The sequence below is a fragment of the Staurois parvus genome, unplaced genomic scaffold (genome assembly GCF_062004578.1).
Source record: "Staurois parvus isolate SC_StPar_1 unplaced genomic scaffold, SC_StPar_1.0 ptg000723l, whole genome shotgun sequence".
Classification (NCBI taxonomy): domain Eukaryota; kingdom Metazoa; phylum Chordata; class Amphibia; order Anura; family Ranidae; genus Staurois; species Staurois parvus.
In genome coordinates, this window is record NW_028318519.1 from 1741153 (window position 1) to 1970890 (window position 229738).

The 229738-nt window shown below is 44.5% G+C and overlaps 1 protein-coding gene across 1 annotated transcript; it reads left to right on the top strand.

Moving 5' to 3' along the window:
* The first annotated feature begins 26446 nt into the window (after positions 1-26446).
* On the top strand, positions 26447-220707 carry CHRNA2 (cholinergic receptor nicotinic alpha 2 subunit). The gene is made up of 7 exons (XM_089653872.1): positions 26447-26718; positions 44694-44970; positions 129002-129153; positions 153448-153492; positions 182638-182747; positions 200284-201322; positions 220115-220707. Exons 2-7 carry the CDS (start codon positions 44901-44903, stop codon positions 220238-220240), a joined length of 1542 nt encoding a protein of 513 aa, XP_089509998.1. The 5' UTR covers positions 26447-26718; positions 44694-44900; the 3' UTR covers positions 220241-220707.
* The last annotated feature ends 9031 nt before the right edge of the window (positions 220708-229738 follow it).

Genomic DNA, 229738 nt, shown 5'->3' on the forward strand with positions numbered 1-229738 from the left:
GATAGATAGATATGAGAAGGATGGACAGATACAAGATAGATAGATAGATAGATAGATAGATAGATAGATAGATAGATAGATAGATAGATAGATAGATAGATATGAGAAGGATGGACAGATACAAGATAGATAGATAGATAGATACATAGATAGATACATAGATACATAGATATTGTATTTATACACTGCTAAAAAAAACTAAAAGAACACTTTAGTCAGAGTATAGCATCAAGTCAATGAAACTCCTGGGATATTGATCTGGTCAGGTAAGTAGCAGAGGGGGTTGGCAATCAGTTTCAGCTGCTTTGGTGTTAATGAAATTAACAACAGGTGCACAAGATGGGCAACAATGAGACAACCCCCAAAATAGGAATGGTTTTACAGGTGGAGGCCACTGATATTTTTTCCCTACTCATCTTATCTGACTGTTTTTGACTAGTTTTGCATTTGGCTATGGTCAGTGTCACTACTAGTAGCATGAGGCCATACCTGGACCCTACAGAGGTTGCACAGGCAGTCCAACTCCTCCAGGATGGCACATCAATACGTAACATTGCCAGAAGATTTGCTGTGTCTCCCAGCACAGTCTCAAGGGCATGGAGGAGATTCAAGGATACAGGCAGTTACTCTAGGAGAGCTGGACAGGGTCATAGAAGGTCCTTAACCCATCAGCAGGACCGGTATCTGCTCCTTTGTGCAAGGAGGAACAGGATGAGCACTGCCAGAGCCCTACAAAATGACCTCCAGCAGGCCACTGGTGTGAATGTCTCTGACCAAACAATCAGAAACAGACTTCATGAGGGTGGCCTGAGGGCCCGACGTCCTCTAGTGGCACCCTGACTACCATTCGGTATGAAATCCTTGGACCCATTGTCAGACCTCTACGCTGATGCAGTGGGTCCTGGGTTCCTCCTGGTGCAGGTAATGCCCGGCCTCATGTGGGGAGAGTATGCAAGCAGTTCCTGGAGGATGAAGGAATTGATACCGTTGAATGGACCCCACGCTCGCCTGACCTAAATCCAATAGAACACCTCTGGGATATTATGTTTCGGTCCATCCGATGCCGCCAGGTTGCACCTCAGACTGTCCAGGAGCTCAGTGATGCCCTTGTCCAGATCTGGGAGGAAATCCCCCAGGACACCATCCGTCGTCTCATTAGGAGCCTCCCCCGACGTTGTCAGGCATGCATACAAGCACGTGGGGGCCATACAAACTACTGAGAACCATTCTGAGTTGCTGCATTGAAATTTCAGCAAAATGGACAAGCCTGCTGCATCATTTTTTCACTTTGATTTTCGGGGTGTCTTTGAATTCAGTCTTCTGTAGGTCGATCATTTTCATTTCCATCAAACGATGGGACATCCTTACATTCCTAACACATTACCCCGTCCATGTCAGTATAGATATCCAGCAGGAGATGTCTCCCCATTGAGATCTGATGTGTTTTCAAAGTGTTCCTTTCATTCTTTTGAGCATGTAATGTGTGTATATATATATACAGTATATATATATCTTTGAAATAATATATATATATATATATATATATATATATATATATATATACTATAGGAAAGGTTCTAGGTGTAGGCTTTAACACTTTTTAGAACTGAAAGTTATAAAAGATGCAAATTATGGCAGTTTTGTATTCATTTTCATTACTAAGTCAGATTTATTTCTCCCTACTCCCATTTACCTCTATACTCTTAGAACGCTTAGTCTACAATGGCCTGAGCTCTCACCTCACTGACAACAACCTTCTTGACCCTTTACAGTTTGGCTTTCGCTCACTACACTCCACTGATACTGCCCTACTAAAACTCACTAATGATCTACTAACAGCTAAAACCAATGGCCACTACTCCGTACTCATCCCAACCAATGGCCACTACTCCGTACTCTTACTACTTGACCTCTCTGCGGCTTTTGATACTGTTGACCATCCCCTCCTCCTCAAAAAACTCCACTCTCTTGGTCTCAGAGACTCTGCTCTCTCCTGGTTCTCCTCCTACCTATCGCAGCCCTTCTTCAGTGTTACCTATAACGCTGCCTCCTCCTCTCCACTTCCTCTTTCAGTAGGGGTCCCTCAAGGTTCTGTCCTCGGACACCTTCTCTTCTCCATCTACACCTCCTCCCTTGGTCACTTGATAAACTCTCATGGCTCTCAAGTACCATCTCTATGCTGATGACACACAAATCTATCTTTCTACCCCTCACCTCACCCCTTCAGTCTCCTCTCACATTACTAACCTACTAAGTGACATATCGGTATGGATGTCACTCCACTTCCTCAAACTCAGTCTTTCAAAAACTGAGTTCCTAGTATTCCCTCCAGCCCGTGCCCCCTCCCCTGACTTCTCCATCAAGATCAATAACACAATCATCAGTCCTTCCCCTCATGCCAGGGTACTAGGTGTAATCCTAGACTCTCATCTTTCCTTTCACCCCCACATCCAGTTGCTGTCCAAATCTTGTAGACTTCACCTCCGCAACATCTGCAAGATACGGTCGTTCCTAACCACGGAAACCACTAAGCAACTTATTCACTCCCTTGTTATATCTCTCCTTGACTATTGTAACTCCCTCCTCATTGGCCTACCTCATCACAGGCTATCCCCTCTTCAGTCGATCATGAATGTTGCTGCCAGACTCATCCACCTTACTAACCGTTCTGTATCTGCCACCTCTCTCTGCCAATCCCTCCACTGGTCTCCATTCAGTGTCCTCCACCCCTCTCTGCCAATCCCTCCACTGGCTTCCCATTGCCCAACAGATAAAATTCAAAACATTAACAATAACATATAAAGCCATTTATAACTCTGCCCCAAATTACATCATCGATCTTGTCTCCAAATATCACCCAAACCATCCTCCCACGACCTCCTGCTCTCTATCTCCCTTGTCTCCTCCTCCCATACTCATCTCCAGGACTTCTCCAGAGCCTCCCCTATCCTCTGGAACTCTCTACCCCAATTTATCAGACTATTGCCTACTCTGCTCACTTTTAGGCGATCTCTGAAAACCTCTCTCTTCTGGGAAGCCTATTCTGCCCTCAGCTAATAATGGAATCTTCTATTCCTCCTACCAGTCCATCCCCCACAGTTACTACCTTTTGTACCACTAGCCCCTCCCTCTTAGATAGTAAGCTCCAAGGATCAGGCCCTCCTATCCCTCTTGTATTGAACTGTATTGTTGCTGTATTGTCTCCCGTTATATTGTAAAGCACTGAGCAAACTGTTGGCATTATATAAATCCTGTATTATAATAATAATTAATCATTTAGGTAAAAAAATTGCTCTTCCTAAAACGATTTCCTCCTGTATACTCCTATATACTGGCAATATCCTGCCACTCATTGTCAGATAAACTACGATCAAGTGTTTGGACAATCAATCTGGATGACACATTGGTAGGAAAAGAACCCTATGACAATCTGCATTGAATTACACCGGAAGTATGTTGAGCACACAAAAGCTTTATTCTCCGTAAAGTAAATGTTGTACTATACCTGCCATACTTTTTCTTCAGAAATTCATCTTTTCATTCCATATAAATGCAAATCGGCACTGTGAATTTACCGGCCTTATGAAAGCATCAGTGATGACAAATCAGATTTCAATGTACATCATGTACTCGCCATAATATTATGTATTCATCCACAGGAAAGTAAGAACGGATCGCCGGGAATGGACGGAGGTGTGAATAATGGGGCCCTTGTATGGGGGTTCACAATTGCTGGAATGTTAGCAATCATTGGAAAAGGAGTCAAAGGTAGTAATTGTACAACAAACTGAATAGCTATTATATACAATATGTGAGTACAGGGGAAGTATAACCACACAGGTTATGGTGAGAAGGAGGTAAAGGAGCCAAAAAGCCCTCCAAACCAATCAGTAAAGCCTTCTTAGAAGATAGGGAATTTATACGAATGTCCCACCTGTATATCCCAAACATAAAAGAATTATTCCCCATTTCAGAGCAGTGGTGGGTATATAGCCTAACATGATAGAGCCATTGATTCCAAACTACAAGTTTCTCCCTTTTTGGCCATTACCAGTGCAGTGCATGGAAACCATGGCTTCCACAAAGTAGCTTTGGGCCCAACGAGACAGTATAACTATACAAGTTATGGTGTGAATGAACAGAAGAAACAAAAAATCCCTCCAGCCCAATCAGTAACGCCTTATTAGAAGATAAGATATGTATATGTCCCACCCCATATATCCCAAAAGAAGAATTATTCCTCATTTCGGGGCAGTGGGCTAATGTATGGTGGGAATATAGCCTAATATGATGGAGCCCCAATTCCAAACTGCATGTTTGACCCTTTTTGGCCATTACCAGTGCAGTGCATGGAAGCCATGGCTTCCATAGAGTAGGGCTTTGGGCCCAACGAGACAGTATAACCATACATGTTATGGTGAGAATGAACAGAAGAAACAATAAAACCCTCCAGCCCAATCAGTAACGCCTTATTAGAAGATAAGATATTGGAGTCTCAATTCCAAACTGCATGTTTCACCCTTTTTGGCCATTACCAGTGCAGTGCTTGGAAACCATGGCTTCCATAGAGTAAGGCTTTGGGCCCAACGAGACAGTATAACCATACAAGTTATGGTGAGAAAGAACAGAAAAAAACAAAAAGCCCTCCAGCTCAATCAGTAACGCCTTCTTAGAAGATAAAATATGTATATGTCTGTCCCCATATATCCCAAAAGAGAATTATTCCTCATTTCGGGGCAGTGGGCTAATGTATGGTGGGAATATAGCCTAATATGATGGAGCCCCAATTCCAAACTGCGTGTTTCACCCTTTTTGGCCATTACCAGTGCAGTGCATGGAAACCATGGTTTCCATAGAGTAGGGCTTCGGGCCCAACGAGACTGTATAAGCATTCAGGTTAGGATGAGAAGGGACAATAAGTCCTCCTAGTTCTGCCCACTGTTTTGAAATGCAGAATAAACCTCCTCTTTTTGGGATATGTGATGGAATGAGATATGTGAAGACCTTCTGTTCTAAGAAGGCTTTACTGATTTAGTTGGAGAGGTTTTTCGATGCTTTCAGTTGAGTTTTGGTGCACTTTTGAACTGATAGAAGGGTCTGTTATACCCATATACTAGCTCAGTTTCTAGTTTCACTGAGTATTTTAGGAGAGATGCGTAAGATAGACGAAGGAGTAGAGTCCTCCAGATGTGCAGAGTATTTCAAGAAAGGAGAATTAAATAGAGGAAGGAGCAGAATCCTCCAGCAGTTCAGAGAATTTCAGAAGAGGAGAGTTATAGAGGAAGGAGCAGAGTCCTCCAGATGTGCAGAGTATCTTAGGTGAGGAGAGTTATAGAGGAAGGAGCAGAGTCTTACAGCAGTGCAGAGTATTTCAGGAAAGGAAAGTTAGATAGAGGAAAGAGCAGAGTCCTCCAGCAGAGTATTTCAGGAGAGGAGAGTTAGATAGAGGAAAAAGCAGAGTCTTCCACCAGTGCAGAGTATTACAAATAGAGGAAGGAGCAGAGTCCTCCAGCAGTGCAGAGTATTTTAGGAGAAGAGAGTTATAGAGAAAGGAGCAGAGTCCTATAGCAGTGCAGAGTATTTCAGGAAAGGAAAGTTAGAGGAAAGAGCAGAGTCCTCCAGTAGAGTATTTCAGGAGAGGAGAGTTAGATAGAGGAAGAAGCAGAGTCCTCAGAAGTTCAGAGTATTTAAATACAGGAAGGAGCAGAGTCCCCCAGCAGTGCAGAGTATTTCAGAAGATGAGAGTTTTAGAGGAAGGAGCAGAGTCCTCCAGCAGAGCAGAGTATTTCAGAAGATGAGAGTTTTAGAGGAAGGAGCAGAGTCCTCCAGCAGTGCAGAGTATTTCAGGAGAGGAGAGTTATAGAGGAAGGAGCAGAGTCCTCGAGCAGAGTGGAGTATTTCAGGAGAGGAGAGTTATAGAGGAAGGAGCAGAGTCCCCCAGCAGTGCAGAGTATTTCAGAAGATGTGAGGTATAGAGGAAGGAGCACAGTCCTCCGGCAGTGCAGAGTATTTCAGAGAGGAGATATAGAGGAAGGAGCAGAGTCCTCCAGCAGAGCGGAGTATTTCAGGAGAAGAGAGTTATAGAGGAAGGAGCGGAGTCCTCCAGCAGAGCGGAGTATTTCAGAAGATGAGAGTTTTAGAGGAAGGAGCAGAGTCCTCCAGCAGAGCAGAGTATTTCAGGAGAGGAGAGTTATAGAGGAAGGAGCGGAGTCCTCCAGCAGAGCAGAGTATTTCAGGAGAGGAGAGTTATAGAGGAAGGAGCAGAGTCCTCCAGCAGTGCAGAGTATTTCAGGAGAGGAGAGTTATAGAGGAAGGAGCGGAGTCCTCCAGCAGTGCAGAGTATTTCAGGAGAGGAGCGTTATAGAGGAAGGAGCAGAGTCCTCCAGCAGAGCGGAGTATTTCAGGAGAGGAGAGTTATAGAGGAAGGAGCAGAGTCCTCCAGCAGTGCAGAGTATTTCAGAAGATGTGAGGTATAGAGGAAGGAGCGGAGTCCTCCAGCAGAGTGGAGTATTTCAGGAGAGGAGAGTTATAGAGGAAGGAGCAGAGTCCTTCAGCAGTGCAGAGTATTTCAGGAGAGGAGAGTTATAGAGGAAGGAGCAGAGTCCTCCAGCAGAGTGGAGTATTTCAGGAGAGGAGAGTTATAGAGGAAGGAGCAGAGTCCTCCAGCAGAGCAGAGTATTTCAGAAGATGTGAGGTATAGAGGAAGGAGCGGAGTCCTCCAGCAGTGCAGAGTATTTCAGAAGATGTGAGGTATAGAGGAAGGAGCGGAGTCCTCCAGCAGTGCAGAGTATTTCAGGAAAGGAGAGTTAGATAGAAGAGGAAGTAGAGTCCTCCGGATGTACAGAGCATTCCATTAGAGGAGAGTAGGATTGAGGAAGGCAGACATATTTAAAGTCCAACCTGTGTGACAGCCATGGCTCTCTCCATAGATACAGTGTAGTGAATAAGCATTGTCACCCTAGGACTGGAAGTATATCACTAGAATGATCATCAAGTAAAAGTAATGGAATAAAAAAGCCTGAAAAAAGAAAACTAATGCAGCCACCATATGAATTACATTTTATTTTTGGTTCTAGATACACTTTAAGGTCCAGTTTAATGTCGCACGATGGTGAAAACGGAAGTATTTTTAGTACTTCTTCTTGTGTACATGTAATACAATTTATTGTTTTTTTTTATTTCATGTCTTATGGAAAGTGTGGTTACAGAGGAATATTATTTCAGTTGAGGCCGGACCACAACAATGATTGTGTATTGTCCTTGTGACTCTTGTACTCAGAGCTGTACGACAAGAATAAAATGTATATTTTGTTTCCTGAGGACGTACATTGTGCATCTCTTTGGCGGACGCCACTTTCATCAATTTCAGATGTACCGTGCAGTTCAATGAGACCTTCGACCCATTGTTCCACTATTTCCCAGACTCCTCTTGTGCAACCGCAGTAATCATGGGCAAGAAGAAGTTTTGTCTGAAAGGCTCTGCTCTTATTTCAATGACACTTCCCCCCCATTGCTGAGTAATTTTCTCATCATTTTTCGATAGAAGATCTCCTGGTAAACAGAGAGCTTTGTTGATTACAACATTATACGGAGCGTCACGGGATTTACTTTGCCGTCTTGTCTGACATAGATTAAGACACAACGCTCGTTAAGTCGAAAGTGTAAAAAATGGTTCTCTCTCCCTGGTATGAATTAAAGATAAAAAAATGAATTAAGAATCCGTTTTAGAATTCAATTTTGGAATGTACTAATGAGTCTTGATGATTAACACAGGAAGAGTGCACATCAAAGTACATCCCAATCAGGAGGGAAGTCAACAAGAAACTTACAAAAGAGTTATTTATGAAAGTTTTAGGGACTCATTTTGTTGCGGAGCAAATAGCATGCGTTACCACCCCCCAAGGTTCATTTGTATTTTAACTCCTTTTTACCCAGTCCACTGCATAAAAATATACTCACCCACCCAGTGTTGTTCAGATGTAATCCACTGAAAACCGTCGCACACCAAATACCATGCCGCCATCTTGTTTGTGCCATCATCAGAAGGCCAGCTCTCTCCTGATGATGCTGCACTGTGTAGGTCCCCATGGATGCATGATGTGGCTATCCCAGGAGGCTTCAGGGAAGAGGGGGGGTTATTTTCACCTAGGCGAGAATGGCCAGAGTGCTAGTTGGCTCTGCCAAAAATAGATATTCCCACCAAAAAAAATTGTTGCAATTTGATGAAAGACAGGGAGAGGAGCAACATGGGTGGAACAGTAAAAGATGATTGAAGGTCCACTTTACTTCAGCTTATTCATAATTAATGGCTGCCAATGCACCCCAATGGACGTACAATGTGTGCATGACCATTTTCTAGCAATGCATGATACATGAATTATGGTGCCTTGCAGTGCATTGGGCTTTACTGTATTAGGCATTGGGCTTTACTGAATTAGGCATTGGGCTTTACTGAATAGCAGCTCATACTTTACTGTATCAGCTGTTATTCACAATAAATGGCACCACAGTGCACCACACATAGAGCAGGGGCATGGCATGTGTTGTGGCAACTCATAATTTAGAGTGCCTTGGTTAACTGCAACCTAAGATGGTCTTCACAAATCTAAATCTGAAGTCCAGAGCATGCCTTGGTTAACTGCAACCTGAGATGGTCTTCACAAATCTATATTTGATGTCCAGAGCGTGCCTTGGTTATCTACCAACTGAGATGATCTTCAAAAATCCATACATGAAGTCTGAAGCATGTCTTGGTTACCTGCCATCTGAGATGGTCCTCAAAAATCCATACCTGAAATCAGGAGCATGCCTTGGTTAACTGCTACCTGAGAAGGTCTTCAAAAATCCATACTTGAAGTCCGGAGCATGCCTTGGTTAACTGCCACGCCACCTGAGGTGGTCTTCAAAAATCTATATCTGAAGTCCAGAGCATGCCTAGGTTAACTGTCACCTGAGATGGTCTTCACAAATCTATATCTGAAGTCCAGAGCATGGCTTAGTTAACTGCCACCTCAGATGATCTTCAAAAATCCATACCTGAAGTCTGGAGCATGTCTTGGTAACCTGCCATCTGAGATGGTCTTCAAAACTCCATAGCTGAAATCAGGAGCATGCCTTGGTTAAATGATACCTGAGACTGTCATTTTTGCCCCACCCCTATAACATTTCAAAGCCCATACAACCTCTATTATAATTTATCCCATGGATACTCTAGATGCCACCTATTTTTGGCACCCATCATTTTGCTTGCTAGGATGCTAGAACAGCGACCACTGACGCTGTGACCCAGCTGCCAGCAACTTAGCAACTAATGACATGTGTGCATGATTGGTTGCTAGTTTGCTGGCAATTTTGCCATACATCATTATTGGTTGTTATGCTGAAATGATGCAGTATATAGGGAAATATTATTGAACTGTAGTGAGAACAGAGGGTCCAATATGAACACTCCAGCCTGAGGCAGTCACTTCACTTGGCCTCATTGGTGGCATGCCTCTGCTTGAAGCTCCTTACAGGAGAAGAGTTATTATACTCTCTCAGATGCCCTGTGTTTCTTATCTCCCCTCCATTCCAGCATTCCATAAGACTCTTTGGCATTCAACACTCCTGGGAGTGTGTAATGCCTGTGCCTCCTTCCACCACCATGGCTCTATCCTCTGATGACATAAGGCAGGGCACACAGGCATCCAACACACTCGGAAGTGTTGAATGCTGAAGATAACTGTAAACCTTTAATGAGTGACAACAAATATTCTGGAACAAGATGTATGTGAGAAAATCTGTACAACATCAGAAACAGGTAAGAAAAGGGAATCCCCAATCACCAGATTGTTGAGAAAAGGCAAAAAAGTTAACTGGTGCACTACAACAATTCCTGCATTAAACTAAATACCTTAGAGCAGCCTTTCTCAGCCTTTTTACATTGTGGGACTCTTGAAATAACTTTCAGGTCTCAAGGGACCCTTGCTAATACAAAAATATATACACAGCTCATGGTTAGCATGAACTGCAAGTTGAGCTATAAGTAAAAAAAAGGAAATTGGAATTCTTAGTGCATTGAACACCCAGGGGTGCTTTATAAGAGTGACCCCTTACATTGGTGGTCAATAGAGAAGTGTCCACTTACACTACAAGTCAATATGGTGCCTCCTTACAATGGTGGTTAGTGTAGTACCCCATATATATTGGTGGTCAGTGAAGAAGGCCCCTTTATATTTGTAGTTAGGTGGAGAAGAAACCTTTTACATTGGTGGTCGTTGGGAAAAATGCTTACAAAAGTGGTCAGTGGGAAGAAGGATCCTTACATTGGTGATCAGTGGAAACAAAATGCTCCATACATTGGTGATCAGTGGGAAGAATGCTCCTTGCATTGGTGATCAGTGGGGAGAATGTTCCTTACATTGGTGATCAGTGGGAAGAATGTTCCTTACATTGGTGACTAGAGGGAAGAATGTTCCTTACATTGGTGACTAGAGGGAAGAATGTTCCTTACATTGGTGATCAGTGGAAGAATGTCCCTTACATTGGTGACCAGAGGGAAGAATGTTCCTTACATTGGTGATCAGTGGGGAGAATGTTCCTTACATTGGTGATCAGTGGGAAGAATGTTCCCTACATTGGTGATCAGTGGGAAGAATGTCCCTTACATTGGTGACCAGAGGGAAGAATGTTCCTTACATTGGTGACTAGAGGGAAGAATGTTCCTTACATTGGTGATCAGTGGGAAGAATGTCCCTTACATTGGTGATCAGCGGAAGAATGTCCCTTACATTGGTGATCAGTGGGAAGAATTTCCCTTACATTGGTGATCAGTGGGAAAAATGTCCCTTACATTGGTGGTCAGTGGGAAGAATGCTCCTTACATTAATGATCAGTGGGAAGAATGTCCCTTACATTGGTGATCAGTGGGAAGAATGTTCCTTACATTGGTGATCAGTGGGAAGAATGCTTCTTACATTGGTGATCAGTGGGAAGAATGCTCCTTACATTGGTGATCAGTTGGAAGAATGTCCCTTACATTGGTGATCAGTGGGAAGAATGTCCCTTACATTGATGACCAGAGGGAAGAATGTTCCTTACATTGGTGATCAGTGGGAAAAATGTCCCTTACATTGGTGATCAGTGGGAATAATGTTCCTTACATTGGTGATCAGTGGGAAGAATGTTCCTTACATTGGTGATCAGTGGGAAGAATGCTCCTTACATTGGTGATCAGTGGGAATAATGTTCCTTACATTGGTGATCAGTGGGAATAATGTTCCTTACATTGGTGATCAGTGGGAAGAATGTTCCTTACATTCGTGATCAGTGGGAAGAATGTTCCATACATTGGTGATCAGTGGGAAGAATGTTCCTTACATTGGTGATCAGTGGGAAGAATGTTCCTTACATTGGTGATCAGTGGGAAGAATGTTCCTTACATTGGTGATCAGTGGGAAGAATGCTCCTTACATTGGTGATCAGTGGGAAGAATGTCCCTTACATTGGTGATCAGTGGGAGAATGTTCCTTACATTGGTGACCAGTGGGAAGAATGTCCCTTACATTGATGATCAGTGGGAAGAATGCTCCTTACATTGGTGATCAGTGGCAAAAATGCTCCTTACATTGAAGGTCAGTAGGAAGAATGCTCCTTACATTGGTGATCAGTGGGAAGAATGTCCCTTACATTGGTGATCAGTGGGAAGAATGTCCCTTACATTGGTGATCAGTGGGAAGAATGTCCCTTAGATTGGTGATCAGTGGGAAGAATTCTCCTTACATGAAGTTTGCTTGAGAAGGGCTGGAGAGCAAACAATTATGAGTTTCTGCAGGCAAAATTGAAGCACTGAAGCATTGAAGCATGGTGGAGGCAGTGATGGGATAAGGTCATCCACTGCTCAGGGTGAAGAAACCAAACTCAACCCAAGCCAAAATTCTACTTAAACAAAAATTCTCTTCCTCCCATTACAAATCCCCCTTGCTGAAATCCCCCCTCCCATCACAAATCTTTGCCCCTCCTCCCCCCTCCCAGATAAAATCCTCCAGTGAAATCCCCATTCTGAACACAAATGTCCCCTTCCCCAATCCCCTCAGCACAAATTCCTCCCAATCCCACCATCAGCACAAATATATCCCCATATTTCCCCTCCTAGAACAAATCCCCCCACATTTTCCCTCCTAGAACAAATCTTACCCCTTCACTTCCCAAATTCCCTCTCCCAGCAAAAATCCCCTGTCTCCATTCACCCCAGCACAAACTTCCCCTTCCCCTCTTCCAACACAAATTCCCCCCAAATTTCCCCTCCTAGAACAAATCATAGGCCTGTGACATCCCTATTTCCTTCACCTAGCAAAAATACCCACCAGATTTCTCCTCCTAGAACAAATCTCACCCCTGTCATCCCACAAAATCTCTTCTTCCAGCACAAATCCCCCCACCTAGCACTAATTTTCCTCTCTTTCCCCCCATCCCCAGCAGAAATGTTTTTTTACTCTGCCTATCCCCTCTCCCCCCCAGGAACCCAGTACAAGTACAATTCTCCCCTCCTTCCAACACATAGACCTTTGGAAGACCGTGGTATGTCCTTCCTCCCAAGCTTTTCCTCATCTTACCATGTCACAGTTGAGGAGGATCCTAGGGGAAGCAGATATTCAAAACATGTTACAGGCATGGGACTGCGACCCGCACTAGCGATGCCACTGGCTGTCAGACCGGGACTGTCCACATGGAAGAAAAATATATTTTAAAAATATTCTTCTCAAATATATTGCCATATATTTGAAATGCTACAATTGTATGTATGTATATATATTTTTTAAATAAATTCTTCAGATTTTTTTAAAATATAAAAAAGTCATTTTAATATATATTTTTATATATATTTGTAAATGCATTCCAAAAATGTAGATTTGTATTTTTAAAGACATAGGGTATATTTGAAATGTATTTTTAAAAATATTTTTCATATAGTTTGTATTTCAACATGCAGTATATATATATATTTATTGAAATATATTTTGAAATATATTGAATATGGCCAAAATTGAAGCATTTCACATATATGGCAATATTATTATTATTATACAGTATTTATAAAGTGCCAACAGTTCGCTCAGCGCTGTACATTACAATGGGAGACAGTACATGTGACAGTACAATAACAATACAATACAATACACGAGGGGTTCAAGGGCCCTGCTCCTTGGAGCTTACAATCTAGGAGGGAGGGGATAGTGGTACGGGAGGAAAAGCTGTGGGGGATGGAGTGGTAGGAGGAGTGGAGGAGATCGGCAATTAGCAGGGGGCGGGGTAGGCTTCCCTGAAGAGGTGGGTTTTCAGGGTGCGCCTAAAGGAGAAGAGAGTAGGTGATAGTCTGATGGATTGGGGTAGGGAGTTCCAGAGGATGGGTGATGCCCTGGAGAAGTCCTAGAGGCAAGCATGGGAGGAGGAGACCAGGGAACTAGAGAGAAGGAGGTCTTGTGAGGAGCGGAGTGTGCGTTTTGGGTGGTATTTGGATATTAGGTAGGTGATGTAGTTCGGGGCAGTATGGTGGACAGCTTTGTACGTCAGTGTTAGGATTTTGAATTTTATGCGTTGGGCAATCGGAAGCCAGTGGAGGGATTGGCAGAGGGGGGTGGCGGAAACGGAGCGGTTGGAAAGGTGAATGAGTCTGGCAGCCGTATTCAGGATCGACTGAAGTGGGGATAGCCTAAGGAGGGAGTTGCAGTAATCAACATATTTGGGAAGAATATTTTTAACATATTTCAAATATATTTTTCTTCCATATGGGTGTGCAAGGTTTGTTTACCTGCCCCCTGCCCATATTCTTTGCTGGGAGGAGATGGGAATGGGTAAATAAAACCTGCACAGTCCTGATCTAACAGTCCTGATCCGGGAGCGCTGCAGACAAGTGGCATAAGTGCGGAGCCTACTCCTGGCTCTCTCCTCCTCTAAAAATTTTGCCTGTTATTTTCTGTGCTAAGCTGAAGTTGCTGTCACTACTGCCGTTAGCTTGTAGCATCAGTAACTCTCCGTGTGGCTCCCCCCACCTACATTACATAAAACCAGCGCCCAGGGCAGCCCCCCTCCTGCCCCCCCTCGTCCCGCCACTGGGTGGAGGTTCCAAATTTTAATTTGATTTTGATTTCTCTTCTGTTCAATCACTTTCCATTTGTTAATTGATAAAAATATAAAAATAAGCTATAAACACTTCTATTTCTGAAAGCATTCTTAATTTACAGTATTTGTTTCACACCTGCCTAAGACTTTTGCAAAGTACTGTATATATACAGTACATATATATATAGAGAGAGAGAGAGAGAGAGAGAGAGAGAAAAGAAAATTGGATTGCTGCACATAAAAGACTTTTATTGTTGAAAAATCACCGTACAAAAGGGTGATCCAAAAAAAAATGGACGAAGCCATACACCATAGTGTTCAACAAACAGTTTTGGGCTGTTATGATAATGCCCTTCTTCAGAACAGAACACATATTGAAATACAGAATGCTACTTAGATCTTACATACAGGTGAAACTCGAAAAATTAGAATATCGTGCAAAAGTTTGTTTATTTCAGTAATGCAACTTAAAAGGTGAAACTAATATATGAGATAGACTCATTACATGCAAAGCAAGATAGTTGAAGCCGTGATTTGTCATCATTGTGATGATTATGGCTTACAGCTCATGAAAACCCCAAATCCACAATCTCAGAAAATGAGAATATTACATGCAATCAATAAAACAAGGATTGTACAGAGAACAATATCGGACCTCTGAAAAGTATAAGCATGCATATGTACTCAGTACTTGGTTTGGGACCCTTTTGCAGCAATTACTGCCTCAATGCGGCGTGGCATGGAAGCTATCAGCCTGTGGCACTGCTGAGGTGTTATGGAAGACCAGGATGCTTCAATAGCGGCCTTCAGCTCTTCTGCATTGTTCGGTCTCATGTCTGTCATCTTTCTCTTGGTAATGCACTATAGATTCTCTATGGGGTTCAGGTCAGGCGAGTTTGCTGGCCAATCAAGCACAGTAATCCCACAGTCATTGAACCAGGTTTTGGTGCTTTTGGCAGTGTGGGCAGGTGCCAAGTCCTGCTGGAAAATGAAGTCAGCATCCCCATAAAGCTCGTCTGTGGAAGGCAGAATGAAGTGCTCCAAAATCTCCTGGTAGACGGCTGCGTTGACCCTGGACTTAATGAAGCACAGTGGACCAACACCAGCAGATGACATGGCTCCCCAAATCAACACAGACTGTGGAAACTTCACGCTGGACTTCAAGCATCTTGCAGTGTGTGCCTCTCCATTCTTCCTCCATACTCTGGGTCCTTGGGCCTCTCCATTCTTCCTCCATACTCTGGGTCCTTGGGCCTCTCCATTCTTCCTCCATACTCTGGGTCCTTGGGCCTCTCCATTCTTCCTCCATACTCTGGGTCCTTGGGCCTCTCCATTCTTCCTCCATACTCTGGGTCCTTGGACATCTCCATTCTTCCTCCATACTCGGGGTCCTTGTGCCTCTCCATTCTTCCTCCATACTCTGGGTCCTTGGTTTCCAAATGAGATGCAAAGGTTGCTCTCATCAGAAAAGAGGACTTTGGATCACTGAGCAACAGACCAGGTCTGTTTTTCTTTAGCCCAGGTAAGACGCTTCTGACGTTGTTTGTTGTTCAGGAGCGGCTTGACAAGAGGAATACGACATTTGAATCCATGTCCAGGATCCAACTGTCAGGTCAGCAGTCTTTCCCATGATTGTGATTCCTACTGAACCAGACTGAGAGACCATTTAAAGGCTCAGGAACCCTTTGCAGGTGTATGGCTTAATTAGCTGATTAGAGTGGGACACTTTGAGCCGAGAATATTGCACCTTTTCACAATATTCTCATTTTCTGAGATTGTGGATTTAGGGTTTTCATGAGCTGCAAGCCATAATCATCACAATTATGACAAATCACGGCTTGAACTATCTTGATTTGCATGTAATGAGTCTATCTCATATATTAGTTTCACCTTTTAAGTTGCATTACTGAAATAAATGAACTTTTGCACAATATTCTAATTTTTTGAGTTTCACCTGTACATCATAATTGGAATCAATTATATAATTAACCCCAAATTGAATGCACATCAGATGAACATCTTCTAATAAAGGTGGTGGTTTAAGAGTGAAAATTCTGTCTGGAAGAAACGTCCCCATATTAAAGATGTGGAATGTAGATATAAATATATATTATAAAAAGCTCACATATATATAATATATAATAGTTCGAAACTGTTTGTTGAACACTATGGTGTATGGCTTTTCCTTTTTTTTTGGATCACCCTTTTGTACAGTGATTTTTCAACAATAAAAGTTTTTTATGTACAGCAATCCAATATTCTTTTTTCTATATATGGCCTTTGGGAGGGCCTGATTGTTATGCACTGTGATTGATCATCCTTGTGCACTACACCCATACTACTGATATATATATATATATATATATATATATATATATATCTCTATCATGTTGAAATGTGTTTTTATATATTACAAAATATATGAAAAATATACTTTTTATAAATATATTTTTTAAATATATTCTTCAGATTTTTTTAACATATAAAAAAGTCATTTTAACATATGTTTTTACATATATTTGTAAATGCATTCCAAAAATGTAGATTAAATGTAAATTGTTGAAGACATATATATTTGAAAATGTATATATAGATATACACTGTTGTTTTTTTTATATATATATATATATATATATATATATATATAAAATTAACAATATTATATTAAGTATATTTAAATCTCTACCAAACACAGTTGGAAGTCAGAATAAAAAATTTATTTTGGTTTGGCTTTAAGAATGACAGACTAATACGGCATCTGACATCAAAGAGAATAATGCACGTTAGAGTCCAATACAGGTGAGTAGTGTTGATAAAAGGGAAGCAAAGAATTTCTGATGTGAACACATATTATGTTTAGACCTTTAGACCCGAATCTGCAGGATTTATGAATTCTAGAAAATAAAAAAAGACAGATGTAGCCGCAATATGCTTGCAATACATATTAGCTGTTCATTTACAGTACATCTGAAGCCAAACCTTTTTCAAGAAGTTTTTGTTTTTCAATCATGGAGTCTCAGCATCACATGTATGCATTATCTAGGGTGGTCGTCATGCAAATACAATCTGTGTAGCAGGGGTGGACTGACAGCTCATGGGGCCCCCGGGCAATAGGGGATCATGGGGCCCCTGTGTCCTTGCCCAAACTCACAAAAGCCTATGAAAAAGGTACCAGGGGCATCTCATGTTGCCCCCTACTGACCCCGGGCCCTTGGGCAGTGCCCGAGTTTCCAAATGGTCATTCCACCCCTGCTGTGTAGGGATGTCCACTTCTTCAGAGAGACTGATGTCCACCCATCAAGGATTTTTTGCAATGCTTAGACTTAAGAAGCCAATGGCCAGGTCTGAACACCATACATGAGACAGGAGATAGGGTAATTACCTGGTGTAAGCTCCAACACATGAAATTTACACAGGTATAAGGCTTGGCATTGCTGGAGGGGAGTCCAAAAGGTAAGTACCAGTGTTCCTCGTTCCTTGTAGAGAACCTATCACTTTGCCCTAAGTGGGTTAATTGGCCCAAATCCAAATATAAGGCCAACTCTGGGAAAAGTCCTCTTTTCCAATGAGGCTGGACCAGCACTGCAAGGGATGACTGCTCATTTCTATCTAGAAGAAGAAAAAAATAATTCCTGATAGTAGGCCACCATCCCCAGAATATTATGCTGATTTGAGAGAAAAAAAACCCAATATAAATGGGACTTTTAAGGCATTCATACATAAAATTTAAAAATATATGAAATCTTTATTTTCCATCAAATTTTCACACAAATAAAACATATAATGGCAACTGTCTGTTAAAGGTCATATATATCGTTACATCACCATAATAAGATATTTGTTAGTTACAGGATTTGTTTTATAGTAATCCTACGCGTTTCGGAGTAATGCTATGCCTTCCTGAGGGAAAAAAACACTCTGTGCAGAGGTGATATAATCTGTGAGATTAAAAGTACATTTATTTAGAACATATAATGTGTATCCATGTAGTATATCCATTATATGTTCTAAATAAATGTACTTTTAATCTCACAGATTATATCACCTCTGTGCAGAGTGTTTTTTCCCTGAGGAAGGAGTAGAATTACTCCGAAACGCATCGGATTACTATACGACAAAGTCGGTAACTAACAAATATCTTATGATTATTATACAGGATTTATATAGCGCCAACAGTTTGCTCAGCGCTTTACAATATGAAGGGAGACAATACGGTTCAATACAAGAGAGTTAGGAGGGCCCTGCTCCCGGGAGCTTACAATCTAAGATGGTGATGTAACGATATATATGACCTTTAAAAAACAGTTGTCATTATATATTTTATATGCGTGAAAATTTGATGGAAAATAAAGATTTCATATATTTTTAAATTGTATGTATGAATGCCTTAAAAGTCCCATTTAAATCGTGGGGGGGGATCTCTCTAATCTTCTCATTTCTATCTAGGGGTTGGGAAAATCACTTTTACTTACCTGATCCTATACTCCCCCAGCAGACAACGCTTCCCTAATCTTCTGCAGTGGACTGCCCCTCAGCATCACAAAGAGAAACAAAACCTGATGGGACTTTACTGGTACATTAAGCGGACAACCTTATGTTGTACATTAAACATATTTATTGAAATGCATCTTCCAAACACATTATATAAAAACATTATATAAAAACAGTACTTGGCTAATAAGCCCCAGAAATCACAGCATCATGTTCTATAGTATCAATGTCCTCCAGAGTTCGACGCGTTTCGCTTGTTAGCTTCTTCAGGACCCCAGAACTGGAGGCGAGGAAATCAAATACCCTAGCTGGAAGATGTATATATATATATATTAATCATGCAAATACAATATAACAAAAGCATAATTGTTAGGGATCCGGGTATGACCAGAAATGTGTGGACTGACACAGGGAAGTAGCAGGCTTCAGGAACACAGGCGTAGTCAGGGCTGGAGAGGTGGAATGGTCAGGCGGGCCGTAAGGTACTGTCAGGCACCGCCCGGCGTGATCTCTAATGACCCACAGAACAGGATTCCCCAGAGTCTAAGCCCCAGTCTGCCTTTTCACCAGAGCCCCTGATGGTGGGGGTGGACTTGGCGCAGGACTGAGACCAGGTCGCAGCCCCTGAGTGCACCCAACTGTGGTAGAGGGGTCCGCCGAGGGTATGTACCGGGGGAAAGCCTGATGTGAAGGGGCTGGCAGGTTTGGACAGTAGTGACTGGATCCGTGTGGGATGGATGGATCGTCTGGGTAGCATCAGGCGTAGTCAGGCAGGCCAGGTCAGCAACGTGCGGGCAGCGAGGTACCGGAGGAGCAGGCAGAGAATAGTCAGGGTCACAAGCTGGGTTCAGTAACTCACGGGCAGTGCGGTACCGAGGATCAGGCAGAAGGATGGTCAGGCAAGCCAGGGGTTCAACAGGAGACGGTCAGCAGAGGTCAGGATCAAAGCAGGGTCAGCAACTAGACAGATAAGCAGGAACACAGGATACCAGGTACAGGGGCTCATGGGAAACATACACAAATGCCTTGATCACAGGCCTGGTCATTCTTTAAATACACCTCCTGCAATCAGCCCCAGGTGTTGGTCTACTGCAGGAGTGAGCTTCTGGCTGCTGAGAGCACCCGCTGGTTAGCCCTGGTACTGCAGCCCACACGGCAGGTGAGTCCCACCACCAGTGCTGAGTCCATTCCTGACAATAATAAACCCTACAAAGATCATTCTCTGCAGATTCACATGCCAACATAAATGATGATGTGGGGCAACAGCACCCACACAGAGGGTCAAAATATGGTCTTGGGTGACCGTCCCACATATGAATATATCTGCTGCCTGTCTCTTGAGTAATAGTGTGACTTACTGCCAGTTATGTTTGGGATGTATTATCCCCCCTCCTTTCCATCTTCCTTTTTCCCCTGCCCTTTTTCTTTCTGTAGTGGGACTGTTTTTTTTGTTGTTCTCTCTGCAGGACTCCATTTGATTGGAGACGAGGGGGAGAGGCTCTGGATGTCAACACTCACCCAAGACACATTTTTCTTTGGGGCCTTTGATTCCTAGGGAAACCACTAGCCTTCTCCACCTACCTGACTCCCCCTACAACTGAAATAAAACATCCCATAAGGCCGACCCCAATAAAAGTGAATATTTCCATAGCTGACCAGAGCACGTCTTTAAATCCTTCCACATTGATACATTTTACAGTCAAACTCAAATCAATGTCAAATTCATCTTTTATTGTTGTCAAAACACAGTGTCCATTAGAACAATTTAAATAGATGGGGCGATGGATCAGATCACTGTGCGCTGAATGATTTCTCCAGGAAAAGCTAATTTATCTAAATGCACTGAAGACCAGGCTTTATTTGAATTTAAATCATTTCAATGGTCTTTTCATAAACTGATTTACTGTGTTTACTGCGACCGAGATTATAAATTACATCCATAGTTGATTGCCCCAGTGCAACTGCAGAGTGACCGGTGCAATATACCCACAGATACTGGAGCTCTGCACTCCTCTGGCGCCCTCTAGCGCTGAATGGAAGATCATTACAGCAAAAAGAAGCAAGGAATTACTTTACATTAAGGATCTTCTATAACCTGTCACTTAACTACATATTAAACCGCACATAAAAGGCATGCAAAATGCATATGACATGGTTGAATGCAAAGAAAAAAAAAAAAAGAAAAAATATGTTAATGCACAGAAGTGATTATGGGCTTTCACGGGATATGGCACACTTAGGGATCCTGTTGCTGGCATCAAATCACCAGCAACAGGATAGCTACAGAGATTTGTTACCTTGTGGCAGAACCTTCCCCCATCAGCAAGGGAACAGCATTGGAGCGTCAGCTCACCGGGGAGTGAGGGAGCGACACCATAGGAGCAGGTGGGTGCTATTCTGCTCTCTTGGCAGTCCCTGGCAAGTTGTCACCAGCAGCAGCATCACTGGTGTCATAAGTGACTTGGCAATGTATCCTTAGTGAGCTCCTATTTTAAGTACTGAAGCAGAATCAGTGTGGATCACTACTAAGCAGGAATCATAGCCTGCATAGGTAATGAATATATACTGTACATATATATATATAAAAATATTATTATACAGGACTTATACAGCGCCAACAGGTTGCGCAGTATATAATGGGAGACAGTACAATTACAATACATTTCAGTACAGAAGGAATATGAGTCTATATATATATATATATACACATACATATAAATATATATATATATATATATATATATATATATATATATATATATATATATACACACACACACTGCATGTGTGTGTGTATATATATATATATATATATATTATTATACAGTATTTATATAGCGCCAAAAGGTTTGCTCAGCGCTGTACATTATAGTGGGGGGGACAGTACATGAGACAGTACAGTAACAAAACAATACACGAGGGGTTCGAGGGCCCTGCTCTTTCGCACTTACAATCTAGGAGGGAGGGGATAGTGGTACAGGAGGAAGTGGCTGTGGGGGATGGAGTGGTAGGAGGAGTGGAGGAGATCGGCTGTTAGGTGAGGATGGGGTAGGCTTCCCTGAAGAGATGGGTTTTCAGGGTGCGCCTAAAAGGTAAGGAGGGTAGATGACAGTCTGATGGATTGGGGTAGTGAGTTCCAGAGGATGGGGGAAGTCCTGGAGAAGTCCTGCAGTCGGGCGTGAGATGTGGAGACCAGGGAGCTAGAAAGTAGGTGGTCTTGTGAGGAGCAAAGAGTACGGGTTGGGTGGTATTTGGGTATCAGGTCGGTGAGGTAGTTTGGGGCAGCATTATGAATGGCTTTGTATGTCAGTGTTAGTAGTTTGAATTTGATACGTTGGGCAATCGGAAGCCAGTGGAGGGAATGACAGAGGGGGGTGGCAGAATATATATACATATATTGTATGTATGTGTGTGTATATATATATATAGTACAAGGGGTGGGAAAAAGGGGAAGCTGCCCCGAGCGCTGGTATTGTTTAAGGTGGGGGGGAGATGAGAAGAGTTCCTGCCACTATAAGCTGACAGGAGTAGCCACAGCAGCATCAGGGGACATTTTGGGGGATATGCTAGGAGGGGTAATTTGGGGAGATTTGTGCTGCTGGGGAGATGGGAGGGAAGATGATTTTTGATCGGGGGGGATTTGTGCTAGGAGATAAGTTTTGGGGGAGGGAGAATTTTGTGGTAGGAAGGGAGATTTGAGGGGAGGATTTGTGCCAGTAGAGATGATTGGGAGGGAATTGTGCTAAAAGGAATGATTTTGGGGGGCAATTTATGTTCAGAGGGGGGATTTTGGGAGTGAGAGTGGGGTGGGGGGCAAAGATTTGTACTGAGAGGGGGGTGGATCTGTAATCCTCGGAGGAGGAGACCATTTTTCTTGCGGAGAATGTTGGCTTGCAAAGAGAATTTATGCTTAGCATGTATCCAGGGCTACTGTTAGAAACCACGGGTCCCATACAGCCAACCTGACAGGTCCCCCCCCCAAAAAAAAAAAACACTTTACTATGCTTCAGTTATGAATGAAAACAGTGAGTGATCAGTACCAATTACTAATTGTGCTCATTCAGGAAAGGAAGGGATTGGTAAATGTGACATATTTACTGAACTCTTCCCCCACTTTCCATCCTGAAGGATCCTATTGTGTGCTTGCAGCTGCCGGTGGGAAGAAGAGGAGGGAGGCCGGCAGCACTGCAGTGGTAGGGGTACACAGGGGGCCTGGGCAGCAGGAGGAAACATATGGTGCACAGGGGGTGTGATGAGTGCCCCAGGGGGGCAATTACTTCAGAGAGAGCCATACAGGGGATCTGTTCCAGTAATTGCCCCCCTGCCATGCCGATCACCGTCCTCGCCCATATTCAATTTACCCAGCTGGCTGTCCCCTCCTGCTGGCCTGGGCCCCATGCAGGAGGTCTGATGGTATTCCTTTATCGATGGCTCTGCCAGTGTCTGTCATTGATCTTGGGAAGTACCTGTAGTGATCAGTGATCTGCACCATAGTTTGTGGTTGATTGTCTATGGCACTGTTCAGGCTATTTTTGGTTGCAGCATTTATTTTTTTATATTTATTTTGTTTCACCAAGCACAGGGTATTCCACAAGGGCTTGATCAGACTATACATGTAAAACCTATCTGATCAATTGTTCCTCCAAGTGGCCTCTGTTGCTGCCATAGATGTGTGACCATCAACCAAACTGATGCAGTTGGGCAGATCTTGTCTCATGTATCTGGCCAACAATTTGTTAATTGGGGCTTCTGCACAGCTTTTCACCATTCTGAACTGTCATGTTTAACAGCACCATGGACAGAGGACTTTCCCCCTCCTCATTATCAGCCCCCCTGCCATGCGGAGCAACCTGTTCCACATTAAGTTACCTCTTCTTGCTCCTTCTTCTCATCCATCCATGGTCAGGTGTGGAGATGTTTCATCCAGACTCCACAAGTACCACCAACTGCATGAAAGCCTCAGCATCACATTAGGTACATGATGTGGCAAACCGATCCGATTGAGTGAACCCACCCCTAATAAGAGACATACAGTATGTTGCTGCCACAGATATTTGACCATCAACCAGTGTGGCCCAAGTGACCCAACTGGGGAAAACTTGTCTCACACAAATTGTGATCACCATTTTGTATTTGTATTATGGTAAGGGAATCCGTTGTGACCATACATGACCATCAACCAGTCTGCCCAAATTGATCCAATTGGGTATTCTTGTTTCATGTAACCAACCAACAAGCTATGTCATTATCTGAGCCACCGGCACTAGCAGTGAAGTGTCTCCTACACAGCTTCCCATTATTCAGGACTATGATGAGTTAACAGCACCATGGACAGGGGATTTACCCCCACCTCATCATCCCCTTTGCCTTGTAGAACAGCTGGTGGCAGGCTGAATCAGATAATGCATGCAAATCTGAATGACTGCCCTCTCTTTCCCCAAAGAAGGGCATCTGCTCCTGCTATAGATATGTGACCATCAGCCACTCTGCCCCAAGTCACCCAACTGGGCAATTCTTGTTTCATGCAAATTCACCATATGGGTATTATTGTAAGGGCTTCTGTTGTCCATACATGACCATCAAACAGTCTTCTCAAATTGACCCAACTGGGCAACTCTTGTTTCAGGTAACCAGCCAACAAACCACTTATTTCATTATCTGAGCCACCTGCACTGGCAATGACGTGTTTTTCTCTCGCTTCATCACCTCCCTTGCCTTGAAGAGCAGCCTGTGGCAAGTTGAATCAGACAATGCATGCAAACCTATCCAATTGATTGCCCCCTACTTCCCCAAAGAGGGGCATCTGTTCCTGCTATAGACATATGACCATCAACCAGTCTGACCAAGTTGACCCAGTTGGGTGATTCTTGCCTCATGTACCAGACCAACAAATTGTGAATTGGGTTTATTCTACATTTTTTATTCTACCAGGCTAGAGCAAGTGTGTACTTTTCACATAAGAGGCAAATGCACTAGCAAAGGGTCTTCTGCTCAGCTCCCCACCATCTAGGACTATCATGAGTTAACAGCACCATGGGCAGGAGACTTTTCCCCACCTCATTGCTCTCCTTGCTTTGTAGAGCAGTCTGTGGCAGGTTGAATCAGACAATGCGTACAAATCTATTCCATGGAGTGCCCCCTTGCCCCCAGAATGGGACATTTGTTGCTGCTAAAGATATATGACCATCATACAGTCTGCGGAAGTTGACCCAGATGGGCAAATCTTGCCTCATTCAAATTGGGACCAGCAAATTATGGGTGTTATTCTAAATTCTCCAGAGTAAACTTTCACTTTTATTATTCTCTGAGCTACCTGCACTGCAAATGAAGAGTCTTCTACATAGATTCTCACCATTCAGGATTGTCATGGGTTAACGGTACCATAGACTAAGGACTTTCATAACCCCCCTTAACTTGTGGAGCAGAGTGAGAGGTTGAATCTGACAATGCATGCAAACCTATCCCATCAATCGCCTAAAGAGGGATATTTGTTGTGACCATCAAGCACTTCACCCAGTTTGGTCAATTTATTCTACATTCTCTATTTTACTACGCTGGAGTAAGTTTTCTCTTTTTACATTACCTAAGCCATCTGCACTGGCAAAGAAGTGTCTCCTGTACATCTGCCCACCATTCAGGACTGTCATGAGTTAACAGCACCGTGGACAGAGAACTTTACCCCAGCTTGTCACCCCCTTTCCTCCTTCGCTTGCATGTAGAGTTAAACAACGCATGCAAACCTCTCCGAATGAGTGCCCTCCTGCCCCCAAAAAGGGACACCTGTTGATGACAAAGATATGTGACCATCAACCAGTCTGCAGAAATTGACCTAGTTGGGTGAATCTAGTCTCACGCAAATTGGGACCAGAAAATTGTGCACCGGTATTCTTCGAAAAACTCTATCCTACCATGCTAAAGTAATCTTTCAATTTTCACATTATCTGAGCTACCTGCATGGAGCTACCTGCCCCCCACCCCAAAGAGAGCATTTCTTGCAACCATAGATATGTGGCTAAATTGATCCAGTCGTGTGGTTCTCGTCTCACGTACCTGACCAGCAAATTGTGAATTGGGTTATCCTAAATCCTCCATTCTACTATTCTAGCTTTCACTTTTCAGGTCATCTGAGAAAATTGCATTAACAATGAAGCATGTTCTTCATTCAGAACTGTCAGGAGTTAACAGCACCATGGACAGAGGACTTTCCTCCATCTCATCACCACTCTTGCATTGTAGAGCAGCCCGTGGCAGGTTGCATAGGACAATGTATGCAAACCTATCCAACTAAGTGCCTCTTGCCCCCTAAAAAGGGGCATTTGTTGCTGCCTAGGGTGTGTGGCCATCAACTAGTCTGACCAAATTGGGCAAATCTTGTCCCATGCAAATTGTGACCAGCAAATTATGAGTTGGGTTTGTTTTAAATTCTCTTTTCTACTATGCTAGAGAAAGCTTTCACTGTTCACATTATCTGAGCTACCGGCACTGGCAGTGAAGTGTCTTCATTGTTCTCTCACCCCCAAACAAGGACATCTGTTGCTGCCATGGATATGTGACCAAATTTATACAATTGGGTTGTTCTTGTCTCACGTACCCGACCAGCTAATTGTGAATTAGGTTTATCTTAGATTCTCTATTCTACTATGCTAAAGTAAGCTTTCACAGTTCACATCATCTGAACCAACTGCACTAGCAATGAAGTATCTCCTGTACAGCTTCTCACTATTGAAGACTGTTATGAGTTAACAGCACCATGGACAGAGGACTTTCCCCCACCTCATCACCCCCCCCCCCCTTGCTTTTGTAGAACAGCCTGTGACAGGTTGAAGCATTCTCCTCTTGCTCCTCCTCCTCATCCATCCATGGTCAGGTCTGGAGATGTTTCATCCAGGCTCCGCAAGTACCACCAACTGCCTGAGTGCCTCAGCACCACATCAGGTAACATCAGCTTCTGCTTGGAGGACACAACAGCAACCAAGTCTCTCCAGGACCTCCTCCAAAAACTTTGGCTTGGGATCAATGCCTCCCTGATCCCTTTTTTTTTTTTTTTGTTTTTGGATATTATCTTTGAACCTTGATCCTGTCTGGATTTGGGATTTGAGCTCCAACAAAACTGGATTGAAGCTGCAGGTAAGACCCCTTGATGGCCATCAAAGCTGAGATGTGACCATTGACTACCCTAGAGCATCTAGTGCAGGTCTGCAATGAGGCTGATTCCTCCTAAATGGGTAAATTGAGGAGAGGCTCATTATCTCCTGGATGTGTAGAAGGATCTATAGGCTGCGCCTGGGCTATAATCATCTGTATAAATCACCCTTTACAACAGCTGTGCTGCTTTTATACAGAGAAAAGGGCTCGTTTGAAGCTGCTTGACAGGCAAGGGACTGGGTGCCTATGAGACATGATTGCTTTGCAGATAGATTTCTTTTCCTTTTTTCTTTTTTTTTTTTTTTTATAATGGCTATAGAAAGTAATTGGTAGCTGCAAAATGTAAAATGTAGGGGTCTTATTATATGTATCGGATCTGACAGATATGAAGCCAAAGTAGAAATCGCTTTTACTTTTTGCATTCCTGCTACCGGGAAAGTTGGCATTGCTGAACGCTCTTGAAAATACTTCTCTCATGGCTGACAAGCTGATTCAGTGGCTGACCTGGAAAACAAATATGAGATAAAGGGATGTGACACTGCACTGACTTTTTGATGTACTTCAAGTATTTATATGGTGCTTACAATGTACGCAGCGCTTTACATATATATAGTACATTCACATCAGTCTCTGCCCCCCAGGAGCTTGCAATCTAAGGTCCCTACTTCACACACACATACAGTAGGGCCAGTTTAGACAGGAGTCAAATAACCTACCAGCATGTCTTTGGAGTGTGGGGGGGAAACCCACGCAGGCACGGGGAGAACATGCAAACTCCATGCAGATAGTGTTGTGGGATTCAAACCGGTGACCCTAGTACTGCCAGGCTGAATGACCAATTAACGGCGCGGCAAGTGAGATGCGCGTTACGCATTCCAGGAACAGGCAGATGTGAATGCAGCCTCGGTGTTTCGAAGTCAGAGACTGCCAGGCAAGTGGCAGTTTCGGGAGGTCAGCAATTTTAGCGCTTGTATTTCTCTCACCAAAGGATTCCCTCGGGATAAAGGCTCACCGCATGCATGTTGCGTACTGTCCAGGGGCGGACTGACATGGGGCCCCTGGGCAATAGGGGATCATGGGGCCCCTGTGTCCTTGCCCAAACTCAAAAAAGCCAATGAAAGGGGGCCCCATGAGATGCCCCTGGTAACTTTCATAGGCTTTTTTGGGTGTGGTTTGAGTGTGGGCAAGTACACAGGGGCCCCATGATTCCCTATTGCCCGGGGGCCCCATAAGTTGTCAGTCCACCCCTGCTCAGAAGCAAGCAGTAGCCTTCCACTGCCAGCATGCTGCTGATGCTCTCTATATGGAAGCAATGGTCTCTCCGCAGAGATCTTGACTCATTCCCAGTCAGACCTATAGCTCTTCGATCGGCAAGGTTCCTGTTCCCAGCTGATTGCAAAGAACCAACCAGGGGCGGACTGACAACTCATGGGGCCCCGGGCAATAGGGGATCATAGGGCCCCTGTGTCCTTGCCCAAACTCAAAAAAGCTTATGAAAAAGGTACCAGGGGCATCTCATGGGGCCCCCTACTGACCCCGGGCCCTCGGGCAGTTTCCAAATGGTCAGTCCGCCCCTGGTTCTGTCAGTGCAATCAACTTTAGACCTACCGAAATTATGTAATATAATGACCTACCTAAACTTTGCAATTGTACTTGTTGGTAGATCTATAGGTGATTGTACAATTAGATTGCCCTGTGTGTGAGAGAAGCCCAGTCACCGTTCAGTATGACCAAACAGAAAGCAGGAACAAGATCCCCAGTTGCACATCTAATTTCACAGGGAATTTTTTTTTTTTTTTAATTCACACCACAAACATTATTTGCAAGAACCTGAACAGGCACACATAAATATCTCAAAGGGAAAATTCAATAGACAATAGAATCACTTTTACATAAAAAAAAAAAAAAAAACCCTCACGAATGTCCTAATCTACCACTGTCACAAATAACCATCGTAAAAAGTCAAATATATTTTTCCTATGCTCATCAGCTCCATCTAGTGATCATAATGTGATATTTCCCTGAAATGCCTCATTCAGGGAAATACTGCATTATGGCCACTAGGTGGAGCCGATGATCATGGGAAATAAACATATTAGACAGATTACAGAGATTATTCATGACGGCTGTTTGAACGGTGAGGCTTCGGCACAGCGAAATTTTTATAAATGGTCTTTACAGCAGAAACCTGAATGCAGTGGGAAGAGCTGCCCGTTGCAGATTATTATTCAAAATGTCCACACTGATGATTATTATATTGTAATCAGGGGCGGACTGACAACTCATGGGGCCCCCGGGCAATAGGGGATCATGGGGCCCCTGTGTCCTTGCCCACACTCAAACCACACCCAAAAAAGCCTATGAAAAAGGTACCAGGGGCATCTCATGGGGCCCCCTACTGACCCCGGGCCCTCGGGCAGTGCCCGAGTGCTTGAATAGTCAGTCTGCCCCTGATTGTAATCAGGAATGTGACAAATTTTATAAAACGTACTGCAACTGGTTAACTGCTGCAGGATCTAATGATCTCTGCTAGGTGCCATGTTACCGAGATGGTGAAGTTCCTTAAAGTGAACCTCCACTTTGCCTATAGTAATAATAGCTGCAAAAAAAAAAAAAAAAAAAAAAAAAAGAAAAATCTTCTGTGTAAGCTTCCCCTTTTTATGCTCCTCCCCAATCACATGTGACAGAACACAGGTCTAGCGATTGGCCAGTCAGTGCTCTATTGTGGGAGGAGCTTCAGGTGTTCCCCCATACTCAGGGGCGGACTGACCATTTGGAAACTCGGGCACTGCCCGAGGGCCTGGGGTCAGTAGGGGGCCCATGAGATGCCCCTGGTACCTTTTTCATAGGCTTTTTTGAGTTTGGGCAAGGACACAGGGGCCCCATGATCCCCTATTGCCCGGGGGCCCCATGAGTTGTCAGTCCGCCCCTGCCCATACTTCAGAGTACCGGCGTTTGGTTTGACTGAGAAGATCAAAGTATGGATTCCCTTTAATGCCCATGGCAACTTACTAAAATATGGACACCTCCTATAAACGTCACATCGGCTGCACATTGGCCTTCATTTCAAAGTGGAGTCTTGAATTTCAAACCTTTGAAAACAAATTAGAAAATGTGCAATTTTAAAAAATGTTTCCCCTGAAAATCTCCCTAGCTTTTATTATTAAAACGTTTAGAATGCAGGTTGATTTTTCTGCAGCGCAGAGATAACATTTATTTCTGATTGGCCCCTGGGCTCCCCGCAGACACACGGCATGTACACTGGAAAATGGATTTACAGCGTAGATGAATTGACAATCCCTGTGTATAGGCTGTACATCGGGGGAGTTATCAGTCGAGTGTACTTGGAAATATGGCCTAAGCCCGGGTTTGCACTGATGCGGTGCGGAATTTGCAGCGTTTTCTGTGCGAATTCCGCACCGCATCAGAATCGCACCCCGTTCATGCAAACCACAGGTTTGTATGCTAAGTTAACAACACCGAAAGCGGACCACAAAACGCGGTGCGATGTGCAGAATCGAATTGCATAGGTGTGAATATCCATGCAATCCGATTCTAGCGCGGACCAAAAAAAAGGGTCCTGCACGTTTTTGGTGCTAGTGCTGGTGCGGTGCGATTAGAGCCATACATTTGTATGGCTCCAATCGCACCGCACACAAATCGCATGTGATCTGCACAGGAATGCGGTGTGGTTCCTGTGCGAATGACATGCGATATATCGCACCGCATATATGTGAACCCGGGCTTACTGAACTTTCGCTTGAAATACTTCCAAATGTATCCAAGGCAAGCAAAACAGTTTGTTTTAGCCACAGCCTGAGTAGAAAAGCCTGTCCCTCTATGTGGAAGCAGCGGGCTCTCTGCACACGTCTGCATGACGTCTGAATTGGAGCCAGAAGCAGACTGACCGTTTGGAAACTCGGGGGACAGTAGGGGGCCATATGAGATGCCCCTGGTACCTTTTTCAAAGGCTTTTTTGAGTTTGGACAAGGACACAGGGGCCCCATGATCCCCTATTGCCCGGGGGCCCCATGAGTTGTCAGTCCGCCCCTGGGTGGAGCTTTGCAATCAGCTGGGAACAGGAACCTTGCAGATTGAAGAGCTATAGGACTGACTGGGAATGAGTCAGATCTCTGCGGAGAGACCACTGCTTCCATATAGAAAGCATCACTTCTTGTCTGCAGCATGCTGGCAGTGGAAGGCTCTATTGCTTGCTTGTGAGTAGGGGCGGACTGACAACTTATGGGGCCCCCAGGCAATAGGGGATCATGGGACCCCTATGTACTTGCCCACACTCAAACCACACCCAAAAAAGCCTATGAAAGGTACCAGGGGCATCTCATGGGGCCCCCTTCTGACCCCGGGCAGTGCCTGAGTTCCCAAATGGTCAGTCCGCCCCTGGTTGTGAGTTCTTCCTGTCTGGGTGGAACCAATGGTCTCTCTGCAGAGATCCAAGGCAATCCATGCTTACCCCAGGTTCACACCTAAGCATTTTCAGCAGCGTTTTGCAGAAACGCAGTACAGTCCATTTAATATGATTTCCTAGGGGACAGGTTCACATCTCTGCATTTTCACCCGGTGACTTTTTTGAAAAGGTTCAGGGACTTTTTTAAATGCAAAGAGTTGTGTTTTCGGTTCTATAGACTTCAATGGAAGAGCTGCAGAAAATCATATTGTGTGTTTTTTTGCGGCATTTTGTGTTTTAGCCCGGGTTCACACTGAATTCACGTCGGTTTCTGTGCAAATTCCGCACCACATCACAATCGCACCCCGTTCATGCAAACCAATGCAGGCGTGTATGTTAAGTTAACAAGACCCCAAAATCGGTCCGCAAAACGCGGTGCGATATGCAGAATCGGATCGCATGGGTGTGAATACACATGAGATCTGATTCTAGTGCGGACCAAAAAAAGAGTCATGCACCTTTTTTGTGCGAATGCAGTGAGATTTGAGCCATGCAAAGTGTATGGCTCAAATCGCATCGCACTGAATTTGCAAGTGATTTGCACAGGAATGTGGTGTGGTCATTGTGCGAATCACATGCGATATGCTGCACCGCACAAGTGTGAATTCTGCTTAGCAACATGAAAAAAAATGCAAAACGCATTAAAAACGTATATGCAAAACCTGCAAAATTCACTGCAGAAACTACTGCAGAAACGGACCAAACGCAAACTGCATAAGTGTGAACCTAGCCTTAGAAAGAGGTCAGCTTGAAACAGGAGCTTTGCCGACTGCAGAGCTCTAGGTCTGACCCAACTGGGAATGTGTGGAACCACTGCACAGAGATAGCACTGTGTTCTCTCTGCAGAGATACCCCTGCTTCCATGCAGAGAGCAAGGATCCTCCTCTGCAGCATGTTGGCAGGGGACAGTCTTTTCTACTCCAGCTGTGGCTGCTTCTTACAATTAGAGACAAGACTTTGCACAACTTTTGGTGCATCTGGAATATGTTTAAATGAAGCTTTAGCTGGGCTTTAACGTGCTGGTCGTATCACCCAGGGGCGGACTGACCATTTGGAAACTCGGGCACTGCCCGAGGGCCCGGGGTCAGTAGGGGGCCCCATGAGATGCCCCTGGTACCTTTTTCATATGCTTTTTGAGTTTGGGCAAGGACACAGGGGCCCCATGATCCCCTATTGCCCAGGGGCCCCACGAGTTGTCAGTCCGCCCCTGCTATCACCTATCATGATAGGAAATATTCGAACATACATTATATTGCATTAGTCCTCTCCTTCAGAATACATTTCCCCAGACCCTCCTGTGGTCCAGCACCCCTCACCTAAGGTGAGGATGTCACCATCAAGTCGAGGAAGAATTTCATTCCAGGCAGATGAAGTTTTCCTTGTAAGCAAATGCCATGGTGTCCAACTGTTCTCAGATATCCCTTCTACAATTAGTAATTCTACTTGTCACTATTCCATTACAACCTACAGAATGGAAGATTCTTTGCTTCTCTGGCCTCCTTGGGACACCTCAGAGAGTTGCAGATTCAGCAGAATAGAATTTCTGATATGTAATACACCTGTACATATCTTCTGTCATCTACATGTCCTTCCTCCATCTATCTATCTATCCTCATATCTATCTATCTATCCTCATATCTATCTATCTATCCTCATATCTATCTATCTATCCTCATATCTATCTATCTATCCTCATATCTATCTATCTATCCTCATATCTATCTATCTATCCTCATATCTATCTATCTATCCTCATATCTATCTATCTATCTATCCTCATATCTATCTATCTATCTATCCTCATATCTATCTATCCTCATATCTATCTATCTATCCTCATATCTATCTATCTATCCTCATATCTATCTATCTATCCTCATATCTATCTATCTATCCTCATATCTATCTATCTATCCTCATATCTATCTATCTATCCTCATATCTATCTATCTATCCTCATATCTATCTATCTATCCTCATATCTATCTATCCTCATATCTATCTATCTATCCTCATATCTATCTATCTATCTTCATATCTATCTATCTATCCTCATATCTATCTATCTATCCTCATATCTATCTATCTATCTATCCTCATATCTATCTATCTATCTATCTATCTATCTTCATATCTATCTATCTATCTATCCTCATATCTATCTATCTATCTATCCTCATATCTATCTATCCTCATATCTATCTATCTATCTATCCTCATATCTATCTATCTATCCTCATATCTATCTATCTATCCTCATATCTATCTATCTATCCTCATATCTATCTATCTATCCTCATATCTATCTATCTATCCTCATATCTATCTATCTATCTATCTATCTTTCTCATATCTATCTATCTATCCTTCTCATATCTATCTATCTATCCTTCTCATATCTATCTATCTATCCTTCTCATATCTATCTATCTATCCTTCTCATATCTATCTATCTATCTATCTATCTATCTATCTATCTATCTATCTATCTATCTATCTATCCTTCTCATATCTATCTATCTATCCTTCTCATATCTATCTATCTATCCTTCTCATATCTATCTATCTATCTATCTATCTATCTAGTATCTGTCCATCCTTCTCATATCTATCTATCTATCTATCTCTTTATAATTATCTATTATTATTATACAGTATTTATATAGCGCCAAAAGTTTTGCTCAGCGCTATACAAAATAGTGGGGGGACAGTATATGAGACAATACAGTAACAAAACAATATACGAGAGGTTCGAGGGCCCTGCTCTTTCGAGTTTACAATCTAGGAGATTATCTATCTCTTATCATACTTACCATTCTCACTCTCTCTCTCTCTTTTTTTCTGTTCACTGTCTTATTGTCTTTACTTTTATCCTTCTGTTTTTTTCCCTAATTTTCCTTTTATTTATTTCAATGCCCCTAATTAATTTCTCTCTCTTTCTCTCTCTCTTCATTATCATTCTTACCATTATCTTCTCTCTCTCTCTTTTTCTGTCCACTGTCTTATTGTCTTTCCTTTTATCTGTCTTTTTTTCCCTTACTTTCTTACTTTTATCTATTTCAATGCCCCTAATTTCTTTCTCTCCTTCTCTCTCTCTCTCTCTCTATATATATCTACCTCTCTCTCGGGTATTCATTCTACAGTCTGCTGCATACCCTTACTTTCTCATGTATATATATATATATATATATATATATATATATATATATATATATAGCAATGTGTGTTACACATCTATACACCTTAATTTCTTTTTTTCCTTCCTATCTCCCTTTCTATCTATCTATTAACATACTTACCATTCTCTCCCCCCCCCCTCCCCTCTCTCCCCCTCTCTCACCCCTCCCTCTCTCTCCCCCTCTCTTACCCCCCCTCTCTCTCTCCCCCTCTCTTACCCCCCCTCTCTCTCCCCCCCCCCACCCCCCCTCTCTCTCCCCCCCCTCTCCCCCCCTCTCTCCCTCCCCCCTCTCCCCCCCTCTCTCTCCCTCCCCCCTCACCCCCCCTCACCCCCCCTCTCCCCCCCCCTCTCTCCCTCCCCTCTCTCCCTCCCCCCTCTCCCCCCCCCCTCTCTCCCTCCCCCCCTCTCATCATCACTCTATATGATATCCGTCTGCCTGTCTATGAAGACATCTGTTGTTCCTCCTGTCATACAATGTAGGGGTGACTCCAAACCTCCCCTGAACAATGTTGTATCTAGCAAAGAAAGGGTTACTGTGGAGCGCAGCTTGTAATGTAAAAACAAAAATGGTGCCAATTCAGTGCAATGGGTTGATCTGATGTTGGAGCAAATTTGCATTTATCAGTAAAGGAGTTAATCCAGCAGCCTTTAGTATCTAATGGAGTGGGTGATAAATCTGCAGAGGTTTCTCCAGAGCAATTCTTGTACCAGTGCTGAATAGGAAGGGTTAACATTGGCAATGTTGTTTCCAGCAGGAAAGGGGTTAATCCGTGGTCACCTCCAGTAGTGTGAGCAATGGTCTTTCTAGTAATGTGGACAGTCCCTAGGACACTGAAGTCATTTGAATCATTCTGTGTGGTGCAGTGAAGGGGTTAATCTGGTGGCACATCCAATGACATGAACAATGCCCCTCCTGGTTATGGATTAGCATGTTTCCAGTAGTGAAGGGGTTAATCCTAAATCTCCTCCAGAGGCTTGAATCATTCCTTATCTAGCAGGAAAGGGGATAATCCAAGAGAAGAATATAGTATATAGTGAATGGGGTTAATTATGTCGTTTCCCTGGTAATATGAATAATTCTGTATCTAACAGAGAAGGGGTTAATCCAGCTGCACATTCCGTAAAGTGAAAAAGTATTGTGCAGCGAAGGGGTTAATCTGGCAGCACTTTTGGCACGTATGAATAATTTTCTAGAATGCAGTAAATGGATAAATCCGCCTCCGGGAACATGATTAATGTTAGATGAAGTAAAATGAAAAGAAGGGGTTAATGTGAGGGTAATGCTTGGGCTACTACATGTGAACCTCGAGCAATGTGAACGTAGTGTAGTGCAGAGGTTTAACCCAACAAGGTGAATATGGCTTGTATACTGTAGTGAAGGGGTTAATCCAGCGGCCTAAGAATCCAACAGGCCACCTAGTAATTTGAAGAATGTACAGAGCAGTGAAAAGGTTAATTATGTCCTTTCTCTGTTAATGCTGGATCCAGCAGAGAAGGGGGTCAATCCCGCAGTCCTTTTTGTAATTTGAACAATGAAGTTCAGTGAAAGGGTTAATCAAGCAGCATTTATGGTATATATATATATTTTTTTTTTTTTTTTTTTTTTTTTTTAATTATTATTTATTGATTTATTTTTTTAATTATTATTTATTTTAAATATTTTATTTTTATTATTAATTTTAAATATTTTTTTTAATTATTACTATTATTTTTTTTAATTCTTATTATTTTTCAAACGTAAATTTTTTTTATTCTTTTTGAAAATGAAATACAAATCACATGAACATGGAACATGAAAGGCACAGAGGGAACATTTTTATAGTGCAGTCAATGGATTCTCAGGCTAGGTGCGTGTTCCAGTGTGCAGAAACGCACTACAGTCATGATTTCCTATGGATGTCGTTCACATCTGTGCGTTCTCAGCCGATGTGTTTTTTGGAAAGGGTCAGCCTGGGGCTTTTTTCAGTAGCAGAGTTTTGGGGTAATAGACTTCAGGCCCGGGTCACACTAGTGGGGTCGTGTTTGCATTCATTTGAATGGGCTGCTGTGGCCATGGCTCATGGACCTTTTCCAAAACACATCCCCAGGGAGATCGCATGGTCTTTTTGACTGTTCTGTTTCTGTGCAGTTTCTGCACCCGCAATCATGCTGCGGGATGAAATGTGTGGGGGTGTCATTCAGTCTCACAAGAGAAACAGGATGCAGCTGCGGGTGGTTGCTGGTGTGGGAACAAGTGCAATTTCTGCACCCGCAACCAGCCAGCAGCTGCGTGACAAACCAGTCCTCAATGGACCTGCACCAAAAACGCAAGTGTTGAGTTTTACACCCCGGTCACATCAAGCTGACATTGAAATTGTGCGACTTACAGTGAAGTCTCACTATTTTAAAGTTGGGGGACATGCCGATTTCAGATGCGATTTGCAAGACATCTGACACAGATGTCTATGCAAATCGCACCAAAACTAGTGCATGTACTGCTTTGGAAATCGGTGCGGCTCCGACCAATTTGAAACCATACTGATATGACCGCTGTAATTGCAGACAATAACTTGTCATGCGATTTGCAAGTCGCATGACATGCAAATCACACCCAGTGTGACCAGGGTATTATGCCTTTTTGATGCGTTTTGTGGGGGGTTTTTTTGCTAACTCATGTAGTGCGACTTTGATGTGACTTTACACCCCGGTCACATCAAACACTACTTTGAAATCATGCTACTTACAGTGAAGTCGCACGATTTCAAAGTCAGATGACAAATGCCGATTTCAGGTGCGATTTACAAGACCACTGATGCAGTACTGTACTAGGAGCGGCTCCGACCAAGTTAAAACTGCACCGATATGACCACTCTAATTGTGGACTGCGATTTGGCATGTGATTTGCAAGTTGCATGGCATGCCAATTCGCATTTAGTGTGACCGGGATCTTACGGTCCCGGTCACACCCATCTGACTTTGAAATCATACAACTTCCAGTGAAGTCGTACGATTTCAAAGTCGTATGTCATTCCGACTTGAGGTGCGACTTGCAAGACATCTGCGCAGATGCAGGTTGCACCTGATGTATTACATGCACTACTTTAAAAATCGGTGCGACTCTAACCAAGTCAAATCGCACCAATATGACCATTTTAATTGCGGACAATAGGGTGTGAATTTCCATGCGATTTGCAACTCGCATGACAAGTCACACCCGGTGTGACCGGGGTGTAATGCAACTTTACACTCACTGGCACTCAGGCTAGGTTCACACTAGCCCACACTGTTCGTTCTGATTGTAGGTGTTGCATCGGTTCTTGCACCCGCAGGCAAATCGCACTGCTCTCACAATGGCACCCCCCACATGTCTCAACCTGCAGCGCAATCACGAGATCAGGAGCTGCAGGGAAACTGCACAAGGACCATGCGCTTTACCTGCGGATCCATTTTTGAACATGCTCCTATTTCTTGAGTGAAACGTGGGCACAGCAGCCCATTCAAATGAATGGACCATGCAGGCTGCACGCCCGCAGTAGTGTGAACCAGGCCTAATAAGTAGCATCAAAGTCGCATCAAAGTATTGCAGGAACTTATGTGTCCAAAGTTGCATTGTTTAGTAAAATATGACAGCTCTGATCATGTAGTATAACTTTGTAGTGTAACTTTGATGCTACTTAAGTACCAAGTTGAGTGTAAAGTCGCATCAAAGTCGCACTACGGCTGTCATACTTTAGTAAACAATGCGACTTTGGACACATAAAAGGTTCCTGCAATACTTTGATGCGACTTTACACTCAACTTGGTACTTAAGTAGCATCAAAGTTACACTACATGAACAGAACTGCCATACTTTCCAATTAACGGGAAAAAAAAACAAAAAAAAAAAAAAAACACATTTAAAATGCGTATTCAAAAGTGCAAAACGTGGCAGAAAGACGCAAGGCGTCAACCGCAACCTGCATAGATCTGCTTCCAGGCATATGAATGATATCAGATGGACTGAAATGCAACAAAGAAGTTAATTTGAGGGTAACACTAGTTATCTGAGCAATGTTTTGGGGTGTGGTGTGTGAACCCCCGAAAAATGTGAACATGGCTTGTATACGGTACAGATCCAAGCAGCACACAATTCCCAGAGCAGTGAAGAGGTTAATTTTGCAGTTTATCGGGTAGTGTGAACAATGCCGGGTCCACCAGAGAAGGGGTTAATCCGGCAGCACATTTAGTGCAGTGAAGGGGTTAGTCCGGCAGCACATTTAGTGCAGTGAAGGGGTTAGTCCGGCAGCACATTTAGTGCAGTGAAGGGGTTAGTCCGGCAGCACATTTAGTGCAGTGAAGGGGTTAGTCCGGCAGCACATTTAGTGCAGTGAAGGGGTTAGTCCGGCAGCACATGTAGTGCAGTGAAGGGGTTAGTCCGGCAGCACATGTAGTGCAGTGAAGGGGTTAGTCCGGCAGCACATTTAGTGCAGTGAAGGGGTTAGTCCGGCAGCACATTTAGTGCAGTGAAGGGGTTAGTCCGGCAGCACATTTAGTGCAGTGAAGGGGTTAGTCCGGCAGCACATTTAGTGCAGTGAAGGGGTTAGTCCGGCAGCACATTTAGTGCAGTGAAGGGGTTAGTCCGGCAGCACATTTAGTGCAGTGAAGGGGTTAGTCCGGCAGCACATTTAGTGCAGTGAAGGGGTTAGTCCGGCAGCACATTTAGTGCAGTGAAGGGGTTAGTCCGGCAGCACATTTAGTGCAGTGAAGGGGTTAGTCCGGCAGCACATTTAGTGCAGTGAAGGGGTTAGTCCGGCAGCACATTTAGTGCAGTGAAGGGGTTAGTCCGGCAGCACATTTAGTGCAGTGAAGGGGTTAGTCCGGCAGCACATTTAGTGCAGTGAAGGGGTTAGTCCGGCAGCACATTTAGTGCAGTGAAGGGGTTAGTCCGGCAGCACATGTAGTGCAGTGAAGGGGTTAGTCCGGCAGCACATGTAGTGCAGTGAAGGGGTTAGTCCGGCAGCACATGTAGTGCAGTGAAGGGGTTAGTCCGGCAGCACATGTAGTGCAGTGAAGGGGTTAGTCCGGCAGCACATGTAGTGCAGTGAAGGGGTTAGTCCGGCAGCACATGTAGTGCAGTGAAGGGGTTAGTCCGGCAGCACATGTAGTGCAGTGAAGGGGTTAGTCCGGCAGCACATTTAGTGCAGTGAAGGGGTTAGTCCGGCAGCACATTTAGTGCAGTGAAGGGGTTAGTCCGGCAGCACATTTAGTGCAGTGAAGGGGTTAGTCCGGCAGCACATGTAGTGCAGTGAAGGGGTTAGTCCGGCAGCACATTTAGTGCAGTGAAGGGGTTAGTCCGGCAGCACTTTTGGTATGCAGGAATGATTGTTTTGTAGTAAATGGAAAAAATGAAAAAATGAAAAGAAGGGGTTAATTGGAGGGTAACACTAGTAATCAGAGCAATGCTTGCAGTAATATGTGTGAACTGGGGTCTCCAAACTTTCTAAGTAGAGGGCAAGTTTACTGTCCTTCAATTTTTAGGGGGGCCGGACTAGGGCCATTGGGAGTAGAAAAGGTCCGAATGTCAGTGGGGAAAAAAATGCCCCATCTCTGATGTCAGCCCCATTGTTGGTGTCATTGTGGGGAATTGTGCCATGTCATTGGGTCCCATTGTTGGTGTCATTGTGGGGAATTGTGCCTCATCATTGATGTCATTGGGCCCCATTGTTGGTGTCATTGTAGGGAATTGTGCCTCATCATTGATGTCATTGAGCCCCATTGTTGGTGTAATTGGGGGAATTGTTCCTCATCATTGATGTCATTGGGCCCCATTGTTGGTGTCATTGTAGGGAATTGTGCCTCATCATTGATGTCATTGAGCCCCATTGTTGGTGTAATTGGGGGAATTGTTCCTCATCATTGGTGTCATTGGGGGAATTGTGCCTTATCATTGGTGTCATTTGGCCCCATTGTTTGTGTCATCGAGAGGAATTGTGCCTAAGGTTGCCACCTCATCCCTTTAAAACTGAACACATACTATGTACACAGGTTCTGGGGCTGGTAATTAAACTCACTTAGTGCCTTATCTGCATTAAATTAGCCACAAAACTTGTGTAATTTATATGTGTTCAGTCTTAAAGGGATGAGGTGGCAACCTGAATTGTACCCCAACATTGGGCCTCATTGTTGGTGTCATTGGGAGGAATTGTGCCTCATCATTGGTGTCATTGGGCCCCATTGTTTGGGTCATTGGGAGGAATTGTGCCTCATCATTGGTGTCATTGGGCCCCGTTGCTGGTGTCATTGGGAGGAATTGTACCTAGGGTATCCACCTCATCCCTTTAAAACTGAACACATACTATGTACACAGGTTCTGGGGCTGATTAAGGTGGTAATTAAACTCACTTCGTGCCTTATCTGCATTAAATTATCATATGAACCTGTGTAATTTATATGTGTTCAGTTTTAAAGATATGAGATGGCAACCCTAATTGTACCCCATCATTGCGCCCCATTGTTGGTGTCAGTGGGGGAATTTTGGTGTCAGTGGATGATATATCTATAGTGCTCCAGGATATGGATAAAAGTCAGCAAAAGGACGCATCTGGCCCCAGGGCCACAGTTTGGAGACCACTGGTATAGAGCATGGAAGGAAGTTCATTCCGTCATTCCTCTGGTGATGCAATTAATGCTGGATCCAGCGGGGATGGGGGTAATCCAGCAGCCGATTTCTTAGTTGGTGCAGTGAAGGGGTTAATCCGGCAGCAGTTTTGATATGCAGGAGTAATTTTCCAGAAAGCGGTAAATGGTTTAATCTGCCTACAGGAACATGAATAATGTTGGGTGGAGTCAAAATGGAAAGAAGGAGTTAATTTGAGGGTGACATTAGTAATCTGAGCTAATGCTTGGGGTAATATGTCATTGGGAGGAGTTGTACCCCATCATTGGGCCCCATTGTTGGTGTCAGTGGGGGGGAATTTTGCCCCATTGTTGGTATCAGTGGATGAAATAGTGCCCCAGGGGCTGGATAAAAGCAAGCAAAGGGCCGGGGTTCCAGCGGGGATGGGGTTAATCCAGCAGCCAATTTCTTAGTTGATGCAGTGAAGGGGTTAATCCAGCAGCACTTTTGATATGCATGAGTAATTTTCTAGAAAGTGGTAAATGGATTGATCTGCCTCCAGGAACGTGAATAATGTTTGGTGGAGTAAAGACGGAAAGAAGGAGTTAATTTGAGGGTGACATCTGAGACATGCTATGAGTAATGTGTGTGAACGTCCAGTATAATTAATGTAGCGTAGTGATGTAACCCGAATAATGGGAACAAAGCTAGTAGTGAAGGGGTTCATCCCGGGAAACAATACAGTGAAGGGGTTAATTATGCAATATGAACTATATACTGCTATATACCGATAATGTGAACCAATTACCTGTGATGCAGTGAAGGGGTTAAACTAGTCCGGTAAATACCTTTTGCATGGAGCATGTCCTCCAATGTGAGTATGTATGGGGGGGGGTCATCTAGTGATCAATAAAATATGAGTGGAGGGGGTCCAACCTTGTACTAATGCATGGTGCGGGGAGGAGGAGAGAGCCGGAGAGTGCCGTGTAGCAGCTCATTTGGTAATGTAAACCATTGAATGCATTGGGGTGGTTTAGGTAACATCATGGGCAGTGCTGTACAGGTACATGATGGGTGTACATAGTAATGTGAGTATTGATGTACCCTGGCAGTGAAGGGGTGCACAGTGTAATGAGAGTATTGCTGTATCCTGACAGGGAAGAGGTGCACAAATTAATGTGAGTATTGTTGTATCCTGACAGGGAAGGGGTGTACAGAGTAATGTGAGTATTCCTATATCCTGGCAGTGAAGGGGTGTATGTAGAAATGTGATTATTGCTGTACCCTGGCAGGAAAAGGGTGTAAAGAGTAATATGAATATTGTTGTACCCTGGCAGTGAAGGGGTGTATGTAGTAATGTGAGTATTGTATCCTGGCAGTGAAGTGGTGCACAGAGTAATGTGAGTATTGCTGTACCCTGGCAGTGAAGGGGTGCACAGAGTAATGTGAATATTGCTGTATCCTGGCAGTGAAGGGGTGCACAGAGTAATGTGAGTATTGCTATACCCTGGCAGTGAAGGGGTGCACAGAGTAATGTGAATATTGCTGTATCCTGGCAGTGAAGGGGTGCACAGAGGAATGTGAGTATTGCTGTATCCTGGCAGTGAAGGGGTGCACAGAGGAATGTGAGTATTGCTGTATCCTGGCAGGGAAGGGGTGCACAGAGGAATGTGAGTATTGTATCCTGGCAGTGAAGCGGTGCACAGAGTAATGTGAGTATTGTTGTATCCTGGCAGTGAAGGGGTGCACAGAGGAATGTGAGTATTGTTGTATCCTGGCAGTGAAGGGGTGCACAGAGGAATGTGAGTATTGTATCCTGGCAGTGAAGGGGTGCACAGAGTAATGTGAGTATTGTATCCTGGCAGGGAAGGGGTGCACAGGGGAATGTGAGTATTGTTGTATCCTGGCAGTGAAGGGGTGCACAGAGGAATGTGAGTATTGTATCCTGGCAGTGAAGGGGTGCACAGAGGAATGTGAGTATTGTATCCTGGCAGTGAAGGGGTGCACAGAGGAATGTGAGTATTGTATCCTGGCAGTGAAGGGGTGCACAGAGGAATGTGAGTATTGTATCCTGGCAGTGAAGGGGTGCACCGAGTAATGTGAGTATTGTATCCTGGTAGTGAAGGGGTGCACAGAGGAATGTGAGTATTGTATCCTGGCAGGGAAGGGGTGCACAGAGGAATGTGAGTATTGTATCCTGGCAGGGAAGGGGTGCACAGAGTAATGTGAGTATTGTTGTATCCTGGCAGTGAAGGGGTGCACAGAGGAATGTGAGTATTGTATACTGGCAGTGAAGGGGTGCACAGAGTAATGTGAGTATTGTATCCTGGCAGGGAAGGGGTGCACAGAGTAATGTGAGTATTGTATCCTGGCAGGGAAGGGGTGCACAGAGGAATGTGAGTATTGTATCCTGGCAGGGAAGGGGTGCACAGAGGAATGTGAGTATTGTTGTATCCTGGCAGTGAAGGGGTGCACAGAGTAATGTGAGTATTGTATCCTGGCAGTGAAGGGGTGCACAGAGTAATGTGAGTATTGTATCCTGGCAGTGAAGGGGTGCACAGAGGAATGTGAGTATTGTATCCTGGCAGTGAAGGGGTGCACAGAGGAATGTGAGTATTGTTGTATCCTGGCAGTGAAGGGGTGCACAGAGTAATGTGAGTATTGTATCCTGGCTGTGAAGGGGTGCACAGAGGAATGTGAGTACTGTATCCTGGCAGGGAAGGGGTGCACAGAGTAATGTGAGTATTGTTGTATCCTGGCAGGGAAGGGGTGCACAGAGGAATGTGAGTATTGTATCCTGGCAGTGAAGGGGTGCACAGAGGAATGTGAGTATTGTATCCTGGCAGGGAAGGGGTGCACAGAGGATTGTGAGTATTGTATCCTGGCAGGGAAGGGGTGCACAGAGGAATGTGAGTATTGTATCCTGGCAGGGAAGGGGTGCACAGAGGAATGTGAGTATTGTTGTATCCTGGCAGTGAAGGGGTGCACAGAGTAATGTGAGTATTGTATCCTGGCTGTGAAGGGGTGCACAGAGGAATGTGAGTACTGTATCCTGGCAGGGAAGGGGTGCACAGAGTAATGTGAGTATTGTTGTATCCTGGCAGGGAAGGGGTGCACAGAGGAATGTGAGTATTGTATCCTGGCAGGGAAGGGGTGCACAGAGGAATGTGAGTATTGTATCCTGGCAGGGAAGGGGTGCACAGAGGAATGTGAGTATTGTATCCTGGCAGGGAAGGGGTGCACAGAGGATTGTGAGTATTGTATCCTGGCAGGGAAGGGGTGCACAGAGGAATGTGAGTATTGTATCCTGGCTGTGAAGGGGTGCACAGAGGAATGTGAGTACTGTATCCTGGCAGGGAAGGGGTGCACAGAGTAATGTGAGTATTGTTGTATCCTGGCAGGGAAGGGGTGCACAGAGGAATGTGAGTATTGTATCCTGGCAGTGAAGGGGTGCACAGAGGAATGTGAGTATTGTATCCTGGCAGGGAAGGGGTGCACAGAGGATTGTGAGTATTGTATCCTGGCAGGGAAGGGGTGCACAGAGGAATGTGAGTATTGTATCCTGGCAGTGAAGGGGTGCACAGAGGAATGTGAGTATTGTATCCTGGCAGGGAAGGGGTGCACAGAGGATTGTGAGTATTGTATCCTGGCAGTGAAGGGGTGCACAGAGTAATGTGAGTATTGTATCCTGGCAGTGAAGGGGTGCACAGAGTAATGTGAGTATTGTTGTCTCTTCTCAGGTCTCGTCTCCCTGAGGGTTGGACTCGCGGTCAGCTCTGGGCCGGTCGCTCGGAGTATTAGTTCAGCGCGGAGGACAGATCCCATCTCATGGACAGCGGGGCTCCCATCCCCGGGACGGCTCCTGGACTGGATGTGAGGTCTGGGTAGGGGCCACGGGGGGCTCTGGAAGAGGCTAGAGATAGAACAGAAACACCTCAGCCATCAGGATGGGATCCAGACTTTGTGCACTCATCCCGCTCACCCGACTCCTCTGCTATATCACAGCCTGCAGCACAGGTAAGAGTCTGGGGGCCACTCCTCATTCCCCCCAATGGAAGAGTCAGGGGGCCACTCCTCATTCCCCCCAATGGAAGAGTCAGGGGGCCACTCCTCATTCCCCCCCCCCAATGGACAGAGTCTGGGGGCCACTCCTCATTCCCCCCCCCCCAATGGACAGAGTCTGGGGGCCACTCCTCATTCCCCCCCCCCCAATGGACAGAGTCTGGGGGCCACTCCTCATTCCCCCCCCCCCAATGGACAGAGTCTGGGGGCCACTCCTCATTCCCCCCCCCCCCAATGGACAGAGTCTGGGGGCCACTCCTCATTCCCCCCCCCCAATGGACAGAGTCTGGGGGCCACTCCTCATTCCCCCCCCCCCCAATGGACAGAGTCAGGGGGCCACTCCTCATCCCCCCCCCCAATGGACAGAGTCAGGGGGCCACTCCTCATCCCCCCCCCCAATGGACAGAGTCAGGGGGCCACTCCTCATCCCGCCCCCCCCAGTGGACAGAGTCAGGGGGCCACTCCTCATCCCGCCCCCCCCAGTGGACAGAGTCAGGGGGCCACTCCTCATCCCGCCCCCCCCAGTGGACAGAGTCAGGGGGCCACTCCTCATCCCGCCCCCCCCAGTGGACAGAGTCAGGGGGCCACTCCTCATCCCGCCACCCCCCCCCAGTGGACAGAGTCAGGGGGCCACTCCTCATCCCGCCCCCCCCCCCAGTGGACAGAGTCAGGGGGCCACTCCTCATCCCGCCCCCCCCCAGTGGACAGAGTCAGGGGGCCACTCCTCATTCTCCCCCCCCCCAGTGGACAGAGTCAGGGGGCCACTCCTCATTCTCCCCCCCCCCCAGTGGACAGAGTCAGGGGGCCACTCCTCATTCTCCCCCCCCCCCAGTGGACAGAGTCAGGGGGCCACTCCTCATTCTCCCCCCCCCCAGTGGACAGAGTCAGGGGGCCACTCCTCATTCTCCCCCCCCCCCAGTGGACAGAGTCAGGGGGCCACTCCTCATTCTCCCCCCCCCCCCCAGTGGACAGAGTCAGGGGGCCACTCCTCATTCTCCCCCCCCCCCCCAGTGGACAGAGTCAGGGGGCCACTCCTCATTCTCCCCCCCCCCCCCAGTGGACAGAGTCAGGGGGCCACTCCTCATTCTCCCCCCCCCCCCCCCAGTGGACAGAGTCAGGGGGCCACTCCTCATTCTCCCCCCCCCCCCCCCAGTGGACAGAGTCAGGGGGCCACTCCTCATTCTCCCCCCCCCCCCCAGTGGACAGAGTCAGGGGGCCACTCCTCATTCTCCCCCCCCCCCCCCAGTGGACAGAGTCAGCGGGCCACTCCTCATTCTCCCCCCCCCCCCCCCCCCCCGTGGACAGAGTCAGCGGGCCACTCCTCATTCTCCCCCCCCCCGTGGACAGAGTCAGGGGGCCACTCCTCATTCTCCCCCCCCCCCCGTGGACAGAGTCAGGGGGCCACTCCTCATTCCCCCCCCTCCCCAGTGGACAGAGTCAGGGGGCCACTCCTCATTCCCCCCCCTCCCCAGTGGACAGAGTCAGGGGGCCACTCCTCATTCCCTCCCCTCCCCAGTGGACAGAGTCAGGGGGCCACTCCTCATTCCCCCCCCTCCCCAGTGGACAGAGTCAGGGGGCCACTCCTCATTCCCCCCCCTCCCCAGTGGACAGAGTCAGGGGGCCACTCCTCATTCCCCCCCCTCCCCAGTGGACAGAGTCAGGGGGCCACTCCTCATTCCCCCCCCTCCCCAGTGGACAGAGTCAGGGGGCCACTCCTCATTCCCCCCCCTCCCCAGTGGACAGAGTCAGGGGGCCACTCCTCATTCCCCCCCCTCCCCAGTGGACAGAGTCAGGGGGCCACTCCTCATTCCCCCCCTCCCCAGTGGACAGAGTCAGGGGGCCACTCCTCATTCCCCCGCCCCATTAACATGCTAATTCATTATTGACATAAGACCTGTTTTCATTGCCTACCTTATTTATGTCATCACTGGGTCTCTGTGCTTCTCTATGCAATGCAGGCAGATCATGGTTTGTAGGTGGAGCAGTTAGAGTGGTGTACATAGCTTCCTGAAAACATCACAGCACCCAGCCTCAGTACTCCTCTCAAGAGCCTGCAAGCATGATGGAAGCAGTAGATTGGCTCTTGGGGGGAGTTGTGCAAATACCAAAATCCCTTGCTGAGTATCTGACTGGTGCACAGCCCCTCCTCCATGCCTAGTGCAGATATGTGGGCCCAGCAGGTCCTCTTTATACCTATGACACGTGGAGGGGTCAGGGGTGCCCGAGGAGTGAGGATTTCATCAGCAGAACCACCCTCAGCTGTGAATGTAATAAATAGAAACCTGAAATCACAGGAAATGTTTCCCATTTAGAGGTAATGAGAGTGACAACGACTCTGCCGGAGGGAGTCCCCCACCCTCGTGTGACGGGGGGCAGACGTTGTTAAAGGGTCACTCCACCCCGAATGCATGGATCAGTTATTGGGTGCAGACAATTCTAACCTTCATGGACCCTGTTGATGAGAATCCTTCATTGAGTTCCCGGGTCTGTACACCTGCTGTGCCCATTATGAGGGGTTCCCACCATCCCTGTGCTGAGTTCCCGGGTCTGTACACCTGCTGTGCCCATTATGAGGGGTTCCCACCATCCCTGCACTGAGTTCCTGAGTGTGTACACCCGCTATGCCCTTTATGAGGGGTTCCCACCATCCCTGCGCTGTTTCTGGGTCTGTACGCATCTTATATTTTCTGAAAGCAGACACCCTGGAGAATTAAATGTTGGTAGTTCCAAATCATGTCATGTATCATGATATTACCATCCATGTTTGTTAAATGATAATTTGTATATGTAACTTTTGTAATTTTTTTTTTTTTAACTTTTTATTTTTTTACAATTCTCTTTATTTGCAGCACATAGAGGAGTACAAAAGATGATGCCCCCATGTGATAGTATTTTGCTGTGACAGGTTCCCTTTACTGAGACATTAGATCTGGGTAGGGAAGGGAGGAGATCCGCTGATCACATGACCACTGTAATTGGCTGGTCACATGATTGAATGCCGGTCCCACTAGCGGAGACCATTAGGATCATTGGGGACCATTGGGAGTCAGTCCCGCCAGCTACCAATCGTGAGTGGGAGCCATTGCCGATCCATAGCAGGGAACATGAGCTGTCTTTCACAGCTCAGTCTCTGTGCTGGGAGGATGCAGTAGGTGCACTCTCAGCACAGACACATCTGCCACCCAGCCAGGGGCAGACTGACAACTCATGGGGCCCCCCGGGCAATAGGGGATCATGGGGCCCCTGTGTCCTCGCTCGCACTCAAACCACACCCAAAAAAGCCTATGAAAGGTACCAGGGATATCTCATGGGGCCCCCTACTGACCCCAGGCCCTGGGGCAGTGCCCGAGTTCCCCAATGGTTAGTCCGCCCCTGCACCCGGCTCCACACGTGGGCGTAAAAACCACGCTTTTGCTTCCCCACATACACAGGGGGCGATCGATGCTTCACGCTGTAGCAGTAGGAGTCGACGAGGACCATGTCCCTGGACGCCCCTGGTTCTATCCATAGTAAAGCCACGCTTGTTATATATTTCTTATTATTTCACTAAGGGGTGTGTTTTTTTTTGTTTTAAATTGCATAACAATTTGCCCAGTAAAAGTAAATGTGTGAACAGGGTAAAAAAAAACAAATGTGCTGGTCAAAAGTTTGCCATTGGTTTAAAATGGAAAGTACCGCATTTGGCTACTAGATGGCGCTAAGTATCACAGTCATTTCATACTTAGCGCCATCTAGGGGACAAATGGTTGCACTTTTTATTGATTTTAAAATGGAAAATACACATTTGTCCACTAGATGGCACCAAGCATCATATGAAATAACTAAGATACTTATGCCAGCCATAGACGGTTTAAAAATCAGCCGATTTTCGCATTGTTAGTGGGTTAATTGGTCGGCCGTTTTTCAGGTTTTTTACACATTTTTTTTTCGGTCATATTGGAAAATTTGCGGCCAATTTGGACGATCTGCCGATTTTCCCAGCAATTATGGGCAAATCAGCCGATCATTTTATCGATTAAAAAATCTGCGCATGAGCCGTGACCTGCAAGGGACAGAAGTTATGGGATGAACTTTATAACTTAGTCGGATGATTTTTTATTTTTTTTATTTTTGTAGCGTTGGTGGTAACGATCGATTTCTTTTTTTTTTTTTTTTTTAAAAATCGGCCGATGTTCAACCCATCTATGGCCTGCATTAGCCCCATCTAGCAAAATTCACTATCCACTTGGCCAGGCCTTTTCTGACACTTTTTGTTTACATGTAAAAAAAATCTTTTTTTTTTTTTGTGCTAGAAAATTAAGCAGCGCCCCCAAGCAATATATATATTATAAAAAAAAATTTATATATATATATATATATATATATATATATATATATATATATATATATATATATATATACTATAACTTTTTTATTTTTTTTTTTTAAAGCAGGGGCCCTAGAGAATAAAATGGTGGGTGTTACATTTTTTTTTTTTTCACACGGTATTTGATCAGAGGTTTTTTTTTCTTTCTTTTTTAATGCACGAAAACACAATATAATAAAATAACAAAAAGTTAAAAGATGATGTTACGCCACGTAAACAGAAACCAAACTCATCTCACGCTTTAAAATTGCGCACACTGGTGCAACGGCGACACGCAGTGTAAAATTTAACAACCGTAGGTGACGCTCTTAAAAGCAGGGTTACCAGTTTAGATTTACACAAGCGGAATCCCTGCCTTTCGAAATTTAGTTCGCATGTGCGGGACGATCGCTGTTTGTGCGCGTGCGGGACCGACAAGTGTTCGGGCGCTTTAAATGTTTTCATTATTATTTATTTATTTTTAAACTGTCACTTTCTTAATCAGTTTTATTGTTATTACAGGTAATATAAATATCCGCAATGATAGCAATAGGCAGTGACAGGTCCTCTTTATGGAGAGATGTGGGATCTACTAGACCCCAGATGTCTCCTCTGCCCTTAAAGGCATCTGATTAAATCAAGATCGCTGTGATCAGATTCTTTTTCAGTTTAAAAATGGCGCCATTTACATCCGGGGAAACCAGAAGAGATGAATGCTTATCGTTTCCAGGTTCCTATATCATAGAGGTGATCAGAGCTGTTCCGGTCTTTGATTTCCTCTATGGTCAGCTGGCGGAAGCGCCGGCTGGTCGTTCGGGTTTCTTGGTGGGATGGGAGAGAAGAGGAAGGCGGTGGGAGAGTGGGGGACGTCCCCTCGTTTCCAGGTTCCATCATCATAGAGGTAATCAGAGCTGTTCCGGTTTTTGATTTCCTCTATGGTCAGCTGGCGGAAACGCTAGCTGGTCGTTCGGGTTTCTTGGTGGGATGGGAGAGCCGTGGAAGGCGGTGGGAGAGTGGGGGACTTCCCCTCGTTTCCAGATTCCTATATCATAGAGGTGATCAGAGCTGTTCCGGTCTTTGATTTCCTCTATGGTCAGCCGGCGGGAGCTCCGGCTGGTTGTTCGGGTCTCTTGGTGGGATGGGAGAGCCGTGGGAGAGTGGGGGACATCCCCTTGTTTCCAGGTTCCTATATCATAGAGGTGATCAGAGCTGTTCCGGTCTTTGATTTCCTCTATGGTCAGCTGGTGGAAGCGCCGGCTGGTCGTTCGGGTTTCTTGGTGGGATGGGAGAGAAGAGGAAGGCGGTGGGAGAGTGGGGGACGTCCCCTCGTTTCCAGGTTCCATCATCATAGAGGTGATCAGAGCTGTTCCGGTCTTTGATTTCCTCTATGGTCAGCTGGCGGAAACGCTAGCTGGTCGTTCGGGTTTCTTGGTGGGATGGGAGAGCCGTGGAAGGCGGTGGGAGAGTGGGGGACTTCCCCTCGTTTCCAGATTCCTATATCATAGAGGTGATCAGAGCTGTTCCGGTCTTTGATTTCCTCTATGGTCAGCCGGCGGGAGCTCCGGCTGGTTGTTCGGGTCTCTTGGTGGGATGGGAGAGCCGTGGGAGAGTGGGGGACATCCCCTTGTTTCCAGGTTCCTATATCATAGAGGTGATCAGAGCTGTTCCGGTCTTTGATTTCCTCTATGGTTAGCTGGTGGAAGCGCCGGCTGGTCGTTCGGGTTTCTTGGTGGGATGGGAGAGAAGAGGAAGGCGGTGGGAGAGTGGGGGACGTCCCCTCGTTTCCAGGTTCCATCATCATAGAGGTGATCAGAGCTGTTCCGGTCTTTGATTTCCTCTATGGTCAGCTGGCGGAAACGCTAGCTGGTCGTTCGGGTTTCTTGGTGGGATGGGAGAGCCGTGGAAGGCGGTGGGAGAGTGGGGGACTTCCCCTCGTTTCCAGATTCCTATATCATAGAGGTGATCAGAGCTGTTCCGGTCTTTGATTTCCTCTATGGTCAGCCGGCGGGAGCTCCGGCTGGTTGTTCGGGTCTCTTGGTGGGATGGGAGAGCCGTGGGAGAGTGGGGGACATCCCCTTGTTTCCAGGTTCCTATATCATAGAGGTGATCAGAGCTGTTCCGGTCTTTGATTTCCTCTATGGTCAGCTGGTGGAAGCGCCGGCTGGTCGTTCGGGTTTCTTGGTGGGATGGGAGAGAAGAGGAAGGCGGTGGGAGAGTGGGGGACGTCCCCTCGTTTCTAGGTTCCATCATCATAGAGGTGATCAGAGCTGTTCCGGTCTTTGATTTCCTCTATGGTCAGCTGGCGGAAACGCTAGCTGGTCATTCGGGTTTCTTGGTGGGATGGGAGAGCCGTGGAAGGCGGTGGGAGAGTGGGGGACGTCCCCTCGTTTCCAGGTTCCTATATCATAGAGGTGATCAGAGCTGTTCCGGTCTTTGATTTCCTCTATGGTCAGCTAGCGGAAGCATCGGCTGGTCGTTCGGGTTTCTTGGTGGGATGGGAGAGCCGTGTAAGGCGGTGGGGGAGTGGGGGACGTCCCCTCCCGCTCCTTTTTAAAAGCAATCCAGTGGCTAATTGGCCGCTAGGTTTGCTTTTTACAAAAAACGTCGACTGTCCACTTTAAAAAAGCAATACCGGGATGACGACCCGATATACCACTTGAAGCCCAGTGAAGTACAGGGTACATCGCTGGCAGGGGCAGACTGACAACTCATGGGGCCCCTGGGCAATAGGGAATCATGGGGCCCTTGAGTCCTTGCCCAAACTCAAAAAAGCCTATGAAAAAAGTACCAGATCGCAGGTCATCAAGTGGCTATGGTACTTAGCTCCATCTAGTAGCCAAATGCGTGTTTTGCATTTTAAATCCATGAAAAACTTCCGATCAACACAGGAGATGGCCTCATAACATTTGCTTTTTTGCCCCATTTGCACAGAACGAATGTACGGTACATGGACATTCACTGGGCGAACCGCTATGCAGCATTTTTTTTAGAAATACACCTAAGCCCGGATTCACACTAATGCAATGCGGGAAACGCTGTGAATCCTGTGCGTTTTCACTGCAATCGCATAGTGTTCTTGCGATCTGGTGTGGGTGTCAATGATAAATTAATGACGCCCCAGAAAAGATCACAAAACGCGATGCAATTGCTAAAAATCACACGAGCGAGAACACCCGTGCAATGCGATTCAGGGGCAGATTTAAAAAAAGGGTCCTGCACCTTTTTGGTGTGGATGCGATTTGACCATACAAAATGTATGACTCAAATCGCACCGCACAGACATTTTGCATGTAATCCGCACAGGAATGCCCTGTGATTCCTGTGAAAATGACTTGCGTTGTCCCGCACTTAGTGTCATGTCTGTTCAAGAAGCTATTATTCTGATAGGAGTGACTGAGTTGGATGAAAATAAAAAAAAACATATTAAAAGTATATGTATAACCAAAACTTGTCCTTCTATTTGTGAGAGAATGTGAATGTGTTATAACTTATATTCATTTTAAAAATCATTTTAAATAAAACTTTTTTTTTTTAATTACATGACCTAAGGCAAAAAAAAGCTCAAAATGATTTCTCCTACGCCTGCCATTCATGAAAATACCAAATATGTGTTATAGTGTGCATTTTGGTGTTTTTGTTTTTTTTATACTACTGAAACACACAGAAACTAAATTTTTTTTTTTTTTTAATTAACCTGACTTTTGACACTGACCTTGATACTAACCTACATCAAGCCCTAATCTCGGTCCCAGATTTATAAGGGGCACCTGCCCTGAACCCCCTGACAGTAGGGCCCCCCATACAAAAATATTTAAAAAAATATATAAATAATGCAAGGTGGTATCAAAATATTTTGAGACTAGTTTTGTAACAAGTGAAAAGATGGCAGCACAAGGCTCCTGAACAGTCACAGGGACCTCCGACCTTCATAATTCAGTGTGCCAAAAGACATTGTCCTGTGTACATCGAGAACTGTGCAACTGGTGCTATTCTGACCACGTGCATTACCACGTCTGCTATTTCATCATCTACAGCAAGTTAGAGCAAAGAGCAAACGTGAAATTCTCTGAAACTGGGCAAATCTGCCACAGAGACGTCTGACATGAGTTGTCAAGTTTATGGCAATGTTGCAATGAGTCATTTGAGGTGTTTTGAGTGGCACATGCGCTTCAAATGCAGGAGAACATCACTGGAAGACGATGAGAGATCAGGAAGACCTTCAACGAGCTCAACCCCCGAAAATGTCAAAACCGTTCAGCAACTTGTACATGATGATCATCGGAGAACAATCCTCAACATTGCTGCCATTGTTGTTGTGTTATACGGAACAGTCCAGGCAATCACGTGTGATTTGAACATGCGCCATGTTGCTGCCAAGTTCATCCCCAGGCTGCTGACCCAGGAGCAGAAGGAACGCCATGTCAACATCTGCCAAGAACTCCCATCAGCATGCCGTGGATGGCCCGTCCTTCATGTCGAGGATCATTACTGGTGACGAAAATTAGGCGTACGGGTTTCCTGCAGAATTTCACATTTCCTCTTTGTTCTAACTTGCTGTCTATGATGAAAATGGCAGACATGGTAACATACATGGTCAGAATAGCACCAGTTGCACAGCTCCCACAGGATGTGTCTTTTGGCACACTGACTTATGAAGGTCAGCACTCCCTGTGACTGTGCATGCAGCCTTGTGCTGTCACAAAACTAGTCTCAAAACGTTTTGATACCACCTTGCACTATTTATTTTTATATTTATATAATTTTTTTAAATATTTTTATATAGGGTGGGGCCCTTCTGTCAGGGGGCTCAGGGCAGGTGCCCCTTAAAAATCTGGGACTGAGATCAGGGTTTAATGCAGGTTAGCATCAAGGTCAGTGTCAGGGTCAAAAGTCAGAGTAAATTTTAAAAAAAATTTATTTAGTTTCTGTCGGTGCTCCCTGTGACTGTGAGTGCAGCCTTGTGCTGTCATCTGTTGGTGTAATAAAAAACTAGTCTCGAAACAGATACATACTATGTATGTATCTTTTTCTCCAATCAGAAGGAGGAAGAGAGTACAGGGACAGGTTTAGTCAATCGCAGGCTTTCACACCCATCATGTGATCCAAAGCCAATCCTCCCAGCTCCCGCTTGTTCAGACTTAGGTTATGGACGTTTCATTTTCTGATCATATACTCCGCGTCAATTGGAAGACACACATTTGCCCCATCTAATTTTCTATCTGGGCTATATGAGAGTTTTTTTCCCTGGGCTCCTCCCACAGGCGGTGGGTGCTCTTGGTTCTGCTGTCTGTACCATGGTAGGGTACACACTTTCTACCAATGATGATGGAATATTCCTGTAAAAACAGCATAGTTGGTCCTGAAGAAGCGGGATCGAAACGAGTAGACTATGTATAATAGTATTGCTATGCTATGTTTCCTCTATTGGTTTTAATCACAATTGCTTGACATGCATAGCACCATTTTTACGATTCCCTTTTTGTAATACATTTTGTTTGATTTTAACTGTACTTTATATTCTATCTTTTATTCCCGTCTACATATATAAATTCCCATTCAATTATCCCGTGTCTCTAGGGGCATTAAAAATGCCCCTAGAGACACGGGATGCCAACATTTTTAGCGTGCTCCTACTGCCCCCCCCAATTTGTAATGGTGGTGGATGGCGGTGTTCACATGCCACAGTTGCGATGCTAAATGAAAACCAAATCAAGTGAAAAAGTGCTAAGTGACAAAATAGGTAAACAATTTGTACTGCTAGTTTCCTACAAGACACAACTGACTTTCTGAACAAGATCAACAACATCCAGCAATTACCATCTAATACACTTCTAGTCATAAAATATAAAAAATATAGTGAGCGCTCCTGTAAAACAGTAAAAGTAAGCAGCTGATAGCACTAAAGGAGATCACAACCGCCTCAAGTATAAATAAATAAAGTGCAGCGCTAAAAAACAACAAGCAGAAAGTTCGATCTAAAAAGTTCAATCTTTAAAATTCGTTATCAAACGTTCGTTAATTAATCGATACAGTAATGAAGTAGGCACAGCTATGAGGAATCCGGAAGAAATGGCAGAAATGCGCACTCACCGACCGCGCATAGGAAATGCGCATGTGTGTATTAGATTCTGCAGATGTCGATCTCCCTCAGGAAGGGGTGTCATCAAACGATAGTCTGCTGGGCTCACAGGACCTCCTTAAGATCAGGATGGATCAACCAGGTAAAGACTCCCTCTAGGTGAAGGCTTCCCTCCTCTGGATGTAGTATATATTGGAAGCTGTGTCTGCTGACCCCTCAATGAGGGGCAAAAAGTGGAAGAGTACCCATAGTGTAATATGTCAAAATTTTATTGGTAACAAACTCAGTGCAGGGTAGGTCAGTAATGGTGCTGGCAAGTGCCAAAAAACACAAAGTGCAAGAAACAATGTTACTGACCCTAATTATAGAGTGGCCGCCAGACCTCCTCGTGGTCTGGGCGGCAATGAGGCGTTCCTCCTGACTGACAGCCTGTGACGCCTCATTGCCGCCCAGACCACGAGGAGGTCTGGTGGCCACTCTACTATTAGGGTCAGTAACATTGTTTCTTGCACTTTGTGTTTTTTGGCACTTGCCAGCACCATTACTGACCTACCCTGCACTGAGTTTGTTACCAATAAAAGTTTGACCTACTACACTATGGGTACTCTTCCACTTTTTGCCCCTCATTGAGGGGTCAGCAGACACAGCTTCCAATATATACTGCATCCAGAGGAGGGAAGCCTTCACCTGGAGGGAGTCTTTACCTGGTTGATCTATCCTGATCTTAAGGAGGTCCTGTGAACCCGGCAGACTATCGTTAATACACTTCTAGTGACTATGGATGTAGCATCCCTGTATAGTAATATCCCTCACAAGGATGGATTAGCTGCATGTCACAGATCCTTATCATCCTCACCAAACAACAAATACACTGCTGAGGATGTTACACAGCTCATTGAATTCATACTTACACACAACTACTTTACTTTCAATAAAGACATCTATCTTCAATGTATGGGCACTGCGATGGGAAGTAAAATGGCACCCCAATATGCCAATTTATTTATGGCTGACCTGGAGGAAACATTCCTGAACAGCATGGAACAAAAACCATACAGATACTATCGCTATATTGATGATATTTTCATCATATGGACAGAAGGTGAAGAAAACCTAAAACAATTTTCTCATTGATCAACACTTTTCATCCATCAATCAAACTAAAAATGGAATACTCAAACACACACGTCAACTTCTGTTAGGGATCCGGGTATGACCAGAAATGTGTGGACTGACACAGGGAAACGCAGGCTTCAGGTATAGAGTAAACAAGACAATTTATTAAAGACTAAACAACACAAACGCAGTGCAAGGTAAACATAACACAGTGCAAACAACCCAACCTCCAACAGATAACCATATATATACAAATCAACGTAGTCGGGCAGGCCGGGTCGGTAGCAAACGGGCAAACAGGGTACCAGGAGAGAGCAGAAGAGTGGTCAGGAATAGCCGAGGTCAGGACAGGCGGAGTTCACTCAGAGTCAGGATCAAGCAGAACCAGGAATCAAGCAGGAAGCAGACAGGATGCAGGTACAGGGTTTCATGGGAAACATTACACCAAGGCCCTGATCACAGGCCTGGCCATTCCTTAAATACACCTGCTGCAATCAGCCTCAGGTGATGTCTCATTGCAGGAGTGAGCCTCTGGTTGCTGAGAGCACCCGCTGGCCAGCCGTGGTACTGCAGCCCACAAGGCAGGTGAGTCCCACCACCACTGGCAAGTCCATTCCTGACAACTTCCTAGACACCACAGTACACATCAGGGATGATACGCTTCACATCTCAATATACAGGAAACCCACTGACAGATGCAACTACCTCCACAGTTCCAGCTTCCACCCCCAACACACAAAACGTGCCATCATACACAGTCAGGCCATTAGATACCACTGAATATGTTCAGACCCAAGAGACAGAGATAAACATCTCGGGACACTAGCAGACTCCTTCCATAAGAAAGGTTACAAGGACAAAACTATCAACACCAGCATAAACACAGCCTTGAGAACACGAAGGGAAAATCTACTTCAGTACAAGGAGAAAAAAACAAACAAGCGTGTACCTCTAGTAACCACATACAACCCGGCACTAGAAGGGATAAGAAAAATAATCAAAGATTTACAACCCATCATAACAGAGGATAGAACGCTGAAAGAAATATTCCAGAAACTCCCAATACTGGCCTTCAGACAACCCCCCAACCTCAGAAATAAACTAATCAGTAGGAAACTTCCTTCTGATTATGATGTCACAAATAATGGAAGCAAACCCTGCAATAAAAAAAAGATGCAAACTGTGCAACCAAATCAATCCATCAAAAAGTGTCAGACACTCAAAAGGGATCTTCAATATCATACAGCTGCACCTCCAGTAATGTTGTGTATCTTATCCAGTGCAGGAAATGTAGCCAAGGATCTTATGTTGGCGAAACAGGACAGAAGTTGCAAACAAGGATGAATCTGCACAGACATACCATCAAGGAAAATAAAGAAGATGACTTTTGCACACCTGTGGGACACCATTTCGCACAACCAGACCACACAATGGGAGACCTCAATAATTTAGTTGTTAACCGCATGCCGCCCAGCCACTGTAGATATACGGCGGCAGGGCGGCACTCGCAGGCAAAACCACGTTTTAAAACGTGTGTTTTGTAAACAAATAGGGGGCGCGCGCGAGGCGCGCCGCCGCCCTATTTGTCCTGCGGATCTCCGCTGCAGATGTCAGTCGCCGGGTCACAGCCGCTCCTTAGCGGCTATGTCCCGGCGATCAGCGGCAAACAGTGACAGACAGCACAGCTGCAGTAGCTGTGCTGTCTGTCACTTCTCTGTCAGCTCGAGGATGAGCTGATCGAGAAAGAACAGTTTCTCTTTCTCGATCAGCCTTGTCCCGCCCAGTACACCCCCCCCGCCCCTAGTAAAACACTCCCCCTCACTCCTATAACCCTTCCCTGCAAAATAAATATAACCCCTTCCTCCCCATTGCCATTAGTACAGTGTCAGTGTTTTTGTTTTTGCACTGATCACTGTATTAGTGTTTTTGGGGATGTCAGTGACCCCAAGTCAGTACCCCCCAATGTCAGAATGTCCGCCGCAGTCCCGCCATAAGTCGCTGGTCGCTGCCATAAGTCCCTGATCGCCGCCATAATTCGCTGATCGCCACCATTATTAGTATAAAAAAAACCCTAAAAATCCCAGTATCTTTCCCGCCATTTGTAAACGCTATAACTTTCACGTAAACCAATTAATTTATACGTATTGGGTTTTTTTTTTAGCAAAGACATGTCGCAGAATGCATTTTGGCAGAAATTTATGACTAAATTTGATTTTTGCATTTTTTTTTACTGGATATATTTTATAGCAAAAAGTCCAAAATATTTTTTTCTTCCCTCAAAATTGTCAGCCTTTTTTTTTATAGCGCAAAAAATAACCGCACAGGCGATCAAATACCACCGAAAGAAAGCTCAATTTGTGGGAAAAAAAGGATGTACATTTCATTTATGTACCGTATTGCATGACCGCGCAATTGTCCATTAAACTAGCGCAGCGCTGTATAGCAGAAAAATGGCGTAAATTGCAGTATTCATACCATAGTTTGTAGACGCTATAACTTTCACACAAAGCAATCAATATACACTTATTGGGATTTTTTTTACCAAAAACATGGAGCAGAATACATTTTGGCCTAAATTTATAACTAACTTTGAGTTTACTATATATTTTTTATAGCTGAAAGTAAAAAATATTGTTTTTCTTCAAAATTTTTGGCCTTTTTTTGTTTATAGTGTGAAAAATAAAAAGCGCACAGGTGATCAAATTACACCGAAAGAAAGCTCTATTTGTGTGGAAAAAAGGACGTAAATTTTGTTTGGGTGCAGCATTGCATGACCGCGCAATTATCGGTCAAATTAGTGCAGCGCCGAGTAGCAAAAAGAGGCCTGGTCATTAAGGGGGGTAAATCCTCTGGAGCTCAAGTGGTTAAAGGAAATTTCAAATCCATTCAGGAAAGAAAAACTTTTGAACTAAGAATGATAATTCTATTTGACACAAGAGATAAGGGCCTGAATTTGGACATGGGATTCCTCACTCATTATCCAACAGTTTTATGACTATCACCTCAAGCATGACTCCCTCTGTGATGTGAGTGTTGTCTCCCCCCCCCCTTTGCCTTTGCTATGTCTTATCTCTAGCCTCTTTTTTTTTTTTCATCTCTTCTAACATTCTGCTAAAACTTTGTGAGTAGTACTGCTTGGACCTTGAAGAAGGGGACACTCCTCGAAAGCTTGTTCTCAAAATTGTATGTTAGTGCAAATAAAAAAAATATCAGGGACAGCACTCAATTGTTTCTGTGAAAGAAAAAAAGTCCAATATCTTTTATAGACGTAAGAACCAGTGACATAAGTCCGGCTGTGACACCTCTTCTGTGGAAGAATTCACCTCTATGCACTTACCAGAACTCTGGTAAAAACAAGCCCACAGTATTACTGCAATCTCTGACAGCCTCCTTCACTCATTCCTCTTGACGGATCCGGTCAGAAGTAATCAGGACACACCTTAATACAAATAGCTCAGCACACAGTTCCCAGAGAAAGGTGCATAGTGTAGTATTTTATTCGAAACACAGTATAAAAATCCACGTGGAGTACATAAAACAAGTGGCCGGATTTACATAAATGGCTGCCGGATCATGCACGGACTCAGTGGTGTGAAGTCAGCTTGTAGGCTCCTCTCTGACGCGTTTCGTGCACATTCTCAAAGGGACCCGCCTCCTGCTGATGTCTCAAATGCCCATCTTTAAATAGCCTGCATGAGTGCGATACAAACCGATCACTTGTCATTTTGTTGTCTATATTGCCAAAAGTATTGGCCGCCTGCCTTTACACACACATGAACTTTAATGCCATCCCAGTTTTAGTCCGTAGGATTCAGTATTGAGTTGGCCCCGCCCTTTGCAGCTATGACAGCTTCAACTCTTCTGGGAAGGCGGTCCACAAGGTTTAGGAGGGTGTCTATGGGAAGGTTTGACCATTCTTCCAGAAGCACATTTGTGAGGTCAGGCACTGATGTTGGAGGAGAAGGCCTGGCTCTCAGTCTCCGCTCTAATTCATCCCAAAGGTGTTCTATGGGGTTGAGGTCAGGACTCTGTACAGGCCAGTCAAGTTCCTCCACCCCAAACTGGCTCCTCCATGTCTTTATGGACCTTGCTTTGTGCACTGGTGAGCAGTCATGTTGGAACAGAAAGGGCCCATCCAGGGGTGGACTGACCATTTGGAAACTCGGGCACTGCCTGAGGGCCCGGGGTCAGTAGGGGGCCCCATGAGATGCCCCTGGTACCTTTTGTCATAGGCTTTTTTGAGTTTGGGCAAGGACACAGGGGCCCCATGATCCCCTATTGCCCGGGGGCCCCATGAGTTGTCAGTCTACCCCTGGGCCCATCCCCAAACTGTTTCCACAAAGTTGGGAGCATAAAATTGTCCAAAATCTCTTGGTATGCAGACGCCTTAAGAGTTCCCTTCACTGGAACAAGGGGGCCAAGCCCAACCCCTGAAAAACAACCCCACACCATAATCCCCCCTCCACCAAACTTTACACTTGGCACAATGAAGTCAGGCAAGTACCATTCTCCTGGCAACCGCCAAACCCAGACATGTCCATTGGATTGCCAGACAGAGAAGAGTGATTGGTCACTCCAGAGAATATGTCTCCACTGCTCTAGAGTTCAGTGTCGGCCTGCTTTACACCACGGCATCCGAAGCTTTGCATTGCACTTGGTGATGTAAGGCTTGGATGCAGCTGCTCGGCCATGGAAACCCATTCCATGAAGCTCTCTACGCACTGTTGTTGTGCTAATCTGAAGGACACACCAAGTCTGGAGGTCTTTAGCTATTGACTCTGCAGACAGTTGGCGACTTCTGCGCACTGTGCGCTTCAGCATGCGCTGACCCCGCTCTGTCATGTGACGTGGCCTACCACTTGGTGGCTGAGTTGCTGTTGTTCCCAGTTGATTCCACTTTGTTATAATCCCACTAACAATTGAGCGTGGAATATTTAGTAGCCAGGAAATGTCACGGATGGACTTATTGCACAGGTGACAACCTATCACAGGACCACGCTTGGAGTCACTGAGCTCCTGAGAGCGACCCATTCTTTCACAAATGTTTGTAGAAGCAGTCTGCATGCCTAGGGGCTTGATTTTAAACACTCGTGGCCATGGAGGTGATTGGAACACCTGAATCCAATGATCTGGAGGGCGGGGCCAATACTTTTGGCAATATAGTGTGTATGCATGTTGTATATGAAAGATTGCAAGCACCTAATGCCTGATGGCTTTATAATGTTGTTTATAAGTATATTCATCTCACATTATTTATTATTTCATCTTATTTACATTCATTTAGGAACATATTTTTACAGAAATTTTTTTTTATATTTTAGTGGTTTATAGCACTTCACAGTATGTTATTTATTCGGTTAGAAACACTGACAGAGGAGAGTTCTTGAAAGATAAGTATTATTAAGAAGGCTATGGGATTAGCAGTGTTGAATTATAATATGCAATACAAACAAATTGGATGTATCATATGTAAACACTGGCAAATCCTTCAACAAGATAAACATCTAAAGGATTATGTATCAACAAATTCTAGAATATATCCAAAAGAGCACCAGCCAGGGATAAATTGGTCCATAATGTTATAGACCCCCCCCCCCCCAAAATTGGGGAATGTTACATTTTTTGAGGGGAAAGGTTTTTTTTTGCTTGTGGCCACTGTTGTGTGATAACTAAAAGTGTCAGAAGACTTAAAGACTTCATTCACCTTATTACAGAAAAGATGCATGTCAGGGCTCGAAAAATCCCAGGCGCCAGGTGGCAATGGCGACTAGAAATTGAGTCCTGGCACCAGGGAAGTCGCACCCCATAGACGTCTATGGGGAAGTGGCGCCCCATAGACATCTATGGGGAGGTCGCGCCCCATAGACGTCTATGGGGAGGTCGCGCCCCATAGACGTCTATGGGGAGGTCGCGCCCCATAGACGTCTATGGGGAGGTCGCGCCCCATAGACGTCTATGGGGAAGTTGCGCCCCATAGACGTCTATGGGGAGGTCGCGCCCCATAGACGTCTATGGGGAGGTCGCGCCCCATAGACGTCTATGGGGAGGTCGCGCCCCATAGACGTCTATGGGGAGGTCGCGCCCCATAGACGTCTATGGGGAGGTCGCGCCCCATAGACGTCTATGGGGAGGTCGCGCCCCATAGACTTCTGTGGGAAGTCGCGCCCAGGGGCGGACTGACCATTTGGAAACTCGGGCACTGCCCGAGGGCCCGGGGTCAGTAGGGGGCCCCATGAGATGCTTGTAATAGTGATCAAGCGACTAGTTAGCCGCTCCGATTGCTATTACAAGCCAACAGCCGGATCTACAAACCGGTACCAGGGCACAACCACTTGAAGACCGGTGACCAGGGACGGACTGACCATTTGGAAACTGGGGCACTGCCCGAGGACCCGGGGTCAGTAGGGGGCCCCATGAGATGCCCCTGGTACCTTTTTCATAGGCTTTTTTGAGTTTGGGCAAGGACACAGGGGCCCCATGATCCCCTATTGCCCGGGGGCCCCATGAGTTGTCAGTCCGCCCCTGCCGGTGACTTACCAGATATGTGACTGGTCAGAAAGTGGATATAACATAAATTGGTATTATACAAAAAAATTCTAGGATCATACCATACAGGTAAAACCGAGCTTGCATGTGGTTCTGCTCATCAAGTGTAGGGCGCCCATTCATTCCCAAGTGAAAAGGCACTGACCCTTTTTCAAAAACACACTGCACAGGATATTGGTTTTAATAATATTGCACTATTGGGATGTATTGGTGAAGTGTATTTATTTGATGTTTCTTTTTTTTGTATAAAAAAAATGTAATAAAAGATATCATATAAAAAAAATAAATAATATTGCACTATTGGCAATATTGGTTTCTTTCCCTGGGCGTATCACTCTTCAATATGGAGCTACAAAACTGGACCTCTTAAAGGGAAATGTCCACCATTTTTTCCCCCACGTGATGGACTCTGAAAGAAGGTGAGGTTAATTTCCTATATGATCCACAGTAAGGCTGTGTGACCTACTGTATGTGATATAATTTGTAGAGGTCCAAAATGAGTGCTGAGCATATAAAAGTGCACAAAGGTGGACCACGGGTGTAACTGCATGAGTGGACTTATACGGTCAAAGTGGACACAGCTTTATTACTTTATGTTTTCGGATTGGTGATATTGAGGGGGCCATCTTCACTTGAATTGCACTTATTGTAATTGCTGACAATTGTATTTTGGGAGCACTAGTCAGATTGTCAGATTGTAGTAGGATTGTGGTAATATCACTATTACTATATTTGTGATCATTATTTGTGGATGAATTATAATTTGTGAAATAGCCTTTTAAAACTTTATATATAACATGTTTGTGTACTTATTCATATGTTGAAAAACATATTCTATAATAAAATAATATATATAATATAGGGGATCTAATTTTGCATGGTGGTCTGTTGCTGGAGAGACATCTATAGTTGCTTGGAGGTCAATTGTTGCTGTCAGTGATCTACTGTTAATGGAAGATCTGTTGTTGCTGCTGGGGGTCTGTTGCTCTTGGGGTGGTGTTTTGTTGCAGGGGTCCATTATTGCTGGGGGAATCTATTGTTGCTAAATTTTTCTATTCTACTGCTTTTCTTGTAATCATTAACAAATTCCTCTGAAAGGAGAAGTACGGGGAGGTGGGTAGTAGGAACCAAGGGATGGTGCTTGTAAGTGGGAAGGGGGCGGAAACAAGGGGTGACTCAGAAGGGGGGAGTTCCGGCAGTGGGAAGGTAGGCGGAAACAAGGGTTGTCTCAGAAGAGGTGAGTTCCGGCAGTGGTAAGGTAGGCGGAAACGAGGGTTTTCTCAGAAGAGGGGAGTTCCAGCAGTGGTAAGGTAGGCGGAAACAAGGGTTGTCTCAGAAGAGGGGAGTTCCGGCAGTTGAAAGGTAGGCGGAAACAAGGGTTGTCTCAGAAGAGGGGAGTTCCGGCAGTGGTAAGGGGGGTGGAAACAAGGGGTGACTCAGAAGGGGGGAGTTCCAGTGGTGGGAAGGGGGGGCGGAAACAAGGGGTGACTAAGAAGGGGGGAGTTCCAACAGTGTGAAGGGGGTCAGAAACAAGGGGTGTCTCATAAGGGGGGAGTTCTGGCAGTGGGAAGGTGGGTAGGAACCAACAGATGGTGCTTGTAAGTGGGAAGGGGGCGGAAACAAGGGGTGTCTCATAAGGGGGGAGTTCCGGCAGTGGGAAGGTAGGCGGAAACAAGGGTTGTCTCAGAAGAGGGGAGTTCCAGCAGTGGTAAGGGGGTGGAAACAAGGGGGGACTCAGAAGGGGGGAGTTCCAGTGGTGGGAAGGGGGGGCGGAAACAAGGGGTGACTCAGAAGGGGGGAGTTCCAACAGTGTGAAGGGGGTCAGAAACAAGGGGTGTCTCATAAGGGGGGAGTTCTGGCAGTGGGAAGGTGGGTAGGAACCAACAGATGGTGCTTGTAAGTGGGAAGGGGGCGGAAACAAGGGGTGTCTCATAAGGGGGGAGTTCCGGCAGTGGGAAGGTAGGCGGAAACAAGGGTTGTCTCAGAAGAGGGGAGTTCCGGCAGTGGTAAGGTAGGCGGAAACAAGGGTTGTCTCAGAAGAGGGGAGTTCCAGCAGTGGTAAGGGGGTGGAAACAAGGGGGGACTCAGAAGGGGGGAGTTCCTGCACCTATTCTCTGAGAAAAAAAGCCCTGGATGTGGGAACACACAATAGGTGGTAGCAGATAAGCAAAACATTATAGGTTAGGTGTGGTGTTACTGCACGAGGCCTTCATACGTTTTCCACTTGACGATTCTGCTTGCAGAGTCCAGATGACATCCAATTTTGAAAGGAATAGAACTTCCTCTAAGAAACAGCCATCCTCCGGATCCCATCTGAATGTCTAAGTTCGGATGAAGGGTGCGCTCTGTAACCCTCGAAACACGTTGGTTTCTGGTTATTGAATGCAATGTACTCTTTCCTATCTCAACAATAAAAACCTGACAGGGGTAGGAATGATGGAATCTTTCTGTTTTCAGTTCGCAAACAGTTTCGTGAGCCCCATTGAAATTGGGGAAGCGGAGGTATTGGCTAATCTTTCTCAGCTCAGGCCATTTGTAGGGCCAACAGGCAAGCTATGGAAAAACAAAAGACATGGGAATCCAGACACTGCCATTGGGGGGGGGGGGGGGCATTGCCAAAATCCTATCATTCATGCCATATCCTTTTGTTAGGGTGCTGAATTATCTGTTCCTAAAAACTATTGGCCCTTGTGACTTTGCTGACCAGGAAAATGTCTATGCACCATATAATAGGTTGTTCCTTCATTCTGGCAGTCAGTGCCGGAACAAGGTCATCTAGTGCCCTGGGCAAAGATGCCAAACCCCCCCCCAAAAAAAATGTATGAGCAGCAAAAATCCCCCCCCCCCAAAAAAAAAATTAAACAATAAAAAATTCAGCACTAATCTTCACACTTACCCCCTAAGCATAAATTCCCTTTGCAAACCAAAATTCACCCCCCAAAAAAATTCCCCCTCTTCCAGTACATTCCCACTAGAGATGAGCGAATCGAACTTGGCGAAGTGGAATTCGTTTCGAATATTAGGAAAAATTCGATTCGCACCGAATCCGAATTTTAGCAAACTTCGGATGCACGAATCGAATTTTCCCCGATCAGCCGGCAAAAAGTGTCCCTGCAGAGAGCTCCGCTATTTCTGACAGTTCTCTGACAGTTCCTTCACATTTACAGCGGTTGAAACATTGTATCTATTTGTTTCCATTTAGGATACAGATGTTTTTATTCGGAAACAAATAGATACAATGTTTCAACCGCTGTAAATGTGAAGGAACTGTCAGAGAACTGTCAGAAATAGCGGAGCTCTCTGCAGATACACTTTTTGCTGTACTGGAATTCTTCTTCTTTTCATTCTTCTTCTTCTTTTCATTCTTCTTCTTCTTCTTCTTCTTTTCATTCTTCTTCTTCTTCTTTTCATTCTTCTTCTTCTTTTCATTCTTCTTTTCATTCTTCTTCTTCTTCTGTTCATTCTTCTTCTTCTTCTTTTCATTCTTCTTCTTTTCATTCTTCTTCTTCTTCTTTTCATTCTTCTTCTTCTTCTTTTCATTCTTCTTTTCATTCTTCTCATTCTTCTTTTCATTCTTCTTCTCATTCTTCTTTTCATTCTTCTTCTTCTTCTTTTCATTCTTCTTCTTCTTTTCATTCTTCTTCTTCTTCTTTTCATTCTTCTTTTCATTCTTCTTCTTCTTTTCATTCTTCTTCTTCTTCTTCTTTTCATTCTTCTTCTTTTCATTCTTCTTTTCATTCTTCTTCTTCTTTTCATTCTTCTTCTTCTTCTTTTCATTCTTCTTTTCATTCTTCTTCTCATTCTTCTTTTCATTCTTCTTCTTCTTCTTTTCATTCTTCTTCTTCTTCTTTTCATTCTTCTTCTTCTTCTTTTCATTCTTCTTTTCATTCTTCTTCTTCTTTTCATTCTTCTTCTTCTTCTTTTCATTCTTCTTTTCATTCTTCTTCTTCTTCTTCTTCTTTTCATTCTTCTTCTTCTTCTTTTCATTCTACTTTTCATTCTTCTCATTCTTCTTTTCATTCTACTTTTCATTCTTCTTCTCATTCTTCTTTTCATTCTTCTTCTTCTTCTTTTCATTCTTCTTCTTCTTCTTTTCATTCTTCTTCTTCTTCTTTTCATTCTTCTTCTTTTCATTCTTCTTTTCATTCTTCTTCTTCTTCTTCTTCTTTTCATTCTTCTTCTTCTTCTTCTTTTCATTCTTCTTCTTTTCATTCTTCTTTTCATTCTTCTTCTTCTTCTTTTCATTCTTCTTCTTCTTCTTTTCATTCTTCTTCTCATTCTTCTTTTCATTCTTCTTTTCATTCTTCTTCTCATTCTTCTTTTCATTCTTCTTCTTCTTCTTTTCATTCTTCTTCTCATTCTTCTTTTCATTCTTCTTCTTATTCTTCTTTTCATTCTTCTTTTCATTCTTCTTCTTCTTCTTTTCATTCTTCTTCTTCTTCTTTTCATTCTTCTTTTCATTCTTCTTCTTCTTCTTTTCATTCTTCTTCTTCTTTTCATTCTTCTTTTCATTCTTCTTCTTCTTCTTTTCATTCTTCTTTTCATTCTTCTTCCTCTTCTTCTCATTCTTCTTTTCATTCTTCTTTTCATTCTGCTTCTTCTTCTTCTCATTCTTCTTTTCATTCTGCTTCTTCTTCTTTTCATTCTTCTTTTCATTCTTCTTCTTCTTTTCATTCTTCTTCTTCTTTTCATTCTTCTTCTTCTTCTCATTCTTCTTTTCATTCTTCTTCTTCTTCTTTTCATTCTTCTTTTCATTCTTCTTCTTCTTCTTTTCATTCTTCTCATTCTTCTTTTCATTCTTCTTCTTCTTCTTTTCATTCTTCTTCTTTTCATTCTTCTTCTTCTTCTTTTCATTCTTCTTTTCATTCTTCTTCTTCTTCTTCTTTTCATTCTTCTTCTTCTTCTTTTCATTCTTCTTCTTCTTCTCCTTCTTCTTCGTCGTGCCCCGTGACTGCCCAAATGAGTGAAGTGTGCGGTGATTCTAAGATCGACGGCACTCATCTGCATGTCATACTGACTGACAGTATTATTTCTCTTCCCCAGCAGACTCCAAGGGCATTTAAATTAAAGGTACAGTGTTCTGCACTAATATAAAGGCTCTCTGAAGCCTAGAAACCCTTTTAATAAGTTAAATTCGCAGCGAATAAATTTGCATCGAATCGAATTTCTCCCGCAAATTCGGCGAATCAGCCGAATCGAATTTTTGAATAATTCGCTCATCTCTAATTCCCACCAATGCACAACCCAACACGGGTCTTGCCCAATTCCTGTCCCATCCTCTACATCTCAAATTTCCCCTCTGAGTGTAAATCCCCCCTCCTGCAAGAATTCCTCCCCCCCATATTTTCCCTTCTAACACAAATCCTCCCCCTTCCTAACACAAATCCCCCCTTCTGCAAAAATTCCTCCCCAAATTTTCCCTTCTAACACAAATCCCCCCCTTCCCCAATCCCACTTCCTAACACAAATTCCCCTCCTAGTAAAAATCCCCCTCATATGCTAGCACAAATCCTCCACATTCTCTGCTGGAAGGAGATGGGGGAGGGTAAATAACACTGCACTGTGCTGATCCAGCAGTCCTGATCCAGGAGAGCTGCAGTGGCAGAAGGAGGAGCTGGAGGGGAGAGCACAACCCACACATCCTCCCTCTCTCTCCTCCTCTGGCTTGTCTCTTCCAGCATTAAGCTGACAGGAGTAGTGAATCTGCTGTCACTACTCCTGTCAGCCTGTAGTTAGGAACTCTCCATGCAGCCCCCCTCCCCACTTCACATGATACCAGTGCACCCAGGGCAGCCACCCCTCCTGCTAACCCCTGGTCCTGGCCCTGCTGGTAGTGAACCTGCACACTTTTTTTCTCTGCTCTGTCAGAGATCTTACAAGATTTGGGCATTGGGTAGAAGACTCAAAGCATATGTCCCAGGTAACTAAAAGAACTATTATTGCTCTGTCTTTAAGCTGTCTTCTCCTGTCTAAGCTGAGCTCTTTCTCTCACCATACTTGTGTATATCCCTCCCCCCTGCCTCTCTCTGGTAATCATTACACTGTATCCTGTCTTCCTGAATGCATCTTTCCATGAGGCTACAACATTAACATTTTTTTACCTATGAATATTCGCCATTAAACGGAACATTATAATGGGTTTCCTCATCTGACTTCCTCAACATGTGAGTTTATTAATTGAGTTAAACTATCTGACCCGATGCAAGAGAAAGATTCAGCACCACGTGGTATAGCTGCATACATGGCGGGAGTCCTGTAGTCAAGTCAGAATACCATCTCTAACCATAAGTAAAATAGAACGGTTTGGGGAATACATGTACTATCTATGTGCTTAATCTAGGAGGGGACATAGTTACATAGTTAGTCTGGCTGAAAAAAGACAAAAGTCCATCCAGTTCAACCATTAAAAAAAAAAAAAAAGTTATAATCCTATACCCACAGTTGATCCAGAGGAAGGTAAAAAAAAAACCAGCAAAGCATGATCTAATTTGCTCCTGCAGGGGAAAAAAAATTTCTTCCTGATCCCCCGAGAGGCAATCGGATATTCCCTGGATCACCTTTACCTATAAATGTTAGTATCCAGTTTTATTCTGCGTATCCAAGAAAGAATCCAGGCCATTTTAAAGCAATCCACTGAGCTGGCCAGAACCAACTCTTGAGGGAGTCTATTCCACATTTTCAGAGCTCTCACTGTTAAAAAACCTTTCCGCGTTTGGAGATTAACTTTCTTTTCCTCCAGACATAAAGAGTGCCCCCTTGTCCTCTGTGATGACCTCAGGGTGAATAGCTCTACACCGAGTTCACTATATGAACCACTGATGATGATGAGGGACAGTGCTGGCCTTTTCCATACTGCTGCTCCTTTATGTTCTGGAAAGTACTGAGGCCACCAAAACAGCCAAACAACTAGCATTTTCATAGTCACTAATGGCAGACTTTGCATTTGTCTTACGAAAGGCTTACTTTAATAATAAGACGTCTTATCATTTTGGCATGTTATTCCTTTACAAATGGACTCGGAGGGTGGTTACAGTTATTTTATACCAATTTAATGTTGGAATAAATAGCTCTCCCTGGGGATGATTGTTTGGTAGAGCAATAAATGTGCTCGATGAATGGGAAGCATCTGCTGGAGTGGAGAAAGCTGCACCGCCATTGAACACAGGGAGGCTCGTTGGCTTTAATTGCGTCTCTCTAACTTCAATGGATTTTCTTATTTCCAGGAACTCCGGCAGTGTGACAGTGAAGCAACGGCATCCTGCTTCATTAGTATTTTTAAAGTAAACCTGACACAAAACATAAAACAGTCTATACACACCCCACCACCCTGTCCTAGGCATCCTCGGGAGCCTCTACTTACCGTTTCTCCCCTCACCCCCACTATTCCAAACATCATTACCCTTCCCCATATTGCCCAGAACTTCAGGGTATGGAGAAGCACCTGAAATGTCATCTGCCACCCCACAATGTACCATTAGGGGCCCAAGCAGCCAATCGGGTCCAGTGTTGTCAAGAGGGTGAGCCCCTCACTGTGTAGATGTTTCCCATGAGCTGGGGTGATACTGTAGGTAGCATAGGCATTGGTGTGTGGTCATGGTTAGAGTTAGGGTTAGAGCTAGAATTAGGGTTAGAGTTAGGATCAGAGTTAAGGTTAGTGGTAGAGTTAGGGTTAAAGTTAGATTTACAGTTACAGTTAGGGACAGGGATGCAGTTAGGATTAGAGTTAGGAATAGGGTTAATGTTAGAGTTCAGGTTAGCATTTGGGTTAGGTTTAAGGTCAGGGTTGGAGTTAGAAATGGGGTTAGAGTTAGAGATGGGGTTACAGTTAGAGAAGGGGTTAGAGATAGGGTCAGGTTTAGAGTTAGGGTTAGGGTCAGGGTTTAGTTAGAAATAGGGTTAGAGTTAGGGTCAGGTTTAGGGTTAGGGTTAGGGTCAGGGTTAGTTAGAAATAGGGTTAGAGTTAGGGTCAGGTTTAGGGTTAGGGTCACGGTTAGTTAGAGATAGGGTTAGAGTTAGGGTTCGAGTTACAGTTAGGGTCGGGTAAGAGTTAGAGATAGAGTTAGAGACAGGGTTAGGCTGGCCATACATTATACAATTATCTTCCAATTTTCTGCCCAATTTCCTTTAGATTTACCTTCAACTGTGTAGTGCAAGGGCCTGCCTAATTGGATACAACTGAAAGTATTGTTTAGGTTTGTCCTCCTATTATATGGTTTTATTTATTTATTTATTTATTTATCGTGTTTATATAGCGCCAAAGGGTTTGCTCAGCGCTGTACAATAGGGGGGGACAATACATGAAACAGAACAGTAACATCAAACAGTACACAAGGGGTTAGAGGGCCCTACTCTTTCGAGCTTACAATCTAGGAGGGAGGGGGTAGAGGCACCGGAGGAAGCGGCTGTGGGGGATGAAGTGGTAGGAGGAGGGAAGGGCAGCGGCTGTTAGGTGAGGGTGGGGTAGGCTTCCCTGAAGAGGTGGGTTTTCAGGGAGCGCCTGAAGGTGAGGAGGGACGGTGACAGTCTGATGGATTGGGGTAGTGAGTTCCAGAGGATGGGGGAGGACCTGGAGAAGTCTTGCAGTCGTGCGTGGGAGGAGGAGACCAGGGAGCAAGATAGAAGAAGGTCCTGTGAAGAGCGAAGGGTACGGGTAGGGTGGTACCTGGGGATCAGATCGGTGAGGTAGTTAGGGGCAGTGTTGTGAATGGCCTTATAGGTCAGGGTGAGCAATTTGAATTTAATGCGTTGGGCAATGGGGAGCCAGTGGAGGGAGAGGCAGAGGGGGGTGGCAGAGGTGGAGCGGCTGGTGAGGTGGATGAGTCTGGCCGCTGAGTTCAGGATGGTCTGAAGCGGGGAGAGCCTGCACTGGGGTAGGCCGGTGAGGAGGGAGTTGCAGTAGTCCAGGCGTGAGATAATCAGGGAGTGTACTAGTAGTTTAGTGGTGTCTGGGGTAAGGAAGGAACGTATCCTGGCGATGTTCCGGAGGTGGAGCCTGCATGTGTTTGTGAGAGATTTGATATGAGGTTGAAAGGAAAGGTTTGAGTCCAGAATGACGCCAAGGACCTTGGCTTGCTGGGCGGGATTGATGGTGGTGTTGTTGGTAGTGATGGAAAGGATGGGGGGGGGGGGCGCGGGCTGGGGGGAAGATGAGAAGCTCGGTTTTGGAGAGGTTGAGTTTGAGGAAATTGAGCGACATCCAGTCAGAGATGTCGTTTAGGAGGTGAGTGATGCGGGCGGAGAATGTGGGGGTGAGGTGAGGGGTGGATAGGTAGATTTGAGTATCATCAGCATAGAGGTGGTAATTGAAGCCGTGGGAGTGTATGGTTTTTGGTAAATCTAAACCAAAAATCTCCAGATAATTGTATAATGTATGGCCAGCCTTAGAGTTAGGGTCAGGGTTAGAGTTAGGGTTAGGGTCAGGATTAGAGTTAGAGATAGGGTTCGAGTTAGAGTTAAGGTCAGAGTTAGAGATGGGGTTATGGTCAAGGTTAGAGTTAGAGATAGGGTTCGAGTTAGAGTTAAGGTTAGAGTTAGAGATGGAGTTAGGGTCAAGGTTATGGTCAGGGTTAGAGTTAGAGATATGGTTAGGGTTAGAGTTAGAGATAGGGTTTGAGTTAGAGATGAGATCAGGTTAGAAATAGGGTTAGGGTTAGTGTCAGGGTTAGAGTAAGAGATAGGGTTAGGGTTAGAATTAGAGATAGGGTCAGAGTTAGGGTCACGGTGAGAGTTAGAGTCAGGGTTAGAATTAAGGTAAGAGTTAGAGATAGGGTTAGGGTCAGAGTTAAGGTCAGGGTCATAGTTAGGGTCAGGGTTAGAGTTAGAGATAGGGTCAGGGTCAAGTTTAGGGTCAGAGTTAGAGATAGGGTCAGAGTTAGGGTCAGGGTTAGAGTTAGGGTCAGAGTTAGGGTCAGGGCTAAAGTTAGGATTAGAGTTAGGGTCAGGGTTAGAGTTAGAGATAGGGTCAGAGTTAGGGTCAGGGTCAGCATTAGGGTCAGGGTTAGGGTCAGGGATAGAGTTAGGGTCAGGGTTAGAGATAGGGTTCGGGTCAGCGTTAAGGTCAGGGTTAGAGTTGGGGTCAGATATAGGGTTAGAGTTAGAGATAGGGTTAGAATTAATTAGAAGTAAGGTTAGGGTTAGAGTTAAGGTCAGGGTTAGAGTTGGGGTCAGATATAGGGATAGAGTTAGAGATAGGGTTAGGAGTTAATTAGAAGTAAGGTTAGGGTTAGAGTTAACAATAGGGTTAGTTTGGGTTAGGGAAAAAGTTAGGGTTAAAGTTGGAATTAGGGTTACAGCTAAAGTTGGGGTAAGAATTGAGAATAGGGTTCGAGTTAGGGACAGAGGTAAAGATAGTTAGGGTTAGAGTTAGGGATAGTTAGGGTTAGAGTTAGGGTTAGGGCTAAAGTTAACAATAGGGTTCTAGATAGATTTAGTGTTAACATTTGAATTAGAGTTAGGGTTAGCATTAGGAATAGGGTTAGAGATGGTTAGATTTCGACCAATATTCTCAATGTGTATAGGGGGCTATAAGGGTAGAGGTAAGGTTAGTAAGGCTTAGGAGTCGGGTTAGAGTTACGGTTAGTTAGGGTTAGAGTTAGGAATTGATTTATTACAGGAGTACAGCATGTTGACTTTGCTAAGTTAATTTTCACCTAGCTGTGTGAATGAGGTGCTGCTTTTTTACTTTTATACCCAAACATGTGCTGAGAACATAATAAAAAATAAACTTTCAACATTTTATTGGATTATTGAAGTCAGCACAGCATCACCATTTCCCGATATTCACTAAGCTCAGTGATAATTTGCATTTCAAAAGGAAATCTGGTCACAAAAGAGTCACTCTGAACTGAAATTCTACACAGATTGGTCAGATTCATTCTATGTGGACATTTGTAAATCTTGCTCAAATAGGTGTCCACAAGGTGTCTCATCGGCACATGAGTGAACCAATAGATTTATTTTGTAAGGGCAGTAGGGTGGGTTGCTTCAGTGGTCAGGAAGGCAGTCTTGAGCATTTTATTAAAACCTAACTCCTAGAGATTTGTTTTTTTAAAAGGTCCTCCTGAAGTAGACCTGGATGCAATATTCCCCTACTTTCCAGTTCTGTTTCTTTCAGTACTTCTAATCCACAACTAGATGTCCTCAGTCTACCAGTTTGAATGACACTGGGCTAAAGACTGAAGACATGTTGTGAGTATGGGGTATTATGGACCCGCCGTCAGAGGAGTATCGCCACAGCACCCTGCACTCAGAGTAACAATGCAAGGCGCAGCACTGATGTCTTCACCCAGTGGTATCAGCACTACTTGCATCATTTGAAGAATGCCCAGAAACCAGAGATGAACCGAAAAGGACACTGTGTATTACATGATTGGCTTGTAGACTAGATACGTATTTAAAAAATATGAATTATATGCAAGGGTAGGGCTAGGATAAGGGGAGGCAGCCACTCTGGGCTCAGCAGTAGGGAACACACTCCCTCACTGCATACATGCTCCAGATCAGTTGTTGGCAACTAGTGGTCCATGGCTTTATGTCTGCTCTGACAGCTACTTCTGTTATACTGTGCTCCAACATGGCCACTCTCCATCTCATCCAGCCACAGCTGGAACGAAAAACACACCGTACATGCACCTTCTAGCTACTAGAAATCAAGCAATTGGCCATGCATGTGTACATTCCATGCCAACCATGGGCAGCCTGAGCAAGGGGTCAGAGAATGGGTGCAAGGTGGTACACCCATTCTACGGCATGCCCTGGGCACTGGATAAACCTGTCCAGGTATTGTGCAAGGACCCCCTTTTATTGCCAGAAGAGCGCCTTTTGCCTAAAAAAAAAAATAAAAATACTGACCCATCGAGGCATGGACATCAATAGACCTCTAAAGGTATGCTGTGGTATCAGGCACCAAGCCGACAGTAGCAGATCCTTTAAATCCTGTAAGTTGCAAGGTGGGGCCTCCAAGAATCGGACTTGTTTTCCCAGCACATCCCACAGATACTCAATTTGATTGAGATCTGGAGAATTTGGTGGCACAGATTTGTTGTGATGTTTGGAGTCAACATCTTGAACTCATTGTGTTCCTCAAACCATTCTTGAAATATTTTCGCAGTGTGGCAGGGCTCATTATCCTGTTGAAAGAGGCCACTGCTATCATGGAATACCGTTTCCATGAAAGGGTGTGCTTGGTCAGCAACAATGTTTGGGTAGGTGGTAACATCCACATGAATAGCAAGACCCAAGGTTTCCTTGCAGAACATTGCCCAAAGCATCACACTGCCTCCACCAGCTTGCCTTGTTGTCGTTATGCATCCTGGTGCCATCTCTTGCCCAGGTAAGTGACTCACACACACACGACCATCTATGTGCTGTAGAATAAAACATGATTCATCAGACCAGGCCACCTTCTTCCATTGCTCCGTGGCTCAGTTCTGATGCTCACGTGCCCAACATAGGCGCATTTGGGTCAGCGTGGGCACCCTGGCCAATCTGCAACTAAACAGCCCCAAACACAACAAACTACAATGTCTGCTTTCAACACGTCAACTTCAGGGACAACATGTGTACTTGCTGCCTAATATATCCCACCCAATTTCAGATGCCACTGTAACAAAATCATCAGTGTTATTGACTTTATCTGTCAGTGGTCAACAAAAAGTTACAATATGGTTGATCGACGTGTTGTCTATGCAGAAATCCATATATGGCCATTGCTAGTTTGTATGGATGAACCCTTCATGTTTGGAGTAATGCAAGCCTTCAACTATAGCCCTAACATAAATTATAAAGTATTTGTTTTAAATAGTGATGGGCCGAACACCCACCCTTTTCGGTTCCTGGTCGACCATTCGAACATAAGGAAAGTTTGTTCGCGAACTTCGAACAGAAGGGACAATTCACTAAGCGGTTTCTTACCACATTTGCGTATGCGGTAAGATACCGTACAGCTACTAAAAACATTCTTTAATGTTTCAGCTGTCCAGTGGGGTTCCCCACTGACAGCTGAATGTAAAAAGAATTACCAGCATTGCCCAGCAATTTAAAAGTTAACAAAAGTGTGGGGTCTTCCCCTCATCCATTCCAAGCCCTTCAGGTCTGGTATGGATTTTCAGGGGAACCCCCATGCCAAAATTTAAAAAAAAAATGGCGTGGGGGTCAGCCCCAAAATCTATACCAGACCTTTATCTGAGCATGCAGCCCGGAAGGTCAGGAAAGGAGGAAATGAGTGAGTGGGCCCTCCTGAACTATACCAGGCCACATGCCCATAACATGGGGGGTGCTTTGGGGCAAGGGGCATGTTGATAGGGACAAGGGCCTATTCACCACAACTGTGGCTGGTGGTTGTGGTGGGTCTGTTGGTGAGGGGCTTATTTCAATCTGGAAGCCCCCTTTAACAAGGGGGCCCACAGATCACAACCACCCCCCCATGTGAATGAGTATGGGGTATATGGCACCGCTACCCATTCACCAAAAAAAAGTGTAGTGTAAAAAAATGACAGAAGTCTTTCACAAGTCTTTTAATAAAAACAAAAATTTAAAAAATATCCCCCGAAGTAAATCCAACATCAATCACGATGCCTGCCGCGACCGGAATTAAGAAAAAAAACACTCTGTTCTCGACAAAGGATCCCGGCCATCTGACAGCTGGGATGACCGTTCTTAAATACTAAGATGACATCACAAGGGGGCAGGGTAACCCATGACCCACTGTGACCTCATCATGCATTGTGATTGACCAAAGCATTGCTTTGGCCAATCACAATGCACTGTTGGGGCATAGTGCATTGTGGGGCACAGCGGGCGAAAAGCCCACTGAAGGCCATTACTGTTTGCATGTTCTCCAAACACATACATGGCCAGTGTTCCAGCTGAACTCATGTTCAACTCAAACATATAGCCCAACACTAGTTTTAAATAGAATTTTGAAACAATATATAACAACAAACGTAATAATATGAAAGTCACAAATGACTGTCAGATAAACATTACAATGATAGGATAAAATGTGCATTCCCACTGAATTACAGTATAGTTTCCCCTAAATCAGAAGTCTAATAAATATAAGAAATGTATTTTTATGTGTCACTCAATCCTGAGCTGGTTATACATTTATTCTGAAGAACCTGTCAGAAAACAATCTGCTTCTAAAATCGTGCACACCAATTCTATTCATCATTTCCAGAGAAGCCGATGCCGGTTTCCCTCCGGAACCCTCATCTAGCAAGCTCAACCCAGCGTACATGTTGCTAAGCTGCCGGGAGACATTGGAAACGTGTAGGAGAGATGGAGGTAGAATTCTCTATGAGATATAGAGTAGTTCCAGGCAATGGTAGAAACCTGCGAAAAATGTGTCATAAAAAATAGTCCATCCAAAAATAACGAAAAAGCCAAAATAGAGTGTAAACACATAGCAGCTGAACACAAACCCCCCCCCCCCCCAATAGCAGCCAATAAACAACATATACAGTTGCAAGAAAAAGTATGTGAACCCCTTGGCATTACGTGGAGTTTTGCATGAATTGGGCATAAAATGTTCTCTGAACGTCATCTAAGTCACAACAATAGAAGAACACAGTCTGCTGAACATAATACTACACAAACAATAGATGTTGCCATGGTTTAATTGCACATAACATGTAAACATTCACAATGCAGGGAGGAAAAAGTATGTGAACCTTTGGACTTAATAACTGGTTGACCCTCCTTTGGCAGCAATAGCCTCAACCAAATGTTTCCTGTAGTTGCAGATCAGACCTGCACAACGATCTGGAGTAATTTTGGACCACTCCTCTTCACAAAACTGTTTCAGTGTAGCAATATTCTTGGGATGTCTGGTGTGAATCGCTCTCTTAAGGTCATGCCACAGCATTTCAATCGGGTTGAGGTCAGGACTCTGACTGGGCCACTCCAGAAGGTGTATTCTGTGCTGTTGCAGCCATTGTTTTGTTGAATTACTTGTATGCTTTGGGTCATTGTCCTGTTGCATCACCCATCCTCTGCGGAGCTTCAGTTGGCGGACAGATGGTCGTACGTTTTCCTGCAAAATGTCTTGATAAACTCTGGAATTCATTTTCCCATCAATGACAACAATCTGTCCAGGCCCTGAGGCAGCAAAGCAGCCCCAAACCATGATGCTCCCTCCGCCATGTTTTACAGTGGGGATGAGGTTTTGATGTTGGTGTGCTGTGCCTTTTTTTCTCCACACATAGTGTTGTGTGTTCTTCCCAAACAACTCAATCTTGGTTTCATCTGTCCACAGTATATTTTGCCAGTAGTGCTGTGGAACATCCAGGTGCTCTTTTGCAAACTTTAAATGTGCTGCAATATTCTTTTTGGACAGCAATGGCTTCCTCCGTGGTGTCCTCCCATGTACTCCATTCTTGTTTAATGTTTTCCTTATTGTAGATGTGTCAACAAAAATGTTAGCATGTGCCAGAGATTTCTGTAGATCTTTAGCTGACACTCTGGGATTCTTCTTTACCTCATGCAGCATTCTGCGCTGTGCTCTTGCAGTCATTTTTACAGGACGACCACGCCTAGGGAGAGTAGCAACAGTGCTAAACTTTCTCCATTTGTAGACAGTCTGTCTTACCGTGGACACATGAACATCAAGGCTTTTGGAGATACTTTTGTAACCCTTTCCAGCTTCATGCAAGTCAACAATTCTTGATCGTAGGTCTTCAGACAGCTAGTTTCTGCGAGGCATGGTTCACATCAGACAGTGCTTCTTGAAACCAGTAAACCCAAAACAGGTGTGTGTTTTTTAAGGGCAGGACAGCCAATATCATCACACTGATTGGGGTCAAGGTTGGCTCACTCCTGGCTCCAATTAGCTCTGGGAGAAGTCATTAAGCTAGGCCCTCACATACTTTTTCCTCCCTGCACTGTGAATGTTTACATGTTATGTGCAATTAAACCCTGGCAACGTCTAATGTTTGTGTAGTATTATGTTCAGCAGACTGTGTTCTTCTATTGTTGTGACTTAGATGACGTTCAGAGCACATTTTATGCCCAATTCATGCAAAACTCCACGTAATCCCAAGGGGTTCACATACTTTTTCTTGCAACTGTACATAAAGTGCAGGGCTTAATAAAGTGACAAATAATTAGTAAAAAAAACTGAAAAAATGTGTCATAAAAATAGTCCATCCAAAAATCTTAAAATTGTAGTAAATAATCAATAATCAAAATAGAGTGTAAACATACAGCAGTTGAACACAAAAAACCCCGATACCAGGCAATAAACAATATATACAGAAAATGCAGAGCTTAATAAAGTGACAAATAATTAGTGGAAAAAACAGTGAAAAAACCTGTCATAAAAAATTGTCCATCCAAAAATAAAGAAAAAGTCCCCAGAGGTTGTGGTGAAACAAAGGAAATCCAAGGACAGTTGTGTCAACAGCCACTCACACAAAAGGCTTACCAGAAAGGCATGATCCCCTGTTAGGAGTGGTCAGTCTCGCTTTGTTATAAACAACCCAGAAAGCCGGACAATCGGATCCTCCTCCAGATCACCAAGAGAGCAAGTAAAGACCTTAATTAGGGTAGCTACACCACTCAGGATAAAGTTCAGACTCGTTGTAGGAGACATGTACAAAAAGGAGTGCTCCACATAGTGTAAGACCATTAAGACAACATTTATTTAAACGGTTGCACTCACATGAAAGCAAACATTAGGTATTGATAGGCAAAAAAAATCTAAATTTTCCAGTTTCCAAAATGTGGTAGGAAACGTAACAAAAGAGTGCTCCACATAGTGTGCCCCTGATGACGTTACCTGTGACAAAACACGTAGGGAGGAGCCACGTACACATGCTACTGCGCATGCGAAACTGGAAAATTTTAACTTTTTGCCTATCAATGCCTAATGATGTTTGCTTTCATGTGGGTGCAACTGTACTTTAAATAAATGTTGTCTTAATGGTTTTACACTATGGGGAGCACTCTTTTTTTACATGTCTCCTACTACGAGTCTGAACTTTATCTTGAGTGGTGTAACTACCTTAAGTAAGGTCCACTGTTTGGAAGGTCTTTACTTGCTCTCTTGGTGATCCAGAGGATGATCTGATTGTCCGGCTTTCTGGGTTGTTTCTAGCAAAGCACAATTGACCACTCTTAACAGGGGGTCATGCCTTTCTGGTAAGCCTTTCCTGTGAGTGGCTGGTGACACAACTGTCCTTGGATTTCCTTTGTTTCATCACAGCCTCTGGGGACTTTTTCTTTATTTTTGGATGGACTATTTTTTATGACACATTTTTTGACTGTTATTTTCACTAATTACACAGGTCTGCAAGAAAATTTTTTTCAAGAGCTGTTTTGGGTATTCCACGAAATCTTTATGTTTTTTGGTGCGGTGAATCCGAAAATGACCTCCATTTTGTCATAGGACATCACGTTTCCTGACAATTTAGGTAACTATGTTAAATAAGGCAATACCTCAAAATGAATGGAAATAGACTTATAAAATTAAAGTTTTATTACAATTTTATCATGAAAATCCTTTTTCGAACTGAAATGAGCTCACCTACACACACTAAACTTGATACTTCTTCCCTGTGAGGCTCCTCTTGGCGCATTTACGCTTGTGAGTAGCATCTGGAATGTCTCTCTGAAGCATCCAACAGTCGTCTGCCATCATTGTAATGCTCCATTTTCCCTGGTATCTCCTTTCCATCTCTTTAATGTCTTGGTGGAATCGTTCACCTTGTTCCTCACTCACAGCTCCCAAATTTTCAGGAAAGTAGTCAAGGTGGGACTGGAGGAAATGTACTTTCAAACTCATCAGGCAACCTAAAGCTTGAAATGCTTTCAGCATTCGTCCGACGATCTTTTTGTAGTGAGGATCTTTGTTATTGCCTAAAAATTTCTGTACGACTTCTTTAAATGCAATCCACCCTTCTTTTTGAGGATCCGTCATGGTATTGACAAACTCTTGATCAACTAGAAGCCTTCTAATGTCTGGTCCGACGACCACGCCTTCCTTCAATTTTGCCTCCGACAGGCCTGGAAACTTGGTGACCAAGTATTTGAAGCATTCTCCATCTCTTGGAAGTGATTTTACGAATTGCTTCATCAATCCAAATTTTATGTGGAGAGGTGGTAGAAGAACTTTATGGGAAGGTACCAAAGTTTCTCGGAGGACATTTTTTTCACCGACTGTTAGCACCATTGGCTGCCAACTCTTCTTGGTCCAGTGATTTTGTCGGTCTCGACTGTCCCATAGACACAGAAAACAAGGGTATTTGGTATCCCACCCACTGGATTCTTCAGGAAAGATTAACCCCTTCTACCATTAGAAGCACAGACTCAGGGCTGAGGATTACACATACAGCATGCTGCTGAGTATCCCAGTAGTCAGACATGTCACTCAGAGCAACACTTGTATTCACCCCCTTTGCAGGGGGGGAGGGGCAGAGATTGTTTACTTGCAAAAAACAACAAAGGGCCAGAAGAGAACTAGGGAAATAAGGAAATAGAATTTTTTTTCCCGAAAACTTGCTTAGCTTACAGTTGTGTCCAAAATTATTCAACCCCCAATGCTGTAAAGGGGTTTAGGGACTATAGTGTACATTTGGAATTGTATTCAGAATCAAATCCTACAAGGACGTTGTAACTACCCAAATGCAACTAAAATGACATCAATTGTTTATGTAATACAGTAGTAAATGGTTCTTATGTGGTTTCTTCATTGCCACAATTATTCAACCCCTTAAAGACTACCACTCTGAAGAACAGAGGTTCATACAGGTGCTTTCCATCAGGTATTGAAAACACCTGTGGATGTCACCGAGCAGCAATCAAGCATAATAAGCACCAATTAGGCAGCTTTAAAATGACTGTGATACTCAGCTCCTTCTAGACATTTACTGGTGTGGTTACAAACATGGTGAAGGCAAGAGAATGGTCCAGGAAGACAAGAGAAGAGGTGATTTCTCTTCACAGGAAGGGCAATGGCTATAAGAAGATTGCAAAGATGTTAAACATACCAAGAGACACCTTAGGAAGCATCATTCGCAAATTCAAGGCAAAGGGCACTGTTGAAACGCTACCTGGTCGTGGCAGAAAGAAGATGCTGACTTCGACTGCTGTGCGCTACCTGAAGCGTAGAGTGGAGAGAAGTCCCCGTGTGACTGCTGAGGAACTGAGAAAAGATTTGTCAGATGTGGGTACAGAAGTTTCAGCCCAGACAATAAGACGCACACTGCGTAATGAAGGCCTCCGTGCCAGAACTCCCAGGCGTACCCCCTTGCTGTCTCCAAAGAATAAGAAGAGTCGACTGCAGTATGCCAAAAGCCATGTGGACAAACCACAAAAGTTGTGGGATAGTGTTCTGTGGACTGATGAAACAAAATTAGAACTGTTTGGGCCCATGGATCAACGCTATGTTTGGAGGAGGAAGAACAAGGCCTATGATGAAAAGAACACCTTGCCTACTGTGAAGCATGGTGGAGGGTCAATCATGCTTTGGGGCTGTTTTGCTTCTGCAGGTACAGGGAAGCTTCAGCGTGTGCAAGGTACCATGAATTCTCTTCAGTACCAGGAGATATTGGATGGAAACGTGATGCAGTCCGTCACACACCTGAGGCTTGGGAGACGTTGGACCTTTCAACAGGACAATGATCCCAAGCATACCTCCAAGTCCACTAGAGCATGGTTGCAGAGGAAAGGCTGGAACATTTTGGAGTGGCCATCGCAGTCACCAGACTTAAATCCGATTGAGAACCTCTGGTGGGACTTAAAGAAAGCAGTTGCAGTGCGCAAGCCTAAGAATGTGACTGAACTGGAGGCCTTTGCCCATGAAGAATGGGCGAAGATACCCGTAGATCGCTGCAAGACACTTGTGTCAAGCTATGCTTCACGTTTAAAAGCTGTTATAACTGTAAAAGGATGCTGTACTAAGTACTAAGATTGAATGTCACTTGGGGGTTGAATAAAACTGATAATGCTGTGAGCACAGAAAAGACATTTGTGGTTATTTCATTATAACTGTTATGTTATATTTGTCTGACCTACAAGTGCCTCTTTAATGTAAATGTAAGCAAGATGACTGAATGATCAAAAGCAATGTCAAACTGGCCAAAACACTCAATTTCAGTGGGGGTTGAATAATTTTGGACACAACTGTATGTATATATTGCTGACCATCAGATTTACAGTGCTAAATTTATTTTTACATAACTCAGACAACCCCTTTAAGGTTTTTTTGGCATTTTATATCTTAAATGCACTTATGTGAATTAATTAATTAATAGTAATTTGGACTTTAAATTTGGTTAAAAACCCATAATATAAAAAAAATACCAAAAATTAAAATAATTTGATACATTTGAAGACAATTTTGCATTTTGTGGCAAATCATGACGTCTAGGAGTTTTTTCAATATTTTATTTGTTTTCAGCACACCAAAATACATGGAAATTAGATGAAAATAATCAAACAGCTTTTTAGTCGCAGACCTGTGTTATTTGTCACTTTATTAAGCGGTGCGCTTTATGTATATATTATTTATTGCCTGGTATCGGGTTTTTTTGTGTTCAGCTGCTGTATGTTTACACTCTATTTTGATTATTGATTATTTACTACAATTTTTCATAAGCTACATAGTTACATAGTTAGTCTGGCTGAAAAAAGACAAAGTCCATCCAGTTCAACCATAGAACGAAAAAAAGTTATAATCAGGGGCGGACTGACCATTTGGAAACTCGGGCACTACCCGAGGGACCGGGGCCAGTAGGGGGCCCCATGAGATGCCCCTGGTACCTTTTTTATAGGCTTTTTTGAGTTTGGGCAAGGACACAGGGGCCCCATAATCCCCTATTGCCCCGGGGCCCCATGAGTTGTCAGTCCACCCCTGGTTATAATCCTATACCCACAGTTGATCCAGAGGAAGGCAAAAAGAAACCCAGCAAAGCATGATCTAATTTGCTCCTGCTGGAAATAATTCCTTCCTGATCCCCCGAGAGACAATCGGATATTCCCTGGATCAACTTTACCTATAACTGTTATATCCAGTTATACTCTGTGTATCTAAGAAACAATCCAGGACTTTTTTGAAGCAATCCACTGAGCTGGCCAAAACCAACGCTTGAGGGAGTCTATTTCACATAAGCGCCAGGTGCGGACTGACAACTCATGGGGCCCCCGGGCAATAGGGGATCATGGGGCCCCTGTGTCCTTGCCCAAACTCAAAAAAGCCTATGAAAAAGGTACCAGGGGCATCTCATGGGGCCCCCTACTGACCCCGGGCCCTCGGGCAGTGCCCGAGTTTCCAAATGGTCAGTCCGCCCATGATAAGCACAGTTTTATATATATTTAATGGTAGAAACCTATCAGAGATCTATTAATGGTGTCCAGACAACAATGCAGCTGTGATAAAGTTAGGGAAGTTCACTCAGTGTAGCTTAGTTTGAGCTCCGTGTAATCAACTGCAGCTAGATGTCACAGGTCTCCTCACGGGGTCGGTGGTGCAGCTCCTTTCTGAAGACTGTGTTGTATAAATTGCTATTTCTCTACTTACAGTTTCACCCATGAAAAAAAGGTTTGGGAAGAATTGATGGCTCTAAGGCCCCATTCATGCTTGGCAATTTGGAATCGCGGGAGGAAGCGCGATTCTGTCTGTGATTCCAAATCGGGTGGCAATCGCAGTGCCTATTTGGATGCTATTCTTTCTGAATGAGGCACGATTCACGTGGCAATTTAATGATAGCATGAAGCTTGTCACCCGAAAACGAGCAGGAGCTTCTTTTGGGCAGCAAACACGCTTAGGGCATCCCGTTGAGGTGAATGGGCTGTCCTACCTGCGACACGTGGAATCGTGTGATAATTACCCACACAAATGCTAAAATATATTTGGTCCTGCATTGGGTGTGTGAATTCCTTTCTCGCATTATGAGTAGAGATGAACTTGGGTTTGATCCAGAAGGAAATGTTAGTGCTGGGCCAATCAGCTAAGGGTGGGGGATTTTCGAAAGCACAGTATAAAAAAGGTTGGGGATGCTCATGACATCATTGACCTAATTTGGCCACATGGAAATACAAGGTCAATGACAGTGACCTAATCTAACCATGTACTAGCCCACCCCTCTACCTTGTGTTCCTGCTTGTAATGATGGATGAGCTTGGGTTTGGCTTGGGTCCAGTCTGAACCCATGTTTGGACAAACCCAAAAGTAAGTCAGTCAGGTCAATCTGTTGCAGGCAGGGGGTTTCCAATCCTGCAGCTACACAAAGGGGCAGGAATGTTTTTGACACCATTGACCTAATATGGCCACAGTTCCATTTCAGGCAATATAATTGACCTATTATGGCCACTTGACCATACCAGGTCAATGGCACTGACATAAATGGGACATGTGGTCATAATAGGTCAATATGCCCTGTGGCTGTGCGTACACAAAGGGGCATGGATGACACCATTGACCTAATATGGCCATATGAAGCCAATGACACAGACCTGATATGGACATGTGACTATATGAAGTAGATAACATTGACCTGGAATGGCCATGTGGCCATATTAGGTCAATGAAGTCACGAGCATCCACACCCCTTTGTGTACGCGCAGCTGGAGGGAATTCCTTTGTCCATGGCTCATTGGCCCAACAATGGCAACTTCCTGCCGGTTTTGGCCAAACATGGGTTTGGACCAGACGCAAGCTAAGTTAAAGCTTCTCCATAACTACAACCAGGAACATAAGGCAGAGGTGAGGGCTAGTGCATGGCCATATTAGGTTGTTGTCATTGACCTTATATTTCCATGTAGTCATAATAGATCAATCATGCCACGGGCATCCACGTCCCTTTTGTGTGCATGCAGTTCCCCCCATCTACAGCTCAGTGGCCCAGAAATGACATCTTTCCAGTTTTGCCCAAACATGGATTCAGACCAGATTAAAGCCGAACCCATGCTCATCCCTAATTACAAGCAGGAACACTATATATATATATATATACAGTTGCAAGAAAACGTATGTGAACCCCTTGGGATTACGTGGAGTTTTGCATGAATTAAGCATAAAATGTGCTCTGAACGTCATCTAAGTCACAACAATAGAAGAACACAGTCAGCTGAACATAATACTACACAAACATTAGATGTTGCCATGGTTTAATTGCACATAACATGTAAACATTCACAGTGCAGGGAGGAAAAAGTATGTGAACCTTTGGACTTAATAACTGGTTGACCCTCCTTTGGCAGCAATAACCTCAACCAAACGTTTCCTGTAGTTGCAGATCAGACCTGCACAACGATCTGGAGTAATTTTGGACCACTCCTCTTCACAAAACTGTTTCAGTGTAGCAATATTCTTGGGATGTCTGGTGTGAATCACTCTCTTAAGGTCATGCCACAGCATTTCAATCGGGTTGAGGTCAGGACTCTGACTGGGCCACTCCAGAAGGCGTATTCTGTGCTGTTGCAGCCATTGTTTTGTTGAACTACTTGTATGCTTTGGGTCATTGTCCTGTTGCATCACCCATCCTCTGCGGACCTTCAGTTGGCGGACAGATGGTCGTACGTTTTCCTGCAAAATGTCTTGATAAACTCTGGAATTCATTTTCCCATCAATGACAACAATCCGCCAGGCCCTGAGGCAGCAAAGCAGCCCCAAACCATGATGCTCCCTCCACCATGTTTTACAGTGGGGATGAGGTTTTGATGTTGGTGTGCTGTGCCTTTTTTTTTCCACACATAGTGTTGTGTGTTCTTCCCAAACAACTCAGTCTTGGTTTCATCTGTCCACAGTATATTTTGCCAGTAGTGCTGTGGAACATCCAGGTGCTCTTTTGCAAACTTCAAACGTGCTGCAATATTCTTTTTGGATAGCAATGGCTTCCTCCGTGGTGTCCTCCCATGTACTCCATTCTTGTTTAATGTTTTCCTTATTGTAGATGTGTCAACAAAAATGTTAGAATGTGCCAGAGATTTCTGTAGGTCTTTAGCTGACACTCTGGGATTCTTCTTTACCTCATGCAGCATTCTGCGCTGTGCTCTTGCAGTCATTTTTACAGGACGATCACGCCTAGGGAGAGTAGCAACAGTGCTAAACTTTCTCCATTTGTAGACAGTCTGTCTTACCGTGGACACATGAACATCTAGGCTTTTGGAGATACTTTTGTAACCCTTTCCAGCTTCATGCAAGTCAACAATTCTTGATCGTAGGTCTTCTGAGAGCTCTTTTCTGCGGGGCATGGTTCACATCAGACAGTGCTTCTTGAAACCAGTAAACCCAAAACAGGTATGTGTTTTTTAAGGGCAGGACAGCTGTCAGCAACACATCCAATATCATCACACTGATTGGAGTCACAGTTGGCTCACTCCTGGCTCCAATTAGCTCTGGGAGAAGTCATTAAGCTAGGGCCTCACATACTTTTTCCTCCCTGCACTGTGAATGTTTACATGTTATGTGCAATTAAACCATGGCAACATCTAATGTTTGTGTAGTATTATGTTCAGCAGACTGTGTTCTTCTATTGTTGTGACTTAGATGACGTTCAGAGCACATTTTATGCTCAATTCATGCAAAACTCCACGTAATCCCAAGGGGTTCACATACTTTTTCTTGCAACTGTATATATATATATATATATATATATATATATACTGCATGTTGAAATGTGTTTTTATTACAAAATATATGAAAAATATTTGTATATGTTAAAAAAAATCTGAAAAATATATTTAAAAAATAACATATAAAAAAGTAATTTTAACATATATTTTTACATATATTTATAAATGCATTCCAAAAATGTAGATTTGTATATTTTAAATGTATTTTTAAAAATATTTTTCATATGTTTTGTAGTAAAAAATATATTTTTCTTCCATATTGACTCTCTAGATTTCCATTCATGAATGACATACCCCTCTAAAGTAGTGCGGCGATAGCACAGAGCGGCGTCTTCGCATGGCGGAATTAGGTTGGCCTTTTGCCCTACGTAACTGAGATACATGACATGTGTCTATTAACCTGTACAGAGCTGATATTCCATTGTGTCTGGAGGGATCCATCCATTACTCCTCTGCCGCTGTCACCCTGTCTCATCTGACTCGTGACTCGCTCAATCCTTCCATCTCGCCTCCGACTCTCCTGGCTGGGAAAAGTTATTTCTGGTCTCTGAGACCCTTCAGGAGTAACACTGAGTGATTCCTCCGCTTATCAGGAATCGCCGCGCTGCTACTTTTCATGCTGTAAAAATAAAACCCTATAAATCAAATTCTAATTTGCTTGAGATTCAGCCCAAGGAAGGTGGGGGATTACTTAGAGGTTATATAGATCTCAGAAGAGGAATACAATAAAAAATAGCTCAGAACATAAAAAACTTAAAAATAGGAAAAACCAAACGTAAGCTCACAAATCATCAGTAGGCTGGTGTTGTTTTATATATTTATTTTGTTATGCATTTATTTATTTATTACAGTTATTTATAAAGTACCAGCACTTGACATATACTGTATACTGTACTTTCACATCTGTTCTGTCCACTTATAGGCGTACCTCGGTTTACAAACGCCTTGGTTAACCCAATTTTTGGTTTATGAATGAAAATCCATTGAAAATCATGCCTTGGTTATACAATTTTTTTTTTCTAAATACAAACGGATTAATTGGTTTTCAATGCATCTATGAATTTTTTTAAAATTATGTCCCTGTACAGTATTTATGCCTTTAAAGTGCACTTTATAAAGAGTTTTGAACAGACTTTTTTTTACTTTTTTCTGACCTCCGAAACGGATTAATTGGTTTTCAGTGCATTCACAAATTAATTTTGAATCATGTCCCTGTACAGTATTTATGCCTTTAACCACCTCCCGCCCGCCATATAGTAATATGACAGACGCAAGGCGGTTCTCTCGTTCTGGGAGGACATCATATGACGTCCTCCCATTCTAACCGCGCGTGCGCAGCTCCCGGAGCGCGCAGCACGGCGATTGGTGGTGTGCTGTGTCCCTCGGACACAGCGGATCATCGATCCATAGAAAGAGCCAAAGATGTCAGCTCCATCATGTGATCAGCTGTGTTCAATCACAGCTGATCACATGTAAACACGGAAATGCTGCTTATCGTCATTTCTCTCCCCACGAGCTGTCACACTGACAGAGGAGAGGAGAGCCGGTAATCGGTAAGCACGGCTCAGGGAGCACGCAGCGCGGCGATCGGCGATGCGCTGTGTCCCTTGGACACAGCAGATCACCGATCAATGGAAAGAGCCAAAGATGTCAACTCCATCATGTGATCAGCTGTGTCCAATCACAGCTGATCACATGTAAACAGGGAAATGCCGGTTATCAGCATTTCTCTCCTCTCGAGCTGTCACACTGACAGAGGAGAGGAGAGGAGAGCCGGTAATCGGCATTCCTCGGAGGGGACATCTACACTGATCATCAGAGCACTGATGATCAGTGTGCCCTGATGATCTGTTTAGCCCCAGCAGTGCCACCTGTCAGTGTCCATCAGTGCCAGCTCTCAGTGCTCATCCATGCCACCTGCCAGTGCCTACCAGTGCCACATCAATGCCACATATCAGTGCCCATCTGAGCTGCCTTTCAGTGTCACCCATCAGTGCCAGTCAGTGCCACCTATCAATACCAGTCACTGCCACCTATCAGTGCTGCCAATCAGTGCCACCTATCAGTGCTGCCAATCAGTGCCACCTATCAGTGCTGCCAATCAATGCCACCTATCAGTGCCGCCTATCAGTGCCACCTAACAGTGCCAGGCAGTGCCGCCTATCAGTGCCATATATGAGTGCTGCCTTTCGGTGCCCATCAGTGATGCCTGTCAATGCCCACCAGTGCCACCTACCAGTCCCTCCTCATCACTGTCCATCAGTGCAGCCTATCAGTGCCCATCAGTGCAGCCTCATTAGCGCACATCAGTGAAGGAGAAAAATCACCTATTTACAAAATTTTAAAACAAAAACTAAGAAAAAACGTGTTTTTTTTCACAATTTTCAGTGGTTTTTGGTTTGTTTAAGAAAATACAAAAAATCAGAGAGGTGATTAAATACCACCAAAATAAAGCTCTATTTGTCACAAAAAAATGATAAAAATTTCATATGGGTACAATGTTGCATAACCACGCAATTGTCATTCAAAGTGTGACAGCGCTGAGAGCTGGAAATTGGCCTGGACAGGAAGGGGGTATAAGTGCCCTGTAGGCGAGGGGTTAAAGTGCACTTTATAAAGAGTTTTGAACAGATAAAATACTTTTTTTTTTACTTTTTTCTGACCTCCGGGACGGATTAATTGGTTTTCAATGCATTTCTATGGGAAACCACATTTCGGTTTACGAATTTTTCGCAATACGAAAAGTCCAGCAGAAAGCATTAAATTTGTAAACCGAGGTATGCCTGTATATGTATTTTTCTGTGTCATATTGAACTGTATCCAGTTGGCTTTGTTTGATGTATGTTGATAACTAGTCGCAGTTTACTTGTTTACTTGATTGGTTTCTCCCTCTGTCTTCCCTTCCTGTTTGGTGCTAGTTAGTTCAATACAAGCTGGACCCTCCCCATTTATTCTATTTTACATACACTATATTGACAAAAGTATTGGGCCGCCTGCCTTTACACACACATGAACTTTAGTGGCCCCCCAGTCTTAGTCTGTAGGGTTCAATATTGAGTTGGCCCCGCCCTTTGCAGCTATAACAGCTTCAACTCTTCTGGGAAGGCCGTCCACAAGGTTTAGGAGGGTGCCTATGGGAAGGTTGGACCATTCTTCCAGAAGAGCATCTGTGAGGTCAGGCACTGATGTCGGGGGAGGAGGCCTGGCTCACAGTCTCTGCTCTAATTCACCCCAAAGGTGTTCTATGGGGTTGAGCTCAGGACTCAGTGCAGGCCAGTCAAGTTCCTCCACCCCAAACTGGCTCCTCCATGTCTTTATGGACCTTGCTTTGTGCACTGGAGTGCAGTCATGTTGGAACAGGAAGGGGCCATCCCCAAACTGTTCCCACAAAGTTGGGAGCATGAAATTGTCCAAAATGTCGTGGTATGCTGACGCCTTAAGAGTTCCCTTCACTGGAACTAGGGGGCCAAGCCCAACCCCTGAGAAACAACCCCACCCCATAATCCCCCCTAAACCAAATTTTACACTGCACAATGCAGTCAGGCAAGTACCATTTTCCTGGTAACCGCCAAACCCAGACAAGTCCATCAGATTGCCAGACAGAGAAGCGTGATTGGTCACTCCAGAGAATACGCCTCCACTGCTCTAGAGTCCAGTGGCGGCTTGCTTTACACCACGGCATCCGACGTTTTTCATTGCACTTGGTGATGTAAGGCTTGGATGCAGCTGCTCGGCCATGGAAACCCATTCCATGAAGCTCTCTATGCACTGTTGTTGTGCTAATCTGAAGCCACACCAAGTTTGGAGGTTTTTAGCTAATGACAGTTGGTGACGTCTGCGCACTGTCCTCAGTCTTCCAGTTTGAATGACACCGATCATCATTCAACCCAGAAGACGGAGGACGTCCCGTGAGTACAGTGCATCATATTCCCCGCCCATAAGGAGGCATCTTCCCCACCTTTACATGATGCAGAGAGTGGTACTGACATGACTAGACTGGAACTCCACAGTGTGGCAATCTTAGAATGTTTCCGTTTAACCACTTGCTGACCATGCTATAGCCGAATGATGGCTACAGTGCGGTCATCCAGTTCTGGGAGGGAGTCATATGATGTCCTCCTAGAACCGCGCCCTCTGCGGCATGCACCCAGTGCTCACTGTGATTGCTGTGTCCTTTGGATGCCGCTGATCACATATCATGGTAAAGGGCCAATCACAACTGATCATGATGTAAACACACTTGCTGGTTATAGGCAGCACTTTCCTCATGCTATCATTATTGCCACTTATCAGTGCAGCCTCATCAGTGCTGCCAGTCAGTGCCACCCATCAGTGCTGCCAGTCAGTGCCTTTCAATGTTGCCTATTAGCGTCTTTCAGTGCTGCTAATCAGTGCCTATAATTGCTACCTATCAGTGCAGCCTCATTAGTGCTGCCAATCAGTGCCCATCCGTGCTGCCAGTCAGTGCCACCTATCAGTGCCCTTCAATGTTGCCTATTTGTGTCCTTCAGTGCTGCCAATCAGTGCCCATTATTGCCACCTATCAGTACAGCCTCATCAGTGCTTCCAATCAGTGCCGCCCGTCAGTGCCACCCATCAGTGCTGCCTATCAGTGCCCTTCAATGTTGCCTATTAGCGTCCTTCAGTGCCGCCAGTCAGTGCCCATTATTGCTACCTATCAGTGCAGCCTCATCAGTGCTTCCAATCAGTGCCCTTCAGTGCTGCCAGTCAGTACCACCCATCAGTGCTGCCCATCAGTGTCCTTCAATGTTGCCTATTAGCGTCCTTCAGTGCCCATTATTGCTACCTATCAGTGCCCATCATTGCTGCCAGTCAGTACCACCCATCAGTGCTGCCCATCAGTGCCCTTCAATGTTGCCTATTAGCATCCTTCAGTGCCACCAATCAGTGCCTGTTATTGCCACCTATCAGTACAGCCTCATGAGTGCAGCCTATCAGTGCCCATCAGTGCTGCCTACCAGTGCCCATGAGGCCTGACTATCAGTGCCCATCAGTGCAGCCTCATCAGCACACATCAGTGAACGAGAAAAATTACCTGTTTACAACATTTTATAATGGAAAAATGTTTTGTTTTTTTGTTTATTTTCAAAATGTTTTATCTTTTTGTTTAGCAAAAAATAAAAACCCTAGCAGTGAACAAGTACCCCCAAAAGAAAGCTCTATTTGTGTGAAAAACAATTATGAAAATTTCATATGGGTACAGCGTTGCATGACCGCGCAATTGTCATTCAAAGTGTGACAGCACTGAAATCTGAACATTGGCCGGGGCAGGAAGGGGGTGAACGTATTTAGTAGGCAAGGGGTTAAGCTCTGTCTGTTTGGAAGGTGATCACAATTAAACAAATTAGATATATTTGGTATTTATAAAAAAAAGAATAACAATGGTAAATAAGTGTTGGTAATTCTTAAATAGATTTTTAATTTAACCGCCTCCCGCCCGCCATATAAGGTAATGATGGCCGCAAGGCGGTTCTCTCGTTCTGGGAGGACGTCATTCCCACCATCCCTGCGCTGAGTTCCCGGGTCTGTACACCCGCTGTGCCCATTATGAGGGGTTCCCACCATCCCTGTGCTGAGTTCCCAGGTCTTATCACTTGATGTACCCAATTTGAGGGGTTGCCACCATCCTTGTGCTGAGTTCCTGGGTCTGTACACCTGATGTACCCATTATGAGGGACTCCCACCGTCCCTGTGCTGAGTTCCACGGTCTGTACACCTGCTGTACCCATAATGAGGGGTTCCCACCATCCCTGTGCTGAGTTCCCAGGTCTGTACACCCTCTGTGCCCATTATGAGGGGTTCTCACCATCCCTGTGACAAGTTCCCGGATCTGTACACCTGCTGTACTCCTTATAAGAGGTTCCCACCATCCCTGCTAGAATTATTATTTACTTTATAGTCTGAAGAATTTACCAGGAGTATCTGGAGCAGGGGCAGACTGACCATTTAGAAACTCAGGCACTGCCCGGGGGCCCGGGGTCAGTAGGGGTCCCCATGAGATGCCCCTGGTACCTTTTTCATAGGCTTTTTTGAGTTTGGGCAAGGACACAGGGGCCCCATGATCCCCTATTGCCCGGGGGCCCCATGAGTTGCCAGTCCGCCCCTGATCTGCAGCACACTTTAGTGGGAGAAGCTGTAAACAGATGAGATCATCTTTCCATCACTCTGCTCTCTCCTCCTATCAGCACACTCCTTGTACTACAGCTGTCTCCTTGTGCTGCTTCTCCTTCTCCCAGCATGAGCTCTGCTGTAAATGAGCTGCAAAATGCTGATATTATGTAAAATCCAGGCACTTCGCACCGCTTGCTTTTACTGTATGAATTTTGTGATGTATAAATGGTTGCAGCATTGTATTGTTTGTGTCGGAGTTGATGTTTATATGTTCGGTGCTCAGCACAGAGACTTCGGTTCCCTCCTGGAGGGACACTATAGGGGGGATTGGTGAGTGTAGACAATACGCGGCATCTTCTCTGATTGGTGATACATAGACGTCTCTGTGGGTGCCGATGTTCACCGAGGGGGGGCGTCACCACAACCAAATATCTGAATCCCATGAATAATTCTGTATCTATAAATGATTCACAGGAGGAGACGGCATGAAGAGAATCCCAGGAAGGTAGATGTCTTGTCATTCTTCCCTGCAGGGCTCCCCGCAACACTTACTTCCCTTTAAAGACACATTTTTGAATAAAACAATTGTTTGGTTTTCTTTTTACACACCTTATTTTAGATCCAGTGACACTGACTGGGTCTCTGTGCTTCTCTATACAATGCAGGAAGATCATGGTTGGTGGGATGGGCCGTAGCATGCTGAAAACATCATAGCGCCCTGCCTCTCTACTCCTCTCAAGAGCCCTCAGTCCTGATGCAAGGATTGGGCTAGTTCTTTGGAGAAGTTATGCAAATGTGATGTCAGGGTGGATGGGTGAGTGGATGGGTGGATGTCAGTCTGGAGGAGTGGGCGTTCCTAGGCGGGCTGCCATCCTAGATAATGCCCATATGTAACGCTGAGCCTCCATGATTGACAGAGCTGAAATCCAATGAATGAAAGGCGGGGGCAGGGACAATCGGGCTGGGAAGGAAAGAGCTGGATGATGCTGGGTACCCTCCAGCCAGGATATAGGGCAGCCTCTGTTTCTGAGAGTGGAGATGCCACCTATGGTATGGGTGAACTTACCTGATATAGCTGCAGAGTTATTGTGGGATCAACCTTTATATCTGTGATGTCACCTGTTATATCTGGAGAGTGGAGATGTAATATGTTATATCTGTGATGTCACCTGTTATATCTGGAGAGTGATGATGTCACCTGTTATATCTGGAGAGTGATGATGTCACCTGTTATATCTGGAGAGTGGAGATGTAATATGTTATATCTGTGATGTCACCTGTTATATCTGGAGAGTGGTGATGTCACCTGTTATATCTGGAGAGTGATGATGTCACCTGTTATATCTGGAGAGTGATGATGTCACCTGTTATATCTGGAGAGTGGAGATGTAATATGTTATATCTGTGATGTCACCTGTTATATCTGTAGAGTGATTGTGGGATCAACCATTATGTCTGTGATGTCACCTGTTATATCTGGAGAGTTGTGATGTAATATGACCTGTGATGTCATCTGTTATACCTGTGATGTCATCTGTTATATCTGGAGAGTGGTGATGTCATCTGTCATATCTGTGATGTCACCCGTTATATCTGGAGAGTGTCGATGGCCTCTGCCATATGTGTGATGTATCCCGTTATATCTGGAGAGCTGTGATGTCACCTGTTATATCTGGAGAGTGGCGCTGTCATCTATTATATCTGTGATGTCATATATCTGAAGAGTGGAGATGTGGTATGTTATATCAGTGATGTCACCTGTTATATCTAGAGAGTTGTGATGTCATCTGTCATATCTGTGATGTCACCCGTTATATCTGGAGATTGTCGATGGCCTATGCCATATCTGTGATGTCAGCTGTTATATCTGGAGAGCGGTGATGACATTTATTATATCAGTGAAGTTAACTGTTCTATCTGGAGAGTGGTGTTCTCATCTATTATATCTGTGATGTCATATATCTGAAGAGTGGTGATGCCATCTGTTATATCAGTGATGTCACCTGTTATATCTGAAGAGTGGTGATGTCATCTGTTATATCAGTGTTAATATTCTGATTTGAGTGCAGCACAATGGAGTGCTACCTTCATCCTATCAATTGCGAAGCATGTAAGAGGGAGAGAGTGTGGATTGTGTTGGTATTATTATTATTATACAGGATTTATATTATTATTATTATACAGGATTTATATTATTATTATTATACAGGATTTATATTATTATTATTATTATTATTATACAGGATTTATATTATTATTATTATACAGGATTTATATTATTATTATTATTATTATTATTATTATACAGGATTTATATTATTATTATTATTATTATACAGGATTTATATTATTATTATTATTATTATACAGGATTTATATTATTATTATTATTATTATACAGGATTTATATAGCGCCAACAGTTTGCTCAGCACTTTACAATATAACGGGAGACAATACAGCAACAATACAGTTCAATACAAGAGGGATAGGATGGCCTGATCCTGGGAGCTTACAATCTAGGATTACACATAATAAAAGAGATAAAAGCGTATATAAATCTCTTTTCTTGATACAAAATTCAAATAAATTAAAAACACACAATTCTGCGTGTCAGCCCCTGCTTTGATCTCTCGGATTATGTGTAATGTATGATGATACCACACAATCCACAAACTCTCCCTTCCTGTTATATCCGTGTTGTCACCTGTTATATCTGAAGATGGTGATAGTATATGTTGTATAGTGTGTGATGTGTGATGTATGTGATGTGTGTGTGTAATGTGTGTGATATGTGTGTGTGATGTATGCGTGTGATGTGTGTGATGTGACGTGTGTGTGATGTATGTGTGTGATGTATGTGTGTGATGGATGTGTGTGATGTGTGTGTGTGATGTGATGTGTGTGTAATGTATGTGTGTGATGTGTGTTATGTGTGAGATGTGACATATGTGTGATTGGTGTGATGTCATGTGTGTGTTTGTGTGTGCGATGTGTGTAATGTGTGTGTGATGTGACGTGTGTGTGTGTGTGTGTGTGTGTGAGATGTATGTGTGTGATGTGTGTGTGTTTGATGTATGTGATGTGATGTGTGTGTGTGATGTGTGATGTATGTGTGTGTGTGATGTATGTGTGTCATGTGTGTCGTGTGTGTGTGTGTGTGTGTGTGTGATGTGTGTGATGTATGTCTGTGTGTGATGTGACGTATGTGTGTGTGATGTATGTGTGTGATGTGTGTGTGTGATGTGATGTATGTGCATGTTGTGTGTGATGTGTGGTGTGTGATGTATGTGTGTGTTGTGATGTATGTGTGTGTTGTGTGTGATTGTGTGTGTGATGTGTGTGATGTATGTGTGTGTTGTGTGATGTATGTGTGTGTGATGTATGTGTGTGTGATGTGTGTTGTGTGAGATGTGTGTGATGTGTGTGTGTGTGATGTGTGATGTATGTCTGTGATGTGTGTGATGTATGTGTGTGTGATGTGTGTGTGTTGTGTGTGATGTATGTGTGTGTTGTGTGATGTATGTGTGTGTGATGTATGTGTGTGTGATGTGTGTGTGATGTATGTGTGTGTGATGTGTGTGTGTGTGATGTGTGTGATGTGTGTGATGTATGTGTGTGTGATGTGTGTTGTGTGTGATGTGTGTGTGTGTGATGTGTGTGTGTGTGATGTATGTGTGTGTGATGTGTGTTGTGTGTTGTGTGTGTTGTGTGTGATGTGTGTGATGCATGTGTGTGTTGTGTGTGATGTGTGTGATGTATGTCTGTGTCGTGTGTGATGTATGTGTGTTTTCATGCACAAATTCCAATGAAATAAATAAAATGGAGACTATTCTCCGACAAGGTATGGGAAGCCTCTGAATGGCTGGATAACAAAGAGTCCAGCAGCAGAGACGGTGGATGGCGGAGCTCTCAGTAGTACAATAGGGAAAATGAACGATTTGGGATCAGGTCCAAATTCATCCTCAGCCCATCTAGCAGATCCCGGCACAATACCCTGATTAATTTAATCCCTTTCAAGGGCAATTAAATCTCCTATCAGTCATGTATTTCCACAGCTTGTCTGCAGCCAATGAAATATTACACTTTAACAGATGAAAGAGGACTGAATGAAAACCTTTGTTTAATGTCCAACACAACCTCTCCCAAAAACATGAATTCAGCCCAACACAACTGTGTTCAGGAATGGTCAATGTATCGCGAGTGGAAATGATCTTTCTAATTTAGTGACAGACTAGCATGGAATAGATACAAGTGAATGTATGAAGCGACTCTTTCATTATTGTAATTCTGCAGATTTGCTTAAGCAGGAATTTTTTTTTTTTGCCATTCCCTTTGCAGTTGACAGCAATTCCCCACTGTTAAAGTGACAGCCAGGAGTTGCTCAGACCATTTGACACTGGGGTTTTTTTTTGTTTGTTTGTTTTTAACACTTCAGACAGAAAGGGTGATGCAAGTAAAAATGTTTACAAACATTGTTCAGACAGGAAATAGGGAGATACAAAGTAACATTGTTTACAAACATCGTTCAGACAGGAAATAGGGAGATACATATTACATTGTTTATAAACATTGTTCAGACAGGAAATATGGAGATATAAAGTAACATTGTTTATAAACATCGAACAGACGGGAGATAGATACAAAGTTACATTGTTTATAAACATTGATCAGATGGGAGGTAGAGAGATACAAAGTAACATTGTTTATAAACATCGATCAGATGGGAGATGGAGAGATACAAAGTAACATTGTTTATAAACATCGATCAGATGGGAGATGGAGAGATACAAAGTTACACTGTTTATAAACATCGATCAGACAGGAGATAGATACAAAGTAACATTGTTTATAAACATTGATCAGATGGAGATAGAGATACAAAGTAAAACTGTTTATAAACACTGATCAGGCGGCAAATAGAGAGATACAAAGTAACCTTTTTTATAAACATCGATCAGACAAGAGATAGACAAAGTAACAATGTTTATAAACATTGATCAGACAACATAATACAAATAAACATTGTTACTTTTGTATCTATGTATGTATGTTTCATTCATCTTCAGATCAAAATGATGATTTTTTTTGTTAGTTGTTTTGTTGTAAATAAAAATGTTCCTATTTAGTTGATCCAGGGAATATCCAATTGCTTCTTAGGGGATCAGGAAGGAATTTTTTCCCCTGCAGAAGCAAATTGGATCATGCTTTGCTGGGGTTTTTTGCCTTCCTCTAGATCAACTGTTTGGTATAGGAGTATAACTTTTTTTTTTTTTTTTGGATGGACTTTTGTCTTTTTTCAGCCAGACTAACTACGTAACTATGTAACCCCTTGTTAAAAATAGCAGCAAAGTCGGGTTTTTTTGTTGTTTTTTTTTCCTTGTCATATTAATTTTTTAACCTCTTGGTGCCAGCGCCTCCCGGCCCTTTAAGGGTTTCAGAAGCCGGGAGGAGGGGCGGAGTTTTAAGGTTATTTGACCTCCGTGATTCGCCACACATGATCGGAAAAGGTCCCGATCGAAAGGGGAGATTGGGACCTTTCCGGGACAAATTATAGAGTAAAACTGACACTTTTTATGTATAGTAACAATTTAAAAAAAAAAAAAAAACAATGCTGATCAAAGTAGGAAAATGTGTTTTTTTTTAATTTTTGTTGCTAGTTATATAAACAATCAATAAAAAATAATTTTTGCAAGAAGATATCACAACCAGGAGATGCGCTTGTCTTAAAAAAGGATAAGCAGCCGCTCGGCGTCAAGGCCCAGATGCCAAGAGGCCGCATATTTGCGTGCAATCGGCATCAAAGGGTTAAGCCTTTATTTATTTGTTCAAAAAATCATAATTTTAATGGAACAAATTATAGAGTAAAACTGATACTTTTTATTTATAGTAACAATTTTTTTTTCTTCAAACCAATGCTGATCAAAGTAGGAAAATGTGTTTTTTTTTTTATTTTTGTTACTAGTTAAGTAAATAATCAATAAAAAATAATTTTTGCAAGAAAATATCACAAAAAGGAGATGCGCTTGTCTTAAAAAAAAATATGCAGCCGCTCGGCGTCAAGGCCCAGACGCCAAGAGGCTGCATATTTGCGTGTGAACAGCGTCAAGGGGTTAAGCCTTTAATTTATTTGAAAAAAAATCATAATTTTAATGTCAATTTAAATGGGACAAATTATAGAGTAAAACTGACACTTTTTATGTATAGTAACAATTAAAAAAAAAAACAAAACAAAACAATGCTGATCAAAGTAGGAAAATGTGTTTTTTTTAATTTTTGTTACTAGTTATGTAAACAATCAATAATAAATATTTTTTGCAAGAAGATATCACAAAAAGGAGATGCGCTTGTCTTAAAAAAAAATATGCAGCCGCTCGGCATCAAGGCCCAGACGCCAAGAGGCCGCATATTTGAGTGCAGTCGGCGTCAAGGAGTTAAGCCTTTAATTTATTTGTAAAAAAAATCATAATTTTAATGTCAATTTAAATGAGACAAATTATAGAGTAAAACTGACACTTTTTATGTATAGTAACAATTTAAAAAAAAAAAAAAAAACAATGCTGATCAAAGTAGGAAAATGTGTTTTTTTTTTAATTTTTGTTACTAGTTATGTAAACAATCAATAAAAAATTATTTTTGCAAGAAGATATCACAAAAAGGAGATGCGCTTGTCTTAAAAAAAAATATGCAGCCGCTCGGCGTCAAGGCCCAGACGCCGAGAGGCTGCATATTTGCGTGTGAACAGCGTCAAGGGGTTAAGCCTTTAATTTATTTGTAAAAAAAAATCATAATTTTAATGTCAATTTAAATAGGACAAATTATAGAGTAAAACTGACACTTTTTATGTATAGTAACAATTTAAAAAAAAAAACAAAAAACAATGCTGATCAAAGTAGGAAAATTTGTTTTTTTTAATTTTTGTTACTAGTTATGTAAACAATCAATAAAAAATAATTTTTGCAAGGCGATATCACAAAAAGGAGATGTGCTTGTCTAAAAAAAAAATATGCAGCCGCTCGGCGTCAAGGCCCAGATGCCAAGAGGCCGCATATTTGAGTGTGATCGGCATCAAGGGGTTAAGCCTTTAATTTATTTGTAAAAAAAATTATAATTTAAATGGGACAAATTATAGAGTAAAACTGATACTTTTTATGTACAGTAACAATTTCTTTTTCTTCAAACCAATGCTGATCAAAGTAGGAAAATGTTTTTTTGGTTTTTTTTTGTTACTAGTTAAGTAAATAATCAATAAAAAATAATTTTTGCAAGCAAATATCACAAAAAGGAGATGCGCTTGTCTTAGAAAAAAAAATATTTATTATATTATCTTAAATAATGACCATGTTATTGCCAAATAAACAGGCCCATAGCAGAAATGTAAAAATTTGCTGTGGTCCATAGGGGGTGAACTGGTTAATATTCTTTTCTTGCTTCTATTATGTTCAGATTAAGGACGGCTCAATCGCCTTGTGTATGAGAAGTGTGCTAAAAAGTATTGTTAATTCAGTTCTAATGTAACAGTTACTGAGCTGTGGAATCCATCAGAGGCAGAGCTGAGCGCAGAGAGTCACACTTCACTAACCAGTTATAATTAATTACATCTTTAAACTCATTTCATGGGGAATCAGATGTCAGTCAGAGCCGCTTACTAAATACTAATAAATCTATCGCTTTATATTTACAGACAAGCTCACCGAGCCCAAAATAGAATTTCTCTTCTATATCCTTTTAGCATCATTGGTCAAGATAAGCGAGCAGACAATATTGTTACATAGTTAGTCTGGCTGAAAAAACACAAAAGTCTATCCAGTTCAACCATAGCAAAAAAAAAAGTTATAACCCACAGTTGATTGTATGACAAGCTTTAGTTTTTAACCATTAGCCGCCCGGCCTATAGGCGTATGGCGGCCGCAAAAATGCTCTAGCTTTCTGGGTGCACGCCATTTGGCATCCTCCCGCACATGTGCAGTTTGCGTGGTTGCAAAGCCGCACAGCGGCGCGATCTGTCACCGGCCGTGTACCTCGGACACGGCCGATGACAGATCTGAGTACCGGCCCCCATTGCCGGTACCATGTAACCTGCTGTGACCAATCATACAATGGATGGCTTCATTCATGCCATCCATTGTATACTAGTGCCTAGCTGTGAATGGTCACAGCAGGTCATGTGATTAGCTGTGGCCAAATCACAGCTAAGCACAAAAAAAAAAAAAAAACTTGAATGAATCGATTTCATTCGGGTAAATGCTTGCTTATAGCAAAGTAATTCTTTTCTATAAGCAAATTGTATAAAAAAAAAAAAAAATACTGATCACTTCGCCAAAGTAGTACAATGTTACTATGGTAACATTGTACTACTTTGGGGAAGTGATCAGTATTTTTTTTTTTTTTTTTTTTTTTTACACAATTTGCTTACTATGGTAACATTGTACTACTCTGGCCATAGTAAAATATGAAAAAAAAATCTTAAAAAAAATAAAAAGATATGTAATAAAAAATTAAAAATAATAAAAAAAATATATATATATAATTTTTTTTCATACTGTCACCAGTCAGTGTCGCCATGCCAGTTATATGATGACGCTGTACTGCACTGGTGACAGTATGTAAAAAAAAAAATAGTGAAAATAATTTTTTTAATTTTCCGAAAAATTATGACAAAAAAAATACAACTTCAAAAAACTCGCCATTCCTCTTATGAAGTACGTCGGACTGTCTACTCTGCAAAAAGGGGTCATTTGGGGGATATCTGTACTATTCTGACATTCTTGGACCTCAAGAAATTAGATTGGCTGTCAGTACTTCAGGATTGATCAATATTCTGATATATCCCATAGTTTGTGAACTCTATAACTTTCCTACAAACTAAATAATACATCCTAATTTGGGTTATTTTCACCAAAGACATGTAGCAGAATACATCTCAGCCTAAATTTATGAAGAACAATTATTTATTTGCAAACTTTTATAACAGAAACAAAGAAAAACGTGTTTTTTTTTCAAAATTTTTGGTCTTTTTTTGTTAATTTAGCAAAAAATAAAAACCCCGGCGGTGATTAAATACCACCAAAAGAAAGCTCTAGTTGTGTGAAGAAAATGATAAAATTTTAGTTTGGGTACAATGTTGTATGACCGTGCAATTGTCATTCAAAGTGTGAGAGCGCTGAAACCTGAAAAATGGCCTGGGCAGGAAGGTGTAAAATTGCCCGGTATTGAAATGGTTAATAAAGATTTCGGCAAGCTTCATGCAGCTTGAAGCAGCCCTCATTTCCAGTACAATGAGGAGTGCTAACTGCCACTTACAACGAGCTTCAAGCAGTGCTGATGCCACCTGAAGCTTGCAAGCAGCAGTAGGAATGAGGGTTGAGATTTTCCATTACCTTTTAGATTTGAAATTTGTGAACCTGGCAAATTTATGTCTGAATTTGCCCAGACTAATTTTTTTTAGTACGACATAATTGGCTTTTATATGACATCATTGGCTTTTATATGACATCATTGGCTTTTACATGACATCATTGGCTTTTTTGACTGCTGCAATTAAGATATTGACAGTTGCAGTAAATTTTTGTTATTCTAGAAGCGTCATTTTAGATCAACTCGTTTTTGCTCAGATGACTCCAGAAAAATGGCGCTCGTTTTCCCACTTATTTAATAGAATACAATTAACCCATTCGGTTTATTACCTCCTTATTTGAAGCCTCTTTGCAGTGTAGATCCTGGTAATAAATTCATGCAGGCTTTGCTTATTATATCTACGATCGGTATACACAACTGTATATTGTAAGACTTCGCCAGAGCTATTTATCTTCTGTTCCTTCCCGGTCACGGCTCATGCGCATATTATTTTCGGAAAAACGATCGTACGATTTGACCATCATTGAGTCAAAAATCGGTAGTTTTTCATGAATTTTCCAACATGCCCGATCACCGAAAAGGGGAGGAACCACGAAAATCGGCCGGTGCCATTGCCCCACTAACAGAGCGAAAATTGGCTGATTATTCTTAGGTCCGATTTTTGGATGAAAAATCGGTCAAATTTCGACCCATGTATGGCCAGCCTGACGCTGATACCAATTTTTTTTTTTAATCCTGACCTTTGACCCTGGCCTTTTGATCTTAACCTTTGACCCTGACCTTGACCCAAACACTTACCCTGGCACTGAACTAGATCAAACCTTGATCTAGGTATTTTTTCTTTATTTTAATTTTTTACAAAAAAAAAATTTCCTCTCTATGCCAGGAGTTAGAGAGACACAATGTATCTCTCTCCTCCATTCATAGAGAGAAAAAAAAACAAAACAAGGGGCCGGGCTGTACAGTGACTGATCACTGTGATAGCCAATCAGAGGCTATCACAGCAATCATGTGACCCAAAATCAGGAGTCCCGGGTCCCGATCGTTAGAACAGCACCCGGTGCTCTCAGTGACACCGCGATCTTCGTGCTGGGAACACGCTGTGCGGCACGCTCCCAGCAGAAAGACAGGTACGCAAGTGTGCAGCCCCACGGAAAACTGCCCGGTTCCATAAGTTCTGCATCTTTCTTTTATATGTTGATGTGGATGAAGTGGGTCATCCTTTTTTGCTAGCGTCTGGTATAATTTCTCCCTTTACGCTCACTACATTCTCTTTTTTACATTTTTAATTGTTTTTTAATCATGATACACTGCATGGTCCTTGAACCATGGCCAGCAGGCTTGGCGGAGGGCAATAAGGAGGCATTTGGATATGTCAGCTCCTCACTATAAAGAGGGGGGCACAGAGTAGCCCTAGTGTCAAACTATTGAAAGTTGCTGTAGGGAAACAATAGGGAAAGCTGACAAAACTACATTGGAAAGAAATCGGAGACGGTTAGGAAACTGCTTTTTTTCTGATTGCTAGCTCTTTGGACAGTCAATCCCTTTACTGCCCATTTGATGATGATGATGACCATCATCCAGCCATCATCCATCAATCATCATCGGGATTAGGGCATCTTTACTATCTGACCCATCGATAGCAAACTGTTTTTTTAATATTCAAAATAAATAAGCTGTTGTTTAGGGGTGTTGGTATTATGGGGGTTTTCATTTCTTTTTGGAGTGCCTGGATTTTTATTTTATGTTTGGGGTGCTTAAGGCATCATCTTTATGGCATTCACTTGTTGCTAACCATCTGTTCTTGGATATGTCTTTTGCTCATATATATATTTGCTCCCATACTACAAAAATAAAAGTTAGGTATATGCTCATTAGGCCTATTATCCATGATTAAAACTGCCATAAGATTTTGCACTGCTGTATTATCTGTTGTATCTTAATTCTTCTAGTGAAACCCAAGTCTGTACTTTGCGTCACTATTACATTTGGGCCTAATCTTGCTCATTAAAACTGCCCTGCTGGTGGCCATTTTTACTCTGTCATTTGGGGTCTTTTAATTGTAGTAAATACCCTGCCTGTACTTTGTCACTAGTACATTTGGGCCTAATCTTGCCCATTAAAACTGCCCTGCTGCTGGCCAATTTTACTCTGCTATGTCACTTGTGGTCTCTTCATAGTTGTGGTAAAAACCCTGCCCGTACTTTATGCCACTAGTACATTTGAGTCTAATATTGCTCATTAAAACTGTCCTGCTGCTGGCAAATTTTACTCTGCTATGTCATTTGGGGTCTCTTAATTATTGCAGTAAAAACCCTGCCTGTACTTTATGTCACTAGTACATATGGGCCTAATCTTGCCCATTAAAACTGCCCTGCTGCTGGCTATTTTACACTGCCCTGTCATGTGCAGTCTAGCCATGTCTCATAGTAGTTCTAAAGGCTGAAGGTATTTTTTTACCTCTTCATTATGGTAAAAAAAATCTGAGTGCAGTTCCCTCTCCCAGCCTCCCCTTATACTTACCTGAGCCTGATCGCGATCCAACAGCAGCAGGTCTTTCAGCTCTCTCACTTCTCATTGGCTCAGAGACAGCCAATGTCAATCACAGCCAGAGAGGAGGGAGCATGGGCAAGGCCAAACTTCGCTCTGTGTGTCAATGAACATACAGGGGTTTATTTATTAAAATGTGAGCGTGCAAAATCTGATGCAGCTCTGCATAGAAACCAATCAGCTTCCAGGTTTTATTGTCAAAGCTTAATTGAAAAAGCTGAAGTTAGAAGCTGATTGGCGACAATGCAGAGCTGCACCAGATTTTGCACTCTCCAGTTTTCGTAAATCTCCTTAGCAGAGTCGGCTCAGGAGTGAGCCTGCATGAGTGCCCCCATGGCAAGCAGACTGCTATTGTGGGCACTCCCTAACAGAGTCGGCTCAGGAGTGAGCCTGCATGAGTGTCCCCATGACAAGCAGACTGCTATTGTGGGCACTCCTTAACAGAGTCTGCTCAGGAGTGAGCCTGCATGAGTGCCCCCATGGCAAGCAGCTCGCTATTGTGGGCACTCCCTAACAGAGTCTGCTCAGGAGTGAGCCTGAATGAGTGCCCCCATGGCAAGCAGACTGCTATTGTGGGCACTCCCTAACAGAGCTGGCTCAGGAGTGAGCCTGCATGAGTGCCCCCATGACAAGCAGCTCGCTATTGTGGGCACTCCCTAACACAGTCGGCTCAGGAGTGAGCCTGCATGAGTGCCCCCATGGCAAGCAGATTGGTATTGTGGGAACTCCCAAACAGAGTCGGCTCAGGAGTGAGCCTGCATGAGTGCCCCCATGGCAAGCAGCTTGCTATTGTGGGCAATCCCTAACAGAGTCTGCTCAGGAGTGAGCCTGCATGAGTGCCCCCATGGCAATCAGCTTGCTTTTGTGGGCACTCCCTAACAGAGTCTGCCCAGGAGTGAGCCTGCATGAGTGCCCCCATGGCAAGCAGCTCGCTATTGTGGGCACTCCCTAACAGAGTCGGCTTAGGAGTGAGCCTGCATGAGTGCCCCCATGGCAAGCAGCTCGCTATTGTGGGCATTCTGCAAGGGAGGAGTCAGGAGTGCCAGCAGGGAACCCCAGACGAGGATTGGGGCTGCTCTGTGCAAAACTATTGCACAGAGCAGGTAAGCATAACATGTTTGTCATTAAAAAAAAAAAAATCAAAGGTTCACAAACACTTTAATTCTTGTAGTTAAGCAGCTGCTCATGCCCTGTGTCGCTAATAAATTTCAGCCTAGCCTTGCTAGTAAAGATGTCCTGCCACTGGCCATTTCACACCGCTCTATCATCTCTGGACTCCTAATTCTTAATTAGAGTTTTATAGAAATTAGCCAGCAGCAGGACAATTTTTCAGTAGTAAGATCAAAGACAGCGGTGAGCCACTGGCCAATTTCTATTCACCGACCAAAGCAGGCTTACATCCATTTGGTGAAGAAGCTGATACGTTTTTCTTTTTTTTGTTCCCTTTGGCAGTGCCCAGCTTCCAATATCTTATTTGGACAAAACATGGCCAGACCCCCTTCCTGTCCAGGCCAATTTTCAGCTTTCAGCGCTGTCACACTTTAAAGGACAATTGCACGGTCATGCAACACTGTACCCATATGAAATTTGTATTCTTTTTTTGAGACAGATAGAGCTTTATTTTGGTGGTATTTAATCACCTCTGGGGGTTTTTATTTTTTGCTAAACAAACCAAAAACAACTGAAAATGTTGAAAAAAAAAGTTTTTTTTCTTAGATTTTGTTAGAAAATTTTGTAAATAAGTGATTTTTCTCCTTCACTGATGTGCACTAATGAAGCTGCAGTGATGGGCTCTGATAGGCTGCACCAGGGGCGGACTGACAACTCATGGGACCCCCGGGCAATAGGGGATCATGGGGCCTCTGTGTCCTTGCCCAAACTCAATAAAGCCTATGAAAAAGGTACCAGGGGCATCTCACGGGGCCCCCTACTGACCCCAGGCCCTCGGGCAGTGCCCGAGTTTCCAAATGGTCAGTCTGCCCCTGGGCTGCACTGATGGGCACTGATAGGCAGCACTAATGGGCACTGATGAGGTGGCACTGATGGGCATTGACAAGCATCACTGATGGGCACTGAAAGGCGGCACTGATAGGTGGCACTGATAGGTGGCACTGATAGGCACAGCTGATCACATGACCAAGCTGATGTGTTTGGCTCTTTCCGTTGATTGGTGATCCGCTGTGTCCGAGGGACACAGCACACCACCGATCGCCACACTGCGTGCCGCCGGAACCGCGCACACGCGGTTAGAGTGGGAGGATGTCGTATGATGTCCTCCCAGAACAAGAGAACCGCCTTGTGCCTGTCATTACCTTATATGGCGGGCGAAAGGCGGTTAAAGTGCACTTTATAAAGAGTTTTGAACAGATAAGACTTTTTTTTACTTTTTTCTGATCTCCGGAACGGATTTGTTGGTTTTCAATGCATTTACGATTTTTTTTTTTAATCATGTCCCTTTATGCCTTTAAAGTGCACTTTATAAAGAGTTTTGGATTGATAAAAGACTTTTTTATTATTTTTTTCTGACCTCCAGAACGGATTAATTAGTTTTCAATGCATTTACGAATTAGTTTTTAATCATCTCCCTGTACAGTATTTATGCCTTCAAAGTGCACATTAAAAAAAGTCTTTTATCAATTCAAAACTCTTTATAAAGTGCACTTTGAAGGCATAAACACTGTACAGGGACATGATTAAAAACTAATTCATAAATGCACTGAAAACCAATCAATCTGTTCCGGAGGTCATAAAAAAGTAAAAAATAAGTCTTTTATCTATTCAAAACTTTTTATACTTTTTTCTGACCTCCGGAACGGATTAATTCGTTTTCAATGCATTTACTAATTCGTTTTTAATCATGTCCCTGTACAGTATTTATGCCTTCAAAGTGCACATTAAAACAAGTCTTTTATCTATTCAAAACTCTTTATACTTTTTTCTGACCTCCGGAAAGGATTGATTGATTTTCAATGCATTTACAAATTAGTTTTTAATCATGTCCCTGTACAGTATTTATGCCTTTAAAGTGCACTTTATAAAGAGTTTTGCACAGATTTTTGTACTTTTTTTACTTCTTTCTGACCTCTGGAGCGGTTTAATTGGTTTTCAATGCATTCCTATGGTAAAAACGCGTTTCGGTTTACGAATTTTTCGCAATACAAAACGTCCCGGAGAACGCATTAAATTCGTAAACCAAGGTACGCCTATATTGCATTTTGGCCATTAGATGGCGCCCAAGATAATAGGAAGTAAATATATTACACACATTACGGGGATTATTCAGGACAGCTGTGCATTTTTTTTTTTGTAAATAGTCCCCTTATCTTTCTGGCATCTACCATTCACATTTGTAAATTCCTTTTTGTTGTAGATAATGCTCCAACCTTATACACGGATGGGGTTGATACCGTTTTTGTAAATCTCAATAAACTAGTTGAGATCATATTGATCTGAAAGTATATCATCTGAGGGCATCAATTTTCATGCCTTTGAAGCCTTTGAAGAAAAGCCAAGATTTATTACGCTGTAAGATGCACACATTGCTTAGTGCCAAGTAACTTGCTGGGGTCCATAGCGGGGATTCATTACACTGGCTATAAGTAGAGATGAGCGAATCGAACTTGGCGAAGTGGAATTCGTTTCGAATATTAGGAAAAATTCGATTCGCACCGAATCCGAAAATTAGCAAACTTTGGATGCACGAATCAAATTTTTCCCAATCGGCCGAGTTTCATCCCTTCTACAGCCGGCAAAAAGTGTCCCTGCAGAGAGCTCCGCTATTTCTGACAGTTCTCTGACAGTTCCTTCACATTTACAGCGGTTGAAACATTGTATCTATTTGTTTCCATTTAGGATACAGATGTTTTTATTCGGAAACAAATAGATACAATGTTTCAACCGCTGTAAATGTGAAGGAACTGTCAGAGAACTGTCAGAAATAGCGGAGCTCTCTGCAGATACACTTTTTGCTGTACTGGAATTCTTCTTATTTTCATCCTACTTCTTCTTCTTCATCATCATCCTCATCCTCATCTTCCTCATCTTCTTCTTCTTCTTCTTACCCTTCTTCTTCTTCTTCTTCTTCTTCTTATCCTTCTTCTTCTTCTTCTTCTTCTTCTTATCCTTCTTCTTCTTCTTCTTCTTATCCTTCTTCTTCTTCTTCTTCTTCTTATCCTTCTTCTTCTTCTTCTTATCCTTCTTCTTCTTCTTCTTCTTCTTATCCTTCTTCTTCTTCTTCTTCTTATCCTTCTTCTTCTTCTTCTTCTTCTTATCCTTCTTCTTCTTCTTCTTCTTCTTCATCCTCATCTTCTTCTTCATCCTCATCTTCTTCTTCTTATCCTTCTTCTTCTTCTTCATCCTCATCCTCATCTTCCTCATCTTCTTCTTCTTCTTATCCTTCTTCTTCTTCTTCTTCTTCTTCTTCTTCTTCTTCCTCATCCTCATCTTCTTCTTCTTCTTCTTCTTCTTCTTCATCCTCATCTTCTTCTTCTTCTTATCCTTCTTCTTCTTCTTATCCTTCTTCTTATCCTTCTTCTTCTTCTTCTTCTTCCTCATCTTCTTCTTCTTATCCTTCTTCTTCTTCTTCTTATCCTTCTTCTTATTCTTCTTCTTCTTCTTCTTCTTATCCTTCTTCTTCTTCTTCTTCTTCTTCTTCTTCTTCTTCTTCTTCTTCTTCTTCTTCCTCTTCTTATCCTTCTTCTTCTTCTTCTTATCCTTCTTCTTATTCTTCTTATTCTTCTTCTTCTTATCCTTCTTCTTCTTCTTCTTCTTCTTCTTCTTCCTCTTCTTATCCTTCTTCTTCTTCTTCTTCTTCTTCTTCTTCTTCTTCTTATCCTTCTTCTTCTTCTTCTTCTTCTTCTTCTTCTTCTTATCCTTCTTCTTCTTCTTCTTCATCCTCATCCTCATCTTCTTCTTCTTCTTCATCCTCATCTTCTTCTTCTTATCCTTCTTCTTCTTCTTCTTCTTCTTCATCCTCATCCTCATCTTCCTCATCTTCTTCTTCTTATCCTTCTTCTTCTTCTTATCCTTCTTCTTCTTCTTCTTCATCCTCATCCTCATCTTCCTCATCTTCTTCTTATCCTTCTTCTTCTTCTTCATCCTCATCCTCATCTTCCTCATCTTCTTCTTCTTCTTATCCTCCTTCTTCTTCTTCTTCTTCTTCATCCTCATCCTCATCTTCTTCTACTTCATCCTCATCCTCATCTTCTTCTACTTCATCCTCATCCTCATCCTCATCTTCTTCTTCTTCATCCTCATCTTCTTCTTATTCTTCATCTTCTTCTTCTTCATCTTCTTCATCTTCTTCTTCATCTTCTTCTTCATCATCTTCTTCTTCTTCATCTTCTTCTTCTTCATCTTCTTATTCTTCTTCATCTTCTTCTTCATCTTCTTCGTCGTGCCCCGTGACTGCCCAAATGAGTGAAGTGTGCGGTGATTCTAAGATCGACGGCACTCATCTGCATGTCATACTGACTGACAGTATTATTTCTCTTCCCCAGCAGACTCCAAGGGCATTTAAATTAAAGGTACAGTGTTCTGCACTAATATAAAGGCTCTCTGAAGCCTAGAAACCCTTTTAATAAGTTAAATTCGCAGCGAATAAATTCGCATCGAATCGAATTTACTCCGCAAATTTGGCGAATCAGCCGAATCGATTTTTTGAATAATTCGCTCATCTCTAGCTATAAGTCAACAAAAATGTGATCCCAAAAAAGCTCATCTGCTAAGTAGATTCCAGTCACCTCAATGGACAATTGGAATAGGGATTTTTTATTTTTACTCAATGGATTCCACATAGAACTATTTAACTAAAAGCAAATCTTCCTTACCCCAGGTTCACACCTAAGCGTTTTCTGCAGAAATGCAGTACAGTCTATTTAACAGTTCACACCTGTGCGATTTTCACCGGGTGCATTTTTTGGAAAGGGTCAGGCTAGGTCCACACCAGTGCAGGTTGCGTTTGAGCCATTTCTGCATTGCATTTTGCGTTGTGTTTTGAGTTTTTGCACTCATTTTTTTTCTCTTCTTGTTGCTAGGCAGATATAAGATGCAAAATACATTAAAAAACACAATACAGTACATGCTTTTCTGCAGCATTTCCATTGAAGTTTATAGAACCAAAAATGCGTTCAAAAAAGTCCCTGAACCTTTCCAAAAACCGCACCCATAGGAAATCATGTTAAATGGACTGTACTACCTTTTCAAAAAAACGCACAGGCGAAAAACCTGAGCAAACTGTTGGTGCCATATATCCTGTATAATAATATAATAATAATAATAATAATAATAATGAATAATCCCAGTAATATGTGTAATATATTTGCTTCCTAATCAAGTCAATTCCATCTAGTGGCCATAATGTGGTATTTTTCCTCAAAAACCCCAATCAGGAAGATATTGCATTTTGGCCATTAGATGGCGCTGATTATCATAGGAAGTAAATATATTTCACAAATTACGGGGATTATTCAGGACAGCTGTGCAAATTTTTTTTTAATAAATAGTCTCCTTATGTTTACATGCTTTTCTGCAGTATTTCCATTGAAGTCTATAGAACCGAAAACACAACTTTTTGCATTAAAAAAAGTCCCTGGCCCTTTCCAAAAAACGCACCCATAGGAAATCATGTTAAATGGACTGTACTACTTTTTCGAAAATGCTGAGCAAACTGTTGCCGCCATATATCTTGTATAATAAAATAATAATAATAATAATAATCCCAGTACTTTGTGTAATATATTTACTTCCGAATCGTCAATTCCATCTAGTGGCCATAATGTGGTATTTTTCCTCAAAAACCCCAATCAGGAAAATATTGCATTTTGGCCATTAGATGGCGTCGATGATCATAGGAAGTAAATATATTACACAAATTATGGGGATTATCCAGGACAGCTGTGCAAATTCTTTTTATAAATAGTTCCCTCATGTTTCCATGCTTTTCTGCAGTATTTCCATTGAAGTCTATAGAACCAAAAACGCAACTTTTTGCATTAAAAAAAGTCCCTGACCCTTTCCAAAAAACGCACCGGGTGAAAACGCTGACCAAACGATTGGCGCCATATATCCTGTATAATAATAGTAATTTGTGTAATAGATTTACTTCCTAATCGTCAATTCCATCTAGTGGCCATAATGTGGCATTTTTCCACAAAAACCCCAATCAGGAAGATATTGCATTTTGGCCATTAGATGGCGCTGATTATCATAGGAAGTAAATATATTACACAAATTACGGGGATTATTCAGGACAGCTGTGCAAATAGTTTTTTTTTATAAATAGTCCCCTTTTGCTTACATGCTTTTCTGCAGCGCTTCCATTGAAGTCTATAGACCCAAAAATGCAACTTTTGCGTTCAAAAAAGTCCATGGCCCTTTCCCTGTGCCTACATACTTTTGCTAATATGTCCCTCATTTTTATCGCAAAAAGTTGGGAGGTATGTAAGAACACTCATTGTTTACAATTGTCATGCGATCACAGCAATCACTTGGTACCTGCAGCGGGCAGGTACACTGATTAGTCATGGGATGTGTCTGGTGGATACAGCTAGTGACAGATCTCACCCGCCACGTGGCCTGTTCCGGGAGGACATCATATGACGTCCACCTGGAATGATGAAAGTCCTGCCCAGCCATCAATTTGCTATAGCCCGGCGCTTAAAGAGGACCTATACTGTGACAAAGTCAAGCAAAGGACCAGTCACCAGTATTGCCTGTGGACTTCCTGCAGCTGATCCTTTTCAAATTATGGACTTCCAGTTCCTTGTTCTGCACGGTGTCTCTGTGTGGAGGTGGCCATCTTGGTAAAGGCAGGGCTTTGCTTTCGCAGTTGACTGGTGATCTGATGAATGGTGATGGAATGAAGAAGCAGCAGGAGAGGTGGAAGAAGCACAGATCTACAGAAATGATGAAGCAGAAGCAGGGAGATCCTTGCACTGTGGGTTCCCAGGTACAGCTTCCTCTCCAGCAAGGAGAACAGTGATCAGCACAGTAGTGACATCACCAAATCTCACTCCAAATCTGCTGAGAGGCACCAATGCCCTTTCTCAACCAGGGTCCCATGGCCCCCCGCGGGTTCCCCCAGAGGTAGCTTGGGGTTCCTTGAGCAATTTCTGCCTTTCAGAAAAGTTCCCACTGATTGATCTTTTTTGGGCAATTCTTCCCAATGACCAAATAAATGTGTGCGGTACATTGCCTTTAGCATCGCTACTGTTTTTTCTTGCTGGAGGCCGCCATTTTGTTGAAGCCAAGAGCAGTCCCTTCCCTTATTGGAAATCCCCCCCCCCCCCCACTCGGTCTCAAAAACTATATGTCGCTTTCTGTAATTAAAATATGTACATTTCCAGCCTTGATTGTATGTCTTGGCTCAGCTATAGAAGAAGGCTGACAGAAGCTCAAGGCGTCTTTCAGATGGACGTTCCGATCGGGTCCGCCTGCCCGCTTTTCAGGCGGAGCCGATCATAACCTCCATTCTCCTCTATGGAGTGGAGGGTGTAAATGGACATGTGTCCGTTTACACCCACCTACATCCAATCCAATCCGCCGAAAAAGGGATGAATGGGGATGCAATTACCCTTCCATCCGTTGGATCATTTTCATCCGACCGCCCACTGAGGAGAGCGAGCAGCTCTGTGTCTGCTCTGAAGCAGACCTGTCATCTGCTTGCTCAGTGGGGATCCATATCATGTTGAAATGTGTTATTACAAAATATATGAAAAATATTTTTGAAAACACATTTCAAATATACTGTATGTCTTTAAAAATTCAAATCTACATTTTTGGAATGCATTTACACATATATGTAAAAATATATGTTAAAATGATTTTTTTATATGTAAAAAAAAAATCTAAAGAATATATTTAAAAAATTATATTATTAAAAAAATATATTTATTAAATATATTCTTCAGATTTTTTTAACATGTAAAAAAGTTATTTTAACATATATTTGTAAATGCATTCCAAAAAATGTAGATTTTTATTTTTTAAAGACATGCAGTATATTTGAAGTGTAGTGTTGAAAATATATTTAATGTATTTTTTAATAAAAATGCATTTCAACATGCAGTGTATATGTGTGTGTGTGTGTGTGTATATATATATATATATATATATATGTGTGTATGTATATATATATGTATGTGCAGGGGTGGACTGACCATTTGGAAACTCGGGCACTGCCCAAGGGCTCGGGGTCAGTAGGGGGCCCCATGAGATGCCCCTGGTACCTTTTTCATAGGCTTTTTTGAGTTTGGCAAGGACACAGGGGCCCCATGATCCCCTATTGCCCGGGGGCCCCATGAGTTGTCAGTCCTCCCCTGTGTATGTGTATATGTGTGTGTGTGTATATATATATATATATATATATATAATGTGTGTATGTATGTATACATGTATACATGTGTTAGTATATATGTGTGTGTGTATGTGTATATGTATATATATTGAAATATTATGAATATGTCACAAAAATTGTAGTATTTCAAATATATTTTTCTTCCTTATGGGTACAGAGCTGCCTAGGGAAAAAGGAAAGAATATCAGGGAGAAATGATAAGACACTAGCTTTGTAAATTTTATTCTTTTGTGTTTCCCTGGCAGCAGAGTTTGTCCTGTCACCTCTCCTGCTGTTCTTTTCTCCCTCCCTTATTTGTTACCTCTGTGACATGCCTGTTGCTTTCTTCCCCCTTCAGAAAGCTGTCAGCTGAGCAGCCTCTAGTGGCTCTGATTTTAGGCACAGGGCCGAGAGTATAGGACAACTGAGCATGTGCAGAGCAGGGTGAGCCAGGGCCGTACTGGATTCTAAACAGTATAGGTACATATTTTGAATTCTTTACAGAGCTATACCTGGAAAGGGACCAGCATGAGATCCAGCAGGACTTCATTTTCCACTCGAAGTAAATTTCTTGGTTTACTAGCCCTTTAAAATGTAAACTGGCCTCAGGTTATTATTTTGAAGTTTTAATCAAAACGTAAAGGTTTGGCGATCCCGTCAGATCAGAGAGGGGAAGCTGCGCAGGTTAATGCTTCCTCCATACACAAGCCGTATGCCTTGAATAAGACGCCATGTGGCTGCAGTGAAAATTTCAATTAATTGTTGAAAAAAAAAAAAATCATCCAGCGAATCCCCCACGGGCTCCCCCCGTAACTGGCCGAGATGACAGCTGCCCGATCGGTGGGACAAATACCAAATCGAGCCGTTCATTAAACTTTAACACTCAAACGAGCCGCGTCTGGATGTGCGCAGGGCACCGCGCTCCGTCAGAGAATTCGTCCTTATCACATCTGACTTTCACAAATGCCCGTGTTTAGAATGTGATTATTGCTTGTGGGAATTCGCCGGGTTTATTTTCGGCTGCGGTCATTAAAATGTGACGGGAAAAAAAAAAAAAAAACACGGCAGGTCTCCGGCGAGAGGCATTAAAGCAGTTGATTGTCCTTTTTGGTGTCATGTGGTGTCAGCTGTTCACTCATCTGCAGACAAAGTTTATAAAGAACATTTCTTGGCAAAGAGTAAAGTTTATGTGTCCTGATAAGGAGACGCTGCAACTGCGCTAAAGTCAGGGGGTCCGGCCAGTGTACCCCAAAGTGTCCCTCCATGTGAGGATGATAGTTCAGTTATAGATGGAGCCTGCTGGGGAGAGTCAACCCCTGACTACTTATAAGGCTTGTGTTCTCAGATCCTAATGGTTGCAACCCCTCATAATGGGCACAGCAGGTGTATAGACCCGGGAACTCAGCACAGGGATGGTGGGAACCCCTCATAATGGGCACAGCAGGTGTACAGACCTGGGAACTCAGCACAGGGATGGTGGGAACCCCTCATAATGGGCACACCAGGTGTGCAGACCTGGGAACTCAGCACAGGGATGGTTGCAACCCCTCATAATGGACACAGCAAGTGTACAGACCCATGGACTCAGCACAGGGATGGTGGGAACCCCTCATAATGGGCACAGCAAGTGTACAGACCCATGGACTCAGCACAGGGATGGTGGGAACCCCTCATAATGGGCACAGAAAGTGTACAGACCCATGGACTCAGCACAGGGAGGGTGGGAACCCCTCATAATGGGCACAGCAGGTGTACCAGACCCAGGAACTCAGCACAGGGATGGTGGGAACCCCTCATAATGGGCACAGCAGGTGTACCAGATCCAGGAACTCAGCACAGGGATGGTGTGAACCCCTCATAATGGGCACAGCAGATGTGTAGACCTGGAAACAGAGCTCTGGTGTGGTAGGAACCCTTCATAATGGGCACAGCAGGTGTACAGGCCCGGGAACTCAGCGCAAGGATGGTGGGAACCCCTCATAATGGGCACAGCAAGTGTACAGACCCATTAACTCAGCACAGGGATGGTGGGAACCCCTCATAATGGGTACAGCAGGTGTACAAACCCAGCAAATCAGCACAGGGATGGTGGGAATCCCTCATAATGAGCACAGCAGGGGTACAGACCTGGGAGCTCAGCACAGGGATGATGGGAACCCCTCATAATGGGCATAGCAGTTGTACAGACCCAGGAACTTAGTACAGGCTGACATATATTTGAAATGCTACAATGTTGACCATATTCAATATATTTCAAAACACGTTTCAATAAATCTATATATATATATACATAATACATTATTATTTTGTAGGTATAGGGTGTAGGATTATAACTTTTTTTTTAATGGTTAAACTGGGTGGTCTTTTGTCTTTTTTCAGCCAGACTAACTATGTATGTAACTATGTAAAAGCCAACACGTTCCAAAGGCCCTACATTATCCGGGTAACTAGGGCTGATTAGGTTTAGCTATTGGCTATGAAGTGGTTAAATAGGAATATGTTTTGTTTTTTAAAAAAAAAATGTTTTACCTGATATGTGTGAATCGAAGGTTCCATAGAGATGAAATAGTGAATCCAATGAACGAATTGTTACATTGTACAGTGTATAGACAATGGCACTTGTAGACTGTCTACAACTCTTTCCTTACAATGTACCAACCTGTTGATTTGGCCGCTCCTAATGTTGCTGCGATTTCTCTCATGGATTTGTTTCATTTTTGAAGCCTTACAATGGCCTGTCTCACTTGCATGGACAGCTTTTTTTGAACGCATGATCAGGGTTGGACTGACAACTCATGGGGCCCCCGGGCAATAGGGGATCATGGGGCCCCTGTGTCCTTGCCCAAACTCAAAAAAGCCTATGAAAAAGGTACCAGGGGTATCTCATGGGGCCCCCTACTGACCCCGGGCCCTCGGGCAGTGCCCGAGTTTCCAAATGGTCAGTCCACCCCTGCGCATGATGTAGGTTCACACTTCCGATGTTGCACACAGGCCCACTGCTTGCAGAAAATGTCCCTGACCTGAGCTCATCACTGTACATCCATTCCAGATTGTATATGACGTTGTGTACAAGCACCAGCGCTGGATGCGGGAGGTAGATCTCTGCTTCCCTGCACCGCTCTGCATATCACAGATGAGAAGAGGGTATGAGCAGGGGGGTTCAGCGGTGGGACAGATGTGCAAGGGGGGTTCAGCGGTGGGGCAGATGTGTGAGGGGGGTTCAGCGGTGGGGCAGATGTGCAGGTCGTATAGTGATGGGAGAACAGAGGTGGGGGGCAGACGAGCAGGTGGGTTCAGCTTTAGGACAAATGAGAAGGGTTCAGCAGTGAGACAGAAGAGCAGGGGGGTACAGTGGTGGGGCAGATGAGAATAGGGGTACAGTGGTGGGACAAAAGAGCAGGGAGGGGACAGTGGTGGGACAGATGTGCAGGGGGGGTACAGTGGTGGGACAGAAGAGCAGGGGGGTACAGTGGTGGGACAGAAGAGCAGGGGGGTACAGTGGTGGGACAGATGTGCGAGGGGGGTACAGTGGTGGGACAGAAAAGCAATGGGGGTACAGTGGTGGGACAGAAAAGCAGGGGGGTACAGTGGTGGGACAGAAAAGCAAGGGGGTACAGTGGTCAGACAGATGAGTGGGGGGTACAGTGGTGGGACAGAAAAGTAGGGAGGGTACAGTAGTGGGACAGAAGAATAGGGGGGTACAGTGTTGAGACAGAAGAGCAGGGGGGGTACAGTGTTGAGACAGAAGAGCAGGGGGGTATAGTGTTGGCACAGAAGAGCGGGGGGGTACAGTGGTGAGACAAAAGTGGGGGGGGGGTACAGTGGTGGGACAGAAGAGCATGGGGGGTACAGTGTTGGGACAAAAGAGCAGGGGGGGGGTGCAGCGGTGGGACAGATTATTTTGAGATTGAGAGTGTGAAGTTGATGCTTTATATACAGTGTATATATATATATAATTATATAAAAAAAACAACGCTCTCAATTTCTTAGAAAACATTATTTAGCACACTATGCTCAAAAGGTTGCCTACCCCGCCATAGATTCTGAAGGAGGTGGGGCAGTGACATGGCTGCATAAGGGCGATGGAGAGCTGGGGGTGGAGAAACTGCAATATGCTGATCTTCCCAGTGAATGGCAGTGCAGGGGGGCATGTCAGCACAAGTCTGATCTTTGGAGGACAGACAGGCTTGTGCTCTCAGCACAGCCAGAAAACAGATCCCGCTGGAATGAATGTGCCCTTATGCCTAGTGTGGTCAGTTTTTAATCAGAAAGCAGAGGGACTAGCAGGAACACCAGGGGTTTCACACAAAGGAAGCAATACATAGGGAACATGAGACTTTATCACACAAGTACATGGTACAGCAGACACATATCAGGAATATGAAATGTCGGGGTAACATCTTTCATCTCCCGATCTTTGGACAGGTGAATCATGATACAAATGTTTTGTCTTTGGATTTGCTCTTGTCGTCTCGGGATGACCTGTAAAAACATTCTCTTTGGTTAACTGAAAAACACATTAAAAAAAAAGGAGCGAAAAGGAACCTGCATACTGTAGCAGAATCTGTAAGCAGCATCAACATCAACTTGTCCACCCACTGTCTCCGGAGAACAATGGAACCGACTAATCCTTCATAAACACGCCACAGTGCAGATAATTCCACACAGCCTTAGTGCCAGTGATCAACAGATTATGAAGGTGTGACAAGAGCCGCGATTTACAGAATTAAATTCATCAATTGTGAAGGCTCAGTGTGACATGTGGGAACCTAGGGTGGTCTTAATGCAAATATAGCCTTCCTAGGAACAACCACTCCTCCAGACTAACCTCCACCCATCAAGGCATTTTAAAGTGTTACTAAACCCTGGACCCTGCAGTCACTACATCTGGTCTCCCCGGACCCTGCATTCACTACATCTGGTCTCCCCGGACCCTGCAGTCACTACATCTGGCCTCCCCGGACCCTGCATTCACTACATCTGGTCTCCCCGGACCCTGCATTCACTATATCTGGTCTCCCCAGACCCTGCATTCACTACATCTGGTCTCCCCGGACCCTGCATTCACTACATCTGGTCTCCCCGGACCCTGCATTCACTATATCTGGTCTCCCCGGACCCTGCATTCACTACATCTGGTCTCCCCGGACCCTGCATTCACTACATCTGGTCTCCCCGGACCCTGCATTCACTATATCTGGTCTCCCCGGACCCTGCATTCACTATATCTGGTCTCCCCGGACCCCGCATTCACAATATCTGGTCTCCCTGGACCCCGCATTCACTATATCTGGTCTCCCTGGACCCCGCATTCACTATATCTGGTCTCCCCGGACCCTGCATTCACTATATCTGGTCTCCCCGGACCCTGCATTCACTATATCTGGTCTCCCCGGACCCTGCATTCACTATGTCTGGTCTCCCCGGACCCTGCATTCACTATATCTGGTCTCCCCGGACCTGCATTCACTATATCCGGTCTCCCTGGACCTGCATTCACTATATCCGGTCTCCCCGGACCCTGCATTCACTATATCCGGTCTCCCCGGACCTGCATTCACTATATCCACTCTCCCCGGACCCTGCATTCACTTGATCCGATCTCCCCGGACCCTGCATTCACTATATCCTGTCTCCTTGGACCCTGCATTCACTATATCCGGTCTCCCCGGACCCTGCATTCACTATATCCACTCTCCCCGGACCCTGCATTCACTATATCCTGTCTCCCCGGACCCTGCATTCACTATATCCGGTCTCCCCGGAGCCTGCATTCACTATATCCGGTCTCCCCGGACCCTGCATTCACTATATCCGGTCTCCCCGGACCCTACATTCACTATATCCTGTCTCCTTGGACCCTCCATTCACTATATCCGGTCTCCCCGGACCTGCATTCACTATATCCGGTCTCCCAGGACCCTGCATTCACTATATCTGGTCTCCCCGGACCCTGCATTCACTATATCCGGTCTCCCCGGACCCTGCATTCACTATATCCGGTCTCCCCGGACCCTGCATTCACTATATCCGCTCTCCCCGGATCCTGCATTCACTATATCTGGTCTCCCCGGACCCTGCATTCACTATATCTGGTCTCCCACAGTACACACAAAATGGAAGTGCAATTATTTTAGTAGATAATATTAATAATAAATCACTCTACCCAAAATAACCCGTGTCAGCACACTTCACCCCTACCCTTAGAGGTGTACACCATATAAATAATATGCTTAGTGATAATAATAATAAATAATATTCTTATTCCCCCAAAATTACAAAAAAAGTCCTGTATCCACAAATCCAAAAATTAAAGTCCCCTTCAAACAAAAATTATGTCCAAAAATATTGTCCAAAAATAGTGATAGATTCTTCAAAGTTTTGTGAACTTGATTTTACCTCAAAAAAACAGAAATAAAAACCACATAGTGCATTATCCTTAATATATAAATATCATATAACTCATCCAGTGATGATTCACCAAAGTGAAAAACGTGTAAACAGCAAAGATGTGCCAATACACTATTTATAGTGAAAAACTGTGTAGGTGAATCACTCTTTATAGTGCTTATGCCACACACCTAAATCACATCTACTGCAGTAAGGAGTGGATACCCTTACCAATGTGTTTATCATTAAAGGCTTTAGATAAACATCCCCAAGTAGGTTGTATGATGGGACGAGTAAACGAATAATATTCTGCCAGTATCCTCACTTTCACCTCCTCATAATTCAATGTGGATCCATCCACACTATTTCCTCAGACCATTTTCATCACAACCGCCATCCCGATAACGATATATATATACACACATAAAGAAGTATATAGTGTAATACCGCCACACATTCGATTCACAAATTTTATTGGTGCTGCTTACAATATCAAATCTTTCTCATCGCATGTTTAAAAGTATGAAAAACCTGCATGCCGCACGTCCAGGAGAGTCCAAACCGCTATCCACAGTCTTACTTCCACTCTCTGCAATGGCCGCCGCTCCACTTCCGGTTTCTCGTTTGCGTCTGACGTCACCTCCCTCTGACGCGTTTCGTCATTGGACGTAATCATAAAGGGTGTGGTTATCAGACACGGACGCTTCTTTATACTCCTCCTCTCATCATGGTGAAGCCGCAATCTCCATTCCTTGAAAGGGCACCGCTCTGCCTTTGACGGAGACTTAAAGCTACATCCTATACTGGCATGGATAGCAAATATTGCCGGCACAAAATCCGTCTTCAGGAACAGCATTGATCAAAAAAGCCGCGGATCACCGCCCACCATGAATATAAAATTAAATAAGCTACAACCCTCCAATATAATCATAAACAATAAAATACCTACATAATATATAAATAATGTGCAATTACTATTTATAGCACTCGCATATCAATAATGGTAGCCAAATTATCTTTGATATAATTAAAATTAGAATTATTAAATCCATCTATTTATATACTCCAGAGATAAATATGTATCGAGCTAACCCCAACATATTTCATATAATTTATATACACATATAAATAAAACACCAACCCTTTATATTATAAATTGAACATCAATACTCTAAAATTGAGAGCCACCCTCAGTATGTTTCTCATATATTGCTCTCTCCTATTCAATATATATTCTTTAAAATAAATAAAACTATTAAATAATCCCTTGACATACTATCTTAATATCCTCATATAGGGTCCACAATAATCTATTGATATTATTTATCTTGCATATATAATTATACTATATCATTATTGTATATACGATTCAGGATATAACATCCCCAATCATATAGTAAGAAAGGTTTGTCATAAATACATAAAATTATTTAAAATATATTTAAATTAGCCATATTCTAAAATAAACATTTCTATTATTTTCTAAAACTTTCTCCTATATCCATCCTCAACAGATCAACCCATAATATTCTGCACATATCCATCTTTTGTATTATCTACATTTAAACCTCCTGGTTTCATCGTTCTCAACTCATAAATCCAGTAGGTTTCGTTCTTGGATATGGTTTTGATTTTGTCACCCCCCCTCCAGTGCGCCTCTATTCTATCGATTCCGCAGAATTTTAAGCCACTAGGGTCACAGTTATGATGGTCTCTGAAATGCCTCGATAGACAATGGTCTTTTTTCCCTTTTAAAATATTTGTAACATGTTCACTTAGTCTTTTTTGTAAGGGTCTTGAGGTCCTCCCCACATACTGTCACTTGCACTACCCCCTTTGTAACATACTTACTGGAATGCCCGTGTAAGTTACAGTATGTGGGGAGGACCTCAAGACCCTTACAAAAAAGACTAAGTGAACATGTTACAAATATTTTAAAAGGGAAAAAAGACCATTGTCTATCGAGGCATTTCAGAGACCATCATAACTGTGACCCTAGTGGCTTAAAATTCTGCGGAATCGATAGAATAGAGGCGCACTGGAGGGGGGGTGACAAAATCAAAACCATATCCAAGAACGAAACCTACTGGATTTATGAGTTGAGAACGATGAAACCAGGAGGTTTAAATGTAGATTTAGATTTAAATTGCTTTGTTTCCAATTTTTAACCTAAAAGGTGTAGTTGTATGCTGCAAACATAAGTTTATCATAATACAAAAGATGGATATGTGCAGAATATTATGGGTTGATCTGTTGAGGATGGATATAGGAGAAAGTTTTAGAAAATAATAGAAATGTTTATTTTAGAATATGGCTAATTTAAATATATTTTAAATAATTTTATGTATTTATGACAAACCTTTCTTACTATATGATTGGGGATGTTATATCCTGAATCGTATATACAATAATGATATAGTATAATTATATATGCAAGATAAATAATATCAATAGATTATTGTGGACCCTATATGAGGATATTAAGATAGTATGTCAAGGGATTATTTAATAGTTTTATTTATTTTAAAGAATATATATTGAATAGGAGAGAGCAATATATGAGAAACATACTGAGGGTGGCTCTCAATTTTAGAGTATTGATGTTCAATTTATAATATAAAGGGTTGGTGTTTTATTTATATGTGTATATAAATTATATGAAATATGTTGGGGTTAGCTCGATACATATTTATCTCTGGAGTATATAAATAGATGGATTTAATAATTCTAATTTTAATTATATCAAAGATAATTTGGCTACCATTATTGATATGCGAGTGCTATAAATAGTAATTGCACATTATTTATATATTATGTAGGTATTTTATTGTTTATGATTATATTGGAGGGTTGTAGCTTATTTAATTTTATATTCATGGTGGGCGGTGATCCGCGGCTTTTTTGATCAATGCTGTTCCTGAAGACGGATTTTGTGCCGGCAATATTTGCTATCCATGCCAGTATAGGATGTAGCTTTAAGTCTCCGTCAAAGGCAGAGCGGTGCCCTTTCAAGGAATGGAGATTGCGGCTTCACCATGATGAGAGGAGGAGTATAAAGAAGCGTCCGTGTCTGATAACCACACCCTTTATGATTACGTCCAATGACGAAACGCGTCAGAGGGAGGTGACGTCAGACGCAAACGAGAAACCGGAAGTGGAGCGGCGGCCATTGCAGAGAGTGGAAGTAAGACTGTGGATAGCGGTTTGGACTCTCCTGGACGTGCGGCATGCAGGTTTTTCATACTTTTAAACATGCGATGAGAAAGATTTGATATTGTAAGCAGCACCAATAAAATTTGTGAATCGAATGTGTGGCGGTATTACACTATATACTTCTTTATGTGTGTATATATATATCGTTATCGGGATGGCGGTTGTGATGAAAATGGTCTGAGGAAATAGTGTGGATGGATCCACATTGAATTATGAGGAGGTGAAAGTGAGGATACTGGCAGAATATTATTCGTTTACTCGTCCCATCATACAACCTACTTGGGGATGTTTATCTAAAGCCTTTAATGATAAACACATTGGTAAGGGTATCCACTCCTTACTGCAGTAGATGTGATTTAGGTGTGTGGCATAAGCACTATAAAGAGTGATTCACCTACACAGTTTTTCACTATAAATAGTGTATTGGCACATCTTTGCTGTTTACACGTTTTTCACTTTGGTGAATCATCACTGGATGAGTTATATGATATTTATATATTAAGGATAATGCACTATGTGGTTTTTATTTCTGTTTTTTTGAGGTAAAATCAAGTTCACAAAACTTTGAAGAATCTATCACTATTTTTGGACAATATTTTTGGACATAATTTTTGTTTGAAGGGGACTTTAATTTTTGGATTTGTGGATACAGGACTTTTTTTGTAATTTTGGGGGAATAAGAATATTATTTATTATTATTATCACTAAGCATATTATTTATATTTTAGTAGATAGAAACCGCTAAATGCCTTTTCTCATCAGCAGTATATAGCGTTCCTTCATTTTTATATTTAATAAAAGCTCCTTTCTTATTATTTATAGCTTTTTTAACTTTGGCGGTAAGCCACATAGGTTTGATTTTTAGCCTTTTAAACTTGTTGCCCATGGGAATATATTTTGCAGTGTGGTCACATACATTCTTTATGAAGAACTCCCATTTCTGTGTTGTGTTCATTGATGCCAATATTCCCTCCCAGTCTAAGTATTGGAGAGCAGCTCTCAGCCTTGGAAAATTAACTCTCTTAAAATTGAGCATTTTTATTTTTCCCGTATGTGCTTGCTGTTTACAGCTAATAATAAATGAAATCATGTTATGGTCACTGCTACCCAGATGATATTTTATATGGACATTCGTAATAAGCTCTGCATGGTTTGAGATTACCAGGTCCAGTCGAGCATCATTCCTAGTTGGGGCCTCTATGAACTGTACCATAAAATTGTCCTGTAGTAGGTTTAAACATTTTTGCCCTTTAAGTGTTCCTGCAGTACTGTTGCTCCAGTCAATTTCCGGGTAGTTAAAATCCCCCAATATTATCACTGTCCCAGCCCTTGCGATCTGTGTAAGGAGCTGAGTCTCCATCTCCTCATTAACACTGGGATTTGTATAACTCCTCCCAAGACCTAGCTCACTGCTTGCATCAGGGTGGAGGGCTCTTGAGAAGATTACAGCACCTAATGTTTTCAGGAAGCTTTGTACAGCACCCTGCTGGGTCCTCCCATGAGCAGTGATATACATAGAGAAGTACAGAGACCCAGTAATGACATGAGTCTAAAATAAAGCATGTATTGAAAATGGAAAGGTTTTATTTAAGATGCCATTAGTATGTTGATATGGGGGGTGGGGAGACGAGAGACAGAATAATATATGTAGATTAAACTCCAGATTTGAAGAGAATATTGAAGTTGTGAAAATAGTTACTTTACTACTAAAAAGAGGATTTCTCAGTCACTCAAAATGAGTAACTCCAGTTAACATGTTAGTAATATACCAAGATTACTGTACCATTGCAAATGTGCTAAAATCATTTGGGTGGGGTTTTGCAGCCTCTTCTCACATGATTCTGTGGAGTGGAACCAACCATAGTTTTCTACTGTTTTGTGTGAGGCTTTACAGGTCTCAGGGAGAGGGTGGGTTTGGAACCAGGGGACACCTAGGGGTCTATTTATTAAAAAAAATTCACTATACGAATGTCTCAAGGTGTGCACTGCCAACCCACAGCATTGCTGTAATGTGTCTAATATGTTTATTTCCTATGATCGTGAGCTCCATCAAGTGGCCATGATTCTGTATTTTCCTGAAACATCTCAACCAAGAATATACCACATTATAGCCACTGTGCAGAGCTGACAATCAGAGGAAATAAACATAATAGACACTTTTCATGGCGGCTGTGTGAATTATGAGGCATTTGCACAATGATTTTTTTTTTTTTAATAAAAAGACCCCATAACCTGCACTTTCATATGCTTCCATTTACAGAAAATGCTGATATGGGCAGTTACAGGGATTTAGCATGCAGTCTTTGAGAAAGCAGTTTGTGATCGATTTAGTGACTCCAACTACAATGTTATCCCCAGTGCAATTACTTTCCCTTGCATGTTGGCTTTGCCTCCTGTCTATTCGCTCGTAAATGTCTTTATTTTTCAGATGAACTTTTTAAAAATTATTTTAAAGTATCACCAGAAGATTAAAATCCTTCTTGAACCTCCCAGGAGATCTAGTGCACACAGCACTTGGTCTTATTCCGATCTGAGCAGTGGTTTTTTAAAGTTAGCGTGGTGAACAGCGAGCACCCCCCCCCCCCACCCATCCCCCCACCGCTGTCCAACAATGCTGCTCACAAGGAGACAAAAACCAAATTAGTTCTGATTGACAGAGAAAGAGGCGAGGGAAATGAAAAACATCCCCTCCATCTGAAAGTTTCCAGGACAAACAACTGCTGCCCTGCATCTAATCTTTCAGCCCTGTGACCCCTCTGCTGCAGCACGTCCACTACTACCAGAGGGGTGGCGGTGGACGTGGTATACTTGGACAGAGGGGTGGCGGTGGACGTGGTATACTTGGACAGAGGGGTGGCGGTGGACGTGGTATACTTGGACAGAGGGGTGGCGGTGGACGTGGTATACTTGGACAGAGGGGTGGAGGTGGATGTGGTATACTTGGACAGAGGGGTGGAGGTGGACATGGTATACTTGGACAGAGGGGTGGAGGTGGACGTGGTATACTTGGACAGAGGGGTGGCGGTGGACGTGGTATACTTGGACAGAAGGGTGGTGGTGTACATGGTATACTTGGACAGAGGGGTGGCAGCGGACGTGGTATACTTGGACAGAGGGGCGGTGATGGACATGGTATATTTGGACTGAGGGGTGGAGGTGGACGTGGTATACTTGTACAGAGGGGTGGAGGTGGACGTGGTATACTTGGACAGAGGGGTGGCGGTGGACGTGGTATACTTGGACAGAGGGGTGGAGGTGGACGTGGTATACTTGGACAGAGGGGTGGAGGTGGACGTGGTATAATTGAACAGAGGGGTGGCAGTGGACGTGGTATACTTGGACAGAGGGGTGGAGGTGGATGTGGTATACTTGGACAGAGTGGTAGATGTGGACATGGTATACTTGGACAGAGGGGTGGAGGTGGACGTGGTATACTTGGACAGAGGGGTGGAGGTGGACGTGGTATACTTGGACAGAGGGGTGGAGGTGGACGTGGTATACTTGGACCTTCTTTGTACTGAACAGGCTTCATTTTACTAAAAGATGGAGCCCAGACCTGCCTGTCAGCCTTCAGCTATTTAGGGGAGAGACTTCAGTACTAGCTGGATCTCACAACAGCATATACCGGCTACTACTGCAGTCTCAGTTGCCAGAGACAGTCAGGCTGAGGGAGAAAAAAGCTAGATGATGCTGGAGGTCTTCCAGCCAGGAAGTGAGGTGACTCTATTTGATTTGCTCCAACAAACAAGCAGCTAAGTGTTGTATTAAAATGCTTCATTGTAATCAAAGGTGATAAAAAATGGCCCCTCACAAACAGGAAGAGGGACAGTGCATGTCAAAAACCAGATGCTTTTCCATTGCACAGGGGCCCAGTACAGTGAATGGATTCAGCCGGCATACTTCCCCGCTCTGCGGAGGCTCCAACAACACACAGCCCAGCAGAGTGCAACCAGGAGACAGCCAATGATGTCACAAGTAGAATTCCAAAAGTGGACATGGCTACGCGTTTCAGGAGATGCCCCCTTTATCAAGCTTAGCAAGTAATTTGATAAAGGGGCATCCCCCAAAACCAATAGATATGGCCACTTCCAGAAGGCTGGAGATCAACTTTTTTAAATAAATTAATTTAGGAAAGTGAGATTATGGGAAGAAATGTTGCATTTTATATGTTTGTGGTACCGCAACCTCTACTAAACTGAAATTATTAACACAAGGTAACCCCAAGACGTATGAGATTGGAGTTTGGCCAAGAGGTGTTGGGCAATCAAATCATTATTACGTGTTTCAGTCTGGTCTCTGATTAGGATACTAGTTACTAATAACTAATTCTGAACTTGGTCTTTTTACCATCAGTGTCATGTCTGCAGAGGACGCGCTCTCACGCAGAAGAACGCCTGTTCAAGAGTCTGTTCAGCGGGTACAATCGATGGTCCAGACCAGTACCAAATACCTCAGACGTCGTTATTGTCAAGTTTGGATTGTCCATTGCCCAGCTTATAGATGTGGTGAGTACAATACTGATTAATCCTATGAACAATGCTAATGGCCTTCACGATGGTCAAAGTGGACATATATTTTTTTGCTCAGGTTAGTTTTGAGGGGCCAATCCACTCAAAAGGCATCTATTATCATAAATGAAGCCTGGTGGTCACGGTTTCAAGTATGCTTTGGATACTTTAAAAGTGGGATCTCCCTGCCATCATTCCTAACATTTTTGTTGCCCACTCTTCCCACTGACCACAAATATAAGGAACATCCTTCCCACTGACCAACAATGTAAGGATCAATATTCTCGCTGGTCACCAATGTAAGGAGCATTCTTCCCACTGATCACCAATGTAAGGAACATTCTTCCCACTGATCACCAATGTAAGGAGCATTCTTCCCACTGATCACCAATGTAAGGAACATTCTTCCCACTGATCACCAATGTAAGGAACATTCTTCCCACTGATCACCAATGTAAGGAGCATTCTTCCCACTGATCACCAATGTAAGGAACATTCTTCCCACTGATCACCAATGTAAGGAGCATTCTTCCCACTGATCACCAATGTAAGGAACATTCTTCCCACTGATCACCAATGTAAGGAACATTCTTCCCACTGATCACCAATGTAAGGAACATTCTTCCCACTGATCACCAATGTAAGGGACATTCTTCCCACTGATCACCAATGTAAGGAACATTCTTCCCACTGATCACCAATGTAAGGGACATTCTTCCCACTGATCACCAATGTAAGGGACATTCTTCCCACTGATCACCAATGTAAGGGACATTCTTCCCACTGATCACCAATGTAAGGAACATTCTTCCCACTGATCACCAATGTAAGGAGCATTCTTCCCACTGATCATCAATGTAAGGGACATTCTTCCCACTGATCACCAATGTGAGGAGCATTTTTCCCACTGATCACCAATGTAAGGGACATTCTTCCCACTGATCACCAATGTGAGGAGCATTTTTCCCACTAATCACCAATGTAAGGAGCATTTTTCCCACTAATCACCAATGTAAGGAACATTCTTCCCACTGATCACCAATGTAAGGGACATTCTTCCCACTGATCACCAATGTAAGGAACATTCTTCCCACTAATCACCAATGTAAGGGAAATTCTTCCCACTGATCACCAATGTAAGGGACATTCTTCCCACTGATCACCAATGTAAGGGACATTCTTCCCACTGATCACCAATGTAAGGAGCATTCTTCCCACTGATCACCAATGTAAGGAACATTCTTCCCACTGATCACCAATGTGAGGAGCATTTTTCCCACTAATCACCAATGTAAGGAACATTCGTCCCACTGATCACCAATGTGAGGAGCATTTTTCCCACTAATCACCAATGTAAGGAACATTCGTCCCACTGATCACCAATGTAAGGAGCATTCTTCCCACTGATCACCAATGTAAGGGACATTCTTCCCACTGATCACCAATGTGAGGAGCATTTTTCCCACTGATCACCAATGTAAGGGACATTCTTCCCACTGATCACCAATGTGAGGAGCATTTTTCCCACTAATCACCAATGTAAGGAGCATTTTTCCCACTAATCACCAATGTAAGGAACATTCTTCCCACTGATCACCAATGTAAGGGACATTCTTCCCACTGATCACCAATGTAAGGAACATTCTTCCCACTAATCACCAATGTAAGGGACATTCTTCCCACTGATCACCAATGTAAGGGAAATTCTTCCCACTGATCACCAATGTAAGGGACATTCTTCCCACTGATCACCAATGTAAGGAACATTCTTCCCACTGATCACCAATGTAAGGAGCATTCTTCCCACTGATCACCAATGTAAGGGACATTCTTCCCACTGATCACCAATGTGAGGAGCATTTTTCCCACTGGTCACCAATGTAAGGGACATTCTTCCCACTGATCACCAATGTGAGGAGCATTTTTCCCACTAATCATCAATGTAAGGAACATTCTTCCCACTGATCACCAATGTAAGGAGCATTCTTCCCACTGATCACCAATGTAAGGGACATTCTTCCCACTGATCACCAATATGAGGAGCATTTTTCCCACTGATCACCAATGTAAGGGACATTCTTCCCACTGATCACCAATGTAAGGGACATTCTTCCCACTGATCACCAATGTAAGGGACATTCTTCCCACTGATCACCAATGTAAGGGACATTCTTCCCACTGATCACCAATGTAAGGAACATTCTTCCCACTGATCACCAATGTAAGGGACATTCTTCCCAATTTTTCTTTATTAAAAGTCTCGCAATCAATAAACATAAAATATTATACAGAATATAAAAAAAATTATATATATTTACAGCAAAACGAAAATAAACATAGCAAAATCTGCTGTCAGACAAAAGCAAACGTCTCAAAAATGAACATGACATAATTGGGGAAATAAATCGTACTACCACTCACATCACTACACCAGACATCAAACCTGTGAGGTCAAGAAACCACCTCGCCCCCCTTATGCATGCAGCCCTTCTTCAAAAAAGATCTTAATCAACAAAAACTACGGGAGTGAAAAGAACAGTATAAGGAAAGAGCCCCTCACCCAGAGATGGACAGTTCACCAAAGGCAGGTCTGATATTCCTCCACGCCCTTATCCAGACCGCCCGAGGCTCCCTGCCCTTCTCAAGACCCCGAATCTTCCCAACCTCACCCAGAATATCGTGCACCACCACCTCTACAGGGAGGACTTTCTTCCGGATGGTAATCTGACACCGTGCGTTCCATGTGAAGTAACGGACAACTATACTAACTAGAAAAAGTGTATCCAAATCAAAGTCCCAGTGAGCTGGGAATGCCCCGTACACCCACTCTGCATAACTCATGCGATAGAGAAAGGGGATGCCCAGAACCCTCCCCACCCTTTTATACACCTCTATGTTAAAGGGACACAGGAGCAGAAAGTGGTCCATAGACTCCACTTTACCAACACACTCTGCTCTAGGACAATCCCGATCATCCACAGGGCGGTGCTTCAGGTTCCCTCTCACATAGAGCCTTCCATGGAAAGCGAGCCAGGCTTGATCCCTAAACTTCAAAGGGATTCTCTCCAAGTTAATTAAACGCAATCCCTCCCTCATTACGGAGCCTGGGCAATCCTTTAAGGCCAGTGACACACTGAAAGCAGAAGCCAAAATCCTCTCCCCCAGAAGCTTCCTGGGAAGGGACCTGATATCCTCCACTGTCACCTGCCACTGCCGAAGTATTTTCAGACACGGGGCAACATAAGCCGGGAGCTTGCCATGTCGGACTCTCAGACTTTTCACTGGGCCGCCATCTTCCCAGCAATGCAGAAAAGGCCTAAACCAAGACTGAAAAATACCCATCCATCCCGGCGGGGTCTCTGCTAACATATTACCAAGATTGTACTTTAAAAAGAGCAAAGAAAAGAAAACTATCGGGTTGACCATTCCTAGGCCACCCTCCCGCCTGGACAGGTAAGTTACATTGCGTTTGATCAGGTTCAGCCTGTTTCCCCATAACAGTTGGAAAAAACAGCTGTAGACCCGTGCATAGAGAGATACCGGCAAGATACAGACGAAGCTGACATATAAAAAGATCGGGATCAGGTAAGTTTTGATCAAGTCAACCCTCTCTCTTAAGGAAAGCCTCCATCTCTTCCAGCTTGCTACTTTGGCATTGGCAACTACCAACCTGCTTTCCCAGTTTCGATGACCATAGTCACCAGGACCAAATTTGATGCCCAAAATTTTAATTTCCTGCTGGGGCTCTGGGAAGGCATCCGGAAGTTCGAAGCTTTCACCCTCCTCACCCATCCAGAAAACTTCACTCTTTTCATGGTTGACTTTAGAGCCAGAAGCCTCCGTGTACTGCTCTATCACAGAGACCACCTCCTGCGCCTCCTCAGTCCCAGAGATAATAACAGACACATCATCAGCATAGGCAACGACCTTCAAAGGCGGCACACCAGCAATGCCCAGAGGCACCCCGCACAACGATGCGCCCTCTAGCCTTCTTACAAAGGGGTCGATTGCGAAAGCATATAGCAGGGGGCTCAAAGGACATCCCTGGCGCACACCAGAGCCGACCTCAAAAGGCCGCCCAACCCAACCATTAACAAGTGGGAAGCTCTCAGCCCCTTTATATAATGTCTTCAGCCAATCTATAAACCTCCCCTGCAGGCCGTATCTACCAAGCAGCAACCACAGATATTCATGATTCACTCGATCAAAAGCTTTCGCCTGATCCAATGCCAGCAAGTACTTTCTCCATCCAGCAGCCCTGCATCGTTCCAAAGCCTCCCGGATAGCCAAAACTGCTGAAAAGGTACTTCTACCTTGGACCGAACAGTGCTGATGGCTGGACAACAAATCGCCTGCCACTGACGACAAGCGCCAAAAAAGAATCTTTGCCAAGATCTTTCTATCAACATTGAGAAGACTGATGGGGCGCCAGTTCTCAATCATTGAGGGGTCTTTACCTTTTGACAGAAGAATCACAGCGGATTGCCTCATGGAGGGAGGGAGCGAACCCTCTTCTAGACAGCTGTTAAAAACCTCCGCTAAAAAGGGAGCCAGAATGGACTTAAAACACTTGTAAAATTCAGCTGTCAATCCATCTGGCCCAGGCGATTTTTTGGTAGCCAGCTTGTCTATAGCCTGAACTACCTCATCCGCTGAAATTGGTTCTGTCAAATTCATCAAAAGCAATGCACCATTTCCCAATCCTGGAGTAGAATCCAGAAAGCTTTCCATCCTGTCCCGGCTAAGGTCCTTTCTTCCCAGAAGGTCTGCATAATACGACCCAAAGATCTCCAAGATCCCTGATCTGGACTTCATCAGGGAACCCGTACTGTCTTTCAGGCCAATGACCGTCTTAACTGCTATGCCTTGCTTACAGTTCTGGTAAGGATCAGGTGAGTGATATTTCCCATAATCCCTCTCCAGAACCAAGGATTCATGCCGGTCGTATTGACACTTCCTAAGAAGAAGCTTCACTTCAGAGATCTCCCCTGGATCTCCTCCATACGAGACAAGACAATCAAGCTTCCTCCGCAAATGCTGGTAGGCAATATACATACCAAGCTGCTTCTTCTTACTTATGGCCTTGAAAAGTCCAATCGCCCTTTGTTTCACAAGCTCCCACCACTCTGACTTACTGCTGCAAAAGTCCAGAATAGAAACCTGTGCCTGAAAAAAATCCTCAAAGGATTGTCTTACCTCTACATCTTCCAGGAGAGCCGAATTCAGTTTCCAGACACCCCTTCCCCTGGGTGGAGTGTCCGAGGCATTCAGAGTCACAGACAGCATACAGTGGTCAGAGAACTCCACCGCCTTCAACTCAGGAGCCGAGAAAGCAGAGTTCTCCTTTAAAAAAAACCTGTCTATCCTGCTCTGACTATTCCCTCTCTGAAATGTGAACCCCGTGCTGCCAGGGCAGTGCTTAATGTGCACATCTACCAGGCCTGCCTGTCTAACCAAATCTCTGAGAAAAACGCTATCATAACCCAGCCTGTCTATGGAGCCTCTCCTGTCTTCAGGCCTAATTATGGTGTTAAAGTCACCTCCAAAGACAACCTGCTGGGACGTAAAAAGGAAGGGCTTGATCTTTGTGAGGAGGCATTTCCTGCCCCATTTTGATTGCGGTCCATAGATATTGATCAGGCGCAGGTCCTGCCCCCTAACAGAGACGTCTAAGACCATGCATCTCCCCATTTCTACCTCAATTACCCGCCGGCACGTTACCATATCGGTTTTAAAAAGGACCGCAACTCCGCTGCAAGGTTCAGCCGCAAGAGACCAAAAGGAGGGACCACATCTCCACTCCCTTTTTGCTAGATAGACATCGGCCAATGTATTGAGCCAGGTCTCTTGCAAAAATAAAATCTCAGCATCAAACTCGCTGAGCAAAAATAAGGCCGTATCACGAGCTCTTGCAGATTTAATGCTGGCGACATTAATGGTCGCCACCTTTAACAGAGTGGGAACTGCCATCAGGATGATTGGGGTAGTCGTTTCTTAACCTCTACCACACTCTCATCACCCGAAACAACTCTCTTCAGAGTACGTGACTCCCCCTCATCCATAGATGATAGAGAAATGGATATATCCGATACCATCTCATCACCTGACAAAACTGAAAAAGTATTGCCAAGAGGGACCCCTCCTGGATCTGATTCTGAGGAAGAGAGGACAGCTCTTCTCATCCTCCTCTTCTTCTTCTTCCTCTTCTCCTTCACCCTCTCCCACCCTTCATCAGCCGAATCCCCCCCAGCAGGAGGTGAGACATGGGACATGGATACCCCTCCCTGAGCCCCATCGGCTCCACCCCCATCCAGCACCCCCACAACCTCCTGACCACGTTTGCGCTGACGGGGGACAGGTACCGGAGGTGGAGTAGGCCGAGAGGGAAGATCAGCTAAACCAGCCCCCCCAGCAGCTTCCGCCAGTCTGGAGGATCTACGTACCATAGGAATAGGAGGGACAGACTCAGGGGTGACATTACTGGGGGAAACACAATCTGACACAACAGAGGGAACAGACACAGGAGGGGCAACTACAGTTTCCTCCCTAGCATCAGCTGCCTCATCCGCTTTATCCAGCCTCTGCAGCTCAGCCTCCAGTCCTGGCAGGTTGTGTAGTGCCTCTGGGCACAGACTGTATGGATGACCCATCTGCTGGCACAAGTTACACCGAATCTCGGTGCATTCTTTGGCCAAATGGCCAAACTCCTGGCACAGTGAGCACTTCTTGATGGTGCAGGACGATGCAAAATGGCCTTTCTCTCCGCATTTGTTACAAACTTTAGGCTGACCTTGATAGAAAATGGTCAGCCTATCCCTCCCCAGAAAGGCTGAGCAGGGAAGATGCTGAACCACATTGCCCAGCACCCTCAATTGCACTGACACCGTCCAGGCCCCTGTCCATATCCTATGCTCATCCAGGACCTTCCGCAGTGGGGTGAGGACCTCACCATGTCGGCGTAGCCACACTACCAAATCAGCCTCTGGTATGGATTCATTCCGGACCAGGATTGTCACTGATTTTATCAAAGGCTGTCTGGAAACAACCTTTGCCACCAAACCTCTCCACTGCTGAAGGCTCCTGCACCTCCAATATCTCTCCCAAAACAGGTCCAGGCCTTCAGGTTTTACAAATGACAAATCATATTCATAGCTGCCTACTGGGCAGATCAATGCAAACACATCACAGGCTTTAAACCCCATCTCCAGAATCAACTCCGCCACCCTCCCCCTTACTGGTGGGTTCCCTTCCCCCTCCCACTTCAACTGTACCACATTCCTTCTCCTGACCCCACCAACCATCCCACCACCAAACCTCCCCAAATTGTGACCATTAGCATTCCCAACACTACCCCCACCCCCCTTGGTGCGACTCCCCAAAACAGAGGCATAGCTCCCCCCAATCCTCCCAGCAGCAGAAACATTTGTGTGTCTGGGAGCCTCTGGTGCAACTCTAGCAGATACCGATTGCACAGATCCGGGATTGGATGGTGTATCCTCTCTCTGCTCAGCAGGGGGAGAAATGTCATTTTTAGTCTTATCAGCAATGTTAACCCCTTCACCTCCACCCACCACCTACACATCCATTGCTTTACCAGTCTCAACAGTCATAGAGTTCTCAGAAATGTCCGCACTCACTGCTGCAACCATAGAAGCTCCAGCAGTCATCTCTTGCTTCAAGAAAAGAGACTCAGCCCAGGACTGGATTGGATTCTCAGACACAGCAACAAGTGAGACATCCATGTGTGCTGTTTGCTCTCCATGTTGTGCAGTGTGCTGCTCCCCTCCCCCACCAGCATCAATCAGCTCTGGAGCACCTGGGAGCTCAGGTGAAACAGTCTCTCTGCAGGTGGCAGCCATCTTGCCTGTAGAGGGACTACTGGTCTCAGCAGGAACAGCAGCAGCAATTTCCATCCGTGAGGTGCTTGGTGCAGGTTCATCCACATTCCCCTGATGGTCTGGAGACCTCTCTGCCAGGGATTTTTCCTCCAGGTTGGATGAGGATTCCTCCATAGCAGGCTGCTTGCAGAGCTCCTCATCCACAATACTCACCACAGCAGGTGGGGCAGACATGCTGGAAGCAGCCATCTTGGTGTATTGAGACTTCTCCACCAGTCTTGGCTTTGCCAGTCTGTATCTTCTCTGTCCATCCTCAGGGACTTCTGCAGGGTCATCAGTGAAGGCAAACTTGTCTGCTCTCAGGGGAGACTCCATGTGCTGAATGAACTTCAGGGTTCCATACTCACCCTCAACCCCCTGGCTGGTTGCCACTGGTGATTCCACAGCCTGACATGGGGGGAGAGACGCTGATGTAGATGGAACTGGGTCATCCATTACCTGAGGCTGCTGATCCACAGAGCTCGCTGATGTCTGGCTGGCAAATCTCCTCTCATTTTCAAATTTTTCTTTAAATGCTCCACTTCTTGTTTTCAGCTTTTCTAATAATAAAGATTGTCTCTTTACTTTCTCCTCCATGTGCTGGAGCGCTGGCTTCATGCCCAATCTGTTCTTGCTCCAGGCCTGGCAGTATTTGGCTCTGAAGGATTTGTGTTCAGATTTTAAAGCATTAAGCTTCTCCTCAGCTCTTCCAATAGTCACAATTCTATCAGTAATCTTCTGTCTGAAGACATCGACATCCTCACCAGGGCCGGGACCCACAGTCAGGTCCTCCACCTCCTCCTCTTCACTAGGCCCGGTCTCATCAGGGGAATCCCTCCCAGGGCCTCCCCCTGAATCAGGCATGGTTCCTGGGCCAAGCTAGCAGGCAAGGCCCAGGCTTGAAAACGCTGGTTCTCAGGGAGAGCTCCTTCAGTGTGTCCTCCTCCTTCTCCCACTGACCACCAATGTAAGGAACATTCTTCCCACTGATCAGCAATGTAAGGAACATTCTTCCCACTGATCACCAATGTAAGGAACATTCTTCCCACTGATCACCAATGTAAGGAACATTCTTCCCACTGATCACCAATGTAAGGGACATTCTTCCCACTGACCACCAATGTAAGAGGCATTCTTCCCACTGATCACCAATGTAAGGAGCATTCTTCCCACTGATCACCAATGTAAGGACCATTCTTCCCACTGGTCACCAATGTAAGGGACATTCTTCCCACTGATCTCCAATGTAAGGGACATTCTTCCCACTGATCACCAATGTAAGGGACATTCTTCCCACTGATCACCAATGTGAGGGACATTCTTCCTACTGATCACCAATGTAAGGAACATTCTTCCCATTGATCACCAATGTAAGGAGCATTCTTCCCACTGATCACCAATGTAAGGGACATTCTTCCCACTGATCACCAATGTAAGGAACATTCTTCCCACTGATCACCAATGTAAGGAACATTCTTCCCACTGATCACCAATGTAAGGAGCATTCTTCCCACTGATCACCAATGTAAGGGACATTCTTCCCACTGATCACCAATGTGAGGAGCATTTTTCCCACTGGTCACCAATGTAAGGGACATTCTTCCCACTGATCACCAATGTGAGGAGCATTTTTCCCACTAATCATCAATGTAAGGAACATTCTTCCCACTGATCACCAATGTAAGGAGCATTCTTCCCACTGATCACCAATGTAAGGGACATTCTTCCCACTGATCACCAATGTGAGGAGCATTTTTCCCACTGATCACCAATGTAAGGGACATTCTTCCCACTGATCACCAATGTAAGGGACATTCTTCCCACTGATCACCAATGTAAGGGACATTCTTCCCACTGATCACCAATGTAAGGGACATTCTTCCCACTGATCACCAATGTAAGGAACATTCTTCCCACTGATCACCAATGTAAGGGACATTCTTCCCACTGACCACCAATGTAAGGAACATTCTTCCCACTGATCAGCAATGTAAGGAACATTCTTCCCACTGATCACCAATGTAAGGAACATTCTTCCCACTGATCACCAATGTAAGGAACATTCTTCCCACTGATCACCAATGTAAGGGACATTCTTCCCACTGACCACCAATGTAAGAGGCATTCTTCCCACTGATCACCAATGTAAGGAGCATTCTTCCCACTGATCACCAATGTAAGGACCATTCTTCCCACTGGTCACCAATGTAAGGGACATTCTTCCCACTGATCTCCAATGTAAGGGACATTCTTCCCACTGATCACCAATGTAAGGGACATTCTTCCCACTGATCACCAATGTGAGGGACATTCTTCCTACTGATCACCAATGTAAGGAACATTCTTCCCATTGATCACCAATGTAAGGAGCATTCTTCCCACTGATCACCAATGTAAGGGACATTCTTCCCACTGATCACCAATGTAAGGAACATTCTTCCCACTGATCACCAATGTAAGGGACATTCTTCCCACTGACCACCTTGGACCACCACTATAATGGGGCATTCTTCCCACTGCCCAACAATTTATGGCCTTATGTGTGTGTGCTAGTGCTGGACTGGTAGACGTGAAGTTGGTTTTGATGCGTACTGAGGAACACCAGGCACAAAAGTTCATCTCATTTGAAGGACTTTTTGGAACATTTAATGGTAAAAGCATCAAATCCACCCTACGTGTTTCAGGGGTAAAAAACCTCCCCCTTCTACAGGGCTTGAGCAGTCAATGTGAATAAAATCACAATCACAAGGCTTTTTAAAGACTAACATCTCCTGTCAGCAATAGAGCCAGGGGCCTAAGGCCCAGCATTAGAACCACGTTGGTGGGAATGAGCCTAAGGCCCAGCATTAGAACCACGTTGGTGGGAATGAGCCTAAGGCTCAGCATTAAAACCATGTTGGCAGGAATGGGCCTAAGGCTCATAAAAGTTCAGCTTTTATGGCAGCTCCAAGGACTTATTCAGATTTAGGGGTCTATTTATAGATGGGTCCAGCCATCAAAAATCACCCCCCCCCCCTTATTACGCCTGATATGTTTATTTCCTATGATCATTAGCTCCATCCAGTGGCCATAATACAGTGTTTTCCTGAAATGTCGCAATATCGCATTATGTCCACTAGATGGAAATAACGATAATAGGAAAGAAACAGATTAGGCAAAATATTGGGATTATTTTTTATGGCGGCGCAAATGCTTAAAAAACCATTTGGCTGGCGTTGGATTTTCCATAGAGGATACGACATGCGCTGATGTCTTCATAGAGGCGCGCTCTCCAACACATCATTTCGTAGTCACCATGGCAAATCCTTGAAATGAAGGTGTACACAATCACCCAGCAATGTGGATTTATCCCGTAATCCCGCACATAATGAGGATTCGATTTTTCAAAGCAGTACGGAAGAAGAGGTGATAGAAAATGGATAAACAGCCATTGTGTGGCCCGTACCGCCAATACACCTCCATAGTAACAGAATGTGAATCGCTAGAAGGCCGCTGCTTCCTGCGTCACGCCGAATCCCCGTGCGGAAACACCGGCAACGGAAATGGATTTTAGACTTTCAGCTACATCAAATGGTTTCCCTGTGTCATGGATTTCAGGGAAATTATTTGCTCCCTAAAAATAAACAAAGTTACTTTTTTGTTTACTTTTTACTTTTTTATTTGTTTAATTTTTTTGTTTAAGTTTTAATTTGTTTACTTTTTTTTCCAAGAAAATTATTTGCTCCCTAAAAATAAACAGTTATTTTTTTGTTTACTTTTTTTTACTTTTTTATCTCTTTAATTTTTTTGTTTAAGTTTTAATTTGTTTACTTTTTTTTCAAGGAAATGATTTGCTCCCTAAAAATAAACAGTTATTTTTTTGTTTACTTTTTCATTTGTTTAATTTTTTTGTTTAAGTTTAAATTTGTTTCATTTTTTTTGTCTTAATTTAAGCCATTTCTGGTATAAACTGAGTCACTACAGAGTGTTGTATACGATATCGTCCCATAAACTGTGATGATATTGTACTTGTATTATTATCATTGTTATAAATTACTATCAGTTACCTTGACTTTCACATTTTAAGAGAACTATTTTTTTTTTATTAATAATAAGTATTTATTAATAATTCATTAATATAGTTCTATATTATATATGTTTTTATTATGTGATTTCAGTGACATCAAATGGTTTCCCCGTGTAATGGATTTCAGGGAAATTATTTGCTCCCTAAAAATAAACAAAGTGACTTTTATGTTTACTTTTTACTTTTTTATTCGTTTAATTTTTTTTGTTTAAGTTTTAATTTGTTTCATTTTTTTGCCTTAATTTAAACCATTCACCTCAGAGGTCCCCCTATCACGTGAGAGTCTTCCTTCACATCAGAGGTCCCCCCTTCACCTCAGAGGTCCCCCTATCACGTGAGAGTCTTCCTTCACATCAGAGGTCCCCCCTTCACCTCAGAGGTCCCCCTATCACGTGAGAGTCTTCCTTCACATCAGAGGTCCCCCCTTCACCTCAGAGGTCCCCCTATCACGTGAGAGTCTTCCTTCACATCAGAGGTCCCCCCTTCACCCCAGAGGTCCCCCCATCACGTGAGAGTCTTCCTTCACATCAGAGGTCCCCCCTTCACCTCAGAGGTCCCCCTATCACGTGAGAGTCTTCCTTCACATCAGAGGTTCCCCCCTTCACCTCAGAGGTCCCCCTATCACATGAGAGTCTTCCTTCACATCAGAGGTCCCCCCTTCACCTCAGAGGTCCCCCCCATCACATGAGAGTCTTCCTTCACATCAGAGGTCCCCCCTTCACCTCAGAGGTCCCCCATCACATGAGAGTCTTCCTTCACATCAGAGGTCCCCCCTTCACCTCAGAGGTCCCCCCATCACATGAGAGTCTTCCTTCACATCAGAGGTCCCCCCATCACATGAGAGTCTTCCTTCACATCAGAGATCCCCCTTCACCTCAGAGGTCCCCCCATCACATGAGAGTCTTCCTTCACATCAGAGGTCCCCCCATCACATGAGAGTCTTCCTTTGCATCAGAGGTCTCCCCATCCCATCAGAGGTCTCCCCATCCCATCAGAGGTTCCCCCATCATATCAGAATCCCTATGTTACTTCAGAGGCTCCTATTATATAAGAGATCCCCCTACACACTATTGTCCCCCCATCACATCAAAGTACCCCTTATGCATTAGAGACCTCCTATCATTACAGACCCCCCCCCCCTCACACAGTTCAAGGCCCTCCAGCACATCAGAGCCCCCTCTTCACATCAGAGTTCCCCCTTCATGTCTTTTGTCCACATCACATCAGAGTTTTCCTTGACATCAATGCTAATTTACATAGCCATCTCACAACGTACATGGCAGTGGCTATACATTAATGGAGACGTGCCTATTTTTTTCCTGAGCTGCAGATCTGTCGGAGCTGAATGTGTGAGCAGGCAGTGAGCAGGCAGTGAGCAGGCAGTGAGCAGGCAGTGATTGATATGACATGGATCCTACACCGTTCAATAATAAGTAATCTATCAATCACTGCTGTGTGTGGCGTTCACTGCGACTGTCATGTTCAGTAATAGAAACAAAGGAGGACGAAGAACACAGAGCATTGGACGAACGAGGGCTGAGCTGTGTGACAGTGCAGTGCAATAATGATGAGTCCTCTATATATTCTTCCACCAATCCATGGAGAGCAGGAAGTGACCATCACATGTATTCCCTTTAGTAACAGATCTTCAATAGTTACAAATATGAGAGTCTTCCTTCACATCAGAGGTCCCCCCATCACATCAGAGGTCCCCCCATCACATGAGAGTCTTCCTTCACATCAGTGGTCCCCCCATCACATCAGAGGTCCCCCCATCACATGAGAGTCTTCCTTCACATCAGTGGTCCCCCATCACATGAGAGTCTTCTTTCACATCAGAGGTTCCCTCATCACATCAGAGGTCCCCCATCATATGAGAGTCTTCCTTCACATCAGAGGTCCCCCCATCACTTGAGAGTCTTCTTTCACATCAGAGGTTCCCTCATCACATCAGAGGTCCCCCATCATATGAGAGTCTTCTTTCACATCAGAGGTTCCCCATCACATCAGAGGTCCCCCCACCACATGAGAGTCGTCCTTCACATCAGAGGTTCCCCCATCACATCAGAGGTCCCCCCATCACATGAGAGTCTTCTTTCACATCAGAGGTTCCCCCATCACATCAGAGCTGCCCCCACCACATGAAACTTGTCCTTCACATGAGAGGTCCTCTCATCATATGAGAATCTTCCTTCACATCAGAGGTTCTCCCATCACGAGAGTCTTCCTTCACATCAGAGATTCCCCCATCACATCAGAGGTCCTCCCATCACATCAGAGTCTTCCTTCACAGCAGAGGTCCCCCCATCACATGAAAGGCTTCCTACACATCAGAGGTCCCCCCTTCATGTCATAGTTGCCCCATCACGTCAGAGTCCCCCAACCATCACATCATAGTTGCCCCCCATCACGTCAGAGAGCCCCAACCATCACATCATAGTTTCCCCCATCACTTCAAAGTCCCCCAACCATCACATCATAGTTGCCCCCATCACATCAGAGTTTCTCCCATCATGGCAGAGTCCCCCAACCATCACATCATAGTTGCCCCCATCACATCAGAGTTTCCCCCATCACGTCAGAGTCCCTCAACCATCACATCATAGTTGCCCACCATCACGTCAGAGTGCCTCAACCATCACATCATAGTTGCCCCCATCCAGGGGCGGAGTGACCATTTGGAAGCACTGCCCGAGGACCCGGGGTCAGTAGAGGGCCCCATGAGATGCCCCTGGTACCTTTTTCATAGGCTTTTTTGAGTTTGGGCAAGGACACAGGGGCCCCATGATCCCCTATTGCCCAGGGGCCCATGAGTTGTCAGTCTGCCCCTGCCCCCATCACATCAGAGTCCCCTAACCATCACATCATACTTGCCCCCATCACATCAGAATACCCAAACCATCACATTATTGTTACCCCCATCATCTCAGGGTCCTCCAACTATCACAGCATAGTTGCCCCCATCACGTAAGAGTCCCCCAACCATCACCTCATACTTTCCCCATCATGTCAGAGTCCCACAACCATCACCTCATACTTGCCCCCCATCATGTATGAGTCCCCCAACCATCACATCTTAGTTGCCCCCATCACATCCAAGTCCCCCTATCACATCAGCTGCATCCTTTCATCATAGAATTCTCTCATCACAGCAGAAGCTCCACTCTTCCCATCAGAGGCCCCCCATCAATCAGAGTCTGCCTTGCATTAGGAGCATATACATTTACTATTGTGTACTATTGATTTCAGACTCTCTAAGAGCAATAAGAACATTTTTTCATGCTTGAAAATAGATTGTTTTGTCAACTTGAGCATCTTTTTCTTGGACAATGATGATATCTCTAGGGTTTTTCTGAGCATCATCTCAAAGGGCTCTATGTTTGTATGAGCTGTGCAGTCCTTTAGCATTAATTGACCAGATTGGAAGTGCCATATTTATGATGGTGATGAGTCAGTTGTGAAGTGGCTGAGTGTTTGTTCTAGATGGAATGAAAGGTCTAAACACCTGTTATGGTCCTGTGATGTAAAGAAAGCGGAGCTACAGATGAGATCCAACATCCTCCTGATTGCAGACTGCCATAAACTGTAGTAAGCGAGGTCATGGCACCTAGAAATACTCGAGGATGAAAGTGGAAAATAAGTAGTAACAAAATACACATGTAAAAAACATGAGAATCTTGGATCAATCCCATAGACAGCATAACAGCACTGTGAAGAATAAGAGTGAGGATCAGTAATTGCAGCATAAGCACAGGACAATTGAAGGCAAATGTTCACATTTGTCAATATTGACTTGTAAGAGCATAGAGGGAACGGGTCATCGAAGACATTTGTAACAACAAAGTCACAGGCTCACACAGTTGGAGATCTGCAAGGAGATCGTGGGTTCCTGTTGTTTTCAACTTCATTTTATGTTGGAGATAACATGGGTATGCTCAATTAATATTGGAGATAACGTGAGTATCCCCAATTCGTGTTGGAGATAACGTGAGTTTCCCCAAATAATATTGGAGATGACATGAGTATCCTCAATTCGTGTTGTAGATAACATGAGTATCCCCAATTAATATTGGAGATAACATGAGTATCCCCAATTCGTGTTGGAGATAACGTGAGTTTCCCCAAATAATATTGGAGATGACATGAGTATCCTCAATTCGTGTTGTAGATAACATGAGTATCCCCAATTAATATTGGAGATAACATGAGTATCCCCAATTCGTGTTGGAGATAACGTGAGTTTCCCCAAATAATATTGGAGATAACGTGAGTATCCCCAATTCATGTTGGAGATAACGTGAGTTTCCCCAATTAATATTGGAGATAACGTGAGTATCCCCAATTCATGTTGGAGATAACGTGAGTTTCCCCAAATAATATTGGAGATAACGTGAGTATCCTCAATTCATGTTGTAGATAACATGAGTATCCCCAATTCATATTGGAGATATCAAGACTAACCAGGGCTGTGATGGTGAGGGTTCTCCATCATTTCACAGGACCTAAAGGGCTTTTATCGTAGTTGACCAGGTCAGTCCCAATTATACCCACCATTTCAGACTACCTTCATTACTAACCAGGGCTGTGATGGTGAGGGTTCTCCATCATTTCACAGGATCTAAAGGGCTTTTATCGTAGTTGACCAGGTCAGTCCCAATCACACCCACCATTTCATACTACTAACCAGGGCTGTGATGGTGAGAGTTCTCCATCATTTCACAGGACCTAAAGGGCTTTTATCATAGTTGACCAGGTCAGTCCCAATCACACCCACCATTTCAGACTACCTTCACTACTAACCAGGATTGTGATGGTGCAGGTTATCTATCATTATACCTAAAGATCTTCTAACATAGTTAACGTCCTTTTCCAGGTCAGTCCTGACATAGACCTGATGAAGGGGGAGGCACGTCCCCTGAAACCCATTGGCTTTACTTAACACCTTTTTAATAACAACCTCAAGTGCGACTACCTTCCATATTGTAATTCCAAAATAATATTCCCAATGTGCACATTCCTGAATGTGGCTGAAGAGTAAGTGGGTGCTCTAGCAACTATGAGCTGGAAACCGGAATGACTCAAGGCAAGAGATATATCACCGGCATACCATTGAACTCCATGAAAAAGGGTTTGTCCTTTATTGAACAATCACATCACAGCAGAAGATAGCAACATTTCGGGGCCATGCAGGACCCCTTCATCAGGCGTACCTATTGAAGGGGTCCTGTGTGGCTCCTAAATGTCACTATCTTCTTCTGTGATGTGATCGTTCAGTGAAGTGTTGGACCTTTTTTATGGAGCTTCCTGGTGTGCTGGTGACAAATCTCTTACCTTCCATACCGAGTGTGGCTCTACACCGATTGTAATCTAACGTGGCTAAATGGCTAGCACCTCCGCCTGGCAGTACTAGGGTTGTTGGTTTGAATCTCAACCACGGGATCACCCGCCTGGAGTTTGCATGTTCTACTTGTGCCTCCCTGGGTTTCCTCCATTTAGTCTGGTTTCCTCCCACACTCCAAAGACGTGCTGGTAGATGAATTGGTTCCTGTCTAAATTGGCTCTAGTATGGATACGAATGTGAGTTAGGGACCTTAAATTGTACATTCCTTGGGTGTTAGGGACTGATGTGAATGTACAATATATATGCATGTAAAGTGCTGTGTAAATTGACGGCGCCAGGGGCGGACTGACCATTCGGGAACTGCCCGAGGGCCCGGGGTCAGTAGGGGGCCCCATGAAAGGCCCCTGGCACCTTTTTTATAGGGTTTTTTTTTAGTGTGGGCAAGGACACAGGAGCCCCATGATCCCCTATTGCCCGGGGGCCCCATGAGTTGTCGGTCGCTGGACGGCGCTATATAAGTACCTGTAATAAATGTGGAAGCATCTTTCTTTGGCTACTGTAGCAAGGCTTACCTTCATGGTCCATTTACCTCCTTGAAGGACAACACATCCCAGATTACCACCAGGGACACCAGACTGCACACTGGCCCAGCGCTGTCACATTCACACATTGTATTTTTTTCTCTATAGGCTACTTATAAAAACATATCCTAGCACAGCTGTCCTGAGTAATCCCCATAATGTGCCTTTATTTCCTATGATCATCAGCTCCCTCTAGTGGCCATAATGCAGAATGTCTCTTTGAAATACCTCAATCAGGAAAATACTGCTTTATGGCCACTGGATGGAGCTAAAAAATTAGAGGCAAAATCATATTAGACCTAGAATGTCTATGACTTTTTTATTTTTTTATTTATTTTGTAAAATAGACCCTTAGGTGTGTAACAAGTCATTATAAAGACACGAATTTCAGTAGTTAAACCCCCTCAGTCCAGATAATGGATAATGTCATAATAATAATAAAAATAATAATAATACTAATAATAATATTATAGTAATAATAATATAATAATAATTATTATAATAATAATAATAATAATAACAATAATACAAATAATAAAATAATAATTAGAAGAATATAATATAATAATAATAATAATACTATAACTATAATAGGATTCTCCCGTCCTTCCCATCTCTTGGCCTTTGCTTGGCAACTCGAAGTCTAAGCTCCCAGCTAACACCCCTGGACACCCAGCACCCAGCTACCGGGTACCCAGCTACCACCCCTGGACACCCAGCACCCAGCTACCGGGCACCCAGCTACCACCTCTGGTCACCCAACACCCGGACCACCCAGCGAATCGAGACGTCGCCCAGCGAATCTCCCAGACCCGGACCACCCAGCGAATCTCCAGTCACCGAGCCGCCAGCATCACCAGACACCTTGCCTGCCAACGCCCCCCAACATCGCACCCTACGTCCCCTCCACTCGCCGATCCACCAGACCCACTGATGCCCCCTCGGACGCCAGCATACTGCACCCGCAGATTGCAGCCAGCCAGCTGCTGGACTCTACTCCCACTCTCCCCCTACAGAAGGACTCTAGTGGACTCCTCCACGGTGATATAGACTCTCCACATCACCTCGCCCTGACCCGTATCCCTTCACCTCCCCTGTCCCGAACAGCACTGCACTCACCCCAGCATGCCACCTGCACTTCTCCTCCTCGTTTTCCTCTCCTCCATCCCAAAAATCACCTCCCTCTACCCGCCCACCCCCCCAAAACAGCTCTACATTGCCCCTTCACTTCTGCCCTCTCCCCACTACGGCACTCACCACCTCCTCCTGGTACTCCACTCCCCGGTCGACCCACGTGCCACCACTACCAGACCCACACGCTCCTGCACCTCCCATTCCCATGCCACCCTCCTCACCCTTCTCCTTCTCCTATCCGCTGGGGACATCTCCCCGAACCCTGGCCCCTCACCACCTCTCCCCCCCTCCAGGGACCCCCCTGCTCCCGCCAGCCGCCGCAACCCCCTCAACCTCATACCTGTGCACCTCCTCCCCACATCCATCCCCCCTCTCTCGGTTGCACTTCTGAACGCCCGCTCGGTTTGCAACAAACTAACTGCCATCCATGACCTCTTTATCTCCCGCTCCCTCAACCTCCTAGCCATCACCGAAACCTGGGTACAGGCCACCGACTCTACCTCCCCTGCGGCACTCTCTCATGGAGGTCTCATCTGGTCCCATTCACCAAGACTGGGTGGTCACAAAGGTGGTGGTGTCGGCCTGCTCCTATCACCGCTGAGCACCTTCCAGGTCCTCCCTAACCCCCCCTCCCTAACCTTCTCCTCCTTCGAGGCTCACTGCATCCGGCTCTTCTCACCCACCCCCTTAAGGATCGCAGTGATCTACAGGCCCCCCGGATCCATAGCCCGCTTCCTGGATGACTTCGCCGCCTGGCTTCCCTTCTTCCTCTCCTCTGAGCTACCGACCATCATCCTCGGGGACTTCAACATCCCCATCAACGACCACACCCCAGCTACCTCTCAACTCCTCCACCTAACCACCTCCTTCGCGCTCACACAACACACTCAATCCTCCACCCACATCAATGGGAACACCCTGGACCTCGTCTTCTCCCACCTCTGTACCCTTAACCACTTCACTAACACCCCCTTCCCTCTCTCCGACCACCACCTCCTCACGTTCTCCATCTCCCCTTCCCCTAACTCCCCCCCCCCAGTGCGCCAAACCATCACCAGCCGCAACCTCCGCAACCTGCACCCGGCCCCCCTCCACTCGGCTGCCGACCGCTTGCACGACAGCATCCTTCCACTGTCATGTCCTGACCTAGCCACCACCGCGTACAACGACTCACTATCAGCCACCCTAGACTCTCTGGCACCCCTAACCACACGCAACATCAAACCCAGACCGCTCCAACCATGGCAGAATGACCACACTAAATGCCTCAAACGTCGCAGTCGTGCGCTGGAGAGACTATGGCGCAAAACCAGGTCCCCTCATGCATTCTCCCTCTACAAATCTGCCTTCCTCACCTACACCTCCTCCCTCCACGCCGCCAAGCAGGCCTACTTCGTTGACCTGATCAACACCCTCTCAAACTGCCCTCGCCGACTCTTCTCCACCTTCAACTCCCTGCTCTCTCCCCCCCCCTCCTCCACTCAGTACCTCACTTACCGCCCACGAGATTGCCACTCATCTCCATAGCAAGATTGACGCAATCCGCAAGGACATAGTCAACTTGCAGTCTACCTCCCCATCTAGCCTCCCCCCTTCCATCACCCTCTCATCTCTCCCCTCCTCTGACCTTGCAACGGCACTGCCCCCCACCACACCCAAGGCCCTGCCTACCGTAACCCCCCCATCACTGCACTCCTTCAGCCCTACTACCACTGAGGAAGTCACCAGAGTCTTCTCAGAAGCCCGCCTCACTACCTGCCCCCTGGACCCTATCCCCTCTCAACTCCTCCGGTCACCCCCCTCTTCCCTCATCCGCTCCCTTACCCACATCTTCAATCTCTCCCTCGCTACTGGCGTCTTCCCCTCCCCCCTAAAACATGCGCACATCACCCCCATACTCAAAAAGCCCTCCCTGGACCCCACTGACCTCAACAACCTCAGACCAATTTCCCTGCTGCCACTCATGTCCAAGCTCCTTGAGCGCTTGGTCTACGATCGCCTAAGCGCCCACCTAACTGACAACAACCTCCTTGACCCACTACAGTCCGGCTTCCGTCCCCTACACTCCACCGAAACTGCCCTCCTCAAAATCACCAACGATCTACTAACCGCCAAAGCCAAAGGCGACTACTCTGTCCTCCTCCTCCTAGACCTCTCTGCGGCTTTTGACACAGTCGACCACCCCCTCCTCCTTAATAAACTACTCTCCCTTGGCATCAGAGACACCGCTCTCTCTTGGTTCTCGTCCTATCTATCCCAACGCTCCTTCAGCGTTTCCTACAACGGCGCCACCTCCTCTTCCCTCCCCCTCTCTGTTGGGGTCCCCCAGGGCTCTGTCCTTGGACCCCTTCTCTTCTCCATCTACACCTCCTCCCTTGGCAAACTCATACACTCCCACGGCTTCAACTACCACCTCTATGCTGATGATACTCAAATCTACCTATCCACCCCTCACCTCACCCCCACATTCTCCGCCCGCATCACTCACCTCCTAAACGACATCTCTGACTGGATGTCGCTCCATTTCCTCAAACTCAACCTCTCCAAAACCGAGCTTCTCGTCTTTCCCCCTTCCCGTGCCCCCCCCCCCATCCTTTCCATCACTACCAACAACACCACCATCAATCCCGCCCAGCAAGCCAAAGTCCTTGGCGTCATTCTGGACTCAAACCTTTCCTTCCAACCTCATGTCAAATCTCTCACAAACACATGCAGGCTCCACCTTCGCAACATCGCCAAAATACGCTCCTTCCTTACCCCAGACACCACTAAACTACTCGTTCACTCCCTGATTATCTCACGCCTTGACTACTGCAACTCCCTCCTCATCGGCCTACCCCAGTGCAGGCTCTCCCCGCTTCAGACCATCCTGAACTCAGCTGCCAGACTCATCCACCTCACCAGCCGCTCCACCTCTGCCACCCCCCTCTGTCTCTCCCTCCACTGGCTCCCCATTGCCCAATGCATCAAATTCAAACTGCTCACTCTGACCTATAAAGCCATTCACAACACTGCCCCTAACTACCTCACCAACCTGATCCCCAAGTACCACCCTACCCGTACCCTTCGCTCTTCACAGGACCTCCTTCTATCTTGCTCCCTGGTCTCCTCCTCCCACGCACGACTGCAAGACTTCTCCAGGTCCTCCCCCATCCTCTGGAACTCACTACCCCAATCCATCAGACTGTCACCTTCCCTCCTCACCTTCAGGCGCTCCCTGAAAACCCACCTCTTCAGGGAAGCCTACCCCACCCTCACCTAACAGCCGCTGCCCTTCCCTCCTCCTACCACTCCATCCCCCACAGCCATTTCCTCCTGTACCTCTACCCCCTCCCTCCTAGATTGTAAGCTCGAAAGAGTAGGGCCCTCTTACCCCTTGTGTGCTGTTTGATGTTACTGTACTGTTTCATGTATTGTCCCCCCTCTATTGTACAGCGCTGAGCAAACCCTTTGGCGCTATATAAACTCGATAAATAAATAAATAAATAAATAAATAATAATAATAATAACAATAATAATATTAATAAAATAATAATTAGAAGAAGAATATAATATAATATAATACTATAATAATAATAATAATAATAATAACAATAATAACAATAATAATAATAATAAAATAATAATTAGAAGAATATAATATAATAATAATACTATAATAATAATAATAATAATAATGGATAATAGTCAGGTTCATGTATTTCATTTTGTTATTCGGAAAAAAAAAATCAGAACACTAATTCTACAAAATCACAGTACTGGACAATCAAATTATTATTATTTTTTTCTCCTCCACCGAACGATGAATCCATTGTCCACCGACTGTCTGCTTATCCTGCCAATTCCAGCAATGTTAATGGACACTTGTTACATTGTAACAAAGGAATCCAGAGTTCCGCTGTTGCTAGGTTACCATCCTCTTTGCAACTGTCACTCTCTGATCTGCCTACTGCTAGGAAAGTAACTTCCTCCCAAGGATCCACACACATTAAGAAAAGTAATAAATAATGACCGGGTACTAATATTGCCTCCTCAGCTCAGCACACGCTTGGCTGGACCCTGAGTACAAATCAACAGATATAATAAATATTCAAGCCGCCTTTTCCATCTTTTCATTTTACAGCTATAAATATTAATATGGTCCCCCCCCCCCCCCGGCTGGCTAAAGGATTTTGTTATTTATTGATGTCGCCGGGCGCACCCAGCGGGGTAATGAGATATTTGGTTGGGGATCCTCAATTTGTAGATAAGTCATTCTTTTTTTTTTTTGCCGTCTGCCTGGCTCAAGTCATTAAATGGGCTCCCTATTTTTATTTCCATCACACTCTTCCTCCTCACTGTAAATGAAAAAAAAAAGCTTTCAACCTGCTGGAATCGGCAAAAAAAAAAAAAAAGAAAAGAAAAAAAATTTGGATCTCACAAAGCCCGGCTCCAAGTACAATTACCAGGGTGCCTTAAACATAAATAAGGCTGGGGTCTGGCGGAAGGAGAGCGGGCCGGCTGACGAGGACGATAAGGCAGCGGTGGTACAAGGAGAGGCGTGAGATGTGCGAGGACGCGCTGTGCTCCTGCTGAGTCCAACCTGATTATCGCCGATTTCAATTCAGATAGACTTCTTCGCTCTTAGATTTATATTTATTTTCAGATGACTAATTTATTTCTTCTATTTTTTAATGTTGCTTATTTTCAAATGACTAGTGATTTTTTTATGTTTTTTTTTTTTAATTTTCAGATCACTACTGTATTTTTCTATTTTTTAATTTTCTTTATTTTCAAATGACTAATGTATTTTTTATGTTTTTTATTTATTTTCAGATGACCTATGTATTTTTTTATTTTTTCATTGTTTAAATGTTTTTTATTTATTTTCAGATGACTAATGTATTTTTGATATATCTATTTTTTTATGTTTCTTTTATTATTTTCAGATGGCTAATGTATTTTGTCAAATTTATTTTTTGTTTTTATTTATTTTCAGATGTGTTTTTTTTCATTTTTTAAAAAATAAATTTTCAGATGACTAGTGTATTTTTTTATTTATTTTTTCAGTTTTTATTATTTGTATTTATTTTCAGATGACTAATGTATTTTTCATTTTTTTTTTTCTATATTTCTACTTTTTTATGGGTTTTTTTATTATTTTCAAATGATCAGTATATTACCATTTTTATATATTTTTTATTTATTTTGCGATGACTAGTGTTTTCTCTATTTTTTTTAATTTATTTTCAGATGATTAATTTGTTTTTTTTTCTATATTTCTATGTTGTAATGTTGCTTATTTTTTTGCAGGATGAAAAAAACCAAATGATGACAACGAATGTGTGGCTAAAACAGGTAGGCCAAAAAAAATTATAAATTCTATATTTTTTTTAAATTTTTTAAATCAAAACAAATATATATATATATATATATATATATATATTCCTAGATTGTAAGCTCCGAGGATCAGGCCCTCCTAACCCTCTTGTATTGAACTGTATTGTTGCTGTATTGTCTCCCTTTATATTGTAAAGTGCTGAGCAAACTGTTGGCGCTATATATATCCTGTATAATAATAATAATATAAATATATATATACAGAGAAAGACATTGTACATATAAAATAATAAATTAGGGGTTGATTTATAATGAATTGCCATAGCTATTCCCCCAGAAAAGTGTTGTTCGGCACAAATCTGGCAAAAGAACAAATGTGAACAGAATATATTATGCGCTGTTGTAATTCTTTGGTTTAAAACAGAAAATACCATCTGTGGCCACTAGATGGAGCTAAGGAATATAGGAAATGCTTATGATACTTTACTCCATCTAGTGGCCAAATGCTGTATTTTCTCTTTTCAATCAGTGATTAACATTCGACTAACACAAGACATAGCCCGCTTACGTTTGTTTTTTTTTGCCCCACTTGCGCAGAACGAATGTACATACACTTTTGCTGGGTGAAGGACTTTGCAAATTCCTACCCCTGTGTCTTCCAGTATTTGATGCATTGTGTTTGTATAGGTTGGGGGGGGTTCAGCCTGAATGCCCCTTGGGTGATTCAAGAAGGATTACCATTTAAATATGATGTCAAGCCCAGGGGTGGACTGACAACTCATGGGGCCCCCGGGCAATAGGGGATCATGGGGCCCCTGTGTCCTCACTCACACTGAAACCACACCCAAAAAAGCCTATGAAAGGTACCAAGGGGCATCTCATGGGGCCCCCTACTGACCCCGAACCCTCGGGCAGTGCCCAAGTTCCCAAATGGTCAGTCCGCCCCTGGTCAAGCCTTCCCTTGAGGCTTGCTGAAAGACAGCCAGTGTCATCTAAACCTTTCCTCCCCAGCCTGACTGTCCCACGCCCTTCTCTTCTACTCATTGGATTTTAGTTCTTTCAATCATGGAGGCTCAGCATGACATGTGCGCATCACCTAGGGCAGGGGTAGGCAACCTGTGGCTCCCTAGCTGTTGTGGAACTACATTTCCCATGAGGCATTGCAATGATTACAAAACTGACAGTTACAGCTATGACTTGCAGAGGCATGATGGAACTTGTAGTCCTGCGGCTCTCGGGTTGCCTTCCCCTGACCTAGGGTGTCTAGGGACACCCCCTCCTCCAATCCGCACATGCAGATATTTTGGTATTTATACCCCCAGTGCAGGGGCGAACTGACAACTCATGGGGCCCCCGGGCAATAGGGGATCATGGGGCCCCTGTGTGCTTGCCCAAACTCAAAAAAGCCTATGAAAAAGGTACCAGGGGCATCTCATGGGGCCCCCTACTGACCCTGGGCCCTCGGGCAGTGCCCAAGCTTCCAAATGGTCAGTCCGCCCCTGCCCCAGTTGATTTCACAGACGCAGTGCCCACCAAACGCAACCCAATCAAGGGAATGGGGCTGCTCTGCCTGCGGTTGTGGTGTACTAGTGCAGGGTTCAAGGGGTTAAAGCAGGTGATATAACACCTCAATGCCTGCAAAATGCCCTTTGAAGAGCGATCTGTATGTGCATTGCTCTTCACGGACCAAAGCGAGTGTTAGCAAGCCCTTACGAAACAACAGGGCAGAGCTCTGCTTTTTAACTCTGGCTGTAGGTTTTGACAGGCAGATCTGCTTGCCCAGCTCACCCATTGAGATCAGTGGGGGCCGCAACGCAACCCCAAGCCAAACGCTTGACTCCCAGTTGTGGCGCAGTCCTACTGTGTTCGGCAATTTAAAAAAAATACAAAAAGAAGCAGGGATCAGGATTCTGTAGAAGAGTCTCCTGCCAGCTGCTGCTTTACCGCCTTCTGAAAAGCGATCCACGATCGTGGATCACTTTTCAGAGGGTGTTAAGTATTGCATTCATTGTGAAAGAGCCCTAACACTTGCAGGTCATGTCCCTCCCCCAGCCTGTGATTGGACAGTGAATGGAGCAGCAGCAGACTGATGAGGTCATCTTTTTGTCACTCTGCTCTCTCCTCCAGGCAGGGGCGGACTGACCATTTGGAGGGCCCGGGGTCACTAGGGGGCCCCATGAGATGCCCCTGGTACCTTTTTCATAGGTTTTTTTGAGTTTGGCCAAGGACACAGGGGCCCCATGATCCCCTATTGCCCGGGGGCCCCATGAGTTGTCAGTCGGCCCCTGCCTCCAGGATACCCCTTATTAGCACAGGAGCACTGCAACACAAATGATTGGCTGCTTGTGCTTCTCCCCTCCCCCCCCCTTCCAGTCTGAGCTCTGCTGTGCAAGAATAGCAAGAGGCTGATACCAAATCACATTCAGGTTCTTACATTTCAAAAACCACATTGAATGATGTGTTCATGGATACAAAGCTGCATTGGTTTGTGTCCTTTATATCTGCATGGACTGAGGTTTGTCAACTTTGCTGCAAAGTAAGGAAACACCGAAGAGGAGTAGTGACACCATACAGGAGTAGTGACACCAGATAGGAGTAGTGACACCATACAGGAGTAGTGACACCAGATAGGAGTAGTGACACCAGATAGGAGTAGTGACGCCAAAGAGGAGTAGTGACACCAAGGAAGTGTAGTGACACCAGGGGCGGGCTGACCATTTGAGCACTAGGGCACTGCCCGAGGGCCCCGGGTCAGTAGGGGGCCCCATGAAATGCCCCTGGTACCCTTTATAGGCTTTTTTGGGTGTGCTTTGAGTGTGGATCAGGACACAGGGGCCCCATGATCCCCTATTGCCGGGGTCCCATGATTTGTCAGTCCTCCCCTGAGTGACACCAAGGAGGTGTAGTGACACCAACAAGAAGTAGTGACACCAGATAGCAGTAGTGATGCCAAACAGAAGTAGTGATGCCAACGAGAAGTAGTGATGCCAACAAGAAGTAGTGACACCAAAGAGATATAGTGACACGAAAGAGGAGTAGTGACACCAAACAGCAGTGACACCAAAGAGTAGTGACACCAATGAGAAGTAGTGACACCAGACAGGAGTGGTGACGCCAAAGAGAAGTAGTGATGACAAACAGGAGTAGTGACACCAAACGCCAAAGAGGAGTAGTGACACCAAAGAGTAGTGACACTATAGAGATGTAGTACCACCAAATAGTAGTTACACCAAACAGTAGTGACACCAATGAGAAGTAGTGACACCAGACAAGAGTAGTGATGCAAAAGAGGAGTAGTGATGCCAAAGAGAAGTAGTGACACCAAAGAGATGTAGTGACACCAAAATGTAGTGACACCAAAGATTAGTGACCCCAATGAGAAGTAGTGACACCAGACAGGAGTAGTGACGCCAAAGAGAAGTAGTGACGACAAACAGGAGTAGTGACACCAAACGCCAAAGAGGAGTAGTGACACCAAAGAGTAGAGACACTATAGAGATGTAGTACCACCAAATAGTAGTGACACCAAACAGTAGTGACACCACTGAGAAGTAGTGACACCAGACAAGAGTAGTGATGCAAAAGAGGAGTAGTGATGCCAACGAGAAGTAGTAACCCCAAAGAGACGTAGTGACACCAAAGAGACGTAGTGACACCAAAGAGATGTAGTAACACCAAAGAGTAGTGACACTATAGAGACGTAGTACCACCAAATAGTAGTGACACCAAACAGTAGTGACACCACTGAGAAGTAGTGACACCAGACAAGAGTAGTGATGCAAAAGAGGAGTAGTGATGCCAACGAGAAGTAGTAACCCCAAAGAGACGTAGTGACACCAAAGAGATGTAGTAACACCAAACAGTAGTGACATTAATGAGAAGTAGTGACACCAGACAGGAGTAGTGATGCCAAAGAGGAGTAGTGATGCCAACAAGAAGTAGAAACGCCAAAGAGCAGTAGTGTCACCAAAAAGATAAAGTGACACCAAAAAGTAGTGACAACAAAAACTAGTGACACCAATGAGAAGTAGTGACACCAGACAGGACTAGTGACACCAGAGAAGTAGTGACACCAAACAAGAGTATTGACACCAGACAGGAGTAGTGACACCAAAGAGGAGCAGTTATACGTTACCTAAGGCAGATTTTCTGTAACAGTCCTTGTCTCTGGTGGGCTGAGGCGTGCTTTATGTGAACACTGTTGAAGGCACCATGATTCATCTGATACATTTGGTATATGTAGTCAGCAGTGACAGGTCTACAAATATAGGATACTGAACGTATACAAAAACACCAATAAACGGTGGCACATTCTTGGATCTCCTCTATGATGCTTTAGCATGGCTGCAGTATTTTCTGGAAAGCATAGACAGTCCTGTACTTGCTACTAAGAGTTAACTGTCTCTAGCTGCTCCATACAAACTGATATTCAGGAAATTTCAATCTGCTTCTGGCGGGAAAAAAAATCAGCCTCACCGTTTTTCCTGCTGTTATCTATCAGGCTAAAGTATAATCTACTTATGTTTTGCCTTCCCTGGTTCCTCATTTCCCACCTCATCAACATGCTAATGACATTTTCCGTTATCATACCTTATTTTAGAACCAGTGATATCATCACTGGGTCTCTGTGCTTGTCTATGCCGTCAGATCACGGCTAGAGGGAAGGGCTGCTTCTTGAAAACAGAAGACCACCCTGGGTAATGCCGACATGTGATACTGATCCTCCATGACTGAAAGAACTGAAATACAATGAATGGAAGGTACAGGCCAGAGGCAGTCAGGCTGCGGAGGAAAGCGCTAGATGATGCTGAACGTCCTCCATTCAGGAAATGAGGTGGAGCTCTATCTGACTTGCTAATGCACATGGTGAGAAGCTCACAGTGTGCAGTCAAATCAGAGAAAGCCGTTTCAGTCCAGGAGAGGAGCCGGTACAACTGTGCAAGAGTGAAGGAGGACAGATTTAAAGTGACCCTGTAATGATCATAAGGTGGGCTTGTCGCTATAATTAGAGGAAAATGTATCTCCTTCATGCCATGAATAAAAAAAATGTGCCTTGGCTCAGGGGTGGACTGACAACTCATGGGGCCCCCGGGCAATAGGGGATCATGGGGCCCCTGTGTCCTTGCCCAAACTCAAAAAAGCCTATGAAAAAGGTACCAGGGGCATCTCATGGGGCCCCCTACTGACCCTGGGCCCTCAGGCAGTGCCCGAGTTTCCAAATGGTCAGTCCGCCCCTGCCTTGGCTCCATCATCACCCATCCATGATGGCTTAAGTTTTTGGCTTCCAGGTACATTGTGGGTGATTCACACCAATAGAGACTGCAGAGGATCTACCACTGGCTGTAGTTGGTAAACTTGCACTGAAATTGGAAGATCAGTAAAATACAGCAAGCTAGGTGTATGTAAAAAACAAAAAATAAATAAATCTACCCTTTCTACATGTATAGTTACAGACTCCATACAGAAAATGTTTGAGTACGTTTCTGACATTCGTGCAAGCTGAGCAAAATGGGACATTATTATTTCTAATAGATTCATTCCTGCATCATCAGCTCCATCTAGTGGCCAAAATGTGGTATAGCTTTCTAAAATGTCTCCTTGAGAAAATATACTGCCTTTTGGCCACTAGATGGAGCCAATTATACAGGATCTCATGTTTTAGAAGAAATAAGGGAACATGTCATTCCTCCAGCAATAATGCTTCTGATATTGAGCCAATTAATGTTTTATAAATAGACCCATTAACCAGTTGTGGACACTGAACATACTACACTACAGTGGGAAAAATGCTCCTTACATTGGTGATCAGTGGGAAGAATGTTCCTTACATTGGTGATCAGTGGGAAGAATGTTCCTTACATTGGTGATCAGTGGGAAGAATGTTCCTTACATTGGTGATCAGTGGGAAGAATGTCCCTTACATTGGTGATCAGTGGGAAGAATGTCCCTTACATTGGTGATCAGTGGGAAGAATGTTCCTTACATTGGTGATCAGTGGGAAGAACGCTCCTTACATTGGTGATCAGTGGGAAGAATGTCCCTTACATTGGTGATCAGTGGGAAGAACGTTCCTTACATTGGTGATCAGTGGGAAGAATGTTCCTTACATTGGTGGTCAGTGGGAAGAATGTCCCTTACATTGGTGATCAGTGGGAAGAATGCTCCTTACATTGGTGATCAGTGGGAAGAATGTCCCTTACATTGGTGATCAGTGGGAAGAATGCTCCTTTTATTGGTGGCCAGTGGGAAGAATGTCCCTTACATTGGTGATCAGTGGGAAGAATGTCCCTTACATTGGTGATCAGTGGGAAGAATGTCCCTTACATTGGTGATCAGTGGGAAGAATGCTCCTTACATTGGTGATCAGTGGGAAGAATGCTCCTTACATTGGTGGTCAGTGGGAAGAATGTCCCTTACATTGGTGATCAGTGGGAAGAATGTCCCTTACATTGGTGATCAGTGGGAAGAATGCCCCTTACATTGGTGATCAGTGGGAAGAATGCTCCTTTCATTGGTGGCCAGTGGGAAGAATGTCCCTTACATTGGTGATCAGTGGGAAGAATGTCCCTTACATTGGTGATCAGTGGGAAGAATGTCCCTTACATTGGTGATCAGTGGGAAGAATGCCCCTTACATTGGTGATCAGTGGGAAGAATGCTCCTTACATTGGTGATCAGTGGGAAGAATGCTCCTTACATTGGTGGTCAGTGGGAAGAATGTCCCTTACATTGGTGATCAGTGGGAAGATTGTCCCTTACATTGGTGATCAGTGGGAAGAATGCTCCTTACATTGGTGGTCAGTGGGAAGAATGCTCCTTACATTGGTGGTCAGTGGGAAGAATGCTCCTTACATTGGTGATCAGTGGGAAGAATGTTCCTTACATTGGTGATCAGTGGGAAGAATGTCCCTTACATTGGTGATCAGTGGGAAGAATGTCCCTTACATTGGTGATCAGTGGGAAGAATGTTCCTTACATTGGTGATCAGTGGGAAGAATGTCCCTTACATTGGTGATCAGTGGGAAGAATGTCCCTTACATTGGTGATCAGTGGGAAGAATGTTCCTTACATTGGTGATCAGTGGGAAGAACGCTCCTTACATTGGTGATCAGTGGGAAGAATGTCCCTTACATTGGTGATCAGTGGGAAGAATGTTCCTTACATTGGTGATCAGTGGGAAGAATATCCCTTACATTGGTGATCAGTGGGAAGAATGTCCCTTACATTGGTGATCAGTGGGAAGAATGTTCCTTACATTGGTGATCAGGGGGAAGAATGTCCCTTACATTGGTGATCAGTGGGAAGAATGTCCCTTACATTGGTGATCAGGGGGAAGAATGTCCCTTACATTGGTGATCAGTGGGAAGAATGTTCCTTACATTGGTGATCAGTGGGAAGAATGTCCCTTACATTGGTGATCAGTGGGAAGAATGCTCCTTTCATTGGTGGCCAGTGGGAAGAATGTCCCTTACATTGGTGATCAGTGGGAAGAATGTCCCTTACATTGGTGATCAGTGGGAAGAATGCTCCTTACATTGGTGATCAGTGGGAAGAATGTTCCTTACATTGGTGATCAGTGGGAAGAATGTTCCTTACATTGGTGATCAGGGGGAAGAATGTCCCTTACATTGGTGATCAGTGGGAAGAATGTTCCTTACATTGGTGATCAGTGGGAAGAATGTCCCTTACATTGGTGATCAGTGGGAAGAATGCTCCTTTCATTGGTGGCCAGTGGGAAGAATGTCCCTTACATTGGTGATCAGTGGGAAGAATGTCCCTTACATTGGTGATCAGTGGGAAGAATGTCCCTTACATTGGTGATCAGTGGGAAGAATGTCCCTTACATTGGTGATCAGTGGGAAGAATGTCCCTTACATTGGTGATCAGTGGGAAGAATGCCCCTTACATTGGTGATCAGTGGGAAGAATGCTCCTTACATTGGTGATCAGTGGGAAGAATGCTCCTTACATTGGTGGTCAGTGGGAAGAATGTCCCTTACATTGGTGATCAGTGGGAAGATTGTCCCTTACATTGGTGATCAGTGGGAAGAATGCTCCTTACATTGGTGGTCAGTGGGAAGAATGCTCCTTACATTGGTGGTCAGTGGGAGAAGGAGGAGGACACACTGAAGGAGCTCTCCCTGAGAACCAGCGTTTTCAAGCCTGGGCCTTGCCTGCTAGCTTGGCCCAGGAACCATGCCTGATCCAGGGGGAGGCCCTGGGAGGGATTCCCCTGATGAGACCGGGCCTAGTGAGGAGGAGGAGGTGGAGGACCTGACTGTGGGTCCCAGCCCTGGTGAGGATGTCAATGTCTTCAGACAGAAGATTACTGATAGATTGGTGACTATTGGAAGAGCTGAGGAGAAACTTATTGTGTTAAAATCTGAACACAAATCCTTCAGAGCCAAATACTGCCAGGCCTGGAGTAAGAACAGATTGGGTATGAAGCCAGCGCTCCAGCACATGGAGGAGAAAGTAAAGAAACAATCTTTATTATTAGAAAAGCTGAAAGCTAGAAGTGGAGCATTTAAAGAAAAGTTTGATAATGAGAGGAGATTTGCCAGCCAGACATCAGTGAGCTCTGTGGATCAGCAGCCTCAGGTAATGGATGACCCGGCTCCATCTACATCAGCGTCTCTCCCCCCATGTCAGGCTGTGGAATCACCAGTGGCAACCAGCCAGGGGGTTGAGGGTGAATATGGAACCTTGAGGTTCATCCAGCACATGGAGTCACCCCTGAGAGCAGACAAGTTTGCATTCACTGATGACCCTGCAGAAGTCCCTGAGGATGGACAGAGGAGGTTCAGAGCAGCAAAGCCAAGACTGGTGGAGAGATCCCAGTACACCAACATGGCTGCTTCCAGCATGTCTGCCCCACCTGCTGCGGTGAGTACTGCGGATGAGGAGCTCTGCAAGCAGCCTGCTGTGGAGGAATCCTCAGCCAACCTGGAGGAAAAGTCCCTGGCAGAGAGGTCTCCAGACCATCAGGGGAATGTGGATGAACCTGCACCAAGCACCCCACAGATGGAAATTGTTGCTGCTGTTCCTGCTGAGACCAGTAGTCCCTCCAAAGGCAAGATGGCTGCCACCTGCAGAGAGACTGTTTCACCTGAGCTCCCAGGTGCTCCAGACCTGATTGATGCTGGTGGGGGAGGGGAGCAGCACACTGCACAACATGGAGAGCAAACAGCACACATGGATGTCTCACTTGTTGCTGTGTCTGAACATCGAATCCAGTCCTGGGCTGAGTGTCCTTTCTTGGAGCAAGAGATGACTGATGGAGCTTCTAGGGTTGCAGCAGTGAGTGCGGACATTGCTGTGAAGTCTATGACTATTGATACTGGTAAAGCAATGGATGTGTTGGTGGTGGGTGGAGGTGAAGGGGTTAACATTGCTGCTAAGACTAAAAATGACATTTCTCCCCCTGCTGAGCAGAGAGAGGATACACCATCCAATCCCGGATCTGTGCAATCGGTATCTGCTGGAGTTGCACCAGACGCTCCCAGACACACAAATATTTCTGCTGCTGGGAGGATTGGGGGGAGCTATGCCTCTGTTTTGGGGAGTCGCACCAAGGGGGGTGGGGGTAGTGTTGGGAATGCTAATGGTCACAATTTGGGGAGGTTTGGTGGTGGGATGGTTGGTGGGGTCAGGAGAAGGAATGTGGTACAGTTGAAGTGGGAGGGGGAAGGGAACCCACCAGTAAGGGGGAGGGTGGCGGAGTTGATTCTAGAGATGGGGTTTAAAGCCTGTGATGTGTTTGCATTGATCTGCCCAGTAGGCAGCTATGAATACGATTTGTCATTTGTAAAACCTGAAGGCCTGGACCTGTTTTGGGAAAGATATTGGAGGTGCAGGAGCCTTCAGCAGTGGAAAGGTTTGGTGGCAAAGGTTGTTTCCAGACAGCCTTTGATAAAATCGATGACAATCCTGGTCCGGAATGAATCCATACCAGAGGCTGATCTAGTAGTTTGGCTGCGCCGACATGGTGAGGTCCTCACCCCACTGCGGAAGGTCCTGGATGAGCATAGGATATGGACAGGGGCCTGGACGGTGTCAGTGCAATTGAGGGTGCTGGGCAATGTGGTTCAGCATCTTCCCTGCTCAGCCTTTCTGGGGAGAGATAGGCTGACCATTTTCTATCAAGGTCAGCCTAAAGTTTGTAACAAATGTGGAGAGAAAGGTCATTTTGCATCGTCCTGCACCATCAAGAAGTGCTCACTGTGCCAGGATTTTGGCCATTTGGCCAAAGAATGCACCGAGATTCGGTGTAATTTGTGCCAGCAGCTGGGTCATCCATACAGTCTGTGCCCAGAGGCACTACACAACCTGCCTGGACTGGAGGCTGAGCTGCAGAGGCTGGATAAAGAGGATGAGGCAGCTGATGCTAGGGAGGAAACTGTTGTTGCCCCTCCTGTGTCTGTTCCGTCTGTTGTGTCAGATTGTGTTTCCCCCAGTAATGTCACCCCTGAGTCTGTCCCTCCTGTTCCTATGGTACGTAGATCCTCCAGACTGGCGGAAGCTGCTGGGGGGGCTGGTTTAGTGGATCTTCCCTCTCGGCCTACTCCACCTCCGGTACCTGTCCCCCGTCAGCGCAAACGTGGTCAGGAGGTTGTGGGGGTGCCGGATGGGGGTGGAGCCGATGGGGCTCAGGGAGGGGTATCCATGTCCCATGTCTCACCTCCTGCTGGGGGGGATTCGGCTGATGAGGGGTGGGAGAGGGTGAAGGAGAAGAGGAAGAAGAAGAAGAGGAGGATGAGAAGAGCTGTCCTCTCTTCCTCAGAATCAGATCCAGGAGGGGTCCCTCTTGGCAATACTTTTTCAGGTTTGTCAGGTGATGAGATGGTATCTGATATATCCATTTCTCTATCATCTATGGATGAGGGGGAGTCACATACTCTGAAGAGAGCTGTTTCGGGTGATGAGAGTGTGGTAGAGGTTAAGAAACGACTACCCCAATCATCCTGATGGCAGTTCCCACTCTGTTAAAGGTGGCGACCATTAATGTCGCCAGCATTAAATCTGCAAGAGCTCGTGATACGGCCTTATTTTTGCTCAGCGAGTTTGATGCTGAGATTTTATTTTTGCAAGAGACCTGGCTCAATACATTAGCCGATGTCTATCTAGCAAAAAGGGAGTGGAGATGTGGTCCCTCCTTTTGGTCTCTTGCGGCTGAACCTTGCAGCGGAGTTGCGGTCCTTTTTAAAACCGATATGGTAACGTGCCGGCGGGTAATTGAGGTAGAAATGGGGAGATGCATGGTCTTAGACGTCTCTGTTAGGGGGCAGGACCTGCGCCTGATCAATATCTATGGACCACAGTCAAAATGGGGCAGGAAATGCCTCCTCACAAAGATCAAGCCCTTCCTTTTTACGTCCCAGCAGGTTGTCTTTGGAGGTGACTTTAACACCATAATTAGGCCTGAAGACAGGAGAGGCTCCATAGACAGGCTGGGTTATGATAGCGTTTTTCTCAGAGATTTGGTTAGACAGGCAGGCCTGGTAGATGTGCACATTAAGCACTGCCCTGGCGGCACGGGCTTCACATTTCAGAGAGGGAATAGTCAGAGCAGGATAGACAGGTTTTTTTTAAAGGAGAACTCTGCTTTCTCAGCTCCTGAGTTGAAGGCGGTGGAGTTCTCTGACCACTGTATGCTGTCTGTGACTCTGAATGCCTCGGACACTCCACCCAGGGGAAGGGGTGTCTGGAAACTGAATTCGGCTCTCCTGGAAGATGTAGAGGTAAGACAATCCTTTGAGGATTTTTTTCAGGCACAGGTTTCTATTCTGGACTTTTGCAGCAGTAAGTCAGAGTGGTGGGAGCTTGTGAAACAAAGGGCGATTGGACTTTTCAAGGCCATAAGTAAGAAGAAGCAGCTTGGTATGTATATTGCCTACCAGCATTTGCGGAGGAAGCTTGATCGTCTTGTCTCGTATGGAGGAGATCCAGGGGAGATCTCTGAAGTGAAACTTCTTCTTAGGAAGTGTCAATACGACCGGCATGCCTCCTTGGTTCTGGAGAGGGATTATGGGAAATATCACTCACCTGATCCTTACCAGAACTGTAAGCAAGGCATAGCAGTTAAGACGGTCATTGGCCTGAAAGACAGTACGGGTTCCCTGATAAAGTCCAGATCAGGGATCTTGGAGATCTTTGGGTCGTATTATGCAGACCTCCTGGGAAGAAAGGACCTTAGCCGGGACAGGATGGAAAGCTTTCTGGATTCTACTCCAGGATTGGGAAATGGTGCATTGCCTTTGATGAATTTGACAGAACCAATTTCAGCGGATGAGGTAGTTCATGCTATAGACAAGCTGGCTACCAAAAAATCGCCTGGGCCAGATGGATTGACAGCTGAATTTTACAAGTGTTTTAAGTCCATTCTGGCTCCCTTTTTAGCGGAGGTTTTTAATAGCTGTCTAGAAGAGGGTTCGCTCCCTCCCTCCATGAGGCAATCTGCTGTGATTCTTCTGTCAAAAGGTAAAGACCCCTCAATGATTGAGAACTGGCGCCCCATCAGTCTTCTCAATGTTGATAGAAAGATCTTGGCAAAGATTCTTTTTTGGCGCTTGTCGTCAGTAGCAGGCGATTTGTTGTTCAGCCATCAGCACTGTTCGGTCCAAGGTAGAAGTACCTTTTCAGCGGTTTTGGCTATCCGGGAGGCTTTGGAACGATGCAGGGCTGCTGGATGGAGAAAGTACTTGCTGGCATTGGATCAGGCAAAAGCTTTTGATCGAGTGAATCATGAATATCTGTGGTTGCTGCTTGGTAGATACGGCCTGCAGGGGAGGTTTATAGATTGGCTGAAGACATTATATAAAGGGGCTGAGAGCTTCCCACTTGTTAATGGTTGGGTTGGGCGGCCTTTTGAGGTCGGCTCTGGTGTGCGCCAGGGATGTCCTTTGAGCCCCCTGCTATATGCTTTCGCAATCGACCCCTTTGTAAGAAGGCTAGAGGGCGCATCGTTGTGCGGGGTGCCTCTGGGCATTGCTGGTGTGCCGCCTTTGAAGGTCATTGCCTATGCTGATGATGTGTCTGTTATTATCTCTGGGACTGAGGAGGCGCAGGAGGTGGTCTCTGTGATAGAGCAGTACACGGAGGCTTCTGGCTCTAAAGTCAACCATGAAAAGAGTGAAGTTTTCTGGATGGGTGAGGAGGGTGAAAGCTTCGAACTTCCGGATGCCTTCCCAGAGCCCCAGCAGGAAATTAAAATTTTGGGCATCAAATTTGGTCCTGGTGACTATGGTCATCGAAACTGGGAAAGCAGGTTGGTAGTTGCCAATGCCAAAGTAGCAAGCTGGAAGAGATGGAGGCTTTCCTTAAGAGAGAGGGTTGACTTGATCAAAACTTACCTGATCCCGATCTTTTTATATGTCAGCTTCGTCTGTATCTTGCCGGTATCTCTCTATGCACGGGTCTACAGCTGTTTTTTCCAACTGTTATGGGGAAATAGGCTGAACTTGATCAAACGCAATGTAACTTACCTGTCCAGGCGGGAGGGTGGCCTAGGAATGGTCAACCCGATAGTTTTCTTTTCTTTGCTCTTTTTAAAGTACAATCTTGGTAATATGTTAGCAGAGACCCCGCCGGGATGGGTGGGTATTTTTCAGTCTTGGTTTAGGCCTTTTCTGCATTGCTGGGAAGATGGCGGCCCAGTGAAAAGTCTGAGAGTCCGACATGGCAAGCTCCCGGCTTATGTTGCCCCGTGTCTGAAAATACTTCGGCAGTGGCAGGTGACAGTGGAGGATATCAGGTCCCTTCCCAGGAAGCTTCTGGGGGAGAGGATTTTGGCTTTTGCTTTCAGTGTGTCACTGGCCTTAAAGGATTGCCCAGGCTCCGTAATGAGGGAGGGATTGCGTTTAATTAACTTGAAGAGAATCCCTTTGAAGTTTAGGGATCAAGCCTGGCTCGCTTTCCATGGAAGGCTCTATGTGAGAGGGAACCTGAAGCACCGCCCTGTGGATGATCGGGATTGTCCTAGAGCAGAGTGTGTTGGTAAGGTGGAGTCTATGGACCACTTTCTGCTCCTGTGTCCCTTTAACATAGAGGTGTATAAAAGGGTGGGGAGGGCTCTGGGCATCCCCTTTCTCTATCGCATGAGTTATGCAGAGTGGGTGTACGGGGCATTCCCAGCTCGCTGGGACTTTGATTTGGATACACTTTTTCTAGTTAGTATAGTTGTCCGTTACTTCACATGGAACGCACGGTGTCAGATTACCATCCGGAAGAAAGTCCTCCCTGTAGAGGTGGTGGTGCACGATATTCTGGGTGAGGTTGGGAAGATTCGGGGTCTTGAGAGGGTCAGAGAGCCTCGGGCGGTCTGGATAAGGGCGTGGAGGAATATCAGACCTGCCTTTGGTGAACTGTTCATCTCTGGGTGAGGGGCTCTTTCCTTATACTGTTCTTTTCACTCCCGTAGTTTTTGTTGATTAAGATCATTTTTGAAGAAGGGCTGCATGCATAAGGGGGGCGGGGTGGTTTCTCGACCTCACAGGTTTGATGTCTGGTGTAGTGATGTGAGTGGTAGTACGATTTATTTCCCCAATTATGTCAAGTTCATTTCTGAGGCGTTTGCTTTTGTCTGACAGCAGAATTTGCTATGTTTATTTTCGTTTTGCTGTAAATATATATAATTTTTTTATATTCTGTATAATATTTTATGCTTATTGATTGCGAGACTTTTAATAAAGAAAAATTGGGAAGAATGCTCCTTACATTGGTGATCAGTGGGAAGAATGTCCCTTACATTGGTGATCAGTAGGAAGAATGCTCCTTACATTGGTGATCAGTGGGAAGAATGCTCCTTACATTGGTGATCAGTGGGAAGAATGCTCCTTACATTGGTGATAAGTCGGAAGAATGTCCCTTACATTGGTGGTCAAAGTGGTACACTTTCAGACAGCTAAAACAATCATTGGTGTTAGGTCGCTTGCTCCACCAGGTGGCATTGACCCCAAAGCAATGTAGACACCATTATATGGAAGGTCATTCCTCTACAGCACAAGGAAGGAACCCCTAGCAATCTCTTGTGGAACTTCAGACTTTCATAGAAACTTGGTTGAGAATGGCTGATCTTGACCCTCTGAACACCCCAGGGAACTCCACTGTACCAATACCAGATTTCAGAGTCAGGCTCTGGTCTGCACCTTCAACCTTCTGAACCCCAACGCTGACTATCAGCAAAAGTGCTGGGCAAGAAGGAGCCTGCCAGAGCTCCACTTTCCATGATTTGGTCAGTATACATAAAATCGATCATCTGAAGCCACATTCCTGTCTAGGCCGGTGGTTAGATGACAGTTCGTGTTTTGAGTTTTGTGGTTCATATAGCTGCTGTTAAATCAATGGCAATTTTCCATCTGTAGGACGATAATTAATGATGGTGGTAATTAAGCCCCATTTATGTTGCTCGCTCTGTCAACATTCCATAGACATCAGGTAAGAATACTAACGATGTTTGCTATGTGAGGACACGGATGGCTTGTCTATAGAACAATGTGGGATGATGGGGACCCTCACAGAGGTGGCTCCGCAGAATGACAGTGCTCTGAGCGTCTCATTCACACAGTTGCTTACTCAGCAATAGAATCAGTCTGCTCTGCGTTTTTTAAATTGCCGTGACATCAAAGCGTTACGTCTCCAACCATCCCACTTTTTCTATTAGCAAAACCACTCGGAGTATGAATAGGAAATTACTGTCAGAGCTCTCCTGGATGAGATCTATAGAGGAATAAGATAATAAAGGGCATAGTTCTGTGATCATAGTGATTCCCCCACACCCCCTTTCTACAGCGCCTCGGCATTAGTCACATGACCAGACACTGTTGCTTTGCATGGTATTCTATAAATCTGACCTCCAGCCTTCCCTTCAGTCTCGCACAGTTATAGCGGATCCTTTGCTGGACTGAAATGGCTTACTCTGATTTCACTGCACACTGTGAGTTTCTCACACTGGGCTCCATTCACAAAGCGGTATCTTACGGCTTCCCGACCACCCTATAGCAGAAATACTGCTACAGGGTGGCACAGGTGCGCAAAATCACACATATATACGTGATTTTGCATTTCTGGGTAGGGGGCGTGCACCCTACCCATGCCACCGTTCGCGGCCGTCAATCACTGTGCCCTGGCCAGTAATTACTCGCCGGTGCCTGGTGATTTCCGACGATCACCGACGGGGAGGAGAACTGTTTTGTTTACTTACAGTCCTCCGCCCTGTCAGCTCGGGCACACTGCTGTGGATGGCTGTGCACAGCTCAGTCATCCACAGCAGTGTGATTACAGTGAAGCACACACCCACCGCCGCCTAGTAAAACAGTCCCTACCAGGGGCGGACTGACCATTTGGAAACTCGGGCACTGCCCGAGGGCCCGGGGTCCGTAGGGTGCCCCATAAGATGCTCCTGGTACCTTTTTCATAGGCTTTTTTGAGTTTGGGCAAGGACACAGGGGCCCCATGATCCCCTATTGCCCAGGGGCCCCATGAGTTATCAGTCCGCCCCTGCTCCCTACATGTTACATCCCTACCATTTGATCGTCCCTCATGTTAACCCCTTCCTGCCCAGTGCCATTATTACAGTGTCAGTGCTTTTTTTTTTTTTAGCACTGATCACTGTATTGGTGTCACTGGGGATGTCAGTGACACCAAGTCAGCTTTCCCCCAGTGTCTGCCTCAGTCCCTCTAGAAGTCGCAGATCACCGCCATTACTAGTAAAAATAAAAAATAAAATCCCAGTATCTATACCGCCATTTGTAGGCACTATAACTTTCACGTAAACCAAGTAATTTACACGTATCGCAATTTTTTTTTTTTAGCAAAGACATGTAGCAGAATACATATTGGCCTAAATTTATGACGAAATTTGATGTTTTACCTTTTTAGTACTGGACAAAATAGCAAAAAGTCAAAAATATACTTTTTTTTTCTCAAAATTGTCAGCCTTTTTTTTATAGTGCAAAAAATGAAAAAACGCACAGGTGATCAAATACCACTGAAAGAAAGCTCAATTTGTGGGGAAAAAAAGACATAAATTTCATTTATGTACAGCGTTGCATGACCGCGCAATTGCCAGTTAAAATAATGCAGTGCCATACTGCAAAAAATGGCCTGGTCAGGAAGGGGGGAAACCTCAGGAGGGCAAGTGATCAAGGAGCCGGCAGCTGCCGCGTCCTTAACAACGGATGAGTCATCAGCTGTCAGCAGGGTTCCCCGTTGACAGCTGAATGTAATCAAAACAATTGTCAGCAATTGGAAATTACAGAAAAAAAGCCAAAATTAAAAAAAAAAACACCAGTGTGGGATGCCCCCAAAATCCATACAAGACCCTTATCCAATCATGCAGGAAAGGGGGGAAATGAGCGAGTGCCCTCCCCCACCTGAGCCATACCAAGCTACATGCCCCCAACATGGTGTGGGAATGCTTTAGGGCAGCTTGTCCCCATGTTGATGAGGAAAAGGGCCTCTTCCCCACAACCCTAGCTGGTGGTTGTGGGGGTCTTTGGATGGGGGGTTATCGGAATCGGGAAGCCCCCTTTAAAAAGGAGGCCCCCCATATGAATGAGTATGGCCTACTTATTCACCAAAAAAACTGTAAAAAGTGAGTAAAAACACAGCAACAGTTTTTGACTTTATTAAAAAAATATAAAAACTAAAATAAATGTCCCACCTTTAGTAGATCCAACATCAATCACAATGAATGCCGACCCGAAAGGGAAAAAAAGCCAGCGCCTGACGAAGGCTCCTGCCGAATGACAGCTTCGGCACCTCCTGCCGCTAAATAAACTGAGGGGCGTGGCCACCCGATGACGTCACTAGGTAGCCCCCTGCCCCGTTTTTGGGACGTCATCCAGGGCACGCTGGGTAAATGATGTCACGAAGGGGCGGGGTAATTCGGTGATGTCATCGGGTGACTACGCCCCTTCGTGTATACTATATACCCCATACTCATTCACATAGGAGGGGGGGAGGGGGCGGCGGTATGTGGGAGCCACTGGCCAGGGATGTGGGGAAGAGGCCCTTGTTCTCATCAACATGCACATAAGGTGCTTTGGGAGCGAGCCCCCCTAGCCACAAAGCACCCCCCATGTTGAGGGCATGTGGCCCGGTATGGTTCAGGAGGGGGGGGGCACTTGCTCACCCCCCTCTCCTTTTTGGAGGGGGACCCCATATTCTTTTTTTTTTTTTTTTTAATTTTGGCATTGGGTTGCCCTCAAAATCCATACCAAATCTAAGGGTATGGATTTGGGGTCAGACCCCACTCCTTTTTTTTTTTTTTTTTTTTAATTTTGGCATGGGGTTCCCCTTGAAATCCATACCAGACCCAAAGGGCCTGGTATGGACTGGGGGGGGGGGGGGGGGGCACGCTGCTTTTTTCCTTGACTTTTAATTGCCAGCAATATTGTTTGTTTACATGCAGCTGTCAGTGAAGACCCCCACTGACAGCTGATGACTCATCGGTTGTTAAGGATGCGACGGCCGTCTGTTCCTTAACAACCAGTTACGATAGAACACTTTCATCAGCTACCACATGCCTGGACCACTACTAAATTACCGCATGCATTTCATTATTTATTTCCTTCTATGAATTGGCTTTAACCCGTTTTCATGCGATATTTACTGAGCGTTTTGACAGTTTTGCGGTAAATACTGCATGATAGTATAGTGAATTGACAGTTTCAGAATCACATCTTGAGAAGGGGAAATTAAGGAGGATATGATCTCCATGTATAATACATAAGGGGGATATGATCACCATGTATAATACATAAGGGGGGATATGATCTCCATGTATAATACATAAGGAGGGATATGATCTCCATGTATAATACATAAGGGGGGATATGATCACCATGTATAATACATAAGGGGGGATATGATCTCCATGTATAATACATAAGGAGGGATATGATCTCCATGTATAATACATAAGGGGGGATATGATCTCCATGTATAATACATAAGGGGGGATATGATCTCCATGTATAATACATAAGGGGGATATGATCTCCATGTATAATACATAAGGGGGATATGATCACCATGTATAATACATAAGGGGGGATATGATCACCATGTATAATACATAAGGGGGATATGATCTCCATGTATAATACATAAGGGGGGATATGATCACCATGTATAATACATAAGGGGGGGATATGATCACCATGTATAATACATAAGGGGGGATATGATCTCCATGTATAATGCATAAGGGGGGATTTGATCACCATGAATAATACATAAGGGGGGGATATGATCTCCATGTATAATACATAAGGGGAGATATGATCTCCATGTATAATACATAAGGGGGGATATGATCTCCATGTATAATACATAAGGGGGGATATGATCTCCATGTATAATACATAAGGGGGGATATAATCACCATGTATAATACATAAGGGGGATATAATCACCATGTATAATACATAAGGGGGGATATGATCTCCATGTATAATACATAAGGGGGGTATGATCTCCATGTATAATACATAAGGGGGGATATGATCTCCATGTATAATACATAAGGGGAGATATGATCTCCATGTATAATACATAAGGGGGGGGGGATATGATCTCCATGTATAATACATAAGGGGGGATATGATCTCCATGTATAATACATAAGGGGGATATGATCACCATGTATAATACATAAGGGGGGGGATATGATCACCATGTATAATACATAAGGGGGGATATGATCACCATGAATAATACAAAAGGGGGGGATATGATCTCCATGTATAATACATAAGGGGAGATATGATCTCCATGTATAATACATAAGGGGGGGTATGATCTCCATGTATAATACATAAGGGGGATATGATCACCATGTATAATACATAAGGGGGGGGATATGATCACCATGTATAATACATAAGGGGGGATATGATCACCATGAATAATACAAAAGGGGGGGATATGATCTCCATGTATAATACATAAGGGGAGATATGATCTCCATGTATAATACATAAGGGGGGATATGATCTCCATGTATAATACATAAGGGGGGATATGATCTCCATGTATAATACATAAGGGGGGATATGATCTCCATGTATAATACATAAGGGGGGATATGATCACCATGAATAATACATAAGGGGGGGATATGATCTCCATGTATAATACATAAGGGGAGATATGATCTCCATGTATAATACATAAGGGGGGATATGATCTCCATGTATAATACATAAGGGGGGATATGATCTCCATGTATAATACATAAGGGGGGATATGATCTCCATGTATAATACATAAGGGGAGATATGATCTCCATGTATAATACATAAGGGGGGATATGATCACCATGTATAATACATAAGGGGGGATATGATCTCCATGTATAATACATAAGGGGGGATATGATCTCCATGTATAATACATAAGGGGGGATATGATCTCCATGTATAATACATAAGGGGGGGATATGATCACCATGTATAATACATAAGGGGGATATGATCTCCATGTATAATACATAAGGGGGAGATATGATCTCCATGTATAATACATAAGGGGGGATATGATCTCCATGTATAATACATAAGGGGGGATATGATCACCATGTATAATACATAAGGGGGGATATGATCTCCATGTATAATACATAAGGGGGGATATGATCTCCATGTATAGGGGGCACTCTTTATATCTGGAGGAAAAGAAATGTAATCTCCAAACACGGAAAGGTTTCTTCACAGTGAGAGCTGTGAAACTGTGGAATAGACTCCTTCAAGAGTTGGTTCTGGCCAGCTCAGTGGATTACTTTAAAAAAGTCCTGGATTGTTTCTTGGATACACAGAATATAACTGGATATAACATTTATAGGTAAAGTTGATCCAGGAAATATCTGATTGCCTCTCAGGGGATCAGGAAGGAATTTTTTTCCCCTGCAGGAGCAAATTGGATCATGCTTTGCTGGGTTTTTTGCCTTCCTCTGGATCAACTGTGGGTGTAGGATAATATTTTTTTTTTTTTTTTTAATGGTTGAACTGGATGGACTTTTGTCTTTTTTTAGCCAGACTAACTATGTAACATGGGATATTTAGGGAAAATGTATCAGATCACCTATATACCACATTCAGCATTATCTAGCTCAGGGGTGTCAAATTGGTGGCCCTCCAGCTGTTGCGAAACTACAAGTCCCATCATTCCTCTGCCTTTGGGAGTCATGCTTGTAACTGTTAATCTTGCAATGCCTCATGGGACTTGTAGTTTGGCAAGAGCTGGAGGGCCACCAGTTTGACACCTGTGTAAGCCTTTTCCTCTCCCAGCCTGACTGTACCTGGCCCGCCACTTTCATTCTTTGAATTTCAGTATTTTTAGTCATGTGGGCATTACAAATGCAGCCATTTTTCCAGACTGACACCTGCCCAGGGGTGGACTGACAACTCATGAGGCCCCTGGGCAATAGGGGATCATGGGGCCCCTGTGTCCTCGCCCACACTCAAATCACACCCAATAAAGCCTATGAAAGGTATCAGGGACACCTCATGGGGCCCCCTACTGACCCCGGGCCCTCGGGCAGTGCCCAAGTTCCCCAATGGTCAGTCTGCCCCTGCACCTGCCCATTAGCTGATTTTGCTGTATCTCCTCCCCAGAGCCAGCCCTCTGTTGACATCAGGGCTCTTGAAAAGAGTACGGAGGAAGGGTTCTGGGATGTTTTAAGGAAGCTATGTACAGCCCCTCCCGCCAGCCATGAATTGCATAGAGAAGCACAGAGACCCAGTGATAGCACTGCATCTAAAAATATATTTATGTAATGAAAATGAAAACGTTTTATTTTAATCATGTCATTAACATGGTGATGAGGTTGGTGGGGAGGAACTAGGGAAGGCAACATTTAATGAGATTAAACTTCAGCTTTAATCACTGCAGTCACTTTGATTGGATAGCCCGGCGCAGGAAAGGCTCCCACAATCTGTTGCAAGATGACTGAGTTGTACTTGTTGCTACCTGAAGGCACGCACTGGGGATTAGAGCAGACGGGGGAGCGATTCCAATATAAAGAGACAAAAGCAAATAAGGTTTCACTGAAGCAGTAAATAGGGATGGATTCAGGCTAAAGGAACTGAGCTCCAGGGGAACAGCTAAACACACACAGATGAAATACAAGTAATTGCTGTTTTACCTGCCCAAAAGATTTGTATTTCTGTCCATCCAGGTCTGAGATTTACACAGCTCTACCCCACAGCACAGATTTGTCTCCCCCCCGTGGAGAGAGCCTGACATTGACCAACAACACCCCTGTCCCCCCACTCGAGAGAGCGTTTCACTAATACTCCTCAAGCGACAGAGAGAAAGGCACTCACCTTCACAGCTCTGGCCGTCCCCAGGAATGACAGCTGGGCTCTGCATACACCATCAATCAGCCCGCATCCTCTCTCAGATCCCACCTGGTCCCTATGCCGGATATGTCCCTTCTTCTGGCCCCCCTAAAAAATGCCGCCCTAGGAAAATGCCTTGTTTGCCTTTGGTCTTCCTTTGATCGGCATGCCCCTTGCCTCGCAACCAGGGGCGGACTAACAACTCAAGGGGCCCCCGGGCAATAGGGGATCATGGGGCCCCTGTGTCCTTGCCCAAACTCAAAAAAGCCTATGAAAAAGGAACCAGGGGCCAGGGGCGGACCGACCATTTGGAAACTCGGGCACTGCCCGAGGGCCCAGGGTCAGTAGGGGGCCCCATGAGATGCCCCAGGTACCTTTTTCATAGGCTTTTTTGAGTTTGGGCAAGGACACAGGGGCCCCATGATCCCCTATTGCCCGGGGGCCCCATGAGTTGTCAGTCTGCCCCTGCCAGGGGCATCTCATGGGGCCCCCTACTGACCCCGGGCCCTCGGGCAGTGCCCGAGTTTCCAAATGGTCAGTCCGTCCCTGCTCGCAACACACCTAACTGGCTCCTATTGCTGCTTCTCCTTCCCTTCTATGGATTCTGCTGTACAAGAGTCTGACAACAAGTCAAATTCACGTGCTGACATTAAAAAAACACAAAAGAAAAAACAAATAATTATTAAAATAAATGATGTAGCGCTAACAACAGAACTGCATAAATAAAAATGCACTGGTGAAATGAAAATATATATCAAAACCTCTAAAATAAATATATATGTGAAGAATACCGTGAACAACCAAATAAGAAAAAAGAAAAAAAAGAAGAAAAAAAAAAAGAAAGGTATTCTTCTTCGCTTATTCCTGATTCTTGAAAGATCATGATGTATACTTAGGATTCACAGCCCACAGGCTGTGCTTATTAGATAAAGTCACTATATATTTTGTCATATGTCACATATATATTTATTTTAGAAGTTTTGATATATATTTTCATTTCACCAGTGCGTTTTTATTTATGCAGTTCTGTTGTTAGCGCTACATCATTTATTTTAATATTTGCTCATAAGATCAATAGGTATATGATTGGATGTTAGCAGCTGTATTAATTATAGTAATTCTAGGTTTTAGGTAGGAGCGCAGGAGGTTCTCGCATACATTTATTATTATTAATATAATGTATATAGAATATAGAATATTATAAATGATAATAGTATAATATATGTATAATATATGTATTATATTGGTTATTATCATTAATTATAACACAGCTGCATTAATTTGTATCTTTTATATCTGCCTGCAGTTTATTTCAAGTCAGATTCAGGTGCTTAGATTTAAAAAAAGCAAATGCATTAATTATTATTGTTTATTACTACATTATTTATACTATAAATAAATAATGTATGTATATTATAAAATATTACAAATGAAATATATGTAATAGATTATTTTTATATTATTATCATTTTTAATATATCATAATGATACTATATTTATTATAATTATTATCATTAACTATAACACAGCTGCATTCATTTGTATCTTTTATATCTGCCTGCAGTTTATTTCAAGTCAGATTCAGGTGCTTAGATTTAAAAAAGCACATGCATTATTTATTATTGTTTATTACTACATTATTTATACTATAAATAAATAATGTATGTATAATATATAACATTACAAATGAAATATATGTAATAGATTATTTTTATAGTGTTATCATATTTAATATATAATAATGATACTATATTTATTATATTAGTTAATATTAATTATTACCCAGCTGCATTCATTTGTATCTTTTATACAGTATCTACCCGCAGTTTATTTAAACCCAAGTCAGATTCAGGTGCTTACATTTTAAAAAAAACACATTAATTATTAATATTATTTATTACTATATTCTTTATAATATGTTTATTAAATTGATATTAGAATATTTATATTATTATTATTATTCAGCTGCATTAATTTGTGCCAGACGTTTCTTAGAAAAAAAAAAAGGGGTGGAGAGGAGACATCATATCAAGGGAGATCTGCTGTTACATTAACCCATTAACCCTTGGATCACTCTAATCAGCCCTAATAAACTCCTACTTCTCCTTCTCCCCCGAACTATCATTTTCATGATTATTTGGTGAATTTTTAATTTTTTTTTCTAACCGTTAATACTTAAACTTTTTTTTTTAAATTTTCATCCATTTTGTTCAGTATGTTAGCAGCACAAAAATTATATAAAATATACATGATATATACTGTATATAAAAATATATAAATCTATAAATAGCCTTTCATTTATTCTGTAAATAACTTTACAATGCTTTCTACCATAATCAGAATTTCAGTGTTGTTTTAAAGAAGACAAATTATAGAACAAAACATGTATTATTTATCTACAGTAACAAATTTTTATTTTTAAAGTAGAAAAAAAGTGTTTTCATTTTTTTTTGTTTGTTTTTGTTTGTTTAATATCACTAAAAGAAAAGCCTTGTTTGTACTACAAAAAAAATTGTTATTGCTTTTTAATCTTCAGTATTGCACATAGCAAAACTGTAAACATTACTCTGGTCCATATGGGCAGGGTACAGGAAATGGCTGGTTTAATATATATTTAATGATCTTAGTGATTCATTTTTAAAACTCTTTTATAGATATGTTAATTTTGCATTTTCTGAATGGTACAATATCATGTAATATCTAAAACTTACATCACAGTTGCTCTTTCATTATGATACTTAACCATTCCTTTATTTTTTATAAACATGAAATGGGATTAAATATATATATATATATATATATATATATATATATATATATATATATGTATATTTATAAAATATATGCATGTGTGTATGTGTGTATATATATATATATATACATACACACACACACACATATACAGTGGGGCAAAAAAGTATTTAGTCAGCCACCAATTGTGCAAGTTCTCCCTCTTAAAAAGATGAGAGAGGCCTGTAATTGGCATCATAGGTAGACCTCAACTATGAGAGACAAAATGAGAAAAAAAATCCAGACAATCACATTGGCTGATTTGGAAAGAATTTATTTGCAAATTATGGTGGAAAATAAGTATTTGGTCAATATGAAAAGTTCATCTCAATACTTTGTTATATATCCTTTGTTGGCAATGACAGAGGTCACACGTTTCCTGTAAGTCTTCACAAGGTTGGCACACACTGTTGCTGGTATGTTGGCCCATTCCTCCATGCAGATCTCCTCTAGAGCAGTGATGTTTCAGGGCTGTCGCTGGGCAACACGGACTTTCAACTCCCTCCAAAGGTTTTCTATGGGGTTGAGATCTGGAGACTGGCTAGGCCATTCCAGGACCTTGAAATGCTTCTTATGAAGCCACTCCTTCGTTGCCCGGGCGGTATGTTTGGGATCATTGTCATGTTGGAAGACCCAGCCACGTTTCATCTTCAATGCCCTTGCTGATGGAAGGAGGTTTGCACTCAAAATCTCACGATACATGGCCCCATTCATTCTGTCCTGTACATGGATCAGTCGTCCTGGTCCCTTTGCGGAGAAACATCCCCAAAGCATGATGTTGCCACCCCCATGCTTCACAGTAGGTATGGTGTTCTTTGGATGCAACTCAGCATTCTCTCTCCTCCAAACACGACGAGTTGTGTTTCTACCAAACAGTTCTATATTGGTTTCATCTGACCGTATGACATGCTCCCAATCCTCTTCTGGATCATCCAAATGCTCTCTAGCAAACTTCAGACGGGCCTGGACATGTACTGGCTTAAGCAGGGGGACACGTCTGGCAATGCAGGAACTGAGTCCCTGGCGGCGTAGTGTGTTACTGATGGTAGCCTTTGTTACGTTGGTCCCAGCTCTCTGCAGGTCATTCACTAGGTCCCCCCGTGTGGTCCTGGGATGTTTGCTCACCGTTCTTGTGATCATTTTGACCCCACGGGGTGAGATCTTGCGTGGAGCCCCAGATCGAGGGAGATTATCAGTGGTCTTGTATGTCTTCCATTTTCTAATTATTGCTCCCACAGTTGATTTGTTCACACCAAGCTGCTTGCCTATTGCAGATTCAGTTTTCCCAGCCTGGTGCAGGTCTACAATTTTGTTTCTGGTGTCCTTCGACAGCTCTTTGGTCTTCACCATAGTGGAGTTTGGAGTGTGACTGTTTGAGGTTGTGGACAGATGTCTTTTATACTGATAACAAGTTCAAACAGGTACCATTGATACAGGTAATGAGTGCAGGACAGAGGAGCCTCTTAAAGAAGAAGGTACAGGTCTGTGAGAGCCAGAAATCTTGCTTGTTTGTAGGTGACCAAATACTTATTTTCCACTATAATTTGCAAATAAATTATTTCCAAATCAGCCAATGTGATTGTCTGGATTTTTTTTCTCATTTTGTCTCTCATAGTTGAGGTTTACCTATGATGCCAATTACAGGCCTCTCTCATCTTTTTAAGTGGGAGAACTTGCACAATTGGTGACTGACTAAATACTTTTTTGCCCCACTGTATATATATATATATATATATATATATATATACACACATACATACATACACACACATATATATATGTGTGTATGTATGTATGTATGTGTGTATGTATGTATGTGTGTATATATATATATATATATATATATATATTCCTAACGTTAGAAAATAAAAAAACATTTATACAACATCACCACTAAAACATTTTTTCTTCCCATTTTCATTCTGCCTGAAATTCTCTTTGATCTCCAGGTCAGCTTGTTTGCTGGATATAAAGAGTAAAGTCAGAACAAGAGCAGAAAATGTGTTGTTGTGTTGCATTTTGAAGCATTCTATTTTTTTTACACTGCAAATTCAATTTGCTGCAGACGGTTCTTGTGTTGTCTATGAGTCACACGAGCCTGTGAAATGGGATTCTTCGCACATCTGTGGGTGGGTGATCGTGAGCGGGAAATTCTGCCACAACAACTTTTAATTAGTGTCTCCTGAAATTACATTTACAGTTCCATCTTCTGCAATGGTCTCTAGCTCTGAGCACAGGGTTGAATTTGATCCATGGGCATTTGTTTTAATGAGACAGTTTATGGCGAGAGGGGTAAAAGGAGCCAAGAGGCCCGGGAATACTTGCAGGGGTATGGTAATTAAACATTTTAGTGAGATCTGCAGGATAAATGTTTCCTCCTTGGTGAGTGTGCCTGAGCACAGCTTGTTACTACTTCTGCCTCTTGCTGTTCAGCATGCTCCAGCAGTCTGTGCTGGAAGAGTTAACAATTTGTGTGATAAATGTTTAAAAACCAAAGCAGTCATCCTATAATACTACAGTAACCCACATTGCCATTAGTTGCTGATGCTAAGAGAGCCGTCCCAGCTCTGTTCACACATGTGGAAAGAAAGAGGAACAGTGTAGGTGAAGAGAAGAGTAAAAGGGGCTTCAGCCCGACTCCTCCCAGGCCATGACCCAACGTGTTTCGTCCCACCCACAGAGCGCAGTCATAGTGCTTCTATAACGAATTCATGTGGGAGGAGGGCCAAACGCGTCATAGCCAGGGAGGATTTAGGCTGAAGCCGCATTTACTCTTCTCTACACCTGGGTGTTCCTTTGGAGTGTGGCATTTCATCCTCTTTCTTTCCATAAATGTTTAAAACTGAAATTTGATCTGTTTTATCATTTTTTTTTTCTTCCCATGTTCCTCCTTTTTCCTGTTTCCATCTAACCACCCATTGAGGACAGTGAGCCGCTCTGCTGCACCTGTCATCCGCTTGCTCAGTGGGGATCAGTGGAGAGATCCCCCGCTGAGCAAGGGGATCTGCAAAACGGGACCCTTAGTTGTGGGGTGGGGCCTCCATGGATCAGACTTATTTTTCCAGCATATCCCACAAATGCTTGATTGGATTGAGATCTGGAGAATTTGGAGGACATGTCAACACCTCAAATTCATTGTGTTCCTCAAATCATTCTTGAATCATTTTTGCCGTGTGGCAGGGGCCGGGTGCATTATCCTCCTTAAAAAGACCACTGACATCAGGGAATATCGTTTCCATGAAGGGGTGTGCTTGGTCCCCAACAATGTTTAGGTACAGGTGGTGGCAGGGGTGGACTGAAAACTCATAGGGCCCCCAGGCAATAGGGGATCATGGGGCCCCTGTGTCCTTGCCCAAACTCAAAAAAGCCTATGAAAAAGGTACCAGGGGCATCTCATGGCGCCCCCTACTGACCCCGGCCCACGGGCAGTGCCCGAGTTTCCAAATGATCAGTCTGCCCCTGGGTGGTGGTACATGTGAAGTTCCATCCATATGAATGACAGGACCCAAGGTTTCCTAACAGAACATTGCCCAAAGTATCACACTGCCTCTGCCGACTTCCCATACTGCATCCTGGTGCCATCTATTCCCCAGGTAAATGATGCACAAGCACCCGGCCATCCACATGATGTAAAAGAAAATGTGATTCATTAGACCAGGTCACCTTCTTCCATTGCTCCATGGTCCAGTTCTGATGCTCACGTGCCTTGTAGACACATCAGGCTGTGGACACGGGTCAGCACGGACACCCTGACCAGTCTGTGCCTATGCAGCCCCATACCCAACAAACTATGACACCCATTTTTTTCTGCTTTCAACACATCAACTTCAGGGACAACATGTTCACTTGCTGCCTAATATTTCCCACCCACATTCAGATGCCATTGTAACAAGATAATCAATGTCAATGACATTAACCTGTCAATGATCACAAACTTATGGCTGATTGGCGTATATTTTTCTAAAAGAAAAAAGAAAAAAAAGGTAAAGGCAGGTTTCAAACGCCATTAACCGTACTTGTACTGTTTTTTAGGAATGGAATGACTACAAGCTTCGATGGAACCCAGCGGATTATGATAATGTCACATCCATCCGTGTTCCTTCAGAGATGATATGGATTCCGGACATCGTCCTTTACAACAAGTAAGAGTCAAAGCCATTATGAATCCAATGGATCCATTTTTTTTTCCTCTATTGAGTAAAGATCACAATAGGTTCCATAAATGACCTGAAGAATGGTAAAAAAGATATGCTCCCAATGCTATACATGGGTGGTCAGGAGGCTCTTGTCAAACCCTGGTGACAACGTCTACAGATCGCAAGACAATAGCAGGAGCTGCTTGCTCTGAAGATCTGCTTCACATAGTTACATAGTTATTCTGGCTGAAAAAAGACAAAAGTCCATCCAGTTCAACCACTTAAAAAAAAAAAAAAAGTTATAATCCTAAACCCACAGTTGATCCAGAGGAAGGCAAAAAAAACCCATCAAAGTATGATCCAATTTGCTCCTGCAGGGGAAATAATTCCTTCCTGATCCCCCAATCAGATATTCCCTGGATAAACTTTACCTATAAATGTTATGTCCAGTTATATTCTGTGTATCCAAGAAAGAATCCAGGACTTCCTACAGCAATCCACTGAGCTGGCCAGAACCAACTCTTGAGGGAGTCTATTCCACATTTTCACAGATCTCACTGTGAAGAATCCTTTCCGTGTTTGGAGATTAAATTTCTTTTCCTCCAGACGTAAAGAGTGCCCCCTTGTCCTCTGTGATGACCTCAGGGTGAATAGCTCTACACCGAGTTCACTATATGAACCACTGATGTATTTATACATGGTGATCATATCCCCCCTTATGTATTATACATGGAGATCATATCCCCCCTTATGTATTATACATGGAGATCATATCCCCCCTTATGTATTATACATGGAGATCATATACCCCCTTATGTATTATACATGGAGATCATATCCCCCCTTATGTATTATACATGGAGATCATATCCCCCTTATGTATTATACATGGAGATCATATCCCCCCTTATGTATTATACATGGAGATCATATCCCCCTTATGTATTATACATGGTGATCATATCCCCCCTTATGTATTATACATGGTGATCATATCCCCCTTATGTAGTATACATGGAAATCATATCCCCCTTACGTATTATACATGGAGGTCATATCCCCCTTACGTATTATACATGGAGGTCATATCCCCCCTTATGTATTATACATGGAGGTATTATACATGGAGATCATATCCCCCCCCCCCTTATGTATTATACATGGAGATCATATCCCCCCTTATGTATTATACATGGAGATCATATCCCCCCTTATGTATTATACATGGAGATCATATCCCCCCTATATATTATACATGTTGATCATATCCCCCTTATGTATTATACATGGAGATCATATCCCCCCTTATGTATTATACATGGTGATCATATCCCCCTTATGTATTATACATGGAGATCATATCCCCCCTTATGTATTATACATGGAGATCATATCTCCCCTTATGTATTATACATGTTGATCATATCCCCCCGTTATGTATTATACATGGAGATCATATCCCCCCTTATGTATTATACATGTTGATCATATCCCCCCCGTTATGTATTATACATGGAGATCAAATCTCCCCCTTATGTATTTATACATGGTGATCATATCCCCCTTATGTATTATATATGGAGATCATATCCCCCTTATGCATTATACATGGAGATCATATCCCCCTTATGTATTATACATGATGATCATATCCCCCCTTTATGTATTATACATGGTGATCATATCCCCCCTTATGTATTTATATATGGAGATCATATCCCCCTTATGTATTATACATGGAGATCATATCCCCCTTTATGTATTATACATGGTGATCATATCCCCCCTTATGTATTATACATGGTGATCATATCCCCCCTTATGTATTATACATGATGATCATATCCCCCCTTATGTATTATACATGGAGATCATATCCCCCCTTATGTATTATACATGGAGATCATATCCCCCCTTATGTATTATACATGGAGATCATATACCCCCTTATGTATTATACATGGAGATCATATCTCCCCCCCCTATGTATTATACATGGTGATCATATCCCCCCTTATGTATTATACATGTTGATCATATCCCCCCTTATGTATTATACATGGTGATCATATCCCCCCTTATGTATTATACATGGTGATCATATCCCCCTTATGTATTATACATGGTGATCATATCCCCCCTTATGTATTATACATGGAGATCATATCCCCCCTTATGTATTATACATGGAGATCATATCCCCCCTTATGTATTATACATGGAGATCATATCCCCCCTTATGTATTATACATGGAGATCATATCCCCCCCTTATGTATTATACATGGAGATCATATCCCCCTTATGTATTATACATGGAGATCATATCCCCCCTTATGTATTATACATGGAGATCATATCCCCCCGTTATGTATTATACATGGAGATCATATCCCCCCTTATGTATTATACATGTTGATCATATCCCCCCCGTTATGTATTATACATGGAGATCAAATCTCCCCTTATGTATTATACATGGAGATCATATCCCCCTTATGTATTATACATGTTGATCATATCCCCCCGTTATGTATTATACATGGAGATCATATCCCCCCTTATGTATTATACATGGAGATCATATCCCCCCTTATGTATTATACATGTTGATCATATCCCCCCCGTTATGTATTATACATGGAGATCAAATCTCCCCCTTATGTATTTATACATGGTGATCATATCCCCCTTATGTATTATACATGGTGATCATATCCCCCCTTATGTATTATACATGGTGATCATATCCCCCCTTATGTATTATACATGGAGATCATATCCCCCCTTATGTATTATACATGGAGATCATATCCCCCCTTATGTATTATACATGGAGATCATATCCCCCCTTATGTATTATACATGGAGATCATATCCCCCCTTATGTATTATACATGGAGATCATATCCTCCCTTATGTATTATGCATGGAGATCATATCCCCCCTTATGTATTATACATGGAGATCATATCCCCCCTTATGTATTATACATGGAGATCATATCCCCCTTATGTATTATACATAGAGATCATATCCCCCCTCATGTATTATACATGGAGATCATATCCCCCCCTTATGTATTATACATGGTGATCATATCCCCCCTTATGTATTATACATGGAGGTCATATCCCCCTTATGTATTATACATGTTGATCATATCCCCCCTTATGTATTATACATGGAGATCATATCCCCCTTATGTATTATACATGGAGATCATATCCCCCCTTATGTATTATACATGGAGATCATATCCCCCCTTATGTATTATACATGTTGATCATATCCCCCCTTATGTATTATACATGGAGATCATATCCCCCCTTATGTATTATACATGGTGATCATATCCCCCCCTATGTATTATACATGGAGATCATATCCCCCCTTATGTATTATACATGGAGATCATATCCCCCCTTATGTATTATACATGGAGATCATATCCCCCCTTATGTATTATACATGGAGATCATATCCCCCTTATGTATTATACATGGAGATCATATCCCCCCTTATGTATTATACATGGAGATCATATCCTCCTTATGTTTTTATACATGGAGATCATATCCCCCTTATATATTATACATGGTGATCATATCCCCCCTTATGTATTATACATGGAGATCGTATCCCCCCCTTATGTATTATAAGGGGGGGATACGATCCCTGTCCATATCCCCCTTAATCTCCTCTTCTCAAGAGAGAATACATTCAGTTCCTCTAATCTTTCCTTATAGCTGATCTCCTCCATGCCTCTTATCAGTTTGGTTGCCCTTCTCTGTACTTTCTCCAGTTCCCCAATGTTCTTTTTGTGAATTGGAGCCCAAAACTGAACTGCATATTCCAGATGAGGTCTTATTAATGATTTGTACCGGGGGAAATGATATCTCTCTCTCTGGAGTCTATATCTCTTTTAATACAAGAGAGGATTTTGCTCGCTTTAAAAAACCTCAGCTTGGCATTGCTGCCATTATTAAGCTTGTGATCTTCCAGAACCCCCAGATCCTTCACGATTGACCCCCCCAGATCCTTCTCCACCATTGATTCCCCCAGCTGTACCCCCCCTAGTATGTATGATGCATGCATATTCTTAGCCCCCAAGAGCAGAACCTTACATTTATCCACATTAAACCTCATTTCCCACATAGTCCCCCAATTACACAGAGCATTGAGGTCGGCTTGTAAATTGGAGACATCCTGTAAGGACGTTATTCCACGGCACAGTTTGGTGTCATCTGCAAAGACTGAAATGGGATTTATAATCCCAGATTGTTTATAAATATATTAAAAAGTAAGGGTCCCAACACTGAACCTTGGGGTACACCACTGATGACCCTAGACCATTCAGAGTAGGAATCATTAACCACTACTTTCTGAATACCATCTTTTAGCCAGTTTTCTATCCATTTACATACGGATTTTTCCAAGTCTGTAGACTTTACCTTACACATTAGCCGTGTGTGGGGAACTGTGTCAAACGCTTTTGCATAATCCAAGTATACCACGTCCACCTCCACCCCTCTGTCTAAGTATACCACGTCCACCGCCACCCCTCTGTCCAAGTATACCACATCCACCGCCACCCCTCTGTCCAAGTATACCACGTCCACCGCCACCCCTCTGTCCAAGTATACCACATCCACAGCCACCCCTCTGTCCAAGTATACCACGTCCACAGCCACCTCTCTGTCCAAGTATACCACATCCACAGCCACCCCTCTGTCCAAGTATACCACGTCCACCGCCACCCCTCTGTCCAATTATACCACGTTCACCATCACCCTCTGTCCAATTATACCACGTCCACCGCCACCCCTCTGTCCAATTATACCACATCCACCGCCACCTCTCTGTCCAAGTATACCACGTCCACCACCACCCCTCTGTCCAAGTATACCACGTCCACCGCCACCCCTCTGTCCAAGTATACCACGTTCACCGCCACCCCTCTGTCCAAGTATACCACGTTCACCTCCAACCCTCTGTCCAAGTATACCACGTCCACCGCCACCCCTCTGTCCAAGTATACCACGTCCACCGCCACCCTTCTGTCCAAGTATACCAAGTCCACCGCCACCCCCTCTGTCCAAGTATACCACGTCTACCGCCACCCCTCTGTCCAAGTATACCACGTCCACCGCCACCCCTCTGTCCAAGTATACCACGTCCACCGCCACCCCTCTGTCCAAGTATACCAAGTCCACCGCCACCCCCTCTGTCCAAGTATACCAAGTCCACCGCCACCCCCTCTGTCCAAGTATACCAAGTCCACCGCCACCCCCTCTGTCCAAGTATACCAAGTCCACCGCCACCCCCTCTGTCCAAGTATACCACGTCCACCGCCACCCCTCTGTCCAAGGTTTTGCTCACCTCCTCATAAAAATAAATAAGATTTGTTTGACAACTTCTGTCTTTCATGAATCCATGCAGTCTGTTGCTTAAAATATTTTTTCCCAGCAAGAACTCATCTATGTGGTCTTTTAATAAACTCTCCAGTATCTTCCCAACTATAGAAGTTACACTATCCGGTCTATAAATACTTAATAAAGATTTTGACCCCTTTTTAAATATTGGCACCACATTGGCCTTATGCCAATCCAGTGGTACTATGCCAGTCATTAAAGAGTCCCTAAAATTGAGAAACAATGGCTTTGAAATGACAGATCTCAATTATTTAAAGACCTGTGGATGTATGCCATCTGGTCCAGGTGCTTTATTCACCTTTATTCTGTTTAAACATTTCTGGATCATATGAATTGTGAGCCAATGTGGATCATCTGGAGCTGTGTCAATGCCATGCCCATTATGGACAAGAGCTCCCCCATGCTCCTTTGTGTACATAAAAAAGTAATAGCAGAAAAAAAGACCAACAAGTCTGACCCATTTTTATTTCTCTATTTCTTTTTTACATTTTGTTATCTATATTTGGTCAATGACCTTCTCCATCATCATTGGCTCCTTTATGTACACTCAGCTGTCAGTGGGGGAAATGTCTTTTCATGCAGTCATGATGATCATATTTGGCCAATAACATCGGCCTAGCAAGGCATCATGTCTCTGTGTCAATGGGGACCTGTACCTCATCCCCACATCCCTGCCCTGGTTGATGCAGAGTTCAGGGGGGGCTTATCGGTATCTGGAGCCCTGATAAAATACAAGGGCCCCTAGTTATCTGTCCCACTCCATGTGAATAGGTAAGGGGTACCATCCCTGTGCTGAGTTTATGGGTCTGTACACCTGCTATGCCCATTATGAGGGGTTCCCACCATCCCCGTGCTGAGTTCCCGGGTCTGTACCCCTGCTGTGCCCATTATGAGGGGTTCCCACCATCCCTGTGCTGAGTTCCTGGCTCTGTACACCTGCTATGCCCATTATGAGGGATTCCCACCATCCCTGTGCTGAGTTCCTGGGTCTGTACACCTACTGTACCCATTATGAGGGGTTCCCACCTTCCCTGTGCTGTGTCCCCGGGTCTGTACACTTGCTATGCCCATTATGAGGGGCTCCCACCATCCTTGTGCTGAGTTCCCGGGTCTGTACATCTACTGTGCCCAGGGGCGGACTGACCATTTGGAAACGCGGGCACTGTCCGAGGGCCCGGGCTCAGTAGGGGGCCCCATGAGATGCCCCTGGTACCTTTTTCATAGGCTTTTTTGAGTTTGGGCAAGGACACAGGGGCCCCATGATCCCCTATTGCCCAGGGGCCCCATGAGATGTTAGTCCGCCACTGACTGTGCCCAATATGAGGGGTTCCCACCATCCCTGTTCTGAGTTCCCCGATCTGTACACCCACTGTGCCCATTATGAGGAGTTCCCACCATCCCTGTGCCGAGTTCCCAGGTCTGTACACATGCCATGCCCATTACCCCACAGGCGTAATGACAGGCGTAATGACAGGCGTAATGACAGGAGTAATGACAGGCGTAAAGACAGGAGTAATGACAGGCGTAATGACAGGCGTAATGACAGGCGTAATGACAGGAGTAATGACAGGAGTAATGACAGGAGTAATGACAGGCGTAATGACAGGAGTAATGACAGGAGTAATGACAGGAGTAATGACAGGCGTAATGACAGGAGTAATGACAGGAGTAATGACAGGCGTAATGACAGATGTAATGACAGGCGTAATGACAGGTGTAATGACAGGCGTAATGACAGGCGTAATGACAGGAGTAATGACAGGCGTAAAGACAGGAGTAATGACAGGCGTAATGACAGGCGTAATGACAGGAGTAATGACAGGAGTAATGACAGGAGTAATGACAGGCGTAATGACAGGAGTAATGACAGGAGTAATGACAGGAGTAATGACAGGCGTAATGACAGGAGTAATGACAGGAGTAATGACAGGCGTAATGACAGATGTAATGACAGGCGTAATGACAGGTGTAATGACAGGCGTAATGACAGGCGTAATGACAGGAGTAATGACAGGCGTAATGACAGGCGTAATGACAGGAGTAATGACAGGCGTAATGACAGGCGTAATGACAGGCGTAATGACAGGAGTAATGACAGGCGTAATGACAGGCGTAATGACAGGCGTAATGACAGATGTAATGACAGGCGTAATGACAGGCGTAATGACAGGAGTAATGACAGGCGTAATGACAGGAGTAATGACAGGCGTAATGACAGGCGTAATGACAGGCGTAATGACAGGAGTAATGACAGGCGTCACAGCCGCTCCCTCTGAATTCAGCTCATTAAAGCACTAAACTCATTTGACATTGGATAGACCACCGCAATTCACACAGTTTCCCGCACAGTGTGGAACAAGCATCACTTGTATATTCTTGGCAGTTTTGTGTGACTTGTATACATTTCTAATGTTCACTCTGTATCACATCTTTGTTTAGATCGTCTATATTTTATGAGCTTTTATTGTTTTACCACTTTTTATTTTAAAGTGTTACTAAACCCACAACAGTAAAAATCAGTCTGTATATGCAGTAAAGCATGCTTGTTATACTCACTGTGGGACCTAAGGGGTTAATCCTCTGCATTGTGTAAAAAGGGCTGCTTGATCCTGTCTTCTCTGATCCTCCTCTTCTTCTGTTGTCCCCAATCCATCTGCTGATAGAACAGAGACTTGGGGGCATTCTGCACATGCTCAGTTTGATGTGTAGAGAGTTTTTTTTTGGGGAGAGTGCATGATTGCCCCTGTGCTGATCACATGCAGTCTCATAGGACAATCAGGGGAGAATGAAAACTCCTACTACAAGCTTTAAACAGTGCTCTGATAGAAGTCACAAGATTGCTCTAACTGCTGATAAGAAAAGGTATTTAGCCGTTTATATTTACTAAAATAATTGCATTTCATTTGCTTAAATTGGAAAATACTGAATTTGGCCCCTAGATGGCACTAAGTATAATTGTAAATCCCTCAGAGACACCTAGTGGACAAATGCAGCCTTTTTTCCTTTTACAGTGTTACTAAACCCACAACAGTAAACTCAGTTGGTAGATGCAGTAAAGCGTGCTTGTTATACTCACTGTGGAGCCTAAGGGGTTAATCCCCACATTGTGTAAAAAGGATGTTTGATCCTGTGTTCTCTGATCCTCCCCTTCTTCTACTGTCCCCAATCCATCTGTTGACAATACAGAGCTCTAGGAGTTACTCTGCACATACTCGGTTTAATATGTATTACTAGAGAGTTTTTTTTTTCTTTGGGAGGGTGCATGCGAGGGTGCATTGTGCATTGTCCAGGCAGAGAGTCAGGGGTTATGCAGCCTCATAGGACAGTCAGAGAAGAATGAAAACTACTCCTGCAAGATTTAACCAGTGCTCAGCTGGACACTGATAGAAGTCACAAGATTGCGATATACTGCTGTTGAGAAAAGGTATTTAGCAGTTTATATTGACTAAAATAATTACATTTCCATGTTATGTGTACTGTGGGAGACCAGATATAGTGAATGCAGGCTGTGGGGAGACCATATATAGTGAATGCAGGGTCCGGGGAGAGCGGATATAGTGAATGCAGGGTCCGGGGAGACCAGATATAGTGAATGCAGGGTCCGGGGAGACCGGATATAGTGAATGCAGGGTCCGGGGAGACCGGATATAGTGAATGCAGGGTCCGGGGAGACCGGATATAGTGAATGCAGGGTCCGGGGAGAGCGGATATAGTGAATGCAGGGTCCGGGGAGTGCGGATATAGTGAATGCAGGGTCCGGGGAGAGCGGATATAGTGAATGCAGGGTCCGGGGAGAGCGGATATAGTGAATGCAGGGTCCGGGGAGACCGGATATAGTGAATGCAGGGTCCGGGGAGACCGGATATAGTGAAAACAGGGTCCGGGGAGACCGAATATAGTGAATGCAGGGTCCAGGGAGACCAGATATAGTGAATGCAGGGTCCGGGGTTTAGCAACACTTTTACTGACCATTATTAAATTAGGTATGTGAGTCGGTTAAAATCTTGTGTTGCTCTGCATAGAAACCAATCAGCTTCCAGGTTTTATTGCCAAAAATTAACCCCTTGGCACCAATATCACACAAATATGCGGTCCCACAGAACTGAGCAGACCCCTAGGGTTGGTATGGATTTTAGGGGGAACCTCACACCATACTTTTTTTCGGGATCCAAACCAGACTATTATCCAAGCATGTAGGCCAGGAAAAGTGTGTGTGTGGGGGGGGGGGGGGGGGGAAGGTGAGCAAGATGGCCTGTTCTAAGGTGGGGGTAGGGCGGAAGGTGATGGATGGACCTTTCCTCCATGCTTCCCATTAACTAAAAAAAAACAGCGTGGGGTCCCCTCCCCAGTCCTTGCCTGCCCCTTTGGGTCTGGTATGGGTTTTAAGGGGAACCCCACACCAAAATTGAAAAAAAAACTTGTGTGCCCCCTCCCAAATCCATACTCGACCCCTAGGTCGAGTATGGATTTTAGGGGGAACCCCACACCATGATTTCTTTGTGGTCCCCCCAAAATCAATACCAGACCCTTATCCGAGCATGCAGCCCGGAAGGCCAGGAAAGGTGGGGGGCGCGCTTTCTGTTGTATGGGGGGGGGGGGTGGCAGGTGATGCTGGACCTTTCCTCCATGCTTCACTGTAGCTTACTGCAATTTGGAGGGACACGTTGAGCCCATGTTTGCTTCCACCTGTCCAGCATTCTCCAGTAACTCTATCCCATTAGCGGAATAGAACCCTGCCGTGCACCTAACACATGCACTTGACTTACCTCTTGTTCCCACGTACCTCTGAACAGGATAGGGACCTCTGCTGTGGAAGCCTGCTCCCATTGCTATGCTTGACCCAAACAGGATACTAAGTATGGTGCCGGTTACTTGCATTAATGACTTCACACCAGGCAAAAGACAAAGTTTCAAAATTTTACTTAAAAAAGTGCCAAAAACATTACAGAGTCCAATAGACATGAGCCGTCATTTTCCCTACATCCCTAATCCCTAACTCAGGCCTGTGTGCTGCCCCGGCATACCTGTATAGGCAAAGTACCTCTGTGAAAGAGTCCATTGCATGGCAGTTTCCAATAGCCGATGTCTCCGAGGCAAAGCCCGGGTTTCAGCAGCTCCCCTACCTGACAGCAGGCTCCAAAGGTTTTAGTAAGGTGCTGCTCCACTCCACATTCTCTCTCTCACCCCCAGGGCTCTCGGCTCTGGATCACTGTCCAGCATTTATAGTGCACAGTAGCAGTGGGTCAAACCCAAAAAAACCTGCCAAAGAAAAGCCTGGGAAACAGAGTTGACCCTCACCCTCCCGTCCAAAGCAGCACCTAACTAGTTTAGATTGCACCCTTCTTATAGGCTCCCCCTCCAGAACCATACCAGGCCATAACCCCTCAACATGGGGGGTGCTTTGGGGGAGGGGAGCTCCCCCCAAAGCACCTTGTCCCTGGGGGGTGCTTTGAGGGAGGGGGGCTCCCTCCAAAGCACCTTGTCCCCTTGTTGATAAGGACAAGGCCCTCCTCCCTACAACCCTGGCCTGGTGATTGTGGAAGTCTGCGGGTGGGGGGCTTTTCAGGATCTGGAAGCCCCCTTTAACAAGGAGGTCCCCACATCCCGACCCCCCCATGTTAATGAGTATGGGGTACCCCTACTGATTCAGCAAAAAGTGTCAAAAGTTTTTTAAAAAACACGCAGTTTTTGACGAGTCCTTTATTAACACCCCCCAAAAAAAAGTCCCTCGAAGTGGATCTAACGTCAATCATGTTGAACGCCGAACTGCATGAAAAAAACCACCGCTCGCCAAACACATCCATCCCTTGTCCCATCACACCGAATGACAAGAATACATTAGGGCGGGGTCTTCCAATGATGACCCCCCTCCCTTTTCGTTCCTGGCCTGCCGAGCTGCATGGTCTGATAAAGCTGTGGTATAGATTTTGGGGGGATCCCATGCTATTATTTTTTCAAAAGTTTGGCTAAGGGTCCAGTGTGGATTTTGGGGGATCCCACACCATTTTTTTTTAAATGTTGGCATGGGGTTTCCCTTAAAAGATTGACTTCTCTCTGTAACCCAAACCTCATTTTTTTGTGAACTGACCCTTTAAATGACGATGTTCCCCCATCTTCGGTCTGGCTTCCCCCCCCCCCCTATAATCTTCACTTTCCATCCAGCAGCACCCACAATCTTCACCACAATTTCACATTGATGTTTCCACAGCTGGTATTAATAGTCTGGGATTATAATATTCTCTCACCGGAGGTGGCGGTGTGGGGGGGGGAGGGAGGGGGGGTCTTATAAATAGGAAATAACTTGTACTACAAAGCATCTGCCCTTGAGAGCCCGGCCCGGGATTGATTTTTTCATTTTATTTCGGTCTAGGAAACATTTTCACATCTTTGTCTCTCGAAGCAAATTAGTTAACGCTCGGAAAAAACTCATTACGTTCCTTCCGACTCCGCCGCAGATCCCGTGCTGCTTAAAATAAGCCGCCTAGAAATTTCGCCAAGAATAGACCCTCTGCCGACGAGCATTCTTCATGACCCGAGGTAGACTTTTCTTTTTTAATGTCAAAATCCACCATGGGTCTGATAATTGTTCTAAATCAGGATCTCGTCACCAATGCTGATTGTTCAACGGAATTTAAAGTGTGTCAGACACCCACACGGCAAAAGCAGATAGGGATTAAAGGAGAACTCTGCATGCACTCTATGAAACCAAAGGCCTTAAGGAGAACTCCGCTATTCGCTGTATGCAACCGAGTGTCTGTAATACCCCCATTGCTCATGACACCAAAAAACAAAAAAAAAGTATTATTATTATTTATTTCAGGTGCTTATACAGCGCCATCAATTTACACAGCACTTTACATATATATTGTACATTCACATCAGTCCCTAACCCTCAAGGGGTGTACAATCTAAGGTCCCTAACTCACATTCATACATACACATACTAGGGCCAGTTTAGACAGAAGCCAATTCACCTACCAGCATGTCTTTGGAGTGTGGGAGGAAACCGGATTACCTGGAGGAAACCCAAACAGGCACAGGGAGAACATGCAAACTCCAGGCAGGTATTGCCGTGGTTGAGATTAGAAACAACGACCCGATTACTGCCAGGCGGAAGTGCTAACTACTTATTGCAGCATACCAATTCTCAGATGTGGTGGCTGCTTTCGTTTTCTTCTTTTAAACTTTTTTTTAATCTTTATTTTTACCCGGTGATCCGGCCAGTAAGTCTGGTATTTTTCAAATTCCTTTAACGGACCAAAGCTGTCCATCAAAAGTGACAGATGTATTTATAAAACCAAATTGTCATAGCAATGTGCCCAGTGAAAGTGCCTGTACATATTTTTCTGTGCAAACGGACCAAAAAACAAATGTTATTGGGATATTTCCTGTGATGGTTGCATGTTTTCCATTGATTTAAAGTGTTACTAAACCCCGGACCCTGCATTCACTATATCCGGTCTCCCCGGACCCTGCATTCACTATATCCGATCTCCCCGGACCCTGCATTCACTATATCCGGTCTCCCCGGACCCTGCATTCACTATATCCGCTCTCCCCGGACCCTGCATTCACTATATCCGGTCTCCCCGGACCCTGCATTCACTATATCCGCTCTCCCCGGACCCTGCATTCACTATATCCGGTCTCCCCGGACCCTGCATTCACTATATCCGGTCTCCCCGGACCCTGCATTCTCTATATCCGGTTTCCCTGGACCCTGCATTCACTATATCCGGTCTCCCCGGACCCTGCATTCACTATATCCGGTCTCCCCGGACCCTGCATTCACTATATTCGGTGCCCCCGGACCCTGCATTCACTATATCCGGTTTCCCCGGACTCTGCATTCACTATATCCGGTCTCCCCGGACCCTGCATTCACTATATCCGGTCTCCCCGGACCCTGCATTCACTATATCCGGTCTCCCCGGACCCTGCATTCACTATATCCGGTCTCCCCTGACCCTGCATTCACTATATCCGGTCTCCCCGGACCCTGCATTCACTATATCCGCTCTCCCCAGACCCTGCATTAACTATATCCGCTCTCCCCAGACCCTGCATTCCTTATATTCGGTCTCCCCGGACCCTGCATTCACTATATCCGGTCTCCCCGGACCCTGCATTCACTATATCCGGTCTCCCCGGACCCTGCATTCACTATATCCGTGCTCCTCGGACCCTGCATTCACTATATCCGGTCTCCCCGGGCCCTGCATTCACTATATCTGGTCTCCTAGGACCCTGCATTCACTATATCTGGTCTCCCACAGTACACAGAACATAGAAATGCAATTATTTTAGTAAATATAAACTGCTAAATACCTTTTCTCATCAGCAGTTAGAGCAGTCTTGTGACTTCTATCAGTGTCCAGCTGAGCACTGGTTAAATCTTGTAGGAGGAGTTTTCATTCTGCTCTGACTGTCCTATGAGGCTGCATAACCCACGACCCTCTGTCTGGATAGTGCCGATTGGCCCTGTGATGATCACATGCACCCATCCAAAGAAAAAAAAAACTCTCTAGTGATACATATTAAACTGAGCATGAGCAGAGTGACTCCTAGAGCTCTGTATTGTCAACAGATGGATTGGGGACAGTAGAAGAAGGGGAGGATCAGAGAAGACAGGATCAAACAGCTTTTTTACACATTGCGGGGATTAACCCCTTAGGTTCCACAGTGAGTATAACAAGCATGCTTTACTGCATATACAGACTGATTGTACTGTTGTGGGTTTAGTAACATTATAAAAGGAAAAAAGGCTGCAATTGTCCACTAGGTGGCTCTGAGTATCAGAGGGATTTACAATTATACTTAGTGCCATCTAGGGGTCAAATGCTGTATTTTCTTATTTAAATCAATGAAATACATTAAAAAAACACAGGAAATAACTTAATAATATTTATTTTTCCCCCATTCACATGCTCTTGCTGATATGCAATTTATTTTATAAATAGTGTGTTTGGGATAAAAAAAAGCTTTTTATAACATGTTAGGGTAGTCTACTGAAACTGAAGGGTAAAAGGTACTGATCCAAAACATTTATGAAACTAAAAAAAAATTTCTAGGAGCCTAGCCGGCTATAGAGAGGAAAAAGTCTCAGGGGCTGAACCAGGAACAAAAAAATTAATTGAAGGCAGAGTGGGAACTTCCCCCTTCTCTATGTGCTGGAGGCTGATCTCAGCATAGAGCTGTGGAGAAAATGGGCAGTGCTGCCAGGGAACTCTATGGAAAATTTTGGTGAACACAAACACTCAGCAAACATCATCCTCACCTAGGCAAGCAATAAGGAAGTAGAAGCAAGCCCTTTGGGTAAAGCAGGCTACCCAAAAAAAAAAAAATCTTTCTAAATGCATTAAAAGGAGGGCCCAGAATATGCAGTCTTCAAAAAAACAGTGAAGGCACATTTTAAGGCTTTTTCACAGGGTGGGCAGAAACAACAGGCAGCTGAGCCACAGTTTTACCACCCACCTAAAGCCTACTATCAGCCAGGGGGCACTCTTTACATACCATGGACACGATGCTTTCCTTCAAATTTAACATGAAATGTTGAGTTGACAGGTGGAACCACCTATCAAATTCGTCTACTCAAGTCAATGGGGCTACGTCAGCAGTTGTGGCACTTTAGACCCATTGAAAATGGCTACTCCGAAAAAAAACATAATTATGTTTTTCAGAACTTTTTGAGTAACACACTTACCAATTAAAGGTTTCACTTCCATATTATTTAATTCTTTAAGTCTAGTTGTTTTAGTATAACGAAGAGTCAAACTTTTTTTATTTTTTTTTGGATAGAGTGGATAGGGGTTAGAAACTCTGTCAGGTTTTTATCTGTGCCTCCATTGGGGAGAGTCACCCTCTCAATCTGTCCTGTTTATCGTTATGACCAAGAGTATAGGTAAGTGGTCTCCAAACTGGTCCTTTGCTTGCCTTTTTCCGGCCCTTGATGTATTATTCCTGCCACTGATACCAATGATGGGGCATAATTCCTGTCACTGACACCAACAAGGGGGCACTATTCCTCCCACTGATACCAATGATGGGGCACTATTCCTCCCACTGACACCAACAAGGGGGCACTATTCCTCCCACTGATACCAATGATGGGGCACTATTCCTCCCACTGATACCAATGATGGGGCACTATTCCTCCCACTGACACCAACAAGGGGGCACTATTCCTCCCACTGATACCAATGATGGGGCACTATTCCTCCCACTGACACCAACAAGGGGGCACTATTCCTCCCACTGATACCAATGATGGGGCACTATTCCTCCCACTAATACCAATGATGGGACACTATTCCTCCCACTGATACCAATGATGGGGCACTATTCCTCCCACTGATACCAATGATGGGGCACTGTTCCTCCCACTGATACCAATGATGGGGCACAATTCCTCCCACTGATACCAATGATGGGGCACTATTCCTCCCACTGATACCAATGATGGGACACTATTCCTCCCACTGATACCAATGATGGGGCACTATTCCTCCAACTAATACCAATGATGGGACACTATTCCTCCCACTGACACCAATGATGGGGCACTATTCCTCCCACTGATACCTATGATGGGGCACTATTCCTCCCGCTGATACCAATGATGGGGCACTATTCCTCCCACTGATACCAATGATGGGGCACTGTTCCTCTCACTGATACCTATGATGGGGCACTATTCCTCCCGCTGACACCAATGATGGGGCACTATTCCTCCCACTGACACTAATGAGGGGCACTATTCCTCCCACTGATACCAATGATGGGGCACTATTCCTCCCACTGATACCAAATGATGGGGCACTACTCCTCCCACTGATACCAATGATGGGGCACTATTCCTTCCACTGACACCAATGATGGGGCACTATTCCTTCCACTGATACCAATGATGGGACACTATTCCTCCCACTGACAGCAATGATGGGGCACTATTCCTCCCACTGACACCAATGATGGGGCACTATTCCCCCCACTGATACCAATGATGGGGCACTATTCCTTCAACTGATAGCAATGATGGGGCACTATTCCTTCAACTGATAGCAATGATGGGGCACTATTCCTCCCACTGACACCAATGATGGGACATTATTCCTCCCACTGATACGAATGATGGAGCACTATTCCTCCCACTGACAGCAATGATGGGGCACTATTCCTCCCACTGATACCAATGATGGGGCACTATTCCTCCCACTGATACCAATGATGGAGCACTATTCCTCCCACTGATACCAATGATGGGGCACTATTCCTCCCACTGATACCAATGATGGGGCACTATTCCTCCCACTGACAGCAATGATGTGGCACTATTCCTCCCACTGATACCAATGATGGGGCACTATTCCTCCCACTGACACCAATGATGGGACACTATTTCTCCCACTGACACCAATGATGGGGCACTATTCCTCCCACTGATACCAATGATGGGGCACTATTCCTCCCACTGATACCAATGATGGGGCACTATTCCTCCCACTGATACCAATGATGGGGCACTATTCCTCCCACTGATACCAATGATAGGGGCACTATTCCTCCCACTGACACCAACAAGGGGGCACTATTCCTCCCACTGACACCAATGATGGAGCACTGTTCCTCCCATTGACACCAATGACGGGGCATAGTTCCTTCCACTGACAACAAAAATGGAGCACAATTCCTCCCACTGACACCAAATATTTCTCCCCCTGGGGCATTGTTTACTCCCACTGGGCACAGTCTGCCCCCCCTAAAGTCTGAAGCTCTTTTAGAACATTTGGAGACCCCCGGTATAAGAGAACAAAAATCCAAATTTTGGGTTGTCCCCAGAACAGGAATAGAAGGGAAATCATCCAAAGGGACACTAGTTCTGGTGACAATCACTTTGGAGGGATTTCCTCTCACTGTTTTGGCTATAGGGACAGGAAGATAAGGGAAATTACTCCAATGGTACACAAATGGAAAATTAACCAGAAGGGTTTGAACCCTCCCTTGCTCTATCAAAAAAGTTTTGCCTTTTAGTTCAAGTTTAATTCAATGTGTATAGTCTGCACTAAATTTTTGCTTGAAAAACTTACAAAATATTCATTCTTTCTACAGTGCCGATGGAGAGTTTGCCATCACCCACATGACCAAAGCGCACCTGTTCCACACGGGAAAGGTTCAGTGGGTCCCCCCTGCCATCTACAAAAGCTCCTGCAGTATTGATGTGACCTTCTTCCCCTTCGACCAGCAGAGCTGCAAGATGAAATTTGGCTCTTGGACGTATGACAAAGCCAACATTGACTTGGAGAGCATGGAGCGCAATGTGGACCTAAAGGACTATTGGGAGAGTGGCGAGTGGGCGATTGTCAACGCCGTTGGGACGTACAACTCTAAGAAATATGATTGCTGCACGGAAATTTACCCTGATATCACATACTACTTCATCATTCGGAGGTTACCCTTGTTCTACACCATTAATCTAATCATCCCATGCCTCTTGATATCTTGCCTTACTGTCCTTGTGTTCTACCTACCATCGGATTGTGGTGAGAAGATCACGTTGTGTATCTCGGTGCTGTTATCTCTAACCGTGTTCCTTCTACTGATTACGGAGATCATCCCATCCACATCGTTGGTGATCCCGTTGATTGGGGAGTACCTCCTGTTCACCATGATCTTTGTCACGCTTTCTATAGTCATCACTGTCTTTGTGTTGAACGTCCACCATCGATCGCCAAGTACCCACAAGATGCCTCTTTGGGTTCGTTCTGTTTTTCTGGAGCACATACCAAGATGGCTTTTCATGAAGAGACCACCAGCTCCAGTAGAGGAAATTATCAGTCAGTACGACACACCGGAGCTTAAGCTCAGTACTTCTAAATATTGGATGGAGACAGATGTGGATGAGAAGTGGGGGGAGCCAGAAGTGGAGTTGCAGCCGTGTCATGTCCATCATGTGTCCACACACAACCATTGCCTTCAGTATCGTTATGACTATAACCACCCAGTGCCTGGGGGACAATGCCAGACCCCTCGTCAAAGCAAAGTGGAGAACACTGAACCCAATTTCTTGCTCTCCCCAAGTATATTAAAAGCTTTAGAGGGTGTCCACTACATAGCGGATCACCTGAGGGCTGAAGATGCTGACTTTTCTGTAAGTATGATATGGATGAATAGAATGGAAAATGTGTGGCCAAAAAAGAATCACTTAAAGGGTCAATACATACAGTGCATCCAGAAAGTATTCACAGCGCTTAACTTTTGCCACATTTTGTTATGTTACAGCCTTATTCCAAAATGGATTAAATTCATTTTTTTCCTCAACATTCTACAAACAATATCCCATAATGACAACGTGAAAGAAGTTAGTTTTGAAATCTTTGCAACTTTGCAAACGAAAAAAACCCATGTACTGTACATAAGTATTCACAGCCTTTGCTCATTACTTTGTTGAAGCACCTTTAGCACCAATTACAGCCTCGAGTCATTTTGAGTATGATGCTACAAGCTTGGCAAACCTATTTTGGGCAATTTCTCCAAATTTTCTTTGCTGAAACTCTCAAGCTCCATCAGGTTGGATGGGGAGCGTTGGTGCACAGCCATTTTCAGATCTCTCCAGAGATGTTCAATCGGGTTCAAGTCTGGGCTCTGGCTAGGCCACTCCAGGACATTCACAGAGTTGGCCCGTAGACACTCCTTTGTTATGTGGGCTGTGTGCTTAGGGTCGTTGTCCTGTTGAAAGATGAACCGTAGCCTCAGTCTAAGGTCCAGAGCGCTCTGGAACAGGTTTTCATCAAGGATGTCTCTGTACATTGCTTCATTCATCTTTCCTTTTATCCTGACTGGTCTCCCAGTTCCTGCCACTGAAAAACATCCCCACAGCATGCTTCACTGTAGGGATGGTATTGGCCAGGTGGTGAGCGGTGCCTGGTTTCCTCCAGACATGACGCTTGACATTCAGGCCAAAGAGTTCAATCTTTGTTCATCAGACCAGAGAGTTTTGTTTCTCATGGTCTGAGAGTCCCTCAGGTGCCTTTTGGCAAACACCAGACGAGCTGCCATTTGTCTTTTACTGAGGAGTGGCTTCCATCTGGCCACTTTACCGTACAGGCCTGATTGGTGGAGTGCTGTAGAGATGGTTGTTCTTCTGGAAGGTTCTTCTCTCCTAAGAGAAATGCTGGAGCTCTTTCAGAGAGACCATCGGGTGCTTGGTTACCTCCCTGGCTAAGGCCCTTCTCCCTCGATCTCTCATTTTGGCCAGGCGACCTACTCTAGGAAGATTCCTGGTGGTTCCACGCTTCTTCCATTTAAGGATGATGGAGACCACTGTGCTCATTGGGGCCTTCAATGCTGCAGAAATTTTCTGTACCCTTCCTCAGATCTGTGCCTTGATACCATCCTGTCTCCTAGGTCTACAAACAATTCCTTGGACTTCATGGCTTGGTTTGTGCTCTGACATGCACTGTTAAATGTGGGGCCTTATATAGACAGGTTTATGCCTTTTCTAATCATGTCCAATCAACTGAATTTCCCACAGGTGGACTCCAATCAAGTTGTGGAAACATCTCAAGGATGATCAGTGGGAATAGGATGCACCAGAGCTCAATTTTGAGTGTCATGGCAAAGGCTGTGAATACTTATGTACGTGTTGTTTTTTTTTTCGTTTTTTATTTTTAATAAACTGCAAAGATTTCAAAACAAACTTCTTTCACGTTGTCATTATGGGGTATTGTTTGTAGAATATTGAAGAAACAAATGAATTTACTCCATTCGGGAATAAGGCTGTAACATAACAAAATGTGGCAAAAGCTAAGCGCTGTGAATACTTTCTGGATGCATTGTATAAAGTTCTATTGTAGTTCTAGGCAGAATCTGGTGGGATAAGTCCGCACCTGGCCTCTTATATGTCTTGGATACATCATCAGTGCTTCATCAATCTCCTAGATTGTAAGCTCGAAAGAGCAGGGCCCTCAAACCCCTTGTGTATTGTTTTGCTACTGTATTGCCTCATGTACTGTCCCCCACTATAATGTACAGCGCTGAGCAAACCTTTTGGTATAATAATAATAATAATCAGTGAATTCTGGGTGTCTTCTGGCTCCTCCTCTTACATTCCCAGTAATATAAAATAAATACAAATCCAGTAGGGAAGTTGAGAAACTTTCATAATGGGCACAACAGGTATGTAGACTCGGGGGCTCATCTTTGGGTTAGTGAGAGCCTTCATAATGGGCACAACAGGTATGTAGACCCGGGGGCTCATCTTTGGGTTAGTGAGAGCCTTCATAATGGGCACAGCAAGGTTGTAGACCCTAGACCTCAATAAAGGGATGGTGGGAACCCTTCATAATGAGCATAGGCGGTGTACAGACCCAGGAACTCAGCACAGAGATGATGGGAGCTCCTCATAATGGGTACAGCAGGAGTGCAGGCCCAGGATCTCGGTTTAGGGATGGTGGGAGCAGGGGTGGACTGACAACTCATGGGGCCCCCGGGCAATAGGGGATCATAGGGCCCCTGTGTCTTTGCCCAAACTCAAAAAAGCCTATGAAAAAGGTACCAGGGGCATCTCATGGGGCCCCCTACTGACCCTGGGCCCTCGGGCAGTGCCCGAGTTTCCAAATGGTCAGTCCGCCCCTGTGTGGGAGCCTCATTTAATGGGCACTGAGGGTTGCAGATCCCTCATAATGGGCACAGCAGGTGTACAGAACTGGGAACTCAGTGCAGAGATGGTGGGAACTGCTCATAATGAGCACAGAAGGTGTACAGACTCGGAAACTCAACACACACACGAAAAGGTGGAAGCTCCTCCTGGTCACAGCAGGAGTGCAGACCTGAGAACTCAGCTCAAGGACTGTGGGAACCCCTCATATTGGGCACATTAGGCGTGCACACCAAGGAACTCAGGGATAGTGAGAATCCCCTAAATTGAGCAAAGAAGATTTACAGCCTCAGGAACTGAGAACAAGGATGGTGGCAGCTCCTCATAATGGGCACAGCAGGTGTGCAGAGCCTGAAACTCAGCTCACGGATGGTGGGAACCCCTCATAATGGGTACAGCAGGTTTACAGATCCAGGAACTCAGTACAGAAATCTGTGTTCTGGTGCTGAAATACACAGGGTTGGAATGATGGACAGGTAGGAGACATGAGTACATGGGGTGCCATCTGGAATCTTTTTGGCTAGTAGGATTGCTTTGTTTCTTTCATGGCAGGTCACCTTTAAAGTTTTTATTTATTTTTTGGGTGAAATTCCAATCCCAGAATAAGTTTTTTTTCTATCAGGAGATCCCTCCCATCCTACATCTTTGCCGTGCTGTAAGACCAATTTGTCTCCCTGGGTTGTCGGCAGGTACACACAGCTGTCTCAGGTACATCTGTCAGATTGCTCACTGCTCCCTGCCTAATCATCGCACCTAGGGACATTTCTGCATAATTGCCAAAAACATCATGCCGCCATCGAATGCAGAACATGAACTCGCAAACCCCAAATTGCAGCACTGATGACTTAACCCTTATGCTACCAGCACAATCCTGTCCACAAGAGAAATCTGATCTCCAGGCAAACATCGCAGTTCACAGATGAAAAAGAAATGCAGCTGCTGTTTTACATGCTAAATATTTTGCATTTCTGTCTATCCAGTCTTGAGCATTAGCTAGCTCTTGAGCTACACAGCATAAGATTGTTTGTCAATGGAGGGGACCTGATCTTTCTCCCCTGCATTTTCACTTTTACTTACAGGTCCCCTCTCCACCCTATAGCTCAGTGGTTCTCAACCTGTGGGTCGCGACCCCTTTGGGGGTCGAACGACCCTTTCACAGGGGTCCCCTAAGACCATCAGAAAACACATATTTCCGATGTGTAAAGAGCAGCTACTGTGTAGAAAGCAGCTACTGTGTTGAAAGCAGCTACTCTGTTAGAAGCAGCTACTGTGTTGAAAGCAGCAGTATTGGAGGTGAAACGACACTCATGAATTATAATTACTGGGTAAATAATTTTATGGTTGGGGGTCACCACAACATGAGGAACTGTATTAAAGGGTCACGGCATTAGGAAGGTTGAGAACCACTGCTATAGCTGAACAGTGAAAGGAGAAGCAGCAGACTGATGAACTCATCTCTCTGTCACTCTCTCTCCCCCTATCGGCATGTTCCTTGCACTTCAAAAAACTTGATACACTCCTGATGTTGGACAGGGAGACCTCACTATTGAAATTCCAATGACCCCCAAAGGTGTTGGGGTTGAGATCGGATACTGATGTTAGATGTGTAGAACTGGGTCACAATCATTGTTCTAATTCATCTCAAAGGTGTTCGGTATTGTTGAGTTCAGGTACTGATGTTGGATGGGTAGACCTGGGTCACAATCATTGTTCCAATTCATCCCAATGATGTTCAGTAAGGTTGAGGTCAGGTACTGATGTTGGATGGGTAGACCTGGGTCACAATCATTGTTCCAATTCATCCCAATGATGTTCAGTAAGGTTGAGGTCAGGTACAGATGTTGAATGAGAAGACCTGGCTCACAACTGGTGTTCTTATTCATCTCAAAGGTGTTCGGTATTGTTGAGGTCAGGTACTGATGTTGGATAGGTAGACCTGGGTAACAATCATTGTTCCAATTCATCCCAATGATGTTCAATAAGGTTGAGGTTGGATACTGATGTTGGACGGGTAGACCTGGGTCACAATCATTGTTCCAATTCATCCCAATTATGTTCAGTAAGGTTGAGGTCAGGTACAGATGTTGGATGAGAAGACCTGGCTCACAATTGGTGCTCTTATTCATCTCAAAGATGTTCAGTAGGGTTGAGGTCATGGATGTGTGCAGGCCACTCAAGTTCCTCCACACCAAAGCCATCAAACCATGGTTTTTATGGAGTTGGCTTTGTACGCAAGGGCATAGTCATACTGAAACAGAAAAGGGCCTTTACCAAAATGTTGCCACATGGTTGGAAGAGGACAATGGTCTACAATGCATTTGCTGTGGAACACCTGAACTCAGTTACTTAGAGGGGTATCCACATACCTTTGGCCATGAAGTAAGTATGATAGTCAGGTGTGCACAAACTTTGGTTGCATAGTGTATTATGGCAACTACATCACCCATTATAATCTATGTGGCTTCATACATATTGGTGTGCAGACTTTCATATGATGCCACATTAACTTACAGCAACAATGTTGGTTCCTTTGAAAGCAAAGATTAGGAAATGCATTTGGATTTTGTTAAACTTTTGAGTTCAAGGTGAATTTGCAGCAAAATTTTATGCTGATCCATAATTGCCTGCTCAGGTTTTGGCCCTAGTTAGAGCTTCACAGCAAACCAATAAGGTATAGGATCTGGATAACCCAACACCTTGTTTAAAGAGGGTAGGTGATTTAGTGAACTGTGTTTGAGCTATGTTGTTTACAGAGGGGAGATAAACTCTTATGAATGTTAGAAAGCACAGAGAGGTGAGAGCTAAAAGTCAACTGAGCTGCTGAAACACCAAAAGGTACCAAAAATTGGGTGCACTGCTAAAACCTTAAAATATCATAACCACATATGTAAAAAAATCTCCATGTGGCTTATCTCTCTGCTTATAGGCCTAATGGCACTGCAAACAATCTCTCTCTCTCTATGCCACTCCTCTCATGTAGCTCATGGTACAGATAGACGCGATCCTGGAGACTGTCAGTCTCCAGGATCGCGTCTATCTCTACCATGAGCTACATGAGAGGAGTGGCAGAGCCATTGCTGACAGCGGAGGGAGCAGTGAGGGAACATCAGACCAGACCATACTCACCTTTAAAGGGGCCTCCAGTTCATCTCCTGAGAGTGTTATCTCTAAATGCGCTTATAGATTGCGCATCTGGTGAGTGTGCAGTCTTTATACTATTGGTCACATCACCATACACCGGATAGACCACCAACAATTGAAGATTATTAGATCTTCCATGCACTTATCAATTGACATTTTATTTTTCTAGCACTATAATAAGCACCATTGGTCACTACATAGTGACAGAGTTATATGATACCACTAAGTCACTTTATTTGGTTGATATATTAGCAGCTTATCATTTAACATATGTGGTTAAAGTTTTAGCTCTGCACCCAATTTTATATTGATCTTATACATGATAGATTGGGGTAGATTGGAAGGCACAGGGAGGTGTATTTCTAAGGAAAAAAAAAATATCTGTAGCCCTTTGAGAGGATGCAAATTGGCCAGAGATGCCACAGATAGATGGTAATGCCAACAGGTCTAAGATTAGAGACAGAAGCCATAGGGAAACTTCAGCTGTTAGGTTTGGAAGGATAAAACGTGGCCAGTGGCATTACAATTCAATGGCAACACCAGCAGGCAAATGCGGAGTCCCCAGTCACAAGCAGATGTCTTCCTATCACAAAATTAAAGCTGAAACCCTCAGAGGTATGGTTAAAAATTACCCAGTAGCACAACAGATTGTTTGCAGTGCCATTAGGCCTATAAGCAGAGAGATAAGCCACATGGAGATTTAGCCCTTGGGCTTGGGAGCATAAAAATTGGCTTATGGCACCACAAGTTCACTGAGCATCAGCAGGCCTTGGAGTGGAGACAAAAACCACAAAGAGGTGCATTTCTAAAAATGTTTCGTAGTTATGGGAGAGTAAAAGTTGACCTGTGGCATCTCAGTTTGATGGCAGCAAAAACAAGCCTAAGAAGGTGCAAGAACGTGTAGTTATAAATCAAAAGCTGTAACTTTTAATTATGGGGTGTTAACAATTGACCAGTATCACCAGTTTGGCAGCAATGCCAACAGGCTTAAGAGTGGAGACACAAGTCAAATGGTTGCATTTTTCTGAAAAAAAAATAAAGCTGTATCCCTTAGTAGGTATGGGAGGATATAAATTGGCCAGGGACACCTCTTTGTTGGCAGTGCAAACAGGCCTAAGAGCAGCGATGCAATCCACAGGAATATGAATCCTAAAAAATTAGCACTTAAGCCCTTTCCAATTTTTTTGTGAACTTTCTTGGGGATAATAAAAGTTAGAAGGGAGGAAGGGTGCCAGGATGTGGCTATGTTAGCTGTGGGCATCGCCAATAGTCTCATGTTTGGCTACCACCAGTGGAATTGTAATTGGTAGTAGAAGGATCCCCACCACCAATAGGAAATGCTATGGTTATGAGTTTGCCATGAATTAAATTTGCCTGAAAATGCCTGTTCCCCTTTCAGCGCAACCCCCCAGCCCAACTCCTCCTCTCCATTGGCCTCTTGCTGCCACCTAGAGATTGAATCATTGAACAGGAACTTGCCTTGCTTGCTTCTTCTCCATTCCTTGGTGCCTGCCATTCCTATTGAATTGCATCATGTTCCCTTTTTTGTGGATTCACCTCTTCTACTGTTCCTCCATTGCCCTGTTTATTCCAGGATGACAAAGGGGATGGTGTCACTTATTTTTGCCTGCTCTTGACTTCTTTCTTGAAGGGAGCAAAACTGAGCAGGCAGGTCTAAGGTAACAACTGTGTTGGAAGGCAAACCCATGAGCCTCAGAACTCAACTGTGAAATTGGGGCATTCAAGATTTGTGCCATCAAACTGTGGTGCCATTGGCCAATTTTTTTACACACCCATACCTGAGTGTTGTATCTGTAGTTTGGAGTGCTGCTGCCATCTGTAAGCATCTAGCTGGCCTGTGCTCAGTTGGGAGGATTCCTGGAAAGGATAGCATGTCCCTATCCTGTTCTTACTCACCCAAAACCTTTCCCTACTGCTTTTCACTTTCCCTGACCATCAATGTAAAGTGTATTCTTCCCACTGACCACCAATTTAAGAAACATTCTTCCCATTGACCACCAATGTAAGGAACATACTTCCCACTGACCAACAATGTAGGGGCACTCTTTCCACTGACCATCAATATTAGGAGTATTCTTGACACTGACCACCATTGTAAAGGACATTCTTCTCACTGATCTCCAATGTAGGGGGCATTCTTCCCACAGACCACCAAGTTAAGAGACATTCTTCCTACTGACCAACAATGTAAGGAACAATCTTCCCACTGATCACCAATGTAAGGAACATTCTTCCCACTGATCACCAATGTAAGGAACATTCTTCACACTGATCACCAATGTAAGGAGCATTCTTCCCACTGATCACCAATGTAAGGGACATTCTTCCCACTGATCACCAATGTAAGGGACATTCTTCCCACTGATCACCAATGTAAGGAACATTCTTCACACTGATCACCAATGTAATGAGCATTCTTCCCACTGATCACCAATGTGAGGGACATTCTTCCTACTGACCACCAATGTAAGGAGCTGTGACGGAGCGTAGGCAGTACAGAACACACAAAGAATATGGTAAACACACACAGCTTTATTAAACTATGGAAGGCACTCACTCAGGGGAGGAAGGTAGCGTCCAGGTACCAAAAAGGGGAATAGAGAGGAGGAGCCTAAAATAATTGTAATCCGGCCCACGATAGGGCGCTTCGGGTAGCGATGGCCCAAGCACTCAGGGGGGCAGTCCAGGTAGCTATAATCCGGGCACACAATGGGGCAGTTCAGGCAAGGGTAATCCGAACACACAATAAGGACAGTTCAGGCAAGGGTAATCTGGGCATACAATAGGAGCAGTCCAGGGCACTCCGCAACATGCGGCTTCTAGGGACACTCACGGTAAGGGGCTTGTGGACACACAGCAGCAGGCGGCTTCTAGGGACACTCACGATAGCAGGCTCACGGGTCTTGGCTGTGGGGTCTGACCTCAGCACAGAGCTCTCTAGGGACAACAGCAGGCTCACGGGGACTCAGCGGGGTCTTGGCTGTGGGGTCTGATCTCAGCACAGCCCCCACACAGCTCTCTAGGGACAACAGCAGGCTCTCGGGGACTCAGTGGGATCTTGGCTGTGGGGTCTGACCTCAGCACAGCCCCCACACAGCTCTCTAGGGACAACACCGGGCTCACGGGGACTCAGTGGGGTCTTGGCTGTGGAGTCTGACCTCAGCACAGCCCTCACACAGCTCTTTAGGGACAACCGCAGGCTCACAGGGACTCAGCGGGATCTTGGCTGTGGAGTCTGACCTCAGCACAGCCCTCACACAGCTCTCTAGGGACAACAGCAGGCTCACGGACAGTCCAGGCAGGGAAACGTAAGGGGGGGAGAGTCCACGGACAGTCCAGGCCGGGGAAACAGGGGGTATGGACACTCACAGTTCTGGCAATGGTTCTTTCTGGCTCCCAGTGGCTGGCAACAGGCAATGACAACCCTCAGTACACAGCAGGTAATCCACACAGCAGGTAGTTCTGGCACACAGCAGCAATGGGTAATCCTGGCCCCAGAGTATTAGGCAGAGTATCGTGGGGCCCATAGCAGATATTTCTGGCACACAGCAGCAGCAGCAGCGGGTGATCCTGGGCCCGGTGTATTAGGCAGAGTACCAGCGGGTAATAGTCCTGACCCAGCGTAGTATGCAGAGCGGCAGCGGGTACTCCCGACCCAGAGTATTAGGCAGAGTGCCAGAGGGTAATAGTCCTGACCCAGCGTAGTATGCAGAGCGGCAGCGGGTACTACCGACCCGGAGGGACGTGCGGAGACACCTTGGCGGCCTACGCGGGGGATTCTTGGTGGGGGGGTCGAGAGGTGCTAACTGCACCACAGGGGGCGTTTCCTCCCGTCCTGCACAGCCCTTTGATGTAGGATGGCAGGACGCAGAATCTGCAAGGGAGGAGGGAGGGGTGACGAGATACGGCAGAGGGACAGCAGGCAAAGGGGGGTGGGGGAGGCACGGGCACTCCGTGACAGGAGCATTCTTCCCACTGATCACCAATGTGAGGGACATTCTTCCTGCTGACCACCAGTGTAAGGGGCAACCTGCCCACTGACCACCCATGTAATGGACAATCTTCCCACTAAGCCCTAATTAATTAATTTTAGCAAGGGTTCCCTGGGACCTTACAATTATTGTGGGGGTTCCTCTGGAGAAACAAAGTTTGAGAATGGCTGCTCTAGAAGCTGAAGAAGTGGTTTAGTAATCTACAAAACATCTTCCAAAACCAGTCCACTTGACAAGCCATGACCTGAAAATTTGAGTACTGTCATAGACATAATGAGGATATCATATTGCTCCTTACTGTGAAATGAACCACAGAAATTCTTGCATGCACATGCAGTTGAGATGCCGAGATCTAAAATCTGGTGACCCAGGGGTGTCTTTTTTTTTTAAAACATACTTTTACAATAAATTCAATACATTATTTTTCCAAACCTGAACCTGCCACCCTCGGGCTCTGGCAGCTCACCTAGGGCTAGAAATTACTCTGCATCTGGGTGGTCTCCAGAATCAGTTGCCCTGTGACAGATGACCCTATACGATTAAAGTGGTAAGGATGAGTCCTAAGCAGGGGCGGAATGACAACTCATGGGGCCCCTGGGCAATAGGGGATCATGGGGCCCCTGTGTCCTTGCCCAAACTCAAAAAAGCCTATGAAAAAGGTACCAGGGGCATCTCATGGGGCCCTCTAATGACCCCGGGCCCTCGGGCAGTTTCCAAATGGTCAGTCTGCCCCTGGTCCTAAGGTGGAAAAAAAACATACAATCCAAATTAGGTTAATGAAGCTGAGAATTCTAGGAAATCTCTGCTGGTATGAATACATGTCTACAGTACATTGTGCTATACCAGCTCGGGAAGAGGTGGAGCAGACCAGTCTTTTGGGTGAGATTTAAAGGCAGTGAATAAGTACATATTCAATTGAGGGTAAGTGCACATGAATCATCCGCGGCACAGAATATGTGACTCAAGGCTAGGTTTTCAATGAAATCCTCTTTAAAGCAGCTTTTAAACTGATGAAGACGATACAATACAATCAATTGTTCACCCTACTGCTGAAATGAATGCAATTCCCACCTTCAGTGTTCTACATTGCCAAGAAGAACCCAGTGTATGTTTAGGCAAAAAAAAAAAAGTTTTGGGTTTTGCTTGAATGGTAACACAGCATGCAGAAAGAATGAGCCTTTACCAGCATCATATCCCACACAGCACACTGGAGATCATCACTACCTCTCACCTTCCTCCTGGGTGTGCTTGGTTTCTTGGGGTGGCCCATCTCATTGTCTACCTTCCCAATGGACATGTTCCCTTTTAGGTATAGATTCTTACCACTTTGTATGTTTGTTGTACTCTGCCCATACACGTTGATGGTCTTTAGCTGAGCAAACTGAGTCCTTATATTCTACTGCAGTGTGCAAGTGTGATGGTCCCTTATTCATGGTGGCCCTGGAAAAAATCTAGAGTAGGGTTTGCCAAACTAAGGTCCACAGGACACATCCAGCCCATTACAAGATTTTCTTGCATCTAGTGGCCATAATGCGCTAGTTTTCTGGTTCAAGCTATTCTTCTAATGAAGAATATGTGACCTGGAGGAAAAATAGCCTAAATTAGGACAAATAGCTCTGCAATATTTTTTTCATAAATACAACCCAAAGTGCATTATTTTTTCCTGTCCTGGAACAATCATGAGCACCTAACTAACCCACTGTACATGACTGTTCCAGGTCAGTGACTTGTACTAGGGAGTCGGACCAGGTCCACAATGACAGCTTCAGAACCTCCACCTTTAAAATTAAAAAAATCAGGGGAAGTTCCCATAGTTTTATTGTGGTAAATTCCCCTTAGGCCAGTGGTCTCGAAACTGCAGCGCTTAGGCCAGATGTGGCACACCAATGATGGGGCACTATTCCTCCCACTGATACCAATGATGGGGCACTATTCCTCCCACTGATACCAATTATGGGGCACTATTCCTTCCACTGATACCAATGATGGGGCACTATTCCTCCCACTGACACCAATGATGGGGCACTATTCCTCCCACTGATACCAATGATGGGGCACTATTCCTCCCACTGACACCAATGATGGGGCACTATTCCTCCCACTGACACCAATGATGGGGCACTATTCCTTCCACTGACACCAATGATGGGGCACTATTCCTCCCACTGACACCAATGATGGGGCACTATTCCTCCCACTAATACCAATGATGGGGCACTATTCCTTCCACTGATACCAATGATGGGACACTATTCCTCACACTGATACCAATGATGGGGCACTATTCCTCCCACTGACACCAATGATGGGGCACTATTCCTCCCACTGACACCAATGATGGGGCACTATTCCTCCCACTGACACCAATGATGGGGCACTATTCCTCCCACTGACACCAATGATGGGGCACTATTTCTCCCACTGACACCAATGATGGGGCACTATTCCTCCCACTGATATTAATGATGGGGCACTATTCCTCCCCCTGATACCAATGATGGGGCACTATTCCTCTTACTGATACCAATGATGGGGCACTATTCCTCCCACTGATACCAATGATGGGGCACTACTCCTCCCACTGATACCAATGATGGGACACTATTCCTCCCCCTGATACCAATGATGGGGCACTATTCCTCCCACTGATACCAATGATGGGGCACTATTCCTCCCACTGATACCAATGATGGGGCACTATTCCTCCCACTGATACCAATGATGGGGCACTATTCCTCACACTGACACCAGTGATGGGGCACTATTCCTCCCATTGAAACCAATGATGGGGCACTATTCCTTCCACTGATACCAATGATGGGGCACTATTCCTTCCACTGATAGCAATGATGGGACACTATTCCTCCCACTGATACCAATGATGGGACACTATTCCTCCCACTGACATCAATGATGGGGCACTAATCCTCCCACTAATACCAATGATGGGGTACTATTCCTCCCACTGATACCAATGATGGGGCACTATTCCTTCCACTGATACCAATGGTGGGGCACTATTCCTCCCACTGATACCAATGATGGGGCACTATTCCTCTCACTGATACCAATGATGAGGCACTATTCCTTCCACTGATACCAATGATGGGGCACTATTCCTTCCACTGATACCAATGGTGGGGCACTATTCCTTCCACTGATACCAATGATGGGGCACTATTCCTCTCACTGATACCAATGATGAGGCACTATTCCTCCCACTGATACCAATGATGGGACACTATTCCTCCCCCTGATACCAATGATGGGGCACTATTCCTCCCACTGATACCAATGATGGGGCACTATTCCTCCCACTGATACCAATGATGGGGCACTATTCCTCCCACTGACACCAGTGATGGGGCACTATTCCTCCCATTGAAACCAATGATGGGGCACTATTCCTTCCACTGATACCAATGATGGGGCACTATTCCTTCCACTGATAGCAATGATGGGACACTATTCCTCCCACTGATACCAATGATGGGACACTATTCCTCCCACTGACATCAATGATGGGGCACTAATCCTCCCACTAATACCAATGATGGGGTACTATTCCTCCCACTGATACCAATGATGGGGCACTATTCCTTCCACTGATACCAATGGTGGGGCACTATTCCTCCCACTGATACCAATGATGGGGAACTATTCCTCTCACTGATACCAATGATGAGGCACTATTCCTTCCACTGATACCAATGATGGGGCACTATTCCTTCCACTGATACCAATGGTGGGGCACTATTCCTCCCACTGATACCAATGATGGGGCACTATTCCTCTCACTGATACCAATGATGGGGCACTATTCCTCCCACTGATACCAATGATGGGACACTATTCCTCCCACTGATACCAATGATGGGGCACTATTCCTCTCACTGATACCAATGATGGGGCACTATTCCTCCCACTGATACCAATGATGGGACACTATTCCTCCCCCTGATACCAATGATGGGGCACTATTCCTCCCACTGATACCAATGATGGGGCACTATTCCTCCCACTGATACCAATGATGGGGCACTATTCCTCCCACTGATACCAATGATGGGGCACTATTCCTCCCACTGACACCAGTGATGGGGCACTATTCCTCCCATTGAAACCAATGATGGGGCACTATTCCTTCCACTGATACCAATGATGGGGCACTATTCCTTCCACTGATAGCAATGATGGGACACTATTCCTCCCACTGATACCAATGATGGGACACTATTCCTCCCACTGACATCAATGATGGGGCACTAATCCTCCCACTAATACCAATGATGGGGTACTATTCCTCCCACTGATACCAATGATGGGGCACTATTCCTTCCACTGATACCAATGGTGGGGCACTATTCCTCCCACTGATACCAATGATGGGGCACTATTCCTCTCACTGATACCAATGATGAGGCACTATTCCTTCCACTGATACCAATGATGGGGCACTATTCCTTCCACTGATACCAATGGTGGGGCACTATTCCTTCCACTGATACCAATGGTGGGGCACTATTCCTCCCACTGATACCAATGATGGGGCACTATTCCTCCCACTGATACCAATGATGGGACACTATTCCTCCCCCTGATACCAATGATGGGGCACTATTCCTCCCACTGATACCAATGATGGGGCACTATTCCTCCCACTGATACCAATGATGGGGCACTATTCCTCCCACTGACACCAGTGATGGGGCACTATTCCTCCCATTGAAACCAATGATGGGGCACTATTCCTTCCACTGATAGCAATGATGGGACACTATTCCTCCCACTGATACCAATGATGGGACACTATTCCTCCCACTGACATCAATGATGGGGCACTAATCCTCCCACTAATACCAATGATGGGGTACTATTCCTCCCACTGATACCAATGATGGGGCACTATTCCTTCCACTGATACCAATGGTGGGGCACTATTCCTCCCACTGATACCAATGATGGGGCACTATTCCTCTCACTGATACCAATGATGAGGCACTATTCCTTCCACTGATACCAATGATGGGGCACTATTCCTTCCACTGATACCAATGGTGGGGCACTATTCCTCCCACTGATACCAATGATGGGGCACTATTCCTCCCACTGATACCAATGATGGGGCACTATTCCTCTCACTGATACCAATGATGGGGCACTATTCCTCCCACTGATACCAATGATGGGGCACTATTCCTCCCACTGATACCAATGATGGGGCACTATTCCTCTCACTGATACCAATGATGGGGCACTATTCCTTCCACTGATACCAATGATGGGGCACTATTCCTCCCACTGACACCAATGATGGGGCACTATTCCTCCCACTGATACCAATGATGGGACACTATTCCTCGCACTGATACCAATGATGGGGCACTATTCCTCCCACTGATACCAATGATGGGGCACTATTCCTCCCACTGACACCAATGATGGGGCACTATTCCTTCCACTGATACCAATGATGGGGCACTATTCCTCCCACTGATACCAATGATGGGGCACTATTCCTCTCACTGATACCAATGATGGGGCACTATTCCTTCCACTGATACCAATGATGGGGCACTATTCCTCCCACTGACACCAATGATGGGGCACTATTCCTCCCACTGATACCAATGATGGGACACTATTCCTCGCACTGATACCAATGATGGGGCACTATTCCTCCCACTGATACCAATGATGGGGCACTATTCCTCCCACTGACACCAATGATGGGGCACTATTCCTTCCACTGATACCAATGATGGGGCACTATTCCTCCCACTGATACCAATGATGGGGCACTATTCCTCCCACTGATACCAATGATGAGGCACTATTCCTTCCACTGATACCAATGATGGGACACTATTCCTCACACTGATACCAATGATGGGGCACTATTCCTCCCACTGACACCAATGATGGGGCACTATTCCTCCCACTGACACCAATGATGGGGCACTATTCCTCCCACTGACACCAATGATGGGGCACTATTCCTCCCACTGATACCAATGATGGGGCACTATTCCTCCCACTGATACCAATGATGGGGCACTATTCCTCCCACTGATACCAATGATGGGGCACTATTCCTCCCACTGATACCAATGATGGGGCACTATTCCTCCCCCTGATACCAATGATGGGGCACTATTCCTCCCACTGATACCAATGATGGGGCACTATTCCTCCCACTGATACCAATGATGGGGCACTACTCCTCCCACTGATATCAATGATGGGACACTATTCCTCCCTCTGATACCAATGATGGGGCACTATTCCTCCCACTGATACCAATGATGGGGCACTATTCCTCCCACTGATACCAATGATGGGGCACTATTCCTCCCACTGATACCAATGGTGGGGCACTATTCCTCCCACTGATACCAATGATGGGGCACTATTCCTCTCACTGATACCAGTGATGGGGCACTATTCCTCCCATTGAAACCAATGATGGGGCACTATTCCTTCCACTGATACCAATGATGGGGCACTATTCCTTCCACTGATAGCAATGATGGGACACTATTCCTCCCACTGATACCAATGATGGGACACTATTCCTCCCACTGACATCAATGATGGGGCACTAATCCTCCCACTAATACCAATGATGTGGTACTATTCCTCCCACTGATACCAATGGTGGGGCACTATTCCTCCCACTGATACCAATGATGGGGCACTATTCCTCTCACTGATACCAGTGATGGGGCACTATTCCTCCCATTGAAACCAATGATGGGGCACTATTCCTTCCACTGATACCAATGGTGGGGCACTATTCCTTCCACTGATACCAATGGTGGGGCACTATTCCTCCCACTGATACCAATGATGGGGCACTATTCCTCCCACTGATACCAATGATGGGACACTATTCCTTCCCCTGATACCAATGATGGGGCACTATTCCTCCCACTGATACCAATGATGGGGCACTATTCCTCCCACTGATACCAATGATGGGGCACTATTCCTCCCACTGACACCAGTGATGGGGCACTATTCCTCCCATTGAAACCAATGATGGGGCACTATTCCTTCCACTGATACCAATGATGGGGCACTATTCCTTCCACTGATAGCAATGATGGGACACTATTCCTCCCACTAATACCAATGATGGGACACTATTCCTCCCACTGACATCAATGATGGGGCACTAATGCTCCCACTAATACCAATGATGGGGTACTATTCCTCCCACTGATACCAATGATGGGGCACTATTCCTTCCACTGATACCAATGGTGGGGCACTATTCCTCCCACTGATACCAATGATGGGGCACTATTCCTCTCACTGATACCAATGATGAGGCACTATTCCTTCCACTGATACCAATGATGGGGCACTATTCCTTCCACTGATACCAATGGTGGGGAACTATTCCTCCCACTGATACCAATGATGGGGCACTATTCCTCTCACTGATACCAATGATGGGGCACTATTCCTCCCACTGATACCAATGATGGGACACTATTCCTCCCACTGATACCAATGATGGGGCACTATTCCTCTCACTGATACCAATGATGAGGCACTATTCCTTCCACTGATACCAATGATGGGGCACTATTCCTCCCACTGATACCAATGATGGGACACTATTCCTCCCACTGACATCAATGATGGGGCACTATTCCTCCCACTAATACCAATGGTGGGGCACTATTCCTTCGACTGATAGCAATGATGGGACACTATTCCTCCCACTGATACCAATGATGGGACACTATTCCTCCCACTGACATCAATGATGGGGCACTATTCCTCCCACTGATACCAATGATGGGGCACTATTCCTTCCACTGATACCAATGGTGGGGCACTATTCCTCCCACTGATACCAATGATGGGGCACTATTCCTCTCACTGATACCAATGATGAGGCACTATTCCTTCCACTGATACCAATGATGGGGCACTATTCCTCCCACTGATACCACTGATGGGACACTATTCCTCCCACTGATACCAATGATGGGGCACTATTCCTCCCACTGACACCAATGATGGGGCACTATTCCTCCCACTGATACCAATGATGGGACACTATTCCTTCCACTGATACCAATGATGGGGCACTTTTCCTCCCACTGATACCAATGATGGTGCACTATTTCTCCCACTAATACCAGTGATGGTTCACTATTCCTCCCACTGATACCAATGATGGGGCACTATTCCTCCCACTGATACCAATGATGGGGCACTATTCCTCCCACTGACACCAATGATGGTGCACTATTTCTCCCACTAATACCAATGATGGGACACTATTCCTTCCACTGACACCAATGATGGAGCACTATTTCTCTTACTAATACCAGTGATGGGGCACTATTCCTCCCACTGATACCAATGATGGGGCACTATTCCTTCCACTGACACCAATGATGGGGCACTATTCTTTCCACTGACACCAATGATGGGGCACTATTCCTCCCACTGACACCAATTATGGGGCACTATTCCTCCCACTGATACCAATGATGGGGCACTATTCCTCCCACTGCTACCAATGATGGGGCACTATTTCTCCCACTGATACCAATGATGGGGCACTATTCCTCCCACTGACACCAATGATGGGGCACTATTCCTCCCACTGATACCAATGATGGGGCACTATTCCTCCCACTGATACCAATGATGGGGCACTATTCCTCCCACCGATACCAATGATGGGGCACTATTCCTCCCACTGATACCAATAATGGGGCACTATTCCTCCCACTGATACCAATGATGGGGCACTATTCCTCCCACTGATACCAATGATAGGACACTATTCCTCCCACTAATACCAATGATGGGGTACTATTCCTCCCACTGACACCAATGATGGAGTACTATTTTTCCTCCTTTTGACCAGAGGTGCTATGCAGTTTTTTTACTCCCACTGACCTCTAAGCCTTGGCAATGTCTACTCCCACTGATGTTGGAGACATTTTCTACTCACAATAGCCACAGTCTGGTGGCCCCTAGAGTCTGAAGGACAGTAAAATGGCCTAGAAAGTTTGGAGACCCCCGCCTGTAAATTTTTCACATTTTGTATCTATTTTTTAAAAGATTACCTTTCATTTACGTCTATCTCTTTTTTCCCTAGGTAAAAGAAGACTGGAAATACGTGGCAATGGTCATAGACCGGATATTCCTGTGGATGTTCATCATCGTCTGTTTGTTAGGAACAGTGGGATTATTTCTGCCCCCTTTCTTGGCTGGGATGATCTAGGATTTTATGACAATTGCTCGGCCCCATTTTCTTGTAGAGATTTGCTCATTCCCTGCCTGTAGCAAGAGCTGATGTCGGGGAGGACAACGCAGCCCAAATCTCAGGCTCCTCGGACTCAACGGCTTTGAAAAGCATGCATCACTGACTCTGCCCCTGAGGAACAATGGGATGGTCACCCCCAAGGCAATTTGCTCATGAATAAAACAAATGAATGAGATTAGTTAATTTGGCTCCTCCATTTTTCTTTTTTTGCAAAATTTCAACCACACCAAAAAAAAAAAAAATGGGGAGCATATCGGGGTACATATTGGGGAGGAATTGAGGGGCTGATGTGCCTTGGCTTTAACTACAACATTACTGTCAGTGTGAGATCTGTTAGCCAGCATGTTTGGGTGCTGACGGTTTTAGGGCAAGGAATTTTTTTGCAACTTAGCAAAGAATATTAAACTTAATATTTGGCCTCAAAATGTCTTTCGCAATGCTGACTGGTGGAGTGAATGTTTAATAGTCCTGTCTAAGCTCATCATATTGGTGCTGAGCTGGCTTAGCGATTTAATGTCTCCATCCATCTGCATGTGGAACTTTCCCATTAGGAACCAACACCTGTCCATGACCATAATGGGCAACAACAGTTACAAATATTATTCTATCTGAAATGTGCTTTACAAATGTAGAATTACTCATACCTCATTACAGTTCCAATTCCAGAAGTTTGCAAACCCTGAAAGTGGTAAAGGCTTCAATAGTGCTCATTATGGTTGGTGCTAGGATGGGTTACAGAAGGTGTAAATCTTAACTGGATAACACTTGAGGGGGTCTATTTAGAAAAGAAGCATTCCTGCAAGCAGAATGAAATTTCACCATTTGGTTTCCCCTGTATCAACATCGCCATCTAATGGCCAAATATGATATTGTTTTCTGAAATACCGCAATAGGAAATATCCCACATTTGGCCACTAGATGATACAGGAGTTAATCTATTTGAAACCTACGGTGAAATTTCATTTAGTTCACCGAAGAACTGCACATACAAAAAACAATCTTTGATGCTTAAAACTGAATTTTAGATATGGATTTTATTGTGCTGTCACATAAGGCCAGTTTGGACCAATGTAACCCAGAGGGTCGCTTTCAAAGATTGCAACCACAGCTGCCAGAAGAATTGTTCGGGATACAAAGAAAAACCCACAGGTAACCTCAAGAGAAACACAGGCTGCTCTGGAAACAGATGGTGTGGTTGTTTTAAAGGAGCACAATACGATAATACTTGAACAAAAATGAGCTGCATGGTCGAGTTGTCAGAAAGAAGCCTTTACTGTGCCAATGCCACAAAAAAAGCCTGCTGAGGTATGTCAAGGTGATGTTGGGTATATTGTATATGGGCTTTTTTTGTGGCAAAAACTGCTTTTCCTGGTCCCCTAGACCTAAACTAGAGTTTAACCCTTGCAGTGCGGCAGTGATGTATTTCGTTTTTTTGCTACCCTAGGCAACACAGAAATCAGACCCTCCCCCCACTTGGAGGAGAGAGTCTGACACCAACCAACACCAGTGGCCAACAACGCCCGTGCCCCCCACCCGAGAGAGCCTTCCACTAACACCAAACCCCCCCCTCCCCCCGGAAACAGAGAGACACTCACCTTAACAGCTCCAGACATCCCCAGGAACGAGAGTCGGGCTCTGCATACACCATCAAGTAGCCCGCAGTCTCTTTCAGATCCCTCCTGGTTCCCATGCCACATATGTCCCTTCTTGCTGGGGAGGGTTCTGCCCCCCTGCAAAATGCCGCGCTAGGCAAATGCCTTGTTTGCCTTGTGGTAAATATGCCCCTGCAGTGCGGGGTAGTTCCACTTTTTACTTCCCCAGATTTCAGCTTTAGGGCCAGTTCACACTACAAAAATTCACTGTACTAATTTGTAGGAAAGAAGGCTTTACTGTGCCAATGCCACAAAAAAAAAAAAAAAAAGCCAGGCGGGATTTATCAAGGTGTTGTCAGGCATATTATAACCGGGCTTTTTTTGTTTGTTTACCCAAAGGAATACAAAATACAGACCAATATCCAATACAGAGGTCTTACATTTTCTATCCATATGACAAAAATCTATTGACATAAAAATGAACGCAAGGCCAAGAAGAAAAACAAAAAAACCTAAGTTGGAAGAACAAAGAACTCGAAATAGAAACAAGAACTCAAAGCCAAATAATGTAATGACTGTGTGACAAGAATATATTATAAAAATTTTGACTACTTATCAACAAATCTCGGTAAATGTATATTAAATATGATAAGAGATTGGGCTGATAACCATAAATTCAAAGTAGTTGGTCGCGGATAAGATTCCAGGGGTCCCATCTAGCATCAAAAGCTCGATAGTGTCATTCAAAGTATGGAAGACACATTCCATTATCATGATGGAATCAATTCTCGCCAGAATTTGAGAAAATGGAACCACCGGAGATCTCCAGTTAGCAGCTATGGACCCACACACAGGCTACAGAAAAGGTGTGAATCAACCTTTGTATAGTGGGTGGGGTTCCCACAATAGTGGCAAATAACAAACCATTAGAGAGATTCAAATGTATAGGGTGACCTACGATTTCAGAGGACATTTCCTGAATATGTTCCCACGTAACCAGGCTTTTTTTGTGGCATTGGCACAGTAAAGGCTTCTTTCTGGCAACTCGGCCATGCAGCACATTTTTGTCATATTGCGCTCCTTTAAAACAACCAAACTTTCTTTTTCCAAAGCAGCCTGTATTTTACCCATACATCGGGTTACCTGTGGGTTTTTCTTTGTATCCCGAACAATTCTTCCGACAGTTGGGGCTGCAATCTTTCTTGGTCTACCTGACCTTGGCTTGGTATCAAGAGATCCCACAATTTTCTACTTCCTAATAAGTGATTGGGGCGGCACAGTGGCTTAGTGGTTAGCACATCTGCTTTGCAGTAAATGGGTCATGGGTTCGATTCCTGACCATGGCACCTCCTGCATAGAGTTTGCATGTTCTCCCTGTGCTTGCGTGGGTTTCCTCTGGGTACTCTGGTTTCCTCCTACATTCCAAAGACATGCTGGTAGGTTAATTGGCTCCTGTCTAAATTGTCCTAGTTTCATCCCTGGCCATGCAGAATCTCCTGTGTGGTAGGGGTTGGGGAAAGACCTACCCTGTAAAAATAATTGCTAAGAGAATTCATGGAAAAAGTTGCTTACGAGTGGCGGTCCAAGGGTCGATACAACTGATTGGATAGAATAAGTGATTGAACAGTGCTGTCTGGTGTATTCAAGGCTTTTCTGAAGGATATCTTTATAAAATTCCATTATCTTGTTACGCAGGTCTTTTGACAGTTCTTTTCTGCTCCCCATGGCTCAGTATCTAGCCTGCTCACTGCATCCACGTGAGAGCTAACAAACTCACCTACTATTTATACACAGACACTAATTGCAATTTAAATAGCTACAGATGTGGGAAATGAACCTTTAATTGCCCTTTTAACCCTTGTGTGTCTGTACCAAGGCCAAACATTCCAGGGGATGGAAACTTATGATCAGGTCCATTTGGGTGATTTCATTAGGATTTAAAAAGGAGCCAAACAACTATGTGATAATAAATGGATTCATATCATCACTATCCTTAAATAAAAGACAGTTTTTTGGCATGATCAGTCATATTTTCAATATCAATGCCAAAATTTCTTGATTTCTGCCAGGGGATGCGAACTTTTGAGCACAACTCTATGCTCCCTTCCCCTTCTCGAATCTCCTCCTAGCACAAGTCCTGGGTGCACAGCACTAGCAACACTGCTGACCCCCAGAACAGGACTTTGTAGGGTATGCTTACCTTGTCTCTGATCAACTTGTAGACAGTCTTTGGCTTTCAGAAGTTGAGCTTAACTTCATGTGGCCCCTGCCCTTTGATGAAGGCCAGGGGCTACAAGTAATACCAGGGAGTATGCACTTGTCACTTGCAGTATAGTTGACAATGTCATGATGCTGATGTCACTACTCCTGTCAGCCCGTAGGTGCAGACGCTTACTGCGACCCCCCCCCCCTTGTGTGAGACCACTGTACCATTGCCCATGGGGCACCTCTCCACCACCTGTAGATGCAGACGTTCACTGCAACCCCCTGTGAGACCACTGCACCACTGTCCATGGCACCTCTCCACCACCTGTAGGTGCAGACGCTCACTGCGAACCCCCCATGTGGAACCACTGTACCATTGCCCATGGGACACCTCTCCACCACCTGTAGGTGCAGACGTTCACTGCAACCCCCTGTGAGACCACTGCACCACTGTCCATGGCACCTCTCCACCACCTGTAGGTGCAGACGCTCACTGCGACCCCCCCATGTGGGACCACTGTACCATTGCCCATGGGGCACCTCTCCACCACCTGTGGGTGCATACGTTCACTGCAACCCACCTGTGAGACCACTGCACCACTGCCCATGGGGCACCTCTCCACCACCTGTAGGTGCAGACGTTCACTGCAACCCCCCTGGGAGACCACTGCACCACTGCCCATGGCACCTCTCCACCACCTGTAGGTGCAAATGCTCACTGCGACCCCCCAAGTGAGACCACTGCACCACTGCCCATGGGGCACCTCTCCACCACCTGTAGATGCAGACGTTCACTGCAACCCCCCTGTGAGACCACTGCACCACTGCCCATGGGGCACCTCTCCACCACCTGTAGGTGCAAATGCTCACTGCGACCCCCCAAGTGAGACCACTGCACCACTGCCCATGGGGCACCTCTCCACCACCTGTAGGTGCAGACGCTCACTGCGACCCCCCTGTGAGACCACTGCACCACTGCCCATGGGGCACCTCTCCACCACCTGTAGGTGCAGACGCTCACTGCAACCCTCAAGTGAGACCACTGCACCACTGCCCATGGGGCACCTCTCCACCACCTGTAGGTGCAGACCCTCACTGCGACACCCCCGTGAGACCACTGCCCATGGGGCACCTCTCCACCACCTGTAGATGCAGACCCTCACTGCGACACCCCCGTGAGACCACTGCACCACTGCCCATGGGGCACCTCTCCACCACCTGTAGGTGCAGACGCTCACTGCGACACCGCTGTGAGACCACTGCACCACTGCCCATGGGGCACCTCTCCACCACCTGTAGATGCAGACGCTCACTGCGACCCCCCTGTGAGACTACTGCACCACTGCCCATGGGGCACCTCTCCACCACCTGTAGGTGCAGATGCTCACTATGAAAGCCCCCCTTACATCAGGGTCACCATCAGTGGAGAGCAGCTGATCTGGATCCTCAGTCTGCAGGCTGATCCTGTAGGGAGACCCCTGTTGTAGATTACTGACTAATGCCTTCTGACTTACTGACCCTAATGAATATAGTGATAAAGAATACTGACAGATTGCCACCTTCTTGAGGTTAGTGATGCTCTTTTATTGTCCAATTAGCAGAGTGGAGGTGGGTCAGTGACTAAACTGTATTCATAAACTGCACTAGAATGATTGAGGTCACTAACCTGCCTATACTGCCTGTCAGGGGTGCCTGGATCACTAGACTGACCTAACAGAACTACTCATCTTTGAACAGGCTAAACAAGTTCCACTTGAACTGGATTTGTTTAGCATGGTGAAAAACCGAATCTACAAGCAGGTAGGTTGTACTAGGTATCTCAATGTTCAATGTTCAATCCTGACAGGTGTACACGACACCCATAATTTTGCACATTTCTGTAGGAGCCAAACATCCTATGGAGAAGTGGTATATTCCCATTGTCACTAACGTAAGGGGTGGATGCTGGCATCAGTGGGCTTCCGGTTCGGCAACCAAACTTCTTTGACATTCGTTGGACCCAGGGGCAGACTGGCCATTTGGAAACTCGGGCACTGCCTGAGGGCCCAGGGTCAGTAGGGGGCCCCATGAGATGCCCCTGGTACCTTTTTCATAGGCTTTTTTGAGTTTGGGCAAGGACACAGGGGCCCCATGATCCCCTATTGCCCAGGGGCCCCATGAGTTGTCAGTGCGCCCCTGGTTGGACCCTGCTTGAAACGAACTCAACTCATCCCTACTAGGGACCGGTATAAAGGTACAACAGAACGCTGTTCCTTTAATAAAGCATATTCCTATGCTGAATACAATTTAACAAAGTAAGTTTCCTGAGCACATCTCCTTAAAATTGTTTTTTTTTCCTTTTTACTGCCCCTTTTGATGGAGAATATTTGGACTCCATTGCTTTTGCTCACCCAAGACTTTTGCTGTTCTATACCATAAAGGGGACAATGCACAGTCTATTGGCTTTCATCAAAGTAAACGCCGCCATCTGATGGTCATTTTATATTTCTTTACAACTCAGAGAGAAGTATGGAAGATGTATACATTGTAATCAGTATTCAGATTAAACATGCTCAACCAGCATCAGAATCTCCTTTCTAATCTACAGTCAGGAAGAATACACCTGGCCTCCTTGGCCTTCCCAGGGCAAATGCTACAGCTATAAGGGTCATGCGCTTTTTATTTATTTATTTTTTCATAAGCGAATTCCTGCTGAGGAAATCATAATTAGGCTGATATCATTTTTTCTATGGCAACCCTCCCCCACATAAACCCATTTTTTGTTACTCTGATTCTTAATGATTATCTATTGGATCGCTAACTCTTATGGGTCTAGTTATAAAACATTAATCGAACAAATGTCACAGTTATTCACCCAGCCTGCACAACATTTTCCTAATTTTTTCTCTAATATAAATATTTCCTATGGTTATCAACTCCATCTAGTGGCCAAAATTCAGTATTTTTCTGAAATACCTCCAACATAAAAAATACCTAATGATGACCACTAGATGGCACTTACATAGTTACATAGTTAGTCTGGCTGAGAAAAGACAAAAGTTCCTCCAGTTCAACCATAAAAAAAAAGTTATAATCCTATACCCACAGTTGATCCAGATGAAGGAAAAAAACCCAGCAAAGCATGATCCAATTTGCTCCTGCAGGGTAAAAAAATTCCTTCCTGATCCCCCGAGAGGCAATCGGATATTCCCTGGATCAACTTTACCTATAATGATCATTGAACATAATCATGTTATATGAGAAAATACTTGGACAGTTTGTGCAGGCTAGGTGATTTCTTGTGGCATTCGTCCAATGAATGTTTGGTTTAAAGCGGTTTGTCACTCTGTCAAAAGGTATAGGAGTTTTCTGTGCCTTTCTCCTAGAAATAGATGTAGGTAGGAAGGAAGAGGGGCTAGAACAGAGATAGGAAGGAAAAAAAGGAGGAAGGGACAAATGGATGGACAGAGACAGGAAGGAAGGGAAAATGGAAAGAAGGAAGAAAGGGAGGGAAGAAGGAAAATAGAGAGAGAGGATCAGAGTGAGCGAGGAAGGAAGCAAGGGAGAGAGGAAAAAAGAAAGGGAGGCAGAAAGGAAGGAAGAAAAGAACTATAAAAGAGAGGCAGGAAGGAAGGGAGGAAGGGGGAGAGGCAGGAAGGAAGGGAGAAAGGAAGAAAGGGAGCAAGGATTTGAGGGCACAAGGAAGGAAAGAAGGGAGAGAGGAAAAAAAGGAGAGAATCTTGGAGGAAGGGAGAGAAACTTGGAGGGAGGAAGGGAGAAAGGAAAGGAGAGAGGAAGGGAGGGAGGGAGGGAGGACAGGAAGGAATAGAAGAAGGAAATAAGAAGGGAGGGAAACAGGAGGAACAAAAGGGAAAGGAAGGAAAAGTACAAAGGAATGGAAAGGAAGGAAGGGTGGGTATGTTGTAAATTTCTGATGATTTTCATTCTGATTGCATGGTGTATGGAGTTATCAACCAGGGAAGGAGGAATGGAGGAAGAAAGGAGGGAGGAAAATAAAGAGAGAGAGGGTGTAAAGAAGGAAGAAAGAGATATAGGTAGGAAGGAAGAGGGGCTAGAAGAGATGTAAGAAGGCAAGAACAGTGGGAGGGACAAAGGGATGGACAGAGACAGGAAGGAAGAGAGGGAAGAAGGAAAATAAAAAGGATCGGAGAGAGTGAAAAAGGAAGGAAGGGAGAGAGGAAAAAAGAAAGAGAGGGAAGGGAGAGAGAAAGGGAGAGAGGCAGAACGAAAGGGAGAGATGCAGAACAAAAAGCAAGAAAAGAAGAAAAAGAGAGAGGCAGGAAGGAAGGGAAAAAGGAACAAAGGGAGAGAGGAAGGAAGGAAGGAAGGAAGGAAGGAAGGAAGGAAGGAAGGAAGGAAGGAATAGAAGTAGGAAAGAAGAAGGAGGAGGCGAAGGGAGGAAAACAGGAGGAACAAAATGGAAAGGAAGGAAATGTACAAAGGAATGACAAAAGAAAAAGGGAAGGAAGGAAGGAAGGAAGGAAGGAAGGAAGGAAGGAAGGAAGGAAGGAAGGACATGTTGTTAAATTCTGATGGTTTTCATTTTGATTGCATGGTGGATGGGGGGAGACAGGAAGGAAGGGATGGAAGAAAGAATGGAGAAAAGCAGGTACAAATGGGAATAGAGGAAGGAAGGAGGAAGGAAAAAAAGAAATAGAGGAAGTAAAGAAGGAAAGAAGAGATGTAGGTAGGAAGGAAGAGGGGCTAGTAGAGAGGTAGGAAGGAAAAAACGGAGCGAGGATCAGAGGGAGCGAGGATGGAAGGGAGAGAGGAAAAAAGAAAAGGAGGGCGGGAGAAAGGAAAGGAGAGAGGCAGGAAGAAAGAAAGGAATAGAAGTTGGAAATAAGGAGGAGGGTAGGGAGGAAAACAGGAGGAAGAAAAGGGAAAGGAAGGAAAAGTACAAAGGACTGACAAAAAGGAAGGATAGGGGAAAAGAACAAAGAAAGGGAGGAATTAGAGGGGAATGGAAGAAAAAAGAAGAAAGGAGAAGAGAGTAGCATAGAGCAAATAAACTTCCTTTCCTCTCTTCTAGATTTTAGCAGCAGGAATTTGAATGCGCCGTTATAAATCCAATTTAGTTTGGCAGTCATGTGTGTGTTCTCCAGTGACTCCTCGTCCTCATAATTGTCATTCAATGTGACTGTAAACAGCAGATCCTGGCTGTGATATCAGGTATGGAGAGATGGCTCCCGTCATTAAAGGAACATTTGGCTCTCACATCTCTCCATCTGAGTTGGTTTTAGGTCCCTGAGTAGCAGAACAACAAATGTGTGCTGCACAGAGCCACCATTCGTGTGCCAGGAACACCGGAACAACCACTGTGCCATCACACAATTCACTGACAGTGCACAGTGTGCAACTGTATATATAGGGGAGCTCCAGGCCAAGAGAGGAATACATACAGGGAAGATATGTTACCTGCCAGACCTGTCCATCCAATTCTTCGATTTACATGGTTTTGCCACACACAACAACCTGGTGTTGGCCTAACTTTTCCCCAATGCAGCTAAGCAGTACAGCTAGGTCACCTTTCTGCCCCCAGCCTGTGAATGGACATTAATGGAGCAGTAACAGACTGATGAGGTCCTCTCTCTCACCTCCCAACATGTTCCTTGATGCTAAAGCTAGTTCTGTGTAAATATAAATGCACTGGCTTTCT

Excerpts from the sequence above, each read along its gene's own strand:
- CHRNA2 (XM_089653872.1), top strand. The coding sequence starts at position 44,901 with ATGGGATCCAGACTTTGTGCACTCATCCCGCTCACCCGACTCCTCTGC. Across the intron at positions 44,971-129,001 it reads TATCACAGCCTGCAGCACAG|TGTCATGTCTGCAGAGGACG; the intron begins GTAAGAGTCTGG and ends TTTTACCATCAG. Across the intron at positions 153,493-182,637 it reads CGAATGTGTGGCTAAAACAG|GAATGGAATGACTACAAGCT; the intron begins GTAGGCCAAAAA and ends ACTGTTTTTTAG.